Here is a 270,944-nt window from a genome sequence, read left to right as displayed (position 1 = left end):
CGCGCCAGGGCTTCCAGCCACTGCAAACGAACTCCAGATGCGTGCGCCCCCTTGTGCATCTGGCTAACGTGGGACCTGGGGAACCGAGCCTCGAACCGGGGTCCTTAGGCTTCACAGGCAAGCACTTAACCACTAAGCCATCTCTCCAGCCCATCTTCCTCTTTTTTAATTTTAAAATATCCATCTTCCTTGACTAGAATGTGAACCCCATGAGGGCAGGGGATTTTAAAGAGTTTTGAGGCAATGAGTAAATGGTTAATTACACCAATCTTAAGTGATCATCTTGAGTTACAGCTTACAGTTTAGTTTTGCCTGTTCTGGAAAACTTTATATAAATGAAATTATTCAGTATATCTTTTTTAATGCATCTATTTGAGAGACAGAGAGACAGAGAATGGGCACTCAGGGTTCCTTGCCAGGGCCTCCTGCCACTGCAAACAAACTCCAGACACATGTGCCACTTAGTGCATCTGGCTTTACATGGGTACTGGGGAATCAAACCCAGGCTGTCAGGCTTTGCAAGAAAGTGCCTTTAATGGCTGAGCCATCACTCCAGGCTCCAGTATGTCTTTATGTATGTATACACACACACACACACACACACACACACGTATATATAATTTTTATTTCTTTGAGGAGAAAAAGGCAAGGAGAGTGAGTGAGTGAGAGAGAGGGAGAGAGAGAAAGAGAATGTCAGGGCCTCTAGCCACTTCAAACAAACTCCAGATGCATGTGCCACCTTGTGCATCTGGCTTACTAGGGATTTGAACCTGGATCCTTTGGCTTTGCAGATAAGCACCCTAACCACTAAGCAATCTCTGGAGCCTTAGTATGTCTTTTGTTTCTGTTTTTCTCCCCCTTTGCTCAGCATTGTGCCTGAGATTTGTCAGGTTGTTTGTAGTTGTAGCGGGTTCTTTTCCATTGCTGTGACCATATCACTATTTATTTGAATTGTTTCTGGTTTGGGATTATAATGAATAAATCCACTAGAGCCATTTTATTTTTCCTTTTTTTTTTTTTTTTTGAGATAGGGTCTCTCTCTAGCCCAGGTTGACCTGGAACTCACTATGTCATCTCAGGGTGGCCTTGAACTCACGGTGATCCTGCTACCTCTGCCTCCAGAGTGCTGGGATTAAAGGCGTGCGCCACCACCCTCGGCTCTATTTATTTATTTGAAAGAAGGAGGGAGAGAGAAAGAATGCCAGGGCCTCAAACTGCTGCAAATGAACTCCAGATGCATGCGCCACTTAGTGCATCTGGATTTATGTGGGTACTGGGGAATCGAACTTGGATCCTTAGGTTTTGCAGGCAAGTGCTTTAACCACTAAGCCATCTCTTTAGCCCTATAGACTTTTTTCTTTTTCCTGAGGTAGGGTCTCACTCTAGCCTAGGCTGACTTGGAATTCACTTGGTAGTCTCAGGGTGGCCTTGAACTCATAGTGATCTTCCACCTCTGCTTCACAAGTGCTGGTATTAATAGCATACTCCACTACCATGCCCAGCTACCTATAGTCATTCTTTTCTTTTGGTTTTCTGAGGTAAGGTCTCACTGTAGCCCAGGCTGACCTGGAATTCACTATGTAGTCTCAGGGTGGCCTTGAACTCAGGTGATCCTCCTACCTCTGCCTCCCAAATGCTGAGATTAGAGTCATGCACCACCACGCCTAGCTTTTGATATATATATTTGATCATTTGTTTGAAATACACATCTGAGCATAGACGTGCTGGGTCCTACGATCTTTTATTTGTTTGTTTGTTTTATTTTTTTTTGAGGTAGGGTCTCACTCTAGCTCAGGCTGACCTGGAATTCACTATGTAGTCTCAGGGTGGCCTCAAACTCATGGCAATTCTCCTACCTCTGCCTCCTGAGTGCTGAAATTAGAGGTGTGTGCCACCATATGTTCAGCTTAATAGATACAGCCAAACTGTTCTCTTAAGTAGTTGTAGCAACATCTACCCAGGTAAGCCATAGCTGGAACCTTCAGAGGGCAGTGTCCAGCTCACTACTGCACTTACATTGATGCCTAGCATGTAGTGGGTGCTCAAAGCATACTGGTTGACTGACTTACAAATTGAAGGAGTCATGGGTGTACCTGGCTCTAGAGTTAATGTGATGAGTGACTCTGGCAGATGTCCCCCCTTCTTTGGAGTCTTTCCCTGTTTACAGTATAAGAGGACCAACCCCAAAGGCTTTGCTCTTCAGTGCCAGCTGGGTGCTGTGAAAGCTAGACACCTGTTCATTTATTCAATTTGTTGCTAAGGATGACACCTACTATGTGCCAGCACAGTGAGGGTGTGATCTATGATGTGCAACTAACAGTCTCTTTCAGGTCAACCAGGGCCAGGGTCACTGCCTATCTTGTCCCCCAACTTATACTTGAGCCCGCTTCTTTTCTCTCCGGCCAGCCTTGACCCCAAGGGGGGGAGGAAGGGGTCTGGACTAAGCCTGCGAATGGAAAATGTGATTAATAATCAAAAAAACATCCAAGAGGAAGAGACCAGGAAAACAACTTGGGAAAGGCTCCTTGCCCAGGGGAGGGGGGCCATGTCCTGGGCCTTGGGACAGGCTGCCCTGACGCGGCCCTTTCTGGGAAGCTGCCACTGGAGTGGGTAATTTTAGCCAAAAATAGAGGGGAGCTGCTCTAATTATTTATTTAAAAAGATGCCCCTTGATGTAAATTAGACTTCCCCTAGGGCCTCTCCCCCATTCTGATACCCATCCTACTGGTCCCTCTGCTTGGTCATCTGCTGTGGGGTGGGAGTCCGGAGACTCTGGACTGGGGGCAGAGGAGGAATTTCAACACGAAATGTTTTGTTCATTAACAAAGAACATAGGGGGAAATTCCCTTTCTGCTTGGGTCTGGGCAGTCCAAGTAGACACTCAAAAGCTATTGTGAAAAATGGAATGTAGGTTGCAGAGCAGGGTGAGGGTTGTATTGGAATAAGGTAACAAGAGACCTTCTCTCCCTTGTTTAATAGACTCCTGACTTCCAGAAGGTTCCAGAGCCTTAAACCTTCCTCCTTCTAGGGATTTGGTTCCCACTCCTTCGGGTTGCCTGAAAATTCCTTCTTAGCACAAACAGGAGGAACTGTGGTTAGACTAGAGTTAGAACTTCCCAGTGAGACGGAAGAAAGAATATCAAAGAGAGGGAGGAGAAGGCCTTTGATGTATTGAATGCTTAGAATTCTGATAGAATATGCTGAAATTGATAGACAGGTAGGAAGATATACGCGAGGAGCCTGGGCCAGTAGTGAAAGTCCCTAGTAAGAAGGGAAGAGAAGAGAGAGAGCCAAGGAATTGGGAGGGGAACAATTTTGGGTTGAACAATTAGCTTCCACATTAAGGCTTAGGCTTCCTCCATTCTCTACCTTTAGGATTTTTTTTGCCCTTTTTCAGTGCTAGAGGTTGGAAGGGTCAAGGCACAAAAATGCTGCTGTCCCCATAATAGGATTCCAGGTTTGCAAAATGGGGGTGTTTTTAGCGCTTCCCAGGTGCCGTCTCAGGGTGGTGCTGGGAGCTGTCTTGGGATGGGGGCGATGAGCCCGCCAAGTGCGGGGGGGGGGGGGGAGGCTGGGCTGGACCCTGAATTGGGAGGGGCTCTGGGCCCCCCTCCCTGGCTCGGCCGGCCCCAGGCTGTGTCGGGATCGGGTTTCTCGGCGCCTGGAGCCTCTGCGAGGCCGAGCTGTTCCCGGGCCCCGGCCAAGCCGCCCCGGGCGCTGGCACTGCGCGAGGAAGCGAGGGGGGTAAGGGGGAGCGAGGGGGGGCTGTGAGGGCGTTTACGTAACTGCCTCCCGGAGCCCGCCCCGACCCGCCACCGCCAACCCCAGTGTGATTGAGAGCGTGTGTGACTGCATGTGTGACACACAGTGTACGATGGCTGTGTGACTGGGTCTGTATCGTGTGCATGTGAGGATCGGGGATTAGCCCACTCTTCCGGGACCTTGAGCTCCTAGCCCAAGCAGGGGAGTCTGAGCTCTAGAGAGCTGAACATACACATTTCACTCTTTAAGACTGGGCTTGTGACTTGACGGGATCCTGAGTTTGGCACTTGTAAGACAGAAAGCCTTCGTGAGAGTCTAACTTTGGAGCCCAGGATGTGCCCCAGCTTGGGGATGTCCTGATGGTATAGAAGGTTACAAATGGGACCCTTTCCTGCAGGAGCACCGGAAAGGTGCCATCACGAGGGTAGCTCTCTTTCCTTGGAGACACCCTATCAAAGGGAAAGTGTCCTTGCTGCTCCAAGGCCTGAGATGGCACAATTAACCCTTAGGAGTGGGGGATGGTCCAAGTGTAAGTCACCTACGGTGGAGGGTGGAGTCAAAAGTCCTGGCCACAGTGGCTATAAAATTCCAGGAGGGCTTGGAATGTAGTGGTAGAGCTTGGATAGCTTGCCTAAGGCCCTGAGTTTGATCCCCAGCACCGTAAAAACAAACAGGAACCTAAAGTCAAGAAGAACATCCCCAGTTTTTCTAAGTCATTCAAGCCTACTATATATCTGGGATCCCTAGTTATTGAAACAGGCACGGGGCTTTTGCCTGATTTCCTGTCACTGTCTCATGGGAAAGGTAGATGGTGAAGATGAGGGAGACTGAGTATACTGAGTTGAGGAAGGAAGTCTTAAGGGTTGGGGAGAGGGTATTGGTGATCTGGGGCTTGCCTTAAGGAAAAAAGGTAAGAGAGCAGGGTGTGGTGGTGCATGCCTTTAATCCCAGTACTCAGGAGGCAGAGGTAGGAGGATCGCTGTGAGTTCAAGGCCACCCTGAGTCTACCAGGTCAGTCTGGGCTAGATTGAAACCCTACCTCGAAAAACCAAAAAAAAAAAAAAAAAAAAGTTAAGGGGGCTGGTGCACAGATGGGGTGGCCAGGAAGAGGGGCATGGGAAAAGCTGGAGAGGAAAACGTGGCCGGATCCCGTCGGGTCTTATCTTCAGACTTTGGGAGACCCCAGAGTGGGGAAACCGAGATGTGTGCGCAGATGGGGCATCAGAGGAGACAGGGGCGGAGAGCCACCAGTACACTTGGCCTGGCTCGGAGGGAGAAAAGTGGGTTCTGGGCCCTGTCACAGCCGAATTTCGGAAAGATGGGGCCAGCACCTTAGTTGTCCCGCAGGTCTAGGAAGGCCTCGGCGCGGAACCGGGAGCCGCAGCCTAGGGAGAAAACGCACATCCCGCATTGGCCGCCAGGTGTCGCTGCGGCCTCGGGGAAGCGAGAGAGGTGGCTGGTCCCGCACTACCCGCCCCAGGAGGAGCTGCTGACCGATAGACCCCGGGACAGGGTCCGATGTGCTTCTCTCCTCCCGGCTCGTCCTCCCTCTCACTGACATGTAGGTTCCTTTGCAAACCGTGCCCCTTACTCGGGAACTGCATCCGCGACGGTGACAGCCTACGGTGTGCCCAAGATGGCAAGGGTAAATTTGTCCAGGGCAGGAATCCTGACCGCTCCCAAACTGCCGACAGAGGCAGCCTCAGAAGTCGAGTTAGTCCACAAAGTACCCGAGGACCTCCGCGTCCATCCGTCGGTCTCCATCCCGGCGTGAGCGTCCATCACGTGCACCTAAGCCTCGTCCAGGCCTAGCTTCAGTTCAGAAGGGCAATGCCGTGCCCGTCCCCACTAGCTCCCCTCTCGCACACCGCCAGTGCTTCTTCCCTTAGTCCAGTATCCGTCTGTAGACCTGAGATGGTTTCAGCGAGGCCAGGCAGAGCCCATCCACTGTGGGTTGGGGTGTGCCCTGGACCTCTGCTGGGCGCAGCTATCTTACCGAATGTGTCCTTAAGTCCTGGCCGGCCCTCTCGGCGCTTTTGGCCCTGGCTGACCTCTGACTTGTAACGAATGAGATTCCATGGCCCGCGATGGCAGTGAAAGCAACCCCCCCCCCCCCAGCAGTGGCGGGAAGGTTTTTCCTCTGCAATGGGAATCCCTGAGGCATTTGTTGGGAAAAGGGCCCGGGTGGTGCAGGCAGCCTGCTGAGGAAGGGTGTGAGGAAACAAACGAGGTGGTTCCTTCCTCTTGCCCTCCGCCACGGAGCAGGTCTCTGGAGGGGCAAAGCCCAGGGATTATGGGTCAAAGGCCAGGTGAAAAATTCAAGGGGTGGAGATGGGGGTGGGGCCTCTCTCTTGTCCTCTGCTTCCCCGCATCCCACTCTCCGTTGCGCTCTCACGTGGCCTCACAAGTTGATCAGGTTGTCTAACCTTCATCTCCCATGTTGTAGCCAAACCAGAGGCCCAGGGCAAGCGACGCGAACACACTTGGCCCGTCTGAGGCCCTGGCTGTAAAAGGCTGGATGGGAGCATGTGTAACACCAAGCTCGCGGCTATGCCGCTGAGCAGTGGAACTGCGGGACCAAGCACCGAGGGCAAGGCTCTCTCTACCCTTTCAAACCTATGCAGCCCGCTCCCCAGACTGTGTCCCCCTGGGACAGAGGAAGCCAGTAGTGGTGGCAAGGGCCTAGGCTTCCAGCCTGGTCCATCCCAGGTCATGAAGCCCGATTCCTCTTCCCCCACCCGACCCCGCGGGAGGGGTTCATGTGTTTGTGACTAGGGGGGGTCGTTGCTGGGGGGCGGTAAAATAATGGGGGAGCGCAGAGGGCTGGCTTCGCGGGCGCCGGGGGGTGGCTGTGCCTCGAGCTTTTCTCGGTGATGCTGGAGGGAGGACCCCAGAGTTGGCCCAGGGTGTGCCAGGGTGTCGACGCGAGAGACACCGAAGGCCCTGAACGTTGGGGGAACGTGCGCTGGAGAGACCTGGTCAAAGCCCAGTGAGGGAGTGTGTGCGATGAGCGATCCCGGGGCCGTGGGGGGGGGGGGGTCGGGGGGGAATTTGGGGGCGCGCCCAGCGGCCCAAGGGGAGCAGGCCGAGTGGGTATGGGTGTGTGCGTGCGCGTTGGGGAGACCCGCGGCCCGGGCCGCGCGTGAAGCACGAGGGCCACAGCTGTCTGGAGGGCGCGCCCGAGGAAGGGCGAACGTGAGCGGGGCACGCGTGCCAGTGCAGGCGAGTGTGCCAGCGGGGGGGGGGGTAGGGCGCGTGCCTGCGCAAGGGCGAGTGGGAGTGGGGCTCCCAGGCCTGCGCAGGCGAGTGTGTCCCCCGCGAGCGGGCCCCGCGCGTGCTAGACGCGGGAGCGTGCCAGGGCGGGGGCGCGCGAGGGCCGTGGCGGGGAGGGGGTCGTGGCGCGCGGCCGCGGAGGCGCGGGGAGACAAGGCGAGAGGGGGAGGGGAGCGAGGGCGCGCGCGGCCGAGCGGGCGCCCGCGGTCACATGGGCGAGGGAAGGAGGGAGGGAGCGCGCGAGGGAGGGAGGAGGATGGGGGGGTTAAAGCCGCGGAGAGCCGAGGAGCCGGTGCAGAGCGGGCGGCGGCGGCGGTGGAGGCGGCGGCTCGAGCCGGCGCGGCGCGGGGTTCGGCAGCGGGATCCGGCAGCGGCGCTAAGCTCCACGCTCCAGCCTCGCTCCCGCCGGGGGTGGTGGTGGTGGAAGGGCGCGGCGCGGAGCCCCGGCGGTCCGAGGGCGCGGTGAGTAGTCCGCGGCTGGCTGCGGGAAGCCGGACCCTCGAACCCGCTGGCGGACAGACCCACGGACCCGGGAAGAGTGAGGGGACACGCGTGGGCTCCACGGCCAGGGAGGTAGGAAAGTTCTCGAAAAACTTTGCCCGCAAACTCAGGGGCGGGGGTGCACGAAGCAGCCCCCCACGTCCGGGCGCTCCAGGGGTTGGGCGTGGTGTTGGTGGACAATCGGCTGGAGGGAGGTTGCCCGGGAGGTCTGTCCTAGTGTCCCTGTTCTTCCCACCCTTCAGCCGCACGCGCGGACTCTGGGAAAATTCCAGAGCTGGGGGGGGGGTCGCAGCTGCCCCCGCGCACCCAAAGACGGCTTATTTCTCGGACAGAAATCTGGACTTCGAAGCGCGGGGGGGGGGGGGGGTGTGAACGGACGGCTGCGCTTCTGCCAATGCCTGTGTGTCCGTGTGAATCCGCCTGTGGGGAGTGTGTGTGTGTGTGTGTGTGTGTGTGTGCGCGCGCGCGTGTGTGCCTGCCTGTGGTTTTCTCGTGGGTCCGCCTGGATGTATCTCCACGCAGTGGGTCTCCTCCGTGTCTCTCTCTGTAAGTCCTCTGGCTTGTGTGATTCTGCCTTTAAGTGTATCCGCAAAGTGTCTCTTTGTGAGTCTGCTGTGTGAGCCTCCTCCTGCGCGGCTCGGTGGGGAGCCGGTCTGGGTGTCCCCATGTTGCTCAGAGTAGTGTATCTCCCTGGTCGTGGGGGGCTGGGCCGCGGAGGTCACCAGACGGACAGCTTTCCTTCTCTGCTCCCCTTTTCCCTTCCTCTCTTCTCCTCTCCCGAGCTCTCCTCCAGTGTCTAGCTCTCCTGCTCCCTCCCTGGACTCCCTCCCCCCTCCAGTAGCTTCAGGCGGGCAGGACTATTTCACGCCTTGTTGAAAATTCAGGATTTTCTTTCTCTTTCCGTCTAGTCTGTCTTTGAGAATCTCCCTCTCTCTCTCTCTCCCTCTCCCTCTCTCTCTCTCTCTCTGTGTGTGTGTGTGTGTGTGTCTGGCAGCTTGTCTGTAACACTGGGTGTATGTCTGCATGCTGCTGTAGGAGTGTGTCTGTAACATTGGTTGTTTTGCTTGTGATATGTGGTATATTTGTGTCTGTGTCACTGGCAGTACTTGTGTGGCCCTACCACTGAGGTGGTGAGAGTGTGAAATGGTGTGTGTGTTTGTGCATTAGTAATTGTGTATCTGGGGTGTGTTTTGTGTACCTAACCCTGGGTGGAATGGTGTGCAGTTGCATGGGACTTGAACAATTGGTTGTTTCTGGAGATGGAGGGCTAGCTTGGCCCTGGAAGGTGGAGAGGACAGTGTGTCTCAAATTAGGTCCCTGTCTCCACTCTCAAAACCCACACGAGTCCCCTCAGTTGGTTTCTGGGGCTCTGGGTCAGGTTTGTCGAGGTGGAGCTAAAATTTCAGATTCTTGTCAGAGCTAATACTCCAATTGGGACTCTGAGCCTCCACAAAGACAAGGAGTTTAAAGTTCACACTCAAGACTTCCTGGGGCTCTGGAATTCATACTCAGATTCACACTGAGACACTTAAACTCATTCCAGTGTCTTGGGGTTTACATTTATACAGGCTTACATTCAGAATTCCATCATGCCAGTGGGACTCACATTCAGATTTACACTTAATGTTCTGGGACTCTCATCTAGATATACACTTATGACCTGTTCAGGTCATGTTGGGACCATTCTGTCACTTGGACTGACAGTGGGACTGTAGGCTTACACTTAGACATCTCTATCCCAGTGTATAGACTAGATTTATAGTGAGACTGAGAGCTCACTCTCAGAAGCTTACTGGGACTCTGGGGCAGATTCCTTGACTTGCTCTAAGACTCAGGAGCTTGCTCAGCTGCATAATTACATTCTAGGACTCTGTCACACTAAGACTCCACTCAGATTTCTGGGAGGACTTTTGGGTTCACACTTAGACATAGGGAGTTGGGTCAGACTCACAGGGTTAATCTAGAGCTCACACTTGGACTCACACCAACATCTGGGTTACTCCCTTAGACTCACATGAAATTCTATGACTCACACTCGGATTCGCATGAAGATCTTGAAGCGAACACACAGACTCATATTAGAATCTAGTACTCACACTCCAGGGTCTCACTTCTGTCTCAGGATCACTTATATTCAAACTAAGGTTCTGATACTCATACTTGGACTTACATTGACACTGTGGGGTTCAAATTCAGTTAGTGAGCCCAGTTCTCGGGCTGGGACTCTATATGGGTTGCTGAGCTCATACTCAGCTGCTTAAGATCAGAGGCTTACACTGAGACTAGACACTGGGACTCTAATGCTTACACTGACTTGTTTGGGAACCTTGGGATTCAGAGTTAAATTAACGTGAGTCCTGGAGATCACATTCTGACTCAGTGGACCTTACAGTCAGACATGCTCAGGGACCCAGGTTTAGACTTAAAACCCATACTTATGTATCCCCAGCATCACAACAAAACCAAACAAATAAAAAATAAACCCAACTGGGTGTGGTGGGGCACGCCTTTAATTCCAGCACTTGGGAGGCAGAGGTAAGAGGATCACTGAGAGTTCAAGGCCACCCTGAGACTACATAGTGAATTCCAGGTCAGCCTGAGCTAGAGTGAAACCCTACCTTGAAAAACAAAAATAAATAAATAAATAAATAAACCCACACTTCAGTCTTGGAATTCATAATCAGGCTGACATTAGACCCTGGCAGTTACGTGAACCTCATTTTCCATACAGAAACTCACATTGAGACCCATACTAAGATGGTGATACTCACAATCCCAGTGGAATTTAGGACTTGGTCACATGTGCCCATGACTTCCTTTGGTTTGTGGTTGGTGTTAGGGCAATCAAAATAAAGAACAGAGAATGCTATAAGACCTGTCCCTCTGGAGATGGGGAGAACACATTTGGTTATGTCTCTAATTTGGGCTGTGGACTGATGGTGGATGGGATGGGAAACATTGATTGACAGTGTCAAACCTCCCTTCCTTACCTTCCACGAGGAGACTAGGCTCTTGGCAGGAAGATCTGAGTGGCTTGTTGGTACAAGGGTGACCTCAACCTTCAAAATCCTCCATGTACTATGTACATCCTCCTTAAATGGTTTTGAACACCCCGTCTAAGGGGCCAGATGAGGGAGAATAAGTCTCATGTTCACTCAAGACATTGGCTCCCATCCTAACCATCCTTATGGGGGAGGGGTGTCTGACCTGGCCAGTAGACTCTGGCCCCAGCAAAGCACTGGCGTGCTGCACTTGTGATTCTAAAAGAGATGGTCCTCTCAAGCTTGTGGTGAACAGGTAGCTAGACAAGGATGCTGGATCTAAACACAACTTGTCTTCTTTCCTCTGCCCAGGCTGGAAAGGACTGGGGGCCATGTTATATCTCATGATGTTTCCTAGAATTCCCTGTTGAGCCCTCTTGGCTCCTGGGCTTGCCCAGGGATCCTCCCTGGCTTCTAGAAGAATAGTAGCCCTAGGGGCTCTGGACTGCCTTCGAGATGTTGCCCTGGACTTTGTACACCTTCCCACTCTGGAGACCAGTTGGGTGGGGCCACATGAGGCATACTACCACCCCGTGGGCACTCAAACAATAGGGCTCTGGCCCACAGCCCCCTCCCGACTCCAGGCTGAGATGGTTGGGTTTTAACTGCTCCATGTCCCTGCATGGGACACATGCTCTCCAGCCCCCAATGGAGGTGTGGGGGGGGCTTGGAGGCAAGATGCCCTGCTTTCTGCCCCCCCATGGCGAGTTGAAGTGTAAATGAATCGGAAACATATGGAGTGGATTTTCTTTGAAATGCAGATGGGTTGGGGGGGGACCATGTGTGCCTGGTTTGGGGGGTCCAGGAAAGCTAGGAGACTGAGAGGAGAGAGCTGACCCCTCCTCCAGACTCTATGGGGTGGGGGAGTGAGGGAGAATTCAGCTGTGTAAACTCCTGTGGCCCTGGGTGACCACACCTACATGGACTCTGGCTTCCTGTGGGGAGGGACTGTGGGTAGAGAGCCTGTAGTCATTGTCCCCTCTGCAGCAAGCAAGGGAGCCCCCAAAGCTGTGTTGAGTTGCAGGTCACCAGAGCCATGCGTCCTGGGGGCTAAGAGGTGAAGGAGGAGTTAGAGCAGCCATGGGGGCAGATTTAGACCCTGTCACTGTGAGGAGTCGGCTTCCAGAAGCTGAGGCTGGAGGGGTGATAGGAGCGACTGAAGTTAGGCTGTGGTAGCGTCTTGTGGTCAGTGTCAGAGCTCCCACACGCCGGGGTTTAAGAATGGGCTCAAAGAGTCTTTAGTTCCACAGAACAGATTTCTGCAAACTCAGGCTCGTCTGTGTACCTTACCATACTCTCCTTATTCCCTGTGTCCGCCCCCGCCCCCCACCATCACCACTGCAGCTCAGCAAGGTGACATAGTGGTTACTTCTGAACTTGGTAGGACCCAGTCTGGTGTCTGCCTCATTCACCACTGCACCCCTGCGCCCCTAGCACAGATGAAATACACATTATCGGGGGATAACGTGGACATGAGCAGTGCCTCTTTTTCTCTTCCATCAGATATGGTGTTCCTTGTGAGCAAGACCCCATCCCCTGGCTCCCGGAACAGTGTTTGGCAGTGCTCACTAAATGTTGAAAAATGAGCGTAGGGAGAAGAGCCCCTATGGGCTTTCTAGTTTGAGGCCCAACAGCTCTTGTTTACACCCCTATTTGGCTCAAAAGAATGATGAGTGGTTTGCAGGCTACAGAAAGGACTTCTCTTCACTCAGGGAAGGAGTACAGCGGATAGGCAGTTTCTTCCTTGGAAAGGTCTGGATTAGGAGAGGCAGGACAGTAACCTAACCTGACCCCATGGCACTGACTGGTGGTTACTCTGTGCTCTCCCTGGTTGGGGACTTTTCAGAAGTCTTTTGTTGCCCTGTGGTGGTGAGTATATCCTTGGCTATCTCTAGGGTCTAGGGAATGGACCCTATCTTAGGCCTCCAAGGCTGAGTCACTGCAGTGGATCAAGTGGACGGTCTATTGGTTATTAATGTTTGTCTGAGAACACAGTGTTTTAATCCTAAAAATACTCAGTGCCCAAGAGTTGATGTTGGGGCCCATGTAGCAAGTGGCTGCACCTAAGTTGGTGTGAGGGGACCTCACAACCAGAGTATGATTAGAGTGTCTGAGGAGAGACTGGTATTGTATATTAAACGTGGGGAAACTGAGGCAAGCATGGGTGGAGAATGCACAAGGAGCCTTTGATTTGTATAAAGAATAATTTATCAAATTAGTGGCATCAATTAGTCAAATTATGGTAACGTTCAGGGTAATCAGTAATCCTACTACATTGCAGACAATTTCCTTCTTAGAGAGACTGGAGATACATACCATACCAGACATAAAAATCAAGAAGTCAGTAGGAACCCTTTCAAGTTCCAAATAAGTGTGCGGCAAAGAAAACAAAATCTTCCCCAAGTGCCCTTTTCTGATTCACCGCCCTCCCCACCTCCCCAGGGCCCTTCCATACTTCCAGTTCTGGTGTGGGTTTTCAAACCCTCTTTTGTACCCCTCCACCTCACTTCTGACCCCAGGCCTTTGTGTAGCCCCTCTCCCCAGGAGAAGGGACTGCATTGCATGGTGGTCCCAAAAAGGCAAGTGAAGCCCAGCATTAGAAGGCAGATGCCATGTGACCTTGGCCCATGAGCTGACCTTTCTGGGCCCCTCCATGAAATTGCAGGATGGGGGGGGGGGCTGGGCCCTGGCCCAGGCCTGGAGAGAGGCGGTTTTGGCACCCATCCAGACCCCTGACGTCAATGACTCTCCAAATAATGGAATCAATATTGGGGAGGGGGGCAAGCATGAACCAGGCCCCAGCGATTAGAAACAGATCAGCACAAGCCGCAGCTGATTCGGATAGAGCTGCTCTGGAGCTTTTGGGTGGGAGGCCTGGAAGGAGGTGGACCTGGGCTGGGGGGCTCAGGAATGGGAAGGCAGAGCCAACCAGTGTCCAAAGCTGGAGGGTGCATAAGGGATAGAAGCTGGGCTGTCTAGGGCTGGAGCAATGGGATGGGTCCCTAGCCTTTTGCCTTCCTCTTTTGTGCCTGTAGGATTCCGAGGTTAGGTGAACTGAGGATGGTGAGTTCTTTCAGCAAGTGAGTCATAGTGGACAATGAGGATTCATCTGTTTGTACCCTAAACCCCCAGCCTGGGCCCCTAGGCCGTGTTAGGGGTTGCAGGTTATGCATGGGTAGGGTGAGAGTCGGGAGTGAGGCTAAATGAGATGACTTTTTGCTTGGAGTGGAAGGGCATTCATCCAAGTTAGCGAGATGGGCAACCCCCTGCAGACTGGGAGCCTGGCCTTCTGTCAGCTCACATTCTTTCTGCCTCCTAGAAAGCAGCAGGTGAGGATGGAGTGGGTCATGGGGGCCAAGGGGGGGTGTGGGAGGCTGGCCTGGCGGCAGCTGACAAAAAAACAGGAAGAAGGGCTGGGGGAGCGGCTATAATTATGGGGCATTTATTATTAATCAGATGAAATTGCTGGAAGCAGCTGGTGTAATGTGCGTAGCGATATTGCATGCTTCCCCCAACACGCGCACACACACATACATGCCACACACAGCCTGAGCCTGGCTTGCCTTGACCATTTTTTTCTTGTGAAGGTCAGATGGGTCTACACGTGTCTCTGTCTGCATATCAGTGCATATCTGTCTGTGTTTTCATTCTGCCAGTCCCCTCCTCTAAATCTATTGTCTCCTTGTCAAGCTACCTGTCATTCTTTGGCTTGATGTATGTCTGTTTTCTGTTCTATCTCCCGCCTTTGGACCTGTGTCTTGGTATGTCTGTATCTGTCACCACCAGGCAGTTTATTTCTAACACACTGTTTTAGTTTCTGGCCCTTTCTAGTCCATTGCCTTTAACCACTCAGCCACGACTACCTTGTAGATTCTGGCTCTTTCCTCCTCCTCCTCGTCCTCCTTTTTTTTCTAGGTAGGGTCTCTCTCTCTGGCCCAGGCTGACCTGAAATTCACTATGTAGTCACAGGGTGGCCTCAAACTCACAGTGACCCCCCCAACCTCTGCCTCCCAAATGCTGGGATTAAAGGCATGTGCTGCCACGTCTGGCAGTTTCTGGCTGTCTGGTTAGTGTTGTTTTGGTATCTCCGGGTAGGATTCGGTGAGAGTCCCTTTCTCCTGGCCATGCACTTAGACACTTAATCATGCCTTTGGCAGGTACATTCTGGGACCTGTTGTGGAGGCAGTTAAGCCCTGAGGATATCTTGGGGTCTTAAGGTGAGGAGCCTGCGGAGCAGGTGCATTCCATTGATGCATCAAGATATCCCCGAATTCAGTGTCAGTTTCTTTGCCAGCTGCCAGTTGTACAGCTTTGCGTAAAGCTGCTTTTCCTGCCTGATCCTTACTGTTACCATCTGCAAAATGGAAACAGGGTTGTTTAGATCATTCTGTACCAAAAAAAAAAAAAAAACAACAAAAGGAAGTTAATGACTTATGACTTACCATGATGTCTGTTGAATCAAGGAGTTGCACAGTCGCTAGCTGATGAGCTTATGGGGAAAAGTACCTGCCTAGTGTGTTCAGTTCCCAGCACTGCCAAAACAAACCACAAACAAACAAAACTAGCTGTTATTATCATTGGGAAAAAGCATTATACAAGTGGGTGAGGGCTCCAGAGGCAAACTGGTATGAAGAAAGGCTTTGGAGTTGAATACTGATCAAATCTAGGCTCTTAGACTGACCAGCTCTGTGGTCTTTGGCAAGTTACTTAACCTCTTTGAATTTCAGTTTGCTTATCTGTCAGATGGGAAGAATAATAGAATCTACTTCATAGAGAAGGGGTGAGGATTAAGTGATATGATGCATGTCAGGTGCTTAAATAGTTTGGGAACATGACACTTGTAAGCATAGAGGTGATAAGGAAGAGATTGTTAACATAGTGGGAATTGGCCGTAGGTCCAGGTGTGAGTGTGAGAATGCAAACTGTGCAGGCATTTTGGATTGTCTGTGGTGTGTATCTGGGAGTGGTACAAGTCACTATCTTCTGGCCTGTGTTTGTCCCTGTGGTTCAGAACAGAAGTCAACAAGAGATGCCAGAGGGACTCTGTACTATTCCTTTCCTCTTCCTGACATGTCTGCTTCCTGCCTCATTCTTCCTTCTCTCAGTAGATTTGTGAGGTGGAATGAGCTCTGAGTTGGACTAAGACCTGTGGCTCCTCCATAACCTCTGATCTGTGCCCTCTGCCCTTCTAGAACCTAGGCGTGTCACATCACCCTGCCCCCTTGGTTTTGGAAGTCCTGGGAAGAGTTTGGTCTGGAGGAGGAGAAGGAGGTTGATGTGCTTGGAGTGCTGCCACTGGTGAAGAGGTAGGTGCTGGGTGTGTGGGTCAGTCTCAGGGCATCAGGCAGGTGCACTGAGGCTGTAAGTCTTGGGACCATAAGTGAAGGGCCTGAGATCGTTCCCTTGCTCTTCTTGTCAGGAGGTTCTGGGCTCAGCCTGGTTTGAGGCGTGCATGCCCTTATGTTAGGCCCAGGGACAAGAAGAGAGTTAGCCATTATCACATAGGCAAGGGAAACACCAGGACAGGAAACAGTTCTACACCGAGGGGGTGCTGCATCCCAGATGTGGGAATATGTTTCTGTTTCAGTGTCTTCAGCTTTTCTCTCTGCCCCCAAAACATCTCTGGCTTGATTAGGGGAGCAGCTGGGCTTGGAGGAGGTGGGATGGCAGGTGGGGAGGCAGGAGGTCCAGAATCTTCTGAGGCCAGCACGGGGGCTAAGTCTGACTTTCCCTGCCTCTCATTCAGGCCAGGCAAGGCCCCTGGATTGGCAGCCCTGGAGTGGGGGTATCTGAGGAATCGAGGCACTGGAGCGGAACGGAAGGGCCTATTGTCCAAAACCCGCCAGAGGCCCACAAAGGCCGGCTGGGCTTTTCATCTCAGCTCCCAAACAGACTGGCCATTTTCCCGGCTTGGGGCGGTGTGGGAAGGCGCTAGCTCTTCACATCTAGGAGGGGGTGTTGTTCAGGATGGAGTGAGTACCATACCCCAGGTTAACACATGGCCTTCAAAGGAACTTAGAGAGCCAGGTGTGGTGGTGCACACCTTTAATCATAGCACTTGGGAGGCAGAGGTGAGTTCAAGACCACCCTGAGACTACATAGTGACTTCCAGGTCAGCCTGGGCTAGAGTGAGACCCTAACTCGAAAAAAAAAAAAAGGAATGTAGAACTCAGAAGAGGAGGAAGGAATGAGTAGAGAGAGTAAAGCTTTCTACCTCACCATCACCAAAGGACGCAGACACTTGGGATAAGGACATGTGCTAAAAGTTCACACTGGGATGGTGTGTAAATGGATTTACAGAATGACAGATGATTGAAGCCTATTTGGGAATCTACTGGTGTATTGGGAAGATGGGCTACTGAGCCATGGGAGCATAAGATCCCACTCACATTGGGAGCAGTGTAGGGAGCTGACAGAGAGGCTTCAGAAAAGAAGGGGTAGTGCTCAGGAGAGACTGAGCTCCCTGCAGCAAGAAGGACTGAGGCCAGACAGCAGGAAGGACTTCCTGCCAGTGAACAGTAGCTCAGATGCCCTGACCCTGTCCCTGGGGATCTCAGAGGATCGCAGAGAGCAGGGGAGCTGGAGACACCCCAGGGCTCAGGCTGAAGCAGCTTCTGTAGGGGCTGAGGAGGCCCAGGAGGGAGGGCTTGGCAGTTCCGTCCACCCTCCACCTCCAGCACCACTTTAAAAACAGCTTTTTAATTTAACAAAGTGGATGAAAAACTGTTTTTGGAAATAAAAGATATCTGCTGTCTCCCAGGCTAGCACTCAGCCCTTGCACAGAGCCTCTCTTTGGGTTTCTCCTGCTGCCGGGGCATGCTCCCCCCCCCCCCCCCCGTCTCTTTTTGTGTTTGTTTCTGCTCCACAGCCCCCACCTTCGCTTTGGCCTTCCATCACCTCTCTTCTTCTCAACCTCCATGGGAGTCTCACTCTGTCTCTCATCTCACTTCTCTGCATCTCCTCGTCTCTCCTCTCCCAGTCTCTCTTTTCCGGGCGTCTCTCTTCCCCAATTTGTCTCTGTCTCCCTGCCTGTCTCAATCTCTGTCTCCCTTCACCCCCTCCCTCTCCCCCAACCCCAGCTCTAAATGGGTCTATTTAAAACGCCCGACGCTGCCAAGTCAGAAAAGCGTCTCCTGATAAAGCGCATTAGGCGGAGGGAGGGAGGAGGAGGGAGGAGGGAGCGGCGGGCGGACAGATTGATCCAAGTCCGTAACCCCATTAATCAGGCAGCGTGGATCCCCCTCCCTCCCCCAGCCTCAGCCCCTTCTGAGCTAAAAGCCCCTTAAATATTTATCACCCCTCCCCCACGGGGGCCGGGGAGGGGTGTGTGGCCCTTGGTGTGAGCAACCCCAGTTGCCTGGTGCCCTGTTCCTGGGTGTGTGCACATGTGTGCATGTGTACATACATGGGTGTGTTTTTCTGACTGGCCCAGGGCCACGCTGCTGGCTCGCCCCCACCATCTGGGTAGTCAGGGCCCTTGGGCAGCTCCCTGGGACCCCAGGAGACTGGCCCTTCCTGGCCTTTCTGCGTGGGGCTTGGGCGAGCAGAACCAGAAGGGAGAGGGTGTCAGCTGAGTGTCCTCATCTCTCCCCACGAACAGAAAGTACCTGGAGGACTGGGCGGCATTTGCATTATCAATCCATAGAGCAAGACAGGGAATGGGGCTCAGTTTCTAGATTCCACCATATTCCTAGTGCCAAGAAGTAAGTTGGGGGAAGAGTCCCAGGCCCATTTTCCTGAAGTGCAGAAGTAACCAGAAAGGCTGGCTGAAGTCACCGTTTCTCCCAAGGGCAGAATTATGACTGGGAGTGGATTGGAGGCCTTCCATACCCGCCCCCCCAAAATGCGGCAAGGTGACCTGGGCTTGAGGATGTCCCCATCACTCCTAACAGTAGGAAGGTGGCACAGAGCTGGGACTGGGTCACACATCTCATCGCTTGCGGATACCGGGGGCGCAGAGGTCAGCCCCGAGCCCGCAGTGGTGCGCCCGCCTGGTTTGGCCCGAGGCAGCTCCACCTTGGGTGCAGGGAAGGGGGGGCCCACCTCCGGGTGTGCGGAGGGACCTGGCCGGAGCCCGAGGGTCCCTTCCCCTCCCCTCCCCTCCCCCTGCATCAAGTGCCACATCTCCTCCTGACTCAGACAATTAGATTCAAAGGATGACCTCACTGCATGCCGTCCCTCACTCGCTCCCTCCGCTCGCTGCTCGCTCCTCGCTCTCCCGGCGCGCTTCCTCCCCCTCCCGGCCCGCTCGCCGCCCGGCTCGCTCGCAGGCTCGCGGTTCGGCCCGCGGCGCTCCCCGCCCGGCCCCTCGCCCGCCCGGGCTCTCGGGGTGGCCCTCCCCCGCTCCTGCCCGGGGGCTGCCGAGCCCCGGGGACCCGATGCCCGCAGGCGGCCGGGCGGACCCACGGAGCGCCGGAGGCACGGACCGGGCGCCTGCGCGGGGAGCGGGGACCCAGGTCAGTGGCCGCACGGCCGCAGGGCCGGAGAACTTGTCACCCCGCCGCCGCGGCGGCTGAGACGCCCCCGCCCGCGCCAGCCCGCCAGCCCGCCTCGGCGCTTCCCGCTCCTTTCTCGGCCCCCGCCCCCCGCGGCTGCTCGGCGCTCCCCCTGCCAAGCTGTCTCTCTTCTCTTCTCCTTCTCTCCCCCCAGCCCCCCTGCCTCTGCAGCCGGTGGGAGGGACTGGGACTTCCTGAGGTCCCAGGGATGGGGCCGGGGCCCATTGGCTGCAGTCGGACCAGGCCTCTGAGAGGGGAGGGGGCTCTGGCTGTGTCCATCGGCCTGGGGGGAGGGGGCTACTGAGAGAGAGGCCCAGGGTGTGGGGGTGACACATCTAGACAGGGGGATGAGCTCCTGATATCTTTCTTTTCTCACATCCTGTGGGCCTCTTGCCTAGTTTCATTTGATCCCCGAAGCCTGGCTTTATTTGTCCACACCTCCCAGCTAACTTTAGTCCCCACTGCCTGTTTTCATTTGGCCCTGCTGACTACCTTCTTTTGGACATTGTCACCTGGTTTCCTTACGCCCTGATGCCTGGTTTCTTTTGTCCTGGTGCCTGTTTTTCTCCAAGTCCTGATCACCTGGCTATTAAGGAATTGCCTCTGTCTGGCTGATTTCCTCAGGTTCAGCTGCTTGGTGTTCGCTGTCTTGCCTGGCTCCCAGGGAACCCTAAGGGGCTCCTCTTGGGATGGAGGCATCAAGGCCACAGCTACAACTGGAGTGACAAGTGCTAAGGATGTCAACAGCACTGCTGATTGTTCCAGGGCTGGGGACTGGCCAGCACAGCCTGGATTCCATTCTGCCTGGACAGCGACTCAGGACTCAGCATAGGCTTCTGTGATGGTGGGATAGAACTATGGGGTCTAAGGATGCTTTAGGACTCTAGTCCTTTAGAGGTTAGGGGAGCACCATTTTGCCTTCTGCTGGGCATCTGTCCCACCTCTTTTTGGACCTGACAGTGACAACAGAACTATTATGGGGTTGTCCAGATCAAGGTTTCATGGTCATCCCTTCTCCTACCCCTTCTGCTTGGAGGCTTGATAGCAGGATACCATGGAGACAGTCACAGGCAGAGAAGTTTCAAAGCAGCCTAGGGTTACACAGCAGATAGTTGGGCTGACAGTTACTGCTTCTCACCCTGGAGAAGGAGAGGGAGAGGCACTTACAGCCTGTCGTAGGCTGGCGGTCTGGGGCTTTTCTGTTTGTTTCCACCATCTCTCTTACCACAGGGCTTCCTTACCCCTCTTGTCTTTCTTTCTGGATCGCCTGCCACCCCATGGTGTTGAAAGCAGGGTTTGGGGAGGAGGGAGCTGCCTGGGGAATAATCGTCTATTTCTTCACCTCTTAGAGGCCAGGAAAGTCTCCCCTTTCCTTTTGCTTCCTGACTTAGGCCACTTGGCTTTATCCCCTATTCCCAAGCACAGCCAGCCAATCCAGGGTCCCAACATGCTGTGTCTGTTCTGAGTGTCCATGGGTGTGGGGGGGGGGGGCTTAGGATGACTGCAAGGCTCTGTGTTTCTGGAGGTGTATGTAGGATGGCGTCTGTGTGGAAGGTTTGACTGCTCTGAGTGTGATGGTATCCATATGTGAGACTGTGACTGTTTTGTGTGAGGGAGTATGTGTGACTTGTGTGTGTACACACACACTAGCATGTGTGAGGCTGTGGTGGTGGTGCCCACGTGGGAGGCCATGATGTGGGCATACTGAATGCCAGTGTGTGAGAGGCTGCTGAGTATGTCTGTAGAGGACTCGCTGTGTGTATGTGGAGGTGGGGGCTTTGGGGAGCTCTGCCGGATGGTGGTAGGAGCTCAAGCCTGTGCTCCATCTTGGGATGAGGTAAATATTGGGTTCCATGTGACCCCAAATTGCTGGTGTGTGTGAGCATGAGTGTGCATGTACTCATGCCTGTGTTTACCATCAGGAACAGATTGTGAGGAGCAAGGAGAGGGGGAGGAAGGATGCCTTGCTCTTGCCTAGCAGACCAGAGGTAGTGCTGCGGAAGCACAGCATAGCACAACACAGATGCCTGCCACTGGCCAGAGAAAGCAGAGCGGGGCTCCACAAAGGCAGAGAAACCTCTCTCTCCACCCCACTTTGGCTGTACTGGGAAGACCATCATCAGTTCTTTGCAAATGCTTCTGTCCCACCCCTTGGGTTGCGTGTGTGTGAGTGTGTGTGTGTGTACACATTCATATACAAACTGACATGGATGAACCACTTTAAGTTTTTTTTTCCTTTTTTTTTTTCACTGTAAGTTTTCAAAGATGTATCTGTATCAGCAGGGCTGAGGAAAACAGGTATTTGAACTAGACACCAAGTCCAGAGAGCCATTCTGTCCATCCTCTGTCACTATGGAGGACACTGCCTTTGCAGCCTCCTTCCTGCCCCTTACACTTTCCTTTTAACTTTATTTGAGAGAAAGAGACAAAGAGGCAGATAGAATGGACCCTGCAGAGCCTCTAGCCACTGCAAAGGAACACGAGACACACGCACCACCTTGTGTACCTGGTGTACCTGGGTCATAGGGAATTGAGCCTGGGATCCTTTGGCCTTGCAGGCAAACACCTTAACTGCTAAGCCATCTCTCCAGCCCCTTCTTATACTTTCTGTGGGCCCTTACCTCCTATTCCTGCTGAGGGGAGTCTCATTCACCATTATGGCCTTACCCATCCCCCACCTTCCATGGAGTTTTTCTAGCTCTCTAACCTGCAGCAAGAGGAACAGCACACTTCTCCCCTCACCTTTACCCTGATGGTATGTAGGCCTTTCTTGAATGGAGAGGTCCTCCTGATTCTTCAGGAAACCAGAAGAGAAGCTGTACTGAGCTTGGGAGATAAGGAGTTTGGCACCTGTGCCTCAGATTTTATAAAGCTCTCCAGAGCCCATGTGGCCCAAGAGAGGCTAAGAACTTACTGCCCTTCCTGCTCTACATTCAAGAGGCAGGCAGGGGGTTGGAGCAGTTGACTTCTGAGGGAGAAAGCCCAGGCTGTCTGCATCTAGAAGACCGCTTGAGCACAGCTTGCAGGGCTCCAAGTAGGCCTCCACATGTGGGCACAGGCTGCTGGGACTTCCATCTTCCCAGGACATCTCCCCAGCTGCCCAGCTGGGCCCATTATGGGAGGGCCCCAGTTCCCCCCACAACACGCCTGCACACACGTGCAGCAGGGCATGCACATGCTGAACTCAGGGTCCCTATGGTGCAAGAGGCTGGGGGTGGGGGTTTGAGCACTTAGAGTCCAAGCTGCTGCCAAAATCCATCGGAATCTTGTCCCCCCCCCCCGCCCCCATCTCCGGCTGTGGAGGTCACAACAGCAGGTGCGGATACCCCCCCAACTTGCTCACATTGGGCTGCCTCCTTTTCCACAACCTCAGCCAGCGGCTGGAGCTGGGGACTGCTCCCCCTACCTCCCTTCTGGCCCCCCTCCCATTGGAGCTCAGCTTATCCTGCCCCCTTCTAAGCAGGAGGAGGTCACATGTGCTGGTGTGGGGTCCTTTCCCTAGAGCACTGAGGCTTGCTCCTTCATGTGAGGGATATGGTAGACCAAGAGAAGAAAAATATTGAATCCTGACCTCAGCACAGCTTTTGGGACCTGTGCTACTTGAGGTGGTGGCAAGAGCTGAGATTCAGAGAGGAGGAGGGAAAAGGAAGCGACCAGAGGGAGACACACCACCATAGAGTGTGTGTTTGGGGGGGACTGCAGCCCAATAGCTGATCCCTGACCTGGGTCCACCCAGTCCATGGAGGGAGGATCTTGTGGGCTGGCTTCCAGGGACCAGGCCTCCTTCCTTGATCTGGTATTCCCCTCACCCAGCCTCTGAACCATTCAGGCCTCTGCCCCGCCCCCTGCCCCTACCTCCCACTCTGTCCAGGATTCCTAGGCCTAGTGGGATCTGGGGGCCTCCTGGCCTCTACCACTCCTCCTCCTCTTGGAGCTTCCCATCTGCCCTGTCTCTCCCAAGATCCTCATTCCGCCAAGCCCATTTCTCCCTGTCTACTCTTTGTCCCCATATCTGGCCCTGATCTGTTTGTTTTCTTTCTGCATCTCCAAGTATATGTGTGTGTCTTCCACACAACCCAGTTCCTCCACAGGTCAGAGGCCTGCTGAGTTCTCCAGGTATTAGAATCAGTGTCCTGTGTGTTTGCCTCATTTCCAGACGTGAGCCCTCTAGGGCTGCTTGGGGAAAAGGGAAGGAAATGAAGCCCCGGGGCAAAGGACACTCTTCTCACCCTGTGGAGTCTAGTTGTCAAAGGAAACTGGAGGCTGTGAAGAGTCACTTCTGCCCTGCACAGGCACTCAGATGCATGTTCCTGACCCCATCTCCTTCTTCACATTGGTGAGAAATCCTGACTAGTGACCTCTGCATCTCAAGGTTTGCTACCTTGTAGATGGTCTGGACCTTCCCTTGAGGTCACTGGACAAGGCCTCTGTTGCAGTCCGGTTCGCATTGCTGTTAGAAATCACCCAACCAAGAGCAGCTTCTGGGAAAAAGAGATTTATTTTGGCTTACAGGCTTGAGGGGAAGCTCCACGATGGCAGGGGAAAACGATGACATGAGCAGAGGGTGGATATCACCCCCTGGCCGACATAAGGTGGACCACAGCAACAGGAGGGTGTGCCAAACAGTGGCATGGGGAAACTGGCTATAAAGCCCATAAGCCCGCCCCCAACAATACACTCCCTCCAGGAGGCATTAATTCCCAAATCTCCATCAGCTGGGAAGCTAGCATTCAGAACACCTAAGTTTATGGGGACACCTGAATCAAACCACCACAGCCTCCCTGCTCAGTTATTGTCAAGGCCTATCTAAGCCTGCTTGATTCACACTGCAGCCTCTATTTCAAGCATAGAACTACCGCACATCAACAGTTGCACATGGTTGTGGCTGAGACCCAGTTAATGGTCTCATAACCACCCCCGCCCCTGTCCAGCCTAGTTGCAACAGGGATTCCCCAAACTGCTAGCTATGATTCTGCAGGCATAAATGGAGTCCTTCCAATATCACTGTTATAGAGCCGCCTCTAGATTCTTCTTTCAGCTAGGCAGCAGGTGAGGTGAGGGCACAGGTCAGCTGGGAATTTTTGCTGAATTCTAGATCCTAAATAGGCTTCAGAACAGGATCATTGAGATCCCTTATGTGGAGCCTGTCACCATGTCAGGCAACATTACTAATGGTGACTGTCAGTCTCCATGGGTGCCAGCATTACAGTGAATGGGTGTCATTCTGTGTGTCACTAAGTCTGTCAACACCCCTGTGTCATTGTGATGATATCACTAGTGTTACTGTGTCACTGCATCTTTGAGGTTACTATCACTGATCATGTCCATCTCAACAGGTGTCATTTCATTGTTGGTATCATTGTATGTGGCTGTTATTCAGTGCACCATTATTCTGATGGCTGTCAACATCCCTGTAGGTTGTTGTGAGCAGTGCAATTGTATCATTTCCTACTTAAAATTTTTTAAAATTGTATTTATTTATTTATTTACTTATTTGCAAGCAGAGAGGTAGAGAGGAGATAGAACATGGGCACGTCAGGGCCTCCAGCCACTGCAAAGGAACTCCAGTTGCATGTGCCCCCTTGTGCATCTGGCTTACGTGGGTCCTGGGGAATCGAGCCTGGGCCCTTTGGCTTTGCAGGCAAGTACCTTAACAGCTGAGCCATCTCTCCAGCTCCCATTTGTACCATTTTCATTGAGTATGTTATCACTATGTAAAATAGTGTCTTTATGTCATAGATTGTGGCACTAAACTGTGGCCTCAGGATTTCTCTTATAAGTCACTTGTATGTGTAATGACACTTTCCAGTTCTGTGTTGGGAGAAATGCTACTAGAACCCTTGTGCTACAGGGCACTGGGCTGCTTTCTTGCTTGGGTAGGTATTCTGTGCTCTCATTCTGTTTTGTTTTATGTTTTGGTTTTCAAGGTGGGGTCTCATTCTATCCCAGGCTGACCTGGAATTCACTATATAGTCTCAGGCGGGCTCTCCTCATTCTGAAGCTGACCTCTTCAAAGAGCCCACAGGGAGCCTGAGCTCATTTGCATAACCATTATCTGGGGTTCTACAGGCATTTATCATCCAGATCTATCTCAGAGTCACGGGGTATGGACTTAGAAAATTCCTGGGAAAGATGCTGTTTGCCCTGGGAGCCTGAGGTGAACCAGGGCCGGGCAGTGATGTATTCTGTATGCCTCTGTCCTCAGCCTTCCCACTTGGGCAATGGGCCCAGATGAGACTCTGAGGAGAGTACGTAGAAAACCTGGCTTGGGGTTTTCTGGACAGCAGAGGCAGAGGGCTAAGGAAGGCTTCAGTCTATCCTTGTCCCTGGAGAGCAGGCTCTCAGATCCTCAGTGAGAATCCCTTCACCCCTAGGAGGCCTGCTTTTCTATCAGTCCTTGTTGCTGCACCGTCCGCCCTCTAGCTAGAGGAGCTGGGCAGGCTCTTTGGGATGGACTAGGGTAGGTGCATAGACCCACCCTGTACTATGTCCTTCCGTCTGTTCCGGAATGTCTGCTGTTCCCCGTATGCCCTGCCAGCCTCCTAACATTCCTTCTTCCATTCTGTCTTTGCTCCTTGTCCCTCTAAGGCTCCAGTCAGAGCTCTGCCTCTCCCTGCCTATTTCCCCCTCCCAGGGGCTCTCCCTCTTCTGGGTGCCTGGACCCTGCAGCGTCTGTCTTGGTATCCCACCCCCACTCTCTGCAGCACTAGCTTGCTCTCAGCAGCGCCCGTCTCCTGTGGCTGCAGCCCCGTTGGCCCAAGGCCCGGCCCTTACAGTAACTCATCGGGCTGATGGAGGCGACTTTGATGAAGAAGCCACCCTCCCCCTGCAGGGGCCTGAGCATCAGCGCGTGTGCGTGCATGCGTGCGTGTGTGTGTGTGTCTGTGTGTGTGTGCGCGCACGTGTGAGCGTGTACATATACATATGCGGGCGTGCATGTGTATGCGTGTGTGTTTGTGTGCATGATGAGGCTGGGGCTGTGTGCTTGTGTGTGTCCCTGGCCTGGCTGACTCCCCCTTCACCCTGACTACTAGGACCTGAAAAGCGCAGGGAGCTGAGGCCCTGCTTTCCTTCTCTCTAGCACAACCTCCGTCCACTCTGCCTCCTTACCTGCTTGCTCATGCCCCAGTTCCTGCTCCCATGTGGTGGGCAGTGGGCCTGGCACTGAGGCAGAGGAGCTTTCTGGCTGTGAGGAGAAAGGCTCAGACAGATGGTGGCAATAGAAGGGGAGAGTCTGAGGGCTACCTGCCAGGCTGAGATGAGGAACCAGGTAGGCTTCCAGCTTGTCCTTTTTTTCTCCTCCAGAACCGCTTCTGAATACATGTTGGCTGTGTCTTTGATCATTGTCTTCACTTCTTAGGCCCGAAGAATAGCTATAGATGGGGTGTGACCGAGGGTCAGAAGGAGCCAGGCCGAAAGGTAGCCAAGGCTCCTGGAGCCGCTGAGGTGGAAATGGGGCTGCAGCCACTAAAGGCGAGAGAAGAGCCGTGTCAGAGAGCAGCAGTCTGAGCACCTGTAGCTGTGGCCTTGAGGACAGTCAGGGTCAGAGGAGGGGACTTCATTTGGCAGGGTGGAGGGCAAAGGGCAGCTCTTTCCCCTGGAGGGGCCCAGGAAATCAGATTCCCCTTCCCCCCTCCCCAAATGCCACAAGCTGATGCTCACCCTCTCCCGCTGTGTAGCATTGTCTGCAGCGTCTCTAGCTGGGTCTCTGGCACTTTTTTTGGGTGTATCTGGCAGTATATCAGTTTCTGTCTCTGGCAGTATTTCTAATGTCTCTGGCTGTGTCCCTGACAGTGTCTCTGGCAGGGTGTTGGGCTGTGTCTGATGGTGTTTCTGGCAGTGTTTTTAGTGGTGTGGATACTTCCTGACTGAGCATCCGGCTGTGGCTCTGGCTCTTTTTCTAGCTGTTTATCTGGGTGTATGCCTGTTTGTGTCTATCAGATTCTCTGGTATTTCTCTGCTTGTGTGTCAGACAGTTTCCTTGGCACTGTTTCTGACGGTGTCTCTAGGCTGGTTGTGTTGCTGATGGCTTCTTTGCCTGTGCGCTCAGCTCTTCTACTTGAGTCTGGTTGAGGACTGTACAGTTTCCTGGCAGCTCCTCTGGCTGTGTTGGCTATTCTCTGACCATTCCTCTGGCTGGCTATTCAGTTTCATCCATCTTTGTCTGATGGTCCCTCTAACAAATCTCTAGTACTCCCAATGTGTATAGAGCTGATTCTTCCGGGCTCTCTAGTTGTTGGGGGTAGCAACCCTGCTTAAGTATCTCATTGTGTTCTTCATGGTCTTTGCTTCTGTATGGTTGACAGTCCCTCAGTCTCCATCCTCATAGATGGGAAAGGGGGGCTGTCATATTTGGGGCCTATTGTTTGGAAAACAGTTATTTCCTTGCCCTCAAGTATGAATGTGCACTGGAGTGGGAGGAGTTAAACCCTTTGCAGGAGGCACCGCACCATCCTTCCTGGCTTCCTGGCTTCTGGGGACATGCCCTGAGTGTACTTGTATGAGTGCATGGAGACACTGATGAACATCTGCTGTGCCGGGGATCCCACGCTATTGCACACATGTGCATAGGGTAAAGGATGGTCACAGTCACGTCTGCCTACAGCCTGCAGGTCATATATGTCTCGGCATAGCTATGAAAGCAGCCCAACACATTTGTAGACAACAGTGTCATATCGTGATCTTGAAAGTTTGGATGCTTCTGGTAGGGCTCTTGTGAAGGACTTAGATAAGAAAATTATTCATATTCTCTTGATATTTGGTGTACAATAAAACAAAGGCCACACATGGCCTGGCTCATGTTGCACTGTCTTGGTTCCCTGCTGTTCTGAGTTTCCCAGATCCTGGGGGCAGTTTGGGTGGGGCCATGTTAGACTGGGGGGGTTTCACTCCTGAGCATCCAGGTTTCAGGCTTTCTCCCAGGAACACAGCAGGGGGCCTTGCGTTCAAGGTAATCTGGAGAAGCACAGACCTCCAATTATGTTAAAACCTTACCCTTTCAGTTTGTGATGTTTATAGCTAATTAGCCAGCCTCACCAGTAGAGTGATATAATTTTTTAATTTTGAAAAATGGCCCTGGCATTACCAATGTTCTATAACTCATCTGTGGTTGACTTCATTCTGCAGTCAACAGTCGTATTGAACAAACCACTGTGGTTGTCTTCTACCATCTTAGCAAACCTTTGCCTATAGATGCCAGTAAGATTGGTTTCTGTTGCCTGAAAGAAGACCCTGAGCCCCATTAAAGAGCATTTGGGGTGAGGTGCTCTGGTTGTGGGGCTAAGGTTTCTCAGTCTTGCCTAAGAATAGGGCAGCTGCCAGGAGGTTCCTGCCTGGGCTCTCCTGTTGCTGCCCTCTCCCCAACCTATTTCTCCCAACAGATGGCTGCTCCCGTCCCATGGGCCTGCTGTGCTGTGCTTGCCGCTGCCGCCGCTGTTGTCTACACCCAGAAACACAGTCCACAGGGTGAGTGGTTGGAGGAGCTGCCTGCCAGTCCCCTCCCAGAACTGTGCACGAATCCTGATTGGCATAGTTATACACCAGTACCTCCCAAGTCTCGATGGCATTGTCACACATGCACACTCTAAGGGACTTGTAGTGATGTGACAGGGATAAGCAGACTCACTGGTGTCTCTTAGGCACAGCTCTTCACAGTTATACTTGGATGGTCACATGCTGGTCATGTCTCTGGCTTGGAATGATCTGTCCCTGTTCCCACTTGGGAAAGTACAGGGTACAGGTAGGTGGGATTCGGAGCTAGGGACAGAGTCCCTATATGACATTTGGGTAAAAGGAGGGTCTCTCTTTCAGATTTGTAGAGTATAGAGGGCATTTATGAGATAGTGAGAAAGACTGTTGTCAGTTTTATCCTAGAAGGAAGAACGAGATAGAGATAGTGAGACAGGCAGAGAGAGGCAGGATAAGGCTGGTGCACAAAGGTTGGGGCCCAGTCGGTTGGAGTGGCCGGAGGGGGAGAGACTGCTCAGGGGCTGGTCATTGGCAACCTTCCTTCCCTCCTCTCAGCCGCTTTTCTAGAGAGGGCTGAGTCCTTCCCACAGTTGTAAGTCGAGAAGCTGCACCTCTCCTGGGAACAAGCACCCTTTTAACTTGACCATCAGCCCCTCAGCCACGTCAAACAAAGTCTGAACTTGGAAATTGGAAATCCTCCAGTGAAGCTCCCCAAGTTCTCCCATTGATTGGGTACTAATCCCACCTGCTTGGTTGATGTGAAAAAGCAAGGTGTGAGGGTTGGTTTTTCCAGAGCGCAGGTATGGAACCAACCATGATGGCTGAGTTCTACCATCCTTAATTCTGAATTCCAGGGTCAAGGCTTCTGTGGCCTCTTCTTTAGGAGGCCAACAACACAGGCCCAGCAAGAGCCTGGCCAGCTCCAATGCTGCTGGCTGGCCCTGCCAGAGGTTTCTGCCATTGTGTGCAGAGGTCTCTACCCGTGTGTAAAGTCAGGACTGAACATGGCCAGGCCCTGGCATAAAGCCACATCTCTTGAGTGTGTGAAACTATTTTCTTGTATAGGTGAGAGCAAATCCCTGTTTGAGTGGGTTTCTCCATGTGGCTATACTCTTTAAGGCTGTTCACTGCTTGGGTGCTGCCCTTTGTGGGGCTGTGTCATTGTGTTTGTGACTGTACCCCATGACTGACAGTATTTCTGTTTTTCTTTTCTTTTGGGGTGGGGTTCCAAGGTAGAGTCTCACTCTATCCCAGGCTGACCTGGAACATTCTCTGTAGTTCCAGGCTGGCCTCAAACTCACAGTAATTCTTCTACCTCAGCCTCCCAAGTGCTGGTATTAGAGGCACGCGCCACCATGCCTGACTGTTTTTCTTTGTGTGTTTTTGTTCTTGGTAAGACTGGCCTGCTGTGTGTGCGACCCTGTCCCCATATGTAAGTGTGCCCTTCTTGTGCATGTCGGTGCTCTTGTATCAGGTGTTACCATCCCTGAAGTGGAATAATGTCCCTGTGTGACTGAACCCATGTGTGACTGTAACCTTGTGATGACTGTCCTCTACGTGCTGCTTCTTCATGGGTAACCGTCCTCATCCTGTGTGTGGCAATACAGAATCGCTTAGGACACCCGGGGGGACTGTTTCCGGCATGTGGTCCCCATGTGAGCCTGTGCATGCAGGTGTGAGGGAGCCATCAGCTCCGTCCCTCTGTGTTCTCCATGTCCATGACCTCATCCTGTCTCTGTCTCTCATCCTGGCTTCTAACAACCTTTTCACAGCTGATTCCTTTGGAGCATTTGTCACCGCGTCAGGGCCAAGAGCCCCATCCTCCCCCTACTGCTTGATTTAATTTCTGAAATGGACAGCACATCAGTAGGGGCACCCATGGGGCGGTGGAAGAGCTGTCCGGAGACAAAGGATTAAGCTGTTGCCATCTCTGGAATCATTGCATTGCATGGCTGTGTATTTTGCCATTGTTGTGTTATTGTAGCAGTTGTGACACTGAGATTGTCATGTCAGGAAAGCCTGGCACAAAGAGGCTGGAATGTCTCTCCTCTCCCTCTGTGTGATGGCCTGCCGTTGTCTTCGTCATTATGTGGCTGTCCCACCCTTCATCACTGTGGTCGGGTTGTGTTTTCAAAGCACACGAGGGATGGTTGGAAAGTGTTAGTTCACCATGGTTGTATCTGTTGTGTTATTGGGGTGCTGCTTCCTCATCGTGTGGTTCTACCTGCTTCCCATCCCCAGCACTGAAGTGTTCTTCTGAGTCCCTGGGAGTTCTGAGCTGCTTTTGGTCAATGCTGATATGTTGCCTTTGGGACCCTGATGGCCACGCCCCCCTCCCCAACGGTCAGTTTTCAGCCTCCTCCTCAGGCAGCTGGATGCAGAGCTGGATGCTGGGGGGGGGGGATGTAGAGAGAGGGGCTTGGCATGTTTCCTGGAAGCTCCAGGTTTTTGGAAGGGAGGCTGGAAGGGGGCTCAGTGGCCGGAGCAATTGGATGGGGGGGGTGCTCAATGGCCTGAGTCTTGGACACTGGGCCTCTGGTCAGGGGGAGGCCCCTATTCAGTCTCTGGTCCAGCCTCACAGCTGTGGCCTCCAAGGCCCTCAGCCACCGCCCTTCCGCCCGTTCATCCTCTGTTCCACTGGTCCCAAGCCCCACAGACAAGTGGTCAGGGCTGGCTGGGTTTCCGGCTTCCCGTTCCTCTGACAGGGATGGAGAGGCTCAAAGAGGGGCAAGGCAGAGATAGACAGCAAGGGACACAGACTGGGAGACAGAGACCCTGGCTGGGAGGATCACATAGGCAGCAAATGGGGACAGACATTCCAGCCCAGAGAAAATCAGTCCTGGGGAGGGGGCTAGGTTGAGGGGGAGGGGTAGCAGAGGGACCCTGGGGGATCCCTGCCCCCTGCAGTCCTGGTGGTGTTAACAAGTCTAATTAAGAGGCCACTGGCCCAACTTAATTGGCTCGTTAACAGGAATTACCTCTGAAAATCCCCCAACTCAGCGGGGTGGCTCTCTGGAGGGAAGATGTGAGGGAGTGTTAACGAGGGATCCCGCAGCCCCCCTTGCTGCCCCTTCCCCCTCCCTTCTCCCCTTCCCTCCCACCCTCACTCCACAGATCTGGCTGGGATGAGGGAAGCCTCAGTCCTTCCAGGCTCAGGGCAGGAGGAGAAACATGGGGTGAATAGGGGTGTCCCAAGATTGTCACAATCCACTGTGCTGCATGTCTGCCCTTCCGCTGCCTGCAGACCTGCCTTGGACTGTATCCTGCTTGAGGCCTCCCCCACCCGGCGTTGCTTTGTGACAGGTGCTCCCTTGTACCCTGCCACCTCCAGTCTCCTGGGCTCATCCATCACGCCTGGCTGCTGGGCCAGGGCTGGGGTTAGCCTTTGGATCTTACAGGCCTCTCCTGGGGGCAGGAGAGGAGAGGAGAGGAATGGTCAGAACCCTGTCTCAGGCCCAGCGCCACCCCCTCAACTACTTCTGCCTTTCAAAGTTGACAGTTGCCAGGAGTTCCCCAGGGCTTATTTCAAGACTGGTTTATTCTTCCTTCTGCTGTTGCCCAAGCTGTGGGGAGGCAGGACTTGTGGGTGGTGGGTGGAGTCGGGGAGGAGATAGGCAAAAAGAAAGACAGGAGGGCTGGAGAGATGGCTTAGTAAAGATACTTGCTTGGGAAGCCTAAGGACCTAGGTTCAATTCCCCAGATGTACAAGGTGGCACATGTGTCTGGAGCTGTTTGCGGTGGGTAGAGGCCCTGGAATGACCACCGTTTTCTCTCTTATCTGTCTCTTCTGCTCTCTCCCGCTCTCTCAAATAAATAAATAAAATAGGGGACGGAGACAGGTCAGAAAGACAAGGATTGAGGGAGCAAAAGACAGTGAGAGGTAGAGAAAGGAGTCCAGGAGGGCCCCCCTCAGTACTATCTTGCCTACATAACAGATGTCAGTGACTGGGGCTCAGCCTATTGATGGCAAGAGGTTAGGGTCATAGGGGTCAGGAAACGCTGTGAAGAACCTGGGGATTGAAGGAGAACTGAGTTTTTAACCAAGAACAGACTCTTAAAAGAATTACACCAATCATTCTCTCTTTCACTTCCCCCACCCCTGTACATGCATACACTTATCAAAATAAAGACGCATATTTGCACAGCTACAGAGAATTTTGCACACACCCTGTCTCCCAAGAGACACTCACCTGGTCAGATGAGTCTCTCAGGTCACTCTGATGTACCTTCACTGCCTTGCCTATGCACACATGCTCACTGTGTGTGTGTGTGTGGAGGGGTTTGCTAGGCAGGGCTGTGACCTGTGAATTTTGTTCTGTGTTCTCCCTGCCCCCAGAGACACCCCATGTGCAGTTTGAGCGCCTGGGCTCAGATGTGACGTTGCCTTGCGGAATAGCAAACTGGGATGCAGCTGTGACGTGGCGAGTGAATGGGACAGATCTAGCCCCTGACCTGCTCAACGGCTCCCAGCTGGTGCTCCATGGCTTGGAATTGGGCCACAGTGGTCTCTATGCCTGTTTCCACCGTGACTCCTGGCACCTGCACCACCAAGTCTTGCTACATGTGGGCTGTAAGTGTTGACCCTGACCCTGATGATCCTTTATCTGACTCCCTACCTCCCTTAATACCCGGAACTCTAGCCTAGATCAAATGTCTTTCCTGTTAAGAGGCAAGGAGAGGGAAGGGAGGGCTGCAGCCTGACCTCTGGCTTCAGATCCCATCCGAATCTGCTCTTTTGACCTCTCAGTCTCATCTTGCTAGTGAGTCCAGACCCCTGGTCATGCAGCCTAGGTAACCCACCTCCTTGGAGGTCTTTGAGATCCTGAAGTTCCGTCAGCCTCCTGTGGCACAGAGGGCAGTGAAGGGCTGGCAAGGCTTGGTCCATCTGAAGCCTGCATGGAAAGGGATTCTAAGGTCACAGCTTTGAGCTGGAGTGGCCTCACTGCGTCTGCTCCCATAGGGGCTGGCCGAAGGCCCTAAAGGAGATGGGATACAAGGTTATTATTGTAAGTAGGAACAGTCTGGGAGGCCCCAGAGAAGGAGGAAGGCTTCCTGGAGTAGCAGATACTTGGAGACTCAGGATTTAGAAGATATATGGAAACATTTCTAGCAGAGAGCTGAGTGTGATTCTAGGCTGAAGGAGCTGAGGGAAAGAACAGAGTGCAGGTTTCAAGCTCAGAAACTAGAGTGACATGATATAAATCAGATGTTGACAGCATCCCTCTCAGTGCAGTGAAGAAAGGCAGGTTGAATGGGACAGAGCCAGAGCAGGAAGGAGGCACTGTAGCAGGATGCAGGAGACATGGTGAGGATGTGGAACCAAAGCACGGAGTTGGGGAAGCAGGGTTTTGGGGCCTCCAGGAATTGGCAATAGGTGAGGAATGCTGGAGAGTTGAGAGTAGAAGTCAAGAGGGCTGGAAGTGTGATCATGACAACAGGAAGGCAAAGAATGCATTCTGGATGGACAGTGGGTGGGTTTGGGTTTCCCTAGAATACAGATCTCAAGATGAGAATTTTCATGCAAGCAGCTTGACAGGTACTGGAAACCTCTTCAGAGAATAAGAAAGTGACAGAAATAGGAAGGTAAGTTAGCTAATAAAAAGTAAATTGGGCTGGAGAGATGGCTTAGCAGTTAAAGCACTTGCCTGCAAAGCCAAAGGACCCAGGTTTAATTTCCCAGGACCCACGTAAGCCAGATGCACAAGGGGGCGTATGCATCTGGAGTTGTTTGCAGTGGCTGGAGGCCCTGACACACTCATTCTCTGTCTCTGTCTCTCTCTCTGCCTATTTCTGTCTCTCTCTCAAATAAATAAACAAATAAAAATAATTTTTTTAAAAAACGTAAATTAAGCTGGGTGTGTTGGGACATGTCTTTAATCCCACTTGGGAGGCAGAGGTAGGAGAATCACTGTGAGTTCAAGGCCAGCCTAGGATTACAGAGTGAGTGCTAGATCAGCCTTGGCTAGAGTGAGACCCTGTCTTAAAAATAAATAAATAACCCAGCACCCAGGAAGCAGAGAGAGGAGGATCTCCATGAATTCAAGGCCACATTGAGACTACATAGTGAATTCCAGGTCAGCCTGGGCTAGAGTGAAACCCTACCTCGAAAACCAAAAATAAATAAATAAATAAAAATAAAAAATAAAAAGTAAGTTAATTCCAGATGTAGAAGCACACACCTTTAATCCCAGTACTCAGGAGGCAGAGGTAGGAGGATCACCTTGAGTTCAAGGTCACCCTGAGACTACATAGTGAATTCCAGGTCAGCCTGGGCTAGAGTGAAACCCTACTATTTAAAAAAAAGTAAGTTATTAGTGAGCATAGTAGCATATAACTGTAATCCCAATACTCAGGAAGTTGGGGCAGGAAAAATATAAGTTTGAGACCAGCCTGGTCTACATAGTTAAAGGCCTTGTCTCCAAAAAAAAAAAAAAAAAATCAAGGTGTTTGCTGTCTCTTGACAATAAGAGCCACTGATAAGTGAACTCTGGGTATAGAATACAAAAGGCACACCCTAGAGTTGTCTTCCTGAGGGGTAAGGGAGCTAGGATGTTTATACACTCCTGGGGGAGGGTGTTTGGCCTAGCACTTTTGGCCGGGTGCCTCAGCAAGCAAAGCAGGTCTTAGTGACCAGAGAGAGGCTTTCGAGCAAACACCTGCAGAAGTTGGTAGCGAGAAATGGTATGAGCCAGCGATCTGAAGCTCCAGAGATGCCTGCTATAGACATAGCATGCTGGGTGAGGTCCTTGAGAGACAATGTGGAATTGTTGCACAGCAGCCAGTAAATCAAAGAGTATAGAACTCAGAGACAGATCTGTGTTGGAGATGGGAATTTTAGGGGTTGTCAGCTTGAAGGCCATGGGAGGGGGTGAGTTGGGCAAAGGAGAGGTTGTGGGACAAGAAGAGGACACAGAATTGCAACCCGAAGACTGTTAGTATGTAAGGAGCTGATGGAGAAACACGAACAAAAATTGAGAAGAAAAAGCCAGTAGGAAGGTAGAGGGGAACATCAGATGAATGTGATTTGGAAAAGGGGGTTAGAGAAAGCAGAATGGTGAGTTCAGCAGCTGAAGAGCAGGTGGCCAGGCACCCAGCACGCAGCCAGAGGCACTCAGCAACAGAACACATGCCATGAGAACCTCACCCACAGCCAGAAGATAGTCCGTTATTCCCTGAAAGCCACCTAGGAAATGCCCAAGAGATCTGGGCAACCAGACCCATGTGGGTAACCATGTGAAATGTTAGGCTGAAGAGCTGTTCAAGGTCTCCTACAAAAATCCCCTCTGGCAGGGCCAAGTAAAGTGTGAAAATAGGTTCTGGTGGGGACATACCTTTTACTAGTGGAAAAGTCTTTTCAAAATGTGTTTAAGCCGGGCATGGTGGCACACACCTTCATCCAGCACTTGGGTGGCCAAGGTAGGAGGATCACTGTGAGTTCCAGACCAACCTGAGATTACATAGTGAATCCCAGGTCAGCCTGGGCTAGAGTGAGACCCTACCTTGAAAAACCAAGAAAAAAAAATTAAACTGAAGAGATGCCATTCAAATCAAATGTGACCCCTGACCCCTGTTGGATTTATGTAGAAGTGCAGTACCAGCCTAACTGGATCCTCCCTGTCCTACTGTGGGGTCCGTGGAACACTCAGATTAGCTGCAGGCTGCAGGCCATTAGGCTTGGGCTGGGGCAGGTGCTGTTTTCTGAGTGTTGTAGAAGGATGCGTTCACCTCAGTACCAGTCACTGGCACCCCTGTCTTCTCAGTTTGTTATCCAAAGTCCTCAGGATGGATCAGCTGGTGTTTGGTGGTCCTGGACCCCTATTCCTAGTGCTGTGACCTTCTTTGAGAGGTCCATGGAGGGGAACAGTCTATCACCTGGTCACAGCTGCAGCAGCCCTGTTGTGACCAAGGCCCACACCATGTAGACACAGTGCTCACTGCTCCCTAGACCTTGCCCCTCAGGGGAGGGCTGGCCATGAATTGCCTTTAGCATTCGAAACAGCTACTTATCTCTCATTGTCTTATTTCCTTCTAAAGACCTGGTCAGAGGAACAGGGTATATTAATCATGGTTGTCTCAGGCACTTTATATTAGAACAAGAGACTGGGTTTGGCAACACTCAATATCAAATTATCCTTCTTGCCAGCTCTCAGAGAACAGGACACAGTTACCTTTGATTTGTGGGTCACCCAGACCAAAAATTACTATTTATACTAAACATGTAAGATTTTTATGTCCATTTCAAAGGGAACTTGACCATAATGACATTCTGCTGGAAGACGTCTTAAAGCTACCCTGCTTTCTCCTGACCCACCTTCCTGCTAGCAGGTGGGTCCTCACACAGCAACAAGGACTCGTCCTACTGATGCTGTTAGGATCACAGTGTCCCTTCTAGTAGTTCCCTTTTGTTTACCGGACACTGCCAAGCATTCTGATTTTAAGGTAAAACAAACCAGAGATTAAAATAATTTTTAAATGGACAGTTTCTTGTCCGGCTTTTTTTTTTCTTCTTTAAACGTGGTCAAGATAGAAACCCCCAGTTCAGCACTACTGCCCACAGCTGTTTGGGGAGGAAAGAGTACCCAACAGAAGACTATGGTTCAAGATGTCTGGGGGGAAGTGAGTGGGAGGCAGGAGTGGGCATTTGAGAGTCCTCAACTTGGGATGCCTTGAGGAATGCCACAGGCCATGAGCTTTCAGTGCCAGGCAGCAGGAGTTCGGGTGTGGCGTGGGCAGGGCTGAGCGGAAGGGTCACTTTGTCCCGCCCTGGCCTGATCTGGCCTGGCCCAGGGTGTGGGCAGCCTGCTTCTCCTCCTCCTCCTCCTCTTTAGGCCGGAGGCAGGCCTCATGCGTGCCGGGGGCTCCGGCCCAGTCAGGCTGGCTAGATGAGAGGAAAAACATGCGGTTTGGTGGGCTGGACATGGAAAAACAAGCCAATTAGGAGGAAAACAAACAAACGTTGGGCCAGCAAGGGCACATGCACACGCACACGGCCCGCATGGGACTCAGGGACACCCTGTCACAGCTGACACAGTCACTTAGGCATCTCAGGAACCCCCACAAGGGGAAATTCAGGATGTCTGGACATCCACGAGCATGCCTGGGTGCCCAGCATGGACTATTACGATACGCGTGTGTACGAGCTTTTGCTCCTGCACTCCTTACACGTCCTCCTACCATCCATGCCAAGCTCATGCGTGTGCATGCTGGGGATTCGGGCCATCTTCCCACACCCATGGTTTTCAGTTCCATCACATATCTAGGGTCTCATGTATGGTGGAGCTTTCGGTGTATTGCAGGTACAGTGGCAAATTGACACTCCACAGAAGTCAGCCAAACAGCCTCACACACAGACACTCTCCAATCGGATAGCCTCACCCTGAGGCACACACAACAGTCATGTAGTCAGTCCCACAGAGCCTCCAATCTTAGTTATACCACTGAGTCTCACACACAAAGCCTCTCAGAGTTAAGACAGTGTCTTAAAAACAGCTTTCCCCCAGCTCATAGCACACTCACAACAGGCCTCCCGATCCCACACTGTCCCGCAATCTCACACTTGGTCTCTCACAGCACCCCCATCTCCGCCCACCCGGCCTCTCAGCTGGGCTCCAGCTGCTGCAAGTCACTCCTTTTCTTCCTTTTCTTTGTTTTTCTTTCCTCCTTTTCCCTCTGAGGAACCTGGTCCCTGTCAGGAAACCCAAGCCCTTCCCTGCTCAGGGCCCAAGGCCAGGCAGGAGTAGCCAGATGACATGTGAAGCCCCTACTTGGCCCCCAGCCCCTTGTGACCTGCCCAGTCAGAGGGGGAAACTGGTTTGAGGAGGAGGCTTAAGGGGTGGGGGCTGGTCTGAGGGGGAGGGCAGGAGGAAATGGAAAAGGTAGAGACTGGTCGGACTGGCTGGAGGAGGGGGGCTGTGGGTCCAGTGCCATGGCCTGCTTTGCCCTCCACAGTCCTGGACAGACAGCAGGGAGCTGACTTTGCAGCTTCACACCCCCCCCACACACACACCCAGCGCCCTCCTGTTTAGAAGCTGGGGGGGCAAAAGGGAGGGGTGGCAGCAGGCGTGGGGAGTAGAGGCTTCTTAGCCGACCTCGGAATGTCCTTTCCTCCTAGAGCTGCTGCCAATTCTGGGCTGTCCCACAGGCCCCTAGAAGTCACTTCCTGTGTCCTTGGCCACCACCCCCCACCACTCCCATGCAGATCTCTGTACCCATGGGTAGATAGGATAGAGACACTGAAGGCACATGGGATAAACATGGATTCAACACAGCATGGACGCGGGGCGGGCAAGCTTCCAGGGGAGGCAGGGAGAATGCAGGGTGGTCCTTGTGGGCTCTTCACAGAAAGCTGGGGCCAGAGACCGCTCTGCCTACAGCACTGCCACCCTGCTGCACAGAAGCTGCCTTGGGCCTTTCTGCCCAGCATCGCCTGCAGCGAAGCCAGGGCTGTGTTCTGGGGGCTGTGCCCCCAGCCCCTCGACAGTCACCCAGACTGGATGCCCTGTCAGTGTCCACACGGTCAGTCAGTCATCTACAATCAACTATATAACGTGGAGAGAAGCCACCATTCTCCATAGGTCACCATGGCCACTCTATAAGCTGCCCCTCCCATTTCCTGTCCACCTGTCAGGCAGGGGGTGGGGAGGCAGGAGGCACAGAAGGGAGGTGTCAGTGTCCCTGGAGCCACAGTTGGACATTCCTTGCCTGGGTCGGATCACAGAAGCCGCCTCCTTCCAGGAACTTGAGCTGTCTGTCCTCACACCTTGCCCAATGCCTGAGGGTAGGACAGCTGGGTTGAATGCTCACAGCAGCAAAAACCGTGGTTAGACAGCAGAAGGGACTTCCCAAGTGTGGTCATGTAGGTGGATAATCCCTTTCTGATTTAGTCTAGCTGTGGCTTTCTGTGTGATCTCAGGCAGGTCCCCACCCCCTTCTAGGTCTCTGTCAGAGTGAAGACAGATGCTAAACATGTCATGGCCTTCCTAAGGGGATGGAAGTCAGTGGGGTTGGGGGCCTGAGGGGTACTCGTCAAGGGAACAGTAGCTTTCTTTGTGCACATTACATTTTCACACAGTCATACATGGATGAGGCACACACATAAGTGCTGTTCTGTGTCACTGGTTTGTTATTCATGTCATAGGCATACACAAAACATACCTATTCAGGCTGGAGAGAATGCTCAGTGGTTAAAGGTGCTTGTTTGCAAAGCCTGACAGCCTGGGTTCGGTTCCCTAGCACCTTAGGTAAAGCCAGATGCACAAAATGGTTCACGCTTCTGAAGTGCACCTTCTGAAGAGGCCCTGCCCATCCATATTCATTCTCTCTCTCCTTACAAAGAAATAAGAATATTTAAAAATACACCAGTGGGGGCCAGGCATGGTGGCATATGCCCTTTATCCCAGCACTCGGGAGGCAAAGGTAGGAGGATTGCCATGAGTTTGAGGCCACACTGAGACTATCTAGTGAATTCCAGGTCAGCTTGGCTAGAGTGAGGAGCAAGACCCTACCTCAAAAAACAAAACAAAAGAAAAAAACACCAATGGGGCTGGAGAGATGGCTTAGCTGTTAAGGCACTTGCCTGCAAAGCCTAAGGACCAGGTTGGAATCCCCAGTACCCACGTAAAGCCAGATACACAAAGTGGTGCATGTATCTGGGGTTCATTTGCAATGGCTAGAGGTCTTGCATGCCCGTTTTCTCTCTCTCTCTCTGCAAATAAATAATTTTTAAAATACACCTATGCATTCAGATTTGTACACAGATGTGCATATGACTAGCCATCCAGTGTTCCTGTGGCCATTAGTCCTGTCCTTGTGCCTCTCAGGCTCTGCTGAGGGGAAACCTAGGGCACCTCTTCTCCAAAAAGGTCCCCTGCTCACCCCAGCAGCCAGAGGGCCTACTTCAGCGTCTATGGCACTGTCCTCCTCTGGGGTAGACACACTGTGGTGGTAGGCGATGTGGCCTGGGACTGACCCCCCCAACATCACCTCCATGTTGTGATTGATGAGCTGAGGCCCTCAGCCCGTTTCCCACAGTTCCTGCCTCCACGGAGCAGGTTGGCTCCTCCACGCAGCCTTGTTTTTCTTTAATTAAACATCTGGCTGTCTGTGGCCTGGGAAGACTCAGACCCTCGCTGACAGCCCCACCCCCACCTTTGGCATCGATGGTGGGTTGAGGGGAGAGGGCTGGGGCTTTGGGGCCCACCTGTCCCTATACTAGTACTGGAGACCAGAGGCTCCAAGAACGCTCTGACCTCCCCCTGTCTTCGCTCTCAGTGCCCCCGCGGGAGCCCGTGCTCAACTGTCGCTCCAACACTTACCCCAAGGGCTTCTACTGCAGCTGGCACCTGCCCACTCCCACCTACATCCCCAACACCTTCAACGTGACTGTCCTGTGAGTAGCTGCACCGGTGACCTAGTTCTGGTCATGACCTTTGACCTCCCCTTCTCCCCGTCAAGCCCTGAGTCCAAGACCCCAACCCAGCTTTGGGCTTGACCTTCCCTCAGCCTGCCCCCACCTGACCCTTGATGTTGGTAACAGTACCTGGGTCTCACTCCTTTCCAGGCATGGCTCCAAAATCATGGTCTGTGAGAAGGACCCAGCTCTTAAGAACCGCTGCCATATCCGCTACATGCACCTGTTCTCCACCATCAAGTACAAGGTCTCCATAAGTGTCAGCAATGCCCTGGGTCACAACGCCACAGCCATCACCTTCGACGAGTTCACCATTGGTGCGTGTGAGGGGGGGAGGAGGCCTGCTGCGTACTCTGCTGGGAGTGTGGAAGTGTGTCAGAGGCATGTGTGAGCATTGGTGTGCGTATGGCATAGGCGTGTCTTGGCACATGTGTGCACAGAGGCGTGTGACATGATACATCTGTGACCCTGAAAGTGAATGGCCTTTACCTGCAGGGCCAAGAGACCTCTCCAGCAGCTCCTTGCATTGTCTCTCTGGCTCAGAGAACATGCGGCAGGGCAGGGGGCTGCCTGGGCCAGATCCTTGCACAGCTGCAGCACCCCCCCCCCATGCTAATGGCTTCCTTAAGGCCTGTGATGAATGAGGTGTCAGAACAGGAGACGGGACTGGGACAGATACTACCCTCTCCTTGACGAAACCCCCCCCCCCAATCCCATGCAGATCCTCTACTGCCCGTGCTCTATTTCCAGCGGCTCCACCTTCTCCTTTCCCGCCCCACACAGACCTGCCAGTCTTTGCCCCATGCCAGGCAGACTCACTCTTTCCTCAGCTCCGTTTTCACCAGATCCTTGTCTGCCCAGCTTTCCCCCAAGCCCCACAGCCAGATCCCCAGTCAGACTACTTCTACAGGAGCTGGGCCCGTAATTGTGTCCATGGCTGCCTACCTTTGACCCTCAGAGCAGCTTCAAACCCAGACCTCCTGTAAGGGAGACCAAGTCTCAGTTTGGAACTAGAAAAGCTAAAGGGAAACCAGGTTTCGGAGAGAGTGATACCGGTGCAGGAGGCAAGAAGGCCTGGGCAGCAACAGGGGTGACAGTGTTCATGGTGGGGCATCACGTAGGGCTCACCTTTGGAATGCTGGTCAGCATGAAGGGGGGTGCTGAGAGGAAACTTAGGGTGTTAAGCCAGGCATGGTGGATTGCTTTTCTATGACCCTAGCCCTTTAGGAGACTGAGGTAACAGGATCACCGTGAGTTCAAAGCCAACCTGGGCTACAGAGTGAATTCCAGATCTATCTGGGCTAGAGTAAGACCACCCTCAGTAAATAAATGAATAAGTAAATAAATAACAAACTTTGTATAAAGACCCAGACTGTGGTGACAGTCAGTGGTGTCGACTGGGACATCAGAGGTGGTAGAAGTAATGAGGTGCTCATTCATTGTGCTTGCCACAGCTGACAACAGAGGAGACGGTTGGTGACCATCATGTCGGTGGTTGGCAATGGAGAAGGTTGACGCGTGGTTGGGGTTGGCAACATGGGGTTACTCCCAGAGATTAGTGTACTAACAAAGCTTTGTCTCCAAAATAGTGAAGCCTGATCCTCCAGAAAACGTAGTAGCCCGGCCAGTGCCCAGCAACCCTCGCCGGCTGGAGGTAACGTGGCAGACCCCCTCCACCTGGCCTGACCCAGAGTCCTTTCCTCTCAAGTTCTTCCTGCGCTACCGGCCGCTCATCCTGGACCAGTGGCAGCATGTGAGTACCCTGTTCTACCCCGGTTCTGAATACCTCTGTCAGCCGAGCAGTGTGAGAGGCACCCATGCCCCAGGGAGCAGCGTCAGTTTGGAACTCAGTGATAGTCACATAGTCTCCCTAGGACAAAAGGGACCACCAGTGGGCTTGGTAAAGTGGGTGGAGCTCAGGGCTGCCTTAGAGGGATTCCCACGGAGCCACAGGGAACACGTGGATTCCTGGGTAGTAACACGCTAGAAGCTCCCTGGCAGGCAGGTGAGCAATGTCTCCTCCTTCTGACCTAGGGCTTTCAGCCCCTGCCAGGGATCTTCCTGTGCCCTCTGCCTCAGCATCTGGACCCAAGGGGCAGGACAGACCCAGTTCTCCTGGATTCACAGATGGGCCTGAGGGGTAGGGATCAGTCCCTGGGGTCAAGTTTGGTTCAGGAAGTGAGTTTAGACTTTGATGACCATATAGAAGCCAAAGTGGTCAGTCAGGTGAGGCAAGTGGTAGCCTGGGCTGGGAACCAAGCAACAGACAAGGATCAGTATGGGGGTCACACTACGGTCTGATATTGATCAAGCTAAAATGGAGAGCTCTGGGGAGCAGCCAGAGATGTGGGGGAGACTTGGAGTTGATCTCAGGGCTGTGAGCATTCTGTGTGCCCACAAAGGTGCTCCATGAGGCAGGCTAGGCTGGCTCCAGGTCGGCTTGTAACCCCACTGTGTCCACCAGGATCCAGTGCCATCTCCTTATGCCCCTCGCCTGTCTGGCCTTTAAAATACGTAATTTGATTCCTAGGTGCCTGTCCGGGTTGTGGGCCTGGCCCCCACAAAGGCTACTCACACGCTCACGTGTTCCCTGACAGAGTCCGGAGTCCCTCCTGCCTGGCCAGCTGCCCGCGCCTAATGCATTGCTAATGACCAGGGTCTGGTTTCACAAGCCCCTCCCCCGCTAACGAGTTACAGGCAGCAGCTCTGCGCCTCACAGTGCACACGCCTTGCAGTGGACCTGGCACACTGCCCACCACACACACGGGAACATGCACGCACACACGTGGCTCCCAGTAGGAGTCATGCTCCATACATGCATGAGATTCACATGCCAAGACCATACACTGGCCTGTACTGTGGACAGAACTGACCCCTCCGCTGAGGTGGGCAGAGAACACGTGACTCATGCACATCCTAGCCTTGTTTCATGTCTCACAGGCATGGGGGTGGGTTAGATTTATGGCTCTTTTCAACTTGAATTTTGCTGTGTACAGTTTATTCCCTATCCCTGATCTTGGAGACAGGCAGGTGCATGACTGGGAGGAAACAGCAGAACAGCATAACTTGGGTTTTAAAGAGAAAAATATAGGCCGGGAATTACAAAAGAATAGGCACTAGGAGGCCTGGCAAGGGATGTTATCAGCATGGAGGAAGGCAGTGCAAGAACTGGAACCCAGCACGGGCTCCCACATCACCTGCTCTGGCCCTAACTCAGCCAGGAGGCTTGGGGTGGGGTCTGCCATCTGCTGTAGCTGACTGGGTGGAGGACTCCAAGGTGAGGTGGATGGCAGTGACAGTTCCTCGGTTCCAGGAGTTGTCACTGCCTGGAGGTCATTGTCTCCTGAGCCATATTCCTAGAAGCTCAGTGTCATGAGCCCATCAGCAAGGTGGGAATTTGATCTACTCCCCTTGGCTCTCTCCTTTGTCTCTGGGGAAAGACAGGTGTGGAGGTCTGTAAAGTAAGAAGGAGGGAGAAAGGGGCCAAAGGAGCCAGAGAAAACACTGGAGCTCTGGATTCAGGAGAGGTGGGCCTTTGGTGCCCACTGGCCCTCCAGGCCCAGGAGTAGGATTTACTGGGCCAGATTCTGGCCCCAAATGTATTTCAGCATGACCCTGACCTCTGACCTTTAGCAGGGCCTCCTGCAACAGGGCCATAGACTCAGCAGGAATTGAAGGGGCTTCCTTCTCTGCTTGGACCCAAGGGCACATACATGCACATGCACTCATAGCCTGTCAGGTTAGGTGGCCTAGACCCTAGTTTTCTTGGAGGGGGGTGATTGGAACAGGGACCAAAAGGCCTTAAAGCCAGACGGAGCTCAGAGCAACCCCTGCTCCGCCCCTGCCGGCTGCTCCTGTTTACGAGGCTGCTTAATGAGGCAGCGGGTGCCGCTGAGATGAACCAGAGCCCAGCCTGGGTCTGGGAGGGGCGCCGGACGGGAGGGCTGCCGGACAGGCAGGCCGGTCTGGAGTATGGGGGGACCAGCAGGGCGAGGCTAGCAGGCCATGGTGGAGCATGATGTGATTCCTCAAGGAGGACATGAAGCAGCTGTCCTGCCACCACAGGGACTGTCCCCACCTTTTCCCACCTGAGGCAGGGTGGCCCCGTGGTGGTGTCCTTCCTAGGAGGGGTCCCCAGCTGGGACCAGGTGGTGGGTACACTGGGCATCAGGGAACATGGGGTTAGACCTGGAACCCACAGTGACAGTGCTAACTGAAGTCTGGTACTCTTCGATGGCTTCGTCCTCATTATGACCCTCAGATATGTGTTATCATCAACACCAGATTGCAGATGGGGACATAAAGCCCATGGAAGCTAAGCAGCTTGGTCCCAGTGGCATCAGACTAGCTAGCATGAGTGTCTTCACAGCCTCTGAGCAGAGTCACTCCAGGCTCCCTCAAGGCTGAGGTCCTTCCCTGGGGTCTTCTTCCTGAGAGGTCTCCACTCTCCCATAGGGATATCATGTAGCCCCTCTCCCTGGGTGAAGTCCTCACTCCCTCCAGGAGCTTCTTGGCCTTAGGATATGCTTGCTTCAGGGCTGGAGAGATGGCTTAGTGGTTAAGTCACTTGCCTGCAAAGCCTGAGGATCCGGGTTTAATTCTCCAGTACTCACGTAAGCCAAATGCACAAGGTAGCTCAAGCTTCTGGAGTTAATTTGCAGTAGCAAGACATCCTGGTGCACCCATTCTCTCTGCCTCTTTCTCACACACTCTCTCTCAAATAAATAAAAATATTTTTTAAAGTGATATCCGTAGCCAGGCGTAGTGGCGCACGCCTTTAGTCCCAGCACTCGGGAGGCAGAGGTAGGAGGATCACCGTGAGTTCTAGGCCACCCTGAGACTCCATAGTGAATTCCAGGTCAGCCTGAGCTAGAGTGAGACCCTACCTCGAAAGACCAAAAACAAAAATTAAAAAATAAAAGACATCCTTGCTTCATCTGGGGGACCCCATTCCTAGGTCCAAACCTCCATCTCATGGTTCGGCTACAGGTGGAGCTGTCAGACGGCACAGCACACACCATCACAGATGCGTATGCCGGGAAGGAGTACATCATCCAGGTAGCAGCCAAGGACAACGATATCGGGACATGGAGTGACTGGAGTGTTGCTGCTCATGCCACACCCTGGACTGAGGAGCCACGACACCTTACCACCGAGGCCCAGGCCCCAGGTGCGCCTGCCCCTCACCCCTGTACCTTGTGGTCTCCTGGCCTGGCCTGTTGCCTGGCTCTCTTTTGCTCCCTGGAGCTCCTAGGACTAGAACCTGTGCACCTCACTCTCCTTGGCTGCCATGCTCCCATGCATCTGTCCAGCCTTGCTCTCTGGACGTCCTTAGTAGGGATACTGGGTGCAGGGGTTGTCTGTGAGCCCGAGGAATCTCAGGATCTCTCTGGTGGGGAAGGCAGCACCAGCCTGGCCAGGACGCAGCAACAGTGTGCCTCGGGAAAGTTTCAGCGTGGGTGGGACCCTAGCCCTGGCCCTGCCCTGAGTTTCCGCCGTGTTCCCCAGAGACCACGACCAGCACGACCAGCTCACTGGCACCTCCTCCCACCACGAAGATCTGTGACTCTGAGGAGCTGGGCAGCGGCGGAGGACCCGCAGTACCCTTCTGGATCACTGTCCCCGTCACCTTGGCCCTGGCTGCCGCTGTCGCCACTGCCAGCAGTCTCCTGATCTGGTCGGTAGATCTGGGTGGTGGTGGTGGGGCGCATGAGGGAACTCCCATCCAGCCTCACCCTTCACAGTCGTCTGCCTGTCTCCCCAGAGCCCAGCACCCCATGTGGACACGCCACAGCACCTGCAGAGGAGCAGGAGGCCGGAGCTGAGCCTGCAGACCCCGTTTCTATTTTGCACACGGGCAGGAGGACCTTTTGCATTCTCTTCAGACACAATTTGTAGAGACCCCGGCAGGCCCGGGCCTGCCATCCCCTAGCCTTGCCACACCAAGCCGGCCCTTCTCTCTCCCTCAAGGGAAGAAGACCATGCAGCTGACCCACCCACCAAAGACCCCCCTCACCTGCCCCCTCGGGCTGGACCCTCCAATGCCAGCGACTCCCAGGAGCCCTTGGGGGGCCTGAGGGGAGCCCCTCATGTCCACAGTTTCTCCTCCTGCCCCAGCCTCCTGTCTGTCCCAGGGTCTCTGTTGCCACCATCAGATTATAAGCTCCTGGCACTGGGGGGGCCCAGCCATCCCCTTCCCCCCAGTGCCCACACTTTTCAGTCCCTCCAGACTTCTGCCCTTGTTTTGTATGACCCTCCACTCACCCCATCCTATTCCCCAGTATTTAATGCCCTGTCAGTCCCTTCTAGTCTGACTCAATGGTAACTTGCTGTATTTGAATTTTTTATAGATGTATATATACAAGGGTGGGAGGGTGGGGGGTTCTCATTAAACGTTACCATTTCATGAGTCTTCGGAACAGAGCAACTTTGGGAAGGTAATGGGGGGTTCTCATTAAACGTTACCATTTCATGAGTCCTCGAAGCAGAGCAGCTTTGGGAAGATAATACTCGTTGGAGATCCTTTTCTCTAAAGGCCTGGAGGGGGAAAAAAGGAGATCAGGGTGGGGAGGGGTTCAGCTTCCAGGCCACTGACACTCAGGATGCTATGCTCTACTTACTTCTTGAGGAGCCAAGCTTACCTGGAGTGTGCAGCCAGGAGCAAACTTGTAGAAAAACGGGTCCCAATAGGGGCTGAATCCACGTGGGGGTATTCAGTCATTCATGGAGGATGCTGAAGTTATGGAGGGCCAGAGACCTTTCAAAAATCATTTCTAGAGCTGTCTTCCAGACACACACAGACAGGAGACACAGTCAAGAGGGGCCAGTAGGTCAGGGCTAGTTCTCAGCCAGGCCACCAGGGCTCAGAGCACAGTGTTTTTGGCCTGGCAAAATGGGGAGGCTGACTGAGGGAGGACGCTGCTTAGAGCATGGGTAGGGATTGGACCTGGGCTTTAGGCCTGGAATTATAGAATATAGGTTTGAGCCCAAGGGTTGGAATTCAGTTAGACCCAATATGGAGCTGATGAGGGTCAGGGCTTTGGTTTACCACGTGGCCAGTCTTTGGTCCAGCTTCCAGGTCCTAAACAGGGATGCTGGGTACTTCTGGCTGGGCCATACCTTCTCGGATACAGTTCTGCTCATAGAAGCCACCTTACTGAGGCTCCTTAATTAAAAATACCTCAGGGTTGGGGTCAGGTTGGCAGACCTTTGATGGGGGAGGGGGAGGGGAGAAACCAGAATCCCAGCCAGGGACCCAGGCTTGGCCTCATTCTGGGTGCCTGGAGTGAGCAGTGAGGTAGATTCAAAGGTGTATACATAGGCACGTCCACCCTAATGCTCTCATCCCATAGCAGGTGCCAAGCTAATTCCCTTCACGTCATCACAACACACTGTTCTCCTCAGCCCAGGCTCAGGCTGGACAGTCCTGTCTGTGCTAGGCCCACCTGGGACCATGCCCTGGGGGCTGTTTGGCTAGGGTGAGATCCACAGTGCCTAGACATGGGCTGCAGAGTGCAGCGGGTGGCTGGCTCATTTCCAGGAAGGAGGAGAGAGGGTGCTGTAGGTGGGAGACTTGTGGGAAGCAGCTTCCTGGCCCAGGGAGACTGGCTTTTCCAGTTGAGCAGCGGCAGCTGTGAGACCGTAATCTCCATCATAGGAAGAGGCTCCCGGGATGGACATCCTGAGAAAGGGTTGTGAGCCTGCATCCCTGCATCTGTGCCCAGAACTCCCAGTTCTGTCTGTTGATTTGGACCCTGGTGAGGTGTGGTTCAGACCGGAACCTGTATTCCAGGTCCGACTGCCAACTCTTGCCAAGGCCATCATATTCCTGGAATGTGTTAGAACCTCACCGCTTCTCCATCTTTGGGGTGGGTGTGCTGAAGTTAGAGGGCCTCTCACCTATGCTGCCTTTCAGCCTTCAGAGACCTTGGTCAGCCCTGAACCTCCCGCCACCCACCCAGGGCTTGGGCATCAGCAATCTGGGCTCCATTAACAACATGGGAAAGCAATTATGTGGGGCCTGGGGAGGAGGGGTCAGAAGGAGGGAGGGGGCCTACTGAAGCCTTGGAAGCTGATGGAGGAGAGAACTGGAGTATCTCCCTGCCCCCAACTTCAAGGGCTCTAGCCCTCTCCTGAGCCCTGCTGAGTAATGTCATTGCCTCTGGGCTAGGCTGGGCTGGGCCTGGGGCCTCCTTGCAAAGTCCTGGCCCTTCTACCTCAGAAACCCTTTGCCTTGGAGGGTCTTGACTGCTGCTGCTGCTGCTGCTGCCTCCCTTGACTACCATCCCTCCACATCCCTTTGCCAGGGTGATTCTGGGGAGCCTGGGATAAATATGAACATAAGTTCTTGAAGCTGAAATAACCCAGAGAAGTAAAACATTGCTGAGGGGCCTGGGAGTCAAAGGTCTTTCCTTAACAGCTCCCTGGCTACCTGATGTCTCATCCCAGTGTAGCTCTGTCCTGTTCTTAGAACTTTAGACCCCTCCATTCCTCTTCTCTTTCCGACCCTATTCTTATCTCCATATTTGTGTCTTTCTCTCCCATTCCCCTCTTTAAATGTCTTTGTTCCAGTCGTCATGTATGATGCTATCTTTCTCTTTTGCCATCTTCATCTTGAGTTTCTTCAGTCTCCTTTTTCCTACCCATGTCTCTCCCTCTGTCTCCACCATTGTCTTGGTCTTTCTCTTACTGGTCTCTGCCAGTCTCCCCTTTTATGCCTTCCTTCCTATCTGTGTCTCCTGTTCCATCCCTGTTTCTTCATTTATGACTTTCTCACAAGTATCTCTATCCGTGTCCTCATCTTAATCATGGTCTTTCTTCTCTAACTCATTCCTTCTTTCTTTGCCTCCCTCTGTGTATCCCCACCCTATATTCAGACCCATCTGTGTCCACTGCTCCTTTCCAGCTTGAGCCAGGGTCTGTGCTGGATTCTGCTGCCCCCTCTCGGCCACCTGCCTGCCCTTCATTCCTGCTGCTAGGCTAGTGCCTATCAGCACAGAAATCCCAAGTCTGCCTTCCAGCAGCCAGCCAGGAGAGAGGGAATTATTAGGCAGGGCTCCCTGGACAGACATGGGCCCTGGGAGCTCCCTGATAGCAGCTCACTCTTTCTGTAGGCTGAGGTTCAGGAAGTTCATTCTCACATGAAGAGAACAAGGGCGCTTGGCTCGGGATTCTGCTGGTGCTTCCTGCACCTGTGTGTCTGTGTGTCCTAAGTCTAAATGTCTGTCTGATGTGCCCACAGGTCAGAGCTTCAGGCCCTTGGAAGGGACCCAGGGGGCAGGAAGGATTGGGGTGCAACTGCACCACTTTCACCTCTGCTCAGAAGGGGAAGGGAGGTCTGAGCAGAGGGAGGAGGAGCTCATTTTGTCAGTGCCACTCTGCTGAGGGTGAGTGGGTAGGAGAGGTCCCTGCAACAGGGTAGGTCACAGCAGCTGGTCTGGGCCATGCTTCCCAAGAGACCTTGAGTGAAAAAGGATAGTTCTGGTGGTCCAGGCCAAGGACACTTAACTGTAGGCACATGTGTCTAAGGAATGATACCTCCAACTGACTTTTCCAGTCCTATTAGTATCAACTACCTCAAATCTTGGGAAACTCTTACATTCTAGGCAAACTGGGTCAGTTGGTCACTCTATCTATGTAAAAAGGCTGTGCCAATCACACCAGTGTGAGTGTCCGGGCTGGAGAGTATCTGAGGAGCCCTGACCTGACAGGTCACTCTGAAAGGGAGGCTTTCTAGGTCCAAGACTTCTTGGACTAGGGACCAGGCCAAGGAGGAAGTGGATCGAGCCCCTCGCGAAGGGCTTGGAGAGTGGCCACTAGGGGGCAGGGCAGGTTCTCAGGAGATGGAGATGCAATGGCTCCAAAGAGGTGCCAGTGTGGGCTTATGTGCAAAGGATGGCCACAACAGCAAGTGCCACCCTGCCATTGCATGCAAATTGTGGTGGTGGCGTACAGCTGTGCACTGCGTGCCCTGCGTGGCTGGGTGTGCAGGGTGTATCTGTGGTCCTGCAGGGTGTGGTTTATGGCCATGGTGGAGGCCTTCCCTGCGATTACAGACTGCAGGAGTGCCTGGGCTTCACTAGCACAGGGGCATAGGAGAGTAGGGCAGCAAAGACACTTCCCTTGAAGGACCAAGGGCCTGAGGAAAGATGCTGGAGCCAGGCTTCCCAGTGTGCCCTGCCCTGCTCACCAGAGGATCACCTCTTCACAACAGCCCATCCTAGGCAGAAGCACAGCATGAACCAAGGAGAGATGTAGGGGAGCATGGGACAGTTTTGGGGGAGCCAGGGAATTTGACGGTTCAGGGAGCCAAGTCAAAGCCTCAGGATGAGCCGGGCATGGTGGTGCACGCCTTTAATCCCAGCACTCGGGAGGCAGAGGTAGGAGGATCTCCGTGAGTTTGAGGCCCGCCTGAGACTACACAGTGAATTCCAGGTCAGTCTGGGCTTGAGCGAAACCCTACCTCCAAACACACCAAATAAACAAGCTGCGGGATGGGATATGCCGCCACCCCCGGACACAAGAACTCAGGGCTTCCCTCCACACAGGGTAGGCCCCAGGCTGGCCTGCACACACTGCTGCTGCCTGCTCACCTCCACGGCCCCTTGACTGCTTCTTCAGTTGCACCCCCCTGCTCCCTAAGAAGTGTCCCTCTGCTCTCCTTCTTCCCTGCCTTGGAGGGTGCTGCCCAGCTGCCCAGAATGTACTTCTGTGGAGTTTCTGCCTTTCCTCTGACCCCGCCTCCACAAATCACTCCCTGCTCATTGCCTCTCGGGGCCGGCCATGAAACAACCATCCACTGTGTGCTTAGGCCTAGTTTTGTGGGCCCTTGTCTCATGCCAGGGACTTAAAAGGAGTGTGCACTGGGGTTGCCAGACTCTTGCCCAGAGGAGGGAGTCTGAGGAGAGAGAGATGGCTGAGGTAAGGGTGAGATGGGACAACAAAAGTGAAGAAATCACAGAACCGCTTACCACTCCAGCCCCACTGAGAAAATGACCAAAAGCCAAAACAAAATTCCCCAAGTCCAGCCCTTAAGTAATGATAAGCCAAAAATAGTAACAGAAGATTTGAGTGCAGTAAGTGAATGGGGCCGGGTGTGGTGGCACAGTTCTTTAGTTCTAGGCTGAGATAGGAGGAGTGCTGTGAGTCTGAGGCCAGCCTGGGGCTACAGAATGAGTTCCAGGTCAGCCTTAGCTATAGTGAGACCCTGCCTTGAAAAAAATATGTAAGTTAATGGTATGCCTCCTTCCCCTATTCCCAAAAGAAACACTGAGGAAAGAAAGGTGAGCCCACAAAACACAAAGAATTCTTAACTAATATCTTTTTTTTTTAATTATTTATTTATTTGAGAGCGACAGACACAGAGAGAAAGACAGATAGAGGGAGAGAGAGAGAATGGGCGCACCAGGGCTTCCAGTCACTGCAAACGAACTCCAGACACGTGCGCCCCCTTGTGCATCTGGCTAACATGGGACCTGGGGAACCGAGCCTCGAACCGGGGTCCTTAGGCTTCACAGGCAAGCGCTTAACCGCTAAGCCATCTCTCCAGCCCTTAACTAATATCTTGAGAGAAGTGGACCATTGGGTAAATAGACAGGATTAGGGAAAGTCTTAGCGGGGAGGGGGGGGGTAGGGAGCCTTTGTAAACAGAAGTCCCTGTGTTCTTCCATGACACCTCAACAGAGGCAAAAAGAGAACTGAAGTTGCAGGGGCCACGCGGAAGCTATAGGAATAAAATATGCCCCACCCTCCCACTGGAATAAGATGGCTACCAGGGCGTTGGGGGGAGGCTGAAGAATACTTAGGCACCACCAAGATGAGGGGGCAGCCCCAGCCAAGCCACTCCCACTGGAGCACTGGTGGTGTGGGGAGGGATTCAAGCACCTGCCACTTTCCAGGGAAAGGTAAACTAGCTGGGGCCAGATAGAAAGGCACGGAAGGATCTGTACTCCAGGGCTAGGAGAGGGCTGCTAACAAGATAGCAACTGAGAAAATGAAATAGTATGGCCTTAGGGCGCAGCTACCCTACAGTTGAAATATAAGCAGGAAGGAAAGAGTGGGAAGAACTGAGGAAGAGAGAGAAGAAAGGGATCCAGGAAAACAATGCCAAAAAAAAAAAAAAAAAAAGATGAATAACCCAGCCTAGAAGAAAACAACAAAAGGAGTAAGAGCAGATTCCCCACAAGTTCTTACTGTTGTAGAAGGTCTTATTAAGTAGTATGAAATCAATAGGACAAAAAAGTCCCCAAAGGACAAGATGGCAAAATAACAATGAGGTGGGCAGAAAGATTAGAGAACAAGGGGAACCCAGCAAAACAATGGTTATGCCTGTAGATCCAAGGAACATACTGGAAAGGCTTGAGATATAGAGTCAGTGTGGTGAGAAAGGGTAAAGATATTAAAGCTATTAGAAGATAATATGACAAGCTGGACATGGTGGTGCATGCTTTTAATCCCAGCACTCAGGAGGCAGAGGTAGCTGGGCATGGTGGCACACGCCTTTGATCCAAGTACTTGGAAAGCAAAGATAGGAGGATCCCTGTGAGTTTGAGGCTACCCTGAGACTTCACAGGGAATTCTGGGTCAGCCTAGGCTAGAGGGAGACCTTATGTCGAAAAACCAAAAAAAAAAAAAAGAGGCAGAGGTAGAAGGATCGCGGTGAGTTTGAGGCCACCTGTGCAAAGATTGAGACCCTACCTTGAAAAACAAAAAGAAGGAAGGCATGGTGGCGCACTCGGGAGGCAGAAGTAGGAAGATCGCCATGTGTTCAAGGCCTGAGACTACATAGTGAATTCCAGGCCAGCCTGGGCTGGAGTGAGACCCTGCCTTGAAAAACCAAAAAGAAAGAAAGAAAATATGACAATCATATGAAAATATAACACTCATAAGCATAACTATTAGCTGCCTTAAAGTAGAGGCTTCAAAATGGAACCCAAAAAGATAGTAAGGTGTGAAATACAGGAAATCCCCCCCAAATGAAAAACTGCAATTCAGCTCGAAAAGGCAGATACTATATACCAGAATTCTAGGCATCAAGACACACTGATTTAGTTACTAAACTTTCAGGATAAAGTAATATGTCAGGCACCTTGGCAAAAAAAGTAAAGCACTTACATAGGGGAAAATTCAACCTAATCTCAAACACTGTCAAGGCAGCATTTGGCAAACAAAGCCAATGAAGCAATGTTTACAAACCTTTGAGGACAGGGCTGGAAAGATGGCTTGGAGATTCAGGTGACTGCCTGCAAAAACAAAGGACCCAGGTTTGATTCCCCAGGACTCACGTAAGCCAGATGCACAAAGTGGTGCACCTCTCTCCTTCTTTCTCTCTTAAATAAATAAAAATAAAAAAATTTTTTAAAGTCTTGATGGTAAAAAAGCAGCATCCCCACTATAAGTGACATTGTTGATCTTAATCATGAATCTGGGGGCCAGAGAACTCATGAACCCTTCTAGAAGAAACTGACTCAATGGTAAAATACAGTCAGCCAAGAGATAATCAAAACCAGGAGCTGAGGAAGGGAGATTCATGGTAAAAGGACTGGTGGTGACATTAATTCCATTTAGGTTAAGATTAAACTATGGGAATTTTAGTTGTAGAACAGAATGTAAATATTATAAATCTTGATAAACTAAAAACAACTTGGCAACATAATCTGGAGAGGAGAGGAGGAGTGGGAAGGAGGGCGAGTACTCCTCACATTTTCTTTCATCCTTCAGAGTCAATTAATAGTGCATAAAACTGAAACATAATGGTAAAAATCCTACTCCAGCCTCTTAATTGAAATCATTTTTTAAACTTGAGAGAGGTCTTTTAGGAATGACTGATTTTTTAAAGTATTATTGTTTATTTTTCTTTATTTGAGGGAGAAGATATAGGCATATCAGGGCCTCTTGCTGCTGAAAAGAAACTACAGACACATGCACCACTTTGAGTGTCTGTCTTTACATGGGTATTAGGGCATTGAACCCAGTGGTTCTTTTTTTTTTTTTAGATAGGGTCACATATAGACCAGACTGGCCTCTAACTCACTATGTAGCTGCACATGGCTGAGTTTTAAATGTTTTTGTGTTTAAGAGAGAAAGTGAGACAGAGAAAGAGGGAGAGAGAGAAAGAGAGAATTGGTGCACCAGGGCCTCAGCCATTGCAATAAGACTCCAGACGCTTCCGCCACCTAGTGGGCATGTGTGACCTTGTCCTTGTCTCACCTTTATGCATCTGGCTTACGTGGGACCTGGAGTTAAACATGGGTCCTAATGTTTTGCAGGCAAACACCTTAATCACTAAGCCATCTCTCCAGCCCAGGATGATTGATTTTTAATCCTCGTGCCTTCACCTCCCTCACACATAGCAAGGAGACAGATTGTCTTCTCAAAGACCACAGAGGGGTCTTTCTGATATATTGACTTTAGCCCAAATGAAATGGATTGTAGATCTCCAGTCTGTAAGACCTCCAGACCATAAGAATAAATTGTTATTATTTATTTATTTATTTATTTATTTATTTATTTATTTATTTATTTATGTTTTTCAAGGTAGCATCTTACTCTAGCTCAGGCTGGCCTATAAATCACTATGTTGTGTCAGGCTGGCCTCAACTCACAGTGATCTTCCTACATCTGCCTCTTGAGTGCTGGGATTAAAGGTGTGCACCACCATGCCCTGTTCATCTTTGTTATTTTTAAAAATTTATTTATTTATTTGCAAGCAGACAGAGAGAGAGAAATAGGTCACCAGGGTCTCTAGCCACTACAAATGGACTCTAGATATATGCACCACTTTGTGCATGTGGCTTTATGTGGGTACTGGGGAATCAAAACTGTGTTGTTAGGCTTTGCAGGCAAGTGCCTTAACTACTGAACCATCTCTTCAGCCCAAATTGTTGTTATTTGAAGCCACCAAATTTATAGAAACTTGTTTACAGCAGCAACATATCACACCTTCATGGATGCTCTTCCCATGGCCAAAGTTGGCTTCATCCAACTCTTTCATCTGGCCAATCCATGCTTGTTTCCACATTTAAGTCTCCCTGACATCTTTCACTTTCTCCTGCTGCCCAGGTTGGGTGTGCACATACACACCCCCTTCCCTTCTCCTCAAGCAGCACGACCCCCTCCATCTTAGTTGCATGTGTTCAGCTAGTGCTTTCTCTCTCACTCTCTCCCTCTCTTACAGGCTGTGCCCAGCAGAGAAGTCCAGCTCAATAACTGTTAAAATGAAAGCCAGGCATGGTAGCGCACATCTTTAATCCCAGCACTCGGGAGGCAGAGGTAGGAGGATTGCTGTGAGTTTGAGGCCACCCTGAGATTGCATAGTGAATTCCAGGCCAGCCTTGACTAGAGTGAAACCCTAGCTCGAAAACCAAAATAATAATAATAAGTATTAAATGGAAGCATGCAGGCATAAATAAGGGTTAGGCAAGTAGTTAGGCACCTTACAGATAACCCCTAATTGCTTCCTTGGTGTGAGGCTCTCTCCCTTTTCTATTTCTGGCTGGCTTTCTCTCTTGCCAGCCTGTCTTGCACAGGCATACAGCCTTCCAATCTCTAGAAAACTGATCGATGTCACTGACTCAAACTGCAGTTGCTGATACTCGTGTGACTCTGGCACTGCACGTGTGTGCATATGTATGTGTGGATGGTAAACCTTAAAGACAAATTTTTGTGGCCAGGCGTGGTACACGCCTTTAATCCCAGCACTTGGGAAGATAGATAGGAGTATCACTGGAAATTCGAGGCTAGCCTGGGACTACAGAATGAGTTCCTGATCAGCCTGGGCTAGAGGAAAACCCTACCTCAAAAAAATATATAAATAAATAAAATCTTTGTGTGTTCAGGCATGTGCATGCCATGGAATGTGTGTGGAAGTCCGAGGACAGCCTTGTGTTGGTCCCTGTGTTCTACTTTGTTTGAGAAAAGGCTCAATCGGTTTCTTGTTGCTGCATACACTAGGCTGGCTGGCCTGAGAGCTTTCAGGGTTCACCTTTCTCTGCCTCTCATCTTGCATTAGATGTGCTAGGATTGCAAATGTGTGCTCCCGCCTCCAACTTTATGTGGGTTCTGGGGATCCAAACTCAAGCCCTCATACTTGCATAGCAAGCCCTTTATTCATGGAGCCATCTCCCCAGTCCTTATTTTATTTCTTTTTTCAAAAAATATTTTATTTATTTATTTATGGGGAGAGGAAAGAATGGGCGTTCCAGGCTCTCTAGCAAATGAACTCACCACTTTGTGCATCTGGCTTTATGTGGGTATTGGGAAATTAAACCTTGGTCCTTTGGCTTTGCTAGCCAGCACCTTAACAGCTAAGCCATGTCTCCAGCCCTTATTTTACTTAATTCAATTTATTTGAGAGAAACAATGGGCACACCAGGGCCTCCAGTCACTGCAAACAAACTCCCCAGTGCATGTACCACCTTGTGCTTCTGGCTTATGTGGGTCGTGGGGAATTGAACCTGGGTCCTTAAGGCTCCGCAGGCAAGTGCTTTAACTGCTAAGCCATTTCTCCAGCCCTTATTTTACTTTTAAATATGTGCACATAATCACTGCCATGCAGCAGTCCACTGGTCTTTACACAATGCTCATCTTGTACTCCCTTCAAGGTGAATCTCTAAAAAATATTTATTCATTTTTATTTATTTGAGAGTGACAGAAAGAGAAAGAGGCAGATAGATAGATGATAGATAGTTGACAGATAGATAGATAGAGAGAGAGAGAGAGAGAGAGAATGGGCACACCAGGGCCTCCAGCCACTGCAAACTCCAGACGCATGCGCCCCCTTGTGCATCTGGCTAACGTGGGTCCTGGGGAATTGAACCTCGAACCAGGGTCCTTAGGTTTCACAGGCAAGCACTTAACTGCTAAGCCATCTCTCCAGCCCATCTAAAAAATGTTTAGATAGAGTCTTACTATATAGCCTGGGCTAGCATTGAACTGTAATCCTCCTGCTTCAACCTCTAAGTGCTGGGATTGCAGGCATATGCCACACCACCTGTCTGCCTATGAACCTTTTTATGTTCATTTTCCCAGTTTTGTGGTGTCTGTGCAGTAAATGTTAAACATTTTTGTCTCTGTATGGAAGTGTGTTTTAACGTGCATGCCTCTGCCTGTAGGTAGGTTTGTTACCTGTCCATGTAGCTTTGCTTGCATATGTGTGTGTCTCTGCTGCGTGGGTTGTATGTTTGTGTGTCTGTCAGTTTATGCAGGAAGGATTCCTTTTGGTTTTTTCTTTCAAGGGGTTGCCTTGAATGTTGTTGTGCTAAGATAATGCACTGAGATGTCAACTGAGTTTTGACCCAGTCATTGCCTTCCCTTCCTTATCTCATGCAGAAAGATGGGGCTCCCCTAACACACACCTGCTGCTATCTCTTGTGGAGAGGTTCTCAGGCCCAAGGCTGAAGTCAACTGCAGGCACGTTTGTGACTCTGGCCTTCTGGAAGACTGTGCTTTCTGAGGAAATGGACTGCAGAGAAGGGACAGGAAGCAAAACAGTCCTTCAAAACAATTTTGCACGGACAGGAGGGACCCCCAGATACTTCCTAATGATGCTCAGGCATGGGGGTAGGGTGGGCTTAGAAGGGAAGATCCTGAACAGTCAGCACCCATTCTGGGCATCTGAGCCAAGCCAATTTGAATCACAGCATGTACGACTTGGGACCTCTGCACCGCTGGGCAGGACTGGGTGAGGAAGGACTCCAATAACGACCTTCTTACCAGCTCCAGGGGCTGAAGCCTGGATGAGGATTACAGTTGCTTTACTTTTTCCGTTTTGATATTTAAAATGTAAAATTGCATGGTGTTAAGTTCATTTGCATTATTGGACTATGCACTTATTTTGTTGTTGTCCCAGGCTGGCCTCAAGCTCACAACAGTCCTCCTACCTCTGTGAGCCACCACACCTGGAGACACTTCGCTTTTGGGTTTTTTTGTTTGTTTTTTGAGGTAGGGTCTCACGCTAGCCCAGGCAGTCCTGGAATTCATTATGTATTCTTAGCGTGGCCTTGAACTCACAGCAATCCTCCTACCTCAGCCTCCTGAGTGTTGGGATTAAAGGCGTACACCACCACACCTTGCTCACTTAGTTTTTATAAATAGAGAAGTATTCTTTTTTTAAAAAAAATGTTTTATTTTTATTTATTTATTTATTTGACAGAGAAAGAGAGAGACAGAGAGAGAGAGAATGGTCGCTCCAGGGCCTCCAGTCACTGCACATAAACTCTGGATGCATGGGCCACCTTGTACATCTTGTTTACATGGGTCCTGGGGAATTGAACCTGGGTCCTTTGGCTTTGCAGGCAAGCACCTTAACTGCTAAGCCATCCCTCCAGCCCAGAGAAGTATTCTTGATTTTACACATCTATGTACATAGCAGTGGGCTCAGTGCCACTAGGAAAACACATACCAGTGGGAAGGGAACCAGGACCATGAAGGAGCAGAGGACCCCTACCCAGGAATCAGGGCAAGGGGTGAGGAAGTATAGATGGGGAAGGCAGGAAGGTACAAGGCCTTCTATGGTCAGTAGTGGTCTGAGTGGAGGTGAGGCTCCAAGGAGATGGAGCTAACACACCCTGGGTTTTGAAAGCCAGCATGAGATTTTAAAGTTTTTCATGTCAGGTAAGGCCTCAGGGGTTTGGGGAGACCTGGTCAGCTTCATGTTCTGGAGACTGTGCTGAGAAGGGTCAGGGAACCTATGGACCCTATAATGGCTGAGAGCACTGTTCAAAGCTGGGGGAAGCTTTGGACATTTGCTACAGAAAGGTAAAGCATAGCTTCTTGTTATGTCCAAGTAAGAGAGGGCTAGGGCGGGGGCAGTAAGAACAATGCTTAGGGGAATACACGGTCTTAAAGTCTAGACGAACAAAGGATCCAGAAGGAGAAAGGAGTCTTGTATAATCGTGTTGACAAGGGGATAATAAGGCTGTCTAGTGAAATAGTCATCGCCTGAGGATAGACTTTGGGCAAGGTGATAATAACCAGGGCTCAGATATCCAATCATTTGCCTGTGGTCACACAGCAGGTAAGGGGCAGACAGGTTGAAAAAGGCATTTCAAAAAGGAGGTGCTAGTGGAATCTTTTGATAGAGGGCATCAAGTCAGCAGTCAAGACAGGACTTTGAGCCAGGTGTAGTAGCACACTAATATAATCCCAGCACTTGGAAGGCCAAGGCAGGAGGAGGCTGATTTCAAGACTGGCCTGAACTATACAGGAAAACCTTGCATCCAACACACACATACACACACACTGACTCTGGCTTCTGTTGATCTTGAGACAAGTTAACTAGCCTCTCTAATGCTCAGTTTCCTTAAGTGGAAAATAGCATATCAGTACCTGTCTGAGGGTTGTTGTGAGGGCTTAAGAAGATGATGTATATGAAGAACTTGGCACGGTGCCTACCATGTTGTAACACTCCATAAATCTTGGGTCCTAATGACAACAGCAGCAACAACAATAACTAGTATCGGGGACTTGGGACTGAGATCTTAGGTTAGTGGTGAGTATTGTCAGAATGGCTCTGAAGCTGCACAGAGGAGATCACTGGGGAGAGGGACAAATTGGGGTCGGGGGGAGAGCCCAGACCATCATGGAGCTAGGAGGGACAGAGAGGTGAGGAAATCAGGGTACTCAAGTAGAAGGCAATGCACCCAATAGGAGTTCTAATCAAGACTCTATCACTTGTTGCTATGGAGCCTTGAGACAATGTCTTGGTTACCTAGAGCATTGGTTTCCTCATGTTGCCTGGATCTGTCTACAAATGTAAAGCTCCAACAGAGCATGAGTATGCAGCTGCCTCATAAACAAGAGTGCTGCTTTTTAATTTATTTGAGAAAGAGTGAGAGAGAGAAAGAGGCAGATAGAGGGAGGGCAAGAATGGTGCGCCAGGGCCTCCAGCCACTGCCAACCAACTACAGACTCATGTACCCTGGGGAACTGAACCTGGGTCCTTAGGCTTCATAGGCAAGTGCCTTAACCACAAAGCCATCTCAACAGGCCTGTTTTTTTTCTTTTCTTTTCTTTTCTTTTCTTTTCTTTTCTTTTCTTTTCTTTTCTTTTCTTTTCTTTTCTTTCTATCCTCTTCTTTTTTAAGGAAGAATAAATTTCCCAGAGAAAGTGTGTTCTTGAAAGACAAAGAAGATAGTTTCAAAACAGGATCCATCCACAGCCTCAGTGCCACCAACGGTTCTACAAAGATAAGGACTGAATATGTTCACTGGATATGACATGGAGGTGAAAGTGACCTTGATGAGCCAGCTCCAGGGATGGTACCAGCAGCAGGTGGAGGGGCGGTGGCTGAGGAGTGCTGGGAGGTGGGGAAGTGGAGCTGAGAAAGAAGGTGTCAGCTTAGCAGGGTTGATGAGCAGGGAGTAGGTGGGTGGGGGGCAACGGTGATAGGTAGGACTTTGGAGAAAGCAGAACTCATAACAAGTTTCCCTGTCTCTGACTGGAGCTGCTGTGCCCCATTCTGCCCCCACCTGCTAAGGACTGTCTCCAGACTCTTTGCTCTCCACACAAAGCCTTTCTGTCTGGGTACAATCCCAGGCCCCTAGGTGCTCCAAAAGGCCACAATTTGGGTCAACCAATCCTGAGGCCAGGCATCTCTTCTCTCTGCTCTGCTTTTCATTGTGACCTGAGAAAAGTGGGAAGGGCTCATGTTTTCTGCCCCAAACATGCTTGTCCAGGTCTGCAGAGCCCAAGGGAGATGGGCCCTAGTAATAAGTAGCTACCAATTATATCTTTTCTTCTGATTTCTTCCCACCAGTACTTATGCATATAAGAAACATTTAAACATCAGAAGGGGTTCTGGAGAGATGGACCAGTGGGTAAGAGCACTTGCTGCACAAGCATGAGGGCCTAAGACCATTGAAGTTTGATTCCCCAGCATCCAAGTAAAAAGCTGGGTGCGGTGGCACACGCAGTTAATCTCAGCACTACGGAGGCAGAGGTAGGAGGATCACCATGAGTTCAAAGCCACTCTGAGACTATAGAGTGAATTCCAGGTCAACCTGGGCTAGGAGAAGACCCTACCTTGAAAACCAAAAAAAAAAAAAAAAAAAAAAAAGCTTGGTGTGGCCAAAGATGTCTAACCCCAGTCATGTGGGGAGGAGGAAGAGGCCAGATAATAAAAGCAGCAAGCAGAAGCTCCAGGTTAACTGAGAGAAACTCTGTTTCAAGGAAATATGCAAGTAAGTGATAGAGGAAGACAAAGTTTTCCTCTGTCCTCCTCCCATGTCCACCCATGCATATGCCACACGTATCACACACCATACATGTTCCACACACACACACTCACACAAGGCTGGGTGTAGTGGCACACTCCTACAAGTCCAGCACTTGAGAGGCAGGAGGATTGGTGACAAATTCAAGGCCAGCCAGAGCTACAGAGATGGCCTGTCTCAAAAAAGCCAATGATGGGGTTGGAGAGATGGCTCAATGATAAAAGGGGCTTGCTTGCAAAACCTGATGGCCTGGGTTCAATTCTCCACTATCCATATAAAGCCAGATTCACCAAGTGGCCCTACATGCATCTGGAAGTCTCCTGTAGCTGCAGGAGGTCGTGGTGCACCCATGTTCTCTTTTTTTCTCAAATAAATAAATATTTAAAAATTTTTAAGGGGTTGGAGAGATGGATTAGCAGTTAAGGTGCTTGCCGGCAAAGACAAAGGACCCAGGTAGATTCCCCAGTACCCACATAAACCCAGATGCACAAGGTGGCACATGCATCTAGAGTTTGTTTATAGTAGTGAGAGGCCCTGACATGCCCATTCTCTCTCTGCCTCTTTCTCTCTCTCAAATAAATAAATAAAATACTTTATTGAAATTTTTTTTTTTGGTTTTTCGAGATAGGGTCCCACTCTAGCCCAGGCTGACCTGGAACTCACTCTGTAGTCTCAGGGTGGCCTTGAACTCATAGCAATCTTCCTACCTCTGTCTCCCAAGTGCTGGGATTAAAGGCGTATGCCACCATACCCGAACTTCTTACTCATTCTTGGAGAAATTAAAATCTACCTGTCAAGATAATCAACAATCTCCTTGATTTTAAATCCAGTGGCCCCTTATTTATATACTACTATTGGACCACTCTTGAATGTTTTGGATTATTGGCCTGTCATTTCTCCCTTTCCCTCTCCTTCTCCTTTTTGTTGTTTTTGAGACAAGGATGGACTATGTACATCAGGCTGGCCTGGAATTCCCACCCTCCTGCCTTGGCCTTCTGGGTGCTGGGTATAGGTATGTGCTCTCAGGTTCTTTGTTTCTTCTTGAATTTCTGCCTTTTCTTGGCTTCCTTCTTGGTTCTCCTTCTACCTCTCTGATAGCTAGCTACCTTCTTTGCAAGTTTTTCTTTTTTCCTTCATCCATAAAAGCATGGTGAGGTGGACTCCTTCCCTTCTTTAAGAAATGGCCTTTCACTTGTGGTTATCAGGGAAGCTCGTATCTATAACCCTCCCCTTCAATAGATCACTGGTGCAGGGAATGGCATCTAACCAAAGCTAGGCTGGTGACAGCAAGTCCCTAAGAATTTGAAGCTGTAATCTAGAATGATAAACTGGAAACCAGAACTGAAATAAATAAGGACCTGGGTTATAAGCGGTGAAGTTTAAGAACTGTCTGAAGCTGGGTATATCGTGCTGTGGGCTGGAGAAGTATTGGAAGCTTTGTGGAGAAGCAAGCGCAAGATGGGGAAGTGAGAGATGGTGAAGCATAGAGAGGGAAAGGAGGTCGACATAGAGGGGTGGAGAGGAGGAAAAAGAGGGAGGGGAGGAGGGGGAAACAGATCAGAAGCAAGGAGAAAGAAGCTGAGATGAGAGGGAGAGTCTCCATGACATTCAAGTTCCCAGGTACAATCGTTCCCAAGTTCCAGCCATATTCTTGCACAATGACTCTACAGAACACTACAGTTTTCTGAAATTAAATTCATTTTGCCTTAGCTAGTTCAAGTTAGGTTTCTTTGACTTGTAACACCACAGGAATGGGAATCAGTACTGAATTTCTTGCTGTTGGTTTTTTGATAAGGGATCTCATCCTAGTCCAGGCTAACCCACAAGTCAATTTGAAGTCTCAGGTTGGCCTTGAACTCACAGCAATCCTCCTACCTCTGCCTCCCAAGTGCTGGGATTAAAGGTGTATGCCACCATGCCTAGCAAGTACTGAATTTCTTTTGTTAGAGATAAAGTCTCATCTATCCCAAGCTAGCCTTGAACTTGAACTCAATATGTAGCCAAAAATAACCTTGAATTTCTAATCCTCCTATCTGCAATCTTCTGAAAGTTGGAATTGTACTTCCTGTGTTTGATGTTAGGTATGGCTATGAGATTTGTTTTGACTGATATAAGGAGAGCAAAAGTCAGCGCATGCTTTTGTTGTTACTGTGTTTGTGATATGATAGGGTTTTATATAGATAGCCTAGATAGGCTTTGAACTCTACTGTAGCTAATGCTCATCTTAAACATCTAATCTTCAGTTTTTTTTTACTTCATTTCTATTGATCACTTTTAATTTTTTTATTTTAATTTTTTTTGTTGTTTTGTTTTTTTCAAGGTAGCTCAGGCTGACCTGGAATTCACTATGTAGTCTCAGGGTGGCCTCGAACTCTCTGCAATCCTCCTACTTCAGCCTTCCAAGTGCTGGTATTAAAGGCATGTACCACCATGCCTAGCTTATTTTAATTTTTTATTATTTTACTTATTTGAGAGAGAGGGAGAGGGAGAGGGAAAAGGAAAGGGAGAAAATGGGCACATCAAGGCCTTCAGCCACTGTAAATGAACTCCAGATGCATGTGCCACCTTGTGGATCTAGCTTACGTGGGTCCTGAGGAATTGAACCTGGGTCCTTTGGCTTTGCAGGCAAAGCCTTAACCACTAAGCCATCTCTCCAGCCCTCTATTGATCACTTCTATATGGAAGTCTCATATGGGTGAAGAAACAGGCCTATAAACAAGCTGCCAGAGTTGCTGAAATTTTTATTTCTAATTTATTTTTTACTATGTAAATAAGATTTGTTGTTGTTTTGAAGTAGGGTCTTACTCTAGCTCAGGCTGACCTGGAGTTCAATATATAGACTTGGGGTGGTCTCAAACTCATAGCAATTCTCCTACTTCTTGCCTCTCAAGTGCTGGGATTCAAGGTTTGTGCCACCATGCCTGGCCAGAGTAAGATATATTTTTTTTCAAGGTGGGTCTCACTGTAGCCCAGGCTGACCTGGAATTCATTATATAGTTTCAGGGTGGCCTCAAACTCTTGGTGATCCTCCTACTTCTGTCTCCTGAGTGCTGGGATTAAAGGTGTGCACCACCATGCCCAGCAAGATTTATTTATTTATTTATTTTGGTTTTCCGAGGTAGGGTCTTGCTGTACCTTAGGCTGACCTGGAATTCACTATGTAGTCTCAGATGGCCACCAACTCATGGCAATCCTACTACCTCTGCCTCCCAAGTGCTGGGATTAAAGGCTGGAACCATGTTTTTGCACTACCAAGAAGATCCATGGCTTAGCAAGCTTCGAGAGTCATTTCTTTTTCTGCACTATGTCCAGGGGCCTTTTTTTTTTAAATTTTTTTTTATTATTTATTTATTTGAGAGCGACAGACACAGAGAGAAAGACAGATAGAGGGAGAGAGAGAGAATGGGCGCGCCAGGGCTTCCAGCCTCTGCAAACAAACTCCAGACACGTGTGCCCCCTTGTGCATCTGGCTAACGTGGGACCTGGGGAACCGAGCCTCGAACCGGGGTCCTTAGGCTTCACAGGCAAGCGCTTAACCGCTAAGCCATCTCTCCAGCCCCCAGGGGCCTTTTTAATCCCCCTGGCTACGACTTCAGGCTTAATGGGAAATCAGAGACTGGATTGATGGGACTTTTTTTTTAGCATGCCCTGGAATGATGCTCTTGCCTCATCCCATTCCAGTCCAGACTTTATAGTGGAAGTGACATCACTTCCGCTATAATTTGGGACAAGAAGGGATACCCAATTTTCAAGTCTTACTTCCTTCTCCAAGTTAAATGGGTATTCACTCCCCCCTACCAGCTGCTTGCAGACCATCCATTCTGGAGAAATAATTTTGTTACCTTGACTTTTTATCACCACATCTTCAAAATACTTAAGTTTTGTTTTTTTTCCATTAAGTTGCTTATTGTCAGGGTTTTTTTTGGGGTGGGGGGGTGTTCTTCTTTTGTTTTCAAGGTAAGGTCTCACTTTCTAGCCCAGATGACCTGGAATTCACTATGTAGTCTCAGGGTGGCCTTGAACGCACAGTGATCCATCTACCTCTACCTCCCCAGTGCTGGGATTAAAGGTATGTGCCACCATGCTCGTGTTTTTTTTTTTTTTAAATGAGAGGGAGAATTGGTGTGCCAGGGCCTCTAGCCACTGCAATCGAACTCCAGATTGCACATGTGTCACCTTGTGGGTCTAGCTTACATGGGATCTAGGGAGTTGAAGATGGGTCCTTAGGCTTTGCAGACAAGTGCCTTAACTGCTAAACCATCTCTCCAGCCCCAAAATGCTTACGTTTCAGTTGACATATGATCAAGACAGAGACAGGCTGACGTTTAACCAGTTGGTTTGCTTCTAAATAAAAAGAACTTCCGGATGCTCACATTGGTATTAGAGAGTGCTTGCTGCCCATTTGTATTTCTCATTGTGGTCAGTTCCTCACTTTAAGGTCTGACATTGAGAATACTTCACCACTAAAGTTGGGCATGATGCTTGTAATCCCAACACTCAGGAGGATGAGATAGGAGAATTACTGCAAGTTCCAGGCCAGCAGAGTGAGTTCCAGGACTGTAAGAGTAAGATCCTACCAGAGAGAGAGAGAAACAGAGACACAGAGAAAGGGAGATTTTAGGAACTGTATTTCAAAACTTAGCTTCTTTCTAAATTTCAAAGTGACAGCAAAAGAGAAAGAAAGCAAACTAGCTATGTAGTGGGCAGCACAGTTAGAGGCAGGAGAATCATGAGTTCAAGGCCAGTCTATACTTCATGACACTTTGCCAAAAAAAAAATGTTAGCTGGGTGTGGTGGCGCACACCTTTAATCCCAAAGGTGAGAGGATTGCCATCAGTTCAAGGCCACCCTAAGAATACTTAGTGAATTCCAGGTTAGCCTGGGCTAGAGTGAAACTCTACCTCAAAAAAAAAAAAAAAAGAATGTGGCCTCATCATAAAATAAAATGGTGAAACTTCCAGCAGCCTGTGTCCTTCAATGACCACAGTGAACAGGACTCTCCCATCCAGCTTGGCCCATGCTGAAACTACAGCATAAGCAAGAAGTTTGTCTTAGTTCTTTGAAGTCAGCGGAGTCTGAGCGTGTGGTAGCTACTCTTCTATCTAGCCAATCCTGATTGATACAAGTAGGAAACAGGCTGGACATAGGGCCTTGACTTCTGTTGCTGTTAGTAGGAGCACAGGCTCTGGGGGTGGCACTGCAACAGCTGTGGTTTCCCAGTGGTTGCAGTAATGAATTCCTACCACAGAAGAGCCATAGAGCTTGTAAAATTGGCAGTCAATTTGAACTCTTGGTACTCAGTGCTCAGAATGGCAATGGCTGTGGTTTCTTCATCAGGTTGTGTGGTATGGTTTGGGTGTTGTTCCTAGAAGCTTAGCCTCAAGTCCATTTCCCTAGCCCTCCTAAAAAGTTCTGGGCTAAATAATCTCTTTTTTAACAAATCCCTTTTCTGGTACAACTATCCAGAGTGGATTCTATTGTGCGTGTGTGTGTGTGTGTGTGTGTGTGTGTGTGTGTGTGTGAAAAAGAACCCCAACTGTCAAAATTACTGTACTTAGTAATTTCATAGTCTACTGATTATAAGAGGGAAGTTACTTTGTGAACTTCTAAGAAAAAAGGAATTAAAAAACAATTACATGTGCCATTACTTGAAAAGTCCATTGTGATGTCAAAGTTGTTTAAGCTGGAGAAAAGAATACTGCCCTTAGAATCAATGAAATATTTTTCCCCAATTCAAACTGATTTTTCTTTCTCTCTAGCTCTAGCTCAAGCTGACCTGGAATTCAATATGTAGTCTCAGGGTGGCCTCGAGGGCACGGCAATCCTCCTGCCTCTGCCTCCCAAGTGCTGGAATTAAAGGCGTGCGCCACCACGCCTGGCTTGATGTTTTTTTTTTTTTAAGTGAGTTATGTTCATACGCCAGGTTCTGTATTCCATCCCCAACACATACAATTGTAACATCTATGGGTGGAACCTCCCCACTCAATCTTCATAAATCCATGCTTGCTCAATTCCAGGTCAATTCCTAAGATACCACCAGTGGTACTGATCAGCACAGAGAAATCCCTACAACAGCCCTTCCAGAATACTGAAGATGGGAACTTATCATTGTGGAAACAACCTGAGACAGCCAGGCTAGGTGGCTGAGGAACTTTACACCCAAAGAAGTGACCCAACAAACAGATGCCATGAGGTTATCTAGTCTCATCATCGCCTTTATTATCCATGGCCAGAAATATACAGATTATGCTGTGGTAGTGACCAACAAATAATTCATCCTTTTAAACTCCATTTTACTACCTGTTTTTTTGTTTGGTTTGGTTTTGGTTTGGTTTTTCAAGGTAGGGTTTCACTCTAGCCCAGGCTGACCTGGAATTTACTATGTAGTCTCAGGGTAGCCTTAAATTCACAAGGTTCCTCCTACCTCCGTCTCCCAAGTGCTGGGATCAAAGGTGTGCGCCACCATGCTGGCTTTTTTTTTCTTTCTCCATTTCTAAATATTAGGACTTGTTATGTGTTTGGTGGAGACATTGGTTTTAAGGCAGTCCTAAGGTAGTCAACAGGCACTGATACCTCATGTAGACCTAATTAGATCATGAAGGAACATTGACCAAATAACCTGTATTTGAAGAACAATGGTCCAGAGGCAGTAGCTGGTGGTGTTGCTGAGTTGCAACTTGTTGGAAAGGAATTGAACTCATTGGTGTGTGTGTGTGTCTGTATGTATGTACATTACACACACACACACACACACACAGTGTAGCAGGCTCGCTGGCTCCTGAGATTCTGTCAGATTCTCCTGGCTCTGCCTCTCTTCTTCCACCACAGTATTCCCCACATTCCCTCCTTACCTCTCCACGATCTAAGTTCTTTCTTCTGTCACTCCTAAATATCCCCAGTGCTCTCCTACGCTTCTGCTTGCCACTGTAATTTTAGCCCTCATCAATACCCCTTGCTTACACTCTGAAATGCCATCAGTGTCTCTTTCCACCAAGCAGCTCAAATCATCCTTCTAATGGGATCATATTACTTCTCTGCTCAAAATTCTTCAGTGGCTCCCCACTGTTTCCAGAATAAAATCTGAACCCCTGTAGCTGGGTCACAAAATTCACTCACGTTACACTCAGATGTACAACCATATGTCTCCTCTGTTTCCTATAACTGATCTGATCTTTCTCACAATGCCCCCACCCTGCTGGGTAACAGGGATGGGGGAACTAAAATTAATCTGTTCTGCCAAACTCTGCAGGGTCCAAAGTTTATTTTAGACAGTCTCTAACACAGTGACTTTGGATGACTCACTCAAGTCAGATTATTTTGTCTTTCCCTTTCTCCTTTTCAGGATAGTATCCAGACTTCTAAAGGTCTTATTGAGTTTCATGGCATTAGAATAAGGGGGTCTCTCAGCCACCTGGTTATGTCACCTGGCTTTTGCTTAGATGTAGTTGGTACAGCAAAAATGAATTAATCAAAAACCTGAGAGGTAGCTATTCCTACAACCATTTCATAGATAAGGCAGCTGAGGCTAACAAAAGTTAGTGAGAACCAGGAATTAACACCAGGACTTTGCTTTAGGAGTCCAGAATTCCAGAGAGAAGTTGAGGCTGGATGTGGAAGTCTTCATGATGTAACGCCAAGGATGTGGTTGTCCATGGTCAACATGTCAGCGCAATGAGAAGAGGGTTCAGATCAGAATACTTCAGAAGCACAGGGGTTCGGGGGATGTAGCTTTAGTGGCACAGTTCATGCTTAGCTGGCAATTGGAATGTGTGAGCATAGGCCCGAGGTTAGATTCCCTGGGTACCCCTAACACACACACATTCACTCACTCACTCACAGTGCCATGTGGGGGTCAGGGAGAGAAAAGCCCACCTGACCAAGAAAGCTACCTCCTCTTGGAGAGAGCTAGCATGTTCACCAGCCTGGATCTATTCCAGCCAGGGAGGGCTGGGCAGGGTTAGGATGAACTCTCTCCCTCCCTCCTCTGGCTCTGTTCCCTCTAGCACACACAGCACAAAGCTGTGACCAGCACTGGGTGGGAACTCAGTAAATGTATCCAAAGGACTTGTATTGTCAGAGATCATCACACCGCCTCTTAGGACCAGGGAATGTGGGGCCACCAGTAGACCTTCTAAAGTGGGAATGCAGAGTTCACACCCGGCGGGGAATGCGATATGCGGGGAAGACAGGGGACTGTCTAGGGTAAGGAAGTTCAATCTTCCCCCACATCTGGAGACACAGGGACCTTTACCAGATGATGGGGACAGAGCCCTCTACCAGATATGTTGGGGTGGTTGTCTCAGATGTGGACATGCAGAGGTCTTGACCTTTCTCACGTGTTGGATGTGTAGCACTTCCAGGTGTGAAAGGTGCAAGAAACCCTGCAAGAAGGTAGGCCTTGCTCTCGCCCCTCCAGCCTCCAATCCCCCCACCCCTGCACCAGGGCGGTCCTGTCCCACCCCGGTGCAGGGCCAATGGCGCGGGAACCTGGAGCGGTCAGCCAATTGGACGGCGGCAGCGACAAGAAGACGGCTCCGCCCCCAAAGGGCCGCAGGCCGCCGGCCACTCGGGAGGCGGGGCTCTTCGCTGTTTTCGGCTGCCCCAGGAGCCCGGCCGAGCTCCGCCGACTGCCTCCCGCCGCTGCCGAGCCTGGCCGAACTCAGCCGAGCCCAGCCGAACTCCGCGAAGCTCCCGCCGCTGCCACCCGAGCGCCGCCGAAGTAGCGAGCCGGCGGCCCGGGCCGCGGAGGAGGCGCCGCCCCAGGGGGAGGAGGTGCCCGGCTCGCCGCAGACCGCCCGCGGCAGAGGCTGGCCCGGTCGCGCCGCGGCGGGAGCGGCCGGCGGAGGCTGCGTGGCCGAGGGGGAGGGCCCGGGGAGTGGACGTCGCCCCTGCCCGCCTCCCGCCGCCCCCCGCCCCCCGCCCGCGGGCTCCCGAGCCTCAGTCGGCGCCGAGCATCCCGCTGCCCCGGACCCTCCCGCGGGCGCGCACCGGGCTCAACTCAGGTAAGGGGGGCCACCCCCACGGGCACGGGGGCCGAGACCCAGAGACTTGAGACGGAGAAGAAGAGACAGTGATCCACGCAGGGACAGAGACACCCAGCCCGGCGGAGGAGAGATAGACACAAAGGCAGAGACCCACGGGAGACGCACAGAATCACCGAGACAGACCCCGCGGCGGAGGGAAGAGAGAGACGACCACGAGGGCAGAAGGACACACATTCATGAAAAGAGGCTAGGAGAGAAACAAGACACATACGAGGAACACTCAAGGCATTCAGAGATGGGGACACAGGGACAGATGTAAAGACAGCTATCCAGAGAGAGAGAGAGAGACTGCCACACACAGTCACAGAGCTGGATAGGCAGAGGCAGGGACATACATCCAGTGAGGGATGCACGCTAGTGTACCCATACACTCCGACACACGCACCTGACCCAGACAGGCAGAGTCTCAGGGAGTGGCACACCTAGGCACACAGCCCCGGATAAAAGAACCCACACATGCCTGGCCAGGGCCTCCACAAAGTTCCCTCTGTGCGAGCTTGCTCCTGTGCAGGTCTCCTGAGCTGGCTGGCTGCAGTCCTGAGAAAGATAAGGTGTCCCAGCCACACCACAGCTGGTGACGTTCGCCGTCCTTTTGAGCCTTGAGCTACCTCAGTCCCATTTGCCAACAAACAGGATGCTTTTGAGGATTCAGAGCTCAGTGGGCAAGGGCCAAGCTGTGCCCACCAGTCCCAAGGAGAATGAGATAGAGACTGCCTGCCCACTCTAGTTATATGGGCATACAGGTGCTCAGAGCCAGGCCTAAGCTCTGTGCGGGGACCCAAGACTGTCTGCCAGGAAGAGAGGGAGGGAGAGCAGCTCCCCTCTAGTCTTAACCCATTCTCTCCTCACCACCCTCTTCTTTGCTCCGTATCCTCCCAGGCTCAGGACTGCAGGCGGGCATCTCCACTGCCCAGGAGTCATTTATTGCGGACAGGACAGCCTCGAAAAACTGGCCATCCCAGAGGAGTTCTACCCCGGCATGGGCCTTGCCATTGAGGCAGCTCTGCTGTCTGCGCTGGTCTGAGGTGCTGCCCGTCATGGGGGCAGCCATCTCTCAGGGGGCCCTCATCGCCATTGTCTGCAACGGCCTGGTAGGCTTCTTACTGCTGCTGCTTTGGGTCATTCTCTGCTGGGCCTGCCACTCTCGCTCTGCCAACGTTGATTCTCTCTCGGAATCCAGTCCCAACTCCAGCCCCGGCCCCTGTCCTGAGAAGGCGCCACCACCCCAGAAGCCTAGCCATGAAGGCAGCTACCTGCTGCAGCCCTGAAGGTCTCTGGCCTTGGAACCTAGGACCTGAGTCTACCCCATTCCGAACCTGGAGTTAGGATCCCAGAATTCAGCCAGCCTGGGGTCCAGGACTCAAAAGTCCAGCCTGTTTGGAACTGGACACATCAGCAGTCCAGAGTCTAGCCTGCCTGGCTCCAAGAGAGGCCTCGATAGCCCCGAGAGACAGGCCTGGGGTGGGGAGTTCAGGAGTTGGTGCTCGAAGGGCCAGGGTCATCTGGATTCTACTCCATCCCAAGGGCCAAGGGATTGAGTTGACCCTTTCCCTAGGCTCAGCACCTCTGGGCCCTCTAGGTTGGGGAAGCAACCCATGGCAATAATGGGAGGGTGTCCAGGCTGGGTCCCTCTCCCGCTCCTCCCACTGTTTGCTGGATAATAAATGGAACTATGGCTCTACTCAGATTTTTCTCTTCTTCCTGAGGGGGGGCCTGTGGTAGCAAAATTAAAGACATGAGATGAGCTTCCTAACATAGGTTTATTTGTACCACGTAAGAGGGTGTAATGGTGGTTGAGGGTCAAGCCTTAAGGGAAAGATTCTGGAACCTTGAAGGCCAGAATTAGAAGAGCAAATCCTAGGATGTGATCAGTGGTGGGGTCACATGCAGGGTGCTTAGGCACCCTGGTTCTCACACCAAGGGTTGTAAGTATTGGGTCCAAGAAATGGGGCAAGGCCTGAAGCCAGACCCTCAAGTCTTGGTTTTCACTTCCCTCACCAGGTTTAACAGTTTGTCCAATTTTGCGATCTCCACGGCTGGACCCTTCTGTACTTCCTGCCCCTTCTTTTCCTGGGGAGAGAGGAATTATCAGTGAGGGAGGAAAGACGGACTGCCTCTCTAGGTGCCAAGCACTGGTTTCTCTACCTGGCCTGCCACTGCTAGGCCCAGTAAATACTAGATCCTTGCTGCCCCTGACTTCCACGTAATCATCTCCCAAATCAGGTTAGGTAACCCAGAAGCCCAGCTGAGGGCCTAGGAGGACTCTTGCCCAGGCTCTGAAGCCCAGCTACATATATGGTCTTGATGCTGGCAGGAGTGGAAGAAAGCATCCATCCCCTGCTCCTCGAGCAACTGGTCTTGTCAGGCCAGGGTGAGCTGTAGCTCTGAGGTGAGGCAGGGCCTGATACTGAGAGCCATCCTTCCACAGAAGAGTTGGGTAAGGAGATGTGCATTTGAAGGAGAGGGCTGTGGACTGGGCCACAGGTATCCTCACCTAGTGTTCTTAATACTTTCAGGTTAGGTTGGGGGTGGGGTGCCATTTAAGGCCAGAACTGATGTGTCACATGCCCAGGATGGCGGGGAGGTAGCAGAAGATCCCTGAAGACAGATGACATATCCTATGTGATAGCCAGTTGTCACTGGATGGGACTCCTGTCAGTATCCTGAGTTTGTGACCTTCATTCCTCCCAGCAAAGAATTCTGATGCCTCCACTGCTAAGTTGGGCCCTGGGAAAATGGACTTTGGGACACGTATGTTTTTCTCACAGGCTCTGAAAAATCCATGGCACACTGCACCAATCACTCTCGCCCTACTGTCCAGACAGTGGGATGTGGGCTATGCAGAGGTAAGCTGGGCAGTTGCCATTTCCTGTTGTCCCTGTTTCTGGACCCCTACTTTCTGTGCCACCTGTACCCACTGCTCACTGGCACCTGCCCCAGCCTTGCCTGCTGAGGCCCAGCCTGGATCTAGCTGAGGCTGTAAGACAGGAGGAGAGTGCAGGGTCAGTAGGCATCTTCTTGGTCTTAGCAGCTGCTACTATACAGAGCTCAAATTTCCTCCTGTCTTGACCCTCACCCCTGCCCCCAGCTCTGTCTCACAGACCAGTGTCTTTGTCCTCACCCAGCTCACAGCTCCACTTCAGGCAGAGGACAGAGAACTTTTCCTTCCCACTCTCCCTCCCTAATTTAAGCTCTGTGTCTGGGCCTCACCCCATCCTCTGGTATTTAGGGGATCTAATTTTTAGTTCCAGCTGTCATTAGGTCCCCATAAGACTATGGGCAACTCCCTTGGCTTTCTGAGCTTCAGTCTCTACAGTAGTTAAGGAAGGAATCCTTGACCTCTGTCAGCCATCAACTACCCTGGGCAGGGAAGTCCCGGCCTGGGCCTGTGTTACTACTCCTTTTGGGAAGGGCAGGAAGTCTGCAGATCCCAGAGGAAGGACATTAGGGACGCCCAGAGGACTTCCTTTTTTGTAAGAATCACTTTGCTGCTGATAGAGTCAGATGACAATCTCGCAGTAACCTCTAATCCACCCAAATGTCAGCTTCTGTCTCCATTCAGATCCTCTGAGATGTAGGTCTCCAGATAAGAGTCCAGTCCCCCAATCCATGATTGACTGTGAGGAGTTGGTACTGTGAAAGATCCCTACCCCCCACTTTGGTTTTTTTTTTGAGCTCTAGTCCAGGTTGACCTGGAATTCACTCTGTGGTCTCTGGGTGGCCTTGAACTCATGGCGATCCTCCTACCTCTGCCTCCCAAGTGCTGTGATTAAAGGTGTTTGCCACCATGCTTCACTGTGAGAGATCTTGACTCCCTGGATCAGAGTGGGTAGAGCTCCACTCTACATCCTCTACCCTCATGGTGTCAGGGCTGTGCCCTTCCCCCAAACCAAAGAGTGACCATCATCTTCCCAGAGGGTACTCCAGCTCTGCCAGCTGAAGCCTGCCCTCCTCATTAAATGAAGAACAGATTTTATCTGTTTCACAAATTGTGCTCCCTCTTTCCCTTCCTGAGGACAACAAACTGGGCTCAGCAAAGAGATTCAGACCACGCCTGACTCCCCCCAGCCCTCAAAGCCCACCACAGCCTGTGGGCCACAGCTGCAGGCGCTTAGCAGCCTTCTGAGTATTTATAGCCAAGTCCACCCCCTCCCCCAGCTGGCTACAATTACAGGCCCGACCATACTCCCATCCCTTGCCTCCCTGGTCATGGTGGGGAATAGACCACACCAGTACTCGAAGGATGATGCACAGTTCCTATCTGGGTGGGGCACAGTATGGGGGAGAATCAGTAGCTGAAATGTACAAGCCCCAGCCTCTGCCTCAAATTGCAGGCAGGCGGTACAGTCACCAGGACAACTTGGTCAATCTTGCTCCTGGCCCATAAACAGCAGAAAGCACAGAGCTATTTCCACTTTGCTTGCACCAATGAGCTCTAAACTTTTTTCTTTTTTTGAGGTAGGGTCTCTATCCCAGGTTGACCTGGAATTCACTCGATAGTTTCAGGGTGGCCTTGAACTCAGGGTGACCATCCTACCTCTGCCTCCTAAGTGCTGGGATTAAAGATGTGCACCACCATGCCCAGCTTTTAAGGTTCTGGATTCTAAGACATGGTCAGTGGGGTCTGGGTTCTTAAGTCTAAATTTAGTCTCAGGTCTAGATTTGAAATCATGGCTCTGGGATCTGTGGCCTACATTTGGGGCCCTTGGGCTCTGGGTAGGGCCTCTGGACCATTAGAGACCCCAGAAGCACAAACCAGAGCTTAAAAGGAGGACTGCATAGCTGCTGACCTAGTTACCCAGCTCACGGCTCATTTCCCCCTTCTCTGTGTAGACCCACAGCTCCCAGCTCAGGGACCAGTGGAGCTACAACTCTGTGTAAGCCAAGAGATGAAGCTTTGGGCTGGGCATGGTGGCACATGTCTTTAATCCCAGCACTTGGGAACAGAGGTAGGAGGATCACCGTGAGTTCGAGACCAGCCTGAGACTACATAGCAAATTCTAGGTCAGCCTGGGCTAGTGTGAGACCCTACCTCAAAAAAACAAACCCCCAAAACCCCAAACAAACCATTAAGCGTCGGCTAAGCCTCCAGTCCCCAGCTTGGGTGACTTGCCACACACACAGCACTGAGCTTCCAATAAGCCAACGATGCCCTCACTCTCATCTCTCCCAAGCAGCAGGCCCATTTACTCAGTGGCCATCACTCCCTGGAGCTTACAGGTAATTCAGATGCAGCAGGTCTCACTGCTTTGTTTCCTCACAAACTCCTTGGTGGCACACACCTTTAATCCCAGCACTCCTGAAGGCTGAGGTAGGAGGATTGCCGTGAGTTTGAGGCCAGCCTGGGTTACAGAGTAAGTCCCAGGTCAGCCTGGGTTAAAGTGAGATCCTGCCTCAAACAAACAACCCTACATCTATCCTTCTCATTCAGGCAATGGCACCATCCTGACTCCGGGACTTCAATGGACGCGCCCTGGATCCTCCCGAGTATCCTCTTTATCTCTTGTGGCAGCCCAGAAACGCAGAGTCCATACCTTTGGCATTTTGCGCAAGTTGGGAGAGAGCTTGAGGCAGGTGATGTGCCCACGGTCATCCCCCACAATGATGATAGGGTAGATGGGATTGAACTGCACGTGGGTGATCTTGTTCTTCTTTTTGGCCACCACAGGCTGGTTGCAGATGGCCTCGTACTTGTTAACGGCCAAGTCAAACACGTGAGCCTATGGAGAGATCAGTGAATGAGGTCACTTCCTCTGCAGTGGGGCTTTTGCCCCCCACCTCAGAGGAACTAGTCCCTGGATATTTTGGAGATACTACACAAGGCCAATAGAGCTGGAGGCAGTGGGGATGAGAACTTAGTGTCTGTTCTGTTGTTCCTGTGGGTGAGGGAAGGAGAATTTAAAAAATTGAGAGAGATTTTGGCACATGTTTAATTATATTCCTCACAACCACTCTATAAGGGGGTTTTAAAATATATTTTATTTTTATTTATTTACTTGAGAGTGACAGAGAGAGAAAGAGGCAGATAGAGAATGGGTGTGCCAGGGGCTCCAGCCACTGGAAACAAACTCCAGTTGCATGCACCCCCCACTTGTGCTTCTGGCTTATGTGGGACCTGAAGAATCGAGCCTCGAACCAGGGTCCTTAGGCTTCCCAGGCAAGCACTTAACCGCTAAGCCATCTCACCAGCCCACTGTTATTATTCTTTTTTTTTTTTTAAGCGAGGAGTTAAAAGCACTTCTAACTTACTAGTAAGTAGATGAGCCCAGGGTTGACCCAGCTAATAGATATAAAGTCCTCAGACAGTGTTTGACATTGAACTGTTCAATAAATATTTGATGTTACCTTTGCTACACCCAGCTCTTGTCCAGACAACTGTGACAGCCTCCTACCTGGTCTCCTTGTTTCTCCTCTTGCCCCTCTATAATCCATTCCCCAGTCAGTTCTTAGACTTCTTTAAAAAAAAAAAAAAAGGTCTTTGCAGAGCCTCCTTGGACTACATATAAAGGCCAGATTCCATACACTGTCCCATCTCTCAATTCTCATCTCATCTCAAGCTCTCCCCTCTTGCCCTAGCTACAACTTCCTGTTTCTGAAACCTTCAAATCCATTCCTACCTCAGGGCATTTGTGCCCTATTCCCTCAGTATGGATGGTCCCCAACCTCGACTTAGCAAGGCTGGCTCCTGGTTTGTTATGCAGCTGTGAGCTTGAGTGTCACCTCTTCAAAGCAGCTTTTCCTGACTCAGAAACTACCCAAGGGCTGGAGAGATGGCTTAAACGCCTTGTGACCCAAGTTCTATTCCCCAGTACGCAGGAGTAAAGCCAGATCTACAAGCTGGTGCATGCACCTGGAGTTCATTTAGAGGCCCTAGTAGCCTGTTTCGCTCCCTCCCCCCAAATCTCTGCCAGTGGCACACACCTTTAATCCCAGCACTCAGGAGGCTGAGATAGGAGGATTGCTGTGAGTTAGAGGCCAGCATGAGACTACATAGTGAATTCCAGGTCAGCCTGTGCCAGAGTAAGATCATGCCTTGTGGTGGGGTGGGGGGAGAAAAAAAGAAAAAAATCACCCAAGCCTTTCTGTCCCTCTCTTTTTCCCCTTGCCTTCTGCCCTTCTCTTTTTGAAGATAGGGTTTCAGGTGTGTACCTGAAAGCCTGGCTCTCCCCCTCTTTAATATAACAGCTTTATTGAGATATAATTCACAAACTATAAAGTTCATCCATTTAAAGTATATAATTCTCATTTTTTTATGATATTGGTTTTCAAATCGTCACAACCAATTTTAGGGTGTTTCATCACCCTCTAGATAACGTTTGTATCCATTAGCAGTAGCTTCCTATATTCTTCCACCCCCATTCCCGAATCCTAGGCTACCACATACCTTTCCATTGCTATAGATTTGTCTGTGTTGGACACACTATATATGGGGCACACTGGGCAAATCTATTTGGGCATAACATAGATTTGTCCTTTTGTGTCTGGCTTATTTTACTTAGCATAATGTTTTCAAGGTTGCTCCATGTTATATGAATCAGTACTTCATTCCTTGTCTGCTGATTCATGATCCTTTTGCATATGTAGAACATTTAAAAAATACTTTTACTTATTCATTTGCAAGCAGAGAGAGATAGAGAGGAAAGAGAAAGAGAATGGGCATGCCAGGGCCTCCACCCATTGCCAGTGGACTCCAGATGCATACACCACTTTGTGCATCTGGATTTACATGGGTACCGGGGACTCAAACCAGGTCGCTAGGCTTTGCAGGCAAGGGCCTTAATTGCTGAGCCATCTCTCTAGCCCTACAGCACATTTTGTTTACCCATTCATCACTTGATAGACACTGGGTTGTTTCATTGCTTGGCTATTATCAATATGCTGCTATGAAATTTTTGTTCACACATTACCTTCTCACAATATTCTGCTCTTTAACACTATGAGAATTTTTGTGATGCTGTTTTTTTTGTCCTTTTTGTCAGTATAATCTAAGTTCTATAAGAGCCGGCACCTGAATCAACAGAGCCTAGGTTGGAACTGGGCACCATGGTCGGCCTTTAGTAAACATTTGTTCAGAGAATAGATGGCTGATTGACTTGATGGAAATGCCCAATCACTATGACAACTTGAGGGAAATGTCCAATTCTTTCCTTGGGACCACAGGTGCTTTTCAGTTTTTCAGGCCATAAGGCAACCAGGTTTGCACTTTAAGAATATTCTCTTGGGGCACTGTAACACACATCTTTAATCCCAGCACTTGGGAGGCTGAGGTAAGAGGATCGCGGTTTGGGGCCAGTCTGAGACTAATTCCAGGTCAGCCTGAGCGCAAGCAAGACCCAACCTTGAAAAACAAAACAAAACAAAATACACACACACACCACTCTCTCTCTCACACACACAAAAGGTTTGTTTCTGAGCTTTTACCAGTTCTCAGTATTGGGCAGAACCCCTTCCATCTCAGTCGTCTGCAGCTCCTTAGAATCGGCTTGCAGGATTCCAGATGGGGACCTCACTGCTTTACAGATTTATAAACTACCTTACATAGGCAGTTTTTCCCTTGTCTTTTTTGTTTTGTTTGTTTTTTTGAGGTAGGGTCTCACTCTAGCTCAGGCTGACCTGGAATTCACTCTGCAGTCTCAGGGTGGCCTCGAACTCATGGCCACCCTCCTACCTCTGCCTCTTGGGTGCTGGGATTAAAGGCATGCACCACCACACCTGGCCCCTTTAGTTTTGCTTTAGCTGAAGCTGGCCCTGGCATCCTAGAACTCCCTCTCAGGGGCCATCAGAGAAGACAACTGCTGATGGTACCTCATCTTCTAGGGGCTTTCTTCCCTCCTTGAGGCCTCCTATGATGGATGGTTCCTCTTTTGGCTTGGCCCTGCCTGGCCTGGCCTTTGAAACACGGGGTTTTTATGTGCCACTATTCCCTACTGAGGTGGGGTGGTAGGTGGTGGGCTCTCCAAGGAGATCCTGAGACACCTCCCTAACTCCACAGAGGCTCAGCAAGGTCAGGAATGGGCCACTCACCTTCCCATCTGTGGTGACTGCTGCAAACACAGTGGAAGAGTATGGTGCCCAGGCCACATCACCCACAGCCGAGTTCAGATCATAGATGAACATGGGAGTCCTGCAGTGGTAAAGGGATAAAACCCATGACACAGAGAGCTCACAGCTCCAGAGCCCAGGGTGGGTGTCTAGGGCAGGGCAAGCCCCTCACTTGATGGTGTGGTCCCAGATCTTTACTGTCCAATCAGAGCTGCAGGACATGAAGACCTTGGTGTGGTATGGGTTCCAGGTGACAGCATCTACTGCCATGTTGTGAGCATCATAGGTGTCCAGGAATTGGCTGGAGTAGGATTTAGAGCACTAGCACCAGGATGAGAGCAGGGTGGGGAGGTTGGGGCCAACAGTGAGCCAGCCCGCAGGCGCCATTCCCTAGGAGCTGCGGAGGAGCAGGGCTGGGCCTCCTCTTTTGTCCTTAGCCCACATCACCGCTACAGCTGACCAACCCCAGGTGCTTTCTCCTCCTCCCCCCCCCCACCCCCAGAGAGGATGAACTTAGGGGCTGGGGTTCAGGCTGGGCAGAGGAGTCCTCTTAGAGGGTTGAGGGGATTTCATGCCACTCAGAGAGGGCCTTCTGTCCTTGGCTCAAGACAGAGTAGATCCCAGACTCTGGGTGAGGTGCAGCCTAGCAATTTCTCCCCCATCCACAGCCTGTGCACAGAAAGAGTCTGGAGTCCATCACAGCCCAGACATCATTCCTGCAACAGTGAGCCACATCTCACCTTGTGTAGGTAAGAGCAGGTACAGAGTCAAGAGCGACCTTAGATCCCCAAATTTCCCATTCGGTGTCTGGCCCCAACTAAAGAGCCTCTACTCCTGCCTTCTGGAGACCAAGTGACTGACTAGTCTCTCTCCCTCCCTCCCGCCTTTCCGGGGAGGAGTGGAGAGGGGGTGGGGACCTCCTTTGCATTCAGACCAGCTCCGGCTGGGCCTCTGGGGCTCCCGGGAGGCTGCCTGTAATTAACATTCTGAGTCTCTGAGCCTAAGAAAAGCTCACAGCAGAGCTATTTCTGGATGGTTGGAGTTCAGAGGGATGTTCACCTACTAACATTGAGACATGACAGAAACTGGCTGTGAGGTTGTGTCCAGCCAGTGGAGATGCACCTGGAACTGCGAGATCAATCTGCCTGGTACCTGGCCTTCAAAGCCCAGCTCAGGTTCAGATCTCCTCCAGGAAGTCTGCTCAGAATATCCTAACTGCCCCACCCCCCAACCCCTGCCTCTCAGGTAAGGAGACTAGCAAGGCTCACAGGGCAAGAGACACTGTCTTTCCTGCTTGTAGCCCCTCTTCCTGCCACCCAAGCAGACCCGGAAATGTAAAAAATGTGCACCCCCAAAGCCACCAAAATTGAAGAGCAGTAAGACCTGTCAGAATGGGATTTGTCAAACACTGTAAGTTCCCCAGGTGCTTAGGTCCAAGTGGCCCCGTGAAAAGCTGACAGGGCTGTGCTGCCTCTCACCTTGTAGATTTTCCCCTCTTCTGTGCCCACGAGGAACATGTAGTCAATTTCTTTGTGGAAGTCAAAAGCGGTACCACAACCTTGGGGCAAAAGGGGGCTGACTTAGAGTTCTTGAAGGACACCTCCCAGAATGGTCCAGTTCCTCTTGGGTGCAGAGTGACTCTCCACACAGATTGAACTAGGATCCTGAGAGGGCCGGGAGCAGACCAAGCAAACAGAACCAGCCCTTTGGCTTGCCTGCCCCAAGCTGTTAGGACTGTGCAAACAGCCTGGGGTTCTACAGACCGGCCTGGGGGCCTGGGTAAACAAGGCAAGAATTGAGTTAAATGGGGTCAAGGTCACAGTAAACAGGGATGGGGGTCTGCAAACAGGGATAGAGACTGCATAAACAATGTAGGAATTGAGTAAACAGGGACAGGGGCTGAGTAAACAGGGCTCTGATCTGCATAAACAGGGATGGATCTGCATAGCAGCACCTGATTTGCATAAACCAGAGCCAGTCTGCACTCGGGGAAGGACCTGCCTGTACAAGAGAGAGGTCTGTATATGGCCAAGGGCTTGACCCCTACTGGTTTGGACTGTCTGGGATCCAGCACAAATAGGAAGGGAGGGCTGCCAAGGGAGGGGACCACTGTCACTGACACTGGGGTTTTGAGGCTGAATGGCCTGGCCAGACCTGGAAATGAGAAGGCTGGGGCTCCTACCTATGGTGTGTAACTGCAACCCCTCAGGGAGTTCTGTACTGCTGCCTTCCACCTTCAGCTTGATGACATCTGTACAGACCAGCTCACTCTGCAGTCATAGAGGGATGAAGAGGATGGATAGACTGGTTCCACAGCCCTGCGCCATTCAGCTCTTCCCACTCCCTTATCCACCCTCCATGACCCTTTCTGGGAAACAGGCACCTTTACAAGTGTCCATGACACGATCCTGCCATCAGATGATACAGAGAAGAAGTTAAGGTTGTTGTCCATATCGTCTTTCTGCCACCTGACCTGAAATATCCCAAACCATGAGCTTTGGAACTGTTAGGATATTGAGGGCGGCAAGCAGGGCTTCCTAAGCACTCATCCATGGCTCAGAAGGAAGGTCCAAGAGCCCATTTCCCAGAATCCTGATGAGTGCCCCCACCTCCTTCCACACATCTCCATCTCCCTTCTCATTCTGTCCTTGACAAACCTGGGGACCACAGTGCCAATCAGATCGTTACCCTCCACTTGTGCTGAGCAGTGAGGTGCCCCATTCCTCCCTAGGTTGGGTTCTAGAAGCCTAGTTGAGGGAAGAGAGCCATGGTTTTGAGTTCAACCTTCTTACATAGAAAAGCTTGGAAAGGACAGTCCGTTTCTTTATTTATAAAATGGAAGCCACAATAGCATAGGCTGGTTGTGAAAAATACATGAAATATTGTATGTGAAGCCCTTGGGTCAGAACACTGTAGTAAGTGTTTAAAAAAAATGCTAGCTCATGGGGCCAGTGGTAGTAGCAAACATCTGTAATCCTAGCATTCAAAAGACTGAGGCAGGAGGATCACAAGTTCTAGGCTAGCCAGGGCTAAACTGCAAGACCCTATCTCAAAAAAAGGAAAAAAGAAAAGCTAGCTAATTTCATTCTAGGAATGTGGATAGCAAGCTTCTGCAGGGCCTCTTCCCTGCTCCTTGGGGAGGTGGGTAGGAGAAGGGTGGTGCACCTCCCTCTTCTGGGCTTGGCTGGTCCCTCGGAAGTGTCTCCTCTGTTCCCACCTTCACAATGACACTAGCTCCTGCTCTCAGAATCTTGCTCCCAAATCCCAGATTTGAGCTGCGTTTCTCCATCTGCAAATCCGGGTTAATTATCCTGCCCCACCCGTCTTCTCAGGGCTGGAAGCAAACATATGGGAAAGTGTTTTGGAGACAGAGCTGTTGTCTTATGAAGATGACACGCTTGAGGCTCAAGTTTCTGTTGCCAGATGTGGAGGCCTGGCCAAGCCAAGTCCCAGAAAGCTGGGGTGGGGCTGGGTGCCCAGAGCTTTCCATCCTCCAGCTCCCTCCAGACCCCCCATGCCGGGACCCCTGTCCAGTCCCCTCCTTCTGTCACAAGCAGAGGCCCGGCAAGGGAGGCCAAGAACCCAGCGTTGTTGCTTGTAACTGTAGCTGTCACCATGGCTGTTGGGGAGGTGGGAAGAAGAGGTTGTCTCTCTCCATCCAGCCCCCAGGCCTGAAGGAGTGGAGTCGCTGCAGGAGGCCACGCTGAGTCCTGCCTGGGCCTGTCTGGGCAGCAGCTCTTTTGAGCATTCCCTGGAAGACCAGACCGCTGCAGAGCCTGCCAGGCACAAGTCAGATAGTGAGACCACTTCCCCTTCTGCGCACACATGGTCTCTTTAAAGGGGGGGAAGGGACAAAGGGTGTCAAAGGCCAGGCTGTAAGAGGCGCTAGGGAGCTGCAAAGGGAAGTGTTTAATGAGCAGACGCCAGCACTCATGGAAATTGTATTTCACACCCCACTTAGCAGCCTGATGCCCAACAGGGGGTGATGTGTATGTGTATTTGCAAGTGACTGAGCATATGCGTGTGTGCAAATCACACACGTGCTCCTGGAGAAGAGGTGAGAGGGTAGGAATGAAGCCCGTGAGGGAGAGTGGTAAATGGGGTCAAAGGAATGAATGAACACCCAGGGGCCAGGTGGGGGGAGCTGTAGCCAAAGCCTGCTTCACCAGTGCGTGCTCTTCGCTGCAAGTGATGAGGGCGGGTCCCCAACCTGCTCCCTTCCCCAGAGCTAGAGAGCCCGCATCCAGAGCCCACAGAGTGTCGCTGGTTAAGGCTTCACAGAAGGGCTTGAGCAGAACTGGGCCACCCAGGCAGGCTCCCTGGGACGAAGCCTGTGGTGTAGGATAGGAGCCCAGACTTCTTAAAACAGTTCTTTTCCCAGGCGCCAACACCTTCTGTGGCTCCCCGCTGCTAACAGAATAAACACCTTCTGCCCCAGCCTGGCATTTGAAGTCCCAAACAAAATTCTCTTATCTCTCCCCAATTCCTTGGACATAGTCCCTTTAAGAAAGACCTCGTTTTTGATGTCTCAGACGGCTCGTTCAACCGGCCTGGCTTGCCTTCAGTCTCTAGCCTCTTACAGCTGACTGCTTGGCGCTATCGCTAGGGCTTTTTGTATTAAGTTCTGACCAGATATGTTCCTCTTTGACATTTTCCACTTCTGTGGATACCCTACTGGAAGCCCAAAACTCAGGCAGCACAATTCTTCCCTTCTCCATGTCTAACTATTCCTTCCTTATATCAATGTTATTGCCCCAACAACTCTCAATTTGTGTATGGTCTCTCCATGTCTATCTCCACTGCCCCCACCCTTGCTCAGCCTTCACAATGTCTCATGCTATAGCCAGAGAGCCTTTTAGAGACAGTATTTGTGACTCTTACACCTCCACCCAAAACCCTCTAATGGCTGTGCAATGATTTTTCAATCTACACTCATGGGATGTCTTAGGGACTTTGGAAAGTACCTCAGGGAGTGATAATAGGAGACCTTCAAGCAAGCAGGAGCCCTGATCCTATCAGAGCAGCTCCTCTCTCTTCTTTGTGTTGTTTTTTTTTTTTTCGAGGTAGGGTTTCCCTCTAGCCCAGGATGACCTGGAATTCACTATGTAGTCTCAGGGTGGCCTTGAACTCATGGTGATCTTCCTACCTCTGCCTCCTGAGTGCTGGGATTAAAGGTGTGCTCCACCATGCCTGGCCACTCTCATCTTTTTGATATGCTGTGCTTCTGCATTAACCTTTCATTTAGAACCACTGACCTACAATGTTCAACTTGATAACTAAAGTCTTAACTTGATAGCTAAACCCATTCACGACTGGGTGCCTACTCTTTTCTTAGGTCTTGCTCCCTCCCCATCTCACACATGCTCTGAATGATGTGCTGTTTCCCAGCAGGTCACTCTGCTTGAAGCCTTGTCATTGCACTGTGACTCCCTTTGTGTTGTTCTTTGTCCCTTATAGACCAACTCAGGAGTTGCTTGTTCTCCAAAGGTCTGCCCCTAGTTCCAACCCAAGAAAATGTGGATGTCCCTCCATACACACTTTAGCACTTAGTATTCTGTCCTGCCCTGGCCGGCACCTGGCTATGGTTATCTTTCCACCAAGAACTCTAGAAACAAAGCCCTTGAGCATCCTCAGCAACCAGAAGAGCAAGCAAGGAGTTCTTAAATGAATGAATGAGCAAGCGAGGGAGTGAGGAAGCAAAACGAAGGATGGCATAGGTCACATGCCATGATTGCAACAAGAACCCTGACTCATGTTTTGTAAAGAGTTGGGTTGTATCAGGAACTTCCCAGATCTAGTCCATTGACAGTGGAGAGCCCCGTGGGTTGAGGAAGTTTATAGACAAAAGATTGGAATTAATTTCTCTTTTTGGTTTTGGAGGTAGGGTTTCACTATATCTCAGGCTGGCCTGGAATTCACTATGGTAGTCTCAGGTTGGCCTTGAATTCCTGGTGATCCTCCTTCCTCTGCCTCATGAGTGCTGGGATTAAAGGTGTGTACCACCATGCCTGACTTTGGAATTTCCTTTTTTTTTTTTTTGGTTTTTCGAGGTAGGGTCTCACTCTGGTCCAGGCTGACCTGGAATTAACTCTGTCATCTCAGGGTGGCCTTGAACTCATGCCTCCCGAGTGCTGGGATTAAAGGTGTGCGCCACCACGCCTGGCTCTGACTTTGGAATTTCTTAACATGGCCAGAGCTTTCCAGCTTCCAGATATGCCACTGAGTCACTAATGGTGCCCCAAGGAGATCCTTAAAAAAAAGATGGGGTCCTCCTGATAGGAATTCAAGCGCAGCAGACAACCCAACTCTTACTAGAGATTCTCTTACCTCTTTTTTTTCTTCGAGGTAGGGTTTCACTCTAGTCCAGGCTGACCTGGAATTCACTATGTAGTCTCAGGGTGGCCTCGAACTCACATTGATCCTCCTACCTCTGCCTCCTGAGTGCTGGGATTAAAGGTGGGTGCCAACATGCCTGGCTTCTCTTACCTCTTGATTCTCACCTTTTGCCCTTCCTTGCCCCCTTTTATGCTCAGCTTCTGGGCCTCTGAACTGGAACCTGCTCTCCTGAGCCCCTTGCCTATGGCCTTCTCCTCCCCAAGGTCCCTCCTTCCTGGCTCCCTCCCGGCCCCAGGCTGACCTGCCATACAGGGTCGGTGTGCTTGCCAGACTTGGCTGTGCTGCGGAAGCAGGGCTGGGAGTGCGCCTTCTTGAGATTGTAAACAGCCACATTACCATCGTAATGGCCCACGACCACCAGGTAGGGGTGGTCCACGTGCATGTCCAGACACATGATTCCACTTTCGCTGCTGAAGATGTACTCAGGGAAGCTGGGGTTCTTCAGGCTGTAGAATAGCAGCATGCCTCGGCTTTGCTTCATGAAGTCATCTGCTTGAGGAAGATGGGTAGCTGTGGTTGAGGGCTCATCTGTTTTGTCGGGGAACCCCCTTGCCTCTACCCTGCTAGGTGGGCAGGCCCTGCCCAGCTCTGCCTGTCAGAGAGCATTGGAACTCTTCTCACCTTCATTCTCTGAAATGAAATTATGACCATTTGGCCTCCCCTTATCAGGGATCCAACAACCAGTAAAGGTGACCAGGCTGTGGGACAGACAGCCCATTCTCTGTTCTCCTTGGGGCACAGGACAGAGAGGTACAAGCTCAAAGAGTTGTCCAGTGAGGGGCTGGCTCAGTGGATAAGGTGCCTGCTCTGCAAGTGTGAGGCCCTGAGTTGGATCTCCAGAACCCACCTAAAATAGCTAGACCCTGTGCTGCTAGAGTCTATAATCCCAGCATGACCAGGGCAGGAACAGAGGCAGGGACAGGCACATTGCCAGAAGCCCACAGGCCAGCTAGCCTGATGAATGCAGTGGTGGACAATGAAAGGTGAACCCCTGCCTCACACAAAGTGGAAGGCAAGGACCAGCGCACCCAAAGTTGTTCTCTGCCCTCCACTCATGCACTGTGAGCATGTACCCACACACAATGAACATGCGTATCTGTGTGTGCGCATACACACACACGCACACACACTGTTGTCAAGAAGTAAAGAATGTATATGGACTCAGGAAGAAGTAGTGCCCTCAGAAGTTCAGATGCCCAACCCAGGAGCAGGCTGCTGTCTCATACAGGCCTGGACAATACCTGTCTCCCCACAATGCTTCAACCAATGGCAGGAGTTATGCTTGAACTAACATGATCTTGTCTAGCTGTATTTGGTAATCTGACCTATAATCTGAGCTGCTCAGGAGGCTAGGGTTCCAGGCCAGTTTAGGCTACGAAAGGAGTTCAAAGTCAGCCTAAGCACCTCAGTGAGACCCTGTCTCTTTTTTTTTTTTTAATTTAAAAAAAATTTTTTTTTTTATTTATTTGAGAGCGACAGACACAGAGAGAAAGACAGACAGAGGGAGAGAGAGAATGGGCACTCCAGGGCTTCCAGCCTCTGCAAACGAACTCCAGACACGTGTGCCCCCTTGTGCATCTAGCTAACGTGGGACCTGGGGAACCTAGCCTCGAACCGGGGTCCTTAGGCTTCACAGGCAAGCGCTTAACCGCTAAGCCATCTCTCCAGCCCGAGACCCTGTCTCAAAGTAAAAATTAAAAGAGGATGAAGAAGAAGCTTGAGATGTAGGCTAGCAATAGAGCTCTTGCCTACAGTACACAAAGCCCTGAGTCCAATCCCTAGGACCACAGACAACAACCAACAAAAAAGGCATGCAAGCTGGGCATGGTGGCCCAATGTCTTTAATCCTTGGGAGGCAGGGGCAGGAGGATTGCTGTGAGTTTGAGGCCAGCCTGGGACTGCAGAGTGAGTTCCAGGTCAGCCTGGGCCAGAGTAGGACCCTATCTCGAAAATACAAACAAAAAGTATGCTATTGTTTATCATGAGTTCCATACCAGTCACCTGTAAGTATCTTCTCATAACCTCAGCTGTATAGGCCCCAGGTGCAGCCTGTGCTCTGGATCTGGGCATGCCTCCAAGGTCCAGAAGTGCCTAGCCAAGAAGGTGAGGGTTCCACAGTCCCATTCAGCCCAGACCCAGATCTTGGTGACCAGTGATGGCACTCTTTCCTACCTGTCCAATGTCAACAGAGTGCCTTCCTCTTTTTCTCATGTCCTGCACATTTAGCACCCATCCTGATATGCAGTCATTGGCCCAGCCCTAATGTCCAGCTCTCTTGCCACAGCCCAGACCCCGTGGCCTGCCCAAGCTCAGAGCAACCAGAGCTGGAGAGGTGGCTGGCTACAGCAAGCCTCCATCTTGGGCTTCTTACCCATGTCAGCCTTTTGGGCTTTCCACCCTCCCTGCTTCAGAGCTTCACCCTTTGCCCAGGTAGCTGCTGAGCCTGGCACTTCACAGCAAATGGCCAGTCCAGAGGTATGGAGCCATATGCTAGGGAGATAGGGAAGCAACCCCAACTTAACTAATTTTGTGATTTCTGTCTTTATTTATTTATTTTTTGTTTTGCAAGGTAGGGTTTCACTGTAGTCCAGGCTGACCTGGAATTCACTATGTGGTCTCAGGCTGGCCTTGAACTCATGGCGATCCTTCTACCTCTGCCTCCCAAGTGCTGGGATTAAAGGCGTGTGGCACCACACCCGGCTTTTTCTGTCTTATTTTAAGGCTTCCCCTTACTCAAGAGAGTTAGTATCTGAGTGGAGCACAAGGACAATCTGGACCCAGATCCCTGGACTCATGGCATGACCTCAGCAACTACTGTGCCCCAGTTATCCTCAACAAAGACCAATTTGTGCTCTGTAGAGGAGCAGGGAACTGCCAGGGACTCTGGCAGGTCTTAGAAGGGTATAATTAGAAGCTGGAGAGATGGCTCAGCAGTTAAAGGTGCTTTCTTGCAAAGTCTGCCAGCCCAAGTTTGATTCATCAGTACCACATAAAGCCAGACACACTAAGTGGTGCATGTGCCTGGATTTCATATGCAGTGGCAAGATGCCCTGGTGTACCCATTTTCTCGCTCTCTCTCTCTTCTCTTTCTCTCAAATAAATAAATGAATTAAAATATGTATTTTTTAAAAGCCAAGGCAAGCTGGCATGGCAGGCTCACCAGAGCATGGAGGGAGTCACCCTTCAAGTCTATGCGGCAGCTCATCTAACCCTTATAAGCTCTGAGACTCTGCTCAGGAACTCCCTCCCCAGCTCACTTGCAGGGGAGACAAATGTGTAAGGAAGGGTACACCTTTGGTAGAAGTTCCTAGGGTTTAGCCTGAACCATGGAGATGACACACTGAGTTCAGGAATGAAAATGCTGCTCTGAGGAAGGTGAGTCTCCCAGCAGTGAGGCCTCCAGAACCCCTTGAGCCGAAGCCGAGCCACATACTTAACTCCGTTTCAAAGCCAAGAAGGGTCTACCTTGAGGTAGGTGTGGGGGGGGGAGGGGGGGGGAGCCAGCAGTGCCTCGCTTTGAAAGGCTCCTCCATGGGCCCAAAGGGCTGGACTCTCCCAGGGAGAGACCTATAATTGGTTGAGGGGGACTGTGATTCCCAAAAGGCTTGAACTGGATAGTGTGACTACTATTCTTTTTCTTCTTCAAGCCAATCCTGAGCATCTGAACTTGGTCTGCCCTAGGCTGCCCCTCAGGGTCAGAGACACTCATCTGTTAGACCCTCCACCAATAACCAGGCCAGAGGTGAGACTTTGGGACTCCTGATTTGATTTATTTTTTAAAAATATTTTTAAATTTATTTGCAAGCAGAGAAAGAGAGAGAGAATGAGCACACCGGGACCTCCAACCACTAGAGACAAATGTGCCACTGTGCATCTGGCTTTATGTGGGTTCTGGGGAATCGAACCCAGGTTGTTAGGCTTTGCAAGCAAGCACCTTAATTGCCAGGGCTCCTGATTTTAATCTGTGCTGGTAGAGACTGATAAAGGGCGAGTAGGTGGGCTTCTTAGTGCATAAGGAGCAAGGGTGGACATAACTTTCATAGTTGCTATTACCATTCCCATGACCTGGCCCATTGATGGAGAGCAGTGAAGAGCCACTTTCTGTAGACAAACTGCAAGCACCCACTCCCCCAAGGCATGCACAGTGTGCATGATCAGGACAACCAGGAAAGGAGGGTGGAAAGCCTTCGTTTGCCTCAGAAATTCTGCATGGAGTACATCTCTGACCCACGCACAGAACCACTGGGACTTGAAGCTGGAATAATGGTCCTCTGATTTTGTAGATGGGGAAACTCAGAAGAGTGAAGTGGTATGTTTAAATGCACGATTCATGTCATACAGTGTTTGCCAACCCAACATCCTTTTTATAGATGAATTCTTCTGCTTTAGTCTTTATATGGAGTGGACAAAGGAAGGGAAGAGGCCAGACTTAATAGGGTAGTGGTTATTAGAAAAACTGACACCAAGCTGGGCGTGGTGGCGCATGCCTTTAATCCCAGCACTTGGAAGGCAGAGGTAGGAGGATCACCATGAGTTTGAGGCCACCCTGAGAATACAGAGTGAATTCCAGGTCAGCCTGGGCTAGAGTCAGACCCTACCTCGAAAAACCAAGGAAAAGAAAAAGAAAAACTGATACCAACCCTCCAGGTTATGGATTAGACAATGTGTAAGGGACAGAGCAGTCCAACTGTGCTGAGAAAAGCAGGGATTTCATGAAAGAGGGACAAAAAGAGCAACTAATAATTATAAGTTTCTAGGCCACAAGCATGCTGAAATTAAATCTTACTTCTTCAACCAGGCTTTAATGGCCTTGTACTTGCAACAAAACAAGTTCTCCTTGATCATGATCAAGGAGATCACCTTGATCATCAAGGTGAGAGTGTGTTTTTTTTTGTGGATATTTATTTTATTTTTTTGTTTTTTCAAGGTAGGGTTTCAGTCTAGCCCAGGCTGACTTGGAATTCACTATGTACTCTCAGGGTGGCCTCAAATTCATGGTGATCCTCCTACCTCTGCTTCCCAAGTGCTGGGTTAAGGGCATGCACCACCACACCCGGCTGTGATCTATTTATTTGAAAAAAATATATATATATATGCATATGTGTGATGTGTGTGTATGTGTATGCATGTTCATATGTGTATGGGTGCATGTGTATGAAAGTACACATAAACGTGTGTACAGGCATGTGGAGGTCAGAGGATGACAATGGGTGTCTTCTTCAATTATCTTCTACCTTACAGTCTCTCACTGAGCTTAGAGCTAAATGATTCAGCTAGAGTAGCTATCTAAAAAGCTCCAGTAATCTCTTGTCTGTGCCTTTCCTATGCAGGGATTACAAACCTATATCATCATGTCCATCTTTTGGTGGGTGCTGGGGATCCAAATTCAGGTCCTCATCCTTGAGTGGCAAGCACTTCTAATGAGGACATCTCTCTGGCCCAATTTCATGAATTTTAATCTAGTGTTCCTTCTGTCAAACCACGTTAGGAAAGCAGAGGGAAAACTTTACTTAACTAGGCCTTCCTCTTGACTGTCTTATATATGAACTCCTCAGCCCTGCCTTCAGTGGCCCTTTGAACTCTCGTTAGTCCATTTTCTCAACTATACCTAGTGTGACATCACAGCCAACCCTCCAATAGACCCAACATGATATCATCATCTTATCTCCCCAAACCTCCAAATGACATTATACTCAAACCATCAATGATCCCATGTGATATCATCTCTTAGTGATGTCATTGCCCAATCTTCCAATATTCTTAGTATAATATTATGAGCTAGGGTACTGGAAGCCTAATGATATTACTCAGTTATCCAGTGTTCCCAGACATCACCAGACAGCTCACCAGCAGTCCCAATATGACATTAGGATCCCATAGTGTGTCAGTTACCCATGAAGTTAGGCGTCCTGTCAAACTAGAGATGTGCAGGACCTTTGGTCTTGGTCCCTGGGGCACTTTGTTTTTAATGCCACAAACTTCCTGAGAGAAGGGCTAAAGAGTCCAGTGATCCAGATGGGATCCTATCTCCACCTTCCACTGTATAACAGGGCAAAGACTCCTGTCTGGGACTAGTGCAGAAGCTCTAGGCTCTTTCAGACTACATGAATTTAGGAAACATCTCTGGCAGATAAGACAGACGATGTGGGGCTGAAAGATGGCTGAGCAGCTAAGACGCTTGCCTGCAAAACCTACGGACCCAGGATCAAGTCGAACCCACATAAACCCAGATGTACGAGGTGGCTCATGCATCTGGACTTCCTTTGCAGTGGCTAGAGGCCCTGGCATGCCCATTCCCTCTATCTGTCTGCTTCTCTCTCTCTCTCTCTTAAATGAATAAATAAATACATAAAATACTTAAAAAGAAAACAGGAAGGGGAAAGGGACTGGGAGTGAGCGAGTCTACTAGCTAATAAGCACTGTCCCCCGACCATCGCAGGGTTTTCCTTGGCTTGCCATAATGGATAGAGGTCAACAATGAAGCAGCACATCCTGGCTTGCTCATCATAGTTGCCTCCTGATAACTGCTGTACTGGCCTGTTGCTAAGGCCTTCTGGATCTACCCTCCAGTGATCTACAGGGTTTGGAGGAGGATAGAGCCAGGGAGGCAGTTCTCAGAAAACCATGATCTCAGGAAAGGGGACGAAAGGGACACATGTCTTTCCTCCCACTTTTTTTTTTTTCAATACTAGAGATTGAATTTAGGGTCTTATACATACAAGGCAAGCGCTCTGCTATTGACTTATATCTTCAGCCCTATTTTTAGTTTTTAATTTTCAAATAGGATCTCACTAAGTTGCCCAGGCTGGCCTTGAGCTAGTGATCCTTTTGCCTCAGCCTAGCTAGGATTACGGGTCTGCACCATCAATACTGGCTCTCTCTCTCTCTCTCTGTGTGTGTGTGTGTGCGTGTGTGTGTGTGTGTTCACATGCTTTAATTATTTATTTATGAGAGAGATTGAGAGAGGCAGATAGAGAGAAAATAGGCATGTCAGGGCCTCTAGCCACTATAAATGAACTTCAGACACAGGCACCACACCACCTTGTGCATCTGGCTCTACATGGGTACTGGGGAATTGAAAGTGGGTCATTAGGCTCTGCAGGCAAGTGCCTTAACCACTGAGCCATCTCTCCAAGCAGGTAGGTGTGTGTGTGTGTGTGTGTGTGTGTGTGTGTGTGTCTTAATTCCACCACAGACCAAACTCTGACTGCCTTCAGCTTTCTCCACTGGGACCCTCGCAAAACAATACCTAGTGATCAGCATGGGCTGATGGTCTTCAACACATCCATCCTTGCCCAGCACAGTTCTAAGTTAAGAAGGGCCACTTGGGCACATTCTGGCTGGCAGAACACTGGGATCTTTTTTTTTTTCTTGTTTTTTCAAGGTAGGGTCTCACTCTAGCTCAGGCTGATCTGGAATTCACTCTGTAGTCTCAGGGTGGCCTCAAACTCATGGTGATCCTCCTACCTCTGCCTCCTGAGTGCTGGGATTAAAGGTGTGCGCCACCATGCCCAGCCGAACACTGGGATCTTATTTGGGATTTAAGCAGAGGAAGGCAGGCAGAGGGCATATTGGGGCATGAGGCTAAAGCCAGGTCACTGGTCAGTAGGAAGTAGATGCCAAACTGCAGAGACAAGAGTACTATGCCAACCTTGGCCAGCAAGCTGCTTCTTGTACTGTGGCATCTTAAATGAGACCAACTCAGGACTGGCTCCAAGGCACCAGCTGTTTGATGGCTCCCTTATTAAGTCATGCTAGAGGCACTTGGATGGGGAGTGCAGTAGGCAGAATAATGCCCCCCCCCAAATGTTCACATCCTAATCCCCAGAGCCTATAAATATGTCACTTTACATGGCAAAAGGGACTTTGCAGATGTGATTAAATTAAAGACCTTGAGATGGGGAGATTATCCTGGATTATCTGGGTGGATTTAATGTAATCAACAAGAGTTCTTATAAGGGAAAGAAGGAGGCAAGAGAGTCAGAGAATGAGATGTGACGGCAAAAGCAGATGTCAGAATGATGCCATTGCTGGCTGGAAGAGGGCCACAAGCCATGGAATGCGGGCAGTCACTAGAAGCTGGAAACAGAAAAAGAAGCAGGTGCGCCCTGCAAGCCGCCAGAAGGAACACAGCCCTGCTGACACCCGAGTTTAGCTCAGTGAACTCCATCTTGAACTTCTGACCCTCAAAACTGTAAGAGAAGAAATCTGTGTTGCTTAAGCCATTATATTTGTAGTCACTTGCTATAGCAGCAACAGGAACCAAAAGTCAGAGGCATTCAGGGAAGACAGTCCGAGCTCCACTTTAAGGAGTCAGAGAAATGGCACTCCCCTTCCTCCTTCCCCTTTCCCCCTTCCCCCAACCCGGGGTGGTTTGGAAGCAATTCTTCTGAAGTCCAAGGATTGGATGCAATGATCCTTAGCTCTTCTGTTGATATTCAAATCCTCTCTGTTTCTCACACCCCAGCCTTGCCACCTTGGACTCCAGGGACAGAAATGCCCTTATGTTAGGACTTTTCACAATCTCCACACGAAGCAGACCAGCCTGAAAAAGGGCATCAGTCCCTGGAGGGCTCCAAACCCCACACCTGGCCCAGAGGCCATGGAGCCATGCTGGGTTCTGGCTCTGGGGCTGCGGTGAGGGGAGGGCTTTTCCAGACACTCTCCTTGGATTAGAAGTCACATTTAAACAGTGTGGGAAATGAGAGCAAGGCCTTGGAGACAGAATGCATCAAGTGGAACATTTAATTTGATTTAGGGAAAATGAGGCAAACATTTGAGGACCTAAATAACTAACCAGTAATTAAACTAACAACGGGAGTGCCCTTGTACTACAATCCAGCAAGCATAGTGGCCTTTATGGACTGTATTTACAAAGAGACCTGACAACATAATTACTCCTGTAAATTTTACGCAGCCTGAAGCTGAGGAGTGATGGATTTTGTGTGTGGAGGATGAACAGGGAGAAATGAGGTGGATGAATTTCCATTTTCAGTAAATGAAATTAACACTGCTTAATTAGTGAAGCTGACAAATAAATGATCAGGAAAGATTTAAATCCCTATGAGAGTGTCTCTGTCCTGGACAACTTCGGCGGACAGAGCAGGAATGGGTTTGGTGCTGGGACTTGGGGGTTGCCATTGGCCCGAGAGTAAAACAGAGCTGAGGTACAGCTGGCTCTCTTGCTCTTTCAGTATGTGACCTTCTGGGAAGTTTCCTGCCCCATCTACTGTGTGATAACCTCAGGACCACACAGCATTTCTAGGACATAGTGTACCATCCCTGCCTGGCAGACCATGAGGTTTCCTATTCACCTGCCACAAACTGGCTAATGAGCTAGAAAGGGTCCCTTTCGCACAGCAGGCTGGCATAATGGCATCCCACCCATTCCAAGGCCATCTTTTCCTAGACTAGTTCCCTTTGCCCTCCAACATTCCTGCCTGCTTTCATCTGCTGACAGCCCCTTCTTCCACTGCACTGGACACATGGACCCTGACTCTGGGGGTCATCCCTGTCTCTGTTGGTACCCAGCAGTCCTAGAGGGGAGACATGTGTGGATTTCTACCTACTTTCCCCTGGCCTGACTCCATGCAACCTGCCGTGTCCCAAAGATGTGACAGATCCCAGTCCTTTGTAGAGCATATTCCTACCCTATTAAAGTTTTATGGGGCTGGGTCACAGGATACACATCTAGGAATTTGAGGCAAAAGGTTTAAGAGGTCTAGACTGAGTTTACGAAGGTCAAACCCAGCAATAAACCTAAATCCTTACCCCAGTGTTTGTCTTTATGAGGCATTTTCCCCCCGGGAGTGCTATTCAGGAACTGTTAAAGACTGTGATGCAGGCTGCTGAAAACAGCTGCTCCTCATAATGATCCTGTTCAGAAACCAGGGTGCCCTCTGCCTGCCTCAGCTTTGCCCTCTTCCACTCATGGGCATCCCAGAGCCTCGGGAGTAAACTCAAGAGTCTCTTCTGAGGGCCAGCCCAGGCTGGCTCTGCTCAGGTCTCTGAAGGTGGTATTATAATATATGCTCATTTGAAAGCTGGCCAGTAACTCCTGTGCCAATGGCGGCGGCAGCAAGTACCTCTGCTACTGGGTCCTTCACCCTAAGAGAGCCTCCCCACTTGTTCTACTCTGTTTAGGTCCCTTGAGGGTATGGCAGGGAAGCCAGGGAGAGGATGGCAGTAAGGAGCAAGGATTGGCCTTGATGTGAAGGTGTTCCTTCAGCTTGCAGGGCATACTTGCTTCTTTTCCCGCATTTGGGCCTCCCAACAGCTCTGAGAGGTTGCCGATTTTGCCATGTCACAAGGAGACCAAGCTTTAGAGATAAGCCACTAAGTTATCCTCCAGAAGGATGTCGGTAGCATATATTTGTGTCTAAATTGTCCAAGGAGAGACAAGGAAACCCTTCCCGGGTAACTGCTTGCCCAAAGGAGGCCGCTGGGCCTGTCAACTTGAGGTTCCCCATTCCTGGGTGGCATTGCCTTTCTCTACTCCTCATGATGAAGGCTGACCACCATGGACAACTGACATAACTTCTAACCCTGCGTAGAGAAGAAGAGGGCTGGAACTGATGGAGATTCTCCTCCTACATTTGGAGAGGCCCCCATACCCACACCTCGGTCTCAGGCAGAGATCCACTTATGGGAGGTCCTACCCAACCCCCAGGCTCTGTTCCAGGCCCAGTAGCTGCAGAAGGGAGGGAGGAATGTGCTAGCTCCCTTCTAGAGAGGGAGGGCACTTCCCATTTGGCAGCAGCCCACCCTCAGGAGTGGGGACACAAAGCAGGCATTTAGGGCATCCTCAAAGGCAGCCCAGACCACAAGACTGGGAGCAGCTCCAAGGTCTCCTTCCTGAGAGGAATGACAAACACCGACCAACTCCTCCTTGTCCCCCCACCACACACACACCCTGCGTCTTCCACCCCTGTCAAAGAATGGGCGTCAGACGATCTAAGGGGCAGTGACCAGGAGCTTGTATGCCTGCCAGCCAGTAGCAGCTTGGAGAACGGAGAGGTTTTTCTGTTCATAGAAGCTGGTCCTACCAGCCAGAGAACAAGCTGTTAGCATTGGGAAGCTGTGCCTGATATGATGTGTAGGGCCCTCTCCCGTTAGGAAGGGGGAACATCCAGGCCAGTGCAGTGGTAGGAGCTTCCAGTTGGCCCAAGTACAAAAAGATCATTAATTTGCCCAGACACAGTTACCATTGTGTGCTGCCTCCCACCTTGAGTGGGTCCTGGCAGGGTAGGAATACCCACACAACCATGGTCTCCTAGGGCCCAGGATGAGAGACATGAACTTCAGTGTCTGCCCCACCTCATCATCACCCCCATTCTGTCCGGGTCTGATCAGATGGACAGGGAGAGAGCCTCTGTATCACTCCCCAGATGGTCCATCTCTCCTTGGCACACCTGCTCCAGTGCTCCCAGCTTCCAGTCTCAGGTCTGCAGATCTGCACTCACCCCTGCACTGGACTGTCCCTGCTGTTCTGGGATGCCTTCAGTGGTTTCCCCTCAACAGAGGACCAAGCCTTCTTGAAATGGCTTACCACACCCTTCGAGGGCTGACCATGGCCTCTTTGACAACTTAACCATATCTTTCCTGACTGTGGACTTGGCCATTGCCATATCTTTTTACCAGAGAGTTCTTCCCTTCTTTCTTTGAGGCTCAATTGGCATATTCAGCTTGATACAGACATATTCAGCTTGATATATACTTATGCCCAGAACCAATTGCCCATATGATTGTGGGTCTTTCCCGTCAGACTGTGAGCTGCCCTAAGGATAGCGACTGTTCTGGTCATTGTATTTCTCACACCTGGCAAAAGGGCTCTGTTTAGACTCGGAACTTAGTGTGGCTGTTTGCATGAGCAAGTGAAGGGATACCCAGATCACGTACAGGAGCCATGTCCCACTGCAAACAGGTCCTTGTACTTTGGATTCCTGCAAAAGAAATATGAACCCATTGACACAGGAAATGGATTTGGCTCTCCCCTTGTTCATGAACCTTCTCATGGGGGGCACTGGTGCCTATCTGCACTGCCAGCATCAGTCCAGCTTAGGTGCTTACCAACTTGGAGACCTCGGATGACCCTGCCCGCCAGTAAGAATCCAGGGCTTATTTTTCCCTTGCTGCCACATGCCACATTCAAGGTGTTAAGCGCAATAGCAGGGGGCTGCTCAGGGCTTGGCACACAGCAGGTGCTCAGGGTTTGCTGCAATGTCTGTACTTACCAGCAGAGGGCGGTGACGGCCAGGCGCTTGGCTCTGTCATTTTGGAACTTCCAGAGAGGCAGCAGCGTACCCTCCTGGTCCCGATATTCATCAGCAGCATCCTCATAATACTTAAAATCTTAAACACAAACAGCCAGAGCCAGTCCAGGGACTGCCAGTACGCAGCAAATCCAGGTTATCGCTTACTGTGGCTACCTTATTGGGCAATGCAATGAACCTCCTTGTGTTTGAGGCTGGGAATAACAGTAATGCCAATCTCAACAAGACTATTGTGAGAATACATTTTGAGGTAATATATGCTAAGTGTCTAGAAACATTCCTTGGCACATAATATGTTCCCATGAGTTATTGTTACCATCACGGCCGTTTTGGGGGCAAATTGCAGTAAAACATCCACGTACACATGAATAGAATCAACACCAAGGTGCAGCCTTCATTCTCGTGAGTTCCCTCCTTACTTCAGAAAGCTCAGATTGGAGTGACCAGATTTCAAGGGTGCACACAGGCTGAGTAATATTTCAACTTATTCTGCTTCCTAGCTCCCTAAAATGCAGCTCAACTTTACATCCACTGCCAAACCTCGCTATAACAAGGACTCCTGGTTTCCCCATGGGTTCCCTCAACACCACTCCATCTGTTCTTGAGGTTGTAGCTGTCCCATTTTCTCTAAGTTACACAGAAGCCTCATTTTCCACCTGTCTAAACCAGAAACCTTCTTAGTCCTTGACTGATCTCTTTCCACTATTTATCATATTTTCTTCCTGATTGCCTTCTCAATCTATCATTTCTTTCTAAGCCCATAGCCTAGGTTCAGGTCCTAATATCCATCACCTGGTTATTATAATATTCTTATAGTTACTTTCCACCCAATATTCCTGACCACTACATCCACATTTTTTCTAGCCAGCTGTCCATGTGCCCTCAGAAGCAAATAGTGCCATTGCATCACTGTCTCCTGTTTCTGCATGTTTCTACTTGCATTTCCACATCTGTAATGCCTGCCACTCCTGGCAGACTCCCACTCATCCCTGATCCAGATCAACCTCCCCTTCTATAAGGTCTTCATTTTCTTTCCTTTTCTTCCAAAATGGAGTCTTACTATATTGTCCAGACTGGACTTGCACTTCTTCATTTTGGGGAGGGGTAAAGTGCCTGCAAGGCAAGTTCTGTACCACTGGGTTGTGTCTGTTGCTGGGGCTCAAGTGATTCTTCTGTCTCAGTGTTCCACGTAGCTAGGACTGAAAGCATATGCTATTATACCAATTTTTTGTGTGTTTTAAAAAATAGTTTTTGAAACCAGGTGTGGTGGTATATGCCTTTAATCCCAGCACTCGGGAGCAGAGGTAGAAGGATTGCTGTGAGTTTGAGGCCACCCTGAGACTACATAGGAATTCCAGGTCAGCCTGGGCTAAAGTGAGACCCTACCTTGAAAAACCAAAAGAAAATTTTTTTGAAATGGTTTTACTATGTGTCCTAGGATGACCTTGAACTCGTAGCAGCCTTCCCTGCCTCAGCCTTCTGAGCACTTGGGTGAACCACCATGATTGGCTGTTTTGGGTAGAGTTTATTCCTTCCTCTATTCTTGACCTGCCTCTCCTCTCCTGACTCATCTATTACACTCTTGCCTGTCTTCCACACCACATATCTCCTAAAGAAGAGCAATGGTGTTATATTTATCTCTGAATCCCCAGTACCTAGCACAGGGACAGCCACAGAGCAGACACCCAATGACCTTTCCAAGAACAAAAGGAAATAAATCAACAGAAACAAAATGGATTTCTGTTCTTTCAACCAGGGTGACCAATTACAGAATGAACCCTCCCATTTAACGTGGTCAAGGACATGCCTGAGCTTGCCTCAGCATCTCTTACAATGCCATACACCTTGAGGTTGAGACTCCATCCAAACCTCAAAAAATGTCTTAGAACAAAAATAGATTTGAGTGGTCAGAATGGGATGAGCCTTGATCGCATCAAGATTCTCAAGCTCAAGGTATCTTTGAAAATACCTCATTTCAGAGAGGAGATTAATTGGTAACCCTTCTCTATTTTCACTTCTCCTTCATGATTACACTTTCCCAAAGGGAAAACACTATGCAATTAAAAATATCAAAGCTCAATGCATTTTTATGTGACTGTGTTCTTATAAATGAAAGTGGTTCACAAGGCCAATTTCTTCATGGATATTAATCAGGTTTGCAGCTCTTTGGTGGGCCACTTGCAGAGCTGGGTTTTAGGAAGCCAAGCTGTGTGAGTGACAAATTCATTCACAGCTGCTGTGTACTTTGACAGCTTTGAAAAGCACTCAAGGTCTTTTTCCAGCCTGAATGATAACAAGGGGGCTTGTTTAGGCTGCTGGCCTTGGCAACCTTGGTTTCTATGTCCCACGGGTGAGCAATGAGCATCAAGTCACCAAGAAGAGCCCTAGGCTGTCAGCAAAGGAGACCAGCCAGCAACAAGGAGTTGCCAACTCTGGGGAGGCAGCTGCTCCAAATAAATGCACAACCTCTTAGGGAAATACAAGCCACTTGGGAATGTGCTGTTCATGCCATGGGAAGGATTCTGTTTCCCTGGCACTGTCAAAAACACCAGAATTTCCCAGGCTCCTAAGATTTAAGCATTTCTGAATCAATCTCTTTCTTCACTTCATCATGAATTAATCACCAGGAAAACTCTATTACATGTGTGCACTGGAAATACCTCCTCCAACTCAGTAGCCCTATAGCTTAGTGGTGAAGTGGCTAAGCAGTAGGTCCAAGGGGCCTGTATTCAAGTCCTGGCTCTACCACTCATAGCTCCCACTAGTGGTGATTTTGACCAAGTGACAACATTGTAACCTGAGTTTCTCATCTATAAAATGGGGATAATAATGTTGTTCACCGCAAAGTGTATCTCTCAGTAAAAAAAAAAAAAAAAAAAAAAAAAGTATAAGTTGTACAGCACAGTGCTTGGCAGGTAGGCCATTCCCAGTGAGCTCTAGTGCTTGTTTTTTTCACCATTTGAACCCTCCTTTTCCTGTCCCTTCTGCTGCAGTCTATTCCTACTCATTTGACAAGAAGTCACTGCTAAGCCATTTCCTGCCCAGAACACCCTCTCTTCTGCCATCCTCTCACTCTGCCCCTGCTTGTCTTCTGACACCTTGCTCAGCCCTCTCTAAAGCCTTCCTCCACGTATCCCTCATTTCTCTTTATCTCTTCTCGAAGGACTCAGAAGCGATTTCTATCCCATGCATTTCAACATTATAACAGCCCCGAGCTGACTGAGTGCAGAATAGAACGCAGAAGCTCAAGACCTAAGCCTGGGTCCTCTCTGCCACTCAATAGCCAGTGGCCTCGGCCCTTGCTGCCTTACTTGCAAAGACAAGGGGATCAGCTCTGCTCTGTGCTTCCTGGGACTGTGGGGAAGAGGACATTAGATCACTAATGTGGGGTGGCTGTCAGAGTTCATCAGTGAGTCGTTGTTTCTTATGCTATTGTCCATGGCTGATTTGCTTATCTTTTCTTTTTTCTTTTTTTTTTTTTTAAATTATTTATTTATTTATTTATTTATTTGTGAGCGACAGACACAGAAAGACAGATAGAGGGAGAGAGAGAGAGAATGGGCGCGCCGGGGCTTCCAGCCTCTGCTAACGAACTCCAGACGCGTGCGCCCCCTTGTGCATCTGGCTAACGTGGGACCTGGGGAACCGAGCCTCGAACCGGGGTCCTTAGGCTTCACAGGCAAGCGCTTAACCACTAAGCCATCTCTCCAGCCCGCTTATCTTTTCTTAATGTGTGTGTATATGCGAATGTGTCTGGGCATGCGTGCCACAGTGCTTGTGTGGAGGGCAGAGGACAACCTCAGAGTGTTCGTCCTCTTCTTCCACCTTCTTTTTTCTTAAATATTTTATTTATTTAGTTGAGAGAGAGAGAGGCAGATAGAATAAGCATACCAGGGCCTCTAGCCACTGTAAATGAACTCCAGACACAGGTACCACTGTGCACATCTGGCTTTATATGGATGCTGGTGAATCGAACTTGGGTCCTTTGGCTTTGCAAGCAAGGGCCTTAGCCACTAAGCGATCTCCCTAGCCCCCACCTGTTTGTTTTTTTTTTAAATTTTTATTTATTTATTTGAGAGCGACAGACACAGAGAGAAAGACAGATAGAGGGAGAGAGAGAGAATGGGCGCGCCAGGGCTTCCAGCCTCTGCAAACGAACTCCAGACACGTGCGCCCCCTTGTGCATCTGGCTAACGTGGGACCTGGGGAACCGAGCCTCGAACCGGGGTCCTTAGGCTTCACAGGCAAGCGCTTAACCGCTAAGCCATCTCTCCAGCCCCCCACCTGTTTTTATTCTGAGACAGGGTCTCTCATTGTTTTGCCACTGCATGTACACCAGCCAAATGAGCCTATAAGCTTCTGAATTCTCTGGCTCCCATTGACATAGGTACCTTGGGTCCCCAGATACTTATGCCACTTTGCATCTGGGTGCTGTGGAATTGAACTGGGGCCAGCAGACTTGTAAGCAAGTGTCTTTACCTTCAACTACTGAGCAATCTCCCCAGCCCTGGGAGGGGCTTTTTTCCCTCCTTGTACTTAGAGGACATAGCATAGCACACTGTCTTTTATGAGGGAATCTGAATATTATTCTCTTACGTCTTACCTTGAGCCACATCATCATATGTATTCTGGTTGACCATCCGCTCCACAATTTTTGCAGCTTGGGACACTTTGGTGATATCATCACTCTGTGGGGATACAACAGCCACATGTCCTCATATACCAGCACCTGGCAAGGTCGTATGCTCTGAGCCAGAGCCCAGACTTGCAACAGCTTTGTGTTCCTCTAACTGCCTACCCCAGATGACTTTTTATTTTTCGAAGTAGGGTCTCGCTCTAGCCCAGGCTAATCTGGAATTCACTCTGTAGTCTCAGGGTGGCCTTGAACTCACAGTGATCCTCCTACCTCTGCTTCTCGAGTACTGGGATTAAAGGTCTGCAACACCACGCCTGGCTCCCAGATGACTTTGAACTGATATCTTGACATGGCTCACAGCCCGTTACCACACCCCTACATTCCAGAAGCCCAGCCAAACAGGACTCTGAGCTGACGTATCTAGGCCCTGGATAAAGCCGATTCCCCTCTCATTCATTCTGGAAAGGGCACCTCTCAGAACTGGGGATAAAGCATCAAAAAAAGTCCAGGAAAGTACTTGAGGGTAGAGCACACAAGGACCAGTTGGAGTTTTCTTTGGTCAGGGACAGAGAAGTTTTACTAGATCAGAGAACAGCAGATTCCCAGTAAAGACCTCAGAGATGCTCTGTCCAACCTCTTATTTAGTCACAGGCTGAAGTCGCAGAGGCCCAAAGAAGAGTGTGATGCTCACACACATGGAATGTAAGGCAGAACGGAGACTCTTAAACCAATGGCCCTGCCCACTGTCCAGATCAAAGAGAGCAAGATGCTTCACATCAGGGAATATGATTCATTTTGAACCAAGAAACAATCCATAAATGCGAGCATCAACCCCTTGGCAGGTTAATAGAGAAGCAAAATATTTGGGGCTGGAAAAAAAAAAACAAAGCCCAGCTTTTAGAGCAGGTGGCAGGAGTGAACTGGTTGAATGGGAATCCACAGGATGATTAGGGGCCAGGCCTGTGGCTCCTGAGGGTTAGCCTCCTGAAGCAGCCATGTCGGGCTGTGGTCAAGAGACTAGGTTCATGTGGGGTGTGCCCAGTGTGCACTTGACCTTTGCTTGCACTCTGGTTGGTCCAGGCTGCTCCAAGCAGGGAGTGTCAGCACATCATCACAGAACGAGGCATTAGGGGGCTTCTGGCCTGGCTGAGAAAACTTAACAGGGAAGGACAAAGGATAGGCAGGGAAAACATTCCAGGCATTTGGACAAAGCTGAAAATACCCAGGAGGTCTCAAAATGAATTTTTAGGGTGTCTTTCTTTGCTCGATGCAGTGTTGACTGTACTAGGGGTCATTTAGGTGAGGTGGATAAACAAGTGTCCAGTGTCTGAGGAGCCAGGGAAAATAGGACTTGGGAAAACAGGTGAAGTAGCTGTTTGTAATAATGCCACTAGTACTTATTTCTGTAGCAGAGTCATTTTCTCTGGGTGGTATCCTTCAGTGGTAGGAAAACTTGAAAATTCCAGATCCTTACTTCCCTGCTTGAGAGAGAGGAGTGTGTGTGTGTGTGTGTGTGTGTGTGTGTGTGTGTGTCATTTATTTACCTTATTTTGAACGAGAATTATTTGTCTGTTTTGTGGACATGTATTAGCTACAGGTAAACTGGACAATCCTATTTGGCAAGGAACATAGAATTTCTGAAACTCAGGCCTTCACTAGTAGCTTGGAAGACAAGACCAACTGAAGCATTGTGACATGTTCTTGCTCCTGTTATTTCTGTCTTGGATTCACTGTCTTGTTCTTTAATGGAAACTTAAATCTTGTGCCTAAAAAGTTCATTTGATTAATTATGATGTAGACATGCCTGTCTATATTTATGTAAGATGTTTGCTGTATAGAGTTCCCCCCTCTTTTAAAAGATGAACATATTTAAATAAAAAATGAAGGTTAGCAATACAAAAAAAAAAGAGAGAGAGAGAGAGACTAGGTTCAAACTTGCACTGCTTTCCTAGCCCACTGAGTAGTAGCTGAGTGGCAACCTGAGGGCTTGAGAAAGTTACCTCACTTCCTTGAGTTACAGAGTTCTTGTGACAAAGTGACGATGGATGCCAGCATCTGCCTCAGAGGTCACTGTGAGGCACAAGCACAATCATGCATGTACTCTGGTTTCAACCCGCTCCTAGTGGCAGTAGGTAAGACGTGGTGTCGGGAAGCATGCAGCAGAGTGGTAGAGGCTTGTAAAGTGGCATCTAGGGAATTCTCCTTTGAGGGCCCTTTGCTACATCTCACATGAACTCCAAGTTCATCTCAGAAAGCCGAGTCAAGAGCTGGGGATGTGGCTCAGTATGTAGTGACTGCTTAGCATACACAAGGCTATCCTCCTACCTCTGCCTCCCAAGTGCTGGGATTAAAGGCATGTGCCACCACGCCTGGCTTCTTTCCTCTCTCTCTCTCTCTCTCTCTCTCTCTTTAAATAATATTCAATCAATCCCCAGCATTAAATCAGGAGCAGTGGTACACGCCTATAATTTCAGTACTCAGAAGGTGGATGCAGGTGGATCAAAAGTTCAAGTTCAGGCTGGAGAGATGGCTTAGCAGTTAAGACACTTGCCTGTGAAGCTTAAGGATCCAGGTTTGAGTCCCCAGAACCCACGTAAGCCAGATGCATATGGCAGTACATTCATCTGGAGTTCATTTGCAGTGGCTAGAGGCAGGCCCTGGTGTGCCCATTTTCTCTCTTTCTTAAATAAATAAATTAAAATTTTTAAAGTTCAAGGTTATCATATATATATAAAGTTTGGGGTCAGCCTGAGCTACATGAGACCCTATCTCAAAAGAAAGACAGAAAAAAAAAAAAAGAAAAAGAAAAAAAGCCGGGCATGGTGGCGCACGCCTTTAATCCCAGCACTCGGGAGGCAGAGGTAGGAGGATCGCCGAGAGTTCGAGGCCACCCTGAGACTACATAGTGAATTCCAGGTCAGCCTGAGCCAGAGTGAGACCCTACCTCGAAAAACCAAAAAAAAAAAAAAAAAAAAGAAAGAAAGACAGAGAATTACAGAAAGAATGGAGGAAGGAAGGATGGAAGAGAAAAGAAGACGGGCTGGAGGGATTGCTTAGTGGCTAAGGCATTTGCCTGCAAAGCCAAAAGACCCTGGTTTGATTCCCCAGGACCCATGTTAGCCAGATGCACAAGGGGGCACACACATCTGAAGTTCATTTGCAGTGGGTGGAGGCCCTGGCACACCTATTCTCATTCTCTCTCTCCCTCTTTCTCTGTCAAATAAGTAAATAAAAATAAAATATTATTTTAACAGAGAGAGAGAGAGAGAGAGAAAAGAAGCCAGGCGTGGTGGCACATGCTTTTAATCCCAGCACTTGGGAGGCAGAGGTAGGAGGATAGCCATAAATTCAAGGCCACCCCGAGACTACATAGTGAATTCCAAGTCAGCCTGGGCTAGAGTGAGACACTACCTTGAAAAAACTAGATAAAAGCGAGAGAGAGAGAGAGAAAAGAAAGAAAGAAAGAGGTAAGGGAAAGGAAAGGAAGAGAGAAAAAAGCTGAACAAAGGGGACAGATATTTGGGCCTTACAATCAGAGCACTCAAAATTCACCCCATCCCAGCTGCCTCTCCTACTTCCTGACCCACACAGCACAATCCTCTCCCTTTACAGCTTCCTGGCAAGGTTGTCTCTCCCCATGTGAGATCTGTGGTCAGATGGATAGCTGAAATATGTCCTCCTGGGTCTTTTTTTTTTTTTTAAATTTTTTTCTTTTCTTTTCTTTTTTTTTTTTTTTTTATTTATTTGAGAGCGACAGACACAGAGAGAAAGACAGATAGAAGGAGAGAGAGAGAATGGGCGCGCCAGGGCTTCCAGCCTCTGCAAACGAACTCCAGACACGTGCGCCCCCTTGTGCATTTGGCTAACGTGGGACCTGGGGAACCTAGCCTCGAACCGGGGTCCTTAGGCTTCACAGGCAAGCGCTTAACCACTAAGCAATCTCTCCAGCCCTCCTCCTGGGTCTTCTACCTATGGTCCTTCTTGTATCTCTGTCTGCCAGGAACTTTGTGCCTGATGACAACTCCTCTGATGTGGAAGAAGAGTGCCTCATCCCTCAAGTCAGGTGACTTCTTCCAAACTCTGTCAACCACAACATGGCATTTTATTAACAGTAGTCACCACCTATTGGGACTTGTTAGGGCCTTACATATATCATCTTGGGTTCTCCCAACAATCTTGCAAAATAGGTATCTACATGGCTTGACAGCTGAGGAAACAGGTTTCAGAAAGCCCTTGCTCATAGGTGTCAAAGCAAGGCTGTAAACCCAGGTCTGTGAACTTTAGAGCTCATGCTCTCGACCCTCTCAAAGAGCCAGTTCCACCTGACTAGCTCCTTGTCCCAGCAGGCTTGGGTCCTGAGGAGAGAGTACAGTGGGCTGTCACCTCCCTTGTTCTGGACACTATACTATTTGAGCAGTCACATATTTTTACTGGTTCTGACTGAACTTGTGCCATCTGATCTTTTCCCCCTATGCCTGTCTCATCTTTCAGACCAGATAAGCTTGCATTCATTTCTGTATATTCAACCAAATTATTAATGAGACTGACACCTGAGGTCCATCCTTGGAGACTGTGGTGGTTTGAGTCAGGTGCCCCAATAAACTTAGGTGTTCTGAATGCTAGGTTCCCAGCTGATGAAGATTTGGGAAGTAACACCTCCTGGAGGTAGTGTATTGCTGGGGACTGGCTTATGGGTTTCATAGCCCTTGCCAGTGTTTGGCACATTCTCCTGCTGTTATTGTCCATCTGATGTTGGCCGTGGGGTGATGTCCACTCTCTGCTCATGCCATCATCTCCCCCTTCCATCATGGAGCTTCCCCTTGAGCCTGTAAGCCAAAAACAAACTTCTTTTTCCCATAGGCTGCACTTCGTTGGATGATTTCTGCCAGCAATGCAAACCTGACTGCAAGTGTAAAGTTGGTACTGGAGGGATGGAATTTCTGCTAGACACCTGACTGTGTGGCTTTGGCCTTTTGGAGCTGATTTTCAAGAGGAATGTGGAAGGATTTGAAACCTGGGCCTAAGAGATGCCTTGCAGCACTGTAAGTACAGCTTGATGGACTATTCTGGTCAGAGATGAAAGACCTGAATGCAGTAAGAACTATGGGCTGTGAGGTTTGGCTTATGAGAGTGAGAAAGAGCTTTGTCTGGACTGGGCTAGAAGCAATTTGTGTGAGGGGCTTGCTGTTATGGCCAGGTCCTGAGACTTTGTGCAGGACTGCTTTGAGTAGAAGTAGACTGGTGTGAGCAGAGGGATATGGCACAGAAATGAAATCTTTGGGCTGAAATTTCTACCCATTCAGCTGCAATTGTATGAGAGATTACAACCTTTGAGATTGGTGAGCTGACTTGCACTGGGGCAACAGGAAGAATATATACTCTTTTTTGGGAGGGGGCCTGAGTGCTCAAGGAGTGTCTTGTTCTTCAAAGTCTGTCTTATTTTCCCCTTAGATTAAGAAATTGGCACCCTACCTGGTATTATGGAAGTATAGAAATGCAGGAAAGAGAGGGTCATTGAATTTTCAACATGGTCTTATGTTTTGGAAAAGGCCATGGGCCGTGTGAAGCAGCTTTGCTGGATGCCTCCCCATGGACACCTGATGAAGCCATGAGGATGAACCACGGGTTGCAGTGGAGACCTAGTGGAGATGCTGGGACCACAAGATGGCTGCTAAGGAGAGCTGCCAGCCCCAGATGAAGTTTTCCAGAACTGTAAGTAGCCTAGCTGGAGGGGTGGAATTGAACCTCCAGAGACTTATTGCTGGTTAGCATTATCGGACTTGGAGACTTGTCAGCAGCTAGAGTTGTTGGACTTGGAGCTACAGAGGTTTTTGTTTGCCCTGGTTGTTTTAAATCTTGTGCCAGTTGAATATTTCTTTGCTATGCCAAATGCCATTTTTTGTAGTGTGAATGTTTATTCTGTGTCATTATGGGTTGTTTGGGGATGTTTTGGTATTATGGATCAGTTTAAAGACCTTGGACTATGAGGATGTTTGAACACCATTGGGATTGATAAAAACCATGGGAACTTTTAAAGTTGGATTGAATGTATTGTATTTTATATCATGTATGGTTATCAGTTTATGGGGGCCAGGGGCAGAATGTGGTGATTTGATTCAGGTATTCCCCTTAAACTTAGGTGTTCTGAATGCTAAGTTCCCAGCTGATGGAAATTTTGGAATTAACGCCTCCTGGAGGCAGTGTATTGTTGGGGTGGGCTTATGGATATTATAGCCAATTTCTCCAAGCCAGTGTTTGACACACTCTCCTGCTTATTGTTCATATGATGTTGGCCAGGAGGTGATGTCCCTGTTCAAGCTCTGGACCTGGGCAAAGGACAGCCTACCTCAGTACTTGGCCTTACCAGTTAGAGCTGACCTCCTTTGGGAGACTTGCACACCAGGGCACTCACTAGGGAATGGGTGTATATTTATATCCCAAGAGCTTTGTCTCCCTGTGGCTTCTTGGTCCAGGACCCTAGAATCTTCCTGTGTGGCAGTCTTTCATGTCAGTCAAGTTACAAGAACCCATTATGATAGAGGGTGTTATATACCAACTCTGGCAGGGCTTGGACCCCAAGTCAGTTTCCAGTGTCAGCCACATGGACTTTTTTCCTGGTTTTTGGGTCCTGATGATTGTAATTGGGGATCCTGCAACTGTAAGTCCCAGCAAAGAGCCCATCACCCAAACCCTGATGGATCTTCACAACAAACCTAACCTAGGCCAGAGGCTCCTCTGACGTCTCGGTGCTTTGGTGAATGGAGCAGCCCTCAGTGCAAGGGCTCTTTTACTTTGGGGTTCCAGTACCAGTACGGCCATGACCACTGGGTGCTTGGTCAGTGATTGAAAGAAACTGAAGGGCAATGTCTATTCAGGCATGACAGAGAACGCTAAAACCTAGTCTCAAATATGACACCAAGGCCATGGAATGGGACTGAGAGAAAGTAGGCACATCTCAGACAAACCTTGAACTGATCTGGAATGGAGCAGAGCCACTTCTCTGTGAGCTGCTGTGAGCGCTCTCCAAGGTGCTGAAACCAACCATTCTCTGGCCCTCTTCCATTGCAGGTCCCACCCATTGGGATCTCTATGTTAGGACTTGTTGTCCTAAGTCAGATTTCTCTCTGGCTGAAGGTATACATAAGGCCTTCAGCAGAACCCATGGAGCTCTCTCTAGAGGATCACTGTAATCCATGCTGGCCCCTCACCCTATGCTAACTACACTATTTTAAGTCCCTAGTCACCACCTTTTAATGACTCATATGTTTCCTCCTGGTAAATCCAGCTGAGGGCATCCACATTCATTGGCCTCATGCTGCTAGTACCTGTGATCATCTTTGACTTGCTTCCTGGGCCTGAAGACTCACCTTCTCTATCAGCACACTTAAAGTAGGAGAGCTTCTCATCCCTACCCCAAACCCAAAGGAAGTGGTTCACTCACATTCCACCTCTAGCCTAGACAGATGCCTCTCTTCTTCCAGGATACTTTTATGATGCTTTCAAGAAAGTTTATGTCTGCAAGGCATGGTGGTACATGCCTTTAATCCCAGCACTCTGGAGGCAGAGGTAGGAGGATTGCTGTGAGTTCCAGGCCACTCTGAGAATACAGGCCACCCTGAGAATACAGAGTGAATCCCAGGTCAGCCTGGGCTAGAGTGAAAAAAAAAAAAAAAAAGAACGAAAGAAAGTTTATGTCTACTGTCCCTTTCCAAGCCCACAACCCTAAATTCCTTCTAGCCTCCAGAATATCAAGTTTGGATATGGGAAACACGAAATGCCAAAGACAAATGTAGCTGTCCTCATGTCTTCTCCCAAGAAAAGAATTATTCACACATCACCATCATTCCAACTTCTGAGTATTCATGAGGACCTCCTAAACAGCTAGCCACTTTACTTTTTAGGGCTCAGGACCCCACTCAGACATTATGTAACAGCCTGTGGGGACCTCTAGCAAACCTGGGACTCCATAGATGTTAGCTTCCTCATGGCTATCTTCTCTGGTTTTTTAGCCACTGGTGTTTTTGTCTTCTCCTTTTCTTTGGTCTTTTCCTGTTTCTCAAGCTCATCCATGTAGGCATCATAGATTTCCCACTAGGTAAAAGCAAGATAAGGGGTTATCACACAGCAGTTTTCACCTAGCCAGCTTTTCTGCCTCCAGAGCTTGGGGAGGTGGCCATGCAACTTCTGTCACATGCCTCTATAGCATCCTCTGCTTGACTCACTGTAATTACATATTCAATGCCTGTCTTCTCTGTTAACCATTAGCTTTGGGATAGGGAGGAAAGAGCTTTCTGGGCTGAGTTTATCCACTCTGAAGCTTAGGGTCTGGGTTTTAAGCAGGAAATTAACATTGTTCTAGTTTTCAACTTCACCCAGGAAGAGCAAATGGGCAAGCACCAGTCTCACTCATATTTTGTCAGTGACTTCTGAGACTGAATTAGGAAATTTTTAAAAAAATTTTTATTAACATTTTCCATGATTATAAAATATATCCCATGGTAATTCCCTCCCTCCCACCCCCACACTTTCCCATTTGAAATTCCTGAATTAGGAAAATTTTAAAGTGTCTTCTTAAACATACTGGCTCAGAATGGGTTATACTGCTGCCCACACTGCACCATCAGAAGGCAATAAAAGGAAAGGGAATCTCTCTGCCAACTGGACCTGAAGAGATAGAACCCCAAGGACAGTAGCAGAAGCAGCAGCAGGAGCAACAAGGATAGGGGGCTGGACAAATGCCACAGATCACGCTGAGTGCTCCCCAGACTGGGCAGTCACTGCCACCTGGAGGCCAGATAGGCACACCTTACATTTAAATTTTCACCTGTAGGCTGGCACTACACACTGCAATGTACTTGGCATTTATTATCTCACTCAGAGCCTCTGACAACTCTGTGAGGCACTGCAGCATCCTTTCTTCATAGAGAAAGGAATTGAGGCATTAAGAAAGAAACTGACATATGGCTTCCTCAGTTGGAGCAGAAAATATGGGGCCTGAGCTCAGGTCTCCTAGCACCAGATCCTGCCTAAGTTAGCAAGGAGTACTCAGGAAAGTCTGCAGGAATATAGGACTGAGAGGGCAGGGTCAGAATGCTAAGACTGCAGAATCAGCCACAAGGTTCCACAGGCTCCTGACAATCCACAGGAACCACCATTCTCCCATGTTCTGTAGTGAACCTCTAGAAGCCAAGCTTATTTCCAACTTGGTTAACTTTGCTCTGGGGACATAGCTTGTCCAGAGCTCACTGTTGGGGATCTACTGTGTCATGTGCCCAGTGTTCCAAGACCAGATGCTCAGGACAATGGACAGGGAGTTGGATGAATGAGTAGGGCAGACTGCTGGAGGTGTCCTTAACCAGACTAGTCTCTTCTGCTACTGAATGAGACAGGATGTATGGAACTGGGGACCATGATGGGTTTCAGGAAGCTCCAGTCTCTTACCTGGTTGGCTGTGGCTGAAAAGTTTGTCCTGGGAGGAGGCTCCATTTGGCATTCTCTATCCTAGAAACAAATGAAAACGGGAAATCCACAGGAAGCCTTTAACTCCTTTTCATTTAACCCAATAGCACACCTTAAAAAAAAAAAAAGCAGTTTCATTGGAGCTGAGGAAGAAGTGGAACACAGAGTTAGGGAAGTGAGGAAGAGCTTGAGTAAAGATCAAAAGAATGCAGCCAAAGCCTACATTTTTTTTTCTCTATTCTGGGGCTCCTTCAGAAGCTTAATAGAGAGGACAGGGAATAAAGCTCATCTGTGCCAGAGTTAACAAAAACAAATCCCAAGTGGGGGATGGACACATCTACAAGAAACCAGCCTGTCATCAGCCTCCAGGCACAGAGCAGAAGCCAGCCTCCCCCAGGTTCTGAAACTAATGTTCCTTATGATAAGAAGGCTTCTTCCTGGGCTAGAGAGATTGCTTTGTGGTTAAGGTGCTTGCCTGCAAATCCCAAAGACCCAGGTTTGATCCCCCAGGACTCACATAAGCCAGATGCACAAGGTGGCACATGCATCTGGAGTTCATTTGCAGAAGCTAGTGGCCCTGATGTGCCCATTCTCTCTCTGTGTCTGTCTGTCTCTCTCACACTTCCTCTCTCTCTCCCTCAAATAAATAAAAATAAAATAGAAGGCTTCTTGTTAGTGATGGGGTCTGTGAGTGCATCAGTGGAAGTCACCTATCCTCATTACGTCTCATCCAGATTACCCAGTGTCAGCACAGGGACTACATAGGGTGATGAGGGGCTGCCAAAGGCTTGCACTGTAGCCCTTGCCCTCCATCACAGATACATTTCTGCAGAGCATGTATGTGAATCACTGTCTGAAAATCCCATGATGCTTCCTCAATCTGGTTCTCAAGAACTTCCAGCTTACAAGTCAGAGAACTTTCAAGCTTTGTCCAGCTGGCCAATCGCTTCGGCTAAACTGGTTCCTACTCCCCCTATGTTCCTGGCACATGTGGCCTCCTTTCTTCTCCTCAGACCCTGATTTCTAGTCCTTCAAAGTTCCGCTCAAGTTTCAGTCTCTAAGTGAAGTTTGAAGGACTCTAGTTTCCTTTTCACTCACCTCCCACTGAATTGTCCAGATAGCTTACAGACACTACATGTCTCAGCTGTCCTTGAGCAATAAAGTATGGTCTGCCCTGTCACCTTGTCAGGCTCAGGTCTGCTGGGACTGAGGTCAGGCCTCAGCATAGAGCCATGCACAGCATAGAGCTTCAAAGTAAAGGGGCTGGAGTGGGGTCTGTACCCGGAGTGGGTTGTTAAAGGTCTGTGAGGCTCTCTCACTGAAGTTAAACTGGTTAGTGAGCTTTCGTTCCTTCGGCTGTGCAGGAGTCGTCAATTCTTCATTTGCTTTTTCAGCTGCCTGAAAATAAAGAGCAAGAAGGCCGGGACTTAGCTGTGACAAAGAGACAGTGGGCAGTCAGGAGTAAAGGTAAGCCCTGACCCCAGATGGCACAGCCGTGGGAGAAGAGAGCTACCAGATGTGTTGGCACACGCAGCCTCTGATTCCTCCCCTTCCACCTCTCACCTTCCTTGAGTATCCCCTAAAGGTTCCACCCACAGCTGGTCTGGAAAGGGTAAGACAGAGAGCCACATCATTCCCACCTCAGCCACAGGCACATCGGTTTGACTTCCTGGTTCAGTTTCTGCTTCCTTGGGTTCTTCATCTTCTTCAAGGTTTTCTATATCTGAGAGCGCTACCTTGAGAGACTCCTGGGACCCTTAAAAGGATATTGCCAGTTAGCTCATGGTCCAGGCCAGCTCCTTCAGTCCTTGGCAGGGAGGACCTTAGTGTGTCTGGCCTTTCAGACTCTGCCTGGTCTCCTTGGCTGGAGTGTTATTGGTTAGTTCCCAGGCCTGCTCAGAACAGCTTGTTATTGGACAGCATGTAAGTATAGGCCCTGCAAAGCTGTGGTGTAAGGACCAGGTCTTCAGAGACAGGGAGCTGCTCCACGGTCCTACCTTCCACCATCTCATCACGGAAGTGCTGCCGCCGTCCTTCATCTGAGTCCTTGGGAATCAGGTTCCCCACCTGAGTGAAGTGAACTGCCAGTTGGTCCACAAAGCCAATCAGCTTATATGTGCCTTCCTAAAAAGAGAGGCTGAGTCAGACCAGGGGTCTCTAAAAGAACTGGCGTCAGAACATATTTTGCCTTCATGCCCCAAGGCTAGCAGGTCTGTTGTGGTTTGAGTGTAAAATATTCCCCATAGGCTCATGTGTTTGAACATTTGGTCTCCACCTAGTGGTGCTATTTGGGGAAGTTGTAGAACCTTTAGAAGGTAGAGCCTTGCTGGAGGAAAGTGGGTCACTGGGTGTGGGCCCTGAGTTTTTATAGTCCTGCCCCACTTCCTGTTTGCCCTTTGCTCCCTGACTGTGGCTGCAATGAGAGCAGCTGACCTCCTGTGGTCATGTCTCCCTGGCTATGATAGAATGTATCCTCCCAAACTGTAAGCCAGCATCCCATCCTTCTTTAAGGTGCTTCCTGTCTGGTATTTGGTCACAGCAATGAGCAACTTAACTAATACACAGTCTATCTCTGTTAAAGGAAATATAACTAACCAAATCTTTAATTAACCTGAAGTTTTCACTGCATTTCAGCTTAAAGAAAAGGATGCAAATGAAATCAATTTTTTAAAGTTCTCATCAAAGACTTTTCTTAAAAATACCTTCTGCTTCTAACCAGGAACAGCTCCATGTGTACCTATCACTGATTCAGGTGCCTTGGCTTCAACATCCAAGCCAAGGAATCTAGTTCACCTTGCCTCCACCACAGACTTGGGTAGGTGAGACATGCCACCAGACACATGTGGCAGGGCCCTCTCACCATTGTACTTAAGTGGATGCCAGAGTGATAGATCATGAAAGACAACCAAATCTCTGGTCCTCCTAGTTTTGTCCAAAAGGGCCACAGAGACCCAGAGAAGGTTTGGGTTTGGCACTTGTCCAGGTCACATATCAAATAACAAGCAAGATTAGGCTTTGGAGCCCAGGCAACCTTATTCAATCATTCAACAAATAATTTTTGAGCAGTTACAATGTGCCCAGTATTTCCTAGGTGCTCAGCAAATGTAGCCACCATCTCTCCTTTCATAGAACCTACAGTTCTGGGTTTCTGTTTGTTTTTTTTTTTTTTGTTTTTGTTTTTCGAGGTAGGGTCTCACTCTGGTCCAGGCTGACCTGGAATTAACTCTGTCATCTCAGGGTGGCCTTGAACTCACGGCAATCCTCCTACCTCTGCCTCCCAAGTGCTGGGATTAAAGGCGTGCGCCACCATGCCCGGCTAGTTCCGGGTTTCTGTAGATATCTCCTCACTGATTAGCATTCTAGCAAATGGAAATGGACAAAAATGGACTTAGTTTTATTAACCTTTTCACATCACATGAAAAATAATATTTATATGGCACACTGGGATAAAGTCATGGCACCCCATGGACTCCACACCCACTTGTTCTTGGAAGGCTGGAATGTCCACTATCTCATTTCTTAAAAAGTTATCATGCTAGATGTGGTGGCATAGGCATTTAATCTCAGCACTTCGGAGGCTGAGTTAAGAGGATTACTGTGAGTTTGAGGCCAGTGAATTCTAGGTCAGCCTGGGCTAGAGAAAGACCCTACTTCAAAAAACCAAAAGTCATCATAAAGGGCTGAGAAGATTGCTCAGTGGCTAAAGGTGTTTGATTTCAAGTCCTACCAGCACAGGTTCATCCACATAAAGCCACCTGCACAAAGCAGTACATGCATCTGGAATAATTTGTGGGAACAAGAGGCCCTGACATGCCCATTCATATTCTCTCAGCCAATCTCTCTCTCCTCTGTTTAAAGTAAATAAATAAATAAATACTTAAGTATTTTTTTAAAAAGTCATCATGAAGCCCTTCCTTCCTCTCTCAGTAACTCAGATGGATGGGGAGATTGGAGACTACAGTGGTTAAGAGCAGGATCTTTGGAGGCAGGCAGAATTGGTTTCAAATCCTTGCTCTTCCCCTTATTATCTGTATGCCCTTGGTCTTAACTTCTTTAGGCCCTAGTTTCTTTATCTACCAAAAATATTTAATAATCTGGGGCTAGAGAGATTCCTTAGCAGTTAAGGTGCCTGCCTGCAAAGCCAAAGGACCCAGGTTCAATTCCCTAGGATCCACATAAGGCAGATGCACAAGGTGGCACATGAGTCTGGAGTTCATTTACAGTGGCTAGAGGACCTGACACGTCTGTTCATTCTCTCTCTCTTTGCCTCCGTCTCTCAAATAAATAAATAAATAAATAAAATTAAAAATATTTAATAATCTTTTGTTGTTGTTATTTTCTTGTGGTTGGGTCTCACTGTAGCCCAGGCTGACCTGGAACTCACAGCAATCCTTCTACCACTGCTTCCTGAGTGCTAGGATTAAAAGCATGTGCCTCCATGCCCAGAAATAATCTATTTTTTTTTTTTGAGGCAGGGTCTCATGTAGTCCTGGCTGACCTCTGAGCTACTAGATATCCAAGGATAACTTTGAACTTCTAATTCTCCTGCCTCTACCACCCAAGTACTGAGATTACAGGTGTATGTTACCATGCCTAGTTTATGAAATGCTGGGGATCAAACCCTCATGCATGTTAGTCAGGCATTCTATTGATAGCTGCATCCTCATCCCATGAACATAACCTATTAAGACTGCACCTAACACATAATACATACTAGATGTTAATTATCAATAAGAGAGTAACTACTATTATGATGGTGGGAGTTCCCATGGGAATAAATTATCCATTTAGTTGTCATTTAAGATGTTACCTCCATCCCATCACCACAGTTGACTGGGAACTTTCTCTTCAGGCTAGGTATGAAATCGAGACTCTATTGCTTCTGTGAAAGCAGGGGAGGGATTCCTCAATTAGAACCATCTGCCTCTGCTCTCTAGTTTCTTCTCTAAAATCTAAAGATGTTGGATCTCTCATGACCAATGAGGTAGAGAGCATCTCTGTGGAAGATGCTACACAGGCATGGATACATACCCCTAGAGGGCTGGCTGAGGTGAGCTTTCCTGGAGCCCAGGGTTATCAGCTGGCAGTTCAGTCAAAGGAAGGGCAAGAAGGGTACATTGAAACCGAAAAGAGAACACCAACCCTAGCCTATAACGTGGCTGCCATGGCTAGTTCTAGAGGGACTCTCTTCCTGATACCAGGACAGAAGCCAGGAAGGTGCATCACACTCCAACATAACGTCAGAGAGGTTAAAGAAGCTCCTCTCTGACCTTTGAAGACTGCCCAAGGGAGGCTATTAGCAAAGCTCTAGAATAGTACCTTTCAGGAAACACATCTGGGTTTGTCTCAGTCTTGTGGAGGAGCTGACTATACAGTCTGAATAAGAAGCAGCGAGCTCAAGAAACATTTCACAAAGATAAACACAAATGTTCAGAGCAGCATTATTCATAATAGACACAAAGCAGCAACAATCTAAATGTCCATCAACTGATGAATGGTTAAAGAAAATGCAGCACATTCACACAATGGAATATTATTTGGTAATGAGAAAATGTGAAGTACTGACCTATGCTACAACATGAATGAATTGAAAACATTATGCTGAAAGAAGTCAGTCACAAAAGACCACAGATTATGATTCTATCATAGGAAATGTTCAGAATAAAAATCCATAGAGATAGAAAATAGTCTTGGTTTTCCAGAGCTGGAAGGGGATGGATTGGGTAATTACAATTGTGAAGTATGGAGTTTCTTTTGGGGAAAATAAAAATGCCCTAAACCAGACATGATACACATCCTAGCTCTCAGGAGTCAGAGGCAGGAGAATGTTCAAGGTCATCCTAGGCAACATAGTGAGTTAAAGGCTTTCCTGGGCTATTTGATGCTTTTGCAATGTGGAAAATCATAGAAGCTTCCAGAAGACCTAGAGGCCCTGCCCAGGAAGGGATGACTTACTTTGAAGCTGTACCTGACAATATTCTGGGGTGCATGAGGGTTGTTGGCTGTCAGGATTCGAGTGAACTCCTCCTTTAATTCCTGAGGGAGAGAAATACAAAGAGGGTCATGAATGAAGGCCTCCCAATTCCTTGAAGTCTGAGGGTCACCCAGGGTACTACCAGGCTTAGTATGGGCTTCCAACATGTACCGTGGAAGAGCACATCTCTGAAGCTGGAAGAGGTGGAAGAAGCAAAGATGGGAAACTGCTCACTTACCGCATCAGTCAACTCCAGTTGGTCTGGGGGTCTAATGGTGATTTTAGACTGGGTCCATTCATCTGTTCCTTCTCCCACATCAGTCCCTGAATCTTCATCCTAGACAAAAACCTTATATGAAGGTCAGGAGACCCCAATCTGCTTCGACAGCAAGTAGTACCACGGGCAGCCGCTTTGTTCACAAAGCTCCCCAGAAGCCCACCTCTGCCTCTTGTACATAATACACAATGTACAGCAGACCACTCACGGACGACTCCAAAGGAGCAGTCCAGGCCAGAGTTCTCAATGCCTTGAAGATCAGGGCTTAGCTGGAACGTAATGGTGGACCTTTGGCTCCAGTAGAAGAGCAATATAGTCTCTCCCTACTGCCTTCCACAATGCCTAGAAGCCAAAGTCCAGGACCAAAGGCAGGGCTTTATGTGAAGTAGCTTAGCTGTCAAGAAGATTCAAGCTATTCGTTAAATGACTGTTAATCTAATTTATAACTTTGCCTTTCTAATTGCCACCTTAAGATTGCCATTAAAAAAAGATCACTGTTGGGTTGGGGTGATGGCTCAGTGGTTAAAGGCACTTGCTTTCAGTGCTGACAGCCTGGAATTGATTTCCCGGTAACCATGTCAAGCCAGATGCACAAAGTGGCAGATGCATCTGGATTTCATTTGCAGTGGTAAGAGGCCCTGGTGTGCCCATTTTCACTCTTCCCCCCACCCACACCTTGAAAATAAATTTAAAAAAATTTTAAAGATTACTCTTGGGCTGAGAGATGGCTTAGAAATTAAGGTGCTTGCCTTCACAGCCAAAAGACCCAGGTCTGATTCCCCAGGACCCATATATGCCAGATGAACAAGGTGGTGCATGCATCTGGAGTTCATTTATGGTGGCTGGAGGCCCTGGTTTGCCCATTCTCTCCCCTCCTCAATACCTCTCTCTCTCTCTACATATATATATGTGTCTGTGTGTGTGTGTGTGTGTGTGTGTGTTGGTTTGATTCAGGTGTCCCCCATAAACTTAGGTGTTGGGAATGCTAGCTCCCCAGCTGATGGATATTTGGGAACTAATGCCTCCTGGAGGGAGTGTATTGTTGGAGGTGGGCTTATTGGCTTTATAGCCAGTTTTCCCATGCCAGTGTTTGGCACATCCTCCTGTTGCTGTGGTCCACCTTATGTTGGCCAGGGGGTGATGTCCACCCTCTGCTCATGCCATCGTTTCCCCCTGCCATTGTGGAGCTTCCCCTTGAGCCTGTAAGCCAAAATAAATCTTTTTCCCAGAAGTTGCTTTTGGTTGGGTGATTTCTACCAGCAAGGCAAACCGGACTGCAACAATATGACAAATAAATAAATAAAATATTAAAAAATAAAATAAAAATGATTACTTTTGGGCTGGAAGGATGGCTCAGCAGTTAAAGTGCCTGCCTGAAAAACCTAATGACCTAGGTTCAGTTCCCCAGTACCAACGTACAGCCAGATGCAGAAAGCGACACATGCTCCTGGAGTTCATTTGCAGTGAATGGAGGCCCTGGCACGCCCATTCTGTCTATCTCTTTCTTCTCTCTCTCTCCTTGCAAATAAATAAATCAAAATATTTTTTAAAAGATTATCAAACCTGGGTCCTTAGACTTCACAAGAAAGCACCTTAACCACTGAGCAATCTCTCCAGCCCTGCATCCAGCTTTTTACATCTATGGTAGGGATTTGAACTCAGTCTCAGTCCCTCTCAGGGCCTCATGCTTAAATGATAAGTGCTCTTACCCACTGGGCCATTTCCCCAGCCCCAATTAAAAAAATTATTCATGAGCGAGAGCACATCTGGGTATGCCAGGGCCTCTTGTCACTACAGTTGTAGTCTAGATGCATGCAGCACTTTGTGCATGTGGCTTTAAGTGGGCAGTGAGGAAGTGAACCAGGGCCAGTAGGCTTTGCAAGCAAGTGCCTTTAACTGCTGAGCCATCTTCCCAGCCCCATAAATCCAATTTTTATAAGTAGGAATTTATATTAAGGAAATAACCAAGGACCTGCCCAGAGATATAGGTATATGAATGTTTGATAGAAGGTTGGTCATAATAGTGAAAAAGATGGTGAAACATCTAAGTATTTCTTCTAAACTAAGGCATGGTGGGACAAATTATGGTATGGCTTTAAGGAATATATGGTAAAATATTATGTAATAATTGCAAATGAGTCTATAAAATGTGAAAACAGGTCATAAAATAATACACACCATTTGATTCCATTTAAGAATAAATACATGTAATTTTTATAAATGCATAAAAATAACTGGGAGAATACAAAGTCATATGTTAACTAAAAACTTATCCTAAGTGATAGGCTAAGGGTAATTTTATTGCTCTTCTTTTAGCTTGTCTGAGTTGTCTAAAAATATATAGGTAATAGTTTCAAACTCCAGGAAAAAAGTGCCATTAGTGTCTTTTTGAGAGACTATGGTGGTTTCAACACTTACTCTCTTCCTGGCTCCTCTCGTCCCAATGACGCTCTAAAGGAAGAAGACAAACAGAAGGTAAGTCATAAGCAAATGTACACAGGAGTATCATCAACAGTATTATAGGGAGGCTTTTGCCTACAGACATTGCAGCAATAGACATTGGACTTTCCCAAGTTTCAAAAACAGTTCCAGTGCCAGTTTGGGTGGCAACATGTGATTTTTTATTTTTTTTGTGGTGGTTAGTATGCATGGTGTGTATGATGAGCATGCCACATATGCATATGTGCAGAGGCCAGAGGAATACATCGGGTATCCTCTTCTTTCATTCTTCTACTTATTTCCCTGAGACAGAGTCTCTCTCTGTAATTGGACCTTCCCATTTTCAGTTAAACTGGCTGACCAGTGAGCCTCGGTGATTTTCCTGTCTCAAACCCACTCACTACTGGGGTTACAGGCATGCATAGCCAAACCTGGCTTTAAAAAATATTTATTTATTTATCTATTTATTGGGGGTAATCCAGGGCCTCTTGCCAGTGCAAATGAACTCCAGACACGTATGCCATTTTGTGCATCTGATTTTACATGAGTACTGAGGAATTGACCCTGGGCTGGCAGGCTTTACATGCAAGCACCTTTAGTAGTTAAGCTATCTCTCCAGTTCCATGATCCTATATTTGGCTTTTTACATGGGTACTGGGTATCAATCTGAGGTCCTCATGCTTGTGCAGTAAGCAACGGCTTATCCACTGGGACATCTCCCCAGCCCCACAACATATAGTTTTTAGCTAAGCCAAGGAGATATTCTTATCTGAAGCAGCTATGTTTTCAATACCACTGAGACTAACCTATGAAGAGTCAACCTAAGGCATTTTTTTCTCTTTCCCTTTTTTTATTTTTATTTATTTTTATTTTTTGAGGTAGGGTCTCACTCTAGCTCAGGCTGATCTGGAACTCACTCTTTAGTCCCAGGTTGGCCTCAAACTCATAACCCTCCTACCTGTGCCTCCCATGTGCTGGGATTAAAGGTTTGCACCACACCTAGCAAGTCATTTCTTAGTTATAACTAGTGCCATAAATACATCTATATATTTTTTTGGTTTTTCGAGGTAGGGTCTCACTCTAGCCCAGGCTGCCCTGGAATTCACTATGGAGTCTCAGGGTGGCCTCAAACTCATGGCAATCCTCCTACCTCTGCCTCCTGAGTGCTGGGATTAAAGGCGTGCACCACCATGCCCGGCAATATTTTTAAGGAACAGGCTAAGTGATCAGTTTTGTACTGGACAATAAGGGGATTCCAAAGGTATATTATAAACACTTATTTGGAATAATATAATCTGTCCTAAACAAATACTTTTTTTTTTTTTTTTTTTTTTTTGGTTTTTCGAGGTAGGGTCTCACTCTGGTCCAGGCTGACCTGGAATTCACTCTGTAGTCTCAGGGTGGCCTTGAACTCACGGTGATCCTCCTACCTCTGCCTCCCGAGTGCTGGGATTAAAGGCATGCGCCACCACGCCCGGCTAACAAATACTTTTTTAAACACTAGATCTCTACTTCTTTTTAATTTTTATTTATTATTTATTTATTTGCTAGCGAGAGAGAGAGAGAATTGGTACACCAGGGCCTTCAGCCACTGCAAATGAACTCCTGATGCATGCACCACTTTGTGCATATGGCTTACACAGGTCCTGGAGAGTGGAACCTGGGACCTTTGGCTTTGCAGGCAAGCACCTTAACCATTAAGATATCTCTCCAATGTAATTTCAAAGGGGAAAGTGTGGGGGTGGGGAGGGAGGGTATTACCATGGGACTTTTTTTATAATCATGGAAAATGTTAATAAAAATTTAAAAATTAAAAAAAAGATACCTCTCCAGCCCCTAAACAAATATTTTATTTGCACTGTACACTGCTGTATCCTCAGCATCTAGAACAATGCTTAGAACATGGAAAGTGTTCAAATTACCTATAGGTAGAATAAATGAGTGACATCAAGAATGCATTAGTGATCATGACCATGGGAAAAGATTTTCCTTTTTAGGTTTCAATTTCCTCATCAGTAACTGTATAAACCGAGCATGATGACCTCAAGTTTTGACCACATGAAAATTCTATGTTCCCAAGAGTTTGATGTCCCCAAAGTTCATGTGTTGTAGGTCTTCGGGGTAAGTATTGGGAAATGATGGGACATTTAAAAGATACGGCCTAATGCCTCATGGTGGCACACACCTTTAATACCAGAACTCAAGAGACAGAGGTAGGAGGATCAATGTGAGTTCGAGGCTGCTGTGAGACAAAGTGAATTTTAGGTCAGCTGGGGCTAGAGCAAGACCCTACCTTGAAAAAAAAAAAAAAGATGGAGCCTAGTAGGAAGACCTTAGGTCACTGGAAACAAGCTCTCAAAAGGGATTATAGTACTTTAGTAACTCCTTCGTAATTTCCTGAGAGGATGTTTATGAAAGGAGAAAGCCTTGCATCTCTTTTTCTCTCTGCTTCCTGGTTCAAGTTATGACATGTCCTCTTGCATTAGTTCTGCCATTTGCTATGAGGGCCTCACCACAGCACAACTGATATAGAAGCAATGCCCTTGAATCTTTAGAATTGTGAGCTAAAAATAAACCTCTTTTTTCAAGAAGTAGCCTACCTTAGGTATTTTGTTATAGTGACCATATGCTGTCTAAGATGAGCAACATGGTCAATTCAACTTGATAAACATTTGTGAAGTATCTAGTTGTGTATCAGGTACTAACATTAGTAGTGAGCCAATGAAAAGAAAAGATGAAGTCCTTGCCCCAGTTTGCTCAGGGTCTGTGGAGGGCAGCTTAGTAGCATCAGTGCCCCTCACTCACTCACTTAGCATATGTTCCTCAAAAGCTAATTCTATGCCAGGGTGCTGTAGGAATGATGAGGGATGGTACCTACCTAGCCTGGGGTGCTCAAGAAAGATTCCAGAGGTGGACATTTCTCAGCTGGGTGTCAAAGACAAGATTTGTTGTCTAGGTGGAGAAGATGTTTTTCAGAAAGAGAAAATAGCAGGAAAGAGAACAATGTTAGAAATTGGAAAATCCCAAATGCAAAGTGTGGGAGTTAGAGCAGATATGTGCTCTCATATCTCAGAATGCCAGGGCCACTGGGAAAGGCTAAATGGTGGGAAGGGGGAAAGAGATCCCAGGAGAACAAAAAAGCACATCTCAGCTAGGGCTGGAATTGTTACTGGAAGGGCAAGCAGCAAGATTCAGATTTCTGCCACGTTACCAAGGTTTCTATCAATAGGAACCCTTCTCCAGGTTAGGCCACATGAGGCTTTCCTTTGAAGAGCCTCTGATCCCTAAGGTAACAGGGTGGAAGCACCACAATGTCCAACAGCTTTCTGGCCCACAACAGAGCACTGGAGGGCCAATCCCAACTCAAACCACCAGCCTTAAACAGAAAATGAGATCCAGTTACCACTGCCCCCTGTAAATATGTCTGTAAAACATTTATCTGGCAATAAAAGAACTGACAAGGCAATTTGAGTGTAATTGTTTTTGGCAGTTGGAAATATTTCAATTAACACACTATAAAAGCCACACTATAATAAATGCAAAACAGGCCAATGAAATCAGCTGCAGTCCTGGCTTCCCAACCATGGCAGAGGAGATTGAATGTCGGGCTGCCACTTTGGGCCCTTGGTCTTCCAGAAAGAGAAGCCTGAGACAGACAAGCCTGAATTCCTGAAAAGCCTTTGATGGTTGCTTCCAGGAGCCATCAAACCACAGAAGAAGAAAGCCCAGACTCCCTCCCTGGGCCTTCAGAACTCCATCATCTGGCCCTAAATATCTATTCCAGCCTGCTTTCCTATCCTTCATATGCTGGGACCTTGAGGTACAATCCAAGTCCCTGGGCCTGGCCTGGACCTTCCCACCTTTGCTTTCATTGTTTTGTTTCTGCCAGGAGCAACAGTTCTTCCTAGCTCTTCCTTCCTCTTCCTCCTCGAAGCTCTCGCTAACAAAACCCTATCCATGTACCCTTTTTTAATCAAACTCCTCCTTGCATATCACCACCTTTCTCCTTCTCCCTCCACTCTTACTTTCCTCACTCTAAGCCGGATCCCTTCCACCTTCCATTATTACCGTAAGTACTGGCTACTGAGAGACTAAGGACCAAATATATCTTCAGATGGACACTCTGTAGTCTCTGCATTTTGGGGCAGTACTATGAAAAGAATTATAATATTTCAATACATATGGGAGGTGGTTTGGAAATTGCATCAGAAAAGGCCCACCATTTTCTTACTATTGACCAAAGGAAGGCCTCCTTTCTTGGGAAGGCTTGTTTTATTTGGTCAAGTGAGACAGGAAAAAGAAATTAACCCAGCCTACTATGGAAGACAATTTAACTCTGCTCATCAACGTGATAGCTGAAGTCTCAGTCTGCACTCCTTTACAGTTGAACATTCCTCTGTTCTTATTGACTGACCACATTCTATCTCCTGGTCTCCAGCTTCTTTTCTGTATAATGTTATGCTCACTATCAGCTATTGAGTACTTACTTTTTTTTGACTAGCCATTTACTAAGCAATTTATGTATATATTATCTCATTTAACAGTTCTCATTGGTCTACAAGACCAGGATCATCATTATCCTACTTTACAGATGAGGACACTGAGGTATAGAGGGATGAGGCAACTGACCCAAAACTGGCAGAATTTGAAACCAAACTCTTAGTCACTATCCACAAATGGTCTTCCTAAAATATCAACCTGATAATGCCACTCTCTTGGTTTAATGAAGCTAAGAACACCCCATCAGTTATGAGATGAAGTCCAAATTCTCTGTCATGGCATCTACCTCAGTCCTACCCTTTCCTTCCCACAGCCATATTCAGTCAGAATTTTCCCTCAGTTTGTATAGGAAAGCAGGGAGACTGAGCCAGTGTGTCTGGTGGTCAGCTATGCCCTGCAGCCTTGGGTAGGTGACAGTGGCTAGCCTAGGAGAGACTACCCAAATCCCAAGGAAGAGGTGGCAGGTGCCATAAATCAAGGTGAAGCCCCTGAAAACTGCCCAAGAAGCAAGCAAAGGAGACCACTGAGGAGAAGGGTTTGGTATAGGAACAAAAAGTCAGAGAGGGCTGGACAGATGGCTTAAAGTTAAGGTGCTTGCCTGTTGTGGTGGATTGAATAGATGGCCCCAATATACTTGGTGTTTTATTAGTTTGTAGTTTGCATCTGCAGTCACCTGGCTGGAGGTGGTGTCACTGGGTAGATCTTAAGGTGTGATGTGGGGTTTCAGATTTCAATCTAAAGATATGCAAAGTGTGCCTAGCTAGAATTCCTGAAGTGTGCTGTGCTGTGTGGCTTTTGGCTTTTGGCTTTTTGGCTTGTTTCTCTCTCTCTGCTTGGTCCTGTGAAAGCAGGCCAGCTTCTTCTGCCATTATGGAACTTCTCCTGGATCTGTAAGCTTCAATAAATATCCCTTCCTCCATAACTGTGCCTGGTCTGGAAGTTAATCTCAGCGAACCTGAAGCTGTCTGCTATACCTGTGAAAACTGTGGACCTAGGTTTGGTTCCCCAGTACCCACGTAAGCCAGTTGCACAAGGTGGCACATGCATCTGGAGCTTGTTTGCTACAGCTGCAGGCCCTGGTGAGCCTGTCCTCTATCTGCCTATTTCTCTTCTCTCTCTCAAATAAATAAATAAAATGATTTTTAAAAAGTCAGAGAGATAAAAGTGAAGGATGCAGGGGAGGGGCTCAATCCCAGGTAAAATTTAAAAAGCCACAAAAGGGGCTTTTCCCATTTCCAGGAACCCCACTCCTACCTCCTCTTGAGCAGAAGCTCTGTATTCTTTGCTTCTCTTAAATTCTGTCTATAATCTCTATAATAAAATTGTTCTAAAGTTCAGAAGCAGCAGCCGCTGCTGCCACCACTGCCACCCAGCACTGGGGAGGCAGAGGTAGGAGGATGATTTCCATGAGTTTGAGGCCACCTTGAGACTACATAGTGAATTCCAGGTCAGCCTCGGCTACAGTGAAACTCTGCCTCCAAAAACCAAAAGAGGAGAAGAGATAAATTAACAAAAAGCAGGCACTCCTTGTGCCTGAGGCAATAGTGACCTTTGAGTTTATCCATTTTTAAACATCTGGATTCTCTGCCATACATCTTTTTACCACCTATAACTAGAATGAAGAGTTGTCCTGAAGATTGCACATTTTAAGAATAAACTTCTGTTTTTTAAAAAGCTGTTCTCTTTCTCCATTTTCACATGCTGTTGCAGTGAGGTTCATAGTACTGGCAGAAATCACTCAACCAAGAGCAGCTTGTGGGAAAAAAAAAAAGGATTTATTTTGGCTTACAGACTTGAGGAAAAGCTCCATGATGGCAGAGGAAATCGATGGCATGAGCAGAGGGTGAACATCACCTCCTGGCTAACATCAGATGTACAATAGCAACAGAAGAGCATGCTAAACTCGGGCAAGAGAAAACTGGCTATAATACCCATAAGCCCGCCCCCAACAATACACTGCCTCCTGGAGGTTTCAATTCCCAAATTGCCATCAGCAGGGACCTAGCATTCAGAACACATAAGTTTATGGGAGACACCTGAATAAAACCACCACACATTCCCTCCTTCCTGAGTCATTTGACATTACTACTCTATGCTAAGCATCTTGCCCTCTGCCCTTACTACCACCAACTGTGATGTCTAGCCACAATCAACACCCTTCTGTCAGGCAGCCTATGTGTGGGTCCACCTCCCCTATTAGGATGCTGACTCTCTGGAGCTTGCCATCTCATTCTTCAGGCACAGTTCTGGATCATCTGCTTGGTTTAGCACACCTTAGGGTGATTGTTAGATTAACATTTGTTTTAGGTAGGTTTCCACATTGCAGGGATGAACACCCAAACCAGGCACAGTTTAGAGGAGGAGGGGATTTATCTCCAGCTTACAGATGGGGATGTGGAAGTTCCATCAACCGTGGGAGAAGATACTGCCACACGCCCAAGCAGAGAGCAATAACCAATCAGCCAGCAAAAACCAAAAGCAGCAGCACAAACTTGGCTGCAAGCAGCAGGGGGGAACCAGGCAGAGCTCAAACCCTTCTGCATGCCTTTGGGCTAGAAAATCAGATCTGTCCCCAAACACACCTTAGGGCTAGACTCCAGGATCTGTCTCCAGTGACATTTCCTCAAGCCAGGTGGCTAGAGATCCAAGCTACAAGCTTTTTTAAAAAAGAAATTATTTATGAGAGAGAGAGAATAAGCATGCCAGGGCGTCCAAGCCACTGCAAACAAATTCCAGACACATGTACCACCTTGTGCATTTGGCTCATGTGGTTACTAGGGATTCAAACCTGGGTCCTTAGGCTTCACAGGCAAGCTTTTTAACCACTAAGCCATCTCTCCAGCCCCCAAATTACAAGCTTTAATAAAACACCTGAGTCTATGGGGGACATACATGCAAGCTAGCACAAAATCCCTGTTATCTTAGTCCACTCCTCAGGACAGTCACTTTATTCATTTATTTATAAGAAGAGAGAGAATGAGAATGGGCACAAACCATGGCCTCTGGCCCTGAAGTGAACTCCAGACGCATGTGTCACTTGTGCATCTGGTTTTATGTGGATACTGGGGAATCGAACTGGGACCATTAGGCTTTGCAAGCACCTCTAATCTCTGACCCATCTCTCTGGTTCACTTGCAATATCAGCCTTCATTGTAGCCCCACTCAGCCTGTCCTAGAACACTTGAGGAAGCCCAAGAGCAGAGAATGTGTTTCAGAGCAGTCTGGAAGCTGTGGACAGGAAACGAGAGAGAACAAGATAGCTAACAGGAGACATGCTCATTTACAGGACTGACTCACCAAGAACAGGTCTATCTGCCCAGCACAATGGGAAGAGGGCATAGGAGAGGGGCAGAGGCAGGTAGAGACCATATCACCAACCCTAGCTGCAGTTGAGGGAGCATGGCCAACCACTCCTCCAGGCATTAATCATTACACCTGCTCCTCAAAACCTCCGATTTTAAAGACAAGGCCACTGAGAACTGTTCACATAATAATGTGCTCAGTGTAAGGGTACTTTGAAAACAAGTTTCCTAGTCAATATAAGAAGTGATTATTATTAGCACTTACTGGCTATCCACTTACAACTATTTTGGTCCTTGATTATTTTGATATAGTATGAGTAACTATGTATCCTTGAGTATATTTTAGGATAACAAAGGAAATCTTTTTGCTTGTGTATTTGTGTGTAGTGTGTATGAGTATGTGCATGCATGTTTGTATATGTATGGTACACATGTGTTAGCATGTGTGTGTGTGTGTGTGTGTGTAGGTCAGAGGTCAATGTTAGGAATCTTTCCTGATTGCTCCTCTAAATTTGAGACAGGACTTCTTTCTTGCTTTCTTTTTTTTTGGTTTTTCAAAGTAGGGTCTTGCTCTAGCCCAGGCTGACCTGGAATTTGTCTCAGGCTGGTCTTGACCTCACAGCAATCCTCCTACCTCAGCCTCCTGAGTGCTAGGATGAAAGGCATGCACCAACATGGCCAACCTAGACAGGGTTTCTTATTGAACCTAGGACTTACGAATGTGGCTAGACTAGCTATCAAACAGTCTCAGGGGTTCTTTTGTCTCTTCCTCCCCAGCACTGGGGCTACAGGCTCACATCACCACACCCAGCTTTTACCTGTGGCCTATACTCATCCAGCAAGCATTTCACCCATTTCCCCAGCCCTAAATTTGGCAATTTGAAAATTCTTAATCCATCCATTATCATTTTTGTTGTTGTTGTTGTTGTTTTTCTGAGGTAGGTCTCACTCTCACCAGGCTGACCTAGAATTCATTACGGAGTCTCAGGGTGGCATCGAACTCATGGCGATCCTCCTACCTCTGCCTCCCAAGTGCTGGGATTTATCATTTTTAAAAAGAGTATTTGATCACATGGGTCATGGAGACCAAGTGTGGGCTTTGAACTTAATTATATCTGGGTTTGGGTCTCCACAGCGCTGCCTGCTTGATTCTATGACTCTTGGAGAAAAGACTCCTTTTCTCTGAACCTCGGGTCCTTATTATTTTTTAATTATGTTTTATTGACAGCTTCCATAGTTATAAACAATAAACCATGGTAATTCCCTCCCGCACTTTGCCTTTGCAACTCCACTCTCCATCATATCCCCTCCCCCTCTCAATCTGTCTCTCTTTTATTTTGATATCATCTTTTCTTCCTTTTATGTTGGTCCTGTGTAGGTAGCACCAGGCACTATGAGGTCATGGATATCCAGACCACTTCGTGTCTGGAAGAGTGCACTGTAAACAGTCCAGGTCCTTATATATAAAATGAGATTATGGCAATCCCCTCCAGACAATTATAGGCTTGTTGTGAGGATCAAATAAGATGATGGACAGAAGGCATATAGTGTGGTGCCCGGCCAGAGATCCTGCCCAGTAAATGGACCTTGTTCTGCCCAAAGCCATACAAAATCTTTCTGGCCCTTTGCCTATTAGGAAGCACCCACCCTGGGGATGACCAGAGTCTTTAACAGATCATAACTTCACTGAAGACTTCACTGCTGCATATGATTGCTCCTGGAAAGAGGCACGCTCCAAAGCATGCAAACCGACAGACACTGTTTCCTTTTTCTTGGAGCCCAGGAGACCATGTTTACCATTTCAGTTGTCTTGGTCCTTATTTTAAAACTCACTAACAGGTTTCCATTAAGCTAAATTGAAACTAAATACCTCACCAGCTTGCAGCTTCCGTTTCGAAAAGAGTAGAAGCTCTTAGTCCCAAAGGATTGGCAACACACCAATGCATCTTCCACCAACTACAGTGAGTGCATTTCAAATCCCTGAGCTGAGTGTGATGTTTAAAGCATACAAAAGGTACCCCAATAAGTGTTTAGTGAGAGACCCTGAGGCTTTGAAACAGTGGCATATAGGCACTGTTATATATTCTTCTGATAGTACAAGTTGATGCAGATTTTTGTAGGGAAATTTGATGAGATCAAAATTTTAAATGTATATGCCCTCAATTCAGCAACTCTTACTCAAATTTTTCTGACAGAAATTTTTGTACATGTATCTTATGCATTCTGTTCATTTCAAAATTGAGTAGTTTGATTTTTTAAAACTTTTTATAAATACACATGTGTGTGTGTGCGTGTATGCATGCATGCGTGCGGGCGTGTGTGTGTGTGTGTGTGTGTGTGTGTGTGTGTGTGTGTGTGTGTGTGTGTGTGGAGGTCAGGTGTTGTCCACAGGAACGCCATTCACTTCCTTTCAGACAAGGTCTCTCACTGTCTTGGAGCTCACTAATTATGCTACACTGGCTGGCCAGTGAACCCCAGGGATTCTCCCTAGTGCTGGGATTAAAAGTTCATACCACTACAGCTTGCATTTTCTGTGGATTCTGGGGACCAAACTCTAGTCCTCATTCTTCTGAGGCAATCATTTTACTGACTAAGCTATCTCTCCTGGTCCCCAAAGTTTGTTACTTTGAAAACAAGATTTATTTTCAACATTATTTGTAATATTGGGCTGGAGAGATGGCTTAGCGGTTAAGCGCTTGCCTGTGAAGCCTAAGGACCCCGGTTCGAGGCTCGGTTCCCCAGGTCCCACGTTAGCCAGATGCACAAGGGGGCGCACGCATCTGGAGTTCGTTTGCAGAGGCTGGAGGTCCTGGCGCGCCCATTCTCTCTCTCTCCCTCTATCTGTCTTTCTCTCTGTGTCTGTCGCTCTCAAATAAATAAATAAATAATTAAAAAAAAAAAAAAAAAGAAGCCACAGATTGTTACAAGAAAATTTCACTGCCAGGGGTGAAATACTTTCCAGAAAGTTATTGATAGAAGATGACTTTGATGCCCCCAAAACATTGCAGCCCACTGTCAATGCTCTTGCTATCCGCCAGAACTAGATGGTAAGATCCTATTGCTGGGCTGGAGAGATTGATCAGTGGTTAAAGGCGCTTTGCTTACAGGGCCTGACTGCTCCAGTTAGAGTCCCCAGTACCCATGTAAAGGCAGATGCACAAAGTAGTACATGCAGCTGGAGTTTGTTTGCATTGGTAGGAGGCCCTGGCACACCCATACTCACTCTTTCTTCCTTCCTTTCTTTCTTTCTTTCTTCCTTCCTTCCTTTCTTTCTTTCTTTCTTTCTTTCTTTCTTTCTTTCTTTCTTTTTTCTTTTTTTTTTTTGGTTTTTTGAGGTAGGGTCTCACTCTAGCCCAGGCTGACCTGGAATTCACTATGGAGTCTCAGGGTGGCCTCGAACTCACAGCGATCCTCCTACCTCTGCCTCCCGAGTGCTGGGATTAAAGGAGTGTGCCACCATGCCTGGCTTTACTCACTCTTTCTATCTGCCTCTCTCTCTATGTAATAAGTAAATAAAATTAAAAACAAAATACCCTACATGCTTAAGCTGCAGACACTGAGAAATCAAACTGGAACTTGGTTGGAAGCCTTCTCCCTGTGGACTAACTGTCATGATACTGGAAAGAGCTATGCAGCCTGTTGGGGGAGAAAAGTTATCAACGGTCTTAACCAGAAGTGGACCCTACAAGCGCTATGGATGGCCACTGAAGTCAAATGTGCCAACTCGTGCAATAGTGGCATGTTTGTTATGGGGGAAACTAACTGCCTTCTTACTGAATTTGAGGCTCGCTCCATGGGAGGAAATTCATGCCTTGTACTGAAAACCTCATTTAATGTCTGTGTCTGGGGAGGTCATAAGCCTTAGAGGGGGAACTCCTACTCTTGTCTGGCAAAGTGGGTCTATTGAGCCATCAAGCTGCCAGCTAAACATTTATGTTTATGCCTATATATTAATGCTACTCTCATTTTGGGTTAGAGAAGTTTCTATTTTCAGATGGCATTGACTACTGGGGTGACTCAAAATTCACCAAGGTGCTGAGAAGTAACAGTAGAGTATTTAGCACTAAGTGGCACATCTCTATCACACCTTTGCAGGCTCAGAGACCACTGCAAAATAGGTGGTGGGAAGAATGTAAGAGCCAAAGGAAGTGGAGGAGTGCTTTGTAATACTGTCATCCAGACAGAAAGTGGTTTTGATATTCATGACCTCACAGTGGCTGAAGCTACCTTCATAAGACCAGTATAATAGGAGGGGGAAAATTATGACATCAAAATAGAAAAGTGACTAGCTAGGAAAAAGGAAGTCAGTGGAGGGGGAATAGGGAAAGGGAATGAGGAAAGTTGGAGTGAGGGGATTATGATCATGGTTGTCAATAAATAGTTTTTAAAACTTGAAAAGATAAGTTAAGGGCTGGAGAGATAGCTCAGTGGTTAGGTGTGTTTCCTGATCAAGCTTAAGTTTAAATCTCCAGATCCCAAGTAAATAGCTGGAGCAGTGAAGTGAAACTCTGAATCTCCAGAATTAATCTTTAAAAGAAGGAACTCTGACTCAAAACAAGATGAGGAGAGGAGGGATGGAGTGGACCTTACATTTCACTCCTGCCTCTGCAGATGAGCAACCCATACCACAGGGGACAGTATATTGGACAACCCAAGAGCACATACACATGCATACACACATTACATCTCATACACACACACACACACACACACACACACACAAGCAAAAAAGGGAAAAAAAAGTGTTTAGGAAGCTAAAAAGCAATCTTCCTACTTCAGCCTCTCAAGTGCTGGGATTAAAGGCCTGAGCCACCACATGCAGCTTAAACAAATAAATTAAAAATAAATTAAAAAGAATGAGGTAACTCTTTATGTATTGTTATGGAAAGCTCTCCAAAGCACATTGTTTAAAAAAAAAAAAAAGTTATGGGGCTAAGTTTGTAGCTTACTGTGAGGCCCCTTGGTTTGAAAAAAAACAGGAAAGAGGAAAGGAGGAAGAACAAAAGAAGGAGAAAGGAAAAGAAAAAAATGAATTAAAAAGCAAGGATGAGCCAGGCATGGTGGTGCAGGCCTTCAATCCCAGCACTTGGGAGGCAGAGATAGGAGGATCACCATAGTTCAAGATTACCCTGAGACTACATAATGAATTCCAGGTCAACCTGGGCTAGAGCAAGACCCTACCTTGAAAAACAAAAACAAGAACAAACAAAAAAAGCAAAGATGGGTGCTGGAGAGATGGTTTAGTAGTTAAGGCACTTGCCTATGAAGCCTAAGGACCCAGGTTTCAATTCCCCAGAACTCACATAAGCCAGATGCACAAGCTGGTGCATGCATTTGGAGTTCATTTGTAGTGGCTAGAGGCCCTGGTGTGCTCATTCTTTCCCTCTGTTTTTCTCTCAAATAAATAAATAAAATAAAATAAATAAAAAAGCAAGGACTAGGGACGTGGCTCAGTGGGTAGGGTGTCAGCCTAGCATGCATGAAAGCCCAAGTTCAATCCCCAGCACAACATAAAACTGGAAGTAATGACAAATGCGCACTTAGGAGGTGGATCCAAGAGGATCAGGAATTTAATGTCACCCTCAGCCTCAGAGTTGCAGGCCACCCTAGATAGATAGATGATAGATAAATGATAGATAGGCAAGCTATAAGAATATCTGCTCACTTTAAGAATATGTGCATATGTTTATTTGCATATACATATAAGATTTCTGGAAGATTATGAAGCATCTCTAAACAATGTTCTTGACAATAGTCTACAAACAGTGTGATTAGGGAATTATGTGGGAGAGGATAAAAGATTATACCTTATACTACTTTCACAAGTTTTTAAAAAATATTTTATTTTTATTTATTTGACAGAGAAAGAGAATGGGTGCACCAGGACCTCCAGCCACTGCAAAGGAACTCCAGATGAGAGCATCCCCTTGTGCATCTATCTGGCTAAGGTGAGTCCTGGGGAATTGAACCTGGGTCCTTTGGCTTTGTAGGCAAACTCCTTAACTGCTAAGCCATCCCTTCAGCCTTACTTTCACAGTTTTTTTTTTCTGTTTTTTTTTGAGGTAGGGTTTCACTCTAGCTCAGACTGACCTGGAATTCACTTTAGTCTCAGGGTGGCCTCGAACTCATGGTGATCCCCCTACCTCTGCCTCCTGAGTGCTGGGATTAAAGGCGTGCACCACCACACCCGGCACTTTCACAGTTTTTGAAAAAAAAAATTATGGGGCTGGAGAGATGGCTTAGCGGTTAAGTGCTTGCCTGTGAAACCCAAGGACCCCGGTTCGAGGCTCGATTCCCCAGGACCCACGTTAGCCAGATGCACAAGGGGGCCCATGCGTCTGGAGTTTGTAGTGGCTGGAGGCCCTGGCACGCCCATTTTCTTTCTCTCTCTCTCTCTCTGCCTCTTTCTCTGTGTGTCTGTCGCTCTCAAATAAGTAAATAAAAATGAACAAAATAATTTTTAAAAACCTATAAAAATATTTTATTTATTTATTTGAGAGAGAGAGAGAGGGAGAGAATGGGCATGCCAGGGCCTCTGACCACTGCAACAAACTCCAGGTGCTTGCACCACTTTATGCATCTGGCTTTATGTGGGTACTGGGGAATTAAACCTGGGTCCTTTGACTTTGCAGGCAAGCAACTTAACAGCTAAGTCATATCTCCAGCCCTTGTTATGGTTTTAATTTTATAATTTTATTTTAGTTTTTTTGAGGCAGGGTCCTACTTTAGTCTGATTCGGCACTTACTCTGAAGCCCAGGTTAGCCTTGAATTTATTCTCCTACCTTAGCCTCCCAAGTGCATGTGGGTGAACACGCACATGTGTATATGCATGTGGAGGCAGAGGTCAACACTGGGTGTTTTCTTCAGTCACTTCTCCACCTTAGTTTTCTCTCACTGATCCTAGAGTTTACAGACCTGACTGGGTAAGCCAGCCAGCAAGTCCAGGGATTGCCCTGTCTCTGCCTTCCCAGTGCTGGGATTACAAATGCATGCTGCGATGCCCAGAATGTTACATGGATGCTGGGGATCCAAACTCAGGTCTCATGTTTGGGCATCAAGCACTTTACTCACTGAGCCATCTTCTCAGTCTCATGTGCATGAGTTTTAAAGTTATAATGCTGAGAACTTAAACATCAACAAAATATAATAAAAAAGGTTTTTCTTTCCTACTAATGCCACGTCTCAGATTTCAGAGTGCAGGAATAGGAGATTAAAAAAAAAACAAAAAACCAACCCCATACCTCACTGGAAATCTGAGGGCAAAGTAGTATAGGGTTTAAAAGACACAGCTTGGGGCTGGAAAGATGGCTTAGTGGTTAAGGTGCTTGCCTGTGAAGCCTAAGGATGCAGGTTTGATTCTCTAGTACCCACGTAATCCAAATGCACAAGATAGTGCATACATCCGGAGTTTGTTTGCAATGGCTGGAGGTGAGAGAGAGAGAGAGAGAAATATTTACCTCTTTTTCTCTTTCTCTCTGTCAAAAAAATAGATAATTTTTTTAAATTTTTATTTATTTATTTGAGAGTAACAGACACAGAGAGAAAGACAGATAGAGGGAGAGAGAGAGAACGGGCGCGCCAGGGCTTCCAGCCTCTGCAAACGAACTCCAGACGCGTGTGCCCCCTTGTGCATCTGGCTAACGTGGGACCTGGGGAACCGAGCCTCAAACCGGGGTCCTTAGGCTTCACAGGCAAGCGCTTAACTGCTAAGCCATCTCTCCAGCCCAGATAATTTTTTTTTTACGACAGTACTCCACACCTTTGATCCCAGTACTCAGGTGGCAGAGGTAGGAGGAGCTTCACAAGTTCAAGGCCTGCTTGTGACTACAGAGTGAGTTCCAGTTCAGTCTGAGCTACAGTGAGACCCTGCCTTAAAAAAGAAAAAAAAAAAAAGATAGAGCTCCAGAGTAAGTGATTCTAGATTCCTAACACTGCCACAAACTGTATGTGAAAGGATATGTGAGGTCAAGTGTAAAGCATTGAACAAGGTAATCTATAGCTCCTCACTCTTGTGCATATAAAGTAGAGAAAAATATTAGTGCACCCCTTATAGAACTGCTGTGAGAACAAAGTAAAAACAATACATCACAGATACTCATTCAGAACCCCAAACCAAGCCTCAACTACTAGTGGCATGTGGATTTTACAGTTGCCATCATTTGACTATTCCATCACAGTCTGCTGGTCAAGGCAACTGAACTCTTCTGGGAGGGCACACAATGAATCATTAAAATGTGTGTGGTCCAGGTCCCAAAAAGCTCTTGTCAGAAAGGAGTCTGTCAATCCCAGGGTGTCATAGCAAGAGAAATGATTTACATTTATATAGCATCTTTCAGTTTACAAAACATTTTTGAGTATATAATCCCATTTGGCTCTTATAATAATCTTTTGTGGGTGGATGTTGAATTTTGTTAATACTTTTTCTGAATCTACTGAGATGTCATCTTATGAATTTTTCTCTTTTATTCTGTTAATGTGAAAAAATAACTTCAACTTTTTTACATGTTGAGCTAATTTTGTATTCTAGAGATAAATACTACTTGGTTAAATGTGCATCTTTTTATATACTATTGGAACAAGTTTAGTAATATTTAGCTTAAAATTTTTGTATTTATGCTTCTCAGGGACATTAGTTTGTAGTTTTATTCTGTTTATATAATAGTATAGATTTTGATATCAGGTTTATGCTGATATCAATATCCTTTTTTTTTTTTTTTTCTTTTCAGGATAGAGTCCCACCTGATTGGCCTGGAATTCATTATGTAGTCTCAGGCTGGCCTCATACTCATAGAAATCCTCCTGCCTCTGCCTCCCAAGTGCTGGTACTAAACATGTGCACTACTACACCCAGCCCCTCATTATTTTTTAATGCTTTTTTAAAGATTGAATTGTTGTTTTGTTTAAGATCTTATTATGTTACCCATGCTGGCCTTGAACTTTGATCCTCCTTCCTCAGTTTTCTGAGTAGCTGGGGGTATAGGCTTATATCGCATCTGTCAAATTTAGTGTTTTTTCTTATACAATTAAGAAAATTTGACTTCCAGTTATGATGGTGGCATAGGAGCCATGCCAAAGCAGCATAGGGGAGAAAAAGCAAAACAAACAAACAAAACACCCAGTAAAATATACTCTTTTACTAAAAAGTGAAGGTATATAAGAAATTATCAACCATAACAGAAGTAGGAGAGATCCAGAGCATCTAGAGAAGATCAAAAAAGCAGGCAGAAGTGGCTCCAGCAGCAGTGGCACCAGGTCCCTGTGGCCACAACAGGAAAAGCCAGGGGAGGGGAATTTCCCACTTGTACCAGTCTCCTCACAAACTCAAGAAACATGAAGGGGAAGAGTGTAGGGACCAGTGGAACAACTCATGAGGAAGAGGACTGCAAGGACCAGCAGAACTTCAGCCACCATCCACAGCCTCCCCTCCCCTCACTGCCAGCACAAGCGCCAGCAAGCACCAGACACCTGGGAAAGGGAGCTCACCTACACAGCACCCAGCACAGGCTATCAGAGCAGTGACCCACCGACCCAGCTAGCCTACCTGGGCCCACAGCACAGCAAAGAGGGACCCAAGTGGCATGCACCATAGCTGAGACCAAAGCCAACCCAAAAGGTAAATGGGATAATACCTGGTCAGTACCCACCAAAAAAGCCTGGTATATAGGCTTGCATCAGAAGTGCTAATTGCACCTTCCATGTCAGGGTAAATTATGCGTTAAATCTGATAGGTTATTGGATTTGCCATTCGTAAATAAGCTATATTTTGTGCTTGTCATTTGTTGCTTCCTGATTTATAGTGCCTTTGTCTCCTCTTGTGTCATTTGTTGGGGCAGAGTTTCATTCAGTCACAAGCTGACCTTGGAACCCTCTACAGACCAGAAATCTCAGCCTCCCAGTTGGCAGGATTAAGGGTATGGGGCAATACACATCCTTAGTAACTTTGACTTTGTTAGAGGATCTGTTTGTCATAATACCTACTCTTGCATAAATACTCTGCTGGTTTTCATTGAATGGGTATATTGTTCAGTTAAATTTTAGAATTTGCCTGTATTTTGTTCCAGCCAACCTACTAGAATACTCTCATCACAAGCAAACTCAACACCTAGGATTTATTTTGTGGTTACTCTGAGAATCTTTTTAAGAACCAAACCTAGCACCTTAAGCTCCTTCTCTGAAGAAATATAATGGTAGATTGATTGATATATCTAATCGTACTGCAGATAATTAGAAAACCCAAATATTAATCCAAGATGCAAAAATCTCTACATTATAATACAAGAAACAGAAAAAAATCAAGACAATATAAATCCAACAAAAATTACAAATCCATTAGAAATGACCTCCAATGAGACTGATTTAGAGGAAATGCCTGAGAAATATTTCAAAAGAATGGTTATAGATATGCTCAAAGAAATCAAAAGAATCAAAGAAGACACAGGAAAGCAATTTAATGAAATAAGGAGATCAATATAAGACATGAATAAGGACATAGAAATAATTAAGAAAAAACAGTCAGAAATACTAGCAATGAAAATCACAGTAAGTCAAATAAAAAACTCTATAGGAAATCTCACCAGTAGAATGGATGAAGAAGAGAGCAGAATATTTAAACTTGAAGACCAGGTACCAGATCTAATGCAGTTCAACAAAGATAAAGATAAATAGGAAGGTATGAAATGGAATTTCAAGATATTTGGGACAATATGAAAAGATCAAACATAAGAATTCAGGGTATAGTAGAAGGAGAATAATTTCACTCCAAAGGCATAGTAGACATTTTCAACAAAATCATAGAAGAAAACTTCCCCCAAATTGGGAAAGAGATGCCAATGCAGATATAGGAAACCTTTAGAACTCCAAACAGACAAAACCTGGAAAGAGTACTGGCGAGGTGGCTTAGTGGTTGAAGCACTTGTCTGAGAAGCTTAAGGACCCAGGTTCAATTCTCCAGGACCCATATAAATCAGATGCACAAGGTGGCACATGCATCTAGAGTTCCTTTGCAATGGATAGAGGCCCTGGCACACCCATTCTTTCTCTCCCTCTGTCCCTAATAAATAAATTAAAATTAAAAAAATTTAAAACCTGGAAAGAAAATCTCCTCGACATATTATAATTAAACTACCAAACACACAGACCAAAGAAAATATATTGAAAGCAGTTAGAGAGAAAAATCAAGTCACATAAAAAGGCAAGTCCATCAGGATAACAGCTGATTAGTCAACACAAATTTTAAAAGCCAGAAGGGCTTGGAATGATGTATTCCAAGTTCTAAAAGATAACAACTGTCAACTAAGGTTACTTTATCCTGCAAAGCTATCTATTCAAATAGACAGAGAAATAAGGAAATTCCACAACAAAAGCAGGCTAAAGGAATATTTGAAGACTAAACCAGGTCTAAAGAAAATACTTTGAAAGGATCTTCCATGCTGAAGACAAAGAAAAGCACACATAAAAGGAACCTGGAAGAAACAAACCATACTCAAATACTAGTTAATACAAGAGAACAAACATAAAACCAGAAGAACTACAAAACAAAAAAATGGCAAAAATAAATACACATCTTTCAATAATAACTCTTAGTATCAATGGCCTCAATGCCCCAACCAAAAGACTCGGGTTTGCAAACTGTGTGGAAAACAGTGTTTCAAGCAAATGGGCCTAGAAAACAAGCAGGGGTTACTATCCGAATATCTGTCCTGGCAGACTTTAGACCAACATTAGTTGGGAAAGATAAGGAAAGTCACTTTATATTGATTAAAGGAACACTCCAACAGGAGGACATTAAAATCCTAAACATATATGCACCTAACATGGAGGCTCCCAATTTCATCAAACAAACACTATTAGAATTAAGGGGACAGATAATACCAAACACAGTTATAGTAGGTGACTTCAATACCCCACTCTCATCAATTGACAGGTCATCCTGGCAAAAAATAAACAGACACCTGGATTAAATGAGGTCATCAAACAAATGGACCTAACAGATATACAGGACATTTCATCCAAATGCTGCAAAATACACATTCTTTTCAGCAGCACATGGAACAGTCTCTAAAATAGACCATATATTAAGACACAAAGCAAATCCTAACAAATACTGGAAAACTGAAATAATTCCTTGAACTCTATTTGATCACAATGGGATCAAACTACAATGGCTCAATGAAGAAATCAAGAAGGAAATCAAAAAATTCATAGAATCAAATGATAATGAGAACACAACATACCAAGACCTTTGGGATATAATGAAGGCAGTTCTAAGAGGAAAATTTATAGCTTTAGGTGCCTATATTAAGAAATTAGAAAGGTTGCAAGTAAACAACTTAATGCTTCACCTTAAGGCCTTGGAAAAATGAGAACAAGGCAAACCTAAAATCAGTAGATGAGAAGAAATAAAGACTAGGGCAGAAATTAATGAACTGGAAACAAACAAAAAAATCCAAAGAATCAATGAAACAAAGAGTTGGTACTTTGAAAGAATAAACAAGATTGATAAACCCTTAGCAAATCTGACCAAAAGAAATAGAGAAGAGACACAAATTAATAAAATTAGAGATGAAAAAGACATTACAACAGATGCCAGAGAAATTTAAAAAATCATAGGGATAAGAACATATACTCTACTAAGTTTGAAAATCTAAAAGAAATGGATAATTTCCTTGATTTAGATGACCTATCAAAATTAAATCAAGATGAAATTAATCACTTAAATAGACCTATGACAAGTATGGAGATCCAAGCAGTTATAAAAAAAATCTCCCAACTAGGGCTGGAGAGATGGCTCAGCACTTAAAGCACTCGCCTGCGAAGCCTAAGGACCCAGGCTCAATCCTCCAGGTCCCACATAAGCCAGATGCACATGGTGGTGCATGTATCTGGGGTTTATCTGCAGTGGCTAGAGGCCCTGGTGTGCCCATTCTTACTCACTGTCTCTCCCTGTCTGTCTCTAATAAACAAATAAATAAATAAATAAATTTAAAATGTCTTTTAAAAATATCCCAAGTACAAAAAGTCTAGGCCCAAATAGATTCACTGGTGAATTTTATCAGACTGTCATAGAAGAACTAACACCAATATGTCTCAAAATTTTCCATAAAATAGAAAAGGAAGGAATCCTACCAAGCTCCTTCTATGAAGCCAGCATTACCCTGCTACCAAAACTAGATAAAGATAGGACAAAAAAAGAAAATTACAGACCAATCTCCCTCATGAACATAGATGCAAAAATTCTCAACAAAATATTGACAAACAGAATACAAGACTATATCAGAAAGATCATTCACCCTGACTAAGTAGACTTTATCCCAGAGATGCAGGGATGGTTCAATATAAGCAAACTGATAAATATAAAACATTATATAAATGGACTGAAGAACAAAAATCACATGATTATCTTATTAGATGCAGAAAAAGCGTTTGACAAAATCCAACATCCCTTCATGATAAAAGTCCTACAGAGACTGGGAATAGAAGGCTATTTATGACAAACCTACAGCCAACATAAGACTAAATGGAGAAAAACTTAAAGCTTTTCCACTAAAACCAGGAACAAGACAAAGAGGTCCACAGTCCCCATTTTTATTTAATATAATACTGGAAGTCTTAGCCATAGCAATAAGGCAAGAGACACACATAAAAGGGATACAAATTGGAAAGGTAGAGATCAAGTTATCATTATTTGCAGATGACATGATGACATATATAAAGGACCCTAAAGACTCTACCAGCAAACTGTTAGAGCTGATAAACACCTATAGCCATGTAACAGGATACAAAAAAAAAAAAAAAACACAGAAATCAGTAGCATTCCTATATGCTAACAACAAACACACAGAGGATGAAATCAGAGAATCACTCCCATTCACAATTGCATCAAAGAAAATAAAGTACCTTGGAATAAACCTAGCCAAGGAAGTGAAGGATCTCTACAATGAAAACTTTAAAATACTCAAGTAAGAAATTGCAGAACACACTAGGAGATGGAAAGATATCCTTTGTTCTTGGATTGGAAAAATCAGTATTGTGAAAATGGCAATCTTACCAAAAGCAATCTACATATTTAATGCAAGCCCTATCAAAATTCCAATGGAATTCTTCATAGAAATAGACAAAAACAATCAAAATTCCAATGGCATTCTTCATAGAAATAGAAAAAAAAATCCAAAAATTCACTTGGAAGCACAAAAGCCTCAAATGTCTAAAACAATTTTGAGCAACAAAAATAAGGCTGGTGGTATCACCATACCTGATATTTATCTATATTACAGAGCCATAGTAACTAAAACAGTACAATACTGGCACAAAAACAGACATGTAGATCAATGGACCAGAATAGAGGACCCAGATGTAAGTCTGAGTAGCTACGACCACTTGATTTTTGACAAAAATACTCATTGGAGAATAGACAGCCTCTTCAGCAAATGGTGCTGAGAAAACTGGATATGTATCTGTAGAAGGATGAAAATAGATCCTTATCTCTCCCCATGCATAAGAATTCAGTCTAAATGGATCAAAGACCTTAATATCAGACCCCAAACTGAAACTGCTAGAGGAAAAAGTAGGGGAAACCCTTCAACATATTGGTGTTGGCAAAGACTTTCTGAATATAATCCCAATGCTCAAGAAATAAAACCACAAATCAACTGCTGGGACCTCATGAAATTACAAAGCTTTTGTACAGCAAAGGACACTGTGAATAGAGCAAAGAGGCAACCTATAGAATGGGAGAAAATCTTTGCTAGCTATACATCTGACAGAGAATTAATATACAAAATATACAAAGAGCTCAAAAAACTAAATAATAAGATATCAAACAACCCAATTAAAAAATAAGATCTGAAACTAAATAGAGAGTTCTCAGAAGAAATACAGATGGTATATAAACATGTAAAGAAATGTTCTATATCCCTGGCTATCAGGAAAATGCAGATTAAAAGTATGCTGAGATTACATCTCACTCCTGTCAGAATGGCTATCATCATGAAAACAAATGACCATAAATGCTGATGAGGATGCAGAAAAAGAGGAACCCTTCTACACTGTTGGAGGGAATGCAGTCTGGTCCAGCCATTGTGGAAATCAAATGGAGGTTCCTGAGACAGTTAAAAACATATCTACCATATGACCCAGCTATAGCATGCCTAGGCATATACCCTAAGGACTCATCTCATTACCTTAGAGATACTTCCTCAACCATTTTTTTTTTGTTTTGTTTTTTGGTTTTTCAAGGTAGGGTCTCACTCTAGTCCAGGCTGACCTGGACTAGTGACCTGGAACTCACTATATAGTCTCAGGGTGGCCTTGAACTGATGGCAATCCTCCTACTTCTTCCTCCCAAGTGCTGGGATTAAAGGCGTGCGCCACCACGCCAGGCTTTAAGCTCAACCATTTTTATTGCTGTTCTAGTCACAATAGCTAGGAAGTGGAACCAGCCTAGATATCCCTCAACTGATGAGTGGACAATGAAGATGTGGCACATTTATACAACGGAGTTCTACTCAGTGGTAACAAAAAATGAAATTATGAAATTTGCAGGAAAATGGATGAATCTGGAAAGGCTTATACTAAGTAAGGTAACCCAGGCCCATAAAGCCAAATGTCACATGTTCTCTCTCATATGTGGATCCTAGCTAAAAATGATTGGACTTCTATGTGAGTAGGAATAAGACTCAGTATCAGAGGCCAGTAAGCTAAAAAGGAGATATAAATGGAACTAAAAGGGAGGAAGGGAGTACTTAATAGGATGGTATTGTATATATGTAAGTAGAAGGACAGATTAATGGGATTAAAAGGCCAAAGTGAGGTCAGGGGAAGAGATTGAGTAAAGGAAAAGTGGAGGGAAGGCTAATAAAAATCTAAGAGGGTATAAATAAATCATATGGAAAACTTTTTTTTTTTTGGACAACGTAACACTCAGAAGCCATAGATTGTTACTAGAACATTTTCAGTGCTAGGGATGGGATACCATCCAGTGAGTTTTTGGCCAGGGAGGTCACTGATACCCCCAAAACATTACAGGCCATTGCCAAGGCTCTTGGTTTTCCACCAGGAATAAATGGTAATACCCTATTGCTGAAGACTCCACATATTTGGGCTGCAAGGTCACTGAGAAATGCTGTTGGAGTTGAGCTGAAAACCCCCTCCATGTGGACCAGCTGACAGAAAGCTGGAAACCACATGGAAAAAGCATGCAGTTCCTGGGAGAAAGAGAAGTCACCAGTGCAGATACTCAACAGTGGACACTGCAAGCCTTAAATTTGGCCAGCCAGTCCAAGTGAGCCAATGGGTGCAATGGTGGCATGTCTGTAATAAGGAAAACCAACATCTTTCTAATTGGACTGAAGTTCTGCTTCATGGGAGGGAATATATCCCTGATACTGAAAACCTACAACAGGGCAGTCATGAGCCCTAGGGGTATAACATCTGCTTGTGTCTGGCTAAATGTGTATACTGTGCTCTCCAAACTACATGGTAAGCATTTCTCTTAATGTTCATAGCCATATATTAATGCTACTCTCACTTTTGGTTACAGAACCTTCTCTTTTCAGATGGCAGTGACCTTGGGATGACTCAGAAAGCACCATGGTGCTGAGAAGAAGGGATGGAGGAGTGTCCAGCACTGAAACATCTTACACCTTCCAAGGCTCAGGGTCCATTGTGGAAGAGGTGGTGGAAAGAATGTAAGAGCCTTACAATGTGCTCCCCCCAGACACAAAATGGCCTGCATATCCACGACCTCACAGTGTCTGACACTACCTTCACAAGACCCTCATAATAGGAGGAAAATATGATGACATCAAAATAAAAGAGAGACTGATTGAGATGGGGAGGGGATATGATGAAGAATGGAGTTTCAAAGGAGAAAGTTGGAGAATTACCATGGGTTATTGTCTACCATTTCTACCTAAAGTTTCTTTTTGGGAAGTTTTTTTTCCCCAGAACTTTTACTTTTTGTTTGCAATGTGTGTGTGTGTGTGTGTGTGTGTGTGTGTGTGTGTGTGTGTGTGTATGCCTGCCAGAGTTTTTTGCTGCTGCAAATGAATTCCAGATGTATGTGCCACTTTCATGTACAGCTTTATGTGGGTACTGGGGAACTGACCCATGCTGGCAGGCTTTGCAGGCAAGCATCTTTAACCACTGAGCAATTATCTCCCCAGATTCTTTTTATTCATACATACATACATACACACACACACACACACACACACACACATATATATATGTTTTGTTTTGGTTTGGTTTTTCAAGGTAGGGTCTCACTCTGGTCCAGGCTGACCTGGAATTAACTCTGTAGTCTCAGGGTGGCCTTGAACTCATGGCGATCCTCCTACCTCTGCCTCCCAAGTGCTGGGATTAAAGGCATGCACCACCATGCCCGGCTTATTACATATATTTTTATTGACAACTTCTATACTTACAGACAACAAACCATCGTATTTCCCTCCCTTCCTCTCCCCTCCCCCACTTTCTCCTTCATAGCTCTGCTCTCTGTCGTATCCCCCTCCCTCTGTCCATTAGTCTCTCTTTTAATTTGATGTCATCATCTTTTTCTCCTATTTTTATGGTCTCATGTGGGTATTTCTAGGCACTGCGAGGTCTTGGATATTGAGGCCAAATTCTGTCTGGACAGTTGCATGTAGGGTACCCTTCCTTTGGCTCTTACGTTCTTTCCGCCACCTCTTTTGCAATGGACCCTGAGCCTTGGAGGGTGTGAGATGTTTCAGTGCTGAGCACTCCTCCATCCCTTCTTCTCAGCACTATGTTGCCCTTTGGGCCATCCCCGTGGTCATCACCATCTATAAAAGTAAGCTTCTCTAACCAGAAGTGAGAGTAACATTAACATATAAAAAAATATGGAATGCTTCACAAATTTGTGAGTCATCCTTGCACAGGGGCCATGCTAATCTTCTCTGTATCGTTCCAATTTTAGTATATATGCTGCCAAAGCAAGCACATCTCCCCAGATTCTTGACAGAGCTTTGAATCTTGCCTCACTTTTGTGTGTCTAGCTTATGTGGGATCTGGAGAGTAGAACATGGGTCCTTAGGTTTAGCAGCCAAGTGCCTTAACTGCTAAGCCATCTCTCCAGCCCTGAAGGCTTAATTTTTAAAATATACTGAGAATTACTACTTATTTTATATTTTATTTATATCCCTGTATGTGGTGGATCTTTGTGAACATTTTGTATTGTATTGTTCTATAAATGTTAATAGGTCAAGTTGGTTGACAGTATAGTTCAGATTCTGTTATCTCTCAATTAATGAGAGGAGTATTAAAATCTCTAATTATCATTGTAGATATTTTCATATTTCCTTTTAGTTCTATCAGTTTTTAATTTCATATAACTTGAAGATCTATTAATAGGTACATACACATTGTGGTTTTATTTCTCCCTCTGAATTGATCTTTTACTATTATAAAATAGGAATACTTCTTGTTTTGAAGCCTACTTTGATAGTGATAGCCACTTGTGGTTGCCATTTTCATGGTGTATTTTTATTTTCTTTTTTTTATATGTGTGTGATGTGCATGCATGCATGTTGGTATGTATGTGGGTGCATGTGGGGTGGGGGTTGTCAGGAACATGTGTCTCTATGAGCATGTGGAAGTCAAAGGTTGACATTGGGTGTCTTCCTTGAAAGCTCTCCACCTTCTTTACTGAGGCAGTCTCTCACTTGAACCTAGAGCTGGTTGATTTAGCTAGTCTAGTGTTTTATGCAGCTTATACCAGGAATTCCACCTTTACCTCCTGAGCACTGGGATTGCAGGCGGGCCACCATATCCACCCAGCATTTACTGGATGCTAGGGATCTAAGCTCCAGTCCATGCTTACAGAGACAAGCACTTTACTGACTGAACCATTGTCCCATTTTTCCCTCCCTCCCATCCTTCCTTCCTTCCTTCTTTTCTTCCTTCCTTCCTTCTTTTCTTCTTTCTTTCCTTCCTTCCTTCCTTCCTTCCTTCCTTCCTTCCTTCCTTCCTTCCTTCCTTCCTTCCTTCCTTCTTTCCTTCTCTTCTTCGCCTTCACCTTCTTACTGTTATTCCTCTTCTTTTTTTTTTTTCTTTTGGTTTTTCGAGGTAAGGTTTCACTCTAGCCCAGGCTGACCTGGAATTCACTATGGAGTCTCAGGGTGGCCTCAAACTCATGGCGATCCTCCTACCTCTGCCTCCCAAGTGCTGGGATTAAAGGTGTGCGCCACCACGCCCAGCTATTCCTCTTCTTTAGCTTGGGTTTTTGGACAGGATCTTATGTAGCCTAGGGTGGTCTCAAACTCACTATATCTCCTCAAGTCTTGCCTTGAGCTCCTGATCCTCCTGCCTCCACCTCCAAGTGCAATGATTACAGGTGTGCTGACATGTCAATTTATGTAATATACTTTTTCCATTATTTTATATTCAATCTTTCTGTATTTGCATTTAGTCACTTGTAAGCAACATATAATTGGGCTTGAAGCTTTTTCCTAGCCTGATAAACTCTATCTCTCTTTTTTTTTTCAATTAATAGATTTATTTAAGCCATCCTTGCCAAACTTAATAAAAGATGCTAAATGTTCTGTCCAATTTTCCTTCCTAGGTAAGTTTTTCCTTGCTTTCCCTATAAGTTTTGAAACATAACACCAGATGATGAGGGGCCCAATTCCCAACACTGCTCCTAAGAGTGAGTTCTTGGTAGTAGGCCTGAAATTGGGGTAGACATTTGCTGATCTTGCACAGGTGTAATGAGCCAAGGCAGGATTTTCGATGTGCTCTCGGCAGCTGGGATCATTGCACTGAAGCCAACTCTGCTTTTGAGTAAAAGTATCGATACGGTTGTCTTGACCAAGTTCTTTGTTTCTATTTTTTCTCATGTGATTCTGTCCATCTTCTGTACTCTTTTGTGTTAATTGAATTGTTTAGTATTCCATTTTATTTTCTCGATTGGCTTTTTAGCTGTGTTTTTTTTTTTGTGGTGTGTGTGTGTGCGCACACACATATGTTTGCTTAAAAGTTTATAATATGCATCTCCTATTAAGAATATCATACTAAGGCTAGAGAGATGGCATAGTGGTTAAGGCTCTTGCCTGCGAAACCTAAGGACTCAGCTTCAGTTCCCCAGCACTCATGTAAGCCAGATGCACAGAGTGGCACATGTATCTGGAGTTTGTTTGCAGTGGCTAGATGCCCTGGCACACCTATCCTTTATCTGCATTTATATCAAATAAAGAAAATATTTTTAAAAAAGAGTATCATGGGCTGGAGAGATGGCGTAGCGGTTAAGCACTTGCCTGTGAAGCCTAAGGACCCCGGTTCGAGGCTCGCTTCCCCAGGTCCCACGTTAGCCAGATGCACAGGGGGTGCACGCGTCTGGAGTTCGTTTGCAGAGGCTGGAAGCCCTGGCACGCCCATTCTCTCTCTCTCCCTCTACCTGTCTTTCTCTCTGTGTCTGTCGCTCTCAAATAAATAAATAAATAATTTAAAAAAAATTAAAAAAAAAAAGTATCATATGGGCTAGAAAGGTGGCTTAGCAGTTAAAGTGCTTGCCTGCGAAGCCTAAGGATCCATGTTCAACACTCCACATCTTGTGTAAACCAGACACACAAAGGTGAGGCAAGCAAAAGGTTACACATGCCCACTAGATTGCAGTGGCTTAAGCCTTGGTGCACCAATTTTCTCTCTCTCTCTCTCTAAAATAAATAATAAAAGAATATCATACTAATGGTCTGGAGAGATGGCTCAGTGGTTAAAGGTGCTTGCTTCCAAAGGTCAGGGTTCAATTCTCCAGTAGTCACATAAAGCTAGACGTGCAAAATGGTGCATGCATTGGGAGTGTCTTTTTCAGTCACTCTCCACGTTAGTGTTCTCTCATTGGTCCTAGAGCTCACAGATTCAGCTGCATAAGCCAAGCAACAAGGTCAAGGACTTCCTTGTCTCTGGCCTTCCCAGGGCTGGGATTACAAATACAAGCCAGATTGCCCAGAGTGTGACATGGATGCTGGGGATCCAGACTCAGGTCCTCATGGATGGGCATCAAGTGCTTTACCCACGGACTCATTTCCTCAGTCCCATCTACATGATGTTTTAGAGTTATAATGCTGGTGAGAATTTAAAATTTGTAAATATTTTTTATTTTTATTTGTTTATTTGAGAGAGAGAAAGAGGGAGAGAGAGAGAGAGGGAGAGAGAGAGAGAGGGAGAGAGAATAGGAGTGCCAGGGCCTCCAGCCACTGCAAACAAACTCTAGACATATGTGCCACTTGTGCATCTGGCTTACATGGGTCTTGGGGAATCAAACCTGGATCCTTTGGCTTTGCAGGCAAGCACCTTAACCACTAAGCCATCTCTCCAGCCCTTTTTGATTGAGAATTTACAAATCAACAAATTACATCTGGAGTTTGTTTGAGGTGGCAAGAGATACTGGTGTGTCCATATAGACATACTCTCTCTTTAATAAATAAAAATATTTAAAACTCTACTCCTAAGCTGTGCGTGGTGGCACACACCTTTAATCTCAGCACTCAGGAGGCAGAGGTAGGAGGATCGCCTTGAGTCAAGGCCCTGAGACTCCATAGTGAATTCCAGGTCAGCCTGGGCTAGAGTGAGACCCTACCTCGAAATGCCAAAAAAACAAAAAATAAAAAACAAACAAACAAAAAACTATACTCCTATAATCCAGCACTTTGGAGATACAAGGAGGAAGATCTCAAAAAACTATGTGCAGACACACATATATAATGTCACATCACAATGTATAGACTTTTGTTTTATTTATTTTTTTGAAATAGCCTCATGTAGTCCAGGCTGATCTTGAACTTGCTATGATTCTGAGGCTGACCCTGATCTCCTGATCCTCCTGTCTTTACTTCCCCAATATTGAAATTACAGGAGTGTGTCACTATGCCTAGTTTGTAGAAATCTTACAACATAGACCCATTTATCACCAGTACCTTATCCTTTGGCCTATTATTGCCACATAGACCCTTTTACATGCATTATAAGCCCCCTCTAGCAATAACAATAATAATAATTATTACTTTTTTTGCATTTGTTACATGTCCCTTAAGAAAATTAATAGAAGGACAAACAAGCTGGTTTTATCATTACTCACATATTATCAATACTTCTTGGTCTTGATGTGTGTTAATGACAAGTCCTCTCAGTCTTGGTTTATCTGAAAATGTACTTATGTCATCCTCTGTGTGTGTATATCTACATAACATTATATATAATATATATAATAATTTATATAATTTTACTTATTTATTTGAGAGAAAAAGGCAAAGAGTGAGAGAGAAAGAGAGAGAATGGGTATGCCAGGGCCTCTAGCCACTGCAAAAGAACTTCAGACACATGTGCCACCTTGTGCATCTGGTTTATGTGCATCCTGAGGAACTGAACCTGGGTCCTTGTAGGCAAGCACCTTAACTGCTAAGCAATCTCCCCAGCCCTGTTTTCTTGTTTGTTTTGTTTTTGTTATTTTTAAGGTAGAGTCTCACTATAGATCAGGCTGACCTGGAACTCACTCTGTATTCCCCAGGCTGAGTGCTAGGATTAAAGGCCTGTGCCACCATGCCCAACACTCTCTGTTTTGAGGGGTACTTTTTAATATTTCTTTTTTGAGATGTGCTTTTATTTGATATAGAATTCTGGGTTAATAGTAATTTTTCTTATTTTTATTTTTATTTATTTATTTTTTTAAGGTAGGATTTCATTCTAGTCCAGGCTGACCTGGAATCCACTATGTAATCTCAGAGTGGCTTGAACTCACTGTGATCCTCCTACCTCTCTCTGCCTCCCAAGTGGTGGGTATTTTTAAAAATATATTTTAGTTAATTTATTTGAGAGAGAGAGAGGAAATATTGATGTGGCAGGGCCTCCTGCCCCTGAAAACGAACTCCAGTCACAGATGTCACTTTGTGCATCTGGCTTTACATGGGTATTGGGTTATCAGACCTCAGTCATCAAGCTTTACAAAAAAGCACATTTAACCACTGAACCATCTCCCCAGCCTATTAGTAATTTCTTGCAGTGCTTCAAATACATGAATGAGTGAGCCAACTCCCCAGTCCCCCCCCTTTTTTTCTGGTTTTTCAAGGCAGGGTCTCACTTTAGCCCAGGCTGACCTGGAATTCACTATGGAGTCTCAGGGTGGCCTTGAACCCACGGTGATCCTCCTACTTCTGCCTCCCGAGTGCTGGGATTAAAGGCGTGTGCCACCACGCCCGGCTCCCCTCTTTTTTTAAATGTGCATTCTAGGGGTTGGACTTAGGCCCTCAAGCTTGTGTAACCAATTAAAAACAAAGAAAGAACCAATTATATTCTAGACATACAACAATATTCTAGAAATACGAAATACGCCAGCCACTTTGAAGTCTTTGTCTTAGCCAGTATCTTGGCTTATCTCTCTGGTACTATCATGGTCTCCTTTGGATCTAACCCCCACTACCCCCAGCCATGATCAAGAAATTTTCACAAGGCAGAGAACAAGGGTAAAATGTGTGACTCATATTGGGAGCTTCCTTTCCTTCAGGACTGTCTTATGTTACCCACTATCCAATGCCTAAAAACAACTGTCTTACATTGTGTCCACATTTATAGTTGTTTACAGTGGAAGGGAAAATCCAGTATTAATTGTCTTATCACAGGCAGAATGTAAGTCCTATACATCAACATCTTTATAAGAGTTATATATTAAGTGTATGATATTTTAAAATTCATTGTAGAAATGCGCTATTTTTACAACTCTACAGTAAAGCATAGAATCTTTTGTAATGTAAATATTAGCTCTGAATGGAGGCACTGGTCTAGAAGAAATCTGAGGCCCCTTCCTGCACAATTCATGAGAGATTTACCAGAAACAACTCAGAAGTTACTTCAGTGTAAAGCAAGTTATATTTCGCACTGGAGGAGCCAATTTAAAAAAAGTATCTCCTCCTAAGGGAAATGGCCCTGCTCACAGCTTTGGCTGCTTAAGAGAGCATTGGAATTTTGTCCCTTGTGGATACAGGCTAGCATGAATGATGAGCTAGGGTCAATAAGATTCCCTTTGTAGGTGCTGCAGAGAGAAATGGTAGTTGGATGTTGATGGAGATATTGATGGAAATGGTTGCAAGGTAGAGAGAGGCCAGGTCAGACATGATGAGCTGGAAACACACGAAAGTTATGAGGGAGCAGAGGCCATAGAGATGCTGGGTACTTAGTAAATGAGAAGTTACTGAGAGAAGTAGAGAGGCCATGGGAGATATGGAGAAAGTTGTGGGTCTCCATATGTTTCAAAATGAATAGTTTCCAATTCAAATTCTAGGCTATTCATATATTTATAATACCTCTCTTCATCCCTCCACATAATTTTTTTTTTTTTTTTTTTGGATTTTTCGAGGTAGGGTTTTTGTTCTAGCTCAGGCTGACCTGGAATTTACTATATGGTCTCAGGGTGGGTTTGAACTCAAGATAATACTCCTACCTCTGCCTACCAAATGCTAGGATTAAAGGCATGTGCCACCATGCCCAGCTCCACGTAAATATTTTTAATCAATTAATTTATTTATTCGAGAGAGAGAATGGGCATGTCTGAGCCTCCCGCCACTGCAAATGAACTCTGACGCATGAGCCACCATGTGCATCTAGATCATGTGGGTTATGGGGAATCAAACTTGGGTCCTTAAGCTTTCCAAGCAAATACTTTGACAGTTAAGCCAACTCTCCAGCCCCTACTTAAACATTTTTTCTGTTCTCCTACCTTCCTTTTTTTTTTTTTTTTTTTTTTGTGGTAATGAGTGAGCCTCTGTTCTTTGCAACTTAAAGAGTTTCTCAAAATACAGATGGCCCATGACTTAGAATGTCTTGATTTATGACTTTTCAACTTCATGATGGGTGAAAATCATATGCATTTGGTGAAAATACTACTTTGGATTTGAATTGGTCTCTTCCTGTGCTAGTAATACATTGTATGAAACTTTCTTGAACTGCAGCAGTAAGATGCAGCTCCCAGTCAGCCATGTAATCCTGAAGGCAAACAGCTGATGCTTTACAGTAGAATAGATTGCTAAGCTGTGATGTTTGGTAAGTCAGGTGTATTAAATGTGTTAGATTTACAATATTTTCAATTTAGAATTAGTTTACATGTATGTAACCTAATTGGAAGTCAAAAGACATCTACATATATAGATTGGAATTTACTAGCCTGTAATGGTAGAGAAGTGGAAAATGACTTGGGTATTCCACAGAGAGGGAACAAACTCATTTAAAAGGCACAGAAGCGTAAAAATAAGTGTCTACCAAGATCCCGAAAATTATTTCCTCCATTTATACTCCAGGGCTAGGGCTGAATACATGCTACATTTAAATAATAACTGAATGAGAAAATGGATGTGAAGTTAAAAAATAAAAGAAGCTCAACACCAGGGATAGAGTCCCTACATCTTAAGCAAGAGAAAGCTGCTTTTACTTGGATGAATGAATTCTTCTGTAGGCCCAGAAAGAAGTCAGTGTTGAAAGAACTGCATTTACATACCTTCCCATCATTCTTTTAACCACTTACCAACAAATTCACTCAGTCATTAATCATTCATCCTGTATATATTTTGCAGGTCTTGGGATCATAGCTAAAGGAGCAACGTTAAGTCAGCCCCCACTCCCGGGCTTCATAAACTAGGAAGTAAGACAAATGAAGGACATTTGAATCCAGGGCCTCCAAAGCGTGCTGATGCTCAAAGCAGTGCAATTAAAGTTTAATCCATAGCGATGTTCTTTGCTTTTCCACACAACTCTGTCAGTGCTCAGTAACAGGGATGATTGAATGTGCCATACAAACTCCTAACTGGCAGAAACAGTTTCATGTGGCTTGCTCACAGCTGGAGCCAGAGAAGCAACATTACTCTTTAGCATCAGTTTGCAGGCTGCAAAGCCCAACGATAAGCACAAGAGCCCTCTGTCATTATTATTCGAGTACCTGGCATGTACCAAGTATTAACAATGTGCTAGGCTCCACGGCGAATGCGGGGAGGAGACCAAGTTCTGGTCTCAAATGCTCACAGCTGTTTTGTAATCTGATAATTGTGCATGACAAACCTCAGACCATAACTCTGAAAATAGCATGACTGTAATCATAACAAAATGGAACAGCCATTGGCAAAATTTGTTTTCTAGTTATCACTTCCAGAAGGAATTCCATAACACTATTAGGAGAAGAGAAGAGAAAACTCTCTCAACTTCCTGCCACTAAACCTCAAAATTATCATCATCTGCCTCCATCCTTTCTTCTCTCCTGTTTCAAAGTGTTCCTCCTGCTGTCTGTACTGATCCTTTCCCACCTCCTCAGAAACTTGTATCTAGTCATAATTCAATCTTTCTCCTCTATCTTCAACTTCTCCCCATCCAAATACTTCTCCAAGCATGTAATATATTCAAGCTTTACTTTCATCTTAAAAAAAAAAGTCCTTGCCCATATGGTCTTCACTGACTTCTTAGCTCAACTCAGTCTAGCTTTCACTTCTGACTGTGTTCTTTCCAAAATCCCTTATGAATTCCTACTTATTACTTCTGAAGACCATGTCTTCATGCTTACCTTCTCTGACACCCTAGCAGCACACCACATGGCTGACGGCCCTATTCTTTCTCAGTGTCTTCTCAGTTATCTGGTTACTTCTTTTTGGGAGTCATGCATATATGAGTGTAATATGCCTAGGTGTATGCATGTTAGTAGGGGTATGAGCAAATGTGTGTGTAGGTACATATGTGTGTACTCATATTAATACGTGTATGAGTGCATGTGTGTGGGCTAAAATCTTAGGAGTACATGTGTGAGGGAGAGTATGAAGACAGTTTCAAAAAGAGGGGAAAGCTGTGTGGGGGGGTGCATGCCTGTAATCCTAACATTTGGGAGATGGAGGCAAAAAGATCAGGAATTCAAGGCCAACCTCAGCAGGACAAAAGACCCTGTCACAAAACAAAACACCATGGACTAAGGAGATAGCTCAGAGGTTAAAGGTTTGTTTTGTTTTGTTTTGTTTTGTTTTGTTTTGTTTTGTTTTGTTTTGTTTTCAAAATCTGAGGCTTGGGTTGGATTCCCCAGAATTCAGGTAAAGCCAGATGCACAAATGGTGGGTGCATACATCTGGAGTTCATTTGCATTGTCAAGAGGCCCTGGTGTGCCCATGTTATCATTCTCTCTTTCTCTCTCTTGAAAATAAATAAATTAATTAAATTTAAAAAAGAACAAGAGGGGAATAGCACATGAAAATGCAGTACAGTAATAATGGGGAAAGAATGGTACAAACTAAGACTTAGAGACACATGTAGGCCCTTGAAGGGCTATCTAAGACTATCCTAACAGCAGTGGGAATCACTAGAGAGTTCTGAATGTGCAGGGAGGAGTGTGGGTGCATAATCAGATTGGCAGTTTGAAAGATTTTTTTTTTTTTTGAGAGTTTTCTGCTATGTAGCCCAGGGTGGCCTTATATGTGTGATCCTCAGAGCACTGGGATTGCAGGCATGTGCTACCATTTTATTACAAGATCTTTTCTTCATTTTCTTTCTTTCTTTATTTTTGTTTATTTTGTTTTGCAAGGTAGAGTCATGGTCCAGCCCAGACTGACCTGGAATTCACTATGTAGTCTCAGGGTGGTCTCCAACTCACGGCAATCCTCCTAGCACTGCTTCCCAAGTGCTGGGATTAAAGGAGTGCACCACCATGCCTTGCACCTAAAAGATCATTCTTTTCTTTGTTGTTGTTGTTTTTTTTTTTTTTTTTTTTTTTTAAGGTGGGGTCTCACTGTAGCCCAGGCTCACCTGGAATTCACTATGGAGTCTCAGGGTGGCCCCAAACTCACGGCGATCCTCCTACCTCTGCCTCCCAAGTGCTGGGATTAAAGGCGCGTGCCACCATGCCTGGCTAAAATATCATTCTTGATGTAATATAGAGAATGGATTAGGATGGGCATGAGTGGATGAGGGGAAGACCAGTTATAAAACTTTTCTAGAACTCCATGAGAGAGGGTTGTAGATTGAGCCAAAGAGGTAGCAATGGTTTAATTTTAAAAAATATATTTGTTTCAAAGGGGAAAGAGTCAGGGGGGAGGGAGGGAATTACCATGGGATTTTTTTTTATAATCATGGAAAATGTTAATAAAAATTTAAAAATTAAAAAAAATATATATTTGGGTCTGGAGAGATGGCTTAGCAGTTAAGCACTTGCTTGTGAAGCCTAAGGACCCCGGTTCAAGGCTCAATTCCCCAGGACCCACGTTAGCCAGATGCACAAAGGGGCGCATGCATCTGGAGTTCATTAGCAGTGGTTGGAAGCCCTGGTGTGCCCATTCTCTCTCTGCCTCTTTCTCTGTCACTCTCAAATAAATAAATAAAAATTAACAAACAAAAAATTTTTAAAAATATATTTAGCTATGGCTTGAGAAACAAGCATAAGGATGATGCTGAGGTGCCACACAGTAAAAGTATCTCACTTTGCCCATGCACATCAACTTACCCTCCTGTCCTTTTTTTATGGATCCCAGGCTCCATTGTCATACTCAAAATTTCTGAATTAGCTGGGCGTGGTGGCGCATGCCTTTAATCCCAGCACTGGGGAGGCCGAGGTAGGAGGATCGCCATGAGTTCAAGGCCACTCTGAGACTCCATAGTGAATTCCAGGTCAGCCTGAGCTAGAGTGAGACCCTACCTCAAAAAAAAAAAAAATCTGAATTATCCAATTCTTTCTTTTGGCCTTATACCCAAATCCTGCCTCTTCATCCCTGCCCTTGCAACCATTCATCTAGATCAATGTTTCAAAAACTACTGTCCCAAAGGGGCTTCTTGAGAGACCACAAAATTATCCAAATCTAAGTCTTTTATAGGAGAATGATGTAAAATTCCAGACTTTCTGTGTGTTTTTTAAAATGGTAACCAACTGAGTTATAAACGGGTACTAAAATTTGTTAGTCATAAACTAAAATTAGCTTTAACTGGAGTTCACAGAAGACTCTAATTTGGTTTTCTACTAAGCAGTCTGGCTGCCAGGCAATGTCTGGCAGTGCTGCAAAGCTCCTGCACATGCACGCACACAGCTAGCTGGCACTCTCACCATGTTGAGGAAGGACACGTTGTTACCGGGGCGTAACCAGTGATGTTTAGAGCTGGTCATAGTATATGGTGAGTGACATTCATGCATTTTAATTACAAATTATGATTCGTGGAACTCCATCATGACCAATTTAATGCACCATGAGTTATTTCATTAACTCTAGGGAGTAAAGGCATGCAACTCTCTGACATTTTCTGCTGCACTCCCCCCTTCCTTGCTGATCCAGAGGATATGGAGCAGACTCCTACCTTAGGAACTTGACACATGCCTGTCTGAAAGCTCCCTACTCCCATCCCATTTCCTGCAGGCCTTTGCTCAAATATCTTCTCTTGGGGACTTCTCTGACCACCTTACTTAAATTAAGATGTTCTGATACACTGAACTTCCTGATTTGTTTTCTTCCTTGGCACTTCTCATCATCTAATATACTATTTATTTTATTTTATTTAAAAAAATTATCTTGTAAGAAGAGAGTGAGAGAAAGAGAACAGGAGCACTAGGGCCTCTTGTAGCTGCAAACAAACTCCAGATACATGAGCCACTTTGTGCTTCTGCCTACATGGGTACTGAGGAATCAAGCCCAGGCCAGCAGGCTTTGTAAGTAAGTGTTTTCTATTTAAAAATTTTATTTTTTCATTTTATTTATTTAAGAGAGAGAGAGAGACAGAATGGGCACACAAGGGCCTTTAGCCACTGTAAACAAACACTCCAGACACATGTACCACCTTGTGCATCTGTCTTATGTGGATCCTGGGGAATCAAATCTGGGTCCTTTGGCTTTGCAGGCAAGCACCTTAACCACTAAGCTATCTCTCCAGCTCAGTAAGTGTTTTTAACTGCTGACTGTCTCCCCAGCCCCATATTTTAATTAATTAATTAATTAATTTTGTTTTTTTGAGGTAGGGTCTCACTCTAGCCCAGGCTGACCTGGAATTCATTATGTAGTTTCAGGGTGGCCTTGAGATCATGGTGATCCTCCTACCTGTGCCTCCTGAGTGCTGAGATTAAAGGCATGCACTACCAAGCCCAGCTTCCATATTTTATTTTTTATTGACAATTTACTAAACTAAAAGACAAGTTAGGCTGATCTCACTCCCACGTGGGGAAGTGAGTGAATTCTGCCAAGATGGTAGCAAGTACTAGGGAGAACCAAGTTCCAACTATACAAGAAAAGATAGCCAACTGCCTAGCATGAAATGAGTCATTCCTATCACATCTGCCAGGATCCAGGAGACACTACAGAAGCAGCAATGTCAACTGGAGTGCTGCTCTCACTGCTGGCCTGACAACCTCCTTCAGGGAGATGGTGGTAGACACTGGAAAGACTCAAAATTCATCACATCAGAAATTCAGAGAATGCAGAGAACTCAGCCCTAAAGAAGACTTAGAACATACCCACTAAACTCAGGGAAAATTGCAAAGAGGGAGTGGAAATGTTGTAAAAGCCACAGAGTGGGAAGGTATATCCCAAGACACTGTCCCAGACACTGAATCTGACAGGTGCATTCATGAACCCACAGTGAATACCAACAACTCCACTTAGGAAGGCCCATGCTGGAATGAGAGCGGGGAAGAAGGGATACAAGGGTACAACCAGATGGGAATATGATCAATATGCATTATTTCATACTATAAAGTTAATAGTAATAAATATAAAAAGATAAGCTTTGTGAGAGCAGGGGTTTTGTTTGTTTCTTTTAAAAAATATTCATTTATTTAAGAGAGAGAAAGAGAGAGGAAGAGGCAGATACAAAATGAGCGTGCCAGGGCCTCCAGCCACTGCAAACTAATTACAGACTCATGTGCAACCTTGTGCATATGGCTTGTGAGTACTAGGGGATTGCACCTGGGTCCTCAGGCTTTGCAGGCAACAGCCTTAACTGCTAAGCAATCTCTCCATCCCTATTTGTTTGTTTTTTGCTATATCACCAACACCTACAACAGTACCTGGCCCAGAGTAGAAACTCCATATACTTATGAATGAGAATGAATATTTACCTCATGAGCATTTTTTATTCTCTTAGTTTCTGACACCCAGTTCTTAAGCCACAGATACATGTAGGTCAAATCTGAATCATTTGTACCTTTACTGCCAAAGCACGTGCACACACACACACACACACACACACACACACGAATCCAGAAAAGCATGTTTATGCAATGTAGTTTCTAATTATCAGCTCCCACTAGGCTCTCTCTTATTATTGCTCCCGGCTTTTCCCTTCCTACCCATCAAACATACTCCAATGCAAAATTCTAAAGCATATCCTATGCACTGAGATTCATAGTCAATTAATTTTTTTTAGAATTAAATATATCCCAGGCATTGCCCTGGGTATAGAGGAATCAACAATGAATAAAAAGAAAGACTTGAATCCTGTAACAACAGACTTTATAGTGTGACAAGGATACTGCTGTCCTATCTCTAGAAAATGGAATTAATCCTTTATAGGCCAATAGGAAGGTCATGTTGAAGTCTCAGGATGAAAAGAACGAAGAGGAGATTTAGGGCAAGGATGGAGCAGGCAGCTGCACACAAAAAAAATTGTACTAGTCAAGCAGGGGAACAGCAGTTTCAAAGGCCTGGAAGAAAGATACAGTAATATATCACTTTGCAGGAACTGATAGCAGGTCAATATGTTGAGACTGTAGAATTGTCTTTTCCTTTTTTGTTTTTTTTTTTTAACTTATTTTTATTTTCATTTATTTATTTGAGAGAGAGAATGGGCACATCAGGCCCTCTAACCACTGCAAACAAACTCCAGATGCATGTGCCACCTTGTACATCTGGCTTATGTGGGTCCTGGGAGATCAAACCTGGGTCCTTAGGCTTTGTGGCAAGTGCCTTAACCAATAAGCCATCTCTCCAGACCTTTTTGTTATTGTTGTTGTTTGAGGTAGGGTCTTGCTCTAGCACAGGCTGGCCTGGAATTCACTACAAAGCCTCAAGATGGCCTCAAACTCACTGCGATCCATCTACCTCTGCCTCCTGAGTACTGGGATTAAAGGTGTGTGCCACCATACCTGGCGGATTGTAGAATTTTCATAGAGTAACGGTAAGGTCTGAGGTAGGATGTGTGGTAATCAGGGTTTTGCAGGCCTACCAACCAAACTGGACTTCTGAGCCTTTATCTTGAGAGCAACAGAGAACCACTGAAAGGTCTGATCATAGGAACAATGTGAGCAAATAGAATTTAAGCTTCTCTTTGTTAACAAACCCAATGCAGACATTCTCTTCCCACTGCAGGCATCAAAGTCCTACCTCCCTCTCCCTGAAGCATTTCTGGTACTCCAACCTGCATGCCTCTTTCCCATCCAACCCTAGAATCTCTAATCTTTTTGTGCCTGTGTTCTGTCTCTCCCATTGTCCTAACACTGACTCAAGCTGAAGTTCACTGAGACAAGATGGTGATAAATACAATCATACAACCTAGTCTTCTCTCTCTCTCTCTCTTTCTTTCCTTCTTTCTTTTTTGTTTTTTTGAGGTAAGGTTTTGCTCTAGCCCAGACTTACCTAGAATTCAGTATGTGGTCTCAGGCTGGCCTCAAACACACAGCAATCCTCCTACCTCTGCTTCCCCAGCACTGGGATTAAAGGCATGTGCCACCATGCCCGGCCAACCCAGACTTTTACCCCCCCACACACAAGTACTTATATTATACGAATAATATGCCTCTCCTCTTCGGCTGGAGAGATGGATTATTGGTTAAGGTTACCTGCAAAGCCTAAGGGCCCAGGTTCAATTCCTCAGAACCCATGTAAGCCAGATGCACAAGGTGGTGCATGCATCTGGAGTTTGTTTGCAGTGTCTGGGAACCCTAACATGCCCATTCTCTCTCTCTCTCTCTTAAATAAATAAAATATACCTATCCTCTTAAGCACACATTATTGATGTATGCAGGGCCCATTGACCCAGGTTTCTCTTCTTCCTGTCTGCTTTCACCTCTTTCTGTTTTCAATGTAACTAGTCTCTAATGTCTCACCTAACGGGAAAAACTCATTCTTGTTCAAATTGTAAGTTGCTAGAAAAGATTAATCCGTGGTGAGAGAAAGCAGATCAATGAGCAGGGTGTAGGGAGGAGGGAGGCTCCAACTGGCCTAAGGCATAGAAAACTTCTTGGGGGCTGGAGAAATGGCTTAGTGGTTAAGGCACTTGCCTACAAAGCCAAAGGACCCAGCTTCAATTCCCCAGAACCCACATAAGCCTGATGCACAAGGTGACGCAGGTGTTTGAAGTTCATTTGCAGCAGCTGGAGGCCCTGGCGCTCCCATTCTCTCTCTCTCTCTTCCTCCCTCTTTCTTTCTCTCTCAAATAAATAAGTAATAAAATATTTTAAAAGAAAACTTGGAAGATAAGAATTATTCTATATTTCTATTGTGTCAGTGGCTCATAAGTGTGTAATTTTGTCAAAACTTGGGCTGGAGAGATGACTTAGCAGTTAAGCACTTGCCTGTGAAGCCTAAGGACTCCGGTTTGAGGCTCCATTCCCCAGGACTCACGTTAGCCAGATGCACAAGGGGGCATTCGTTTGCAGTGGCTGAAGGCCCTGGCACGCCCGTTCTTTCTATCTATCTGCCTCTTTCTGTCTCTGTCACTCTCAAATAAGTAAATAAACAAAAAAATTAAAAAAAACTTGAAACATATCCAACTAAAGGAGTCTGTTTTATTATATGTGAGTAGACCTCTATAATATCAAGCTAGAAAAAAAAAAAAAACTGCCTATAGATTAAGGGTCAGTTGCCTCCAGCACAGCACATGAGCTTGAAAACACAGTTCAACTTTAACATAAAACTAGTGCATGGCCTTACAAGGAATAGTCACCTCTCAATGGCTACAGAAATATAAGGAAAATATATTCTCTATCTGCTGGAGGAGGCCAAGTAAAAGAAACAAAGGAGACACCAGTTCAGACCAAAATATGTAGAGCTGTGTAGACGGCTGATAGGAAGATCGCCATGAGACTGAAACCTGTCTGGGCTACAAAGTAAGTTCCAGGTAATCCTGGGCTAGAGTGAAACCCTGCTTCAAAACAACCAAAAAATATATAGTCATAAATAGCAAGGATACAGATTTGCTCTCCAAACCTCATTATATCTAGGATTGAGTGTGGCAAACCTAGAACAAACAAAAGTCTTACTAGAAACTGCACATGAGCCCCAGAGTGGTAAATCAAAGGGTTAAGAAAAGCAATTCCTAAAGAACAGAGTCAGTCAGTCCTTTACATCCCAGAATGCTTCTTGGAAACCTGGGACTCCTTTAATTTTCACAGTGATGATATGGGGAGGTAAAAGTCTGTTTAGTAGGTTAAGGGAGATGGGGATTGACTCCTGGGTTCCCCGTGAGAAAGGATAACATCTCATCAGATGGCAACACAGACATATTTTAATATGGCTAAAGGCTTGTGTGTTTGAGGATAGGGAACATAGGTGGGAAAGTGGTTTTTTTCATATTTAAAAGAATTAAAAAAAAAAGAATTTGTTTATTTGTAAGCAGAAAGAGATAGAAAAGACACACAGAGACAGAATAGAAAACTCCAGATGCATGCACCACTTTGTGAATCTGGCTTTACGTGGGCACTGGGGAATTGAACCTGAGTCATTAGGCTTTGCAGGCAAGCACCTTAACCACCGAGCTATCTCTCCAGCCGGGAAAGTGGTTTTTATCTTTTCTCACTGTCTTTCTTCTCCCTCCTCACTAGGCCCTCAGCACAGAAAATCGAAACCAAACTGCTGCACACAGTCTGTTCTGTATGTCCTAATTTCTTTTGTGTCCTTTCTGTGGGCTCCCAAATAGCAAGGCACGTCCCCACTTAACACTGAGTATGCAGCAGAGTGGTTGGACGAAAGAAAAATCCTTGGGACAAGAGTGGGAAAGAAATAAGGGAGGTACTGGTGAGAGTGGGATAAGAAGGTTAAAGAGGATGTAATGATCAGGAGGGGTCAATGAAGTGAGGGTTAGGGGAAATATGGGAAGACCGAATCATGAGAGAGAACAGAAGAGTTGGGGTCACACAAGGCCAGAGGTCATAAGAGAGAGGTTAGCGGTCAGTAGGGGGCAAAAAAAAAAAACAAGGATCATTGGGAGAAGTATGATCTCAGGTTGTCATTGGAGGTTTAAATTCAAAGGTCAAGAGAGAGCAAGTCACTGGATGCCTTTACCTGCCTACGTTTCTGCGGCATCTTCGCCAAAGAAGCACCACAAATCCTGAAAAATCCTTAAAAATAAATCTCCCTCTCCTGGGAATGAGTTTGTACGTCTTCTTGACCACGCACAGGAAACCCAGACTCTCTGTCCACTTCAGTTCCCAATCGCAGGGGTCCTTTGGGGACAGCTATGGTTGGGGGTCCCCGCGTCCTTGCAAGAACGAATCGGCTCCGCCCCGACGCGGTTACCCAGCAACCGCCCGGCAGCCACGGCGCAGGCGCGTCCGGCGGAGGAGGCGGGGCCGGGAGCACTGGGCTCCGCTCAGCCCCGCCCCCCTGAGGAACACTGCGCCTGACGGGCGCGCGCGCGCGCGGAGATCCTGCGTTGTGGGCGGAGCCGCGGCGCCCGGACACCGCCTTCTCATGAATAATGCAGGATCCGGGCGGTGTCCCGGACCCGGAAGTGGAGTTGCCGAGTCACCGCAGTGGCTGAGCTGCTGACAGGAGGCGGCGGCCGAGGAGGAGGTGGTGAGGCCAGACCTGCGGCTCCGTGGGGCCACAGCCGCCGTAGAGCTAGGCCATCCCCCGGGAGCCACGCTGGCCTCAGCCGGCCCGACAGCCCTCCGCCCCCTGTCCATCTATCCGTCCTCCTGTCCGCCCGACTCGTCTGGGGCGGCCTAGTCTGCATCATCCCCTCCGGGCTCCTTGGGGCCGCCGCCCCGCGCGGTCCCGTCGGCGTCTCCAGCCGCGCCCCGGCCCTCTCGCCCCGCCGGCACCATGATGGAGGAGATCGACCGGTTCCAGGTGCCCACCGCGCACTCGGAGATGCAACCGCTGGTGAGGGGGCGGGCGGCGGGCAGGCCCAGGCCGGGAGGGGGCGCCGCTTGAGGGGGAGGGTAGGAAGGGAGGAAGGAAGGAAGGAAGGAAAGAACCGGGCGGGCTGGGGGATGAAAGGCTGTGGGAATTGTGCGAGGGGGAGCCATTCGTTTAGGCGAAGCCGGCCCTGGACACGTTTTGCTGGGTGGGAGACTTGCAAAGCGAGAACACGGTGGGAGAGTACCTGGGGTGCAAGCAAAGGGCGGAGGGCTCCGTCGGCGGAGGCAGAACGCCGTGGGATGGGACCTAGGAGGGCACCGTGGTGCATGCACACCGTTAATGGAGGAGGGAGATGTCACGGGGCACCCTCGGCAGCAGGCCCTGGGAGTCGGGACCGGGGTGGGTGGGAAGGACTTTTTAGACCGAAAGGCCTGTGATGCTCGGGGCGGCGGAGGAGGTCGCGGGGAACCGTCAGGTTAAGAGGGACTGGAAATAGACGAGAGGAGGACCCGTCCGCTGGTCCGTTGGATAAAGATCAGAACACTGAGCCTACAGCCAGGCACTGGTGGAAGCCAAGAGGTCCGTGCAGGGCCTGGGAATTCTGTTCATCTTCGGAGAGGAGCATAGGCAGCCCTAGCTGGAGGGGTAAGGGGAGGAGAATGTGTGGCCGCGAGAGAATCCAGCGTGCAGACGAAACCGCTCGGGTACCACCAGGATAAGAGGTGGGGCTACGCTGGAGCGGCCTGTGCCCATCGGTTCGGAAGACACCCCCCCCCTCCGCCGCCGTCATCTTAGGCCTACATGCTTAGAGTCGTTGCTGGGCGCGGATCCTGCTGCCTGTCCGCGGTCCTGGAGTCAGGCAGGAATGATGTCATCGTTGCCGGCGGCGCCGAGGGGATGGAAGGGGGAGGGTGACGCTGGTTTATAGAGGCCAGGCCTAAAGGAGACCATGCCCGCTGGCCACTGCCCCAGGGGCTACCCAACTGACTGTCTGCCAGTGAACGGATAGGATATTCAGGCCTAGCCAGCTGGTCCGGAGAAGGGAGAAGGTAGAGAGCCCTTTTCGCTTAACTACACTTGGAACCTGAGCTAGTAGGGATTAGGAGGCTGAAGGTAGGGATGCCCTATTTGGTCTCTGCTGAAGCTGACCTATGCTTTCCAGCTCTGGAGCTCCCCGTGTCTCCTCCGACTCTGTGTTGGGAAGGGTGGTGAGGAACAAGGTCTGCAGTCCCCTTACTGACAGATGTGCTCTGTGGTTTCTTAGGCAATTAACCTGCCCATTTACAGTAGCCAAGATGGGCCACCTCTAAATTAATTGATTAATGCACACACACACACCCTCAGCTAGAGATAAGTGGCTTTCCCCTCTTTTGTGGGTTTTATAGCATGCTCAATATTAAACTGAGAGAGATGCTGTGGAGCTTTTTTTCTTTTCTTTTCTTTCTTTCTTTTTTTTTTTTTTTGTTTTTGAGAGCCATAACATCTTGGAGAGAAGTTGAATTTTAAAAGGACTTTGAGCTGGGTTAGGAGAACTTTCATTAGTGGGTTTCCCATCCAGTCAACCTTGCTTTCAAATTAGACTGCTCTTAGTTCCAAGACAGAACCAAAAGGAAGGGTGAATGAAAGAGATGGAGGTTGAAGTAAGTCTTAGAAGGAAATGATTTGCTGATCTTGTCTCCCATCTGGGGCTCCTGATAAGAGAGGTAATAGCTGACAAGAAAATGGAAGAAGGATAGAGCCACCAGGATCTAATTGTCTTTGGTGCCTCTGTCATTGCCAGACATTCTTGAAAGTGATTTGTTGGAGAAGGAGACACTCAGGCTGCTTCTGGTCTGTGGCCCCATGTGTGGCAAGGAGGTACTTATTAGAATAGCGGTAGCTGCCTGCACACCCTGTTTTAAAGGCTAAAGTCGCCTCTGTCTGCAAAAGAATACTTGGTTGAGGTTGAGTGAGTCTTAAAGAAATAGCACTAGTCATCCGCCCCTTGGGGGTCATTGACATTGTCCTACTTCTTGACCTCTGTCCCCAGGTTGGAGTTTAGAGATACCCCCAAAACTCTTTCAATGCCCAGAATTTTGTTGAGGACAGCAGAATCTTGGGTGGTATTTCTCCACAGGCCTTATTGGGGGTATAAGGAATCAAAAAGTATACCACAAAGGTAAAAGGGCAGAATGGATCTTTAGGGATGTTTGAGAAGACCATCAAAAGTAGGGCCTCAGGCTCAGACTGAGCTGCAATCTACTTTTTTTTTTTTTCTATTTATGGAGTCCTCTAAGAATTCTTTCCTCTAGCTTGGACTGTTTTTCTACTTATGAAATGAAGACAGACTATCATTTAATGTCTAAATATCTTCTCACTCTCCCAAAGAATATCAAAGAGCCTGTACATTGATTTGGTAAAGAGATTTACCAGATATTACTGAGTATCTACTCTGGTCCAGTCAGTACACTAAGTATTGGGAACTCAGTGGTTAACAACATAAACTCAGATATGATCCTGCCCTCCTGGAATTCACAGTTCAGGGAAAGTGTGTTTGTTGCTCACTCTCCAAGTGAACCCCTCAAGGGCAAGGTGGGGTCTGCCTTCTTAGACCCCCCAAAGGAAACAGGGCAGTGCTAGTGTTAGCATTATTGCACCTTTCAGGACCTAGTTATATGGACAGAGGCCTGTTACTTGGGCTCTCTCATTGAATAAGCCTCTCCATTGACTGAGGTAAGAAGAATGCAGACACAATTCCTTACTTTGAAAGATGAGCTGTAGGGGGAAGACATCTTTTTTTCTTTTCTTTTCTTCCTTTTTTGTAACTTGAAAGAAAAACTCAACTTGAGGAGAATGCCTGAGGGAGTGGTAGGAGCTGAGAGAAGGTGCAGCCAATAAATCTGGGTGTTTCCAACCTGCTAATTTAAGCATTAGCTCTCAGCATGTAGGAAGAAATCCCGGCTCTGTTGCTGTTGCTGCTGCTGCTGCCGCCACCAGTGCTTGGAGCCTCCTGTCTGTGGTGGGAGTTTGCCTGAAAGGAGCAGGCTTCCCTTTTTTCCCCATCACACCAATTACTTAATTGGCCTGGCTTCTCAGCAGCTGAACCAGGCCTGGGCCTGTCCCTAAGCTCCCTAGGGTCTCTTCCTGTCTCCTTAGGAAAGAAATGAGAGTGCCTCCTGGTGACCTACTCCTTGGGCTTCATTCCTGCTATGTCTGTCTGTCTGTCTCCCAGGTGATCATGAATATATCCCAGCACAGACTTTCCCCCAAAAACCCTTGGAATGGATCACTCTCTGATGTACACCTCATCAATCCAGGGAAAGTCCCAGCTGCCCAGGGCTCTCTGTTGAGCACTTAGATGATATTTGGGCCACATTGCTTGTATGAGTAGCAAGTACAGACTCTCCAGCCCTCTTTTCTGTTCAGCCACATAGTCTGTCTTGGAAGAGATTTGTTGCAAGAAAAACAAATAGAGCTTTTAAGCACTTAATTGCATCAGGCAACACCCTGCCTCTTGTGCTCTCAGAGGCATAAGATACTTAAAGAATGACATATGGCAACAGATGGGGTCTCTGCACGCTTGAGAGAATTCTAGCCTGGCCTCAATGAAATCAGATTACCCATTAACTCATTTGTTTAGTTCAGGAGTACTTGCTACATGTCAGCTCAGTTCTGGGTACTTTACCAATACAGACACAAGTAAAGAGCTCTTCTGTGGATGGTCGGGTGAAGAAATGGCTGAAATGACAACAGGAAAGTTTTTTAGAAATGTGTCAGAAAGAAGAGTGATGTGTGGAGGTATTCCTGAGAGAATGGCACCTTAGGAGAAAGTGGAGAATGCTGTGGTTCTGACCCTTTGACTGTGGGTGTTGGAAGAAGGGTTTCAGACTTCCACTGACTTTGGACAGTGAACATGGGGATCACTAGGATGTTAATTTAGTGACTGGGCCACAGGACCTCCTGAAAGTGGCAGAGAACACATATGAGGATAGCAAACTTCCACTGTGGAAGATTGATTCTATGGTCTGGGTCCCTTCAAATTGTTTCTTAAACTCAGGACAAGGTGGTTCCTTAAGAGAGGAACCCTCACTATCTTCTATTAAACATGGATTGGGTTTGCCAGGGCCTCAGCCCTTACCAATAAACAGTAAGTAATAGTGTAGATTCTGTGCTGGGCTCACCAACACAGAATCTGTCTCACTCCAGGGCTATGCCCTGTATAGAACAGACTGAGGCACTGTGGGGTAATGAGTGCTGCAAGAGAATCAACAACCAGGGCCAGCAGTGCTTAAGGCAAACAAGATGGACTCTCATTGAGTGATCAGGGAAGGCTTCCTAGAGGAGACACTGCTATCTAATTCTTAGAAGAGGATTAGAAGTGTGGCAGACTGACATGGGCAGGCAAGGGCAAGAGTACCAGACAAAGGACATGGAGGAAGAAACAAATGGGTGCATTTGAAATGAATAACATGACCATATTTGAGCTCAGATTATCACTCCAGTGGTAAATGAGAGGGTAGGGAAGGTGAGATTTGAGGGCAAGAGATTAATATTGAAGTGGGTATGATGATCTAGGCACGAGAGGAGGCCTGCACTAATGCAGATGCAGAGGGTTGGAAGGGGACCAAGATGAATGAAGCAGGATTCTACAATGTGGAGTCTCTTTGGCAATGGGTTGGAGCAGTAGGGAGTCAAGGATGGCTCAAGGTTTCTGGTGTGGACACTTGGATAGGACTGTCACCAACCACCTCAGAACATTTGGAGGCCCATGTCCTTCTTGCCTTAGAGACTTGTTATAACAGAGAAGCCTTCTATTTTCTTTGTAACTGCTGAAGCTACATTTTAGGATTAGGGGGAACCCAGGAGTCCTAGAAAACCAAACATGAGAATGGCACTGACCCTCTAGCTTCAAAAGGCCACTGAGGGCTGGAGAGATAGCTCAGTGGTTAAGGCAAAGCCTAAGGACCCTGAATCATTTCTCCAGTACCCACATAAGGCCAGATGTGTAGGCTGGCACACATATTTGGAGTTCATTTATATCAGCTAGAGGCCCTGGCATACATTTTCTTTGTCTCTCTCTGCTTGCAAATAAATAAATAAAAATATTTTTTTAAAGGCCACTGAGAAATGTGTTGCCTGCCAGTGAATACTTCCTCCGAAATCTGCTTTGGTGAGTGCAAGAGAATTGGTGGCAGTCAGGAGCCATAGTGGTGTTTTTATGTTCTTTCTTCCAGTAGTACTTTAATAAAAGAAAAATAAAATTCTTTGTTGTCTAGGTGTTTTATTTATTTAAACTTATTTGTTTTGCATTCAGTGTTGCTATATATCCCTGGTGAGCCTGCTACTTTTTCTGTAGATCTAGCTGCCTCAAACCTAAAGCAAGCCTTCTGCCTCAGCCTCCCAAATACTACGACCACAGATGTGCCCTACAATGTTATGCATTATATGCTTGTTTATTAATTTGATTTTTAAACATTTATTTGAGAGAGAAGGAGAGAGAGGATGGTATACCAAGGCCTCCTACTGCTGCTGCAAAACAAACTCCCGACACATGGCCATCAGGCTTTGCAAGCACTTTTAACTGCTAAACACTCTGTAATCTCCATCATTTGGTTTTGTTAGACAGGGTCTCACCTAATCCAGACTGGCCCCAAACTTGCTATGGAAATGAGAATGACCTTGAACTCTTGACCTTCCTTGCTCTACTTTCCAAGTGCTAGGATTACACATGACTGCCCTAAGTGTTTATGTTGCAATTTCTGGACTGACTTCTTATCTCTCTGGTGAAATTTATGGTTTTGTTTCTGGGACTTTCACTGGTTTCTTCTAGAATGCATATGCCTGTTATTGTGTTGTCTGCAAGAATCAAAATGGAAAGGACAGGGCTGGAGAGATGGTTTAGTAGTTAAGCACTTGCCTGTGAACCCTCTTTGAGCCTCAATTCCCCAGGACCCACATAAGTCAGATGCACAAGGGGGCGCATGCATCTGGAGTTCATTTGCAGTGGTTGGAGGCCCTGGTGCAACCATTCTATCTGCCTCTTTCTCTCTGTCTCTCGCAAATAAATAAAAATAAACAAAAAATATTTTTAAAAACTGAAAAGGACAAATAACCCCCTTTTCTGAGCTCACCTTACAAGCCACACTTGGGCTAGAAGCCTGAGTGCTGCTCCTTTGCAGACAAGGGGTGCCAGAGGTACAGGCGTCTGGGTAAGGTTGCTAACAAGTGATTTGGCTTCTCAGAGGTTCCCAGTGTGGCCTTTAGCAGGTGCTTCCCTCATAGCTGGGGTTCAGGCTGAGTCATTCCCAAGCCCCAACAGCCTGCTGCCCTGGACTGCTCAGAGTGACTAGCCCTGACTGAACAGAGACCTTCTCACTTGCACATGATTAGCGTCCAGTCCTCTCTCCTCTATGCTCCTGAAAAAGCTGATGGAGCCTTGTACCTGGAAAGGGAAGACCAAAACAGCTTCTTGGGCTTAGCTTTACTGTGCTTTCCAGTGAATGGTGTGAACATTGGTAGAAAGAGCCCCAGAGGAGGTGGGGAGAAGAAAGTCAGGCTGCACTGGTACTGAGAGGTTGGGCTGAAGGAAGCAAAGGTGTGGCTCAGCAAGGGCCTAGTCATTGTTCTGTAAGGAGACTGGTAGGAGAAAGGAAGGAAGGGGGCAGAGCTAGGACTTGTTCAAGATCTGGCTCTACTCAGGAATTTGGAAGTTAGCGCATGACCCGAAGACCTTGTTGCAGGCCAGCTGAGTAAACTCCTGGGCAGTGGGGTGGGACACAGGAGTGGGAAGGTCCTTTAAGCACAGTAGCCTAGAGGATACAGCTTGGAACAGGAGAGAGCCACAGGCCTGCAAGTTTCCTGTAGGCTATATTCCTAGGAGTCAGTTCAAGCAAACATGTTGTTGGGTTTGCTGTTACTTACAGATATCAGGCTGAGGAGCAAATAGATGTGATCACTGCCAGTCAATGTTAACTTTCTGATGAAAGTTATCTGAATGTTCTCTGAATGACCATCATAGCCCTGAGAAGTGTTTAAGAACAAGAGCCACACCCAGGCAGAAGCAAATCCATCTGCTGTAGTCCTTGCCTCATGTTGCTTGTTTTGGACACCAGACTTGGCTGTTGAAGAGTCTACTCCAGCCACCTATCTAGAACAATGCCTGAAAGCACTCTTATAAGATGTGCTTGTTTGCTGGGTGTGGTGGTGCACACCTGCAAATGCTAGCACTTGGCAAGCTGAGGTAGGAGATCTTGAGTTTGAGTCTAGCCTAGGTTACATTCTAAGCCCCTGTGTTTAAAAAACTACTGAGTTCTAGGAAGATGGCTCAGTAGTTAAAAGAGCTTGCTATACAAGCCTAATGACTGGAGCTGAGAGTAAGTAGTACTCAAATCTGTAATCCCCATGTCCTCTCTCACGGGCCAGCTAGTCTGGTGTCCATAGCAGCAAAACAAGAGAGATTCAGTCTCAAAACGAGGTGGAAAGCAAGTACTGACACCCCAAGGTCATCCTTTGACCTCCACATGGGCACAGTGGCACACACAGGCCCATACATACACACTTAAATTTTAAACAACTGAATTAACGACACCCAAATTGTGAAGTGAGAACCATATATATTTTACAGCGCAGTTAACTTTAATATAGTTATATTAGCTATAAAGGATTTATAGTTCCCACATTAATTGTATCCTTAAAAAAGAGTTGGTGAGTCTTTAGCCAACAATGGCTTAGACCTGTATTTCCTATAGTATATTGTCAGGAATATTGATCCTTTGGGGTAAAAGGTTCCATATGCAAATTCCTTGGGAAAACATTACATATTATCCTGCCATCTGTATACATATACAACATGCAAAATAAATTTTAAAAAAATTAGTCTGTGTTATACTTCATTCTAGATTTATATTCTTGCCATGGTTTTTTGAGCATCCTTTAGTCTACACCATTTTACCCATTGTTGATATCTAATAAGTTATTGCTGATTTGTTCCAAGGCCTGAACTTATTGCCATCAGTAGCAAGTTCCTCATAAAATTTTGTCCAGTATTGAACCAAATACTCAGTGCCTCATTTTCTCATGATTTTTCAAAAAAAGTTTTCCTTTGTTCCTGTTCAGTTTTTATTGAGAAATAATCCATATACCCTTTGTTGTGTCCATTTTAAGCTTTTTTTTTTTTTTTGGTGTTTTGAGGTAGGGTCTCACTCTAGCCCACGCCAACCTAGAATTCACTATGTAGTTTCAGGGTGGCCTTGAACTCACAGTGATCTTCCTACCTTTGCTTCCCTAGTGCTGGGACTAAAGGCATGTGCCACCATGCCCAGCCTTAAACTTTAATTTTTTTTGTAATTTTTTAAATTAGTTTTCTATTCAGCAAGTACAGGCAGTTTGGTACCATTATTAGGCTCATCCATGACCTACCCCCTCCCCTCCCCATTGGCCCCTCCTTGTTGAGATAAATGGGTCGTGCATTGTGGAGTAAGCCCACAGTTATTGGTATGATAAATGTCTCTGCATATCATGACCCAACATGTGGCTCTGACAGTCTTTCCACCCCCTCTTCCGCAAAATTTCCCTGAGCCATGTTGGGTTCATTTTTGGTCTGCTTCAGTGATAAGGTGTTCAGGGCCTCTGGGCTCTGGCTCTCTGGTTTGGTAGGAGTTGGTTTTTCTCTGTTTTGGTCTCCTTCCCCCTGTGCTGGTATCTGGTTCATCAGGAAAACAGCACCCTTGCTTGTTTTGCCAATTTTTCTTAGTTTCAGCTGGGGCTCTTTTGAGGTATGCTGGGGTGGCTCTCTCCTTAGGATCTACATCTATCTGAAAAAGAGAAGCAGATTCTCCAACGGAGAGTAAATTAGCACCAGGACAAATGAGATAACCCTTACTTTTGTTTAGAGAGTTTAATAGGTGTAGGCCCTCTTGTAGCCCATGATTGATGGTAGCTTGATATTGGAGAGTGGGCTTATGTTTGGATATGGTTCTGACTTGTTTTCTAGCTCCAGCTATGGGTCCCATACCACTGAGGGGATCAGTTAGCCAAATCAAGAGCAGTTGGTTCCCCACCATGGCTGTGTGCCACTATTGCACTTGTATGGGCATCACAACAGGTTATTTGCTGCTAAGTAGGTTGGACCATGAGTTGCTTGGACAGATATTGGTCGTTTCCCCCAATTGCCCATGTATCACCTTCTGGCACTAGACACGCTGACTGGAGACTGACTCTCTCCTGGCTTCCAGCCATGCCGTTCCATTTTATGTTTCAGCTGCATATGGTATCTTCAGCAATAGGGTCTTACCACTAACCTTTGGTGGGTCATCAAGTACTCTGACAGAAATCTGTCATTCTTTTAGGAAACCTTGTAGGTTTCTCTGATCAAAAGCTCATTGTGGGTGATAGCCCCATGCTGGTACTGGGAGTTACAGGTCAGTGCCCACTAAGAAAATGAGGAAAAAGATAACTAATATATAAGAGTTAGAGAGGAGAGAGAGAGAGAGAGGGAGAGGGAGAGGGAGGAAGGGAATATGTAGAAGATTTAAGTTAGACTTGATCCAACCCTCTCCCTTGTCTTGTGGTTCAGGTGTTCCCGGTAAGGGCCTGGTGAAGGTTCAGCCTTTTGGTCTGCCTTTTAGGAAGTAGAATTTTATGGTATCATTACCATTTGCGTCTAGATTAGTGCTTCCCACCCCTTCGATGCCCTCTCCTCCCTCCCCATCCATCCTAGTGTCTAGTCCATGAGATGTTTGCTGGGTATGTAAGGTATCTTGGGTAGATTCGGGTTAGGTGCTGTAGATGAGTGAGACTATGTGGCGATTTTTTTTCTGTGATTGGGTAAGTTCACTGAGAATGATCTGTTCCAGGTTCAACCATTTTTCCTCAAATTTCTTTGTGTCATTTTTTCTTGCTGCTGTATAAAATTCCATTGTGTCGATATACCACATCCTAGTTATTCATTCTTCTAGTGATGGACATCTGGATTGATTCCAGCTCTTAGCTATTACGAATTGAGCTGCTACAAACATGGTTGAGCAAATCTCTGTGGCTTGTGGTTTGAAGGTTTTAGGGTAGATGCCCAGTAAGGGAATAACTGGGTCTTTTGGTATCTCTATAGTCAGCTTTTTCAGGAGTCTCCATACTGCTTTCCAAAGTGGTTGCACCATCCTACATTCCCACCAACAGTGGATGAGTCTTAAACTTTACTTTTTTTTTTTAATATTTTTTATTTATTTATTTGAGAGTGACAGAAAACAGAGAGAAAGATAGAGGGAGAGAGAGAGAATGGGCGCGCCAGGGCTTCCAGCCTCTGCAAACGAACTCCAGACGCGTGCGCCCCCTTGTGCATCTGGCTAACGTGGGACCTGGGGAACCGAGCCTCGAACCGGGGTCCTTAGGCTTCACAGGCAAGCGCTTAACCGCTAAGCCATCTCTCCAGCCCTTAAACTTTACTTTTAATTCTGGTGTGGCTACCCATTCCTTAGTCTGTTTTCCCTTTTGCCTGTGGGCTGTGTTCTGTCATTTTGTGTTTGGCCAGGCAGTAGGGAAAATAAATATTACAGTCCAAATATTTTGTTATTTGGAATCCCACTGGGCATGCCTTTAATCCCAGCACTTGGGAGGCAGAGGTAAGAGGATCGCCATGAGTTCAAGGTCACTCTGAGACTACATAGTGAATTCCAGGTCAGCCAGAGCTAGAGTGAGACCCTACCTTGAAAACAAAAACAAACAAACAAACAAAAATCCCATTGGGATTCAAAATGAGAAAGGGATTTCTGGCTTAGGGAACTTCTAAATACTTCATCTGCCCTGTCACTAAATGCCCCCACTATTCAGGACAGCTTTAAAGGCATTTCTGCATTTATTTTATACCCCTCCACTCCACAGGTGACACTAAATGTGTGTGATAACCAGATTTTATCCTTTATGCCAATGTCCATTGATCAATAGTGGCTTCCTGGGGCATTGTGTTAAGATGGATTCTGAGAAGGAATCCTGGTTTCTTGAAAGCCATTGTTAATTTCCCGGGTCTTGAGCAGGAGAAACAGCAATTCTGGCATTCTTTGCCATCCTAGCAGCCTGGAATCATCGACATTATGGACAGTGGGGGAGGGGGAAACCAGCTCAGTAGGCCATTTCACTGAGGGCTCTGTCTCGTTATATGGCTTAGGAACTGAAAAGTGACCTTTCCAAACCCGATCTCCTAACCAGCCTTGAGTTCTGAAGTATGAATAAATATAAAGTTAATGATCCTTTAGAAATTTAGCAGGCCAGGTGAGGAGGCATAACCTTAACTCTGCTGACAGATAAGAGGGAGAAAGAGGCAGATTCAATCAGAGATCTCATGAATATCATATGATTGGCTAGTGATACTTAAAATGAAGCTCTAGGGCTGGAGAGATGGCTTAGAGGTTAAGGGGTTTGCCAGCAAAGCCAAAGGACCCCAGTTCAACTCCCCAGGACCCAACGTAAGCCAGATGCACATGCACCTAGAGTTCATTTACAGGGGCTAGAGGCCCTGGCATGCCCATTCTCTCATTCTCTCCCCCACCCCCACCTCTCTCTCTCTCATAAAAAATAAATATTTTAAAAAATGAAGCTCTAGCCCTTGGCCAAGGAGTGCGAAGGAGTGGGATACAAGCAGAGCCCCTGTGGTTGAGCAGGTGAGCGTTCTTGCTGCACACATATGAGGACCTGAGTTTGGTCTCCAGCACCCATGTAAAAAGCCAAGTGTGGCCACATGTCTACAACCTCAGTGCTGAGAGGAGGGAGACAGGAGGCTCCCTGGGGCTCTCTGGTCAGCAGTCTGGATTGGCAGGCTTTGCGAGCAAGTGCCTTTAATCACTGAGTCATCTCCCTAGCCCCTATGCCAACTTTCTTAAATTTGCTCTCTTGAAGGTCCGGCCAACCTCCTCTGGCACCTGGAGAATCCTCTCTTCTTAGGAATTCTCTCCTACCTCCTCTGAATGCCTTACTCTTACCCATTCTTCAAAATTGTACAAACTCTGCTTCTCTGAGAAGACTTCTCTGACTATTCTTGTCAGCTCTGAACCAGTCCCAAAGCCTCTAACCTGGTACATATGATAGTCTGCTTCAAACTGTCTGCTTTGATATGCTGCGTCATGAGTCTTATCCCCCAGTTTCCCTTCCACCTCCTTGGCAGACAGCTCCTGTTCCCAATCGCAGCAATCTGGCAAAGAAGAAAGTTGGTCTTGTGAAACAGAACAACAGAAGAAGACAGCTGGCTCCTTCAAGGATGAGTAAGATGGAGCTGGGGGCAATTCAGAGTGGGGAGGTACAGTAAAACCTCAGAGGAATGAGTAGGTGGGAGGTAGGTTGAAGAAAGAGTACATATTGAAGAACTGTGGGAGATTCAGGGGGGTCCATGGATTGGGGCATTCATTCATTATACAAAGAATTTTGGAGCATCTGTTATATGCAGGACGCTATACCAGACACAAAGGAATAAGATCCTAACACAAACATGCCCCCACCTTTGTAAGCTGGCAGTTTAGTGGGAGAAACATACTGTAATAAACAGCTTCACATTGCTAGGATGAACAACCAAACCAGGCACAGTTTAGGGAAAAAAGGGATTTATTTAACTCTTACAGATCAGGGAAATTCCTTAGTGGTGGGAGAAGCTGCTTCCATACATCCAAGTGGAGAGAAAAAACCAAACAGCCAGCAAAAAACAAAAGCAGCAAGCACAAATGCAGTAGTTACAATCCTGCCAGAGCTCTGACTTTTCTGTATACCTTTGGGCTGGAATTTAGATCCATCTCCAAACACACTTTGGGGTTGGACCTGAGTGACACATCCTCCAGCCAGGCAGCTGGAGACCAAAGTTAAAGCTTTCATAAAACACCTGAGGGCTGGAGAGATAGTTTAGTGGTTAAGGCATTTGCCTGCAAAGCCTAAAGGCTCAGGTTTGATTTCCCAGTACCCACATAAAACCAGATGTACAAGGTAGCATATGTGCCTGGAGTTCATTTGCAGTGGCTACAAGGCCCTGGCATGCCCATATTCTTGCTCTCTCTCTTCCTCTGCCTCTCTCTCTCTTTCAAATAAATAAAGTATTTTTAAAAAGGAATCAGCCTATCACACATACTAAACAAGTGAAAGCACACAGCCAAAATTACAATTGTAAATGGAGGCAAATGATAGAACAGACAAGAACAAGGTGACATGAGAGAATAACAAACTCTCCTTCCCACATGAGATTGGGGTGCCAGGTAAGGCTTTTGTGAGAAAGACCCTAAGACAAGAAAGATCAGGAGTAACTTTCTTATTCCCTGGCTGATCAGGAACTCCTTGTTGGGTTCATGGTCTAAGTCCTTTCCAAACTGGTTTTTCTCCATCTTGTCCCTTTCATGGTTAGGCTGGGTGTCCAGTCTCAGCCCATCCCTCATGGCTGGGATTGCAGGCATACGTGGCCATGCCCAGCTTTTTATGAGGATGTTGCGGATCAAATTTGGGTCCTCATGCTTATGCAGCAAGTGCTCTTACCCACTGAGCCAACTCTCCAGCCCCCATCCTCTCCCTTGGCAGCATTAGGTAAGTTTTCACAAATAGGGGTATAAGAGGGCCAATGTAACCCTTTTCCCCATTAGTAGCAGAGATGATAACTGTGTTACCAGCTTTGATTTATGGCTGGAAAAGCCATTGATGGAGTTGTGCTACTTAATGGTTAATAAGCAAGATAACATCTTTGCTGATGAAGAGCTCTTAGCCAAGTCTGCCAACATTGTGTGGCTTACACACATCCTCAGAGAGATGGAGCACCTGAGATGGAGGAGGAAGAATGTCAGCCTGGATGTCCTGTGTTCTTAATATGGAAGACTCATGTTTTCCTTACCACAGAAACCAAAAGTGTCTGGCCATTCTGTCTGAGGCAGGCCTGCCTCTGGTGGAAAGCCAGTAGCCACCCAGCATGGAGATTATAGCAAATGGTAAGGGGGGGCCTTCCCTGGACCACCTATGGACCTCAAAGCGATTTCTTGAATATTTTAGCTTCTAAAGTCCTCTCTGTTCTCAGCTGGTCTGCTCTTCATAGACTTAGAGAATGTCACAGGTTCAGAAAGGCCAAGTAAGGGTCATGATGTGTGGGAATGATGATGGCTAGAATTATGTAATCTATCAGATTCACAAAGTGGTACACGTATCTGGAGTTCAGTTGCAGTGTCAAGAGGTAGTGGTGTGCCCATGTTTACTCTTTCTCTTGCTGTCTAGTAAATAAATAAAAAAATTATTTAAAAATCTAGTATGTGATCAAGTGGGATGGTAACAAACATCCACACAAGAGAACCAATCAGGAATCAAGGTTGGCCCATCAGCTTCTCTCTGAAATTCTACAGAGACCCTCATCCAGAACTGAGGTTCTTGAGACACTGAGATACAACAGGAAGCTTCCTCAAGAAGAATTGGTTTGAGGGGCTGGGTAGATGGCTCAGCAGATAAGTTGCTTACCCACAAGCATGAGGACCAGAGTTTGGATCCCCAGAACCCACATGAAGCCAGACATATATCATCTCTGCCTGCTTCTAGGCAAGATGGGAAGTAGAGATAGGAGAATCCCCTGGGAGATCATGGGCCAGCCAGCCTTGTGTGTATGAGTCAATAAACAAGATACCCTGCCTCCAAATAAGGTGGAAGGTGAGAACTGATACGCATAGTTGTCCTGTAATCTCTATGTGTATGCCATGTCGCAGGCACGCCCATACTCATGTACATGAACACAGCTCCCCCCTCCTCCACACCCCTACACACAGAGGACTTGGTTTGAATAGTCTTGAGAGACAGAGAGATCAGGAAGAGCTATGCCCAGCAGTGCCAGAAAGTCAACTGGCTACCTCCTATCTGCCACTTTTCTATGACCTTTGGCTAGCCTCCTGGTCTTTTGCAAGCTATTTGTAAAATAAATAAGGCCATGCATGTGCAAATGAACTGCAAAGTACTCTATCATTTCTGAGCTAGTGTTGATGGTGGTGAAGGGTTGGTGATTTCCTTTTTCCCATGAGTGGTTCCCAAGAGAATTTTGTGGGTGAGGGTGAGGAAGTAGTTTATTTTTCTCGCCAAATGGGAAAGTTGTCAGCCTCCTTGACAGGGCTGTGTTGAGGCCAGCCTAAAGACAGAAGTGTTCTATGCTCCCACTAATTCTCAGAGGTGGCTCCCATTGAGAGGACAGGCTCAGGGGGAGTTGTGAAGGGTAGCCCTTCCTCTCCCTGTTGGCACAATGGGACCTTCTTGGAGAGCCCACTGTTGATGATAGGGGAGGAGGGTGTCCTGCTACGATTGACTTCAGTTTCCAAAGGTCAATGCACAGGGCTCAAGGAACATTTGAAAAGGTGGTTTGTATTGCTGTTTCCCATCCCACCCCACCCACAAACTCCCTGTGAATGGGGTAGAGGAAACAGTTCCAGTCTGCTGACTCCTCAGTTTTCCCACCAATATTTTGTCATAGAAATGGCCAAGTATTTGCATACCAGAATAAAAGGTAAGCCTTTGGGTACTTACACACAATTTCAATAGCTGTCAGCACAGACTCATGTTTTACTCATGTTCGACCTACTAGGTGGTTCTGAGTAATCCTTTCACAGATATCAAGAGTGTTTCTTCTCAGAGGATCCTGTTTCACATAACCATAATAACATGGTCACACCTAAGAACAATAGTTTCTTTTAACACCACAAAATTTTAGTTGGGTTGTTTGAATATGATTGACATTTCTTTAATCTATAGTTCTTCCTCTTCCTCTTCTTGTAATTTATTTTTTGTTTTTGAAGTCTTTTGTCTGATAACTTCCCACTTTTGGGGGTTGTTTTGCTTGCATCCCTGTGGCGGTTTTAATTCTCTGCGTCTATCTCTTACATTTCTGCAGATTAGTGGTTTGATGGGATTTTGTGAAGAATGCTTGTCAGGTACACTGTATTCTTCCCATCTTGCCCTCTGAAGGGTGATGGTTGCTTTATCTGCGAGAGGGGGCACATGACATGTTTGTCCTACTTTTTGTGGCATTCAGATTGATTAGTGATATAGTCAGCCTGATTACAAAGCCATCACAGAGATCCCCCTTCATCCTTTTCTCACTATTTTTAGGAGTCCCTGATGGTCACTGCCTCAGTCCATTCGTTCATTAGGAGTATTCTCACATATGTATAGCACAGAACCGTCATTCCCATTAGGCATCACCTGGTGAGTCTTCTGACTTGGGTCTGTTCTCACTGAAACAGCATATCTTCCCTCACGAAGCCAGGTCTGCTCTCTGCATCCTGCTATGCTTGACCCTCACTCAAGAGTGGAAGCAGGTCTAGATTCATTCTTCCTCTTCTGGGAGAGACTTCAGCAGGGGCTGAGTTTATTTTATTTTACCTTCTCAGGGACTTCTGAGCAGCCGCTTGCACTTGTTTCCTGAGCTTCCTGCCTCAGACTGGGCCCTGGCAGAGACCCAAGTCTAGTTTCCTGTTTAGCTGGGCTACAGGCTGGGAGAGGCTACGGAAGGGCTCAGACTGGCACTTTAGGGCCTTTTTCTGTTTTCCAAGTTACCTGCTGCTGGTACTGTAGCATTCTTGTGCTGCCCCAAGATCTCCACCCTTGCCTGGTTCTCATAGAGCCAAAACTTGTCCTCCTTGTTTACTTGTGACCCAGACAAATGTAGCACTAATCAAATATAACACAATACCAATATAATACAAAGTTGGGACCTGCTTCTTACAAAGCACCCCTAGGCCCTTCCCTGCCCACACAAATCCTGTACCTTCACCACCCAGTCTAAGAGCTGTTAGTCCCTTGCCATATTGATTCAATAGAGCCACAGATGGGGCAGGAAGCCCAAGAGGTAAAGGCTAGTCAGGGACCAGCTATGAGACCCAGAAAACAGCAGGTGCTCTATGGTGACCACCCACTTGCCTGGTAAGTCATTCCTCAGTAGTCATGCAGGATAGATTCTAGGAACCCTCCCCCATCAATACCAGAAACCCACGGATACTCATGACTCATAAAATGGCTTAGAATTTCATAGTCAGGTATAGTTGAATGTACCTAAAATCTCAGCATTTGGGAAGCTGAAGCAGGAGTATTGCATGAGTAAGTTCATTATCAACTAGGCAACATAGCTAGATCCTGTCTCAAAAATAAAAATAAAAGAAGCATAATATAGGCATATAATTCATGCACACCCTCGTTTAATACTTTAAATAAATGCCACGTAATTAGTAGCTATAACTGCATTGCCTAAGGAATAATGACAAGAGTCTGTACGTGTTCAGTATAGATGTAGGGTTTTTTTCCTAATAGTTTCAATACAAGGTTGATTGAATCCACATATTTAGACCCCACAATTCAGAGGGACAACTATGTAAGAGTTTTGATGAAGATTTCATAGCCTTGAGTACTCCACCCACATTCCTCCTTATGTCTGGCTATGCCAGACATATGAGAACCTAAAGGAACTCATTTTGTTCCAAGAAGGGATCTATTACAGATTACTGCTTTTCTATGGGCTCTTGGATTATCAGAAAGGTATGGTGGCACATACCAGTAATCCTAGCACTTGTGAGGCTGAGGCAGGAGGATTACTTCAAGTTTGAAGTCATCCTGAGATACTTGGTGATTTCAAGGCCAGCTGGGATACATAGAAAAACCCTGTCTCAAACTCCTTCTCTCAAAAGATGAGGTATCGGGGCTGGAGAGATGGCTCATCAGTTAAGACACTTTCCTGCAAAGCCTAATAACCTGGGTTCAATTCCCCAGAACCCACATAAAACCAGATACACAAAGTGGTGCATGTGTCTGGAGTTTGTTTGCCTTGGCTAGAGGCCCCTCCTCCCTCCCTCCCCTTCTCTCTCTCCTTGAAAATAAAATAAATAAGTGGATAATTATTATTATTATTTTTTTTTTTTTTTTGGTTTTCCGAGGTAGGGTTTCACTGTATCCCAGGCTGACCTGGAATTCACTCTGTAGTCTCAGGGTGGCCTCAAACTCACAGCAATCCTCCTATCTCTGCCTCCCGAGTGCTGGGATTAAAGGCGTGTGCCACCACGCCCGGCCTGATAATTATTTTTTTATAAAGAGAGATCAGAGGGAAGTGTGTTAACAAGTCAAGGGTGACCAGTGTGGTCCCTATCACTTCAGAAGCTTCTACTCACTCTTACTGTAAAGGCTGAAACCACAACCAAGGTGCTGGTGGCACATGCCTGTAATCCTAGTGCTTGGAACATAGAGGCAAGAGGATCAGGAGTTCACAGTCATTCTCAGTTACATAGCAAGTTTGAGTTTCTCCCAAGAAAAGACAAATCCATCAGATATCCTGCAAGGCCTTACATAATCTTCTTCCTGTCTAGTTCATCTCATACCGGAGTACCCCCATACCACTACTCCAGCCTGGCTGCTTCTTCCTCCATTTCTCCAGTGTTTCTGCCCCTCACTCCCCCATGCTTCAGGACTTTTGCACAAAGTTCTTGCTGCTTGGAATGTTTTCTGCTCCTTCCATCTTGTTTCGGTTGACTCATACTCATCTTTCATATCTTGGGACAGGTCAGTGGCCTTCGATTATTGTACTTTCAGTTTTAATTTGACAAATGTTTATATAATTGTTCTGTTAACATAGATTCTTCGGGAGGCTATTTTATGAAGGCAGAGATCATGTCTGTTTTTACATTCTTTCCCTATGTCTGTCACATAGTAGACATTCACATGTTGAATAAATAAGTGAAAGAATTCAGTCTATCTCCTTTACTTAGCAATCCTATGTCATTCTTTGTTTGTTTTGTTTTTATGAAACAGGGTCTCTTGTATTCCAGGCCAGCTTTGAAGTGCTATGTAGCTGAAGATGACCTTGCACTTTTATGTGGGTCCTGGGATTGAACTTGAGTGGTCTGTGAGGACCCCTCAGGTCCCCATGTTGCACAGGAAATGCTCTTAACAACTGAGCCCTCTCTCCAGCCCTTATTTTGCACTTTTGATCCTTCTGCCTCCACCTCCAAAGTGCTGAGATTACAACATATACCATAAAACCCTGTTTATTCAGTTCTTGGGACCAAACCCAGGGTTTCCCACATGATAGTCAGGTACTCTGAGCCACATCCCCAGTTCAACCCCATGTCATTCTGACTCTCATATTCAACATGCAGCCTGCAGGTGTGTCCTGCTGTTTATGAGCATTTACTGTCTTCCACCAGACATGTGACATTTCACTTAATCTTTGCAACTCTCAGTCTACAGAGAAGTTGTTATGCAGCTAGTTAAGTAGCAAAGCTGTTTCAAACCCAGGCATGTGGTATCAAAGCCTATTCTTTTAGTCATAACACTACACTGCCCCCTTTTGGCGTTTTTGAGGTGTTCACTGGGCCCTGGTTAACTGCAACTGTAAATGAGTACTTTTTAAAAAAAATTTGGAATAACCCCCAGAAATAATGAACTAGGTAGAGCCTGGTTTGGAGCTAGCCTATGAACACAGGAGATGGAATTCAACCTGGGCTTCCAGTGTCCAGGGGAACCGTGTTCAGGGTCTATCTTCCCATCTGTTTTCCATGGGTCCTTTGTACCGCCACTTGTAATGTAGGGTCTTGTTTTAGAGAAAAGAAGAGCTAGCTGTTGAAATGTCCTGCTCTACAGTATCCCAGGGAGTAAGCATGCTCTGATTAAGATTCTAATAAAGATAACTGAGAGAGAGAAAGGAGTGCTTGTCTCTTTATCATTTAGTCACTAAAGACAGAGCATTGGAAATTGGCTTTAAGGTTTCCCTGGAGAGCTCGGGCCCAGTAAGATGGCAATTTTTCTTGCTGTTGATGAGCAAAGCTCAGGTTATCCAAAATCCCAAGGTTTTTGTGATGGCAGAGAAATTGGGACTGATGAATAGTTTGGACTCTAAATGAGAAGCAAGCGGCATAAATACCAAAACAAAAAACAAACAGCCCCTCCCCCTCAGCTACCATTCGTTGCACATGCAAAGCATGCTGCAAAGTCTCTTACATGCATTATTTCATCTCATTCTAAAACCAGCTTTACAAATCAGGTAATATTTGTACATAAGTAAAGGGGCACTGAGTAAGGTAACTTCCCAAAAGTGATAAAACCAGCTGGCCTTAGAACTAATCCAGATCTTTGAGACTTCAAAACCAGCCTCCCTACATTCAGTGAGGATGTGCATCACCACAGCCTCCGTGGAAAGACAGATGACAATGCAGTATCATTCCTACTTCTTGGAATTTGGTAAGTTAAAAAATAAAGAAATTAATAAAGACTTTCTTTTACTAGACATTATGATAGTTCTAACTAAGTATATTCAGGTGTGGTGATACATGCCAAGCCCAGAATCCTGTAGGCTGAGGCTAGAGAATTTCAAAATCAAGGCAAGAATGGACTATATATCTAGTTCCAGTGAGACTCTGCCTTAAAAATAGAAACAAAAATAAAAGAAAAAAAATAGAAACGAGGGCCAGGCATGGTGGCGCATGCCTTTAATCCCAGAACTTGGGAGGCAGAGGTAGGAGGATCACTGTGAGTTCGAGGCCACCCTGAGACTACATAGTTAATTCGAGGTCAGTCTGGACTAGAGTGAGACCCTACTTCGTAACACCAAAAAAGAAAAGAGAAACGAGGATCTAGAAAGATGACCAGTGGTAAAGGGCTTGCTGCACAAGCATGAGTCTGGCCTTGTCGGTCCAGATCTATAGCACCCACATAAAACTAGTCATGGGGGTGCAGGCCTGTAATTCTAGTGCTGGAAGGCAGAAATAGAGGATCCCTGGGACTTGCTGGCTAGCTAGGCTAGAGGATTTGGTGAGTTCTAGATTCAATAAGAAGTACTGCCTCAAAAAAATAAGTGAAGAGCCGGGCGTGGTGGCACACACCTTTAATCCCAGCACTCAAGAAGATCGCTGTGAGTACAAGGCCACCCTGAGACTACATAGTAAATTCCAGGTCAGCCTGAGCTAGTGAGACCCTACCTTGAAAAACCAAAAATAAGTAAATAAATAGATAAGTGAAGAGCAATTGAGGAAGACACCCAACATTGACTTCTGGCCTCCACAAGCATATGCATATTTGTACATTCACTCTCATACATGTGTGCAACCATACACCTAGGAATACGTGCACAATACACATGCAAAAATAACAAATATAAAAGAACATATAGATTTATAGTATAGCATTATCTAGAATAAGAAATAAAAAACTAAAGAACCTAAGCCTCTATCACTGTAAGTAAATCATAGAGCATTCATTCCTAGCATACATATAGGAAACATTTTATTTGTTTGTTTATTCATTTATTTTTATTTTATTAGTTATTTTTGGTTTTTTGAGGTAAGGTCTCACTCTAGCCCAGGCTGACCTGGAATTTACTATGTAGTCTCAGGGTGGCCTCGAACTCTCAGTGAACCTTCTACCACTGCCTCTCAAGTGCTGGGATTAAAGGTGTGTACCACCAGGCCTGGCTAGGAAGCCTTTTAAAAAGATGGGGTGGGCTGGGGAGATGGCTTAGTGGTTAAGGCATCTGCCTGCAAAGCCTAAGGACCCTGGTTCAATTCCCCAGGACCCACATTAGCCAGATGCACAAGGGGGAACACACGTCTGGAGTTTGTTTGCAGTGGCTAGAGGCCCTGGCATGCCCATTCTCTCTCTTTCTCTCTGCCTCTTCCTCTGTCTCTCTCTTAAGTAAATAAATAAATAAATAAATAAATAAATAAAACATTTTTTTAAAAAGATGAGGTGAGGGTTAGGAAGATGGCTCAGCAGTTAAAGGTGCTTGCTTGCAAAGTCTGCTGGCCCATTTGATTTGATTACCTAACACTCACATAAAGCCAGATGCAAAAAGTGGCACCCACATCTGGAGTTTGTTTGCAGGGGCAGGTGGCCCTGGAATGTCCATATTTATTTCCCACTCCTTGTAAATTTACACACACACACACATATACACACACACACATGAGTGAGGCATGCTGCCTCACACTTGTAATCCCAGTATTTAGGAGGCTGAGGCAGCAGAAGGACTGCCATGAGGTCAGCCTGGGAGCTTGGGATGCATAGTGAGTTTGAGGTCAGCTTGAAACGACAACAACAAATAAAACCCAAAAAATAAGAGGGAGATGAGCTTTCATTGGATCAACATGAAAGGATGCTTATGATATATTTTTCCTTATACAATATCCATATAAAGCTGCGTGTGGTGGCGCACGCCTTTAATCCCAGCACTTGCAAGGCAGAGGTAGGAGGATCGCTGTGATTTGAGGACACCCTGAGACTACATAGTAAATTCCAGGTCAGCCTGGGCTAGAATGAGACCCTACCTCAAAATAAAATAAAATGCACATAATATAAAAGTTACTATTATAAAATGCCTATAGAATATGGGAATATGGATAGTTTGAGTCTATCTGTGTTTAAATGTATAAATATAGATATGACATGCAGTTCTAAAGTCTCAACATAGAAATGACAATAGTTCTAATTATACAAAAACTATCACTTTATTATTTACCTTTACATGTTTGAATTTGTGGTAATACAACCTTTTTAATTTTTTTCCATTTGGGAAACAAATGCTCAAAAGTCATGTCTTTCCACTGGATCACCCCTCCCTAGGCAATAAAGCTTTTGTGCTATAACTCCCGTATTTTTAGAATCAGATATGTATACTGACAAGTCTGTGAGATGATTTGGCTGTGGAAATGCTGCCACACAGCTGTGGCCACTTATCTGGTCAATCTTGCCCCTGGCAGGCACCTCGGCTCTGACCTAATACATCCCATTCACATCGTCTCACTCCCTTCTGCAGAGCCCTGAGGCTGTCAAAAAGCAAGACATTTCTTTGGAAATAGAAAGACTTCAACACTGGGCAGATACATTCCTGCTTCTCAGCTCCCTGTCGATGACTTCCTGTGGCTTCACCTTCACCAGAAGAGAAGCAAGGAAACCAATTTATTCTCACATTCCACAAGCTACCACCGTGGCTGCTCATGTCTGATCGTTCTGGGAGGCTCTCTGACTTCTGGCCTCCCTCCCAGTAGTGCTGCTGCTTGTGTTGTTGTTGTCAGTGTAGCCTTTTCATGTGGCTAAGTAGGAAAGGGGCCAGGATACTTGGGGTCTAGTCCTGACTAGGAGACTTCAGGGGAGCTGCTCAGCCATACAAGTCTCTTTCTCCAGAAAATTAGAATAAGAGATGTTGTTTCTGAGCCAGAGGCTTGCCGAGATCAAATGAGAAAGTGAGAAAGAAAAAAAAAAGCTTTAAAGAAATAAGTTGCAATATGAACATAATGACCTACATTTTTTCTGAATTTAACCCTTTTCAGATTTTTTTTTTATTATGGATTCATGTCAGCAAGCATGCTTCTAATTCTGTTTATTATGGCATACTTAAGTAATAGGAAGATAAGAAAGATACTGAAAAATCTAGAAAGGCCATGTTGTAGTCAAGTTTGCAGTGCTGTCAGAAAACACCCAACCTAGAGCAGCTTGTGGGGAACGATACACTGCCTCCAGGAGGCTTCAATTCCCAAATTACCATCAACTGGGGACCTAGCAGTCAGAACGCCTAAGTTTATGGGGCACACCTGAATCAAACAACCAGGTTATTTCAGTGTTAAAACCAGCCTAAGGAGGGGCATGGAAAGGAGAATTAGACTTGTTTTCTATTTCATCTGCTTCTGTGTTGCTTTTGTTTTCCCCACTGAACATGCATTACTTTTGTAAGTTAAGAAAACCAATAAAGATTTTTTAATGGCTTAAAATAATATAGTCAAACTAGATCTAGACGTTGGAAGTCATCCATAGAGGGCTGACAGCTGGGGCAAAGAGAACAAAGGATTTAGTTAGATGAGTAATTGGGGTAACAGCTTGATTGGCAAATTGGGACCATGTTTTAAAACTACTGAATGTCAGGTCAATGAGTTTTTAAGTGATGGGAGCCTTTGGAGGGTCTTGAGCAAAGGAGTACTGTAATTAGAGCAGTGTTTGATTTTCAGAAGAGTGCTTTAAGGGTAATGCACAAGGCAAGTTGGAGGAAGAGAAGACCGGATGAGGTGAGTCACCACTGCAGTTACCCAGGGTTAAGTTGATAATGATGTAGAGCAGGATGGTGGCCCAGGGAATGTTAAAGAATGTGTACAGGGGCTGAGAAGATGGAACAGTGGGTAAAAATACTTGCTGCACAAGCATGAGGACCTGTGTTTGACCCCCAGCACCCACAGAAAAAGCTGGGTATAGCCATGTATGACTGTAGCCCTAGTCCTGAATGGGGTGGAGACAAGAGAATCACTGGGACTCTCTGGTCAGCCAGACTGACCAAAAACAGCAGCTCCAAATTAAATGAGAGACTCTGTCTCAAGGAAACAAAGTAGAAGAGTGATAGAGGAGGACAGCTGATGCTCCATTGTGGCTTCTGCATGTGTGTACATGGGCTGCATGCCTCTGCATACACATGCAGACCCTCTATACACATACAAAAGAAGATGTGTATGTATCCAGGCATGGTGTACATACCTGCAATCCCAGTGCGTGGGAGGCTAAGGCAGGAGGAGCTGAGTGCAAGGCCACAGTTCATTTGCTAGAGATCTAAAGGGAAAGAAAGTGAAACAAAATGACCCCAAGGTCAAAAAGAAATAGGAGCCAACTAAAGAACTTCCAATGGTCAAAGCTGGAACAATCTAAATAACAAAATAATGATAGTATTGTATTATAAGTATGAAATCAAATAAAAGTATATTAATCCATACTGGTATAGGTAAATGATTGAATAAATAGTGGAGAAGGGACAAATATTCCTTTTAGAAGAACACAGAAGAACACACACACACACACACACATATATAATTTTTTTTTTTAGGCAGGATCTCACTGTAGCTCAGGCTGACCTGGAACTAATTCACACTGTAGCTCTAGGCTGGTCTTGAACTCACAGTGATGCTCTTACCTCAGCTTCCCAAGTGCTGGGGTTAAAGGTGTGCACCACCATGCCTGGCTTATATATACGTTTCTAAAATATTTAATTTTATTTATTTATTAGAGACAGAGAGAGTGAGAGTGGGTGTGCCAAGGCCTCTAGCCATTGCAGATGAACTACAGACACATGTGCCACCATGTGCATCCGACTTACTTGGGACCTAGAGAATCGAACCTGGGTCCTCAGGCTTGTCAGGCATGCCCCTCAACTGCTAAGCCATCTCTTCAACCCATATATACATTTTTTTATGTAAGAGAAAGGAAGAGAGCAAGAGAGAGAATTGGCACACCAGTCAAACTCCAGACTCATGTGCCACCTTGCATGATTTTGTGTACATACATGATCTTGTACACATACATTACCTTTTGCATTTGGCTTACATGGGTTCTGGGTAGTTGAACCTGGGTCCTTAGGCTTCACAGGCAAGTGCCTTAACCACTAACTCTTCTCTGCAGCCCTACATTTTTTAAGCTTTAAAAAATTTTATTTATTGTATGAGAAAAAGAGGCAGAGAGAGAGAGAAAATGGGCATGCCAGGGCCTCTAGCTGCTGCAAATGAACTTGCATGCACCACCTTGTGCATCTGGCTTATGTAGGTCCTGGGGAATCAAACCTGGATCCTTAGGCTTTGCAGGTAGCACCTTAACAGCTAAGCCCAGTCCTACATTTTTTAACTCATTAAAATTTTATGTTTGTTTGGATAAAAATGAGGGAAATAAAAATTACCATTAGAACACCATACTAAGCAGTAGCAATGACTAAGTGGTTAAAGACACTTATTTGCAAAGCATGACATCTTAGATTCATTTTCCCGGTGCCCACACAGAGTGACATGCACAAAGGGGCACATGCATCTGCAGTTTATTTGCAGTGGCAAGAGGCCCTGGTGCACCCGTATTCATATTCTCTCTCTCTTTTCTCCTGGCAACTAAAAAATAAGAACATCATAGTAGTAAAGCTGCTGTCAGTATAGAAGCCTGTTACAATTAGAGGGTGAAACTTTAAGGAGCATCAGTAAAAAACTTTCAAAATGTGTATTAATCACTGTGGTAGTTCTTAATATATATCCACACATCCTTTGATAGTTCTCCCTCTAGGAACTTAATACCCCTCCCCTTGAGTATGGGCTGGGTTACATGACTCGCTTCTGATGAACAGAAAATGATGTGAGAAAAAATTAGTATTTTCACAGTAGAGAGATCCACCGAACACCACTCTAAGTGATTAAGGTTATCCCCAATGTTCATAAAATATGTACACTCTGATGTGCTATGATGACATACCACCTCCCTGGTATTCTTCCCCAAAAGCCATGGCTTTAGCCAGTCATGAAAGAATATTAGGCAAATTGGACAGACATGCTAGAAAATACCTGACCAGTCAAAAATCAGGAAATGGCTGGGCGTGGTGGCGCACGCTTTTAATCCCAGCACTCGGGAGGCAGAGGTAGGAGGATCACCAAGAGTTCGAGGCCACCCTGAGACTACATAGTAAATTCCAGGTCAGCCTGAGCCAGAGTGAGACCCTACCTCGAAAAACAAAAAAACAAAACAAACAAAAAAAAAATCAGGAAATGACTTGAGAAACTCCAGAGGTATTAAATACCATATACCAGTGAGCTATGGTGGCATACACCTATCATCTCAGGACCCAAGAGGGATGAGACAGGAGGATCACCAGTTTGAGGAGACCCTCTCCAAAAAAGAATTCTCCCCTGTACCCCCTTTTTTGAGGTAGGGTCTCACTCTCTAGCCCAGGCTGACCTGGAATTCACTATGTAGCCTCAGGCTGGCCTCAAACTCAGTGATCCTCCTACCTCAGCCTCCTGAGTACTTGGGGTTAAAGGCATGTGCCATCATACCCATCCTCCCTCCCCCTTAATTAAAATAAATAAATGTATTGTGGATTTTGGAACTGAAAAAGGATCCTAGTAGAAAAACTAGAAATTTGCAGAGAATCTATAGTTAATAGTATTAACTTCTCAGATCTGATGAATGTACTATGGTTATTTAAGGTGCTATCATTAGGGAAAACAGGATGAAGATCTTTCTGGAGAGTCTATTGCATAAATATAAAATTGTTTCAAAATAAAAACATTTCTGAGATGTGAGTCCTATAGAAGACTTCCTGTTCACACTCCCCCCAACCTTGGTCCTCTCAAATACCCAATGGGATTCCAACTTGAAGGATTGCATCCTGCCGGGGCCAAACACCTGCCAAGGATGTGTGCATCCTGCCTTTCTCGCTCCCTCACCAGAAACTGCCCGTCCTTGGGCCTGTGTGCTGGTGCTCCAAAGAAGCATTGTGGGAAGAAAACGTGAAAACTGCTGTCAATAAAATGACACCCAGAATGTCAAAAAAAAAAATCAAAATAAAAGCATTTAAAAATAATTCCTGTCTCATTTTCTTGTTGTTGTTTATTTGGTTGGGAAAGTAGTTTTCCATTAATGAGAAAAGGATAAACCAGGGTTCTGTAGTAAGTTCCTACAAGAGAGCCTATCTTCAAATAAACAAACTAGCCAAAACCCAAGGGAAGATAGTTTCCAGAAAAATCTAAGCACTGCCCAATGACATGGAAAGATTATGGAAGATCACCCAAGAAAAGGCCATTGGATTTTTAACTATTTGCTTGGTGCTGGCCTCCAAGAGTTAGTAAAGCAGGTGAGGCGAATTGGGGGTAGTAGATACAGGAGTTAATGGCCAGGATGCAGACAATGAAGTAGGCTTTCTCAAGCTAGCTCCTGGGGAAAAGAAGTACTCCTAGGCAGAGAGGCAAACAATGATAACCAAGCAGGTTGGCCGAAGAGCTGGGCCTCAAAGTTCAATAAAGAAAAGATGACATGGCCAAAAAAAGCCCCTCCCATCTCCTGGCTGCAAAACTTGGGCTAAAAGCTAAAGACCTTGATTAAGGACTGTTTCATTCGTTCATTAGGAGAACAATCTATTTTCCAAGTCCCAGTTTATATCTCCCTATGAACTAGAAAGTTAGACCAGACAGCCAACAAAATAAGCTGAGCTTACTCATCCTCTCTAGTTGTCTAGTTTGTATCTGAGATGGAAAATAATCTCTTTCAAATAAGCATTAAACAGAATAGCAAAGTGTCTTCCCTCCCTCCCTCCCTCTCCCCCCCCCTCTCTCTGTATAATAAAAGATACACCCACTATGCATATGCTATGCTGACTGCTTGTCAAGTGGCAGCGGCCATGGTAAATGCTTTACGAATGCATTTTAGTTAATCCTCTCACAATAAACCCCTGACTCAGTTGCTATGTTATTCTTCATGTCAAAGATGGGAAAAAAAAAAAAAGAGAGAGAATTAGGTTAGAAATGCAACTAATTTAAGATCACCCAAGTGGGACTGGGAGAGATTCAGCTCCATGGTAGAGCACCTGCCTAGCATGCATAAGCCCCTGGGCTCAATGCCTCACAGTGAAGAAAAAAAAGAAACTACATAGGTAAATAAATGACAAATAGGACTTGATTCAAAACCAGTCATTTTAAGCACTGCACTGCATTGCCTGTTCCTGACATGAATGTGCACATTCATACACAAGAACCCAGACTGTGTGCCAGGAGTTGGTACTGGCTTGCTCTAGAAGGTAGGATTAAGGATGATGTTTTTCCTCTTTCTGCTCATCTGGATTTTTAAAGTGACTAGATTCCTTTAGAATTTAGGAGGAAAAGTCGCTATTTAAGTTTTGGTGCCCTTGCCAACTTCCTGTAATATCTATGATGAGAAGCAGGTACATTCTGCTCAAGTGCAGACAAAGGAGACTACCTTCTCTGCAGCAGAACAGGCTGTGCAGTGACAGGAGGGAGAATCTGCTGGCGCGCGCACACACACACACACACACACACACACACACACACACACATCCTTTGAGGGGAGGAGAGGAGCTGATGACCTGCTTGAAGGTATCTCGTATGAAGAGCCTTCCTCCCTACTCCATGATCACCTTGTCCCTGAGCCAGATTTGTTTGGTCATGAACTTCCAGAGACACTAGAAGTCTTTTTTTCACACATGCAGCAAGATCCTGAACCTCACCCCTTATTGAAAATCTTGCCAGAGAGCCAAGCGGCTGGCGTGAAGCCCAGGCTGCAGCCATCCAGAGTGATTGGAGTCATTCTGGAGCTACTTCAGGCCATGCCGGCCATGGGTCCAAACAAGCAGCTGCTGTCAGCCATGGGTAGAGATGAACGAGTGGCATTTAAGGTCATCACTAACCGGCAGGCGGCGCTCTTGTCAGATCCCCCAAGGTCTTCAATGGAGGCAGTTCAGAACTCTGGATAGCTCCCAGAGGGAGTCCTGCCTGTCCTGGTCTGTCCATAGGCCATGGATGCCTACATCCGTAAGGCCCTGTGTTTACTAAGTGTGACTACCTCCCAAAGAGCCTGGCCTCTTCTCCTTCCAAGGCCAGCCCTGTGGACCCAGAGGTTCCTCCTTATCCCCTCCAGCACTTTTCCCACCCCCCTTCACACATGACTAAGTGTGACTGAGCCCTCTGTTGAGGTTCACCATTCCTCTGAAGGGGAAATAAGCCTACAAGATAGTCATGTCATCTACTGAGCTGTCCCTGGCCAAGGCCCAACGCCCTAATACCTCAAAACAGTATGACTCTTTGGGGTGGAAGGAACAAAGAGGGTGTTAAAAGGGCCTTTGTAGGGGCTGGAGAGATGGCTCAGTCATAAAATGTTTGCTGTACAAGCATAAGGACCTGAATTCAGATTCTTAGCACCCACAGAAAAGCTGGGCATGGTGGCACACACCTGTAATCCCAGTGCTGGAGAAATGGAGGGCCCCTGGGGCTTGCTGACTGCCTTGGAACTCCAGGTCCAGTGAGAGACCATCTCAAAAAAACAAGGTGGAGCTAGAGAGATGGCTCAGTGATTAAGGTGTTGGCCTATAAAGCCTGATGACCTGGGTTTGATTCCCCAGTACCCACATAAAGCCAGATGCAGTGGTATAGGTATCTGGAGATCATTGGCAGTGGTTGGAGTCCCTGGCACACTCATTCTCTCTCTTTATCGCTCTTCTCTCTCCTCTCTCTCTCTCTCTGCTTGCAAATAAATAGATAAAATTTTGAACTGGAGAGATGGCTCCACAGTTAAAGTGCTTGCCTGCAAAGCTAAAGAATCCAGGTTCAGTTTTCTAGTACGCACATAATGCCAGATGCATGCATTTAGAGTTCATTTGCAGTGACTTGAGGCCTTGGTGTGCCCATTGTCTGTCTGTCTGTCTCTCTCTCTCTCAAATAAGTAAATAAATTATTTTAAAAATAAAAATAAATATAATTTAAAAATAAGGTAATAAGAAACTGAGGAAAATTGTTGACCTCCTCACACAAGCACATACACATAATGCACACCTGCACGCACATGTGTGTGCCCACAATATACAAATATGTATGCATGAACATATATTCACATATGCAAAAATCAGGGTGTTTGTTTCTGTCATAGTCAGCTCCACGTTACTGGGATGAACCTCCAGACCAGACACAGTGTATGGGAGGAAGGGATTTACTTCATGCTCACAGATCCAGAGGAAATTCCATAACGGTGGAAGAAGCTGGCCCCTTTCGCAGATCCACTCAGAGAGAGAAGAAACCACCAGCAGCACCACAGCAAGCACACAGGACCCCCAGGCAGAGTTCAAGCCCTCAGCATGCCTCAGGCTGGAATTCAGATCCCCCTCCAGCAACACCCTGGGATCTGCCAGGCAGCTGGAGACCTAAGTTACAAGCTTTAATAAAATATTTGAGTATATTGGGGGACATAAATTCAAACAACCACAGTCTCTAACATCCCTGTATTCTGTTGTTATTGTTGTTTGGTTGGTTTTTCAAGGTAGGGTCTCACTCTAGCCCAGGTTGACCTGGAATTCACTATGTAGTTTCAGGGTGGCCTCGAACTCATAGCATTCCTCCTACTTTTGCCTCCCAAGTGCTGGGAGTAAAGGTGTGCACCACCACACCCAGCTTGTATTCTCTTTTCAGATTGGGATGTGACGCAGGGACACTAAGGAGAGACCCCATTCAACTCTCATAGGTTCCTAGGTCTTTGTTGAAGAAAAGTCATTTCCTGCCTTACACCTCAAAGAACTTTCTGGTCAAAGAAATGGTTCTAATTAGTGAAATAGAGACTCCTTCCCCACCCCCCAAAAAAATCACAGGTTCCTTCTTCTAGCTGGAATGACCAAGGCTGCCCCACCTCGAGTGTTGCCAGTTAGCGTGGAGATGGGTGCACTGACAACCGTAGTCACTGAGTTATGTGTGAAAAGATGTTCAATGGATCTAGACTTGGGCTGGCCCTCAGATGAGCCTCTCTCTTGATCTGGGAAATAGCACATCCCAGCTTTCAGAAGAGGCTCTTACTGTGGGACTAAGGACAGGCTCCTTCAACACATAAGAATGCATAGGAAAAAAAATAAAAAACAAAACAAGAACAGATGAGGATTTTGCCAGATCCCAAGAGGTCTGTTTTTGTTGGTTTTTGTCCAAGTAGAACAGTCCTAACCTTAGCCAGAGCTTGTTCTCCATGTGTTCTGAAGGGTAAAGGCGCCCCTGTGTTTGTCTTCCTCACAGCGGATGCTCTGTACTCATTGTTTTATTTAGGAGCTGTGATTATGTGACCACAAACCTTACTAAATTGAATACGATCCTCAGCATTCAGAAGAAGAAACAGTACAGGACTCAGGGGAGGGAGCAGCTGGCTGGAAAGAAGGGCCCATGAATTCTAATCCCAGGGCTACCATCTGGCATTGACCTGGGACAATTCATTTACTCTCTGCCCTGGGGGATCTTTTTTGGATCTCAAGGCCTGAATCAAAACAAGCCTGGACTCTCAGAGAATGAAAAGACCTGTCTGGGCTCTCACATGGGTGCAGTTCACAGACAGAGTGAATCCACAGCCAGAGAATGTGCCTGCTGTTCTGGGAGGTGTTTTATATTTACCTTCATAGCCTCCCTTTCCTAATGCCTGAATTCTAGGAGTTTCTGTGTCTTAAGTGAGTTCACTGCTTAGTAAGTAAAGGTGCAAATCACAAGTTATCATAAAGTCCTTTGAACAGACAGATAATTAATTGGAGCATCCCATCCCTATTTCCCTCCAAAGGGTTTTCTGATGGCTTTCATTTCAAGCTGGTTGCCCACTCTAAAATTCAGCAAGAATTAGGCCTTAAACTTGGTGTGGTGGTGTACAGTGGTAATCCTAGCACTTGGGGGATGGGAGCAAAAGGATCCAGAGTCAAGGACATCCTTCATTGTAGAAATAAATAAGTGCAACTAGCTGAGCCTGGGCCTTGAGTCACAAAGAAGTTTCTCCGTTCAGCTGTTGGTTGGTCCCCATGGGAAGCTGACCTGGAGTTGGGCCAATTCAGCCATGGACCTTTCATTAGGGTTTTAACCATGCCTTCAGGTGAGTGTGTAAGTAACTGAAGATCTGGGGATTCATACTGTGGCTGGCTTACCTGGAAGGTAGTCTGTCAGCCCCTGGCTGTAAGACTTCTGAAGAATATGCAGTACCACATCTGTCTGGCACAGTGTGGTAATCTGTCAGACTGTTCTAGATTTTCCCTGCCTGGCATTGTTTGTCTGTTAACAGATTATAGCCCATAATTCTCTGTGCCAGACACTAGGAAGACACCATGAGAAAGGCGCAGTCTCTACCTTCATGAATATAAATTGAGCAAATAAATTACACAAATAGTAGTTAAGAAAATTTGTTAAGTACATGAAAAATGTGGAAAAGTTGTGAGAATATATTAATAGAGGAATCTAACCTAGCCTAGCATTCATGGGAAGCTTCCTTCTAGAGATCTAATCCTTGTTATTGTTTTTTAATAATTTTTATTTATTTATTTGCAAGCAGAGGGAGAGAGAGAGAGAGAAGAGAGACAGACACAGAGAGAAGGGGCACACAAGGGCCTTTAGCCACTGCAAACAAACTCCAGATGCATGTGCCCCTTGTGCATCTGGCTTATGTGGGTCCTGGGGAATTGAACCTGGGTCCTTTGGCTTCACAGGCAAACACCTTAACTGTTAAGCCATCTCTCCAGCCCCCGATAATCTAATCCTTGGCTTGAAGGATGAAGATGTGCATGGAGTGGGAAGGATCTTGGTAGCCCATCAGGAAAAAGATCATGACACAAAGTGCAGTAGGCCTGGGGAGAGAGGCACAGATGAGGCTAGGGAGCTGTAAGGGAAGACAAACAGTTGGTCCTTTGATTCCATTCTGAGCCCTGTCTGAATCATTCCATTGTGACGAAAGTGCTGCTCGAAAGTACTGAACCTGCGTGGTGCGACTGCAGGGCAGGTGAATGAATGCCTGTTCCATCTCTAGAACAGGAGACTCTCAGGAATGCCCAGGAAGCTGCGCTTCCAGTCCCACTTGGGAATCACAGAAGTGCAGAGGGCCTCACTAGCAGCACAGCTCAGAGAGGGAAGGAGGAGGTAAGAAAGACTGGGCTCTTCCTTACTTTCCCTACAAATGCTCTCTGTATGTTTTTTCCATTGCTTTGAACTGTTTATTAATACATGACAGAAGCCATTTCCCTATTTAGATGGCTCCTCTGGGAATTCCACACCACCACCACCACCCCCCTGAGGTGGATTAAAAAAAAAAAATCAGCTTTCAAGATTTTATACTTGGATTTCAGAAACTAAATTACATTACTACGTCCGGTGAGACGGCGCCATTGCCTTTCCTATCTGTGTGCTCCAGGCACCGGAAGGCCGATAACATCAGCATGTCGAAGCAGCTCGATGCAGACAATTTGCAGCTGGCTGGAGCTGGGCCAGAGGTAGTGGGGGTGAGGGTGCAAAATTCTCCCAGAATTCAAAGCACCCCAGGGTCTACTGTGGACTGGTACCCAGGATTTGAGGGCTCTTTCCCACAGACTATTTCTGCTGTCTATAAATAAGTCATCTTAGCCCACCTAGTTTTTAAAAGAAGCTGAAAATTGCTCTCCTAAACATTGGAATAGGATAAAAGCACCAACAATTCTACAATCAGGAGGTTTTTATTGGAGTGTAAGATAAAAAGAGGGGCTGGAGAAAGAATAGAAATCCTAATATGAAAACAGCTAGAAAGCTGTTTTCTACTGACTCTGGAATGAGCATGCTCGCTCTCCCTCCCTCCCACCCACCTTCCCTTCTTCCTTCCTTTCTCTTTTTTCTTCTGAGACAGGGCCTCACTATGTAGCCCAGACTGCTATCCCCCTGCCTCAGCCTCCACAGCACTGAGACTATAGTTGTGTATCACTGTACCCAGCATACTTACCTATTTAAAAGCCAAAATATTCCTAGAAATGGCCATTCTGTGCTTCCTTGAAGCCCAGATGTGAAGGTCTTATAACTAACCCTCCCATAGCCACAAGGTTGTAGAGCAAATAAAGAGAAAGTATTGTTTCCCTGCCAGGGAACATAGTAACTTTTAGAGTTTCCTTTCTAATTGTAACTAAGATTTAACTCTGCAGAACAAGCATTCCTCTCATAGAAAAAAAAGTTTTAGCTTATTGGGTTATTTCTAATTCATCAAATGGCATAATACATTCATTCAAATCTTATAGCACTCAGACCAATTTTTGTAAATAGCCAAATGCAAGCCATTCATGTGCAGAACATGATCTTTTTTGCCAAAATGCATTAGGTCCCCAAGGCCAAGGTTTTGGGAGATGTCCAGCCTCTGGGGTTGCCAGTTCTCTGCCCTAGCACAAGCCTGGCTTTCTTGCAGCCCAGAGCCATGCCACTCAGGTTTCAGTGTTTAATGAAGATGCAGAGGAACAAAAACCTATCCCTAACTCTAACTGCATCTTTTGGAGGGGCAGGGTTTCCTATGACCCATATTGGCCCCAGATTCTATGTAGCTGAGGATGACCTGGAACTGATACTCCTGTCTGCACCTCCCAAATAATGGAATTATAGATGTGTGCCACTACACCCATAGTAGCTGCATTTTTCTTAACTGTTTTCGGCACTATGGAGACACGCTGCTTAGAGACTCCATTGCAATATCTGAAGACAAATTAATGAAGTCAAGTGATTATTGTTGTTGGTTGTGCTTACAGAAAGAAAGGAATTATTGAATTTTTTTAAAGTGAGAAATGATCACAACATAATAGTGTAGATTCCAAGACTGAGCCTCCTTCTGCATGTTCACAGTTGGCAGAGCAGGTGTTCCAGGGTCTGGAAAAGTTTGCTCCTTTCTCTGTTGGGGTCCATGATAGCCTCCTGCTCCTAGGACCATGCTTTTTGCTATATCCTGGAGAGGATGGCCCAAGGCTATCAGAGGACTCTGACTTAGCCAGAATTTGGAGCAAATACCCACCTCACTTTTTTTTTTTTTTGTGAGAGTAGGGGAGGGAGAGAGACAGTTGGTACGCCAGGGTCTCCAGCCACTGTAATTGAACTCCAGCTGCATGTGCCCCCTTGTGCGCATGTGCAACCTTGAGCGCTTGCATCACTGTGTGTCTGACTTAGTGGGACCTGGAGGATTGAACAAAGTCCTTAGGTTTTGCAGGCAAGCACCTTAACCATTAAGCCTTCTCTCCAGCCCCCACCCCACTTCTTGCTGTACTTTTAGATTGGTCAGAACCTGCTCAGCCTGCCTTGCATTCAGCCCACACTTGCTAAGAAACAGTAAGCCTGCCATGCTCTCTGGACCATGTCTGAACTTGTCTCCTGGAGGGTGGCCCTCTGCAAGCTTCATGCCTCCCAAGAACAAAATAAAATTTTGGCTAAAATGTCAGCAAGCCTGAGAACAGTGTGTCTTGATTTCTATTTCTGGATGTCTTCAGATAACTCTGCAGGGATAGCCCTGACATCCACCAGTTTCTCGTCATGTGGCAAGAGTTCCATGCCCTCCCCACCGCCTTTGTTTCTGGTTCCTGGTTCCTCCATGTCTTCCATTATTCTTTTTTTTTTTTGGGGGGGGGGGTTAGGTGTAGGGTCTCACTGTAGTCCAGGCTGACCTGAAATTCACTATGTAGTCTCAGGATGGCCTCATACTCACGGGATCTTCCTACCTCTGCTTCCCAAGTGCTGGGATTAAAAGTGTGTACCACCACGCCTGGCTTGCTTTTTCTTCCTTTCCTTACCTTCCCCTTTCCCCTTCCCTTTCCCTTTCCTTTTCCCTTTCCCCTTCCCCTTTTCCTTCCCCTTCCCTTCCCCTTCCCTTCCCTTCCCCTTTCCCCTTTCCCTTCTCCTTCCCTTCCTCTTCCCCTTTCCCCTTCCCTTCCCTCTTCCCTTTCCCCTTCCCTTCCCTTCCCCCTTCCCTTCCCTTCCCTCCCCTCCCCTTCCCTTCCTTTCCCTTCCTTCCCTTCTCTTTCCCTTTTCTCCTTCCTTCTTTCCTTCCTTCCTTTCTATTTATTTTAGAGAGAAGGAGAGAGAGAATTGGCACCAGGGCCTGAGCCACTGAAATCCAACTCCAGATGTTTGCGCCATCTACTGGGCATGTGCAACCTTGCACTTGCCTCACGTTTGTGTGTCTGGCTTACATGGAATGTGGAGAGGTGGACATGGGTCCTTAGGCTTCACAGGCAAGCTCCTTAACCACTAAGTCATCTCTCCAGCCCTGTTTTCTTTTTTTGAGACAGAGTCTTACGTATCCAGTAACGCCTTTGAACACTTCTTCCTGCCTCCACCTGCCAAATGCTGGGACTACAGGCAGGCACCACCATGTCCAGCTGGTTCTCTGTCTTGTTTGGTGGTATCACAATTTTCCCAATTACGTGAGTCAGTGGGGAAGCTGGGATCATCTTTGCTTAGGTCTTTCCCTCAAACTCAAATCTATTGACCATGTTGTACATATATGTGTTTCTGTATATTTTGATTTTTGTTTTCTTTAATTTTGACACTTCCATACATGTATACAATGCATTTTGATTTCACTCCTCCCATTTATCCTCTCCTCCCTCTCCCCCTCCCAATAAAACCTTCTTCTTCCTCTTAGGTCCCCATCTTATTTCCATGCCTTGTCTATTTGTTGTTTTGACACATTGATTTAAATTAGAGTTACTTGCTTAATTATGGGTTTGACCTTGTTATATTTTTTAACTCCATCAATTTCCCTAACCCCTCAACATGGCTTTTTTAAGCTCTTCCACCTCTTGACTTCTGTAGGACCCCTGCCTCCAGTTCAGCCATTCTTCCCATTCTCTCCATAGTGTTCTTCTCCCCATCTAAATCTGACAGTGGGCTGAAAAATTCAACAGCTTCTCATTGTTCCCCATTTAAGTCCAAAGCCCTGAATGTGATTTAAGGCCCTTCATGAAGCAGGCCGTGGTGGCACATACTTGGAATTCAACACTTGGGAGGTTGAGGCAGGAGGATTGCTATGAGTTTAAGACAGATCTGAGCTACATAGTAAGTTCAAGGTAACCCTGTAATGCATAGCAAATCCTGTCTCAAAGTAAACAAGTAATCAAACAAGACTGGGGAGATGGCTTAGTGGGTAAAGTACTTGCCATGTAAGCATGACGACCTGAGATCAGATCCCCAGCACCCAAGTAAAAATTCTGGGCCTGGTGGTCTTTAATCCCATGTTAGGAAGGCAGAGACAGGGGATCCCTGAAGCTGCTGGCTGTCTACTAGCTGAATCCATCAGTTCCAGGTTAGAGAGAAAGACCCTGTTTCCAAAAACAATGTGGAGGGCTGGAGAGATAGCTTAGCAGTTAAGAGCACTTCCTGTGCCAGCATGAGGGCCTGAGGAGGCCTGGGAGAGTAGAGCATGTAGGTCAGTGAGGAAGGCAGATGAATATGCAGATAATTGCTATGATAAAAGTATGCATAGACTATTATAGGTGCACAGGTTAAAAACACCTATCTTGCTCTGGGAAATCAGGGAAAACATCTCCAAAGAAAGCCAGAGGATGAAACAAGTAGAAAGTAGAAATAATCAGCTAGAAAAGGGGCAGGGAAGAGAAAGAAAAGAAAGGTACATGGAGAATCCACATGACTACATAACGGCTGAAGGATGAGCTCAGCTTGCTAGAATGTCAATACAAGGAAGTAAGAGGCAATGAAACAAGAATGGGAAAAGACATATGATCATGAAGGGATTTGGTTGATTTATTAGGTGCATGTGTGTGCAGGTGTGTGTTTGTGTATATATATGCATGTGGACACACATATGTGTGCAGGTATATATGGAAGCCTCAACCACTCTCCATCTTACTTTGATTTAGTTTTTGTTGTGTGTATATATGTGCCCCTGTGGCATCTCATGTGCTCCCCTGCAGTGGCCAGGGGGTAATGTTGAGTGACTCTCTCCATTGTGTTTCTGCCTGTTCTTACTTGAGCCAGAGTCTTTTACTGATCTAGAAGCTTGCTGTTTTTTCCATGAGCCCTGGTCATTCTCCAGTCTCTACTTCCCATAGGACTGGGGTTACAGACGTGCATAGCCACACGCAGCTGTTAACATGGGCCCTGGAGATCAAACCTGAGTGGTTCAGGCTGGAAAGATGGCTGCAAAGCCAAAGAATCCCAGTTCAATTCTGCAGGACCCATATTAGCCAGATGCACAAGGGGGTGCATGCATCTTGAGTTTGTTTGCAGTGGCTGGAGGCCCTGGCACACCCATTCTCTCTCTCTCTCTCTCTCTCTCTCTCTCTCAAATAAATAAATAAAATATATAAAGGCATGGGCCACCATGCCCAGCTATTAAAAAAAAGAAAGCTTTGAGTGGTTCCTCATGCAGCACAGGAAGTGCTCTTAACTGCTGAGCCATCTCTCCAGTTTTCCATATTACTTTTGGAAGCAGGGTCTTCTCACTAACCTAGAACTCACTGATTCAGCTAAACTAGCTAGCCAGTAGTGCTAGGGATACTCTATGATGCTAGAAGCTTCGTCTGTCTCCTGTGGGCAGGAATCATATTATCTTCATGGGCCCAGCACTTAGCCCTGTGCATAGAATATAGGGGTAAAACTGTAGTGGCTGAGACCCCCTTCACCTCCTTGTCCAACACTGCACTCCGCTCTTATCTTCTGACTCAGCATCCTCTATTCCCTATGCCTTTTCATTCTTGCTGTTTCTTGCCAGTCTCTCCCCATCCTGAGGTGTTGATGGCTTCAGTGACTCCATTTTTTTCCCCCTATGGAGACCTCATGAAGCAAGAAGTAAAGGATCAAAGGACAAACATTGCCATTTTTAAAAGAAGGGCTCCAAATATATGTTTGAGCACTAAAGACAGAGATGGGCTAGGTACCAGCCTTCCAAGCGACAGCTCTGTAAGACAGCAGTCCCACTGCTGTATAAATTTTGGTGTGGCGTTAATCTCCTGATTTTATCTGAGGTCTCTAAGGAGAGAGCGGGGTATGAAAGATGAACAAATTAAATTCAGATCACCTTCAAGGTATGACTTTGAACATATTTCTTTATATACCTAGTTCTTCAATCGTTAAATGAGAATGATATGTCTTACTTTGGCTCAGGAGAGAATTAAATGAGATAGATAAAGCATCTAGCATCATGGCTATGCATATAGCAGATGTTCGAGTAGTATTAACTAAAAGATTCATTGTCTTCTAGAAGACCCATACAAAGTATTCTGAACAAGTCCCTACCTGGGCCCGGCCAGAGCTCTTTAGAGAACTGCCTGCCCAATTTGAGCTTTGGATAACCCCTCCTCTCCCTTTCTCACAAATGATTGTCCCCTCTTGGTACTAAGAATATAAAGAGGTAAGATCATGGTAAAGGGCTCTTGGAAGGGCTGTTGATAATACTGTGGGTATGAAAGGCCTGACCTAGAGCCTGGTATGTATGGTTCCTATACTAACAGCATACCTTGGCTTAAATGCAGACACTCAGGTTCTAGTCTATACCTACTGAATCAGAATCTGCATGTTACTAGTACCCTTGAGTGATTTCTATGTACATTTGTGCTGAAGAAGTACTGTCCTAAGAGTATAGGGATGTCGGCTGTGCAGGTGTATCAGACTTGTCTAGAAAGGCAAAGGCTGCATGGTGGAGGGGGGGAGTGGAAGAGGAGTGAGGTCAGAGCAAAAGGGGTGTACCCAGAAATGCTGAACTCTTAGAGTATGAGTTGTTTGTTGTGTTTTTGTTCCTTACTGTGGATGTTTTGAGCAAGAGAGATATCTAATCATTGTTACCAGCCAGGGAGGGGCAGGGAAGGATAGACTTTACTACTGTGAGCCTGAGGAGACCCTCCAACAGTTAACAATTAAGTATTGTTTTCTTTGAAAAATACATAACTAGCAGCTGGCTGGTTTCACAGCTGAAAGTGTAGTGTACCTGGAGCTTGTGTAAGCTAGAATCTCCCCTTCCCCTGCAGGAAGATTGTCAGGAGTTTGAGGCCAGGTCTTACTAGCAAAACCCTGGCAGAGAGGAGGGAGGAAGGAAGGGAGGGAGAGAAAGAGGAAGAAGGGTAAAGGAGGGAGGGAGAAAAGGAGGCAAAGGAGGGAGATAAAGCTTATTTTTAAAATCTCCTTAAGTAAGATTTGCTGCTGGGCATGGTAGTACACACCTTTAAATCCCAGCACTTGGAAGACAGAGGTAGGAGAAACGCTGCAAGTTTGAGGCTAGCTTGAGCCTACATAGTGAATTCCAGGTCAACTTGGGCTACAGTGAGACCCAACCTCTAAAAAAAAAATAAGCAAAAAAAAAAAATTGGAGCCAAATTCCAGGTAAGGAAGTCATTTTTGGCTCATATGGCAGTGTTGACATTTCTTTTGCCTTACCTAATATGAGCAATTCTCAAGGCTTCTCCAACTAAATGTCATGATTGATTCCTGGGTAGTATCTTCTGTGTACCTCTTTCCTTGGCTTAAAAACTGGAATCTATATCCTGGAAGGAAGTGGAAAGATAGTCCGGACTTTTTTCCCTGTGGCCCTGGGGCTTTGGGCATCTGGTCCCCTTCTTTCTTGCTTCTGGGCCTTTAGGGATGCCCTTCATCCCCAAAAGCCCCAATCCCAAAACTCTCTATTGGCTGAACCTGAATTTTTTTTTCCATTTATTTACTTATGATAGAGAGAGAGGGAGGGAGGGAAGAAGAGAGAAAATGGGCGCACTACAGCCTCTAGCCACTGCAAATGAACTCCAGACGCATACACCACCATGTGCATCTGGCTTATGTGGGTTCTGGGGAATCCAACCTGGGTCCTTAAGCTACACAGGCAAGTGCCTTAACTGCTAAGCCATCTCACAAGCCCTAAACCTGAACTTTAAAAATGAGAAGAAATTTCTTCCTTTCTACTACCCACCTTGACTACATCTTCTCCTGCCTAGGTCCTGCTGACAATTTTTTATTTCATTTTTTATTGTGGTTAAATATACTTAATGTAAAGGCTGCCATTTTAACCATTGTTGGTCTATTTTTTAAAATGTACCTTCATCCCTTTATCTACTAAATTAGATAGATACATTTTCTCTAAAGGAGTTGAAATGGCATAGGTAGGACTAAGTGAAGTTTAGAGACCCTGTAGGTCACAAAGCTATATAAGCTAAGGAAGACCTAAATACCTAGTTGGTCCAAAAGTGAGGCAAGAGCTTCTTCAATATGAAGGCATGGATGAGGGTCAGGGCTATCCCAGGCCAGGCCTCCCAGGAGGTGTCAGTGTCTCCCAAGCTTCTGCTTTTATACCTCCTGGGCCTTTATGAACAGGCTTCCCTCAAGCCACCACTGCTACAGCAGATGTCCCTGAGTTTAAGACCCAGGGTTTCTAGGTAAGTGGATATTACATGACTTCTCCAGGAGAGACATAAAAATGCCTCTGGATGGGCTAGAGAGATTGTTTAACAGTTAAAGGTGCTTGCTTGCAAAGCCTGATGGCCTGGATTTCATTCCTCAGTACCCACATGAACCCAGATGCACAAAGTAGCACATGCACCTGGAGTTTGCAACAGCAGGAGGCCCTGGTACAACCATGTGTGTTCTCTCTCTCTCTCTCTCTCTCTCTCTTTCTCTCTCTCTCTCTCTCTTTCTCTCTCTCTCTCTCTCTTTCTGTTAGGTAATAAATAAAATATTTGTATTGACAACTTATATAATTGAAGACAATAATCCATTATAATTCCCTCTCTCCCCCACTTTCCCCTTTGAACCTCCACTCTCCATCATATCCTCTCCCAGTCTCAATCAGTCTCTCTTTTATTTTGATGTCATCATCTTTTCCTCCTGTTACGATGGTCTTGTGTAGGTAGTGTCAGGCAGTGTGAGGCCACAGATATCCAGGTCATTTTGTGTCTGGAGGAGCACATTGTAAGGAGTCCTACCCTTCCTTTGGCTCTTACATTCTTTTGGCTACCTCTTCTGCAATGAGTCTTGGAAGGTGTGATAGAGATATTTCAGTGCTGAGCACTCCTTTGTCACTTCTTCATAGCACCATGGTGCCTTCTGAGTCATCCCAAGGTCACTGCCATCTGAAAGGAGAAGTTTCTCTAACCAGAAGTGAGAGTGGCATTAATATATGGATATGAACATTAAGAGAAGTGCTCACTGGGCAGTTTGGTGAGCATATTATATACATATTGCCAGACACCAGCAAATGTTATAGTCCTAGGGCTCATGACTACCCCCGTTGTAGGTTTTCAGTATTAGGGACATGTTCCCTCCCAGGGAGCAAGCCTCCAGTCCAATTAGAGAGCAATTGGTTTCCCCCATAACAGACATGCCACTATTGCACCCATTGGCTCATTTGGCCTGGCTGGCCAAACTTAAGGCTTGCAGTGTCCGCTATTGAGTATCTCCACTGGTGATTTATCTCTATTTCATTGAACTGCATGTAGCATAGCTTTTTCCAGCTTTCTGTTAGCTGGTCTGCATGGAAGAGGTTTTCAGCTCAGATCCAGCAGGATTCTTTATGACCTTGAAGCCCAAGTATGTGGAGTCTTCAGCAATAAGGTCTTATCGTGTATTCCTGGTGGGAAACTAAGAGCCTTGGCAATGGCCTGTAATGTTTTGGGGGGCATAAAGAACTTCCCTGGCCAGTAACTCACTGGAAGGTATCCCATCCCTGGCACTATGGCTTCTGAGTAACAGTAACCCATTGTCCTGAAAAGTACATTCCCATATGACTTATTTATATCCTCTTAGGTTTTGATTAGCCCTCCCTGCATCTTTCCTTTACTCAATAATAAATAAAATATTTTTAAATACATATAAAGAGGACACTAACAGACCAAAGAAAGGATTCCATCTAATTCCATCATGGTCAACCACTGAGTTCATGGGGATTGATTATTGGAGCATGGGTGACTCACAGGCAGCTATACCATGGAGACATTCCATCTCAATTGCTGTTCTCTTATGTAGTAGCAGTTTGGATCTTGAGGAGGGGAGAGGCATAGTGAGCCTTCTCCCTCCCTAGATCATGGAATGTTGATGGGCTTGATCTTGTGAGGGTCTCATGTAGGTCATAACACCTGCTCCAAGATGGCCATGGCCATATCCAGCCTAGAGGAAGCAGCTACCTTACAGTGGGAATAGCATGAATAGCCAAGGATCAATCTGAGCACAGAGCCTGACCATAAAGAAGAACAGATTTCCATGTCTTCTTTACAACCACTGACTGGGGCTGGGGTATGGCTCAGTAATTAAAGGTGCTTGCTTGTAAAACCTGCTGGCCCAGGCTTAATTCTCCAGTACCCAAATCAAATCAGATGTACAAAGTAGTGCATGTGTCTGGAGTTTGTTTGTGCAAGATGCTCTAATGTGCCCATTCTCTCCTCCTCCCTTTCTCTCTCCCTCTCAAATAAGTGAATAAAAAATATTTTTTGAAAACCCTTTGGCCCGTCTTTCTGTTTCAGAAACAAATTTCACCACTAGCTTAGTAACTTCCACAAACCTTTTATCTCCCTTTTTCTCAATACCTGTTTCTGAAAACTAAATACTAGGTAAAAGAGCTGAGTGTGGTGGCCCATACCTATAATACAAGCACTTGGAAGTAGAGGCAGGAGTATCAGGAATTGGAGGCCTACATACATAGTGGTTAAAGGTCATCATAGGTAAATGAGACCTTGTCTCACACAAACATACAAAAGATAAAAGACTGCACCCTCCATGAGCTTGAATGACTCTACAGTCATTTAGTTAGTTCTCTCAACCCAAATCTGAACACAAGGGAGATAAAGTCCAAGGTTTGCCTCCTGACTACAATTTCAGTGTGGTTCCTGCGGCTGACGTGCTGGCCCAGGCAAGGACCTGTGGCACAGTGGCCAGCTAGCAAGCAGTGTGGTGCGCTACCTCAAGCCCTTCCCAGGCTTTGCTGTGACACTCATCCCTCTTTTTGTTATTCATTGGCCTCAAGTCAGGAATATTTTGTCTGGCAGGTGATGCCCAGGGGAAATTCTATTCTTCGAAAGAAGATTCCCCAGAGGGAAGCAAGAAAATGAGGAATGGAGCTCTCTTAGAAGATGATGGATAAATGTGATGGCCTGAAATTTCCTGGCACACACTCAAAAATAAAATATTAAAAACCAGCTATAGTCTTAGTCATGACTTGGGGCATTGTAAATTATAACCATCCTTTGGGAAAGCAGTTTGTAATATATATGTATCAAGAATCTTAAAAACATTCCTGCTTTTTGACTTAGTAATTCTCCTTTATTTATGAACTGATCCAAATGGATTTCAGTATAGCATCATTTGCAATAGTGAAAATTTTCAAACAGGCTGAATATCAACCCGAAGGATGATAAAATTATTGTATACCTTCTCTATGGATATTATATAGCGTAAACTGATAGTTACACAAGGTACTTAAGAATATGGAAAGCTAATTATGTCCTGATGCAGATTTCTTTTTGTTTTTCTGAGGTGGAGGGGGTCTCACTTTAGCCCAGGCTGACCTAGAACTCACAGTGATCCTCCTACCTCTGTCTCCTGAGTGCTGGGATTAAAGGCATGTGCCACCACGCCCAACTTGATATAGAATTTTGAGACACAGTTTCATGTGTCCCCAGGCTGACCTTGAACCTGCTATGTAGTGGAGGATGACCTTGAATTTATGATCTTCCTGCCTTTACCTCCTGAGTACTTGGATTACAGTCATGTCCCACCATGCCCAGTTTTATGAAGTGCTTGGGTCAAATCCAGAGCTTCATGGATGCTAGGCAAGCATTCTGTCAATTGGCCTGCATCACCAGCCCCCTAACAGTAAAATTTTAAAGTACCAACTGTTCCAGGCATGGTGGTGCATGCCTATAATCCCAGAATCGTGGAAATGGAAGCAGACATATTGGGAGATTAAGGCCAACCCAGGCTACATAGTTTCAGGCCAGTCTGGGCTGCACAGTGAGACCCTGTCTTGATTAACCAAAAAAGTAAAATTAAAAATATAGAATAACTCTGGTGTTGTGGCACATTCCTGGAGACCTAGTCAGGAGGAATAGTTTAATTCCAGCCTGTAGTACATACATATGGAGCTTTTGTCTCAAAAAAAAAAAAAAGGGCCAAGTAATGGTAACAACTAAAATGGAAGATACAGTATGTCTTTATTTAAATGTTCTATGCATATGTATTCATGTGGGGTTTTTTTTTTATTACAGTGACAAAATCCAACAGAAGCTAACTTAAGCTAAGTAGAAGAATAGATTATAAGGACACAATGGTCCTCTCTTCTTTCTCCTTCCCTGCTTCCTTCTCTTGTGTGTGTGTGTTCATGAGCATTGAGCCTGGGGCTTCATGTGTGCTGGAGAAGTGCTCTATTACTGTGCTGCACCCCTAGCCCAACACTAGAGTTTCCACAGGCACCACACAGTCAAGCTGTGAAGGGCAGAGAACATTTAGAACCAGAGCTTGAAATCTAGGGAGCACTCTCCCCATCTCTCCTGGATATTGGCTGTGTTCTTGTCTCCCTGCTCACAGGCTTCCTCTGCTGGGCACAGCTCTACAGTAAAATTTTGTATTTCCTCTTAGTCCCAATCCTAGGAATGGGACCAGATGGAGCCAACCAGCCTCCCCAAACCTAGGAGACTGGGGTGATTGAGACTGATAAAGAGGGGCTTCCCTGAGCAAGCCAGGATCTGCCCTCACTCCCAGTCTCAGGTTTCATAAACCTTTTCTCTTCCTTCCCACTTTGTTAGAACCACTGCCATTTGGAGAAATTGTCTTCCTTATGTTTCCCTGATTCTCCTCTAGATCTCCCCCAAATACCACACCCCATGAAAATTCTGTCCTTCCCTGTAACTGAGATTCCTAAGGATCTCAATATGTTTCAGAAAGATAGAAGTCCTGGCCAGTTGCCTGGCACTGAAGGCAGCTGCTGGAGAAGGGGGAAATGGGGAGCAGAGGCAGGAGCTGTGCAACAACAGGGCCCAGGAAAGAGCTGAGGTTGGCAGTCGTTTTCATGGTACTACGTACTCAGGGACAGGTGAAAAGGCCTTAGAGGCTAAATAAATTAGCCATTTGGGGGGAAAGAATTGTCTAATGCCTAGGTTACTAATGAATACTCTCAGACAAGAGGTAAGATTTCTTCCCAGCTGTGGGCACTCAACGAAGTTAAAGAATATTTTCTGACTCTCCCCTCTTAAACACATCTAAACATTCTTTGTTTCACCCAGTGCCAAAAGATGTTTAGGATATTACCAGAGCCCTGGTTAGTTTCTGGGCTGCTCTCTGAACAAATTTTGACAAGAACACAGCTGGCCATTGATACTCTGTCTTGCTACCCCCACCTGTCAGAGAGGTTGGAGCCCCAGATCTCCTGGTTTCACATTTCCTTAGCAACATTATCCTCCCTGACCCTATTTCTTGCTTCCTGATTTCACCCAGGGAAATGTGTATCTCAGAGGCAACCATTTAGCATTCCCCAACTCAGAACTTCCTTCTTCAATCTCCCTTAAATCTAGAGAAAAATTTACATGTGCTCTGGGAAAAGGTTACATGATATTGCTCTGTGTACCTTCTCTCCTCATACTTTATTCTCAATCCATTTCAGTTTCCATCTTCCTGAGAATTAATGCTTGGAGGTGAGTGTAGAGGCTGCCTTTCCCTGAGAAGAATCTAAAATTGAATCAACCATGCTTGGTCCACAAAACACAGGCAGGATTGTTCAGCACCACGGAGAGCGCCTTTCATCCCCACAACTGGATGGTGAAAGATGAGGATTAGCTGGGAGCTAGCCAGGATGCTCAAACACTTTGGTCAGCTGTAAAGCGTCCCTCTTCTCTCAAGTCACTCAGTACTCGCCCCTTCCTTTACCTAACAAGGCCATTGGAGATGAACTCCCTTAACTTTCCACAGGCCTTTCGACCTCCACATTATCTGAATCCCCACATCCTCATCTCCCGGCCTTTCAGTAAGGAACTTCCCTCCTCTGATCCAGGGTTCTGGTTCTATCTGTTCTGGACTCTGCAAAGACTATGCCACACCAAATATCTCCTTTTATACCAAGCTTCCTTCCATCTGGAATAGGAGTGGTCATGTGCCCCTTAGCACTAAAGAAACCCTACAACTCCTCTGGCTGTCATCTGTTCTCATTTCTTCCTTTCTCAGTTCAGATTCATGAAAGAGTACCATCTACTCACTCCCTCTACTTCCATACGTACCTCCTCCCAAGTCTCTAGTAGTGTGAGCTCCATTCCTACCCTTGAACTTAAACTGTGGTCATTGAGGCTTTGTGGTTTCCTTATTTCTAAATGTCATCTTTATTTTATGGACCTAGCTGCTCTAATTGGTACTTGGCTTATTTCAACTTGAAACTCACTATGTAGTCTCAGAATGGCCTGAAACTCATGGTGATCCTCATACCTCTGCCTCTTACGTGCTAGAATTGAAGGCATGCACCACCATGCCCAGCTCAACTTGAAACTCTACAGCTTCCTAATTCTATTCCTAAATCTCATCCCTCTGCTCCTACTCAGTCTCCCTCTTACACTCATTTTCTGAGATTGGGTGTTTTTTAAAGATAGGAATCAAAGATGGAGCTTTTCCTCTCTGCCCATTCTCTCTAGGAAGTTTTATTCTCCCTTGACTCCATCATGACCAGCCTACACCTCTTTCTCAAGTTTTCAAACTTTAAATCTTACTAACTGATATCCAAAAGACACTTCAAAACTCAGCATACCTCCAAATGAACCAATCTAGTTTTCCCTGAAATGTAACTGTGCTTTCTCTGATATGTTCTTAGTAATTAGTATTTCTTTTTTATTTTAATTTTTTGTTTATTCTTATTTATTTGAGAGCGACAGAGAGAGAAAGAGGCAGAGAGAATGAGAAAATGGATGCGCCAGGGCCTTCAGCCACTGCAAATGAACTCCAGACGCATGCGCCCCCTGTTGCATCTGGCTAACATGGGTCCTGGGGAATCGAGCCTCAAGCTAAGGTCTGTAGGCTTCACAGGCAAGCGCTTAACCACTGAGCCATCTCTCCAGCCCCAGTATTTCTTTTTTGCATACATGTATCATATTCATGAGGCTAGAGGTTGACATCAGGTGTCTTCCTTAATCATTTCCCACTTACTTACAGAGGCAGAGCCTCTCTGTTGAACCCCAAGCTCTCCAGTCTAGCTAGCCAGCTTGCCCCAGGGTCCCGTCTCCTCTTGAGCAGGGCAAGTACAGGTAGGCCACCACACCTACCCTGTATTTACACAGATGCTAGAGGTCCAAACTCTGGTTTTCATGCTCGAACCATCTCCCTAACCCCAGTAATTAGTACATCTTTTGCAGTTACTCCAGACAGAAAACTAGAATTGTCTAGACTTTTCCTTTTACACTTGTCTCTAAGGAATACCAATTTCACCCTTGTCAACATCTCCCCTTCTGTTCATTGGCCTTGTGCTTCTGCTTGGTTCGGGTTCTTGTTGCCTTTTGGTGACAGTGTTGTAGTTTCCCAATTACCTTTATCCCCAGTCTCATTCTCTCCCCACCCATCTTCATGTACCTATTAGAGGGTCGTTCTCCACCCCAAATGGGTTCATGTTACTCCTACGCATGAAGCTGAATTGTCTCCCTCTCATCTGAAAGAAAAACTCTCAAAACTTTAGGTTTACCTTCCACCAGATTTGAGTCCACCAAAGTGTATGTCTTGCCCTCCAGGCTTCAGCTATAGCAGAATGTACTGCTCCTTGAAGGCGCTTTGTACGTGAGCCTCTTACACCAGTGAGCTGACATTCTCAGATCATTCAGGCACTCCATTGTCCTATTCCCTCTACTTCTTATGGTTCATGTTACCTCGATTGATAATTGTTGGGGGTCTATTTTCTTTTATCTCTATGAGATCTTGGCTAGTGTTGGTAGATAAATAAAAGCACTGTAGCATGATACAGACAGATATGATAGAAAGCAAAATTCCCTGGTCAGGCCCTTCCTCACCTTCTTGAGGGAGGACCTCTCCCACAGACACCCCTCATGTAAGCCAAACCTCAACCTAAGGTACCAGGGCTGAAGCTGTGGGCCACTCACTCCCCAGACACACTGTTAGTGATTATCTTGGTCTCACTGAACTATGTAAATAAGAACTTTATAGCTCAGGCAGATGTAACACTCAGTACTATACCAAGCACCAGGTGATTAACTTATGTTGTCATTATGTTTTCAAGGTAGGATCTCATTCTAGCTCTGGCTCACCTGTCTGTCACTCACTCTGTAGTCCCAGGCTGGCCTCAAACTCAGCAATCCTCCTATCTCTGCCTCCCCAGTGCTGAGGTTAAAGGTGTGCACCACCACACTTGGCTTTGGTACAGATACTGATGTTAGTTCCATTTTACAGATAAGGAAACTGAAGCCCAGGTTACAACTAGTAAATAGAGGAGCTAGGAACTGAACCAAAAATCTCTGTCTCTAGAGTATGTACTTTTAGCCATTATAATCTTCCTTTCATATGGGATTAGGTAGATGGTCTTCCTCTGCTGAGATATCCCTTAGCACTGAGAGTGAGGTCATGCCACTGGGCTATGCCCAGTGAAGGAGAGGTAAGTTTGAAAGTTCAGGAGGCAGTCATAATGTCTACTGGTACTTGTGAGAATCAGAGTTCTGCCAGAACAGAATGGAAAGTTCTCATGGTCGTTCTGGAAGGCATTCCCTTCTGAAAATCCTCCAGGTTCTTCCCTCTTAAGACCCTTGGGCCTTAAACACTCCACTCTGATTTTGTTCCCAAATCCAATCTGCTCATTTGTAGACCTAGTCTACCTTTGCATCTACTGTACTACCCCAGCTACAACAAGGAAGCTAGAGCGAGAGCACCTTCATGAGCTGATGAAGCCCTGGGGTAGGGACGCAAGGGTGGAGGGTCATATACAAGCTGATATTTGGGCCTGTAGGAACAGCACAGCCTCCCAGAAGGCCCATCTCTAGCTCCAAATCCCAGCCATGCTGTCTTTCCTTATGGCCTCCTTGCATGCTTTGAAAGATCATTGTCTCCATAAATTCATCTCTAGGCCCAGTTGTCCTTGCTTTTATTATTTATTCATTTATGTGTTTATTTATTAGAGAGAGGAGGAGAGAAAGAGGGAGGGGAAGAGACAGAAAGAGAGAGAGAATGGGTACACCAGGACCTCCAGCCACTGCAAACAAACTCCAGATGCATGCATCACCTTGTGCATCTGGCTTAAGTGGATCCTGGGGAATTGAACCTGGTCCTTAGGCTTCACAGGCAAGTGCCTTAACTGCTAAGCCATCACTCCAGCACTGTCATTGTTTTTAAAAAGAATAGTAAGTTGTTACTCATTGAAACTGGTAATACCCAGCATATCAATATAAACATAAATCTCTTCTTTATTTTCTATAAAACTCTTTTGGGGGGCGGGGTTTGAGGTAGGTCTTCACTCTAGCCCAGGCTGACCTGGAATTCACTATGGAGCCTCAGGGTGGCCTCTAACTCATGGCAATCCTCCTACCTCTGCCTCCTGAGTTCTGGGATTAAAGGCATGCGCCACCACGCCCAGCCCATAAAACTTTTTAAAGACCGGTTTGGATTAAATCAGTGGATTTTTAACTTTTTGCTATGTGTATGTAAGTGTGTGCACACATGCTTATGCGTGTGAGTGCAGGTACACACATGCCATGCTGTGCTTGTAGAGGTTGGAGGACAACTTCAGGTGGTAGTCCTTTCCTTATACCTTGATGGAGGCTGGGTCTCTTGCTTACTGCTGTATCCACCAGAATAGCTAGTGCATGAGCTTCTGGGCAGCTCTCCTGTCTCTGCCTTCATTCTTGCCATAGGTGCAGTAGGATCACAGATGCTAGTGCCTCAGCATCTGTCTTTATGTGGGTGCTGCAGATCCAAGCTCAGATACATCAAGTGCCTTATCCACTAGGCCATCTCCCCAGCTTCCTGGTTTTAACTTTTTGTGTGTGTATGGTGTGGTGTGTAGGGGTGGTGGTAGTGGTACTAGTTTGCTTATGGGGTATGTGTGTGGTATTGGTGTGATGTGTGTGTGTGTGGAGGGTGTGGTGTGCAGATACATTTGCAGATGTGCAGAAGCCCAAGGAGAATGCCTGGTGTCCTTCTTTCATCTTTCATTTACCTATTTCCTTAAGACAGAATCTGTGAACACAAAACTGGTTTTCATGAGCCCCCATGATTCACCAGTCTCTGTTCCCCACAGGACTAGGGTTACAGACATGTGTGGCCACATCCAGCTATTTATGTGGGGCCTAGGGAATTGAACTCATATAGTCACAGGTTCTCTCAGGCCCTCATTCTTGGCTAAGCCATTTCCCCAGCCCAATTCTAACATATTTTTAAATTTTTTTAATTTAATTTTTATTTATTACATGAGAAAGAGAGAAGTAGATAGAGAGAGAGAATGGGCATGCCTGAGCCTCCAGCTACTGCAGACAAACTCTAGATGCATGCCCACCTTTTGTGCCTGGCTTACATGGGTCCTGGGGAATTAAACCTGAATCCTTAGGCTTTGCAGGCAGTGCTTTAACTACTAAGCCATCTCTCCAGCAGTAACATTTTTTAAAAGCAATAGTTTGGGGGCTTGAGAGATTGGTCAGTGGTTAAGACACTTGCATATAAAAGCCTAATGGAAATGGGAAAGTGTGGGGGTGGGGAAGGAGGGAATTACCATGGGATATATTTAATAATCATGGAAAATGTTAATAAAAATTTTTTTAAAAAAAGCCTAATGGCCAGTTGCACATGGTGGCACATGCATCAGGAGCTCATTTGTAACACCTAGAGGTCCTAGTGTGTCCATTTGCTCATTTTCTGTGTCTGTCTGTCAGTCTCTGTCACACACACTCTACTTGAAAATAAATATTTAAAAAAATCTTACAACAATAATTTAAAAAAAAATAGAACCCTTTCTCTAACAAAAATCCTATCCAAAGGTTGATATATGTGAACTAAAAAGTCAATCTCCTCTGGTTGAGGGGAAGCCAGACCCCATACTTATTGCCCCCCCCCCCAACACACACACACTTGCTAGGCCTACCAAAGACACAGGGAGCCGGGAATACACTGTAGTGAAAATTACTAGACCTTTTTACTAGCACTTTTGCTCTTCTGTAGCTATGTTGGTTCTGGGCTGGCCATTAGCCTATATATCCTGTCTCTGAAATAGTGAGCCTGGGCTATTAATCATCTCCAAAGTCTTTGGAGGATTTGCTTGAATGGATGTAGAAACATAGGTTGCTGTTAGAGATGCATTTCGATGTCTGTCTCTGCTGAGTGTTTATTAATAATCTTGTTAATCCCCACTCTAGTTCCCGGATCTAGCTAACGCCTGTCGGAAGTCCTTAGGGGGCATTTTAAATTCTCCCTGATTCTTGGAGCCAGACACTTCCTTCTGCCTGAGTCCTCCCTGCTACTTCTACTCATGAATATTTTACATTTAATCTCCCTGATTACGTCTCCATGTGATGATCATGGTGCACTGGCTGCATTTCTCAAAGAATACATACAGAAAACTCACAGTAGTTTGTAGGCACAGTGCCAGAGGTCTTTCTTTGTGGCTACCACTTAGATGGCCTTCCACAATGAACAGGGCTGGAGGAGATGCTGGATGGTGGGTTTTGCATGAAGCTTCTCAGCCTAGGCCTTTGATCTTAGGGTTCCACTCTGGATCCATATCACCAGGAACTTCCGAGGGGAGCTTGAGGACCACAGTGGGGACTGCTATGATGAGAGTTGTTCAACAGCTTCCCAGCCCTCACCTGAGGCTCTAGCCTTCCTGTGCATTCTGCCTTTAGTTGCTACCACTGACATCCCCAACCTCAGAGAAGAAACAATGAACTCATTCTCACTAAGACACTTCTGTCAGCCTCCTAATGCCAGAAGGCTTGTGTTCTTAAAACCTATCCTCATACCAGGAGTGGTGGTGCATGCCTTTAATCCCAGCACTCAGGGGGCAGAGGTAGGTGGATTGCTGTGAGTTTGACACCACCCTGAGACTACATAGTGAATTCCAGGTCAGCCTGGGCTGGAATAAAACCCTACCTCAAAAAACTGAAAAAATAACTAGCCTCAGGGCTGGCAAGATGGCTCAGCTCTTAAAGGTGTTTGCTTACAAAGTCTGCTGACTCAAATTCAGTTACCCAAGTACCCATGTGAAGCCAGCTGCACAAAGTGGTGTATGTGTCTGGAGTTCATTTGCAGTGGCAAGAGGCCCTATTGTGTCTATTCATTCCTCTCTCTCACCTCTCTCTAGTAAATAAATAAAAATATTTTAAATACATAAATAAAGAAAAACTAGCCTCAGAGAAGGTCAGTGTGATCTAACATGTATGTGACAATGGGGTGCAAAATTAAGGAAGGGGTGTATGATTGTAAGGTCACAGACTTAGAAGTCACCAGTATAAAATGCACATTACAGGAAGCATTGAAATTTCTCAAACTGAGCGGGTATGGTGCATGCCTTTGATCCCAGAACTCTGGAGGCAGAGGTAGGAGCATTGCCATGAGTTTGATGCCAGCCTGGAGCTACAGAATGAGTTCTAGTTCAGTCTGGGCTAGAGTGAGACCCTGCCTTAAAAAAAAAAAAAAAAAAGTTCAGGTGTGACGCACGCCTTTAATCCCAGCACTCGGGAGGCAGAGGTAGGAGGATCACCGTGAGTTTGAGGTCACCCTGAGATTACATAGTGAATTTCAGGTCAGCCTGGGCTAAAGCAAGAACCTACCTCAAAAAAAAAAATTTTTTTTTTTCTCTCAAGGAAAGAGAGGCAGGCTGAGGGAGGGACTATAGAGGAGACTAAGAGCGGTGGGAGGATGTGGAAATGATGGCTAGAGGCAAGAGATAGCCAAAGGAGTCTGAGGTACAGCACCCCACCTCTCTGATCAGAGTGCCTTTCACCGCCCCCTTCAGTTGTGGCTAAGGGGTGGACATGGGAGCAGAGAAGGAGGCCAGGTTCTGCCCTCAGGAACTTGCAAATCATTCTGGCAACACAGCCCACCCAGGGCCTTGTGTTCTGGATGGCCTGACCTGGAGGGAACACAGGCAGGGTCAGGACTTCCCTCCTGAACATCTGGACTTCTCCTTTCTCCTTAGTGGCAAGCATGTGTACATACCCACTGCCTCATTTTAAATGGGTCACCAGTCACTTCATAGACCACTGGCTCTCACACTGGGGCCAGTTCTGGAGCATTCTGTCTATTGCCTATCTGTCTACTTTGTGTATCCCCAAAGACACATCCTGCAGCACTAGGATTCTTCTTTGCAGTCCTCATACTTCAGGCTGGCCTCCTGTAGTCCTTGGCTAAAATATCGGGATGGCAGCACCATATCGAGAGTTGGTCATCAGCTTTTCAGCATAAATGGTTTCAGCCTCTTCCACATGAGGCAGGATGGGCCAGGGCCCTGGATCTCTTAAAAGGATATGGCAAAACTACCTAAGGACTCTGAGCAGCCCAGGGCCCAACTCAGGGGTGGAGGCCAATGAGACGGGTGGCAAGGGGGGCTGGAAAGGTTGCACATCCTGGACTTCCTGCCTTTCTGGGCAGCGGCAGCAGCTAGTGCTTTGCACTCTGGGCAACACAACACTTAGTGTCCATCTGTTAATTTGTCATTATTTGTCTCCTCGCCTACCACATCCAACCAACCTGTCAGGTTCTCCCAGGAGACACTCCTCTAGGCTCATCTGGGAACTGGAGAAGTCCCCATAAGAACTCTTTTTTTCTCCAGTGGCGGAAGCTTTGAGGTCTGGTCTGGCTTGTTCAGTTGGTCCTCTGAAGCCAGGGAAGGGGCTTGTGCAGCACTAGGGGTGATGGGGAAAAAGGGCCCCCTGCTCAGACATCCATAAGGACTTAGAGATATCCTTCCTAGCAAATATGTAGAAAGGCCTGAGGATCAGGCAACTGGGATGAGAGTTTAGAGAAGAGATCCTAAGAGCTTAAGGAAGTGTGGTAGGTAGGCTTTCTGGAGGAGCCTAGAACACACAGGACTTGGATGACATCTAGTTCAACGTGAGGGGACAGAGATCCTTGGCTTTTCTACCCACATCAGCATCTTTGTGCTATCGTGGATGGGTCTGGCCAGCTTGCTGCTGGGGACAAATTCTCCTAAAAACCCAGAGAGCGAGTGAAAGGATTTGCTTTGGAACTGAAGGAAACCCCTGTGATCACTTACTAACAACTCCGTCTCTCCTTTCTCTCCACAGGACCCAGCTGCCACCTCCATCTCCGACGGAGACTGTGACGCCCGGGAGGGTGAGTCAGTAGCCATGAATTACAAACCATCCCCGCTCCAAGTGAAGCTGGGTGAGTGTGTCTGGGGGGTGAGGGAGATGTGGGGAGTAAATGAGGTACTCTGGGCTGGGTCTGCAATGAAGCCACAAACAAAGTAATTCAGGCTAGATGATTGCAAGACTCAAGCCTGAGTTATTGTCCCTGCCAAGCACCTTATCTCCTGCAAAGCAAAGAAGGCAGATCCAGCATCCCAAAACTCTGGGAGAGGTCTTTCCGAGGCCAAGAGGCTTCAGGTATTCCTGGGAATTGCTGCAAGTGTAAAAGCATGGAGCCCCAAAGGGAGGACTTAGAAGTCCCACTGAACACTGGATCAGGTCTAAAGGAAGTGGCCTCGGAGAGACTGGGTATAAGTTGCTAAGTCTGAAGGATCAGAAGAGATGAAGATCCCACAGCTAGAAGCAGAGCCCAACCCCCAATCCAGCTTCATCCAACCTGAAGAGCTCAGGGCCTGTTTGACCTCTGTTCTTAACCCCAGCACCTCCCTGCCTTTTCAGTTACCACATCATCTTTAGCTTGGGTGTATATTTATTTTTTAATTTTTATTTTTTAATTTGAGAGAGAGAGAGAGCACACACATGTGCACAAGAGTGAGCATATACATGCCAGGGACTCTAGCCACTGCAAACGAACTCCAGAGGCATCATCACTTTGACTTTCCATAGGTACTGGGGAATTGAACCCCAGGCCACCAGGTTTTACAAGCAAGCTCTTTAACCACTGATCTTCTTTTGGGAGGGAGTATTTCAAGTCCACTGCAATGTCCATTACCATGCAGCCGGCTCCTTTAAGTCACCACTGTCTGCTGAACGTTTCCCTTCAAGCATCCACCTCTCAGTGACCTAAGGCTGCTATAGATAACAGCCTTCCACCAGAAACGATGTCTTCTGATGAAAATTATGCTACAGTGCCCATGGAGAAGGTGTGACAATCAAATACAGGTCGTCACTATCACAATTCCTTTGCCATTCCAGCCATTTTCCTCTTCAGGCTTCGACTGCCCACCAAAATCCAGGCCCTTCCTCCCTGAGGACAGAGCCCCTTTCTGTCTCCTTGAGAAGCTTCTCTCACCACAGATGTCAGGCTTCCTTTTATAGAATCCTGTTCTTTTAGTCAACTTAAAAAATAAAATAAAATAAAACCTTACTTTTCTCTCCTTTCAGATCACGCCCAGGGAGACCTTGAGTTGATTTTCTAAACAGGAGAACAGTTTTATCAGTAGACCCATTCATCTTCCTCAGACATCAGACTCAGAGTGCAGCCAGTTTTGTTTATCTTTGTTTAATTTATGATGAAACTATTTTTAACACATATAAGTTCTCCTCAAGGATACTCTCCCACATCACATTATCTTCCCCGCAGGTCATTATTCCAAGCTTCTGTAGTCTGTGCAGTTTTATTTTGTACTTTAACACAAGTGGTATCACATTGTACACATTTTGTGAACCTTATTCCCCTCCTCCCATATCATGTGTGGAGTCCTTCCCAATGTCAGTATAGAGGGAATGACTTCATTCTTTTAAATGGTTGCATAGCCATCCATGATTTGGGCTTTACCAGTTTATTGTGTGTATTTTTTCTCTATTTCAAACAATGCCATGCCTTTAAAATAGTATACTGCCTCCACCCCTTTACATTACCACTGAAGCGTATGAAAATTCACAACTTGTCCAGCTTGTGCTGAAGAAATCACCACCAGGAACTTTAAGGCAAATTGCTCCCCCTAGAGGCACTACTTGATAATGACAGCTGCTGTCTGTTGGAAATTGGTGAAGTGTCAGAGAGTAGAAAATGAGAGCTTCAAAGACTAGAAATTTTTTTTAAACATTTTATTTTATTTATTTACTTAGAGAGAGAATTGGTGTGCCAGGGCCTCTAGCCACTGTATATTAACTCCAAACACATACCACACCATGTACATTTGGCTTACATGGGTACTGGGGAATTGAACCTGGGTCCTTAGGCTTCACAGGCAAACAGCTTAACTGCTAAGCCATTTCTCAGGCCCCAATTGAAATTTTCAAAAATGTTTTAATATTTATTTATTTGAGAAAGAGAGAGAGAAAAAAATGAACATGCCAGGACCTCTAGCCACTCCAAACAAACTCCAGATGCAAGTGCCACCTTGTGCATCTGGCTTACTTGAGTACTAGGGAATTGAACCTGGGCTGATAGAATAGACTGTTCTCCTAGATTTGTACATTTATTTATTTATGTATTGTGAGGCAAAGTTTTATTGGGTAAAAAGAGAGAAAATGAAGAAAGCTGGTGCACAAAGTCTGCATCCCAGAGTTCGAAGTCTCAAGATGCAGCCAATTTGTACTTCATAGAATAGGAAAGCATAGCTGGGCCGCCTCTAGGAGCCAGACAGCTACTGATGGTAACAGTTTTCATATATACCAAGTAACAGGTCATCTGATGGCCAGCCCCATGAGCATAGTAGGATCTGACCTTGGAGGGCTCAGAAGCTAGCAGGAGTGAACAGCATTACTTAGGCATCCTTTCTGCCCCTCCCACTTTCCAACCTTCAGTGGCTTATTCCTTCTGCATTAACCTCAGATGGCTCAGTCTGACCTTCAAGGCCTTTGTGCTCTGAGTTTATGATGTACAGAGAGCCTCCAGCCCCTCAGTGCAGGACTTGATACATAACAGGTGACTCGTGTTTATTGAGTAATGGCATAAATGGCCTCTTTTCCAAACTCACCTTTCTGCCTCTTCACCTCGGCATCACATTCACACCCACACTTTCGCGACTTCTGAAAGCATGTTTGTACATATTGTCTCTCCTTCCTCTCTCAGGTCATAGTGTCACTCACAGGGAGGCCACCCTGGCTGCTCCCATCTTCTGTGTTCATCTCTTCCTTTCTGGCCTTTCCTTAGCATCAAGCACACTGACTTCCCATGTGGGATTTGTGGTTCCAACAAGGCAGGGATCAACCTCTTACTTCTCCCCCTCAACCTGCCTCCAGCTGTGCAGGGTCAAGTACATGTCCACTGAGGAACAGGGGCCTGGAGAGGGGTCCCTGCCTGTGTCCACAGAGGAGGAAGGGGTTTCGCAAGAAAGGCTCAGCCCAAGCTTCCCAGTAAGCCAGGATTTCTCAGGGCAGGACACAGCTTCCTTCCCATGTTCCCCTGCAGAGAAGCAGCGGGAGCTGGCCCGGAAGGGCTCCCTGAAGAATGGCAGCATGGGCAGCCCTGTCAACCAGCAACCCAAGAAGAACAATGTCATGGCCCGAACGAGGTAAAGGCCCGCTCTGCCTGACCTGGGCCCTCGTTAACCAGTTCCTACCCTTGCTGCTCCAGAGCCTCCACCCTTTTCCCTGTCTCCTCAGGAGGGGAATCTAAAATGAGGAAGGGGAAGGAAAGGAGAGAAATGGTGGGGCAGGGCCCAGCCCAGTCCTCTGCCAGGTTTGTATGCTCCGTTTGGCATTCCAACTCCCAAAATTCCTCACACAGGCTGGTGGTCCCCAATAAAGGATACTCCTCACTTGACCAGAGCCCAGACGAAAAGCCACTGGTAGCTCTTGATACAGACAGGTGTGTATGGGGCCCGGGGGCAACTGGGCAAGCCAGGTGAACCCATGTGAATGCCACACCTCCTATATTGGCAGAAGTGGGGTGTCGGGAGCTCTCTGGAGTGAACTGCCCAAGGCAATGGATTGTTTCTGCAGAAAAGGGGGAGTGAGAAGAGAAAGGGGGACCAGGGCAAGTCTACTGCTGTTCTGCGACAACTGACCCAGTGACTGCCCCACAGTGGGCCCTGATGTCTCGGGGCAGCAGGATGGGTTATTCAGCACCCTGTTCCCTACACCCAGAAGGTATTGGGCTAGCAGCAGATTTTGGAAAAACCCAAGCAGCCAGGGCAAAAAGTGGGAAGGGGAGAAGGAGGTGACAGAGTAGCATATCTAGACAGAAGTGAGGGCCGAGCTAGTGGATCTGCCCTGCAACCCTGCGTTGGCACAGCAAGCACAGACCATTTAGACAGTGCTGACTGTCTACAGGGAATGGGGTGACTTAGTGATTCATGGTGGGAGGGCAAGGAATTTTTTGTTTAATTTCCCTGACTCTTTCTCTCTGTCCTCTTTTCTACATGGCCAGTGATGATGACTTTGACATGTCTAGATACTCATCCTCTGGCTACTCCTCTGCTGAGGTGAGGCCCTGTCCCTTGCCACCCCAGACCAGGACCACCTCTGCCAGGCAACAGGGCTGGGGCTAAGCCTGAAGAGGTGCCGGCACACAACTGGATGGCACCTGGTAGAGCCTAAGGGCCTGGAAGAAATCATTAGCCTTAATTGCAGCCAGCCCAGGGTTAGGCCCAGGGTTATTGCCACGGGGCTCTTAAATAGAACAGGTGTGAAATGCAGGCACCACCCTATAGGAGTGGACCTGAAATCGGGCAAACCCTACAATAGAAGCAGGAGTACAGATGAGAAGCCCGTGGACTGGGCAGGGCTCTGTAGCAGCCAGGTCTCTTGATGGCGGAAGTGAGGCAGGAGCCTGGGGCAGCAGGGCCTGAGTTTCAGAGTGGCGTGGGATGGGAAGGTATGGACACTGAGGATGGCCTAGGGTTGGGGTGGTGGCCCCAGGCAGGGGTGACGCTTTCTGGCTGACCGGAACCTGACCTACTTCCCCTTTGTCTACAGCAGATCAACCAAGATTTGAACATCCAGCTGCTGAAGGATGGCTACCGGTTAGATGAGATCCCGGATGACGAGGACCTAGACCTCATTCCCCCCAAGTCTGTGAACCCCACCTGCATGTGCTGCCAGGCCACGTCCTCCACCGCCTGCCATATTCAGTAGCGGGCAGGGCCATCGCGGCAGCACGGGCCAGGCCAACTGGGGCCAGGTTGGACAGGGCAGGGGCCGACCCCTGCCCAGCTTGTCCACCCACCCCCAGCCTGCGCCCCCTACAGCCGCCAACCTTGTAACAGTCATTGCTTCCTCCTATGGTAGGACGTGTACCTCTGTTGTTCATGGAGCCGGAGAAACCAAAACCGGGTCTGTCTCCACCCCGGGGACTGAGGAGGGCTCGGCACTATTCAGTTACTTGGGGGCACTACACCTAGCACCCTGCCCCACTCCCCAAGGCTACAGCTTGGGGGCTACACTGGATGGCAAGGAGGCCCACCTTAAGGAGCCAGGTGGGGAGAAATCATAGTTGGGGGTTGGCCCCATCCCAGCGAAGCCATGAACTCCGCCCTCCCCCCAATTCTAGCCTGGCAAGGAGATGGGCTTGGAAGAGGACAGGCCCGAGGCAGTGGTGACAGGTCGGCTTAGAGCCTCTTCCACTGCTCCCTGCCAGCCCGTGTACCTATTTGTGTTTTCTCCTCATCTCTAGATGGGAAGCCTGGCAAAGCTGACCACCACATCACTTCCTTCTTCCTCCACTTTGTCCCACCCACCTCCTTTCCTTGCTTGCTGGGGCTGGGGGAAGGTAAGATGGGCCTTAGAGAGAGGCCAGGGGTGGGCATGGTATGAGCAGCTCTCACCAGTGCGTCTCTCTCTCTGCTCCCACCCCCCACCCCACTGTTTCTGCTCATCAGTTCTAGGCTAGAAGTAGGGGGGCAAGACTGGCTTCCAATGCCCCATTCCCATCTCACCCCAGCCCAAGGTCTGGCTCCCAGACAGGCTTTTCAAGGAACAAGCTTTTAGGAGAATACAGTGCGCTGAGTAGCTAGCTGCTGCGTGTGTGTGCTAGGGAGTGCCTGTGGAGCTGTGTGTGTGGCTGCCAGGATGCAAGTCCCTCTCTCTCTCTGTCTCTCAAGGTGTGTCTATTCCTGAGGCAGATGTGGTGTCCGTGGTGGGGAAATGACTGTGTGGTCTGTTTACTGTGTGAGAGACTGCTCAGCGATGAATGGACCGGAGCCCTAGCCTGGCAGTCAGAGCCTGGGTTCTGGTCCCAGCTCTGACTCTCTCCCTGAGCTTTTCAGCAAGCCTTGGACTTTTCCTGGCCTTCAGTTCTCTCAACTGGAAAATAAAGAGCAGCTTTATTTATATGAAGTAATTCTTAAGGCCCTTTCAAACCTGAAGGAATCTCTTCACAGGAATTTCTGCAGATGACTATGGGAGATGTGTGTGTGAGAGAGCATACCTAGGGAGCTCTCTGTGGTGTGCATGACTGTGGCGGAAAGCCTGGATCTATTGAGAGAGAGAGGTGTGTGGACGTGGGTGTCTAATATGTGTAGCTAGCTGTATGAGGTGTCTGTGAGTCAGCATACATCTACAGCGGGGCAGGAAAGCTAAGGATGCAACTCAAGGAGGAGGAGAAGGTAAACAGACTCTCTCCTGGGCTGGCAGTAGAGACCTGCCCTCATAGGAGAGAAACTGAAAGCAGAGTCTCAGACCACTTGGTCAGTGCCCCAGAAGCCTTCTCAGCAGAACAAAGGTGTTCACTTCCCCAGCCCTCCATGCTGACAAGCCCCACATGCTAGTGTATCCACTGTCATGGATATCACTCACATGCTGTTCTCTGGACACCAGCCCCGGAAGCTGGAAGGGGAAGAGGCGGCGAGAGGAGGGAGTGGGACTGCTGGCTTAGGAAAGAAGCACCTCTCCCTGCATCACGCCCCAGAGCCATCTGCTCCAAAGTATTGGGTGCAGCTTTCTACCCCCACCTCCCATACCTTTAACCCACCCTTACCTCCTCTAGTGCAGAGACCCTAGTTAAATAATGAGGAAACACCAAAGGGAGGCAGGTCAGAGAAAACATCTACAGGGTTCACAAGGCCTACAGTTCTCCCCATCTGAGCCCCCCTCTTTCTCACCCTGGTCAACATCCTACCACTGGTCAGGCAGGTCTCAGAACCAGGCGTCCTCCTGCCACCACTGTCATCCTGGGTTCCTTGGCTCACCCTTCTAGAAATGGGTACCTCCTCTCTTTAGACTGCTGCTAACTTACTGTGGGATTCTGGTCCATTGTTAACATCTGTGGCCCTGAGGAGCCAGGAAAAAGCTCCTTCCACACAGGACATAATAGTTCATTGGTAGGCAAGGGCTCCAGACTTGAGGCTGTATAGACGGTGGGGAGAGTATAAGATCGGCAGCCAACAGCTTCTGTGTCCAAGGAGAGTATAAGATTCCCTCCTCCCCTGTCTGGGAGTTGAAGGGGGGAGCCCAGGCCTTAGCTGGCCTCTGTCCCCACCCCGTAGATGCTGCCTTAACACCCCCCCCCACCTCGGCTGTGGCTGCCACCCAGCCAGGTTTCTCCGCGCTCACTAATTTATTTCCAGGAAGGTGTGTGGAAGACATGAGCCGTGTATAATATTTTTTTTAACATTTCCATCGCAGTATTGACCATCATCCTTGGTTGTGTATCGTGTAACACAAATAATGATATTAAAAGCATCAAACAAACCAGACTGAGCTCCCTACCTGGGGTGTGGGTCAGGGCTGAGAAGGGGGAGGGGAGAAGACTGATCCCCTGAATGCACATGCCACTCTACCTCCACTTGTCATCTGCCATGTGACCCAAAGCGAGTCACAACCCCTCGGAACTTCTGTCTCTCTCCAGAGGTGAGAGGCCTCTTCCAGGTCTTCAGGGGTCCTCTGAACTCTAGGAAGTTTGGCTTCTTTGAGGAGCTCAAGGCAAGAAGGTGCTGGACTAGGAAAGAAGTTAAGGCTTCTCACCTCCTAGAGATGGGGCTGAGCCAGGTGATCTCACAATGGGCAGTGCCCATCATGGAGGGCGCTGGGCGGGGTTGGGAGCAGGAAGACTGTAGGGAAGGAAGACAAGAGGCCCTCCACAGGAGGGGTCAAAGCAGCCAGGGGCACCTGCCAGGCTGGCAGTGTGGGCTATCTAGAGGAGGAGTGGTCACTGATGTCCAGCAGGAGCCCTTGATAGGCAGAGCCCACCACAGAGTCCTGAGACAGCACCATGTTCCTCTTCTCCCGTAAGACCAAGACACCCATCAGCACATACACTCACTCCTACAGGGCTCCTACCTCCATCAAAGAGGTTTATAAGGACCCACCTTTGTGGGCGTGGGAGGCTAACAAGTTTGTGACTCCGGTAAGTAGAGGTTGGGTTGGGGAAGGACAATGTGACCATGTGTGTCAATGACTGGCATGTAGTTGTCACTGTAATATTTGTCATCTTGTTTATGTGTTTTGATTTTTGTGTGTGCCTACCTTCATATATGGGGTGCATGTGTGTACATGAGTATAGAGGCCAAAGGACAACCTCAGATGTCAACCTCAGGACCTCAGGAATGCCATCCACCTTTTCTTGAGACAGGGTCTCCCATTGGCCTGAAGCTCACTGATTAGACTAGACTGACTGGCCAGTGAGCCCCAGACTTCCTCCTGTCTCCACCTCCCCAGCACTGGGATTACAGGTGTGTGTCATGTGGGCAATAAGGGATTACACTGAGATCTTCATGCTTGCAAGGTAAGTACTTTCTCAGCTGAGTTGACTCCCAGATCCCTTATTGAGTGTGTGTGTTTATTTAGAGAGAGTGAGAGAGAGAGAGAGAGAGAGAGAGAGGGTGAGAGAATTGGTATGTCGGGGCTTCAGCCATTGCAATCGAACTCCAGATGCTTGCACCACCTAGTGGGCATGTACAACCTTGCATTTACCATTGTGCATCTGACTAACATGGGATCTGGAGAGTCAGACATGGGTCCTTAGGCCATCTCTCTAGCCGTGTGTGTGTGTGTGTGTGTGTGTGTGTGTGTGTGTGTGTGTGTGTGTTTTGTTTCAAGACAGGGTTTCACTCTTGTAGCCTAGGAGACCTAAGAACTCACTATGTAACCCAGGCTGGCCTCAAATTCATGACAATCCTCTTAGCTCAAACTCTCAAGTACTAGGATAATAAGCATGAGCCATCATGACCAGCTATTCTGTTTGTTTTTGTTTTTGAGGTAGGGTCTCGCTCTAGCCCAGGCTGACCTGGAATACACTATGTAGTCTCAGGGCAGCCTCAAATTCACAGTGATCCTCCTACCTCTGCCTCCCGAGTGCTGGGATAAAAGGTATGTGCCAACACGCCTGGCCTTATTTTTGATTGTTATTTTGGTAGTGCTCAGATCAAACCCATTGAGTATGCTAAGCTATGAATTAGAAAGAGCCCCAACCATTTTCCTTTAAAAAATTTTTTTTTTGTTTATTTATTTGAGAGTGACAGAGAAAGAGGCAGGTAGATAGAGAATGGGTGTACCAGGGCCTCCAGCCACTGAAAATGAACTCCAGATGCATGCGCCCCCTTGTGCTTCTGGTTTATGTGGGTCCTGGGGAATCAAGCCTCAAAACAGGGTACTTAGGCTTCACAGGCAAGCACTTAACCGCTAAGCCATCTCTCCAGCCCCATTTTTTTTCCGTTTTATTTTAAGATAAGGTCTTGCTGAGCTCCTTCATCTGGCTGTGAACTCACTCTGCAACCAAGGCAGGCCTTAAACTTGCAATCCTCCTGCCTCAAACCCCCTGGGTAGCTGAGATTACAGACCTGTTCCAACAGGCCCAGCTTCTTTGTGTACTTTGTTCATTTGTCTAGGCATAAAATATATAATGGTGGGGCAGGGAAGATGGTTCAGAGGCTAAAGGTGCTCGTTTGCAAAGACTGATGACCCTGGTTCAATTCCCCAGTACCCACATAAAGCCAGACACACAAAGTGGTGCATGCATGTGATGTAGCTGGTAAAAGGCCCTAGCATGCCCATAGTCATGCTCCCTCAAATAAAAATACCTTTTAAAAAATGTACAGAGGGGCTGACTTAGCAGTTAAGGCATTGGCCTGCAAAGCCAAAGGACCCAGGTCCAATTCCCCAATACCCATGCAAACCAGGTGCATAAGGTGATGCATGCATATAGAGTTCATCTACAGTAGCTGGCAGCCCTGGTGTGCCCATCCTCCGTCTCTCTCTCTAATAATTTTTTAAAATGTACAATGGTATGTAAAGTACTACAGGATCCTGCCATCATGGAACTACCCAAGGATGGGAAGTGTTGAGAGACTGATAAAAAGAAATGAAGCTGGAGAGATGGCTTAGTGATCAAGGCACTTGCCTGAGATGCTTAATGACCCAGGTTTGATTTCCCCAGTACCCATGTAAAGCCAGAAGTACAAAGTGGTGCATGCATCTGGAGTTTGTTTGCAGTAACTAGAGGTCCAGGTACACCCATATTCATATTCTCTCTCCCCTTACAAACAAGTAAATAAAATATTGTTTTAAAAAAAGAAATAGTTGTGTGCAATGGCACACACCTTTAATCTCAGAACTTGGAGGAAAAGGTAGAAGGATTCTCTGTGAGTTTAAGGTCAGCCTGGGCTAGAGTGAGACCCTACCTTAGAAATAAAAATAAACAAAAGGTTTGTAAATTGTCCAAAATAATGTAAAGAAAATAAACAAGCTGGTGCACACCTTTAATCCCAGCATTTGGGAGGCAGAGGTAGGAGGATCACCATGAGTTCAAGGCCACCCTGAGACTACATAGTAAATTGCAGGTCAGCCTGGGCTAGAGCAAGACACTACCTTGGGGGAAAAAAGGAAAAAGAAAGAAAGAAAGTAAATAGGGCAATGGAAAAGGAAAGGAGGGGCTCCCTTAGGTGACAAAAGGTCTTTTGCTCATGGTGATGCTGAGCTGAGACTGGAAAGATGAGGAGGGAGTAGCCATGGGGAAAGTTGAAAAACCAGAAGAGTAGAAAGTTCCAAAGTGACCAGGAAATGCAAAAGCCTTATGTCTACCCATAGAATAGGCCATAAAATGTTCTATAGGCACATCTTTATGCCTGTATATCAGTTTCTGCCTGTCTATGACTGAAGATGTATGGCCAGGTGAGACTGTGAAGCTTTCTCCAGAGAGAGAGAAGACTGGGAGTCAAGTTTTGACTCTCTCTAAGAGAATTTGCCTGTGTGTACTGTCCAGTAAAACTGCTAAATATGTTCATGTGTAGGCACCTGGGATACACAAAGGTCAGCTAGAACAAATGGTGCATGCCTGTAATCACATCACTAGGAGGGAGGCTGAGGCAAAAGTTCAAGTTCAAGGCTTGTAAGGGCTATGGAATGAGTTCAAGGCCATTGTGGGCAGCTTAGCAAGACCTTGTCTCAAAAAGCAATGTTCAGGACTGGAGAGATGGCTTAGTGGTTAAGCACTTGCCTATGAAGCTTAAGGACCTCAGTGCAAGGCTTGATTCCCCAGGACCCACATTAGCCAGATGCACAAGGAGGCGCACGCATCCGGAGTTTGTTTGTAGCAGCTGGAGGCCCTGGTGCGCTCATTCTCTCTCTCTCTATCTGCCTCTTTCTCTCCCTCTCTCTCTCTCTCTCTCAAATAAATTAATTAAAATAAACAAAAATAATTTTTAAAAAAGCAATGTTCAGGGGGCTAGAGAGAAGGCTTAGTGGTTAAGGCACTTGCATGTGAACCCTAAGGACCCAGGTTTGATTTCCTAGTACCCACATAAGCCAGATGCACAAGGTAGCACATGCATCTAGAGTTCATTTGCAAGGGATAGAGACCCTAGCATGCCCATTCTCCCTCTCTCTCCCTCTCCCTCCCTCTCTCTCTCTCTCTCTCAAATAAATATTTTCTTTTTTTTTTTTAATTTATTTATTTATTTATTTATTTATTTGTGAGCGACAGACACAGAAAGACAGATAGAGGGAGAGAGAGAGAGAATGGGCGCGCCGGGGCTTCCAGCCTCTGCTAACGAACTCCAGACGCATGCGCCCCCTTGTGCATCTGGCTAACGTGGGATCTGGGGAACCGAGCCTCGAACCGGGGTCCTTAGGCTTCACAGGCAAGCGCTTAACCACTAAGCCATCTCTCCAGCCCTCAAATAAATATTTTCAAAAAAGTAATATTCAGGGCTGGAGAGATGGCTTAGCCATTAAAGTGCTTGCCTACAAAGCTAAAGGACCCACATTCAATTCTCTAGGACCCACGTAAGCCAGATACACAAGGTGATGCATGCATCTGGAGTTCGTTTGCAGTGGCTGGAAGCCCTGGCACACCCATTCTCATTCTCTCTCTCATGCTCGCTCTCTCATAAATAATTTTTTTAAGGTAATGTTAAATCCTCAGTTATGGCAAAGAAACAAAGAAAGAGAGAAAGAGGAAGGAAAGAAGAGGAAAAGAAAGAAGAAACGAAAAAGAAAGAAGAGGCAAAGCTGGGTATTGTGACACAGGCCTTTAATCCCAACACTAGTATGTAAGAAGATCACAAGTTCAAGGCCAGCCTGAGCTACATAGAGGGTTCCAAAATAGCCTGAGCTACACAGTGAGAGCCTAACTAGAAGGAGAGGGAGGGAGCAGTGAAGGGAGGAGGAGAAAAGAAGAGAAAGAGAAGAGGAGCCAGCTCTTGCCTTTAAGGAACTCACAGCAAACAAGTGAACAAGTTCAGATTGTTTACCATGGGCCAAGATCATATGACAGTTTTCCAAGAAGGAAGCACTCAGGTCTTAAAGAGCTGTTGCTGAGTGACCATGGGAAGGAGATTTTCTGCAGAAGAGTCCTAAGGGGGGGTGGGGGGAAAGAGCCTGGGCCCCACCAGGAATTGAACACCAGAAGAGGGAGCTTCATAGGACACCCAACACTGCCACAAGAAAACCAAGAAGGACCTAAGAGGATTAAGGACAGAAGGAAGGCTCTAGGTTTCTGAACCTAGAAGTGTTATGGCTGAATGAGTGAGTTCCAGGTCAGTCTGGGCTAGAGTGAGACCCTACCTTGAAAAAAAGCAGAGAGGGAGAGAGAGAGAGAGAAAGAGAAAGACGCCTCATATTACAGAATCAAAATGAATCAGAAATAACAAATCGCAAACTCCAAACAACAAGAATATCAGATATTGGAATTATGAATCAAGAAATATGACAAAAATTTGAAGTCCTCAAAATAAGTAACAAAAGTAAATAAGCCATGCATGGTGGTGTGTGCTTCTAATCCCAGCAGTGGGAAGGGAACTGTGAAAGACAGTATGAGAAGATCCCACTCACCTAAGCAGTCCTCGAAGGAAAGAGGGAAAGAACAGTGTTTTCTTCTTTCAAGGTAGGGTCTCTTGCTGAATCTAGAGCTCACTAATCTGACTAGACACACTAGCCAGCCAGCCAGGGGAGCCTCCTGCTTCTGCTGCCCCAGTCAGGGATTTCAAGCCTGTGCCACCACACCCAGGTTTTGTGTGGATGCTGGGAATCTGAAGTCTAGTTCTTGGCAAGCATTTTACTAACTGAGTCAACTCCTCAGTCCAGAATAGGCATTGTCTAAGGAGAAAAAGGCTCAGAATTTTCCAGAACAATGACAAAAATGAATCCACAGATTCAGAAAAATACAGAAGAGATTTTAGTTAAGTTCCTCAGAATAAAAAGTGTAAAACACCAGTTATGAGATAAATTTGAGCTGGAAAGATGGCCAAATGGTTAAAGGCAATTGCTTGCAAATCCTGCTGGTTAGGGTTCAATTCCCCAGCACCCATGTAAAGCCAGATGCACAAAGTGGTGCATGTATCTGTAGTTTAGTTGCTATGGGAAGAGGCCCTGGTTTGCCCACCTCCAATTTTCTCTGCTTACAAATAAATAAAATAAATTTTTAAAAGATAAGGGATAGGGCTGGGCATGGTGGCACACACCGTTAATCCCAGCACTTGGAAGGCAGAGGTAAAGGATTGAAGAGCTCAAGGCCAATTCCAGGTCAGCCTGAACTAGAGTGAGACCCTACCTCAGAAAACCAAAAAAAAAAAAAAGAAAAAAAAAGAAAAGAAAAGATAAGGGCTGGAGAGAGATGGCTCAGAAGTTAAAGGCACTTGCTTGTAAAGCCTAATGGCCCAGGTTCAATTCCCCAGTACCTACATAAAGCCAGATGCACAAAGTGGTACATGCATCTGGAATTCATTTGCATGAGGCCCTGGTGCACCCATTCTCCCTCCCTTTCTGTCTTTCTCTCAAATAAATAAAATAAAAGGAGATGATCTTAAAAGCAGGCAGTAGCCAGTGTGGTGGCACATGCCTTTAATCCCAGCACTTGGGAGGCACAGTTATGAGGATCACTGTGAGTCTGAGGCCAGCCTGAGACTACATAGTGAATTCCAGGTCAGCTTGGGCTAGAGAAGACCCTACCTCAAAAAATCAATAATAAATAAAAGTAGCATTTTTTTTTTTTTCTTGAAATCCTAGGGATTGAATCCAGGGCCTTCTTCATATTTGGCAAACACTCTACCACTAGGCTATCTGATCAGCACGGGAGTTTTGACCTGCTCTGTTTCTGACCTGGGCAGGTTCACCTCTCCTTATGCAACCTGGTGGTCCCCTGCTCCCTGGAGGTCACCATATTGATGCCGAACTTAGTGCGGACACTAAGCACAGCACACTATAGCCCAGAACTCCTGGACTCAAGCGATCCTCCTGTCTCAGCCTCCCGAGTAGCTGGGATTACAGGCATGCTCCACTGTGCCAAGCTACTAAGTTATCAGACCTATTTGTTTTTCCAGGGGAAAACAACATTTTCAGAGTGTTTTTTGTTTTTTTTTTTTTTTGTTATTGTTGTTTGTATTTGTTTTCTTGGCTTTTCGAGGTAGGGTTTCACTGCAGCTCAGGCTGACCTGGAATTCACTATGTAGTCTGAGGGTGGCCTTGAACTCACAGTAATCCTCCTACCTCTGCCTCCTGAGTGCTGGGATTAAAGGCATGCGCATTCATACCCGGCTTTCATTTGCTTGTTTTTTGAGACATGGTCTTTCTATATAGCTCAGGCTGGCCTCAAACTCATGGACCTCTGTCTTAGCCTTCTGGTTATCTTACCTCAGCCTCCCAAGTGTTGGGATACAGTCCTGCATCACTATACCTGTGAGTTTGAGGCCTGCCTGGAGTTACAGAGTGAGTTCCAGGTCAGCCAGAGATAGAGTGAAACTCTACCTCAAAAAAGCCAAAAAATGGGCTAGACAGATGGCTTAGTGGTTAAGGCACTTGCCCGCAAAGCCAGAGGACCCAGGTTCGATAATAAGCCAGATGCACAAGGAGGCGCATGCATCTGGAGTTCATTTGCAGTGGCAGGAAACCCTGGTGTTCTCTCTCTCTCTCTTTCTCTCTCTCTCTCTCAAATAAATAAAATAAAAATTTTTTTTTAAAAAAAGCTAAAATATAGGGCTGCAGAGATGGTTTAGCAGTTAAGGTGCTTGCCTGCAAAGCCAAAGGACCCAGGTTCAATTCCCCAGGACCCATGTAAACCAGATACACAAGGTAGTGCATGCATCTAGAGTTCATTTGCGGTGACTGGATGCCCTGGTGCATCCATTCTCTCTCTTTGTCTCTCTCCCTCTCTTCCTCTCTCTTTCTCTTCCCCTCTTTCTCTCTCTTTCTCTTCCCCTCTTTCTCTCTCTCTCTCAAATAAATAAATAAAAATATAAATTTAAAAGCCAAAAGATACAAAAGTGAAAAATAAAATATACTTTGAGAAGGAAACTGATCACAGAAGGAAAAGTCTAAAATCATCCAAATAGGTAAATTTAAATAAACATTATCTTTAGAAATTAGTTATAGTTATTTTTAACTTATAATATAGGAAGAATGAACTAAAATATTATAAAACAATATAATGTAAGCTGGAATAGGATAGAATTGTGTTCCCCGGTCCTCACATCCTAAGGAGAGTATAAGATGTTGAGGGTTTATACTGTCAACTAGCTGGATATAGACATCCCAGAATTCACTTCCCTAAGAAGCTCCCATCTGCCTTACAGAGAAATTTGCTTGATATTTGGAAGGTACAATAAAAGAACAGCATTTTTGCCCCTTGAGAGTTTATGTGGAGCTTGGCATGATATTTCATGCTTGTAATCTCATAACCCAGGAGGCTGAGGCAGGAGGCTCATGAGCTTTGATATACTTAGAACTGAAAAGACAATATATTAGGGCTGGGGAGATGGCTCAGCAGTTAAGGTACTTGTCTACAAAATCCAACAGTGTGGGCTGGAGAGATGGCTTAGCGGTTAAGTGCTTGCCTGTGAAGCCTAAGGACCCCGGTTCGAGGCTCGGTTCCCCAGGTCCCACGTTAGCCAGATGCACAAGGGGGCGCATGCATCTGGAGTTCATTTGCAGAGGCTGGAAGCCCTGGCGCGCCTATTCTCTCTCTCTCCCTCTATCTGTCTTTCTCTCTGTGTCTGTCGCTCGCAAATAAATAAATAATTTTAAAAAAATCCAACACTGTGAGTTCAATTCCCCAGTATCCATGTAAAGCCAGACGCACAGTGACAAATGTAACTGGTGTTCATTTGCAGGGCCTAGAGACCCTGGCATGCCCATACTCTTGTCTGTCTCTCTCTGCTTGCAAATAAATATTTTTAAAAGACAACATATTAAAACTTGGGCACAACAAAGGTTGTAGAGCCTAAATCTTTGTCTAGGCCTAAATCCTTACCTAAGAGTAAAAAGAGAAACAATAAGAGCACAAAACTGAAAAAGAGTAGAAAACAGAATGAAAATAATGAAATAATAATGCAAATAAGAGCAAAAGCTAACTAGAAAGCAAAGATTCAACAAAACCAACAGTGAGAATTTGGTTCTTTGATAAGACTCATTCATAAAACAGACAAATCTCTAGAGAGTTATTAATCAACAAGGACAAGGCAAAGACACAAAAGCAGCTTCTAACCTACAGTGTAGGCAATAACAAAAAGATCAATGTTCCAAATACCTTTATTCTAGTCAAATTAAAAACAATGAACAAATACTTGAAAATAAAGTTTGCCAGCCCAGTTGAAAAACTAGAAAGGTGGGTGGGTTAGTGTGTGAGGGTAATGCCAGCAATTTGGGAGGCTGAGGCAGGAGGATCTCAAGTTTGAAACCAGCCTGGGCTATACTAGTGAGCCCTCGTTTCACAAAAACAACACAAAGGAAAACAAAATCTTATTAAATACCTTTTAAAATACTTCAATAAATGGATATATATAACATATTAATGTATGGGGGAAAAAAAGTAGCATCAATACAATCTGATTACAATCTTATGGCTGGCCTTGAGTGGTCAGTAATCCACTTGCCTCAGCTTCCCAGCTGCTGAAATTAGAGGTGTATTCTACCATGCCTGGCTTTTTGTTGTTTGTCTTTTTTATTTTATTTTTATTTTTGACAATTTCATACATGTTGTTTGTCCTTTTTTTTTTTTTTTTTTTTTGAGACAATCTCACCAGCTAACCTCAAACTCCCAATCCCCTTACCTCAACTTCCAAAGTACAGGGATTACAGGCATATATAATCATATTTGGATTCATCAGGATCTTTTAAGGAATTTTTTTAATTGATAGAGAAGAGAAAAGGCCCAAGACATAGACAAAACATCTGAAGAAGAGGGTTACCAGATGTGGTGGTCTACGCCTGTAATACCAGCACTTGGGAGAATGTGGCAGGAGGATTGCTGTGCTTTTGAGGCCAAACTGAATACCACAAGGAGTAAGCAGGTCAGCCAAGGTTACATAATGAGGCCCTGTCTCAAACACAAACTGGTGAGGTGATGCAGGCCTTTCATCTTAGCACTCAGGGCTGTGGTAGGAAGATAGCTATGAGTTCAAGACCAGTCTGGGCTAGAGTGAATTCCATGGCAGTCTGAGCTAGAATGAGACGCTGCTTCAAAAAAAGAAGAGGAGAACCTGGCATGGTGGCGCACGCCTTTAATCCCAGCACTCAGAAGCAGAAGTAGGAGGATCACTGTGAGTTCAAGGCCACCCTGAGGCTACATAGTGAATTCCAGGTCAGCCTGAGCTAGAATGAGCCCTTACCTTGAAAAACAAAAACCAAAATTGACATTTCTAAAGAAAATAAGCCAGGGGCGGGGTAAAGTGGCACATGCCTTTAATCTCAACATTCGGGAGGCAGAGGTAGAAGGATTGCCATGAGTTTGAGGACACCCTGAGACTCCATAGTTAATTTCAGGTCAGAGCTAGAGTGAGACCCTACCTCGAAAATCAAAAAAAGAAAAAAAAAAAAAGAAGAGGAAGAGGAGGAGAAATAATTACCCAATCAGTTATTAATGAAAGATATTAATTTCTTTTTAATTTTTATTTTCGAGGTAGGGTCTCACTCTAGCCCAGGCTGACCTGGAATTAACTATGGAGTCTCAGGGTGGCCTTGAACTCACTGCGATCCTCCTACCTCTGCCTCCCGAGTGCTGGGATTAAAGGCGTGTGCCACCACGCCCGGCTTATGAAAGATATTAATTAAAAATTATAGAAACAGGCTGCTGTGGTATCTCTTGCTTGCAAATCTTTCTGGTCCAGGTTCATTTTCCTGGTACCTCCCAAGTGAAAGCTGAAGCAAAGCTGGTCCATGGGTCTGTGGTCACTAAGGGCCCAAACAACGTGAGGTGGGGCCATGAGAAGTTTTGCAATCAACCGTTGAGTTCTTTTACAGTAGCCAGGGACCCAGTCTCAAAGACAGTGGAGCACCATAAACCAGGTTCAAGGCCACACTGAGACTACATAGTGAATTCTAGGTCAACTTGGGCTACAGTGAGACCCTACCTTGAAAAAAAAAAAAAGATAGTGGAGCACAGACGCCTTCAAGTTGTCCTTTGACCTCCACATGTACCCTGTGACACACATGTTCATCCACACACTCAAGCAAATAAATAAATTTTAGGGGCTAGGGAGATGGCTCAGCAACTAAAGACACTTGCTTGAAGGCTAGAGAGATGGTTTAGTGGTTAAGGCACTTGCCTGCAAAGCCTAGGAACGCATGTTCGAATCTCCAGGTCCCATGTCCTAAGTCAGATGCAAAAGGTGACACAAGAATGCAAAATGTCACTACATGTGCCACAAGGGGGCGCACGTGTCTGAGTTCCTTCACAGTGGCTGAAAGGCCTGGCTGGCGCATTCTCTCTCTCCCTCCCCCCTCCCTCTCCCTCAAAAATAAAATAATTTTTTTTCTCTTTCTCTTTCTGTCTGTCTGTCACTCTCAAATAAATAAATAAAAATAAACAAAAAAATTTTTAAAGGCACTGGGCTGGAGAGATGGCTTAGCGGTTAAGGCATTTGCTTACAAAGCCAAAGGATCCCGGTTCAGCTCCCCAGGATACACGTAAGCCAGATGCACAAGGGGTGCATGCATCTGGAGTTCATTGGCAGTAGCTAGAGGCCCTGGAGCAACCATTCTCTTTCTATCTGCCTCTTTCACTCTCTCTCTCTTAAATAAATAAATAAAATATTTTAAAAAATAACAGGAGCCAGGTGTGGTGGCACATGCCTTTGATATCAGCACTTGGGAGGCAGAGGTAGAAGGATCACCATGAGTTCAAGGCCACCCTGAGACTACATAGTGAATTCCAGGTCAGCCTGGGCTAGAGTGAGACTTTACCGCAAAAAAATAAATAAATAAATAAATAAAAATAAAAATAGAGCTGTAGAGATGGCTTATCCATTAAGGCATCATCTTACAGGCCTAATTGCCTGGGTTCTATTCCCTGGTACCCATGTGAAACCAGATGCACAATGGACTTGTGCATCTGGAGTTCATTTGCAATGGGTAGAGGCTCTTGGCACACCCATTCTCTCTTTCTGTGTGTGTGTCCCTGCTTGCAAATAAATAGGTAAAACTATTTTTAAAAGGGCTGGAAAGATGGTTTAGTGGTTAAGGGGCTTGCCTGCAAAGCCTGAGGACCTATGTTTGACTCTCCAGATCCCACATCAGCCAGACGCACAAGGTGATGCAAGCATGCAAGGTTGCACAAGGTGGCACAGGCATCCGGAGTTCTATTGCAGTGGCTGGAGGCCCTGACACACAATTCTCTCTCTCCTACTTTCTCTCTCTCATTAAGAAAGAAAGAAAGAAGGAAAACAGGGCTGAGGAGATGGCTTAGCAGTTAAGGCGTTTGCCTGTGAAGCCTAAGGACCCACGTAAACCATATGCACAAGTTGGTGCATGTGTCTGGAGTTCGTATGCATGCCCATTCTCTCTCTCACCCTCACTCTCTCTCTCTCTTTCCCCAATAAATAAATAAAATATAAAAAAGAAAACAATAAAAAGAGTAGACCCATAGATAGATAGATAGACAGACAGACATATATGGAAACAATATTCAACCAAGACAGTTGACAATAAGGCTATGGAAAAGGATATAGCAGGCATGGGATATTTTACAAATCTATAGGGAATGAGAGTCTGCTCAATGGGAGAATTGGTTATTCATATGGATAAAAATAAAATTAATCCCTAACTTCCACTAAACCCAAAATACAAGCCCTGACAGAGTAAATGTGGAAAGTAAACTGGTATAGCTTTCAGGAGAAAATGTGAGATACTATTTCCATTATTGGAGAGCATGGATGGATTTCTTATAGTCACAAAAGGCATTAACCATAAAAGAAGAGATTAATAAATTCAACTATGTTTAAATTAAGAACTGCTGTTCATCAGAGACACCAGAAAGAAAATTAAAGATAAAAGCCACAAACTGAGAGATTTGCAATATGTAACTGATTAGTATATAGAATACCTAAAGCATATATATAATCCTCTGGGTTAAAATTGAACACACATGCATTTTGACCCCCTCCCAAAACCCTTCTAAAACTACGGTAAGTTGATATTTAAGACATAGCCTCACAAAGATGGTGAGAATGAAAGGGACAAGGCCAAGAAAAATCTGGCAAGTAAAAAAGATAAGTAGTAACTGAGTGAGCAGATCAGAGAAAGCTGAGTCCAAAGCCAGCAATAGAAAACCCAGGATAGAATTCATCTTAAAACTACGAATTTAGAAAAGGCTCAAGAATTAGTAACCGTCGTTCTCTGGAAGTGAAGATGGGACAGGAACAAGGCTAAAGTAAGGATTATGTGAAAGCCCCTTAAGAAGTAGTTAAGCCTGCTAATCTCTTCCATTCCATGCTGCAGTGTGGCCACCTTGCCACTTCTCTGAAAAAGGTCACAAGGCTTATTTTTTGGTGAGGATCTTGAAAACACGTGAGCCTCCATATACTGAATGCTAACCACCACCCCAACCCGCCCTCAGCACCCGCAGCTGCCTTCTGCACCGGTCTGCACAGCCAGACCCTTACCCTAGGCCAAAGATCAAAGGAGCCTTTCTGAAGAATCTGATCCCCCACGAGGAAAGACATAAAGACACTGGCATTAGAGGTTATAGATGTAGTCCAAGCAGACTAGGAGCAGGTGCTCCCCGCTCCCACAGTGAAACCCATGGCTGGCAAAGCCCACCACAGCTCAAAAGTTTACACAAGCTCTTTTAGTCTGTCCTACTCATGAACATGAGCAAAGACTACAGACATCTGAGGATGTCTGAGTTCCTCAGAGTGACTGTCTTTATATTTGTTGAGTGTGTTTGTGGAGCTGCATGTTTAGTGTGTGGGTGGGTATATTCAAGTGTGTGTATATGGATATACACATCTGTATGTACGTGCACAGCTGAGATGCATAGAGGTAGGGGTGTGTGTGTGTGAGAGAGACGCTCATGGAAGTGCTGAATCTTAGGCCCTTGAACACACATCTCCCACACCCTGCCCTCTACTCATCTGAGACTGTGACTGTGCCAAATCTGGCAAGATAGCATCAGCTGGGCACACATGATCCAGAAAACCCTGAGCTAAGAGGTTTCCTGGGAGCAGCCAGACATTGCTGTAGCCACAAGAAGCCTCTACCCTTAAGATCATGGGGGTCCAGTGTGAGTGGCCCCAGATGCCTTTTCAAACTGGCCATCTGCAGAGACCTATAGAGCCTGTGTCTCACCTGGCAAACAAAAAGCTAACACAGAAAGAGGACACCACAAAACGACCACAGCTGACATGAGAACCCATCCCTCAGGTATAGAGAGGGGGTTAAGAATCTGCCCAGGCTGACCTCCAGAAGGACTGGATCTAGATCTAGCAGTGTCCCAAGGCTGGGATCATTGTGCACCTAACCGCTTCTCCACTCCCCCTCTGCCTAGGGTTTGACTCACACAATGCGTCGGCATGTGGATCCTGAAGCCCTGCAGAAGATGGCCAAATGTGCTACACAGAACTCCAGGTTTAAGAGTTCCATATCAGGCCACCCTTACTTGCCTGAAAAGTACTGGCTCTCTCAAGAGGAAGGTAGGGCCACACCCCACACCCAACTCTAACCTTAGCAGGGGCTCCAGCAATGATCCCTAACTTGAATGCAGTTTACATCCTTGTCTCCATCCTGATCTTCCATTAGCTTTATCTCTACCCATGATCTGGACCTCTTCCCTAACCTGACTCCCAGACACCTGCTTTAATCCTGGCCTTGGAGGAAAAAAAAACAAAAATGAAGACATTTAGGAGCTCCATGCCTGAAAATAAAACTAAACCAGTCATGGTGGCATGCACCTGTGTTCTTAGCTACTTGGGAAATTGAGGCAGGAGGATTACCTGAGCCTAGGACTTTGGGTCCAGCCTGGGCAACATAACCAGAGTCCAATGGGTGAAGGGGATCTCACACTTAGCAAAATTTAGAAAGAATTGACACACCTTAAACAAATCTGATTGTGGTCAAGGTCCTATCTCCTCCCATCTGCTTAGGAAACCTGTTTTATCAGCTCTCTCTCCATCTCTCCTGTATCCCTAGGCCTCACCATAACTCTTTCTCTCAACTGGTGGCATTTTTATTTTCTGTATCAAACTAGGGTCTCACTCTAGTCCAGGCTGACCTAGAACTCACTCTGTAGTCCCAGGCTGGCCTTGAACTAACTTACAGCGATACTCCTCCTACCTTTGCCTCTTGAGTGCTGGAATAAAGGCGTCCATCATCATGCCCATCTACTTTTTTTTCTGCTTAAAATATCTCTTATGCTTCTCTTTATTTTTTTAAGATTTTATTTTCATTTATTTGAGAGTGTGTGTGTGAGAGAGGGAGAGAATGGTCATGCCAGGGCTTCCAGCCACTGCAAACGAATTCTAGATGCATGCGCCACCATGTGCATCTGGCTTACGTGGGACCTGGAGAATCGAACCTGGGTCCTTAGGCTTTGCAGGCATGTACCTTAGCTTCTAAGCCATCTCTCCAGTCCTTGCTTCTCTTTTTGACAGCCAAAAGTCTCAAAAACAGAGCCTGTACTTATTGCCTCTAATTTTTCACCTTTTAATATACTTTATGAAAAATTATCTTTCTCCTTTCACTAGTTATTAATGATCTACCTCCCTGTCCATTTCAAGCAAACATTTTTAAGTGTTGAGCCATCTCCGTATCCCTCCCTGACCATTTCAAAAGAACAAAGAGTTTTTTAAAATATATTTTTGTTTATTTGAGGCAGACAGAGAGAATGGGCATACCAGTGCCTCTTCCCACTGCACATGAACCCCACACACATGTATCACTTTGTGTGTCTGGCTTTACATGGGCACTAGGGAATTGAACCTGGGCTTTCAGGATTTGCAAACAAGTGCCTTTAATCACCTAGCCATCTTGCCAGCCCTAAAAGAACAAAGTTTTATTAACAGCTATACCTTTTCCCATCAAGGGGCTTCATAAATACCTGTCTTCAGAAGTATTTGTTGAACTGATAATTCCCAACTAAAATTGGTAGTCTGTATCTCCTACACTCAGATATTAAAACTGTCCTTGTGTGGTTCTGATGACCCTGTCAATGGGGTTTTGTCTTTACCCTCTGAGACCCACCATACATTTCACTCTTGTGACCAGTGTCCATTTGTTTGTTTGTTTGGGCAGAGTTTCATTTTAGCCCAGGCTAACCTGGAACTCACTTGGTAGCTCAGGAGGGCTTTGAACTCATGATGATCCTCTTACCTCAGGTTCCCAAGTGCTAGGATTATAGGCATGAGCCACCATGCATGGATCTGATCACTCTCTTCTGAAAGCTATTTCCTTCCTCTGCTTCCCTGATGTTTCACTTTCCTACATTGCTTGTATGCCCACTGTGGAAATATGGGGTTCCTTTGGACGCTATCCAGAGCCTTCTTCTCCTCTCCCAAGGCCATTTTACCTAAGTCACCCGTAGCTTTAATTACTATTGCTCCAAGTCTATTTCCAGCCTTATCCTTTCACCAGAAGTCCATTCTCTAGCATCTTATTATGGCCATTATCGGATATGCCCAAGCACCCAATATCAGATCCCGCAACTCAGAATTGCAATTGCCAACATTCTTTCCTTTCCCCTCATATACCTGTTTGCTTTTGTTTTTGGTTGTTTTTGTTTGTTTGTTTGTTTTTGTTGTGTGTGTGTGTGTTTATCTATTTGTTTGTTTTGAGATAGCAACTCACATATTCAGGCTGGTCTCATCTCAAACTCTCTATATAGTTGAACTTTTCATCCTCCTGCCTCTACCTCCCCTAGTGCTGGAAGACTGAACCCATGGCTTTGTGTGTGCAGGGCAACACACTACAACTGAGCTACTGAGTCCTTTTTGTTTGTTTGTTTTTGAGGCAAGGTCTCATTCAGGAGCCTAAGCTGGTCTGGAACTCACAATATAGCCCAGGCTAGCCTCAAACTCTTTGTCTTTCTCTCGCCTCAGCCTCCTAGTGCTGGGACTACACACATGAGCCACCAAGCCTGGCAACTTCTCTTGGGATTTTTTTATCCTGTCTCTCACATGAGTCTCTCAGACGACTGGAGAGTGGATCACAGAGGGCTTTACAGGACAGAGTTAAGTGATAAAGGCAGTGTTAAAGGATTTAAACTACAGTAGTATCTCTTTAAAAATATTTTTATTTATTTTCATGTGTGTGTATGTGTATCTGCACACCAGGACTGTTGTAAATGAATGTGCCACTTTTTAGGTTTGGTTTTACATGAGTACCAGGAAATTGAACTCAGGTCTACAGACTTTGCAAATAATCACATTAAGCTGCTGAGTCATCTCCCCAGCCCTAGGATAGTCTCTTGATCAAATTTCATTTATGGAAAAGTACCACAGCTTCTATGTTAATGTTGGATTGTTGGATTTCAAAGATGAAGCAAAGATACCAGTAGACTAATCATAATAGCTTGATATATAACATTTTTCTTTTCTTGCTCTAAATTTTATTTTTAGATTTATTTTTATTTATTAGAGACACGGGGGGAGGTGTGGAGAATGGGTGCACCAGGGCCTTTAGCCACTGCAAATGAACTCCAGATGCATGTGCCACTATGTGCATCTGGCTTACGTGGGACCTGGAGAATTGAACCTGGGTCCTTAGGCTTCGCAGGCATGTGCCTTAACCACTAAGCCATCTCTCCAGCCCTTAAATTTTTTTAAAATAATTTATTTGAGAGAGAGGGGGAGAGAGAGAGAGAGAGAGAGAGAATAGGCACACCAACGCCTTCAATACACCACCTTGTGCATGTGTCTTACATGGATCCAGGAATCAAACCTAGGTCCTTTGGCTTCACTGACAAATGCTTTAACCACTAAGCCATCTCTCCAGCCCTTGCCTTTTTTTTTTTTTTTTAATTTCTGTAGTTCTAGGGATCAAATCCAGAGCCTTGCTCATAAAACTTCATCCCCAGCCCCACAACAAACCTTTGACAGACTACCCATCCCATTTTAAAACACTGAGTAAACTGAGACAGGAAAATTAACTTGGTCAAGGTCATACACAGCTAATATTGGCAGAACTGAAATCTGAATCCAGGTCACTATACTTTGTATATTTGTCTAACCATGATATTATTATGTCTCCTGGCGAGGGCACTACAAGATAAAGTACTGCTATCACAGGGGCTGGAAGAGGGAATAGATTCAGGTAATTTTAAGAAGGCAGAAAAGGCAAACATTGGGCTTGGATGTGGAAGATGAGAGAAAAAGAAGAATTGGCAGGAGGCCTCATTTCCAGGTTGGCCAATTCAAAGAGGAGTTGGTGTAAAAACAGGTAGCACAGTGGATCCAGCCCTGGCTCAGAAACTTGTTTTAGGTGGGACATTGGCTGCATCTCAGTGGCAAAAGGCAAGTGTAAGCTGGGTGTGGTGGCCGAGGTAGGAGGATGGCTGTGAGTTGCTGAGACTACAGAATGAGTTCCAGGTCAGCCCCGGCTATAGTGAGACCCTACCTTGGGCGGAGGGTGGGGGAGACGCAAGGGTGATGGGCAGGGTATGATGTCCCATGCCTGTAGTCCCAGCCCTAGAGAGAGTGAAACCTGAGGAGAGTTTGAGACTAGCATGCTCGGCAAAGACTTCCAAGCTACATAGCAGATCCTGTCTCAAAACAAAACAAACACCGGGCAGGGGCCAAGGCTGGGCCTGGGAACGGGCTTGAGGAAGGTTGTAAGAGTCAGTTTTGTGATTGGCATCAGTGAAGGAATATTTTGGGGGTCCCAGATCCTAGTGGAAGGAATAATGCCATGTGACTTCTCCACCCTACAATGAAGACGACAAATGCTGCCCAGGCTACCTAGGCAGTGACCGATACAACACCTGGAGGACAGAACCCAACAGCACCTACTGGAACAAGTACACCTGCCTTCCCCCATTATCTAAGGTACCTACGGAGCCTACCACCAATGTCTGTCTGGAGTCTGGGACACACCCACCCACCTCCTACACAGCAGCAATTCATACTTCACCACTTCCTCATTCCTTCCTATTAACAGTGCTCAACAACTCTCCCCATCTGTGAAACGAGGGTCTGTGGGGTTTTTTTTTTAGCTCTAAGCGGAGCATGGGAGTGGGATTATGATATGGGTCCCAATTTCTTTTTTTTTTTTTTTTAACTTTTGGTTTATTTGAGAATGACAGAGAGAAAGAGGCAGAGAGAGAGAGAGAAAGAAATGGGCACACCAGGGCTTCCAGCCACTGCAAACGAACTCCAGACGCGTGCGTCCCCTTGTGCATCTGGCTAACGTGGGACTTGGGGAATCGAGCCTCCATCCCCTGTCCTTAGGCTTTACAGGCAAGCGCTTAACCGCTAAGCTATCTCTCCAGCCCTGGGTCCCAATTTCTTGACTGGGCTTGGTGGTGGCATGGCTGGCATGTACCCCTTGATCTATGACCGTTTTGAAGTTTTCCAAGTGGCCAAGATGGTCCTGCCCCATCTGGTCTGGTCACTGTGACACCAGAGTTGTCCAAAGAGTCAGTGATAAACTAGGTCCTCCTGCCTCACCTTGCCCTCCTTTGTGATGTGAGCAAGAACTAAAAGCAGAGCAGCGCTGCTCAGTAGCAGTGCAAAGACCAGAAACTGTTCCAAGCTGGAGGCCACCGCCTTTCACCAGGACCGTGAGGAGGACCCAAGGCCAGAACAGGGGTGCTAGACTGACGCTTTTTGAATTAGAATTTCCTCAAGGATCAGAATTATTCACACAAGTTCCTCAGGTGATTTTGAAAGGACAAACAATATTGAAATCCCTCTATTGAGAGACACGGGAGACAAAGAGGCAAGGGCTAAAAGTCTGGCTGTCAGAGGGCTCAGTCAACCCCACACACCCACCCAGCCTAGCTCCCCCAAGGCGGAGCGAATGCGTTGCCCTGCAACAACTCCAAACACTCAGCCTTGAGTAAGAGATGGTGTAGCTTGGAGACAAGTCGGGGTGCTTGGGGAAGACCTCTCCCCCAAAGGGAGCTACTCCTCCTGGTCAAAGCTTGAGGCAGCATGTGTGCCACTTCCAGGAGACCGGGATGGACACCGTGGAGCGAGGAATGCCCTTGGAGTACCCTCCTAAGCCGGAGCGCCTCAATGCCTACGGTAAAGGGAGGCGGGACGGTGAAGGGGGAAGATGATTGAGTGCAAAGGAGGCCCGAGGGAGGGAGGAGGGCCTGGGGGACAGGCGGCAGTTCAAGAGCCCAGAGAGGGAGCCGGTTGGAGTGACCGTATCTGCATTTGTCCCTGCTTTGGTCTCTGCCTTCCGCTGTCTCTGACCCCGCCTTTCCCTCTGTCCCGGGCTCTGGACCGACCGGCTCAGAGCGGGACGTAGTGGTGAACATGCTGGACTCGCTGTCGCGGAACAAGCAGCTGCCGCAGATCGCGCCTCGCTGCGGGTGCGTGGACCCGCTGCTGGGCCGCCAGCCGTTCCCGGGGTACGAGAGCGCCTGCTCGGGCCGCCACTACTGTCTGCGCGGGATGGACTACTGCACCTCCGCCCGCGGGGCTCCGTGCACCGAACGCCGCCTGAGGCCTCTGGGCCCGGAGCTGCCGACTGTAAGGTTCGCAGGGCGCCGCCTGCCTCGGCCGGGCTCCGCCCCCGCAACCCCCAGAGCTAGGGCTGCACGTGGGCATCCCAGCCCCAGGCCCTCGGCCACGCTCTGCCCGGCTTTACTGCCCAGTTGTGGGCTGCCCTCGGGCTCCGGACACAAGCGAACAGCTGAAGCGGAAAACCAATACAGTTACTCCAAATCCTCAATCCCTGTCCCTTTTGAACTGTGCTCAGGGTCAACCTGGCCACTGTTGCAAGAGTTTTGGAGGACTCACTCCCCACCGCCCACCCCCGCATCAGTCGCATCCTTTTTTTCACACCCACCATCCCTGGGCCCTACCTGAACCCCTGACAATGAAGACAGGAACTAGCCTGTATGAATATTCTCTATGCCTAGGCCTGGGGCCACTATCAGGAATGGACACTATAATTTCTGGGGGCTTGAGTGAGCGAGGAAGTAGTGTCCGATTTCCCATTGCAGCCCTGGTTTGCTTAGAACCCCTCCTGCTCTAGAAGCGTGTCACTTCTAAACGCAGCATCCCTCCTGCACTCTGGGTCACAGACAAGGTGGTTCTGGCTTGGAGGAGCTACCAAGGCTGACGCAGTTTAGGGATCTGTGCAGAAGTCTTGAACCCTGTCTCTAATCATGGTGATCCTCTGTCCCTTCCTCAAGCCCAAAGATTCTGACTAGGTCTTATCTCTTAAACGGGCATGGGGCTGTGGGAAAGTGCCTCTGAGCTTTTAGAAGCCTTAGAATTGCTGCCCCTGACATTTGCTTTAGAAATTGCTGTCCCATGGTGAGAGTCTGGGGGACTTCCAGACCCTCAATGAGTACATCACACCCTCCCCAGAATCCTGCGGGCTCCACAGCCCACCCTGGGTGGCATAGACCCTTAGGCCTTGTGCAGAGAGGGCCCTTCCAGGGGCTTCCCAGGGGCAGTACCACAGAAAGGGGTCTTGAAGGGCACACAGGAGGAGGAGAGGAGGATCCTGGAGCCATAGGACTGAACACCTGAAGCTCAGTTTGGTCTACTTTTTGGCTGGGGAGATGGTTCAGTGGTTCTAAAGGGGCTTGCTTACAAAAAGACCTACTTTTCCCTAACCAATGCTACTTCCTCCTTCAGGAGTATGTTGCCCTACGATCACCGGCCCGGAATGCAGTGTGCTGTTACAACTCCCCCGCCCTCATACTACCCATGTCCCAACCTTAGGTAAGTCTGGTGCACAAGCATTCACTTGCATTCACACACTGGGCAACGGAGATGAGTTGGGGTGAGAAATGTCTGTTTGGATGCACCGTCAGGAAGATGACACGAGGGGGAGCTAGAACCATGGGGAAGTCAACCCCCATAAAAGGCCAGGAAGACCCCAGGAGAAGGCAAGGAGGCCCTTATTGAGGGCTGCAGTTGACAGTAGACTTTTGGTTGAGGCCAAGAGGCCAAGGTTGGGGAGTACTTATTGGGTATCAGAACCTCAACAGCAGAACCCAAGGGCAGTGAGATAGTAGTGTTAGAGGTAAAACGTTGAAAACTGGAGTCAAAACATTCACTTTGACACATGAAAGTACAGAAGGGCTGACCTTTCTCTCCGTACAGATGGGACACAAGTCACTTCAAGAAGACAGGTGGTCCCCAGAGAAACAACTATGTCGTCCACCCTGAGTTTGTGTCAGAGGCCTATCCTGACTACCATTGCTGGTAAAGTCTTGGCCAGGCCAAAGGGGTAAAGCAATAAAAGAACTCTTCACCCAGAGACGCCTTCTGTGTCTTACCTAGCAAGACCCAGACATGAACCCTGCCTACTACCATCAGCACAGTTCTTCCCTGAGGGCCCTCTTGACATAACAGTGACTCTATATCCAGCCCTAAAGTCTAAACAAATGGGTCCACCTAGCTGTGCAGATCTACTTTCCATCCCTGTGACCTCCCCCGCCCCCCAGAGCTAACATTTCCCCAGTAAACCCACAAACTTAGATGCCTCTGACACCTCAGAGGACCCACAGTGAAAGCCATGTTCCCTACACCCAAACCCTTGCTCCCTGCTCCTCCAGTCTCCAGTTACAAATGCTCTCTGTGCTTCTATGCCTTGCTGCCCTCCCCTAGCCAGGTCTAAGGGGTCCAAAGTATAATGTTGGAAAGACTCGACCAAGAATTTCAAGTTGTGAAACAAAACCCTCCCAGGAGCAAGGGGTGGGGTGCTCTGGAATCTTTAGAATCTTCAGTATTTTCCTTTCTCCCTAGTCTTGCACCAGTGCTCATCGAGGGGAAAGAAGTGTGGTGAGCAGGCACATCTCTGCGGCACAGGCTTTGTGGTGGTGGTGGTGGTGGTGGTGGTTACTTGAGGCAGGGTCCAAGCTCTAGTCCAGGGTGAAGGTGACCCAGTGCTCACTCTGTAGCCTAGGCTGGCCTTGAACTCACAGCGATCCTCCCACCTCAGCCTGGGGAGTGCTGCAATTAAAGGCTTGCATTACCATGTCCAGCTAGCACAGGCATTTCTAGCTACAAGTTGTCACTAGAAGGAGCTGGATGCTATACAAATAACTGGGGGTGGGGGTGGAGTTGGGGGAGGTATTGTAAAATGCTAAGCAGAAACCAGTTGTGTTAGTTTCTGACCTCTGACCACTGCTAATCTGGCCCGCTGAGAACCTTAGGCCTAGGCCACCAGCTGTTTGGACCTACAAGCTGCCTCTGTGGGGCTGTTGGCTGGAATTACTCGGCAGTAGGAGCACAGAACCAACTGTTTATTTTCCCTAGGAGAAATCTGAGAGCCCGTGGCAACATGATATCCACACGGCTTCCACCCTGCGCAAACCCGGAGGGGAGGGGACGAATCCCAAAGCCGTGCCCCTTTACCCTGCGTCTTTCTTTCTCCCTCTCTTTTTCCGTCTACATCCCAAACAGCCGGGAGTGCAACCACCCCAGCATTCTGAAACCGCGCCCCCAGAACTTCATTTCCCATCATGCCCGGGGCCGAGCCCCGCCGCTCGCTCCCGGGTAAGCGACGGCGGATCGAGATGGAGCCACGAGGGCCCCCCCAAAGCCAGGGGCGGGCCGAACATGCCAGGGGCAGAGCTAGGCGGCGACAAAAAAGTAGAGGCGAAGGGACAATCGAGTCCGCGTGAGGTTGAAAGGCGGGGACGGGGCGGGGCCGGAGCCGAAGACCTGAAGCCACATTGGGCGGCCGAGGAGCCCGAGGGGCGGGACCCAGGAGGGGCTCCGCGGTGCCCGCCCCGCAGCGCCCGGCCCCAGGCAGTGGCAGCTCAAGTCCGCCTCGCGTGCGGAGGATCTGCGCGAAGATTCCCCCGCTTCTGCCCGGTGCCCACTGGCGTGAGTGAGCCCAGCGGGGAGGCCCTTGGGTCGGAGAGAAGGGGTGCGCTGCGGAGGGAGCGCGACTCCTGAGCTTGGACGTCGGCGGCTGAGCGCGGGTAGAGCGGCCGCTCCTCGGGCCGGAGTTCCTAGCTGGCGACAGGTCCCCTGACCTTCGTCTGCCCCTTTGGACCGTGTGGCTATCGGGTGAGGCGCCGCGGTTGGGTGGTGGAGTATTTCCAGGCTGTGTTGGCGCAGTCACTGGATCTTTGTGGATCTTCTCTCCTGCCAGGAGAGGGAGATGGGCGGATCGAATTGCCTTTGACATTTCCAACCACCTCCACGCTCCCCCGCCTCCCCGCCACTGCTGGGAATGGCTCGGCTGAGCTGGGCCCTCGCCCTTAGACTGCAGGACGAGGCTCTGGCAGCCAAGACTGAGGTTGAGTGTCGGGTGGCAAGCGGCTCCCCAGAGGCACAACCCACTGGGGCGCGCCCCACAGATCCCACCTGCTACCATTAGCCTGTGGTTGGCCAGATGGCAGATTACAGGGGTCTCTAACGCCACTGCTAACTTTGAAACCACAGACTTCCTCCCCCACAGCTATGATGCCAGATGCCATTAAAATTGGCCCTTTCGTACCCCTAAAATCTTTCTGGCTTGCCTGGGGCAAGCAGCAACAGCAACCCTTGAAAAGACAGGCTTCACCAACCCACGTTCCTCTGATGGGAGGCATGTCGCACCCTCTTAGCCACACAGCTTCTGCCACAGCATTCAGGCAGCCACGTTAGGCCATCGCCTTCGATCTTCCATTGTGGAAAGGTGGAGGTGGGATTTTGGATACAAGAAAAGTTACTGTCAAGCATGACTTCAGATAAACCCTTTTTGTGTTTGGGCCAGATGTTTTCTTACTGTAAAATGGACATTCTATTCTAGCTACCTCTGATGCTCCACATGTGTTGGTATTTAATGCTGTGGTAGCTTTTGGGAGATCAACACAGTACCCTAGCAGAATGGGTGCCCAGGTTTGTGGGCTCTTGTCCTTCATTTATCAAGGAACCTTAGAATCTAAAAGCTGATTCTTAGAACCCACGTGTGGAAACGAGCTTCTGAAGCCACCAAGGTGGCCTCTTCAAGCCTCCCTGGGTCATGACATATAGCTGACTTAATATGGAACTTTTGAAGCAGACGGATTATCCTATTTAGATATGAGCCCTCTCCTTTTATTCCTTTAGTACCCAGAGTGGAACCTTGTTTGTCTTGAATGAATGAATGAATGAATGAATGAATGAGCAAAAGAATGATTATAAGTGTTCTGCAAACCTGGCTTGAGCCTCCAAGTTCTCTGGGTTCCACTTACCTTTGAAAAGTATCAGTAAAGACCATTGTGCTTCCAGAAGTTTTTTCCTACTTACAGGGAGAAGAGAAAAGCTAAGGTTTGTGGGCTGAGAGGAAATGAATAAGAGGTTTTCCAGACTTTGGGGTCAGGGACGCTGAGAGCTTAGGGAGTTGAGGAGAGGAAATAACTTGGGGGGAACAGGATACAGGAGGTGCTGTGTATTGTAATCCAAGGTCAAAATCCTTATGGGGCCCTGGCATTCTTGACAGACTTTGCTTAGGGGAGCTGGAGAGGTGGAAGCGCTTCAGTAGTTCCAGCATCTTTGGAAGTCACCGGAGACAGAGACAGACGCTGGCATCTGGGATAAGGCTAATTACTGTCTGCTAGTCTCCCTCTCTTCTTTCTTCCAGCTGAGGAGCACTCAGGCAGCTGGTTAGCTGGCAGTATGTCGCTTGTGTGTGCACCTGGCAGGTGCTGTTTTTCTTTGTTGGACTCTGCCCTGAGGGGTAGATCAGGAAAGGTCCAGTGGCCTTTAGCAAGACACTGAGACACATTCTCCCCCAAGCCTGTTTTCCCACAGACATACCTGGATACTTAGCATACATTTATGAGAATGTGTATGAGTAGTGGTAGGCAACTGATCCCTGGGGAGCTGGTAGGCAGAAGAGAGGGTAGGTACTGGGCTAGGTGGGTGAAATCTCCTGAATCAGTTGGCTTGAAGGATTTAGGTTAGGGAGAGAATGAGCTTGGTGGTCACAAGATAGGCCTGTCTGGAAACACAATCAAAAAGGTAGCCAAAGGCAGGCATGGGATGCATCCCTGTAAGCCCAGCTACTCTGAGACTGGGCACCTGGGTTACATAGAGAGTTCCAGATCAGCTTGGGCTACATAGAGCCCATCTCTCTTTTGTTCTCAAGTAAGTTTTGCAATCAAAGCTCAAGACATGATGTGGTCAGAGCTACAATTCTGTAAGTTTCAGGTATTCCTTAGGTCTGTGGTCCTCCTGCCTCAGCTTCCCTAGGGCTTGGATCACAGCCATGTGCTACCCCACTTGGCAGATGCAGTTCTTACACTTCAGTATTTCATCGTGGGGCTCACGAGCAGCTCTCAAAGCTGTGCGTGGATGTGGTTTGATAAGTGCTTTAGAGAAACCACTGTGGTTGCTATTAGCAAATGGCACTAGAAGGAAAGAAGTTGGGAGCAGGGTGGCCTATTGGGGAAGTGTTGCAGTAGTGTAGGGGAGAAGTGACCGTGTCCAAACTAGGACAGAGGTAGAACACTAGGTGAATGGCAGAGAAAAAGCAAGGAGTTAGGAGACCCACAGAGGTCATGCTGGGAGCAGAAAAGAAAGGCCGGTGGAGAAATGGACTTGGTGGTTAATGGCTGAGAGCCAGGGAGCGTCTGAAGGCAAACTGGGCAGATCTGAGACAGCGGGACTCTAGCTCAGCTCCTGACTCCAGCCCTGATGTCTGAACCCTATGTCCCTCCAAACTAGTCCCTGTGACCGTGTGTGGCTTTGGGTGTCTTCTTTAATTTCCAGATGCCATCTGGCTTCTCTGGGGAAAGGAAACCTCGTTAAGTCTCAAGAAACTGAACCGTCCGCCATCTAGTACTGTTACTACCTCCATTACTCTCTATACCTCTAGTAGACTCGACCCTCTTCTTCAACCCTCGTGTATGAGCCAGGGAGGCCTGATTTATCCTGTAATACTGGGCAACACCTCACCCTTCCTGGTTTGTTTCTGCACCAGGAAAAGGAGGAAACATGCCTTCTCTCAATTGCATGATTTTCCCCATAGCCCTGACTAGGCAAACATTGGGGCCCATGAGAAGAAGGGCAAAACTCAGGCTGTCCTAAACTAAACGGCGTGGTGGCGCACACCTTTAATCCCAGGATTTGGGAGTCAAAGGTAGGAGGACCGCCATGAGTTCGAGACCACCCTGCGACTAGACAGTGGATTCCAGGTCAGCCTGAGCTACAGTGAGACCCTACCTTGAAAAAAAAAAAAAAACAACTCAGGCTATATACCTCCTCTACCTGGCTGCAGAAATGAAAACGCTATGGAATGAGAAAGCTCAGTTCTCTCTCTCCCCCCTTTCAGATGCTGACAGGCCAGATGCAGATGGGCTCGGTGTGGTCGCACCACCACCCGCTCCTTTCTTAGCTGGGGGACTGATGCCCCAGAATCTTCACGAGAAAAGCCAGGCCTACCCCCGCCACCGCCCTGGTCGCCAGGCGGGCCATAAGAGCCCCGAAGACGTCTCAGCAGCAGCCATGTACACCTTCCTGCCCGACAATTTCTCACCTGGCAAACCCAAGCCCACCAAAGAGCTGAGGCCCCTGCTGGGCTCGGCATTCCTGGGGCTGCTGCTGGTGCTGGCCGCGGTCGTGGCCTGGTGCTACTACAGCGCCTCCCTGCGCAAAGCGGAACGCCTGCGCGCCGAGCTGCTGGACCTCAACCGCGGCGGCTTCTCCATCCGCAACCAGAAGGGCGAGCAGGTCTTCCGCTTGGCCTTCCGTTCGGGCGCGCTGGACCTGGACTCCTGCAGCCGCGAGGGCGCCCTCCTGGGCTGCTCGCGCGCGGCCGACGGGCGCCCGCTGCACTTCTTCATCCAGACGGTGCGGCCCAAGGACACGGTCATGTGTTACCGCGTGCGCTGGGAGGAGACGGCCCCGGGGCGCGCCGTGGAGCACGCCATGTTCCTGGGCGACGCAGCTGCGCACTGGTACGGCGGCGCCGAGATGAGGACGCAGCACTGGCCAATCCGCCTGGACGGCCATCAGGAACCGCAGCCGTTCGTCACGAGCGACGTGTACTCTTCCGACGCGGCCTTCGGGGGCATCCTCGAGCGCTACTGGCTGTCTTCGCGCGCGGCTGCCATCAAGGTCAACGACTCGGTGCCCTTCCACCTGGGCTGGAACGGCACGGAGCGGTCGATGCGGCTGCAGGCGCGCTACCACAACACGTCCTACAAGCCGCCCGCGGACCGCGGCGGCGCCGCGCCGGAGCTCAGCTACCGCGTGTGCGTGGGCTCCGACGTCACGTCCATCCACAAGTACATGGTCCGGCGTTACTTCAACAAGCCGTCGCGGGTGCCGGCGGCCGAGGCCTTCCGGGACCCCATCTGGTCCACGTGGGCGCTGTACGGGCGTGCCGTGGACCAGGACAAGGTGCTGCGCTTTGCCCAGCAGATCCGCCAGCACCGTTTCAACAGCAGCCACCTGGAAATCGACGACATGTACACGCCGGCTTACGGCGACTTCGACTTGGACGAGGTCAAGTTCCCCAACGCCAGCGACATGTTCCGGCGCCTGCGCGACGCCGGCTTCCGCGTCACGCTGTGGGTGCACCCGTTCGTCAACTACAACTCATCGCGCTTCGGGGAGGGCGTGGAGCGGGAGCTGTTCGTGCGCGAGCCCACGGGCCGCCTGCCCGCGCTCGTGCGCTGGTGGAACGGCATCGGCGCCGTGCTCGACTTCACGCGCCCCGAGGCCCGCGACTGGTTCCAGGGCCACCTGCGGCGGCTGCGCGCGCGCTACAGCGTGGCCTCCTTCAAGTTCGACGCGGGCGAGGTCAGCTACCTGCCGCGGGACTTCAGCACCTTCAGGCCGCTGTCCGACCCCAGCGTGTGGAGCCGGCGCTACACCGAGATGGCGCTGCCCTTCTTCTCGCTGGCCGAGGTCCGCGTGGGCTACCAGTCCCAGAACATCTCCTGCTTCTTCCGCCTGGTGGACCGCGACTCGGTGTGGGGTTACGACCTGGGCCTGCGCTCTCTCATCCCGGCCGTGCTCACGGTCAGCATGCTGGGCTACCCATTCATCCTGCCCGATATGGTGGGCGGCAACGCGGTGCCCGGGCGCACGGCCGGCCGCGAAGATGGGCCGGGGCCCGAGCGCGAGCTCTACATCCGCTGGCTGGAGGTGGCCGCCTTCATGCCGGCCATGCAGTTCTCCATCCCTCCCTGGCTGTACGACGCGGAGGTGGTGGCCATCGCGCACAAGCTCGCCGCCCTGCGGGCCTCGCTCGTGGCGCCGCTGCTGCTGGAGCTGGCGGGTGAGGTCACCGACACGGGCGACCCCATCGTGCGCCCTCTCTGGTGGATCGCGCCGGGCGATGAGACCGCTCACCGCATCGATTCGCAGTTCCTCATTGGGGACACGCTGCTGGTGGCGCCAGTCCTGGAGCCCGGCAAGCAGGAACGCGACGTCTACCTGCCCGCCGGCAAGTGGCGCAGCTACAAGGGCGAGCTGTTCGACAAGACGCCGGTACTGCTCACGGATTACCCTGTCGACCTGGATGAGATCGCCTACTTCACCTGGGCGTCCTAGCCCAGGACCTAGGAACGCCACGGCTCTAGCCCAAGCTTTCGTGTGGACTTTTAATCATCTACCACGTCTAAACCGCGTACCCCCAGGAAGCCCCCATCCCTGTACCTCCTAGTAAGTGGGTGGTGACTTAAATGCGCTCCATTCGGGGCTAGGGAAATGGGTAAGGGGTAAGTGGGAAGACACTTGCTGCACAAGGCAAGAGGACCTGAGCTCAGATACCCAGTATCCATGTAAATGCTGGGTGGGTGTGGTGACCCTGTCAACCCAGAGTCATCGAGAGATACCCCCACATCAACTTAGGGCCTCCACACACGTGTGCACACATGTGAACATACAGACACACATGCAGACACACCACACCCACACACGCAAAGGGGGGAGGGAAAGTGATCCATCTAACTGCTGTGTTTGTGGGACCTGGGAGAGGGGGTGCTGACAACCTGCCTCCCCCCCACAATTCTCTCTGTATCCTCCACACTCACGCCAGTCTGCAGAAACCTCTTCCCTGTGATAGAAGCCAAAGCGCTCAGAGGACAGAGGTCTGCTTTCTGCTTTTAAAAGCACGAACAGAAACTTCTCCCTTCCTCTAACCTTTGTGGCCATCTTATCTTTCTGAGGTGAGGACTTTATCCTCCTTATAAGCCTCAAAATAGTTCCTGCCACATTTAGAAAGCGCTCTTGGTGTTTAAAGCCAGGACCTGAGTTCCCAGCACATACCTGAACAGTGATTGACCTGGTCCACTCCCACTGTGGAGAAGGGTTCGGCCGCTGATTAAGAAGTAGGAGGCCCTGTTCCAGGAAACAGGAGGACTGGGTTCAGCCGGAAGCAATCACCGTTGTCCTCTGTCTGCGGAGAGACTCCTAACACTGCACTAACCCACCCTGCACTCACTCACTTGCTCAGCCCTGGACCAAATGTGTCTGATGCAGGGACATTCAGGCCAGACTTGGTGCCTTAACTCAAGAATGTGTGTGTGTGTGTATGCATGCATATGCGTATGCGTGTGTGTGCACGTGCGTGCGTGCATACCTGTATAAGAGAATGCTGCCAGGAGTCCCTGAATCTACAAAACACCCAATATTGCCAAGACTAGATAAGTCTGGAGACAGGATGCAGGGGACAAACTTAGGGCTTCGATTGTTGTGTTAGCCCGCTCCCAGGTAGCTTCCCTGAGACTCTGATAGGAAATAAACAGCTTTTTCATGATTACTTATCTGTCTCTGTGTACACATGCTCAGGTACAGCCTAAAAATGTACAGTGTTCTTATTCTGATGGTGGTGTGGTTGGGACACGAGTGACATGTACACACACAGGCTAAGGTCTTTGATCTCACCCGTTTTCCCTTTCAGTCAACCTCATTCAGAATGAGTTTTTCCTGACTTTACAGCTTTGTCTGGGGAAGGACTTGCCAGAGGGAGAGTTGGGAAACGTGGTGGAACTCAGCTTCCCTCAGCAGCTCTGGCAGTACAGCCAGCGCCATAACTAACACACCACCTCAGAATGCTTCCCTTTATTGACTCAACATGGAAAGCGCGTGAAGAAAGCTTCGGGGTCCCCACACGTGCCCATCTCCAGTGCTGGTGCTGCTGCTGATCCCTCCCTCCCTCCCTCTCTCTCTCTTTCTCTCTTTCTTGGGTGGGGGGCAACATTGAAGATTGAACCCTAGGCTCCAAGCATACCACGCAAGCCATGTACCACTGAGCTACAGTCCCAGCCTTCCAGTGGTGATTCTATCCATTTATCAACTGGCTATGTAACTTTGAATGAGCTGCTTAACCTTACCGAGCCTCAGTCTTTTCTATGTAAAAGTGATAATAATGTCTACCTCCAAGGTCATTGTAAGAATAAGCACAGATGTATGTAAAGTGCCTGGCACAAAGTAGGTGCTCAATAAAAGGTAGCTATTATAATACTATTTCTTGTTTGATTGCTTACAATCTGTGACCCTTGCTGCCTCTGGTCTTATCCTGTCCCCCATCCCTGCTGGTGCAAGTTCAAGTTCATCTCTCTCCCTGAACATTTGTTTCTGGGGAACTCAATGTTCCAGCCTTATGGCCATAATTCACTGTTCTGCTTTGCACCCAGACCCTTGGTGGAGGGCAACACACAGCATTGGGGAACAACCTTCTGTAGAGGTAATGAGGAGGACCTGAACGGCCATTCTGTGACCTTGTAGCTCCAAAAGTCTACCTCAGTTTCCTTTCCAACTCCACATGAATGGGCCGAGTTCTAGCTGCACCTTCTCTCTGTGTGCAGGCTGTGGGTTTCTGAGAGAATGTTGGCTTGGTTCCTCCAGATCTGAGTGAAGTACTTCTGACATCTTGCCACAGAGCAAGCATTCTTCTGCTGGCTCTCTTCACCAAGCACCCTGGGCTTTTCTCCCCTCCGTAAGTGGAGGGCCAGCATTGGCCTCTCCATCCTCTAGTCACTACTATAAAAGGACTTAAAGGTTATTTTTTCTGAAAGCAACAATTCTTCACTTGGGCCTGCAGGTATCGAATGGATAACTAAAAACAGGACAAAAGCTGGCATCTCTGCCTCCATTTTGCACCTGTCTCCTTTGCTGAGTTGGCCTTTCTTGCAGTCTTTGTGGATTCCAAGAACACCAAATCGGTGGTATTGATAAACATCTTGTGACAGAGATCAAAACTACTCCCTACCCCTGGGCAAATGCAACTTTCTCATTGTAGACAAGGCCTGCTTGACCAATCCTGAGATAATAATCAACCAGACCACAGTTTGACCAAGGCTAATTAACTATGCATGCTTCTTGTCGCCAGCTTCCCGCGTAATTCTGCCCAGTCAGTACATCTGAAAAGGATGAGGACACTTGTCCCCTTGTCCTCCTACGACAGTTACACTAGTTAAAGCTCCCTTTCTTTTCGCTCTTCTCCATTTGGGGAAGTGGTTGACTAGCCAAACTTGGTTTGTTGGGACCCCCTAAAGTCCAACCTATGGTCTAAGACTCTACCAACACTGTCTCACATCAGACCTCATCAGACTCCGCACTGGTGGGTCCTTCACTCCAATTCACACAGTACCCAGTGAGACCTTTCCAAAATTCAGTCCTGTCCCTTGGGTTGGGGGAATCCAAGCTCGGGGGTTGAAGCATCCTTTCACTCCTCTGCCTGTTTCACTCACATGCTCACAAGCCTATTTTAAAAAGCATTTGAGGAAACCCTACCCTCCGTTCCTAGAACAGCTGTACTTACCTTCTCTGCCAGGAGAGGTCTGCTTAGACTCAGCCCTGAAGAAAAGTGCAGTGGCAACTGGGTGGTTTCCTTTCCGCCCATTGTTTGACTCAGTGGGTTTTTGCTGACACCCTGCCCTCTCCAGTACACACCCTAGCTCCCAAGGCACAACCTATTTTTTTTTTTTAACCTTAAAGCTAATCATTTACTTCAGCATGCCCAAGGATCTTTCCAGCAGCTAAACAGAAGGGGAGATATTTGGCCTTAAGTAACAAGCCTTGACTTTGTCTCTGGGTGGCACTGGAAGAGATAAGAAAAAGTGGAGGGAGAGGCAGGCCCTTTTCCTGGGTGCTCCCAGTGTAGAAAATTGAAATTATGCCCTTGTACTCTGTATTTTTGGACTGTTTTGCCTTCCCAAGCTCCTCTCGTGTCCCTGAGGAGTGCAGTTGAGAATTCCTGATTACACAATCCTAAACTGGATGATGGGGTAGCAGAGGATGGAAGACAAAGTTCTGGCTGCCTTCCTACAGCACAGCCTCAAGGGGGCAGCAGCAGGAAGCTGGCCCTGCGGCCCTACCCTCTTGTAGAAAAGGACCAGGCTAAGTGACCTCGAGAGACCAGCCTACCCAAGCATGAGAGACTCACCTGCCTCCCACATCTGCACAGGAATTTGATTTGATATCCTGTTGTAACTTCATTTCCTTAAAAAACTTTTTATAACTTCATTTCTTCATTCGTTAAGTCGTCAGCAAACAAGTACCTTCTGTGGAAGCTTACATCACTGTTTTCAAGGTCAAGAGGGCATTTGGATTTTCTAGAGGTTCTATTATATGCCTTAGGAAGGAAACCTTCAACCTTCCCCAGCAGAGATACATCCAATGGGTGCTTCTCGTGGCGGGAGGAGGTGGTAGGAGAGAAATGGGTGCTCCAGGAGGAGCCGCTGGCTATGGGGCTGAGGGGGTGAGAAGCCACTCTAAAGCTTGGGGAAGAAATTGAAGCCTTCCGACCTTTGTCCTTTCATATATGAAATCAAGTCTAAAACCAAGACGGTGAGCTACCTACCTCCCTTGCCTCTTAACAGTGTTCCCCCAGTTACCACATCCTCTTCTCTCCAGGTGCCCCATTAGCCTTTCAGTTGCACAATGCTTAAAATCCACTCTTAGTTGAGCCTCCCAGGCATAACCACTTTGGACTGCAAATTCAAGCCTAATCCTGACCACCGATGATTTTGTCTGGGCACTCCAGCCATGGCACAGAAGCCAGACTAGAATTTGACAATCCCTGTTCAGGGCAGGGAGATTTCAAGCCTACATTAAAACATCATTTTAAAATGGGCGTGGTGGTTCATGCCTTTAATCCCAGCACTCAGGAGGTAGAGGTAGGAGGATTGCCTTGAGTTCAAGGCCACCCTGAGACTTCATAGTGAAATCAAGGTCAGCCTGGGCTAGAGTGAGACCCTACCTTGAAAAACAAAACAAAACAAAAAAAAGAACACATCATTTTACCAAATTGTGATTTTTTAATGTTTATTAGAAAATTCAAATGCACAAAACAACTTAGTGTCTATTAAAAGTGCTATACAGGGCTGGGAAGATGGCTCAGTGGTCAAAGGCACTTGCTTGCAAAGCCTACTGGCCTGGGGTTCAATTCTCCAGTACATGTAAAGCCGGATGCACAAAGTGGCATATGTATCTGGAGTACATTTGTAGCAGCAGGAAGCCCTGGCATCCTCATCTTCTCTCTCTCTCAATAAATAAATTAAAAAATAAAATAAAATTGCTATGTAATGCTAAGTAACAGATTTATTTCTTTTGGTTTATTTTATGTGTGTGAGTGTGTGGGTGTGAACTAAAAGTTGCTGAAGGGGAGAACAGAGGACAACTCTCATTTGAAGCAGGGTCTCTTGTTCTTTGAACACTGCTCCATTCATGGATTTTTCAGGAAATTCTATCCCTACCTCCCTACTTGTGATGAACATGCTAGGATTCCAGAAGCCCATCACAGCTTCTGGCTCTTATATGTAGGGGTCTGGGGGATCTGAATTCAGGTACTAGAATTGCAGAGCAAGCACTTTATGCACTGAGCCATCTCCCCAGTCAAAAATTTAGTTTTATTTATTTATTTATTTTAGATAGGGCCTCACTATGTTACTCTGGCTGGCCTGGAACTTGCTTTGTAGACCAAGCTGGCCTTGAATTTGAGACAATCGTTCTACCTCTGCCTCTCAAGAGCTGAGATTACAAACATGCACCACCACACTCAACCTATTTATTGTTATTATTTTGAGGCAGGGTATCACTCTAGCCCAGGCTGACCTGGAACTCACAATGATCCTCTTACCTCAGCATCCTGAATGATAGGATTAAAGGTGTGTGCCACCACGCTCAGCTCATTTTTTCTTTTCTAAAGTTTAGAGATTAAGAGAAGGAAAGAGGACAGATCATGGAGAAACTCCTGCCCATGAGAGGGCTGGAGGGGGTAAAACCTAATTTTTTCTATTTTTATTTATTTGAGAACAAGAGGAGAGAGGCAAATAGAGAGAATGGGCTCACTAGGGCCTCCAGCCACTGCAACAAACTCCAGACACATGTGCCACCTTGTGCATCTTGCTTACATGGTTACTGGGAATCAAACCTGGGTCCTTTGGCTTTGCTGGCAAGTGCCTTAACTGCTGAGCCATCTCTTTAACCCTTTTTTTCTCTTTTATTTATTTATTTTTTTTATGGGAGAAAGAGACAGAGAGAGAGAGAATAAGAAAGAGAAAGAGGGAATTGGCATTCCAAGGCCTTAGCCACTGCAAACAAACTCCAGACATGTGCCACCTTGTACACATGTACACATGTGCTGCCTATGCGCTTGCATCACCTTGTGCATCTGGCTTACATGGGCGCTAGGAAGTCGAACCTGTATCATTAGGCATTAGGCTTCACAGGCAAGCACCTTAATGCTAAGCCCTCTCTCCAGCCCCCCTTTTCTCTTTTCTTTTTTTCCTTTTTTTTTTGAGGTAGGGTCTCACTCTAGCCCCAGCTGACCTGGAATTCATTCACTATGTAGTCTCAGGGTGGCCTCGAACTCACAGTGATCCTGCTACCTCTGCCTCCCAAGGGCTGAGATGAAAGTTGCGAGCCACCACACCAGCCTTTTTCTCTTTTCTTATATATGTACATAATGCACTCATTAATTATTTTATTTTTGAGAGAGAAAGAAGCAGAGACAGGGCCAGGCGTGGTGGCACATGCCGTTAGTCCCATCACTTGGCAGGCAGAGGTAGGAGGACTGCCATGAATTGGAAGCCATTCTGAGACTACATAGTGAATTCCAGGTCAATCTGGGCTACAGCAAAGCTCTACCTCAAAAAAAACAAAACAAACGAACAATAAGAAGCACAGACTGAGAGAGAATGGGCACATCAGGATCTTTCCGCCACTGTGAACGAACTCTAGACGCCTTGCCCCTTTGTGCGAATGTGCAACATTGCATGCTTTCGTCACTTTGCATCTGGCTATGTGGGACCTGGAAATTTGAACATGTGTACTTAGGCTTTGCAGGCAAGTGCCTTAACCACTAAGCCATCTCTCCAGCCCTATACAATGTACTTTTATCAGAATTACCTCCACTATCCTTTCTTTTTTGTATATATTTTAAATTTTTATTTATATTCACAAGCAGAGAGAGAGAGAAAGATGGTATATCAAGACTTTAGACACATGCACCACATTGTGTATCTGTCTTTATGTGGGACCTGGGAAATTGAACCCTGGGCCATCAGACTTTGCAAGTGAGTGCCTTTTTAACTGCTGGGCTATCTTTCCAGCCCTTACATATTTATTTACTTGATTGAAAATATTTATTTGAGAGAAAGACAGAAAGAATATGAGCACACTAGGACCTCCTACCACTGTAAAACTCTAGATGCATGCTCCACACTGCATTATGTGGGTACTGGAGAATTGAACCCAGGCTGTCAGGCTTTGCAAACAAGTGTCTTTAACTGCTGAGTCATCTCTCTAGCCCCATTCCATTACCTTTTCTTGTCTTCTCTTTCCCACCACCTTCCACTGAACCTTTCCTTTTTTAAAAAATTTGTTTACTTATTTAGGAAGGGGGGGGGAGAGGGAGATAATAGGTGCACCAGAGCCTCCAGCCACTGCAAACGAACTCCAGATGCATGTACCACCCTGTGCATCTGGCTTATGTGGGTCCTGGGGATCAAACCTGGGTCTTTGCAGGCAAGTACCTAATGACTAAACCACCCCTCCAACCCCGAACCTCTTCTTTTCAACTAGTCCTTCTTCTCTTTGATGCTTGTTTGTATTTGTCCTCCTCTGCCATCCATGATGGAGTGTTGACAGGCCCAATACTGTGCAGGTCTTGTTCAGGTAGACAATCCTCTCTGAAGTCATGAATGCAGTGGCCATGTTATGTCCACAAGACAGTGTTCCATAGCATTCTTCCCCATCCTCACTCTTACATTCTTTCTACCTCCTCTTCTGCAACGTTCCTGATCCTTACAGGGGGTGATAGAGATGTCTCATTTAGTGCTGAGCATTTTGCTGAGCCACAGGACCCAGGTTTCATTCCCCAGGACCCATGTAAAGCCAGATGTACAAATTCCAGGTGTGTGCACGTGCCCCCTTGCTGCACATGTGCAACACTGTGTGTGCATCACAGCTACTGGGTATGTGGGACCTGGAGATTTGAACATGAGTCCTTAGGCTTTGCAGGCAAGCGCCTTAACCACCAAGCTATCTCTCCAGCCCTCAAACACTTTTTAAAAAAATGTATTTATGCCGGGCGTGGTGGCGCATGCCTTTAATCCCAGCACTTGGGAGGCAGAGGTAGGAGGATCGCCGTGAGTTCAAGGCCACCCTGAGACTACAGAGTTAATTCCAGGTCAGCCTGGACCAGAGAGAGACCCTACCTCAAAAAAGCAAAAAAAAAAAAAAAGTATTTAGTTACAAAGATTTTGCACTGCAAAGGACACAGTGAAAAAAGCAAAGAGGCAACCTACAGAATGGGAAAAAATCTTTGCCAGCTATATATCTGATAGAGGATTAATATCTAGGATATACAAAGAACTCAAAAAGTTAAATAATAAGGAATCAAACAAGCCAATCAGAAAATGGACTATGGAGCTAAATAGAGAGTTCTCAAAGGAAGAAATACGAATGGCATATAAGCATCTAAAAAAAAGTTCTACGTCACTAGTCATCAGGGAAATGCAGATTAAAACTACATTGAGATTCCATCTCACTCCTGTCAGATTGGCCACCATCATGAAAACAAATGATCATAAATGTTGGCGGGGATGTGGAAAAACAGGAACCCTTCTACACTGCTGGTGGGAATGCAATCTGGTCCAGCTATTGTGGAAATCAGTGTGGAGGTTCCTAAAACGGCTAAAAATTGATCTACCATATGACCCAGCTATAGCACTCCTAGGCATATATCCAAAGGAATCATCTCATTTCCTTAGAAGTACGTGCTCAACCATGTTTATTGCTGCTCAATTTATAATAGCTGGGAAATGGAACCAGCCTAGATGACCCTCAACTGATGAGTGGATAATGAAGATGTGGCACATTTATACAATGGAGTTCTACTCAGCAGTAAAGAAAAATGAAGTTATGAAATTTGCAGAAAAATGGATGGACCTGGAAAGGATTATACTAAGTGAGGTAACCCAGGCCCAGAAAGCCAAGCGCCACATGTTCTCTCTCATATGTGGATCCTAGCTACAGATGACTGGGCTTCTGTGTGAGAATGAAAATACTTAGTTGCAGAGGCCAGTAAGTTAAAAAGGAGACATAAAGGGAAGAGAAAGGAAGGGAGGAGGGTACTTAATAAGTTGATATTGTGTATATGTAAGTACAATGATTGTGATGGGGAGCTAATATGATGGAGAATGGAATTTCAAAGGGGAAAGTGTGGGGGGGAGGGAGGGAATTAACATGGGATTTTTTTATAATCATGGAAAATGCTAATAAAAATTTTTTTTTAAATGTATTTAGGCCAGGCATGGTGGTGCACACCTTTAATCCCAGCACTCAGGAGGCAGAAGTAGGAGGATCGCTGAGTGTTTGAGGCCACCCTGAGACTACATAGTGAATTCAAGGTCAGCTTGAGCTAGAGTGAGACCCTACCTTGAAAAACCAAAAAAAAAAAAAAAAAAAAAAAAAGTACTTATTTATTTATTTGCAAGCAGAGAGAGAGAGAGAGAGAGAGGGAAAGAATGAATAGGAATGGGCACACCAGGACTTAGTGCCACAGCAAACAAACTCCAGACATGTGCCAATTTGTACATCTGGCTTTATGTAGATACTGGGAAATTAAAACCAGGCCTTCAGGCTTTGAAAACAAGTGCCTTTAAACTGCTGAGCCATCTCTCTAGCCCCCATCAAATACTTTTTTCCCATCACTTTCTTTAAATTAAATTTTTTTTAAGCTGGGCGTGGTGGCGCACGCCTTTAATCCCAGCATTTAGGAGGCAGAGGTAAGAGGATTGCCATGAACTGGAGGCCAGCCTGAAATTACATAGTGAATTAAAGGTTAGCCTGAGCTACAGTGAGACCCTACCTCAAAAAAACAAAACAGCAACAACAAAAAAAAGTGGCCAGGGCTGGAGAGATGGCTTAGAGGTTAAGCGCTTGCCTGTGAAGCCTAAGGGCCCCGGTTCGAGGACCCACGTTAGCCAGATGCACAAGGGGGCACACTCATCTGGAGTTCGTTTGCAAAGGCTGGAAGCCTGGCGCGCCCATTCTCTCTCTCTCTCTTTCTCTACCTGTCTCTTTCTCTCTCTATCACTCTCAAATAAATAAATAAAAATGAACAAAAAATAAAAATAAAAAGTGGCCAGGAAAGTGTGGGGGTGGGGAGGGAGGGAATTACCATGGGATATTTTTTTATAATCATGGAAAATGTTAATAAAAATTTTTAAATTTAAAAAAAAAGTGGCCAGGCATGGTGGCATATATTTTTAATCCCAGCATTTAGGAGGCAGAGATAGGAGGATCACTGTGAGTTCAAGGCCCCCCTGAGACTACATAGTGAATTCCAGGTCAGCCTAGGCTAGAATGAGACTCTACCTCAAAAAAAAATGTTTAAGAAAAAAAAATATATAGGATTGATGTTAGATCATGTGTCTCCCATCACATGCAAAATTAGTGGATCACAAACCTAAATGTAATAGCTAAAACTTTACAAGTCTTAGAAGAGCTGATCTTGATGGTGGAGTCCTATAATTTCAGCTACTCAGAAAGCTGAGATAGGAGGATTGTAAGTTAAAGACCTGCTTGGGATATAAAGTGAGTTGAAGGCCAGCTTAGTGAGGCAACTTAGTGAGATCCTGGCTCAAAATAAGAAGGGGCTGGAAATATGGCTCAGAGGTAAAGGCACTTATTTGCAAGCCCAAGTTCAGTCTCCAGCATTCACATAAAGCCAGATGCAAAATGCTGCTTGTGCCTGTAATCCCAATACACCATAAAGCAATGGGAGGTTCCAGGGGAACTGGAAGATTGCAGGCCAGCTGGACTGCTACGTACAACAGCAAAATACTAGGAGGCCCCGCCTCAAAGAAGGAAGGAGAAGATAAACACCTGATGTCTCTGGACCTCCACACCTGCATGATGGCAGGCACGCACCCATACAAACATACCCACACATAAATCAATTGATCAATCAATCAATCAACCAATTAATAGAATGGCTGGAGATATAATTCAGTTGATGGAGTGCTTGTCCAGCATGTACAAAACCCGGTTTGTGCAGAACTCAATCAGTTCCCAGCATCCCCTAAAACAAGCATGGTGGTACCTGCCAGTAATCCCAGCACTTGAGGATCAAAAGCATAAGGTCAAACTTGGCTAGAAAGTTTGAGGGCAGCTTGGGCTATACAAGACCCTATCTCACTTAGGTAAAAAAAGAAAAGGAAAGAAATGGAGGGCTTGGGATATATTGCTTAGCATGTGGGAGGCCCTAGCACTGGTGCCACAGAATAAACATACATGTAAATCTTTGTGACCTTAGATCAGACAATGGTGTCTAAGATATATGTCACTAAGAATACAAACAACAAAAGAAAAAATAGGTCAACTGAACTTGATTAAGATTTAAAACTTCTGTGCTTTAAAAGATGCCATTAAAAAAGTGAGAGGGCCAGGCGTGGTGGCGCACGCCTTTAATCCCAGCACTTGGGAGGCAGAGGTAGGAGGATCACTGTGAGTTTGAGGCCATCCTGAGACTCCTTAGTGAATTCCAGGTCAGCCTGGGCTAGAGTGAGACCCTACCTCAAAAAACCAAAAAAATCAGCTGGGCGTGGTGGCGCATGCCTTTAATCCCAGCACTTGGGAGGCAGAGGTAAGAGGATCGCTGTGAGTTCTAAGCCACCCTGAGACTCCATAGTGAATTCCAGGTCAGCCTGGGCTAGAGTGAGACCCTACCTCAAAAAACCAAAAAAATAAAAATGAAAAAAAAAGTGAGAGGAGGGCTGAAGAGGTGGCTTAGCGGTTAAGAGCTTGCCTGTGAAGCCTAAGGACACCGGTTCGAGGCTCGATTCCCCAGGACCCACGTTAGCCAGATGCACAAGGGGGCACACGCGTCTGGAGTTCGTTTACTGTGGCTGGAAGCCCTGGCGTGCCCATTCTCTGTCTCTCTCTATCTGCCTCTTTCTCTCTCCATCTGTCACTCTCAAATAAATAAATAAAAATTTTATTTTAAAAAAACGTGAGAGGAAGGCAGACATGGTGGCACACACCTATAATCCCAGCACTCAGGTGGCAGAGGTAGGAGGATCTCCAATGAGGCCACCCTGAGACCACAGAGTGAATTCCAGGTCAGCCTGGGCTAGAGACCCCACCTCAAAAATCCAAAAAAGGGGCTGGGCAGATGGCTTAGCGGTTAAGCACTTGCCTGTGAAGCCTAAGGACCCTGGTTTGAGGCTCGATTCCCCAGGACCCACGTTAGCCAGATGCACAAGTGGGCACAAACGTCTAGAGTTCATTTGCAGTGGCTGGAGGCCCTGGCGCACCCACTCTCTCTCTCTCTCCCTCTTTCTCTCTCTGTCACTCTCAAATAAATAAATAAAAATATTTTTTTTTAAATGAGAGGAAGAGCAGGGGAGATAGCTCAGCTGTCAAAAGGCACCTACCTACACAACCTGCCAACTGGTCCCTAGCATCCACGTAGAAGTCTGCTGCAAAGTGGTGCATGTGTCTATGATCTCAATGCACCTATAAAAAAATGAAAGGTACAGCTAGGAGAATCCATAGCTCCAGGCCAGCTAGTCTGGTGTTTGACAAGAGACCCTGTCCCAAAGAAGGTAGAAGAGTACAGTCACCTCAAGGTTGTCCTCTACATGTCATGGGACGTGCACACACACACAAACAAAAAGTATTTTTTAATAAAAAGAAAGTGATGGGGCCAGGAGATGGTTCAGCAGTTAGAAGTATTTGCCACGTAAGCCTGAGGACCTCGCGGGCTGGAGACTACCAAGATGGACTCCCTAGAATCCACATAAAAGCTGGGCATAGCCATGCACATCTGTAACTCCAGTTCACCGTGAGGGGATGGAGACCAGAGAATCACTGGGGCTCATTGACAGAGAGCAGCTCTGAGTTAAAGGAGACACCCCATCATGAGGAAAGAAAAACACTAATGGATGATAAAAGAAAGACACCCGAAGTTCTTCTTAGGCCTCCTTACAATGCTCATGGGGTGAGTGCATCTGTACACGCACGCATACACACACACACACACACACACACACACACA

The 270,944-nt window shown here is 47.1% G+C and overlaps 6 protein-coding genes and 1 non-coding gene across 15 annotated transcripts; 5 read left to right on the top strand and 2 right to left on the bottom strand.

The window, feature by feature from the left end:
• The first annotated feature begins 6,732 nt into the window (after nt 1-6,732).
• Nucleotides 6,733-47,296, top strand: Cntfr (ciliary neurotrophic factor receptor). Of its 3 annotated transcripts, none has more exons than XM_045158959.1 (10): nt 6,733-6,751; nt 15,770-15,883; nt 28,453-28,537; nt 32,877-33,110; nt 40,811-40,928; nt 41,100-41,266; nt 42,539-42,702; nt 45,939-46,119; nt 46,458-46,626; nt 46,714-47,296. In XM_045158959.1, coding segments are annotated over exons 3-10 (1,119 nt in total). In that variant the 5' UTR covers nt 6,733-6,751; nt 15,770-15,883; the 3' UTR covers nt 46,715-47,296. The 3 variants fall into 3 exon arrangements, with proteins under 3 accessions (XP_045014894.1, XP_045014889.1, XP_045014902.1); XM_045158954.1 differs by lacking the exon at nt 6,733-6,751 and adding an exon at nt 7,453-7,608; XM_045158967.1 differs by lacking the exons at nt 6,733-6,751; nt 15,770-15,883 and adding an exon at nt 7,485-7,608.
• A 23,775-nt stretch (nt 47,297-71,071) lies between these two features.
• Nucleotides 71,072-72,886, top strand: Enho (energy homeostasis associated). The gene is made up of 2 exons (XM_045136727.1): nt 71,072-71,163; nt 72,085-72,886. Exon 2 carries the CDS (start codon nt 72,243-72,245, stop codon nt 72,471-72,473), a length of 231 nt encoding a protein of 76 aa, XP_044992662.1. The 5' UTR covers nt 71,072-71,163; nt 72,085-72,242; the 3' UTR covers nt 72,474-72,886.
• Nucleotides 72,887-72,946: 60 nt separating this feature from the next.
• Dnai1 (dynein axonemal intermediate chain 1) lies at nt 72,947-164,753 on the bottom strand. Its single transcript, XM_004658486.2, has 20 exons — nt 164,723-164,753; nt 121,680-121,712; nt 119,223-119,321; nt 118,966-119,046; nt 115,008-115,134; nt 114,651-114,766; nt 114,292-114,408; nt 112,993-113,052; nt 111,508-111,642; nt 103,519-103,603; nt 98,877-98,994; nt 98,542-98,585; nt 86,885-87,132; nt 82,631-82,720; nt 82,430-82,517; nt 81,726-81,805; nt 80,420-80,568; nt 80,230-80,329; nt 76,740-76,925; nt 72,947-73,275 (listed from the first exon to the last, which is right to left on the bottom strand). The coding sequence occupies exons 1-20, from the start codon at nt 164,741-164,743 to the stop codon at nt 73,177-73,179; spliced, it is 2,076 nt and encodes a 691-aa protein (XP_004658543.2). The 5' UTR covers nt 164,744-164,753; the 3' UTR covers nt 72,947-73,176.
• Nucleotides 147,356-147,462, bottom strand: LOC123458132. Its single transcript, XR_006635430.1, has one exon. It is a non-coding gene; the product is annotated as a U6 spliceosomal RNA (small nuclear RNA).
• A 426-nt stretch (nt 164,754-165,179) lies between the features above and the next one.
• On the top strand, nt 165,180-228,374 carry Fam219a (family with sequence similarity 219 member A). 4 transcript variants are annotated; one of them, XM_004658362.2, is made up of 6 exons: nt 165,180-165,544; nt 220,932-221,031; nt 224,155-224,257; nt 224,473-224,553; nt 225,115-225,169; nt 225,666-228,374. In XM_004658362.2, the coding sequence occupies exons 1-6, from the start codon at nt 165,485-165,487 to the stop codon at nt 225,819-225,821; spliced, it is 555 nt and encodes a 184-aa protein (XP_004658419.1). In that variant the 5' UTR covers nt 165,180-165,484; the 3' UTR covers nt 225,822-228,374. The 4 variants fall into 4 exon arrangements, with proteins under 4 accessions (XP_004658419.1, XP_004658422.1, XP_004658418.1 ...); XM_004658365.2 differs by having other exon boundaries at nt 165,181-165,544; nt 220,932-220,980; XM_004658361.2 differs by having other exon boundaries at nt 165,183-165,544; nt 225,663-228,374.
• Nucleotides 228,375-228,894: 520 nt separating this feature from the next.
• On the top strand, nt 228,895-250,761 carry C1H9orf24 (chromosome 1 C9orf24 homolog). Of its 2 annotated transcripts, XM_004658366.2 has the most exons (7): nt 228,895-229,029; nt 242,875-243,019; nt 247,254-247,363; nt 248,488-248,563; nt 248,781-249,021; nt 250,136-250,222; nt 250,607-250,761. In XM_004658366.2, the coding sequence occupies exons 1-7, from the start codon at nt 228,895-228,897 to the stop codon at nt 250,710-250,712; spliced, it is 900 nt and encodes a 299-aa protein (XP_004658423.1). In that variant the 3' UTR covers nt 250,713-250,761. The 2 variants fall into 2 exon arrangements, with proteins under 2 accessions (XP_004658423.1, XP_044997932.1); XM_045141997.1 differs by lacking the exon at nt 248,781-249,021.
• Nucleotides 250,762-252,238: 1,477 nt separating this feature from the next.
• On the top strand, nt 252,239-259,900 carry Myorg (myogenesis regulating glycosidase (putative)). Of its 3 annotated transcripts, none has more exons than XM_045141995.1 (2): nt 252,239-252,337; nt 255,756-259,900. In XM_045141995.1, the coding sequence occupies exon 2, from the start codon at nt 255,830-255,832 to the stop codon at nt 257,981-257,983; it is 2,154 nt and encodes a 717-aa protein (XP_044997930.1). In that variant the 5' UTR covers nt 252,239-252,337; nt 255,756-255,829; the 3' UTR covers nt 257,984-259,900. The 3 variants fall into 3 exon arrangements, with proteins under 3 accessions (XP_044997930.1, XP_044997931.1, XP_004658426.2); XM_045141996.1 differs by having other exon boundaries at nt 252,239-252,479; XM_004658369.2 differs by having other exon boundaries at nt 252,241-252,523.
• Nucleotides 259,901-270,944: the final 11,044 nt, after the last annotated feature.

Source organism: Jaculus jaculus, chromosome 1 (assembly GCF_020740685.1).
Source record: "Jaculus jaculus isolate mJacJac1 chromosome 1, mJacJac1.mat.Y.cur, whole genome shotgun sequence".
NCBI classification, from domain to species: domain Eukaryota; kingdom Metazoa; phylum Chordata; class Mammalia; order Rodentia; family Dipodidae; genus Jaculus; species Jaculus jaculus.
Note: the sequence above shows the minus strand (reverse complement) of the source record. Positions and strands in the feature narration are given on the sequence as shown.

Coding starts and splice junctions, on each gene's coding strand:
- Enho (XM_045136727.1), top strand. CDS start 72,243: ATGGGGGCAGCCATCTCTCAGGGGGCCCTCATCGCCATTGTCTGCAAC.
- Dnai1 (XM_004658486.2), bottom strand. CDS start 164,743: ATGCCGCAGAAACGTAGGCAG. Junction 98,586..98,876: donor GCCGTCACCGCCCTCTGCTG/GTAAGTACAGAC, acceptor TTTCTTTTGCAG/GAATCCAAAGTACAAGGACC. Junction 76,926..80,229: donor CAGTCACCACAGATGGGAAG/GTGAGTGGCCCA, acceptor ATCTCTCCATAG/GCTCACGTGTTTGACTTGGC.
- Fam219a (XM_004658361.2), top strand. CDS start 165,485: ATGATGGAGGAGATCGACCGGTTCCAGGTGCCCACCGCGCACTCGGAG. Junction 221,032..224,154: donor CCCGCTCCAAGTGAAGCTGG/GTGAGTGTGTCT, acceptor GTTCCCCTGCAG/AGAAGCAGCGGGAGCTGGCC. Junction 224,554..225,114: donor GTAGCTCTTGATACAGACAG/GTGTGTATGGGG, acceptor CTACATGGCCAG/TGATGATGACTTTGACATGT.
- C1H9orf24 (XM_004658366.2), top strand. CDS start 228,895: ATGTTCCTCTTCTCCCGTAAGACCAAGACACCCATCAGCACATACACT. Junction 229,030..242,874: donor CTAACAAGTTTGTGACTCCG/GTAAGTAGAGGT, acceptor CCCTCTGCCTAG/GGTTTGACTCACACAATGCG. Junction 249,022..250,135: donor CCGGAGCTGCCGACTGTAAG/GTTCGCAGGGCG, acceptor TTCCTCCTTCAG/GAGTATGTTGCCCTACGATC.
- Cntfr (XM_045158959.1), top strand. CDS start 28,453: ATGGCTGCTCCCGTCCCATGGGCCTGCTGTGCTGTGCTTGCCGCTGCC. Junction 33,111..40,810: donor AGTCTTGCTACATGTGGGCT/GTAAGTGTTGAC, acceptor CTTCGCTCTCAG/TGCCCCCGCGGGAGCCCGTG. Junction 42,703..45,938: donor TCCTGGACCAGTGGCAGCAT/GTGAGTACCCTG, acceptor GTTCGGCTACAG/GTGGAGCTGTCAGACGGCAC.
- Myorg (XM_045141995.1), top strand. CDS start 255,830: ATGCCCCAGAATCTTCACGAGAAAAGCCAGGCCTACCCCCGCCACCGC.